At 36.6% G+C, this 257,500-nt stretch overlaps 2 protein-coding genes across 2 annotated transcripts; one reads left to right on the top strand and one right to left on the bottom strand.

The window, feature by feature from the left end:
* Positions 1-6,121: 6,121 nt before the first annotated feature.
* Positions 6,122-47,581, top strand: LOC115210536 (FYVE and coiled-coil domain-containing protein 1). The gene is made up of 15 exons (XM_036502641.1): positions 6,122-6,207; positions 6,330-6,384; positions 10,079-11,095; positions 12,441-12,581; positions 16,918-16,989; positions 22,965-22,994; positions 27,978-28,084; positions 30,436-30,574; positions 31,697-31,770; positions 34,353-34,531; positions 35,403-35,523; positions 37,321-37,518; positions 41,240-41,402; positions 42,193-42,365; positions 46,797-47,581. Exons 1-15 carry the CDS (start codon positions 6,122-6,124, stop codon positions 46,855-46,857), a joined length of 2,616 nt encoding a protein of 871 aa, XP_036358534.1. The 3' UTR covers positions 46,858-47,581.
* Positions 47,582-91,870: 44,289 nt separating this feature from the next.
* Positions 91,871-226,880, bottom strand: LOC115210725 (protein O-mannosyl-transferase TMTC2). Its single transcript, XM_029779435.2, has 11 exons — positions 226,198-226,880; positions 147,233-147,854; positions 128,280-129,168; positions 127,161-127,275; positions 114,519-114,604; positions 112,031-112,092; positions 97,602-97,925; positions 96,345-96,426; positions 95,795-95,909; positions 94,378-94,441; positions 91,871-93,278 (listed from the first exon to the last, which is right to left on the bottom strand). Exons 1-11 carry the CDS (start codon positions 226,290-226,292, stop codon positions 93,096-93,098), a joined length of 2,637 nt encoding a protein of 878 aa, XP_029635295.1. The 5' UTR covers positions 226,293-226,880; the 3' UTR covers positions 91,871-93,095.
* Positions 226,881-257,500: the final 30,620 nt, after the last annotated feature.

A 257,500-nucleotide genomic window follows, 5' to 3' on the forward strand; every position in this document is an offset into this window, starting at 1 on the left:
AACAAAATCGCAATCCCTTTAAACCTTAGCATTCAGATTACTTTATCAAATGTTGTTTATTTATTCACATTATTTTGAATTAATCTTGCATAATCTTGCAGCTTTAAGATTCCAAATGATGTGATTGTTTACTTTTAGAATGACACTGTAGGGTAGATGTGAGAGGTCACATTGGCTGGTTTGAACTTAAAACAAGTAGAATATTTGGGTCAGATTGGGAGGTTTAAATGCTAAGGCTAAACACCCAATGTATCCCCTTGATATTTGCTGTCTCTTGTGAGCTCAAAATACTCCAAGGTATGCTGCCACTTAGGTTAACAACCACTGAGTTAGACATAGTAGAAGAGAAAAAATTACTTGTGAACTGAAATTAACATGAATTTCTAATTAAAGCTAGTTACTCTGCTAATATTTTTGCGGAAAGGCATGAATGTCACAGAATTTCAATTCTGATCCTCAGATCTAAAGAAACATGTTTATGAAAGATATCAATATTATGCCAGCCAGGTGAAGTCCTAGATATTATGCAGGTCTGTTATAAAACCATTTTGAAAGTGGAGTGTGATTATTCTGTACAAAGTTTCTAGAGATCTAGGAATAAGAATAAATTTTACTGATTTTGAGATATTTTTTTTTATCTTTCAGTGATGGTTTTATCCATCATCTCCTTGGTGACAACACAAACACAGTTCGGCAATTATAAATGCACTGTATGACATCCATGATGTAAACTTCGATTTAATTCCTACAGGTTATGATTTAGACAACTCATGGCCTTCATTTGCCCAGGTAAAATTTTCACTATTTCCTATTTTCAGTGTTTACATGTATTTAGTATATTTAAACTAAAAGTTGTATTTCTAATTAAAAAGTGATGACAATCTTTTAATTTACTTCCAGTAGAAGTTATACTCTCTGTCAATTTATCTTTCCTTCCAATTGAACATGAATCTGATAGGTAGTTTTCGTCAGCTTCCAGTGCACAAATTTATGAGAAAGGAATTGATCAGCTGAACTTTGAATGGTGATGCAGGAATTATTTATACCATATTTTGATCACACATTCTAGAAAATCTTAATATAAGTGCTCATTTTTGTCAAATTCTTAACTGCTGAATGGTTATAATCAATCATGAACAGATCCAAGCATCATAACATATATTTCTGAGCTTTCAAACGTATGATACTCAATACATCACCAAAGTTCTAAACTGCTAAACACCATTATAATAAGTTTGAATTCAGAACTATCTTGTTAGTTTTTTAAAAATTCAGTTAACTTTTGAGCCTTCAACATATTTTCTAATTGTTTATTATCATTGTTTAACATCTGTTTTCCCTGCTGGCATGGTTGGATGTTTGACTGGGGACTGGCAAGCCAGGCGGCCTCACCAGGCTCCATCTGATCTGGCAATGTTTCTACAGCTGGATTGCCCTTCCTAACCTGCAGGCATGGGTACCAATCAGGTGGCGCTGGCATGGCCACGTTCAGATGGTGCTTCTTACATGCTACCAGCACAGGAGCCGCGTGGGGGTGGGGTGGGGTTTTGGATTGTGCTTTTTACGTACTACCAAGTAATGTCTAATGTACAATTTCATGGAACAACAGCAGTTTTTATATTATAGAGAATAAAAATATTTCTAAAAACTGCTATCCTATTTCAGAAAGACAATGGCGCTATTCCTGGAATCCGCCAGTAGAACATCCAGTATGAGCAGTCTCCTCAGTATTCCAAGCATACAAACAGGTTAAGTAATGTTTGGTATACATTATGTATTATAATTTTATAGGTTTTCTGCTGTGTGTTCATCATCATTTAACATCCTCTTCCATGTTTTTGTGTGGGTCAGATAAAATTTGTGAGACAGATTTTCTGCAGCTGGATGCCCTTCCTGTAGCCAATATTCATTTATTTCTATGAAAGATGGAAATGAACAATATTGCTTGTTTCTTGGCAGAAATGCTCGTATATGATCATCACAGGATGTCAATATAAGGATAACTACTCATATTTGACATGTCTTTTTCAGCTTCTGTCTTTGAAATTCACTCCACGGCTTTGTTCAGCCTAGGACTGTAGTAGGAAGCATTTGTTCAAGTTGTTACACAGTGTGACGATATGAACCTGAAATCGTGGTTCAGAATCAAATTTTAAAGCACACAGCCACTCCTTCACTGAGTGTTTAATAAATTTGTATATGGATGCAGACATGGCTGTGTGGTTTAAAAAAAAATGGAAATTTGGCATGTGTTTCACTACTACTGCCTTGATTGACCAATATAATATTAGAAATATTTGGTAGATGGAGGCTGTATGGAAGTCCAGAAATATATGCATGAGCACATCTGCACATCATCATCATTTAGCGTTTGCTTTCCACGCTGGGTTAAATGGTTTGACTGAAACTGGTAAACTGGAGAGTTGCACCAGGTTCCAATCTGATTTGGTACAGTTTCTACAGCTGGATGCCCTTCTTAATACCCACCACTCCAAGAGTGTAATGGGTGCTTTTTACATGCCACTGGTGCAGCTGCCATTACATGACACCAGCATCGACCACAGCTATGCTTTCACTTCGCTTATATGAGTCTTCTCAAACATGGCATATTGCAAAGGTCTCGGTCACTTATCCCTTTATGAGCCCAACATTCGAAGGGTGCTTTTTACATGCCACCGGCACGGGTACCTGTTACGTGGGCCCAGCATCAGCCACAACTAGGGTTTGTCTTGGCTTGATGCGTCTCTCAAGTACAACATATTGCCCAAAAGTTTCTCAGTCACTTGTCATTGCCTCTGTGAGGCCCAGTGTTCCATATGTATGAAAAAATTATGTCTTGTTCAACTCTGCTGCTATTTCCATGCTGTATGAGTTGGGTGGTCTGCTGGGGTAGTACTCTATGATTGAAAGCCCTTCCTGATGCAAACCCTTACTTATTTTTCAAGTAAGGTACTTTATTCTCCTGATCTTTGCACATCAACTGTGACAAGTAGGATGTACTATTTTGGCTGGACATCAACAATCTTCAACAATAACCAACAGATGTTGACGTGAGATGTGCAGAGATGCACAGACACACATATGCATTTATACATGTCATACATACATGCATACACACAAGCATACATACATGCATACATACATACATACATGCATACATACATACATGCACATGCATGCATACATTCATACATACATGCATACATATACATGCGCACATACATACCTACATACATATAACATACCACATACATACATACATACATACATACATACACCAACAGGCATATGCTTATACATGTTGCATTTGTCTGCCTGTTTTCTATGTATGTCTTCATTGATACCACTTGGAGAGCAGTGATGATTTATATATGTCCAGTGTAAACAATATATCATATACCTCAACATGCTGACATGCAAAGACTAGTGAAATAAAGCACTTTACTTGAAACCAAACAGGTTAGCATAGGATAAGGTGTTCAGGCCGTAGAAAATTGGTTCCAAGAAGCCTTGTCTAACCCATACCAGCAGGAGAGAATGAGCGCCAAAAGCATTGCTTCTGCTGCTGCTTATGATAGCATCACACATATATGTGTGTAACTTTTTGTTACCGTTTTTCTGTTTTTTTTGAAATACAGTCTTTTGTGTCAGTTAATTTGAAAATAATGAAGAATTTATTGAAATAACTTTGTTATTGTTTAACCTTTTTGTTACCATATTTTCATTGAAATACACTGCATTGTTTAAATTAATTTTGGGGAAAAAAAAGATGATTATCTTTATTTAGCCTTTTCATTACCATATTCTGTCTGTTGAAATAGACTGCTTCTGTTTCAATTAACGTTGAATATAATGAAGAATTTATTAACATAACTTAGTTGTTATAAGTTGATGTCTGGAACACACATTAATTTTAGGGAAGGTTTTAATTTAGATTCATCATCTTCATAATGTCTACTTTCCATACTGGCATGGGTTGGACAGTTTGACAGGAGAATGGCAAGCCAGAGAGCTGTCCCGCTCCAATTGTCTATTTTTGCATGGTTTCTACAGCTTGATGCCCCTCCTAATCCAGCCACCAGCCATTACAGTGTGCACTGGGTGCTTTTTATGTACTACCAGCACTGGTGCTTTTAAGTGACATTGGCATGATGCTTATTACAGGCACCAGCACAGTGCATTTAAGTGAAATTGGTATGAGTACTCTATGTGGTACTAGTGGCGAGCTGGCAGAATCGCTAGCATGGTGGGAAAATGCTTAGCGGCATTTTTGTCTGTCTCTATGTTCTGAGGGGTCGACTTTGCCTCTTCATCCTTTCGGGGTCAATAAAACAAAGTACTAGTTGCGTACTGGGGTTGATCTAATCGACTGGCCCTCCTCCCCCAAATTTCACATCTTGTGCCTAGAGTAGAAAAACAGTATGAGTGCATTTTACATGGCACTAGCAATAGAGCACCATATGTGGCACTGGCAAGTGTACATCTTACATAGCACTGGCACAACTGCATTTTATGTGGCACTGCGTACCACAAGACAAAGCAACTCAGCTGGGGAGGAGAGAGAGGGGCATGACCTAAAGGGCTTTCCTGTATGTATGGATGTCCGCTATTTTATGTCTTCTCAAGTACAGCAATTAGCCAGAAGTTTCGGTTCCTTGCCATCTCCTTAGTGAGGCCAGCATCTGAAGATCCTTTCTCACCACTTCACCCATGTCTCTCCTGGGTCTACTCCTTCTTACAGGTCCTCTCCACAATAGAGATCAGAACTTCTTTATGCAGCTGTCCTCATCTAAATTGTATCATAGAACTTGGGGAAGTCTCTGACAGATTGATATCAGCTTATTTATACACACATATTTGTCTTGTCACAAATTCATAACTGGCATTGTATTGATAATCAACCATTAATAATTTTCATATTGGTTGCATTCTATGTTATTGTGGTACTGTGTTTAATGTAGTTTGGTTCTGTTTACAGGATAGCCCATCTTCCAAAATAGATGTTGCTTCCTCTTTACTGAATCCATTGATGACAGTACATGTCCCCTCGAGAAACAAATCTAATGTCTCCTGTTCAGAACTGTACTCTAAAATTGAAGAATTAGAAGAGGAAAAGTTCACTACAAGTCAGGAGGTGGCTCTTTGGGTTAAGAGACTTAATGAGATAAAGAAAATACAGAACACTGAAACAAGAGTGAGTGATGATGATAATTCTTCTTCTTCTTCTTCCTTCTTCTTTTCTTCTTCTTCTTCTTCTTCTTTCTTCTTCTTCTTCTTCCTTCTTCTCTCCTCCTCTCTCTCTCTCCTCCTCCTCCTCCTCCCATCTCTCCTATCTCCTCCTCCCCTCCTCCTCACTCACCATACCCGCCAAAGGGACATCATAATATATATATATATATATATATATATAATATATATATATATTCTTTTTTTTGTTTGTGCATCACATAGCCTGGCATTAAGTATGTATGTATGCATATATATGTATGCTATATATACATTGTATTTGCATATATGTGTTTGTGTGTGCATGTTTGTTATTTTTCCGGTTTGTGTTTTTTATGTTTTCTATGTTGTGCTTTGTTTTGTGTGTGTGGTGTGTGCTAAATGTATTTTCTAAATTATATTCTTTCTGATTCAATAATCCTGACTTTTTCAACTGTCTCATATCACTGGAATAGACTACCTTCTGTTTAGTTTTCACCAATTATGTTTAATTTCTTTGTTGTAGGTATGAGTCTGAGTATGGAATTGCAGCAGTTCACAGCAAGCCTGGCAAGATGAAAAAGACAGATTAGATTAAGAACGCAGAAATCTTACGGAAGGTCTCAAGTCTCTCCAGGACCAATAACTGTGAGATAGAACCTGAACACGAACAGATTCGTTAATACTAACCAATCCAGAATAGAAGTCCTGGAGAAGCGAGAACTAGCTATTCTGGAACATCAAATAAACTGTCTCAGTCAACAGATGGTTGAATTTGCTGAATCACGGCAGTTCAGAAGAACAGTTTCAGTCTTTGTCGTCATCGCAAGAAAATGAAAATGATGATAATGATATTAATGAAGATGATGATGATGTTCATGATAATGTTGTTGTTGATGATGATGTGATGATGATGATGCGTGATAATGAAGACAGTGTAGAATATCTGAAGCATGAATATGACAAGATCTTATGGGGAAAATCGACGTCTGCAGCGGAAATGTGAAGATTTTGAAGAGGCCACAACGAAAACTGCACAGGCAGAATGAAGAGCTGTGTGGGCTACAACAGTCGGTTGAAGAGAAGGCTGCGAGCTGTTAAACAAATAACCAATCTCATCTCAGCACTCTAAAATCTACCTTGAATAATCTTTTAGATTTTGATTCTATTGTTGATCAGGTAAGTTATGTTTATAGTCTGGATACATTGTTAACCTTTTTGGTGCCAACCTGCCTGAACCCACCCTTGGTTCTATAATACAAATTCTGTTTTGAATGAGAAATGAGTTGCCTAAAAATCCCTATCACAATTTCATGTTACTTTATATTCCAAACAGCTGCTTAATAAAGACAGAGATTATTTTTTCAAATATTATTTTTTCAAATTACTTGAAATAAAGGTAGTATATTTCAATAGAAACATGGTAACAAAGCGGTTAGGATATAACAATAACTATGAAAATTAATAGTTACAGATTTTAAATTTGATATCATTAGCAGAAAGATCACCTTCCGAGCAGTTTTCTGCTAGCCCCCTGCTAATATTTTCTCATTTGATTTCCCAATTGTAATAATTTTATATTTCTACTGCTAATTATTTATTGTCTATAGTGCTTACTTGCTTAGTATTACTTACTAGATTTTATTTCACAGTCATAATCTCTCTCTTTTACTAACCCCATCTTGGTAGTCTAGAACACCAAGGTGGAGATTTCACAGCATCTCTAGCTTTCCCCTATCACCACCACGAGCAACATAGAGATTACAATCAGCAGCACATCTGTAGCTTTTGCGTTGTAGTGTGTGTGTGGAGAGAGAGAGAGAAGATTGCACAATGATGCAAAACTAGACATAAAAATTGAAATGAAATCTGATATCACTAAAAAAGGCCTTACTTACTAGATGTTATCCCCCAACTTTTTTGCCTCATAACATCCAGAAAAAGGATACTTTTTAACAAAATTTTCTACAAATACCGCTTAGATGTTTGTTGCTTCAGTAGTCTATAGGGATTTATGAAAGCTTTCAATTCCAAGGGGATTTGGAGGAGGAGTTTGGGTCGTATCCACATCTGATCTTTTTTTTTTCCCCTCATAACTTTCAGGAAAATGTATCTTTTAATGATTATACAAATCCCTTTCAACGTACATAGATTACGATATAAAGAAATTTGTGGGGAAATTTTTTTAGGATTTCCCCATCCATTTTTTTTAACTACAGCCTTCAAAATGATGGGGTTGGTAGATGGGAAGCATCTTTGTATGAAAAGTTTTGAAACTAACTCTTTTACAACTTCCTACAACATCCTCCTACTCAATGGGTCTGATCATTCTCACATCTACAGATTTGACCAATTGTTTTGTGCACTTCAAAACCATGGGGTGTGCGCATTCATTAAAAAAATTAATTTTAATTGTTAGTATTTTCAGAGGAATATATGAGGCCTTTAAGGCGATTTGGCTGTTGTTTTAGTGCATCAAAGACAACCTTCCTTGTTTCTTTATCGCTCTCACATGTATTGATGTTTTCTCAATATTTTCCCCATAAATCATTTATATGCTAAAAAAAGAAAATTTGAGAAATTATGAATTTTTGCAACCCCACTTCCTTCCCCGATGTGTCGGTTTAGAAATTAAAAATTGGAGAGCCTGAGAAGGGTCATTGCTGGCATTTATCCACAGTGATTGTAAAAAAATTATGGAAATGTACTTGCATAGCAAGTGACTTGATCTGAGATCATGTGCTGAAACAAAAACACATTGCAGCATGGAAGATGTTTGTAAGCCATTCAAGACACACAAAAAACAGCTAGTTTCACTTCAACATTTAAATTTCATTTGTGTCAAAATATTTTGGTGCTTTGAAACCGCGACCTGTTCGCTGACAAAACTTCACAGAAAGTGATGCAGCACGAAGTTTTGTCAGTGAACAGGTCACGGTTTTCAAGCAACAAAAATATTTTCACACAAATGAAATTTAAATGTTAGAGTGAAACTAACTTCTTGTGTGTCTTGAATGGCTTACACAATCTTCCACACTGCAATTGTTTGTGATTTAAAAAAAAAGAGTTATGTAAACAATAATTCTTTTTAATAGCATACTTTCAGTTAGATTTTTTCTTAGACACACACATGGCTTCACTTGATTCAGGTGGAGGTAACAAAATTTAGATTACAATTTATTTTGTTGTTTTCTTCTACAATGGACCATGCGTGTGTTATTCGGCATTATCATTCTATAAATGTGTTTTAATGGGAGAAAAATATTGAAAAAAATCAATACAGGTGAGAGTGAAAAAGGAGGGTGGTTGGGTGTTACTAGAAAAAACAGCGAAACTTCCCTTGAATCGTTCACCTTTTCTTTGAAAATATTTACAGTTTTATTATATTTTTTATGTTACCAAAAACGACTCCTCCCATGGTTTTTAAGGTAAAGAGTAAAGAGGCCACAATGGCCCAAATGGCTCCAGATAGTTATTATTCTAAAGCTATATAGTGTTCCAGTCATAACAACAAAATCACTTTAAAAATTTGTTTTACAAAAATTATATGGGTTATTTTAAAAACTTTTCATTCAAAAAATGTTTTACATTACGTATACATATAGAAATAAAACTGTCAGTTTTCCAAATACTGAATTAAAACTTAAAATGAAAATATTAAAAGAGGAGTGAGATACTTTGCAAATGCAAATGGAATACTCTGCAGTGAATGCAATGAATATTAAATTTGCAAGAAATTGGAGTAACAATTCAAGAAACTTGAGAAGTTGAAATTATAGAAAATTTCTTAGAACATGAATTATAAAATTATTTCCAGATGGCAACCTTTAATAATTGCTTTCTTTTAGTACTTTTAGTAATTGTTATATATCTAATTAATAAGCAGACTTCTCCGTTATAGTATAGAGATGCAAATATATATTTATTCTTGTAAGGAAGTATGATGTTAAGAGCCCAAGATTAGAAAGGGAAGTGACTCAATCAATTACAGGATTGTGACTTCAACTGTACTTAATGTCACTCAATAGTGGTAATATAGCAGGGATAGTTCCTCTGAGGCTTCATGCAACAGTGGATTAAAATCAGCTGGGTGGAACCTTATAGAACTATTACTAAAATCAAATGATGATTTGAGTGTGGACGCCACTACTGGAATCAGTAGAGTGGTGGACATGTAGTATTTCATTATATTCTTTTATGTTTTGAGTTCAAATCTCACTGAGATTGACTTTGCCTTTCATCCTTCCAGTGTCAGTAAAATAAATGTCTGCTGAATACTGAGGTCTATCTATTCAACTACATAAATCCTCCAAATTTGAAGCTATATTATTATAGTTTATCTATCAGTAATAAATACCAAATCCTCTGAGAATGGGATCTGTGGTAGCCTGGCATCCTATCCAGGTAGAAATTTATCTTCTACCACACATATCTAACTGCTCCTTTGGTCATCACGGCATTTATTTGCCACTTCGGTTGTCCGGCGTGCCGTGTCATCTGCCAGCTGGTTTGGTGTTGGGATGTCGTGCGCATTTGCAACGATGAAAAACCACCACTTCCGTAGTTAGCTCGCTGCTGTTCGGAAAGGATCGATGACCATGCTTTCATGGTCTGTATTTGTACTGAAAATCGAGATCGAGTGAGCTTTTGCCCTTTGCACACACACGCACACACACTAATGTATTTATTAGAGTTTTTAAGAAATGGGTGTGAAAAGTCTGTAGAATAACAAATGATTAAATATTAAATAAATCATATATTAAATAAATTAATAGAGATAATGTTAATATGAATGATGAAAGGAATGGAGAATATGATAAAAATTAGTTCAAATATGGTAATTAATTTGTCTCTTTTTCTGTTCATATTGCAGGATTATATTTCTAACTTTGAATCCCTAGATGACGACTTGAATGATACTGTAGAAAAACTGTTTGAGTTTGTGAAAGAGGCTAAAAATCTAAATTCTGAAGGAAGATTTCATCAACAAGAACCTAATAAGGAAATTCTAGCACAAATATCATTGTTAAAGTCAGAATTGGAAGGTTCTAGATCACAAAATGCAGAATTGCAAAAACAAGAATCTGATTTCAGTGAGAAAATGGAAAAAATGTCATCTGAGAATTCTTATTTGAAAGAATGTATTCAAAAGTTAGAATGTGATTTAGAAATAAAAGATAAAGAATATAATACATTAGAAGAAAGGAATAAAGCTTCCAATGATGAGATTAGCAATTTTGGCTGTGAAAGAGAAAATATGATTCTTCAAAATGAAGAGCTGAGTGAAAAACTGCATTCTTTGGAAAATAATCACAAGGAATTGATGGCTAAACACTTTGCTCTTCAATCTGAACTCGATGAATATAAGGAACAGTATGAGATGCAAATATCTGTAATAAATGCCAAGCATAAAGAAACAGAACAACAACTGCTGAGTTCTAAAGAAAAATTCCAAACCAAGCTAAATGAAGTTTTAGAGGAAAACCAAAACCTTACAAAAGAAATGGAAAATGTGAAGAAACAAGCAGCTGATTTACATGTGAAAGTAGTAAAATCTGAAACAGAAAAGATTGACTTGCAGCAAGAACTTGATCAAGTTATGTCAGAAAATACAAAATCAAATGATATGCGAATAACATTGCAGTCTGTGATAGATTCTCTACAAGTTGACAAAGACCACTTGATTGAAGAGAAGAAACTCTTGCAGTTAGCGGAGCAAGATTTCAAGGACAGTTTACTAGAGAAAGAAGAGACTATTGAAAATTTGAGAAAAGAATTTGCAGAAAGCCAAGAATCAATTTCTTCTGAGCTGAATTTAGTGAAAGAAGAATTGTCTGCAGCCCATTTCCAGTTGAGTGCCCAGCAACTTCAGCATCAAAAGTCTGTGGAGGTATTATGAGTTTTATGGCTCCAAGCAATTTCTTATTTCTTATGTTATGCATGTATGTAGTTGTTCATAATCATCATCATCACCATAATCATCATTATCATTTAGCATCTGTTTTCCATGCTGGAACTGGTAAGCTGGAGAGCTACACCAGACTCCATTGGTCTATTTGGCTTGGTTTCTACAGCTGGATGCCCTTCCTAATGTCAACCATTCCATAGAGTATGCTGAGTGTCTTTTACATATCATTGGCAAGGGTGCCTTTTATTCCATTTATATAATAAGTGCAGGTGTGGTTATATAGTTAAGAAGCTTGCTTCCCAACTATGTGGTCCAAGGTTCAATACCACTGCATGGCACCTTGAGCATGTGTCTTCTATATAGTCCAGAGCCAACCAAAACTTAGTTAGTGGATTTGGTTGATGGAAACAACTATTACCTATTGTATATGTGTGTGTGTATGTTGTGTGTGTGTGTGTGTGTGAGGGTGGGGTAAACTATCCTGTTGTAGATGACAGATTGGGGCTCTGCAATTTCTGAATAACCTGCACAGACATTTTTTTTTTTTTCATAGTGATCAAATGTTTGTGCTGTACATTAACACATTACCTCCATCAAATCTACATTGCCTGTTAAGGTGTGTGGTGTGTCATATGTCAGATGGTGAAGTGATTGCATAAAGTTAGGAAGTATGAGAAATTAATGCATAGTTATTTCATCATGTGACTTCCAATGGGTTACAGCCGTTTCGCAACCTTTTTATTTAGCATTAAGTTCAGTATGCAAGAACTTATGTGTACATTGTTTACATTTATGTGTTTTGTATTATTCAATACAATTGTATATTCACAAATTAATGCATTAATTTATTTGTATTAAGAATAAAACATGTTAAAAAATATGTTACATATATGTAACATAGGCACAAGAGTGGCTGTGTGGTAAGTAGCTTGCTTACCAACCACATGGTTCCAGGTTCGGTCCCACTGCGTGACACCTTGGGCAAGTGTCTTCTACTATAGCTTCGGACTGACCAAAGACTTGTGAGTGGATTTGGAAGACGGAAACTGAAAGAAGCCCGTCGTATATATGTATATATATATGTATGTGTGTATATGTTTGTGTGTCTGTGTTTGTCCCCACCAACATCGCTTGACAACTGATGCTGGTGTGTTTACGTCCCCATAACTTAGCGGTTCGGCAAAAGAGACCGATAGAATAAGTACTAGGCTTACAAAGAATAAGTCCTGGGGTCGATTTGTAAAAATGTTTCAAGCCTATACATAAGGTTACTTATTTAGCAAAATTATCATTTCATGGACATAATATATCTCTCTTTATGTCACAGACTATGAGTAACAAAGAACGGGAACTACAAGACAGCAATAAAACAGTGAAAGAGAAAGAAGATATTCTCAGACACTTACAAGAAGAAAAAGAACAATTGGAAATCACAATGAAGAATCAGGTGGCATGTTTACATGAAATGGTAAATCATATTTATATTTAATTAAAAAAAAATTTGCAGTTTTTTTTGTGTTTTTTTTTTGCTGTTTTACATTCAGTTTTTCAAAGCTGATATTTCATTTTTCAAACACAGAGATTTGCATGTTATTGAAGTTGACGGTTTTTTTTTTAACGGAATTCTTTCTTTCAACTCAACTGTAAAAAAGATTGTTTTCAGCTATGAAAACTGATATGAGCAGAGTACAAGCCATATAATCAGTTTTGAGAGAGAGAGAAGGAGGGGAAGAGGGTGAGAGAGACCTATGTGTGTGCATGTCAGTGAGATAGACTCATACCTACATACATGCACATAACATGTCTGTATATATATGTACATATGTATGTATATACAGATATTAGGCATGCACATGTCCAATATAACATATTAAGTTTTCTAATCATGAGGCATACTACCATTAAAGTACTCAATAGCCAACTATTAGATAACTTAGAGCTATGGCATCTATCTCTGTCATCATCATCAAATGTCTGCTTGCTGAGGTGGCATTGGTTGGACAGTTCGACAAGATCTGTTTGGCATAGTTTCTACAGCTGGATGTCCTCCTGATGCCAATCACTTCTGATCAATTGTCTGATAAAACACAAATAATAACCACAATAGAAAACTACTCCCACATCTAGACAGGCTTACGGCTGCACACTAACCCATCTTTGATTACATTAAAAAGAATGCCATGTGGTTGACTGACAAGCATTTACTCGACAATACATTCTGATCTCCATTTCACAGATGTGCTGTCACCATATTTTGCCTCTTCTACCAACTACTAAAACAGTCTCTTCTTTTAACCATTTAACTACATACGTGGCTGTGTGGTAAGACGCTTTCTTCCCAACCAGATGGTTCAAGGTTCAGTCCCTCAGCTTGGCACCTTGGGAAAGTGTCTTCTACTGTAGCCTCAGGCCAACCAAAGCCTTATGAGTGGATTTCATAGATGGAGACTGAAAGAAGCCTGTCATATATATATATATATAATATATATATATATATATATATTTATCATCATCATCATCATCATCATCGTTTAGCGTCCGCTTTCCATGCTAGCATGGGTTGGACGGGTCAACTGGGGTCTGTGAAGCTGGAAGGCTTCGTCAGGCCCAGTCAGATCTGGCAGTGTTTCTACGGCTGGATGCCCTTCCTAACGCCAACCACTCCGCGAGTGTAGTGGGTGTTTTTTACGTGCCACCAATATATTATATATATTTATGTGTGTGTCTTTGTGCCCCCTACCATCACTTAACAACTGATGTTAGTGTGTTTATGTCCCCATAACCTAGCAGTTCAGTAAAAGAGACAGAATAAATACTAGGTTTACAAAGAATAAGTTCTGGGTTGATTTCTTCAACTAAAAAGCCCTTAAAGGCAGTACTCCAGCATGGCCGCAGTCAAATGACCGAAACATGTAAAGGAATAGAAGAATCCCATCCCCCACTCAACCCCATCTAACATACCCACCTTTTCTTCACAGAATTGGAAACTTCTGGAATCCCCATCCTGTCCCTCTATTTTGTTTTTATAAATGTTGACTTAACCCTTTAGTGTTCAGATTATTCTATCAAACATAATTCTTATTGATTCACATTAATTTGAATTAATCATGCATTTTCTCATATCTTCAAGATCTTGATGGTGTGATTACTTAATGTAGAATAACATTGTAGGGTAATTGTGAGAGCCTGGATCTGGTCAGTTTGAACATAAAACAGATTAAATATTTTGGCTGGATATGGCCGGTTTAAATACTAAAGGGTTAAAGTTGATCCAACTGAACATCAACCATGTCAAAATCATAAGTCTAGTGTAAGGTGGGTGTTTGGCTATGAAGGTCATGAGCACTGCCCCTTTCTTCTGATTAAGCCATATGTGTATGTGTGTGTGTGTGTGTAAGCTGATTATATACTCAACATCTATAAAGTAACCTGGATTACTTATTCAGGTCCAATGGTTTACAGGTACCTGTAAATCTTTGCTGGTCTTTGAACTGGCTTATCTTTTATTGCTCAATCTCCAAAATATTTAGAAAAGGATCTGCTGGCTTGCAGGTTGTCAGTGGTGTGAAATGATTTTTTTTTTCATCCAGGAATCTTTTGCGAGAGAGTACTATGATGATTAATGTGCTATTTTTACAAAGTTTTCAGCACTTTATACCATGCTTTTTTGAAGTGGGAAGAGCTATATTTTTTGAAATTGCATCTTGGCTTCTTTTGTTCTTTCTGTGATTAAATTGTGTCCCTTTATGACATTGTACATGTTCTGCATGCAGCTGTTACTTACCTTTACATTCTTCCTGTTGAATTACCTTTAACAGTTTGTTGGTTGTTTTTGCTGTTGCTGTAATCTAGCCCTGGTCAATTCTGAGTAAGCTTGTGCTACCTATGTAGTCAGACAAATGTCCTAGTTTTGATTAAGAGTTCTATTGTTAAAAGTACTCTATACTATCTCCTAATTGAGTACAGCACTACACGTGCAGGGTTTATAATATGGAATGTCATGTAGTTCAAGCATCTTGTATTTTTTTTCCATCTGGTCAATCTGTTAAATCAGTCTGGTATAACTGTTGTTTAGTTGCAGATCAACCTTGATTAAGCCAGTGGCATAATAAGTGTTCTGTTCTGGAACAAAGACACTTTGGTGCCCTCATCTTAATTAACAGGCATAATAGGTCAGTAGAAATTTTGTATTCCATCACAACTGCATCCAAGGGTAACATCAGCTTCCTATGCCTTCACTTACTACATCTCTAGATTAAACAAACACATGATTAAAGGTATTCTAGCTATGACCATTCTGGCTTTATTTCAAAGTGTATCTAGGACAACAGTATACAATGTGTTATTTATTTTTAAGATGGAAGGTTATGATTTGAGGTTGAGCTACCACATAATGACTCCCTCATGTAACTGTAAATTCTGGCATCCACAACCTAAAGTAAGCAAGGTAAAGTAAGCTCAGTTATCTGTAACAGTTCTTGTTCTCCAGCACTTATCACTGGAAGTAGACATCTCAGTACAGTATTTGTAGCTAATGAAGTTACTAATGTATCTATGAGATTTTTATGTTTATCTGAAGTGATGGTTTATTTTAAAGATTATATAGTAGTTTTCTGGGATGTTTATATATAGTATTTTAGGATAGTGTTGTAGTGTTTTAGAACATTTAGATGTGAATGTTTTTTTTTTGTTGGGGGCAGGGTAAGTAAGTATAGTGTATTTAGTGGCAAGAGCTCTGTGGGCTAGAGTTTGCTGTAGCAAACTGAGCTCCTAAGCATTAGTTTATTCTAACCCTTTAGTATTTAAACCAGCCATATCATGGCCCTAATATTTTACCTGTTTTATGTATAAACAGGCCAGATCAGGCTTCTCACACTTACCCTATAATGTCATTTTAAAAATAAATAGTCACATCATCAAAATATCAAAGCCACAAAGTAATGTATGATTAGTTCAAAATAATGTGAATAAATAAACATTACATTTGACAGAGTAATCTGAATGCTAAAGGGTTAAATACACTTGTTTCCTATTGTAGTTGGCTATTGGAGATGTTTAGCCCTTGATCATCTCAAGTTCTAATTAAGGAGACTTATGAGCAAAACATTCTAGCTCTGATAATCCTATCTTTTTAGAGGTATCTACAACTAAATTATCTAATATGTCTTTTTTTAAGATGCTAGGGTGTGACTTGAGAGTGAAGTGACAGCTTTTCCAAGCAGGTTGAATGATTGTGATATCACTTCCACATTAGCTTGAGATGCCCTGTAGTAGATGGTCTGGAGTTGTGGTTTGTGATGATAAGTGTGGTGTTAGGTGCTTTTTATAGTTTGTTATGGATAGATTAGGGGCTCAAAGTGAGACTGACCTAGTCTTTAATAGATGTAATATACTCTTTGTTCCCTAGTATTGCATGTCTGTGTAATAGCTGTGAGTGAGTGACACCTATGATTTGTCTAACTGTGCACTGCAATTACTCAGTGTTGTTTTCTTCTGAGGTTATGAGTTGAAGAATCTGCAAATAAAATCATTTATTTAAAAGAGACTTAGATAATTATCAGTCACCATCTGACACAAATTGTTCAGTTTGTGGTTGATCTGTCCATGAAGATGTCCAGAGAATTAAGCCAATGTCAGTGTTAAATTATTTCCTTTAGATTTGAATTAAGAACAGTTATTCAGGTCAAGAAGATATGTGAATGAGAGATGGAAAAGAAATACATATTGTATGTTAATAAAAATTGCTTTTGTGAGAATGTGTTCTAATCATTAATGACTAACCAAACTTACAACTTCAAATCTAGTTGGAGAAAACACAAGCTGAACTGAAAACTTCAGAAGAAGAATACGGCAAACTCCAGGACAAATATGAAATGGTAAGTGTAGATACTTAACAATTTGAACTTTACTTCAAAATTGCAGTAAAAGTGAAGGAAGAAAATAGAAAATTAAGTTTTAGTTTTAATTTGCTAATTTTATTTTTACATTGTAAAATTTTCTTTTATTTTTATTTTCAATGTGTCATCTCTTTCATGTTGAGTTCAAATATAAAAGAAATGCAATTATTAATCCATGTTTAGAATAGTCTTTATAAGGCAAAAGGTAAAAAAAAAGTTCTTAGAATTTGATATATTTAATATATTAAAAAGATATTGTAAGATGATATCGCATGGAGATTGTCCTTCAAGATATACCTTGTTACTCAGTGGAATAAAAGAAATGCTAAGGATTTCAATATTTTGAAATAAATTTTTTCTTCCTTATAATAATTGTTTCTAATTATGGTCAAAGACTAGTTATTTTGAAGGGAAGGGAATTAGTTGATACCATCAATCCTAATATTTGAGTCATATTTTATTTTATTGACTGGTGAGATTAAAATAACAGCCTGAAGAAATATTTCTTCTCTATAGTAGAGATTTCTAATTTAAATATAAGACAGTACTCATCAATCACAGTACTTGACTGGTGCTTTGTTTTATCAACCCCAGAGAAATGAAAGATAAAGTTGGCTCCGTTGGGATTTGAACTCAAAAAGTAAAGAATCAAAAGAAATATTTCTTCTCTATAATAGTGATTTCTAATTTAGGTACAAGGCTGCAGTTTGAGGGTAGAAGTTAGTCGATCCCATTAATTGACTGATACTTTGTTTTATTGACCAAGGGACAAAAGACAAAGTTGGCCTTGCTGGTATTTGAACTCAGAATGTAAAGATGAAATACCTCAAGGTATTTATTCCAAGCTAATGATTGCACCAGCTCAGCAATGAAATATAATTAGTGGAAGCAGAATTGTTTCAAATTACAATAGACAAATGAAATTAGTACGATCTGTTGGATGTACAATGCAGTTGTAAGGATTAGGCTGAAAATTGCAAACTGTAAAATGATAAACCTAAGGTAGTGTTGAAAATCTACAAATAAGGTATTTATCCATAAATGTAATATTGAGTACTCAGTCTTTCTGTTTGCCACTAACATGTATCATCATCCTCATTATTTAACACAGTTTTTTGATATTAGATCTGGTGACCCACAGTGCAGCATTATACTCCATATCAGCTTTGGCATAATTTCTACATTTGCACGTCCTTTCTAATGCCAACCGTTTACATCGTGACTGGGTGCTTTTTTGTGCTGCTGTCACTAGTGGGGTTGCCAAATAACTTGCGAAAGAGGAAAGAGAGATAAAGGGAAAGCCTCATTGACTAAGATGCAGGGAGTATTTGGAAGGGTGGAAGGAGATTTTATGCCAGGGAGGATAGATGGCTACCCTACATTTATATAAGGGTGAGTAGGAGTATCTGAGAAAAAGATAAGATGGTAGCAATGAGCTGCCAGAGAAAAAACCCTAAAGAAACAAGAGATGATACAGTCAGTGGATCAGGAGGAGATAATTGCTGATGGTTAGATATGGGGATATTTAAGATTATTTCTTCCCGATGCATATCAACAAAGTATATTTAAAGAAATAAAGAAAAATCATAGTCTCTGAACACAGTACACTTAGTTACAGAGCTTCCTTAATGTGTCATTTTTAATTCTACTTTCAATTTTAAATAGATTAATAAAAGTAATTTCTTTCCTAGTGATATATATATCTATGCACGTAAAAAGCACCCACTACACTCACGGAGTGGTTGGCGTTAGGAAGGGCATCCAGCTGTAGAAACATTGCCAGATTAGACTGGAGCCTGGTGCAGCCTTCTGGCTTCCCAGAACCCCGGTCGAACCGTCCAACCCATGCTAGCATGGAGAACGGACGTTAAAACGACGATGATGATGATGATGATAATGTCCAACATTACATTAATAGGGTCTAGACATCTTTTAATGATTGCAAATACTTCAAGTTTAAAAAATATGCTTCATTTGTTTATTATTCATGTTTATTGCTTTACTTCTTTTTGAGTAGTTGAATTTGACATAGATTTTGTTTTTCATTTAAATTTTATTTCATGCATGTTTTGCTGTTGTACATGTTTATTTTATTTGAGATATCACTCATAACATAGTAAAATTAAATACTTTTCTAAAGGTCACATATATATATATATATATATATTTTTCGCGGGGTTCCACTATTTCCCTTCTCTCTCTCCCTTTACGTTGTCTGCCATCCCCCCTCTTCCTTTGCTAGAGCATTTTTAAGCCAGCCCGTCATATTCCCGGTGCACCCGCCCTTGCCCACCCCACCACCAATACCGGATATCTCTATATTTTTGCTCCATCTATACCGGATGTCGCTTCTCCCACCACCATTATAGGTGTCTACTCTTCGAACCCCCCTCTTCAATACGCTATTTGACCATGCATACCCCTCTCTGATATCCTACGTTCTACTGCCTAGAACCTGTCATCATTTCTCTGAACCACCCTCCCATGGTGCCCTATATTTCTACCCCCCCCACATAAAAAGCACCATCCGAACGTGGCCGATGCCAGACCCCTCTGGCACCTGTGCAGGTGGCACGTAAAAAACACCCACTACACTCGCGGAGTGGTTGGCGTTAGGAAGGGCATCCAGCTGTAGAAACACTGCCAGACTAGACTGGAGCCTGGGGCAGTCCCGAGCTCCCCAGACCCCGGTCGAAACCGTCCAACCCGTGCTAGCGCGGAAAACGGACGTTAAATGATGATGATGATATATATATATATATATATATTTATTTATTCATTAGTGACAGAAGCAGTTTAAATACTGAGAGGTAATATTTATCTCCACTTAAACATTGAATGTACTGTTAGAACAGACTATTCTGCGATAGTTATCAAGAGAGAAACTCTCATACTGGCTTTTGGTACAAAATGCATTCTTGTTTATATTGCTGCTAATGATATAAACAAGAATGCATTTTGCACCAAAAGCCATTATGAGATCTCATGGTATATATATATATATTTATTTATTTATTTATATGTGTGTGTGTGTCTATATATATGTATCATCAGTTAGTTCTCCATAAGTCAGAAAAACACACACATTCATTGTAAGTACTAGAGCAGGGATACACCCAGCATAAAGAGGATGTACACTTCTAACCAGCATATCTGAGGAGTTATCAAAATTGCCTTGTGGCAATATTTGGTATGAAACCAACAGTCACATTCTGACCAGTTATATGCCACAACCTGTAATATATTGCTTCAAAATGCCCCCCCCCCCCCGCAAAAAACACCCCACACACACAATCTCCATCTGTGTACCATACACATATACACCACATGGTGTGCTTAAAACATAATATATATCAGAGCAAAGCAAACATCTCAACAGTGAGTCATGGAAACTTTTATGTTTTCTTCGACCTTGTCAGTGATGTGTAGTCAGTTATCACATTGTGTATATATACAGATGGCCACTTGGATTTAATGCTGTTTCAATTGTGTACATGAATGTATATACATTAAATCAAAATGTTTGGCTATGTATATACACAATGTGATGGCCATATATATGTCATTGACAAAGCCCAAGAAGGCATAAAAGTATTTGGCATTTTTATGACTTGACCCATTGGAGAGATTATATGCTTGTCTCCCACTGATGTGTATATCTCTGTGAAGAGATTTAACCCTATTAATTATATAGCTTTCCCTACTTGAGAGTTCCACAAATAAAAATGATGATGATGATATATATATATATATATATACAGGGGTTGGACAAAATAATGGAAACAACTTAAAATTTCAAGCAAATTTATTTTAATATGAGGTAGGACCACCTTTGGCAGTAATTACAGCTTGAATCCTATGAGGTTTGGACTTGTACGAAGTTTGAATTGTTTCCAAAGGAATTTTTGTTGATTCTTCAGCTAAAACAGTCTCCAGGATATCGACTCCTTACTTGTTTTTCTAAAATGCACCATAAATGTTCAATAATATTGAGTTCTGGGGACTGTGGTGGCCAGATAAGATGTTCAACTTCACTAGAATGTTACTCGTGCCATTCAGTAACAACTTTAGCTGTGTGAATTGGTGCATTAGCATCCTGAAAGATTGTGTTTCCCTCTGGAAACAATTCTGTAAGCATAGGATGAATTTGATCAGATAAAATACTTAAATAGTCTTGACTATTAATTCTGCCATGAAAGGAAACCATTGGGCTGGCGGATTTCCAGGATACAGCCCCCCCAGATCATCACAGATCCTCCTCCATGTTTAACAGTTGGAAGAAGGCAGTCTGGGTCAAATGCTTCCTTTGGCTGTCTCCACACATATACTCGAATTTTATCCCTAATTTTGTGGTTATAGAACCTAGCTGTTCTTTCTCGTGTGGTGAATCCCACGAGTGAATCCCACGAGTGGATTCCTTATATGTTTAAATGCACACAGTATTTTTTGAGTAATATATAGTCTTTTGACTAAATTTTTACACGCTAGGCCACTAGAAGTGAAAATTTCTATTAATTTCCATTTCCCTTCAATATGATTATGTATATATATATATATATATGGGAAATAAGGATAAGCACAAGTTTATACTTTAGTTCTCACATGTGTTTCACATTATATTTGTTTGAGTTCTACACTAGGTGTTCCAAGTGCATTTAGATGCTCAACTGCAATAGATCATCAGGGACACTTTATTGTATTAAGCTACAGATAACTATATATATTCTGTAAATAATAATAATATTTATAAGCTTAAAGCTTATAAGTGATCCCCATAAATTGACTAAAGAAAATAGTCTAATATTGGGGCATATATGCCCTTGATGGAAAAACTGGTTTTTCTGTATGCATGGGACTTGAACCCACACCTCTATTCATGATAAGTGTATGATATTTGTGAATATATATGTACATATATATAAATTTAAATAAAGAAGTATTATTACCATTATTAGTTGTATTAATGAGGTAATAATAAGGTGGCTAGCAAGTTCACACCATTACAGGCACAATATAAAGTAAATTTAGATTCAGTAGGGGATATAATACCACTTGCTAAAATTTTTTCTTGCTCATGATAGTTTTCTTTTAAATGGATCAGGATGTTTAAAGTAAGGAATGCACATGAGCTAATGGAATGAATATTTTAGAAATAGATGTTAAAATGTTATTTTCAACTGAAGATTGCAATGTATGTTTGTCATGCAAAGTATGAAATCAATTGATATTGAAATATACATTACTTACTGTATTCAAAGCAAAGGTAATCCTATTTCTCATATGTTTATTGCATTGCTCATGTGTATCTTTATCATGAGTTTATGGTGGTTTTTTGAACATTGGCTCTGAATTTAGCAAGTGGTATCATATACCCTTCTGAATCAAATGACTGATATTATATTGTGTGTGTGTGTGTGTTTATATAGTTCAGATTTATAGAAAACAAGACAAAGATGGGAGGGAACAACAAGCATTAGTATTAGTTTGATGCTTGGGAAGAGTGGAAAAGTCTTTTACATTTTGAACCTTTGGTCTTTGACAGAAAAGCTTGAAAGTATATATATATATATATATATATCAACATCACAATCAAGGAATGGCCATAATAGGCCATTCACCCACTAGAAATAACAGCCAAAGCTTCAACCGCAAAATAACACTAGGCCGCTGGTGGCAAATAAATTCTACGAAATTTTTTGCCACCCTATATTGATTAATATATATATATATATATATATATATAAATCTATTCATATATGTATATACGTATGGATGTACATATATATATGTACTCCCAAATTTAATTAATTGCAGTTTTGTAAACCAATTAGCAACAAAAACCTACAATATTAAGGGATAGTAATTCAAAATGAGGAATATCTCAAATGAAATACTGTATAGATACCTCTTTTTTTGTTTTTAGTTCTGTTTTTGTATTGTTTTGTTTCTTTTAGACAAGCCAATGTTATGAAGAAAAAACCAAGGCAAGTTTTATCAATGTGTTCATTTTGCTTTTTTTTTAGCATTCTGTTCTTTTGTGTTTTGTGACCTTGCTTGCTTGCACCACTAAGTGTTAGTTATTGAGCATCACTACTCTTTCTTACAGAAGAATTTTTCTGAACTAACATTTAATCTGCTTGTTTCTTTCTAGTGTTAATAGCACAGTCTTGTATGTTTTTTTAAAAATTACTTTGATTGCTAATTTAACCATCCTCTTCAATGTGAGTGAAGCAGCTTTAGAAACTTTGGAAAAAGAAGGAAAATGTTTAACATTTACATCTACTCTGTGTTTTGATTCTTTTTAATCTCTGATAATAATTAGATGTGTTATTCCTTAATACATACATAATTGCAGACTGATTTCAAGTTAGAAATCTTTATTTTTAAACTTATAACATTTTTATATTTGATCTGTTAGATTCTTGATGTGAATTTGTGTGTTAAGACAGATTTTGTTGTATTTTGGGAGGATCATTACACCGATAATAAACACATACACTGGTTCAGTTTCACTTCTTTATTATTCATCAATTGGTTAGCTATTTAACCAAGTAACTAATCAACTATTTGCTTGATCATTCGGTTAATCAGTCAATCAGTTGTGTTTGCCAAAGTTCTTTTGAAGCTGATCTGGTGAAGAGAGGGCATATCATTGAAATGGTCAAGAATGGTAATGAAAGGACTTTGATTAACACAAATGACTGATATAATAACAATTCTTATTCATTTAGCTGCTCACATATGAAAATGATTGTACATAATATTAATGTAAATGTAAACAAATTTTCATTCCATTTCTAAAGATGTGGTTAATACAATTAATAAATGAAGTAAATTGAAAGATCATTTTAACAAGCATGCTAACTTCATTTTGGGATCACTTACCTCATTGACATCTGTAAGAGGATATTGATATCATTTACAATGGGCACATTAGGTATTTTATATACGACAGTTAATCAATGCAATTAATTTCATTATAGTGCTGGTATATTAATACCAGCATAGTGCTAATATTTTGATTTCAAATTTTGGCATAGGGCCAGAAATTTTGGGGGAGGAACGACCCCAGTACTCAGCTGTTACTTATTTTATCAATCTCAAAAGGATGAAAGGTTTAAGTTAATCTTGGCAGAATATGAAGCCTGATGAAATGCTGCTAAGCATTTCACCTGGTGTACTAATGGTTCTGTCTACTTGCCACCTTACATTGTGCTAATACATCAATACCAGTATTATAGTGTATTGGCTTCTACCTGATTGAATAAAATGCAAAATTTAACTGTGTCAGGACTTGAACTTGGAAAGTGTTTCAGAAACCAAGGTAGAGAATTAATGTGCCCTTGAGCACATTTCACATTGCTCCAGTACACTCAGCTGTGCATGGGTAACCCTGAAACAGACTGGCATACATGTGCACACATACACATACACACACACACAATTTGTTTTTTTAATGGTTAAACTTGAAGTAGGTAAAGCTATAAATAGTAGTGTGTAAATAAAAAACACTTTGAACAGAAAAAGTTGAAGGCTGCTCACCCAGTGTGCACATACTCTTATTTATAACTTTATCTGCTTCAGGTTGAACCTTTAAAAATGAATTATTTCATGTTCTCTTAAGGTTTCTAAATTCTTAAGATGTAAATTATATAGATGTATAAGATGTATGTATGTATGTGTGTGTATTACTGTTTGTTTTTATGTTCAGTTATAATAAAAAATATTTTATATTTATCTGAAGGGTTACTCTATACTCTTGTAGAGTACAAATTTATTATTCTTATATTCTTATACATGGATATTGTTGACAGTGACTTTGAAATTTCGGCCAGCTGACGCATAGTCTGATGATAGCTTAGCTGGCTGAAACTTCAAAGTCACTGTCAACAACATTCTTGTATAAGAATAATAAATATATGTATGTTCAAATTAAAATCCAGAAAATGGAGAAGTAGCATTGATATAATTTATTAACTGCAAAAATTCAACATGTTCACTTACAACTGTTTTGAATTTGCCAAAAAGAATTAAATTCCAGTAATTAAAATATTTTATTGGGCAAAATCTTGTCAGAAGAGTAAAAAAGACATATTGCTATGTTATTACATATTGTTAGATTATTACATGTTATTCTTCCAAAACATCTCAACAGACCAGTTATTCATTGGATATTTTCTATCCCTTAAGGTGGTTTTTTTTTAACCTCTAAATACACACACACACACACATTTGCATAAAATTAGATCTGAAGTCAATTATTATATCATTTTGGTAAATTTATAGTTGCCAATTTGCTAATTAATAAACTTGCTTATAAATAGACAGGCACTGTATATTCTTTTATTTTTTTACTGAGTTGTTGAATGACAACTTTGCTGGGCCACTATCAAGTGTTTAGTTAATTGTACTGACCACAATATATATTTTAGTTTGCTGCTTATTCTTCTTATTCTTTTCATTCCAAAGGGTTGCTGCTAGAAATGTTACTAGTGTGTCATACAAACTTAACTGAATTTGTAAATTAAATTTTGCCCACTAGTTTTCATCTAATGATTGATAAGTTTGGAAAAGACCTGTATGCAACACTAAATATTATGTCTCCATACAGCATAAACTTTTCTTCAGGTGTGCCGACTTTATTAGCTGAATTTTCTGTCACAGACCACCCCTAGTTTCTTCAGGTTCCAGTTTGTATTTAATGATTTTAAGTTTCGTCACATTTAGCAGTTAAGGATGCAAAATTTAATTTGTATTCTTCAATAGAATTGAAATCGAAGTCAAGAAATAGGATATCAATAACATATTTTCATTCTTAATATACAGATTTGAACATGAATCTGCTGATCACTGTTGTATTTTGTCATTGAAGAGCAACTCTTCTCTTTAGATGATGTGTATTCATAATATATGCAATTCACAGATGTAAGGGGTTTTAAGACACTAGGATGTTTTAGCCTTATTGTGTTTCTTTGGTCCAGGCAACATTAGATCAATGAATCTAAACAAGTGTACAAGCTTTTGCTTATATAAATCAACAAAAAAATTATTGCTGATGCATCTACCAAACTGATAATTATTCATTAGGTGCATGCAAAACAGTGAAAATATAAACAATAACATATCTATCCATTCTTAATATGTTCTGGCAGATTTGAATGTAACTATACTGATTTCTAGTGTATTTTGTTATCAGCGAATGCCTCTTCCCTTTAGAAGATGTGTCTTCATAACATACTCAGTTCATTAGGATGAAAGACCTTTAAAATACTGTAGTGTTTCAACTTCATGTTTGAATTTGCTAGAATGTATTAAGAATGAATAAATACTTTGTTGTTTAAAGTTTTGCTGGTTTGAATACAGCCTACAAATTATTTTAAGACATCAATACTTTTTCTCATAACTATGTAAATCAACACAGATTCTACAGTTGGTTGTCTTCTTATATTAATCATCCAAGAAGGTAGAAAAGCTAATTCCTGTTTAGAATTTTAAAGCTTCACATCATTTGTTAGTCACCCACTTTTGTTCCCTCCTTTACCTGAAATTTCCTGATATTACCTCACTCTTTCTTGCAATGTTTTTAATGTTTTGATAGTAGCTCGTGAATCTTTTCCAATTTTCTGTCTTTCATAATATTTTATAATAATTTAAGACCATCAAAGGTAAGTTAATTCCCAGTAATAGCTGCTACCCTGCATATTTAACCCTTAAGCATTCGGACTACTCTGTCAACTGTAATATTTATTTATTCAAATTGTTTTGAAATAATCATGCATCATTTTATAGCTTTGAGATTTTGATCATGTCATTGTTTATTTGTACACTGACATTGTAGAAAAGGAGTGAGAGGCCAGATTTGGTCAGTTTCATCATAAAACAGGTACAATATTTGGACCAGATGTGATTGTTTAAATGCTAAAGGGTTAATAAACCTGTTTTAATTATGAGCAATGAAACTATTAGACTGTCTAATTATCTAATATTTAGATTGTGTAAGTGATATTAATTAGATATAATTTAGATAATCATATTTAGATAGTTTACATAATGTAGTTATTAAATAAATTATCTGTCATTACTAGCATGTATTTTATCTATCCCTCTCTTTAACAAAGTATCTTATGCAAGATGTCAGAATTATTTTCTCCTTTGCAGGCTATTATCTAATTCCACTTTGATAATTTTTTTTATATATTTGATCTATGGTAATGCAGACTACTACTAGTATCCTTGGATTCTACTGTTTTCTTTTCACACTTATGTCACCATATTTCTGTTGAAATGTACTGCCTTTATTTCAATTAAGTTTTAAAATAATTAAGCATTTAGTAAAATAACTTTTTCATTATTAATCCTTTTGTTACCATATCTCTTCTGAAATGCACTACCTTTGTTTCAATTAAGTATTTTTAAAATAATGAAGAATTTACTAAAATAACTTTTGTCATTATTAAAGCTAATATTTGGAACAATTATATGTGTGTGTGCCGGGAAGTTAAACACACAGACACACACACAGATACACACACAGACACACAAGTTGAGTTTTATATATATAGATATATATATAATATATGTTTGTATGTGTATATATATTATATATGCATCATCATTATCATCGCCATCATTTAACATCCATTCACCTCTTTTTCATGCTAGCATGGTTTAGATGGTTTGACATGAGGTAGCAAGCCAGAGAGCTGCACCAGGCTCCAATTGTCTGTTTTGGCATGCTTTCTATGGCTGGATGCTCTTCCTAATGCCAAAACATATATACATATTATGTATCATATATATATATATATATATATATATATATATATATATATATATATATATATATATATATATATACACACACACACACTCTCACACACATGTGTTATATTAATGTTATACTAAATATATATATATATATAAAATGGCAATTTTTAATTGTTTTTTTTTGTTTTTTACTTTTTTAGGCAGAACACATTCAAAATGTAAACTTGATAAAACAGAAAGATCAAGAGATAATTATCTTACAGATGGACTTGAAGGATTTAAGGAAGAGAGTCATCAAGTTAACACGGTAGATATATTTTAAAATTTATATTCCTTTTACAATAACCAAGGTATTTTGTATTAGTGACACTAAGGCATGCAGAATTGTTAAGGCATCAGACAAAATGCCCCGTGATATTTATTTCTTCTGGTTCTCTACATTCTTAGTTCAAATTTCAACAAAGTCAATATTGCCTTTCATCCGTCTGGAGTCAATAAAATAAAATACTAGTCAAGTATTGATGTTTGATGCGATTAATTAATGGTTATCATCATCATCATTATCATTGTCGTAATCGTCATCATCATCATTTTGCATCTGTTTTCCATGCTGGCATGGGTTAAATAGTTTGTGGCACTGGTAGGCCAGAGAGCTGCACCAGGCTCTAGTTTATTTCGGCTTGGTTTCTATGGTTTGATGCCTTTCCAAACACCAACCACTCCATAGAGTGTAGAGGGTTTTTTTTATGTATCACTGATATGTGTCACTGGTACAGGTGCTTTTTATGTGTCACTGACATGGGTGCCTTTAACATGTCACTGACATGGGTGCCTTTAACATGTCACTGGCATGGGTGCTTTTACGTGTCACTGTCATGGGTGCTTTTACATGTCACTGTCAGGGTGCCTTTAATGTGTCACTAGCATGGGTGCCCTCTGAGTGTCACTGGCATGGATGCTATGTATGTGTCACCAGCAAGAGTACCTTTTATATGTCACTGGCACAGGTGCCCTTTATGTGTCACTGGCACAGGTGTCATGTACGTATCACTGGCATGAGTGCCTTTTACATGTCACTAGCACAGGTACCTTCTATGTGTCACCAATTAACAAAATTGTTGACCAGTATATTTCAACTTGAAATACATTTTTTGAGAAAAAAAAAAGAATTTATAAATCTTTTTGGTCATTTTAAATAAATTGTTTTTCATTCTAGGCTATATTTAATTGCAGAAGTAGGTCTATGTTAGATTTAGGGAGCCATGATTCTAAAGATGTGTTTTGCAGGAATTAAATTGATAGTTTTTTTTGTTTTGTTGTTTGTGAAGAGACTGTGTGGTAAGAAGTTTGGTTTCCAACTACATGATTCCAGGTTCAGTCTCACTGCATGACACCTTGGGCAAGTGTCTTCTACTATAGCTTCATTTAAATCAAAGCCTTGTGAGTGGATTTGGTAGATGGAAACTGACAAAAAGTCTGTCATAAATATGTGTATGCATGTGTCTTTGTGTCTGTTTGACTCCCTACTCATCATCATTATCATTTAACGTCCACTTTCCATGCTAGTATGGGTTGGACAATTTGACTGAGGACTGGCGACCAGATGGCTGCGCTAGGCTCCAATCTGATCTGGCAGAGTTTCTACAGCTGGATGCCCTTCCTAATGCCAACCACTTCGAGAGTGTAGTGAGTGCTTTTATGTGCCACCGGCATGAGGGCCAGTCAGGCAGTACTGGCAACAGCCACACTCAGATGGTGTTTTTTACGTGCCACCTGCACAGGAGCCATTCCAGTGGCACTGGCAACGACCTCGCTTGAATGTTTTTTCACGTGCCACTAGCACAAGTGCCAGTAAGGAGATGCTGGTAATGATCACGCTCAAATGGTGCTTTTTATGTGTCACCGGCATGAAAGCCAGATAGCCGCTCTGGCAGTAATCCCAATTAGATGGAGCTGTTAGTACTCCACTGGCACTGGTGCCAGTCATCGAATTTGGTTCAATTTGTGTACAATAAAATTATAAATAATAGTAATTTTTTTAATGTTTATTTTTTTTTCATCAAGATGCTCAAGCATTAGTTTGACTTTTGTAAAGCTTCTATTTTGTTAAAAATCCATGGTGCACCAAGATACATCTTTGCCAAGTAATGTTTGAGTACCACTAGTCTAAACTATATAAAAGACAAGAATAGCACAAGCACACATATACTATGACTACCATCTTCCAAGTCACAAAATTTATGGATGTTACGAGTAATCAAAGTTCATAATATACAGTCAGTCTCATGATTGTAAGATTGTGGTTTCATTTCCTGGACTGGGCATCTTGTGTTCTTGAGCTAAACACTTTATTTCATGTTGCTCCAGTCCACTCCACTGAAAAAAATGAGTAATCCTGCAACAGACCAGCGTCTCGTCCAGGTGGGGAATATATATATATGTCATGGAAACCAGGAAACCAACCTTTATGAGTTGGTATGACTCAAGAAGGCAAATTTTTTTATTATATATATATACTATCAATAAAAGATTAAGGAGCACTGGGCATAAACAGAACAGTGGTAACTATTATTATTTGGGAAGTATACATATAAAGATGTTTTTTTTTTTCATTTTTACAATGTTTGAATGAAGTTATCTTCATTTTGTATCTTACAGAGAGAAAGATCATCTGTGGAAGCAGACTGATAAACTTGCTTACCATCGGAGATTAGAAGCAAATAATAAGTGGATGGACAATAATGAAGTTAACAACTGTCTAGGCTGTAATGCTGTATTTTCATTTACTCTACGAAAAGTAAGCTTTCAACTGTTCTTCTATATTAATTTCTTCCTTTCTTTTCTATTTGGAGTGGGGTGGGGCACTAGCCTAAGGTGCTATGTTGTGAAACTGAACCTGAGATCATATGGTTGGGAAATAAGCTTCTCAACCACACAGCCACACCTTTGCCTATACCACACCTGCACCTATATTGTGTCTATATATATGTGTGTGTATATATATATATATATATATATATATATATATATATATATATATGTAGTGGTGTTGTATGGAGTAGTGGTTGGGTTGTTGGACTCATGATTAAAAGATCGTGGTTTCAGTTCCTGGACTGGGCAATGCATTGTGTTCTTGAGCACAACACTTCATTCCATGCTGCTCCAGTACACTCAGCTGATAAAAACGAGTAATCCTGCAACAGACGGGTATCCTGTCCTGGGAGGAATATATACACCAGAGAAACCAGGAAACTAACCCTCTGCTCCTTACAGAGTAATGTGGACTAACCATCATCATCATCATCATCATTTAACATCCATTTTCCATGATGGCATGGGTTGAATGGTTTGATAGAAGGAGACCAGCTGGAGAGCTGCCTGGGCTCCATGTCTGTTTTGGCATGGATTCTACAGCTGGATGCCCTTCCTAATGCCAACCACATTACAGAGTGTACTGAGTGCATTTATGCAGCATCAGCATGGGTGCTTTTATGTGGCACTGGCATGGGTGCTTTTTACGTGGCACCAGCATCCATGGGCTCGGTATATATATATATATATATATATATATATATATATATATATATATATATATATATATATATATATATATATAAATACACACACACACACACACACAATATATATATATATATATATATATATAAATTAACAGAATGAAATAAAAATCCAAGGCTGTGAAAGATTTAAAAACATTTATAAATAGAAGGTCTTACAGCTGTTTCCGGGATATTTTATATATCCCTTCATCGGAGATGGTGTGAGAGAATGTTTAAGCAATATTTATTCTAGATAAGATATGAAATACATACATATATATAAGCTATAGTTTGCAGTTGTTTTAGAACTGATGTCTTTATATAATAGATAATAAGTCCCTCTCTTTACTACTATTTAGCACCATTGTCGGCTCTGTGGAGGAATTTACTGCCACAACTGTACTAGTCGCCAAATAATGACAGCTCACAGCAGGTAAGAAACACCTCTTAATCAATTCTGACTTTCTAATTAGAGTATAATTATTGTAGTTACTATGTAATTATTTAATTATTGTATTGAAATTACAGTTAAAGGATTACTTGTGTGCAAACAAAGTTTATTTCAATGCTATTTCATACTATAGAGTAGGTCTGCAGGTGTCAGCCATTACTATTTGCAATAGACAGTTTTAAACATCTTTTGTATTTATGTGAACATATATATTATATTATGTTATATATATGTGTTTATGTAGAAAATGAAAAAGAAGGGAAATAAAGCTTTTATATTTATATATATATATATCCATTGAGTTCGTTTATGGGAAATGTTTTGAATATGCATATAAAAGCTCCTATTTTATTATGCTAGCTTCAGCCTAATGATACAAACTGGAAATAGCAGCTTTTTGGGGCTTGTACCAAGCTGTGCCAATATAATGTAGGATAAATATAGTAATAATGATAATAATCTATGGCATTAAAATATTTATAAATTCCATCTATAGATTATTATTATTATCATGACTATATATATATATATATATATATATATATATATATATATATATATATATATATATGTGTGTGTGTGTGTGTGTGTATATATATAGTTTAGAGACAAACCTCTATTAAGCAATTCAATAAAGAAATATGTTATTCACACCATATAGAAAACATATACTATAAAAAACCTTATTTTAAAAATCAATAAAGTACAATAAATAGTAAATAGTAGTAAAAAGATTACGCACGTTTCATGGCTATATTTTCAAATAGATAATAATAATTAAAAAATCAATTCGATTTAAAATTAGATCAAACTAAAATTAATTTTATTTAAAAATATAGTCACTCATTAGGTCTAAGATAATAAAAAATAATAGAATAAATGAACTTATCTTAACTTATACTAATTATCAAATAAATAAAAAAAAATACATGTATTAACTATAAATAATCGAAAAGCATTTAACAATATTACTTAAAATAAAAATATAACTTATCTTGTCGAAGGATTTTTGTTAACTAAAAATTTAAACGCAAAATGTCAAACTTAGCATTCATAAGAAATATATCGCATGAAAATATGGCGTAAATAGAATTTATAGAAGAAGCAGATTGAAATATATATTTAAGCTATTAAAATAACAAATGTATTTTTGCTGTAAGAACAAGAAAAAAATTAACTTTAATATACTATTAACTGGAAAAATTGTAAAGTATAAATAATTTAAATACTAAATATGTAAAATACATAATATAATAAACATAAATTAAGCTAAAATTCTATACTTAAATCTATTTTCATTAATTTATTTATTTATTTTATAAACATCTAATTTTCAACTTATTCTAATTATGTAATACATATATATAAGCTATCTCGTACTAATTTATACACATTTTACTACTACAAATTATAACTACAACAATTAGTAAGATAAAACAGGGTTTATATATATATACACAAATTAGCTAAACATATATAAGTAATTTAATTTATGTCTACATTTAATTTTTCGTTCGTCTAGGGAATTAATCAAATTTTTATTATTAGTTAATATCTCCTTAAATTTGTTAGTACATAATAAACAAAAATTATTACCTATTCGATATGATTTTGCCTTACAAACTATCTCCCAATTTAAATAGTACTTAATATTTTTAGATTTTAGTTCCCATATATATTTACTAAGGTCAGTAGAATGAATTAAATTTCTATTCTTAAAAGAATTCATGTGTTGAGCCACCCGTAATTTAATTTTATTAGAAGTCAACCCTATGTAAATTGCATTTAAATTATAACCATTCCTATTATTATCATCAATCAAAGTCTCTACACATTTATATACTACATCATCGAAATTGCATTTATTATTAAATTTACATCTAGTTTTATCTCTACATACGATTAATTATATTATTATTATTATTGGAATAATTATTTGATTTGTTTTTGTAAAACTTTTTTAGCTTATATCTATTAAAAGAAGAAATAATGTTACCTAAATTATTTGTAGTAGAATAACCAACTCCAAAATTATTACTAGTAAAGAATGTTATTATATTTTTTATTATCTATAATGAATACTTCAATTATAGTTAAAATCTCTTTAATAATGTTTGTTTTAACTTGAGCTCCATAAGGAATAATTAACCAAATTTTGTTCTTATTATATTTATTTTATTATATTTTATAATATTATATTTATTTTTTTATATTATTATTAAATTTATTATTATCATTAAATGAATTAAATTTCATCTTATTTAGTCTATTATTATATTTATGTTTTGTATTATCATAATACATATTATTAATACCAAAATTACCTAAATAAAATGTATCATAATTCTTAATGTTGAAATAAGTAAAAGATAAGAGATAATTACTGAATTATTTATTTTTATTACATATATATTGTATTTTGTTGTTGTTGCTTGATATGTGTTGTTACCACTCTGTTTACTTATGTTGTTGTTGTTTCTGCACTTTAGAGCTTTTATATTCATAGCATACAATAACAATGACATGAATTTAACTGTAGAAAAATTTACTTGTTTAATTAACAGTAAGAAAATGAGAGCTTGCGAGAAATGTTACCAACTCCAGAAGGAGCAGTCTGAAGATAGTGCCAATCCTATTCTCTATGTTGAGAGTGAAGAAGAAGACAAAGAACTGTCTGAGAGTTCCTCCTATCGACGCAGTACAAAATGGAGTGAATCAGCCAGTGATGTTTCGGATATGCTTGGTAAGTTCTCATTTTGTTCTACAGTAGTGTTTTTAATGTGGTTTTCATAATTAAGAAAATGTGTGTTATGATCTATAATGACTGAACCACTTATGTCATGTATTTCACATTCTGGTAGTTGGTTAGCTGACATAATTTTTAGCATGTTGGACAAAATACTTCATAGCATTTCTTCTGGCTTTAAATTCTAAGTTAAAATTCCACCAAGATTGACTTTGCTTTCCGTCCTCTTGTGGTCAATGAAATAAGTACCAGTCAAACACTGGAGTTGATGTAATCAACTAGCTTCTCTCCTACAAAATTTCAGGCCTTGTGTGTATAGTAGAAAGAATTCTGGAATAGAAAAGGCATCACTCCAAAGGCAAAAATCAAAGAGTACCAGGCTGCAGTTTCCACCATTCTGCCTTATACCTGTGAAACATAAGCTCTCTACTAACATGATATATAGGTGCTATGGGAGAAGCTAAACTATTTCCATACCACCTGTCTCAAAAAAATTCTTGTAATAAGTGGCAGGACAGAATTTCTGACACAGTAGTATTCTCTCATGCTGAACTGTCTAGCATCCAAATGATTCTGGCATACAAACCACATGACCTTCCCCAGTTGTATGCCAGACTACCAGCTCCTGAAGAAGGTGTTTTACAGTGAACTCCAGTACAGTAAATTCTTCTAAGGAAATCAAAACAAAACAACATCACAAAGACATTTTGATAGCTTCACTGTGGACCTTCAACATTGGCCATAAAGATTGAGGACTGACAGTGTTGGATAGAAGAAAATAGTATTATATCATCTCTTATTTTCCAATTTGATCTAATTTTTGTTTTATACCTTCCTTTTATTATCTCTATTATTTTATTGATTTCAGATCATACTGATGACATGGATAGTTTGCAAGACCAAAATTCTGAAATTGGCCAGTCTTCATTATCGTTTGCTTCTGGTGGTGTAACAAAGAATGGTTCTAGTGATAATTCTGTTGAAGAAAAGTATGTTATAAGAGATTTTTCTCTTCAGCCTCCCTATTGTAACATTATATGAATCACCTCTTGATTTTTCTTGTATAGAGAATTTTTCTTTTTGTAAATTAATGATTTTTATTTGATCAGTGACATCTTAATTATGTTGTTATTGCTGTTAATCCCTTATTAGTTTTGTTTGAGACCTATGACTGACAGCATTCTTGCTGTGATCATCCTAACTTTATTATTTCATATATAGTTTATATCATGTGTTCTTGTTTTTAAGATGGTAGTGTGTATGATATGAGGTATGTTTGACTCCTACTTTTAGCAATTTGGCAGTGGTGAGTTGGCAAAATCATGACAATCGAAATGCTTGGAACATTTCTTTCAGCTCTTTTCATTCTGAATTCAAATTCTGTTGTGGTCAACCCTGGTTTTCATCTTTTCTAAGTCAATAAAATAAGTACCAGTGGAACACTAGGGTCAATATAATTGACTATCCACTCCCAGCTTTCAAAATTACTGGCCTTGTGCCAAAATTAGGAAGAATTACAAGGCAGCAAGCTGGCAGAATCATTAGTGTGTCTGACAAAAATGCTTAGTGGCATTTCTTTCAGCTCACTACATTTTGAGTTCAAATTCTGTGAAACTCAACTTGCATTTTATCCTTTCAGTGTCGATAAAATAAATACCGGCAGAGTACTGGAGTCGATGTGATTGACTTGCCCTTCACTTCAAAATTGCTGGCCTAATGTCAAAATTAGAAAGAGTTTTTAGCCATTTGAGCAACCTTGTGAAGGTTCACTTGTTCATCATCATCGTTTAATATCCATTTTCCATGCTGGCATGGGTTGGATGGTTTGACAGGAGATAGTCAGTTGGAGAGCTATCCAGGCTCCAATCGTCTGTTTTGGCATGGTTTCTACAGTTGGATGCCTTTCCTGACACCAACCACTTTACAGAGTATGATGGGTGCTTTTTTACATGTCCCCTGCATGGGTGCATTTACATGGTGACAGTACAAGTGCATTTTACATGGCACTGGCATGTGCAGGAGAAAGACCTCTCTGCTAGGAGAAGGAAGAGGGGCATGGCCATAAAGGGCATGCCTGTATGTATGGCTGGCCATGATTTTACTTAGCTTGACATGTCTTCTCATGTATAACAAATTGTCACAAGTCCCAGTTCCTTGTCATCTCTTCAGTGAAGCCCAGCACTTGAAGATCCATTCTCACCACTTCATTCCGCGTCTTCCTGGGCCGACCCCTTCCACAGATTCCCTCCATAATTCTTTTCTACTCTAGGCACAAAGCCCGAAATTTTGGGGGAGGAAGCCAGTCAACCCCAGTACGCAACTGGTACTTAATTTATTGACCCCGAAAAGATGAAAGGCAAAGTTGACCTCAGCAGAATTTGAACTCAGAATGTAAAGACAGAAGAAATACCTATTTCTTTACTACCCACAAGGGGCTAAACACAGAGAGGACAAACAAGGACAGACAAACGGATTAAGTCGATTATATCGACCCCAGTACTTAACTGGTACTTAATTTATCGACCCCGAAAGGATGAAAGGCAAAGTCGACCTCGGCAGAATTTGAACTCAGAACGTAACGGCAGACGAAATACGGCTACGCATTTCGCCCGGCATGCTAATGGTTCTTAGAGATCAGCTGCAAATTATAGTGTGCTCATATGTTCATATATTTGTTTGTATGTGTGTTTACTCTTTTTCTTTCATATGGAAAATACCTTCTATAACATGTAAGTTCTACTGGATTTATATATGTTCTAAAAATGATTCTTGTTTTGTTTGTGCAGGATACCAGAGGATGAAACAGATGCAGCAGAAAAGACCCCTGTTGCTGCAGAAAATGATGCTGCAGAATCTTGTGACAAAGTTGTTGATGCAGACACATCTAACATCTGGGAGAATTCTTCTGATTTTGCTGTAATCAGTGAAGATGAAATTGCCAAAATGAGATCAAAGTCTACAGAGAATGAAGACAATGAAAATCTGTAAGTTACTGTCTTAGAAACTGGTCCTTTTAACACACACACACACACTATAGGTACATGTGTGGCTGTGTGGTAAGAAGTTTACTTTCTTGACACATGGTACCAGGTTCACTCCCACTGTGTGGAACCTTGGGCAAGTGTCTTTCTTCTACTATAGCCAACCAAAGCCTTGTGAGTGGATTTGGTAGATGGAAACTGAAAGAACCCTGCTTTATATATATATATATGTATATCTTAAGTATGTATGTCTTTGTGTTTGTCCCCCCCCCCCACCACTGCTTGACAATGAGTATTGGTTTGTTTACATCCTTGTAATTTAGTAGTTCCGCATAAGGGACTGATGGAATAAGTACTTAAAAAAAATAAATACTGGAGTTGATTCATTTGACTAAAACCCTTCAAGGTAGTATCCCAGTATGGCTGCAGTCCAATGACTGAAACAAGTAAAAGATAACAGATTATTTAGCTAGAGAAGGAAGAGCTGTGCTCAGGAATTTTGCATGAGTCTCAAAGACTGGTTGAGAAGAAAGGAATAAATTGCAAAACAAGACATGGGTTGATACAACAGGGATCAATGAATGGAAAGTTTAAAATTACTGGCACATTTAGCATGAAAATTTTAAATAAAAACTGTTTTAAAGTTAAAAATTCAGAAAAATGTTATAGAAATCCCTTGTTTACTTTAATTTATTGATTATATTTGTGTAAACTGGCAGTGTCATTAGTGAGTTCAATAAATATTTAGCAGCATCTCTTCCAGTTCTTTATATTTTGAGTTTAAAGGCTATCACATTCTACTTTGCCTTTCATCCTGTCAAGGTTAATAAAATAAGTAATGGCTGAGCACTAGGATGATGTAATTGGCTTACCCCCTCCTCTAAAATTGCTGGCCTTTTGCCAAAATTTGAGATAATTATAATAATAATAATGAATTTATTGTATACAGTGCTCAGGGGCACCACAACTTGTCAAAAGTGCATATAAAGCATATACAGTAATGCACAAATGTCTGGGAAGTGAACAGTGTATGAGTCAGATACATGCTTGCATGTGTATGGAGGGGAGAAAATCAGGTGTAGTGTTGGCGAATCTCAAGAAGCATGGAAGTTTTGAAGGATGCAGTGCTCTGACAACTAACAACTGATGCTGGCAGCTTGTTCCATGCTTCAGCAACTCTTAGCATGAAAAAATGTTTCTGAAAGTCATGGGAGCTGTGCTGTTTTCTGACTTTGTAAACATGTCCATGGGTGTTAGGCAGGTGGAGTTTGAAAAGGTGCCCAGAGTTATTGTTAGTAAGATGGTTAATAATTTTATGGGTGTCAGCCAAGTCAACTGCCAGAATGGTTTCTGATTTAGGCACAAGGCAAACAATTTTGAGGGGAGGGGCTTAGTCAATACCATTGACTCTAGTACTTAACTGGTACTTTATTTTATTGAATTCCAAGGGTTATGATGTAATGTTGACCATGGCAAGATTTGAACTCAGAATTGAACTCTAACATTTCTACCTAATTTTTTTTGTATAATATATTGTTTCACTTTTAACACGTTATACTGAAATAGTGGAGAAGATATGATATTGCTGTGGGGTCGCCCTAGGGAAAAAGTTGAAATTTATTTTGCCGATGACACTCCCCGGACCTTAAGTAAGGCATGTGTAACATTTTAATGAAATTGGTTGTGTAGTTCTCAAGTTTTAGGAAAACAGACAGATAGACAGCACACAGACACACATTCTCAGTTTTATATAGATAGAGATTTCTGAATATGTTTTTGTTTTACCAAAAGATACTCAAGCATTACCATGGGTTTTCTAAATAAAAAAATGAAAAACAATAATAATATAGTCAGAGAAGGAAGAACTGTGCTCAGGAACTTTGTATTGGTCTCAAAGACTGGTGGAAGAGAAAAGAATACATGGTTAATACAGTTGTAATGTATAAATCAATACAGTGTTTCTCATAGATGGGGCAAGATCCTGCTATGATAAAGAGTAAAATTGATAGGAGGTGGGGTAGACAAATGTTTGTATTCAATAAAATTAAGTTGGTTTCAAGATTTTTAACCCTTTAATGTTCAGATTACTCTGTCAAATGTAATACCTATGTATTCACATCATTTTGAATTAATCATGCATTATTTCATAACTTTGAGATTTTGATGATGTGATTGTTCATTTGTAAAATAATGCTGTAGGTGTGAAAGACCAGATCTGACCAGTTTTAAGTTAAAACAGGTAGAATATTTTGGCTAGATATGATCAGTTTATATGCTAAAGGGTTAAACTTGACTAACATGAAGAAAGAAGAATTATATGGATGTAAACTTTATTTAGCCTTCTCATTAATAAAAAGGAAGGAGGTCAAAATTTTTTTTTTGGTGGGTTGCCTGGTCAGTATATTATTACTTTTTGTAGGGAGATCTGGCATGAATGCTTGCAACAAAGTGGACTTCAATAAAGGTATCCAGGGGTCAGGTTGTGATAGTGTTAATGTAGGTGATAGATTAGGTTTACTATCCAAGATTACATTTGTCACCCATTGTTTGTTTATATATATTACCGGGAGATGGGGGTTGGTGTTCTTCTAGATTGGCATCTCTGCTGATTCCACATCTTTTTTTTCCAGCTCCTTTATTTTCATCTTGTTTCTTTTTCTCCATCCTTTCCCAATATCTCCTGGATTTTTTTTTTGTTTCTGAAGAAGGACTGTATCTGAAATACAATACCTTTTACTTCTTTCCATTTTCCCTTGAGCATCAAGCTAACAATATTGACTGTGTATGTCTGTTGTACTTTTGCTGTAATTTTTTTTTTATGTATTCAATTATTAATATATTCCTGGATATGATAATAATCTCTCATTGGAAACTTCTTTTGTGGGCAGAATTGAATTCAGTACTTCACATCATCAATTTTATAATACTGCCACTAATTCCAATATCTGGTTGTTCCCACTTATCCTGTGCTTTTGTATTAGCATCTGAGTAAATTGGACTAGTTGAGAGTTATGTGCCTTGGCTAAATATACTACATTGTACAAGTGTTACTGTATGAACCAGTAATGTCTCAGCTGGTTTTCTGTTACTTTATTGCCATTGCCTTATGCTCTCTGACTGATATTACTGGATTTGATTCAATTGACTTCAGACAGAGATGAAATACAAAATCAACCATGGTAAAACTTGTAGTTACAGATGTAAACTTAACAACTAGATACAGAAAAGTGTTTTGATGAATACAGTTATTCCTCTTTAACCCTTTTGTTTCCATATTTCTATTGAGATGCTGTGTTTCTTTCAATTAATTTTAAATATAACAAAGAATTTAGTCAAATGACTTAGTTATCATTAAGCTAGTGATCGGAACATAAATTGTGACTAAGGTTTGGTGGAAAATTTTAAATCAGAACTTTTAAAAACAAGACTTTGTACTACAGAGCCAGAGGCAGTTTCAGGCAGGTTGGTATCAAATAATATATTCATGATATAACATTATAAACATTCCCCCCCAGTGATCAATTGGTACTTATTTTATCGACCCTGAAAGGATGAAAAGAAAAGTCACCCTCAGCAAAATTAGAACTCAGATCACAAAGATGGATGAAATGCCACTAAGCATTTTGCTTGGCATTCTAGAGATTCTGCCAGCTCACTACCTTTGAACAATGCAATATCAATGATAATTCCTAATTTTTTTTAATTTGTTTGATTTTCATTATAGGAAATTACCAACTGGTATCTCAGTATCTTTGGAAGAACTTGAGCGAGGAGAGATAAATTCAGAAAGGATTATTTGGATACGGTATGGCTGTTCCTATATTGTGTCTGTCTGTGTAAACAAACTTGGTCTGGATATCTGCTGGGAATTCACGTCATATCCCAAGGTTAGTATTAATATATTTATGCATACAAACATACATCTCTTTGTGTATATGTATATATATATATATATATATATATATATGGTTTCAATTCCTAGACTGGATGGTGCATTGTGTTCTTGAGCAAAACACTTCATCTCATGTTGCTCTGTGATAACTTTGACACCTGATATATGGTACACCATGCAGTTGTTCAGGTAATGGTGATTTGATGGAGGGAGTGAACTAATGTACAGAACATACATTTACTCACTATAAACCAAATCTTTTGTGCAAGTTGTCTGGCAAGAAATTGCAGAACCATCTTTCCTGGACTATGAGTGACTACCATCTCTCTCTCTCTCTCTCTCTCTCTCTCTCTCTCTCTCTCTCTCTCTCTCTCTCTCTCTCTCTCTCTCTCTCTCTCTCTCTCTCTCTCTCTCTCTCTCTCTCTCTCTCTCTCTCTCTCTCTCTCACACACACACACACATTTATATATATATGTATGTACATGTATGTATGCATGTATGTATGTATGTTTGAATGTATTTATGTATGCATGTATATATGTATGTATGTATGTGTATCTGTGTGCAGTTGTTTGTGTGAGTTTGTATTACATACACCCTTACATGTTTGTGCTTTATATTGTATCTACACTGTCTGAAATAGAGCAAATGAATCTTGAATAGAAACTAATGTGTTACTTGTCCTGCTACAACTAGAAACCAAATGCCTATTTATCAATTTTTTTTAATGGTTAAAATCATATTAAATGCTTTTCTCTTTTTCTTTTTTCCTTTTCTTTTATCAGGATATTGCATTTGGTGTTATATTTAATTCTCAAAATCCCTGTCCCAATGACGGCAATGAAAAAATATTGATACCAGTCCAGAAATGCCAGTCTCATCATCAAACTATTAAAGGTCAATTGACACCTCGTGATTTGGGAATTTATCAAATTATATTCGATAATGCTTATTCCAGGTAAGTAAAAGTGTGAAAAAAAACCCCAATAAAATCTAGATTGAGTTTTGATTAATTTCAGAAATGGGTTGCACACTCAGTTTTTCAAGAAACTATCATATTCTCATGTAGTTCATCATCATCATCATCATCATCATCATCATCACCATCACCATCATCATCATCATCATCATCCATCATCCATCAATCATCCATCAATCATCCACCAATCATCCATCAATCATCCATAATCATCATCATCATCACCATCACCACCACCACCACCACCACCACCACCATCATCATCATCAGCATCAAACACTTGTTTTCCATGTTGCCATGAGTTGGATGGTTTGACAGGATCCGACAAGCCACGGGACTGCATCCAACTCCAATATCAGCTTTGGCATGGTTTCAATGGTTGGATGCCCTTCCTAATGTCAGTCACTTTACGGAGTGTATAGGGTGTGAGTTTTTTGTGGCACCAGCACTAGTGAGTCTGCCAAGTCACTTGCAACACTAGGTAAAATAAAGGAAAAAGTGGCCTTGACTTAGTGGAAAGGTGTATTTGAGAAAGGAAGAGGTGACTGTATGTTTGGTGTTGAGAAGCTGAAGTATAATAGAGGGACAATGTACAGGTCTTGCTATAGAGGAGATTATACAGCTAACTCACATTATGTAAGGATCAGTGGGAGTAGTTGGGAAGAAGAGGAAAATGGTTGTGGCAAGGTACCAGAGTGAATGCTCAAGGTGATTATAAGAAAATACAGACAGTGGATTAGAGGGGGAAGAGGTGGGTGAATAATTTCAAAATAGTGTGAAAGGAAAGCAACAGAGTGTGAGATATATATATATAATATATATATATATGGAGTGAAGGCGCAATGGCCCAGAGGTTAGGGCAGCGGACTTGCGGTCGGAGGATCATGGTTTCGATTCCCAGACCGGGCATTGTGTGTGTTTATTGAGCGAAAAGCCCTAAAAGCTCCACGAGGCTCCAGCGGGGTGGGTGGGGGGTGACCCCTGTTGTACTCTTTCGCCATGACTTTCTCTCACTCTCTCTTCCTGTTTCTTGAGTAACGCTGCGATGGACTGGCATCCCGTCCAGCTGGGGGGAACACATATGCCACAGAAACTGGGAAACCAGACCCATGAGCCTGGCTAGGCTTGAAAAGGGTGACGTTTTTACCGTTTTCTATATATATATGGAGAGGGAGAGATAGAAAGAGAAAGAGTACCTATTGCAATAGAATCTTAAAGCGGCAGAAACATTTTTTTATATGAATATACCATCTAGGTTTCATCGTTGTTGTTACTGTTAGAGCCACAGTTGCTTCTGTTGTTAATTTGTCTGCATCATTTGAAGTCTGATTTCCATGATGGATGGGTTGTCACAGTTAGACAATTCTTACTTGGAATTTGCTGCCCATTTAAGTGAGTCATAGGTCTATGCCATTTTTGGCTTGGTTTCTGTGGCTAAATGCCCTTCCTTTCATCAACCACTTTACAGAGTATACAAGGTGCATTTTATGGTGCCAGCACTAGAGAGGTGGTCATGTCCTCAACAAGTTTAAAAAGACTTCTCAACCTTACTTTTTCTCCACTCTCTTACCAACCACACTGAAATGGTTGGGTGCAGTTTGTCAGTGCACCAGTTTTAATACCTAGAGTTTTAAAAAAAAAAAACTAAAACAAAAAAGAAAAAGATAAAAAAACTAGTAATAAATGTATGGCGAGGAAAGTGACAAACAATGGTGATTGTGATTTTCATAGCTTACAAACCACATGGTTCCAGGTTCAGTTCCACTGTGTGGCACCTTGGGCAAGTGTCTTCTACTATAGCCTTGGGCTGACCAAAGCCTTGTGAGTGGATTTGGTAGATGGAAACTGAAAGAAGTCCGTCGTATATATGTATGTATGTATATATACGTTTGTGTGTCTGTGTTTGTCCCCACAACATCGCTTGACAACCGATGCTGGTGTGTTTACCTCCCCGTAACTTAGCGGTTCGGCAAAAGAGACTGATAGAATAAGTACTAGGCTTACAAAGAATAATTCCTGGGGTTAATTTGCTTGACTAAAGGTGGTGCTCCAGCATGGCCACAGTCAAATGACTGAAACAAGTAAAACAGTATGGGAGACAATTTTGGACGTGTTTTGGTTTATTCTGACCTGATCAGTGAAGCGTTGCCTTCAACTGTGTTTAATGCAGTATTGATGAAAGAATGAATCAATAAATATACACACAAGATTGTAGTAAAAAATAGAATTGTTTTAAATAAATAATTCAAAGGCATCGTCAGAAATGTTGTGTATGCTATTGACATTGATTTAATTGAGATAAAAGATAGTATTGATAACCATAACATGATTTGAATTTAAAATAAAGATGGTCAAAACTAAATTCTGTAATATATTTCATCCTGTGCCCAACCATTTCTGTCAACACAGCATCTGTACAATTACTTAACTGCTAGAAATGGTACCTAAATCTTCAAATCATATCCTACTTCCTTTAAAGATGGTGGCATACCTTGGATAATGTAGTTCTAGATACACTATCTTTGGAAATAAAACTGGATTATTAGTGTTTGAAACTGTTTTGATCAAAGATCTGTTGGATGACAGCTGAACTGGGAAAGAAGAAGAACAACAATACACTGCCCTACACAGCCCTGAGCTATTTAAAAATACAAGATATGTGGTGCATTACTGTTCTTGAGAAGACCCACCCATCACAGCAGAACTGAGATCCAAAAAACCAAGGTGCTGTGTAAAAAGCATCGGTGTGGGTGTTGGTGTCACATTAAAAGCACTGGTGATGGAGCCACATAAATAGCACTGGTGATGGTGCCACATAAAAAGCACTGTGATGGTGCCATGTAAAAAGCACTTTTGATGGTGCCACATAAAATGCACTGGTAATAGTGCAACATAGAAAGCACTGGTGATGGTGTCACATAAAAAGCACTGGTGATGGTGCCACATAAAAAGCACTGGTGATGGTGCCATGTAAAAGGCACTCAGTCCACTCTTTGGAGTGGTTGGCAATAGGAAGAGTATCCAGCCATGGAAACCAAGCCAAAATAGACTATGGAACCTGGTGTAGTCCTTGGGTTTCTCAATTCCTGTCAATGCCAGCATGGAAAATGGACGTCAAATGTTGTTGTTGTTGATGATGATGATATTTTTGCTGTATTAGATTCAAAGAATTGTTACTAGTAAGCACTTTATAACTGTTATAAAAAAAACTTGGGAAAAAAGAAAAAAACAATAAGCAAGAAATTTACGTTAAGATTTTAAAGCTGTCATAGGAAATATGAAAGAAAACTTTATGTTAAGAGAGTTTTAAGAAGTGTTATACTAAATATGGAAATCATTAAATTAAGTTGGTGATACTATCTGGTTGAATTTGCCTGAATTTACCTGACTTAATCATGCAAGTTATTTTGATCTTTCATAGCATTTGGGAGGTGAGCAGGGCAACATTTTGGCTCCATCCTGAGCTGGTTGATAAAAGCTTTTACTTGTTATAGACAGGCCCTGTGTAGCATAATTGGTTACCATATTCATTTGAGAAGCAATAGATATCTGGTTAAAATTCTGTTAATGCCTATTGCTCTCTTCTCTGTTTCAAAGTGGTTCTTATCCTATCTAATGTCAAATATATTTTATGTTACTACATCACCATACTTTGAAGATTCAATATTTTATACAGATAAGATGGTGAGCTGTCAGAATTTTTAAGATGCTGACCAAAATGCTGCTAAGCATTTTGTCCATCTTTATGTTTTGAGTTCAAAGTCTGCCAAAGTTGACTTTGCCCTTCATTTTATCAAGGTTGATAAAATAAGTACCTATTTCTTTACTACCCACAAGGGGCTAAACACAGAGAGGACAAACAAGGACAGACAAATGGATTAAGTCGATTATATCGACTCCAGTGCGTAACTGGTCCTTAACCCTTTAGCATTCAAACCGGCCATATCCGGTCAAAATATTTAACCTGTTTTATATTGAAACTGACCAGATCTTGCCTCTCACCTCAGCCCTACCATGTCATTCTAAAACTAAAATAATCACATCACTGAAATCTCTAAACTACAAGATAATGCAGGATTAATTCAAAACAATATAAATAAACAAACATCACATTTGACAGAATAATCTGAACACTAAAGGGTTAATTTATCGACCCCGAAAGGATGAAAGGCAAGTTGACCTCGGCGGAATTTGAACTCAGAACGTAGCGGCAGACGAAATACGGCTACGCATTTCGCCTGGCATGCTAATGTTTCTGCCAGCTCGCCGCCTTTGATAAAATAAGTACCAGTTGAGCACTAAGGTCAATGCAGTCTTCTTACCCCCTCCCCCAAAATTGCTGGCCTTGTGCCAAAATTTGAAATCAGTATTTTATTCAGCTAATCAATATTCTTCATCTTTTCTTTACAGATTGACTTCAAAGAAAGTAACCTATTCACTCCATGTTCGTAAAATTGGGGAGACCTCGTGACAATGAAGATGATTCTTGTCAATTTTCAAAGTATGATATATTCTTGACTGCTGCATTACATTCACATTGTTGTGTAAATATCGCTGATTAACTTTCATGAAATTTGAGTGCATTCATTTTCTTTTTTTTTTTTTTAACTGGTATTAATGCACATTTTTACCAAATTCTTCCTTCTGATGGTGATTTGTGTACTGTTCTAAGACATAATTCAGTGTTTCTGAACTTCTTTATGGAATTATTCATTTTCACTTTTTCGCATACAAGATGAGGATTTTATTGTTCACTATCACTGTATTATCATTTTCCTGTTGTTTACTAAAGATAATGAAATGTAAAGGAAATTTATCATGGAAATTAAATTACTTAAAGATTTTTATATTAATCAAGATTATTTTAAGATTTGTTAATGAACAGTATTGACAGAAAAATAACTTCCTGCTGAATGACATTGCTTGAAGGTTTTTCTACAGACAAATTACAGATTCCAGATTTGTTGATAAATAACAAAGGAAAATGATATTTAAAAGAGTTGAAATGTGTTTGTGAGCAATATTTATATCCTTTGATCTTGTTACTAAACAAAACTAACTTAAGAATTGTTTGACATCATCTTTGAATGTTTTGTCAATGAACCAAATCAGCCAAAACCATTATCTTCAGATTTGTTGCTATATAACACTAACCAGAAATTTCTGGTGAAAGATATTAAATTCATTGAAATTCATTTCTTGGTTTTAATTATTTTATCAAAAAAATCTCAAAAAGTTAACATGAAACTTTCTGAGCTGTTTTATTATCCCTTTCTTGTTGTAATTGCTTTTTATATATTTAGTTGATATCCTCCTCCTCCCCCTCCCCAGGCTCCTCCTCCTCCCCTGCACCTCCGCCTCCTCTGCACCTCCTCCTCATCACTATAACCACCACCACCACCACCACCACCATCTTAATTTAACATCCATCTACCATGCTGAATTGTTTGTTTGCCATTAGAAAACACTTCCTCTCATTATATGATGTGTATTCATAACACACATGATCCACTGGTTCACCCATGTAAGGGGACTTTGAGATATTGCAACTTACTCGACCCTATTGTATATCTCCTCAGTTGAAGTTACCCCACTGGACTTACAAATCTCACAAGAGCGTTAGCTCTTATTTATAGGAATCAACAAGCAAATTATTTGCTGATGTGTGCAGATGTCTGTCAAACAAATAAGAATTCATGTGATGCATGCAGAACTGAGAGATCTAAACATTAACATATCATAACAAACATGAATATCTGATCATTATTGTTTTATGCCACTTACAAAACATAGCCTAAAGGAAGGAGGTGCTCTCCAGGGGCAAAAAACAACAGTGATCAGATTTTCATGTTTGAATCTGCCAGAACATATTAAAAATAAATAGATGTGTTGAAGATAACTATGGACAACTGCCTCAAAACCTCCAGCTTCTATATCCAGATTACAAATTTACACTTATATCAATAATAATTGGGACACTTGGGTCTGTAAGTAAATGCTTGACTGTCAGTCTGGATAAGCTTGGATCTTAAGAAAAAGAAATCAACCAACTGATTTGCACATTACAAATACAAATCAAATTCGATGACAGCACCGCATGACTGGCATCCATGCTAGAGAAGCGCTAAGAGCACCATCCGAGCGTGATCATTACCAGGGCCGCTGACTGGCCCTCATGCCAGTGGCACGTAAAAAGCACCATTCGAACGTGATCGTTACCAGCGTCGCCTTACTGGTACTTGTGCTGGTGTTACATGAAAAACAACATTTGAGCGAGAGCGTTGCCTGTGCCACTGGACTGGCTCCTGTGCAGGTGACACGTAAAAACACCATTTGAGTGTGGCCGTTGCCAGTACCTCCTGACTGGCCCTCATGCTTGTGGCATGTAAAAGCATCCACTACACTCTCGGAGTGGTTGGCGTTAGGAAGGGCGTCCAGCTGTAGAAACTCTGCCAGATCAGATTGGAGCCTGGTGCATCCGTCTGACTCACCAGTCCCCAGTCAAACCATGCAACCCATGCCAGCATGGAAAGCGGACGTTAAACGATGATGATGATGATAATGATGAAATACAATCTGTAAGTGGAACAGTAAAACTATGCAAGGCTTTTCTTCGGTTTAAAATGTAACATTGTTTTCGTTAACTACATTCCAAAGATGGAGGTTTGTATCTTCGTTAGAAACCAGCTCCTTCTTCAGAGGAAGAATTTGAATAATTAAAATCAGAAGAGACATACATTCATATATATAATGCATTCACACATATACGGTCTGCATATAATATATGTATCTATCTCTCCCCTTCTCTCTTTATATATATGTGTGTGTGTATGTGTGTGTGTGTGTGTGTGTGGAAGGCGGACGTTAAACGATATACACATATCTATCCTTATCGTTTAATTTTCTGAATTTTATACACTCAAGCACGCGTGCACACACACACTGAAATAGTGAGGGCCTACATTCACTCATGATTTATCTTGAATTTCTAAAGATTGACTACTTATTCAATTTTGGTGAGTCTTGAACCCACATCTGGAGTCATGACAGGCATTCTGTCATAGGATCAAAGCTTCTAAAATGGGTAAAGAAATTTGAAAGATTGCTTTGGTCCAATGTTAGAATACCTGTCATATCTACTAGAGATCTGAGTTAGAGTTCCATGGGTAACCTTTGATTTTTTATTTCCAAAATGGTTTTCAAAACAATTTTTACTTGCTGTTATAGCTTTGTGTGCTTTGAGATCCACTGTTCCAAAAAAAAAGAAGTATTTCATGTTCTTTTGAAAGTTTATGAATTCTTATGACGTCAATAATATGTATGCATTTCGGTATGTGAACTCGAATCAGCAGATATTAAAATAACGTGTACATCATTTTGAACACTTGTGTACACACAAACGTGGATTGGCACTTGCTAAACGACATATTTTTGGGTGTTATATCTTTTTCAATGTTACATTTTTTTTTTCGCTGCTGGTTACTGAGGAGGCGTTATTATGCTGAAACCAGTATATGGCAGTTTGCAGACTCATTTGGAGCATGTGTTTAACGCACAAAATCTCTTAGGAGAAGTTGTCTGAAACTAAATCCAATAGTAAACGCCATTCTTTGTGTGTACAAAAACGTAATTTAAATTATGTGCATTGCTAGGTGTTTTAACACTCGGCGCTCTGAGAGAGTATTCTCCATCACGCCAATTCGCAGCTTACTAGCATATACACGAAAAATATGCGTTAAATATATGTGGTTGGCAATGTTTATTACACTATCGCTACTTCTATTTCATATTTGAATTTATTCTTACGTATTCATTGTCCAGGCATACCAGCGCATAATTTTCACACTATATGCATATGTCATGAACTGACGATATGATTTATCACCGATCTGTTCGAGTATGTGATGTTGATAAGTCACAAAATGGCAAAATATTGATGTCCATCACTACTAGATGGGATCTGGGGCGAGTTATCTCGCCTGTCCATGACTTTCAGGTGCTTTCACACCCGGTGCTTAGAGAGAGTATTCTCCACCACGCCAAATCGCAGCCTACCAGATAATTCACATATGCATAAAGTATATGCGGTTGATAATGTTTATATATATATATATATATATATATATATCACGTGACCGACCAGACCATCAGATGTTGTTAAACATCGCTGGTCACAATGCGTTCGCATTGTTTTTGCCTTCGAATGACGCCATCCCGCTGGCTAAGCGAGCAGGCCAACAGAAGGAAGATTGGGAGAAAGAGTACAGCAGGGATCACCACCCTCTGCCGGAGCCTCGTGGAGCTTTTTAGGTGTTTTCGCTCAATAAACACTCACAACGCCCGGTCTGGGAATCGAAACCGCGATCCTACGACCGCGAGACCGCTGCCCTAACCATTGGGCCATTGCGCCTCCACACACATATATATATGAAACAGTATCGGCGCAAAGCAGTCTTTGATATAAGCGAACTTTTTGTTAGTTAAAATATTTTTGTGATATAGTTCAACTTCTTAAGGCAAATACACTGCAGTTATCGCGGAGGAAAAACATCTCCCTCATGGTAAAAGGTGTAAAAACATTATATCTGTCCAGAGTTGCTCTCTGTCGAATTCCCAGACGCTGCGTTTCTAGCTATTTAGCCATTTATATTTCCCATCGATAACGGCTAAAGATCTAGAAAGGCAGCGTCTGAGAATACAACAGGGAGAAACACTGGACAGCTTATACTAAAGGAGATAATTTTTTCCTTTTAGAAGCTGAAATATGTCATAAACATATCTTAACTCACCTAAAGTTCACACACACACACACACACACACACACATATATATATATATATATTATATATATATACTAGCAGCTAAGCCCGGTTTCACCCGGTCTGTTTGGATGATGTGGCTGTGATCGTTTTCGGTTAGGCATATGTGAATGAAAATTAAGTTCAGACCTGTACATGGTAGCTAGACCTAATAGAAATAGCAGGCAAATCACCCTACTGTCTTAATCAAACAATTCTGCCTATTATGTAGTTTGAATGAGAAACTTTAACTAAAGATTATGATTATTAACCCCACAAAGAGGTGAGAGAAGAGAGAGAAACTTTTGGCTGACTGTCATCCTGTACTTGCCTTGTTGCTAGCGAAATAGTATATGACAACTGTGTGAGCAACTGGTTGTTTTAATGGCGGAACAAAACGGGAATTTCATTAGAAAAGTTTTAATCGATTTTCTCAATAAGTATGGATGCTAGGAAAAAAATACAAACCGCATTCCAATCTATGCACCTGTCTCCACATGTGTGCCATATTTCACGCGAATCTACCCAGCCGTTTGGCTGTGAACCTCAAGACAAGAAAGAATACAACGATCGCCCATGTCCAATTTATATTACTCTTTTACTTGTTTCAGTCATTTGACTGCGGCCATGCTGGAGCACGCCTTTAGTCGAGAAAATCGAGCCCGGGACTTATTCTTTGTAAGCCCAGAACTTATTCTATCGGTCTCCTTTGCCGAACCGCTAAGAGACGGGGACGTAAACACATCAGCATCGGTTGTCAAGCAATGCTCGGGGGACAAACACAAACACACACATATATATATACATATATACGACAGGCTTCTTTCAGTTTCCGTCTACCAAATCCACTCACAAGGCATTGGTCGGCCCGGGGCTATAGCAGAAGACACTTGCCCAAGATGCCACGCAGTGGGACTGAACCCGGAGCCATGTGGTTGGTTAGGAAGCTACTTGCCACACAGCCACTCAAGATAACATATGTTTCGACCAAAGATTTGTCTAACTTAATAGCACCACCTGACAGAATAAACACACACACACACATATATTCTTTTATTCTTTTACTTGTTTCAGTTATTTGACTGCGACCTTGCTGGAGCACCGCCTTTAGTCGAACAAATCGATTAGCTTCGGTTGTCAAGCGATGGTGGGAGACAAACACAGGCACACAAACATACGCACACACACACGTGCACATATACACACACATACGCCTATAAATATATATATATATATATATATATATATAAAATATATATATAAATATGTATATATATAATATATGTATATATGTATGTATGTATATATGTATGTATATATATATGTATATATATATGTATGTATATGTATATATATATGTATATATGTATATATATATATATATATATATATATATATATATATATATATATATAGTACGTTTAAATATTTGTTGTGCAAGATTTTTTATGTGAAGTCGTGTGTTGAAACAGATATTGTTATATTTCGGAATGGTCATTTTGCCAGTTTAGCCAATAAAAACACACGCACTATATATTTGCTTCAGTGTTATTTATTTTTTACATTAATCTTAATCTTATTTCGGCCAGAGTTCTTTCGTCACACTCCTGTGACCGCATCAGTGGTCCTTTGTTTTCTTCTCACTTATTTGTGTCTCTCCTTACTAACCGTCAGCCATTTTGTATTTCTGTATACAAAATGTATTTTGAGAAGAAAACAAAGGACCACTGATGCGGTCACAGGAGTGTAACGAAAGAACTCTGGCCGAAATAAGATTAAGATTAATGTAAAAAATAAATAACACTGAAGCAAATATATAGTGCGTGTGTTTTTATTGGCTAAACTGGCAAAATGACCATTCCGAAATATAACAATATATATATATATATATATATATATATATATATGGGTTTCTTTCCGTCTACCAAATCCACTCACAAGGCTTTGGTCGGCCCGATGCTATAGCAGAAGATACATGCTCAAGATACCACGCAGTGAGACTGAACCCAGATCCATGTGGGTATATAAATTTAAAGATACACATTAAGTACATATAAAATTAAAAATACACATTAAGTACAGGACATCACCAGCGAGTGAAAAGTACGTAAACACACGAGAGATAAGTACAGGATAAATACACATTAAATACAGGACATCACCAACAAGTGAAAAATACAGGATAAAATACCAAAGGAAGTCTAACTCCTCCTCAGTTGTTGACTAGTTATTATTACCTGTTTCCAGTTTTTAACGACAAGACAGGAAAACTTCATAAGATATCAGCATCCAGAAATTTTTAAAATATAAAATTTATGAAGAGCTAGGGTTTCGAACGAACAAACGACACCAGAATGACCGTACAGAGTAAACAATCGACGAAGACAGGTATTAAGGGCCGTCAGGCCAAGACGAATTGTCATGGGTAACGTCTAGGAGAAATTTTGAAAGGATATAGGATAAATAAAAGAGAAAAAATAGTAGGAGAGAAAAAATACTTGAAGAGAAAAAATATCGAGAAGCGAGAGAAATTACGTCCAGCTGGCTAGACGTCTCATCCAAAAAAGACAGAGAGACGGGGGAAATGGCTCGTAGTCACGTGTGATCAACAGGCAGAGGGGAAAGGGAATAAGAGAGAGAAGGGAAAGAAACGAAGGGGGTGAGGAAAAGGGAGAAGCAAAGAAAGATGACAGGTGACAGCAAAGAAGGGGGGGGGAAGAAAAGAAATATAAAGGATTATCGAGGGATAGAGAGAAACAAATAAGAGACAGAGAACAGAGTGTAGAGTCACAGGCTAAAGAAGCAATGGCGGTTTCGATTCCCAGACCCGGCGTTGTGAGTGTTTATTGAACGAAAACACCTAAAGCTCCACGAGGCTCCGGCAGGAGATGCTGGTGAACCCTGCTGTACTCTTTCACCACAACTTTCACTCTTTCTTCCTTCTGTTGTACCTGTATTTCAAAGGGACAGCCTTGTCACGCTGAATCTCCCCGAGAACTACGTTAAGGGTACACGTGTCTGTGGAGTGCTCAGCCACTTGCACGTTAATTTCACGAGCAGGCTGTTCCGTTGATCGGTTGAACTGGAACCCTCGTCGTCGTAACCGACGGAGTGTCACGATTCTCTCGCACTGCCTTCTACTATCCTTTTCCCTTTCCTTTATCGATCTTTTTTCACCCTCCAACTTTCACCTTCAAAGACGTCACGCGTACTCGTTCTCTTTCTTTTTATGCTTACATTAGTATAAACTTGGGATCTTTTCAGTTTGAAGGCCAGATTTTCCTAGTTAACTAAACAATTTGAAACTTCGTATACTGGTAGAATGTGTCAAAAGAAAACATAATTGTAAACCAAAATGAAAACGGAATTGTAATTTCTAAGTTTAACGTTGTTTAATAATTCGAATTTTAACCAATGGTATTCTTTCTTTCGACCTCATATTATTTACTGCCTCTCAAAATATTGTTACTGTGACGTAAACAGCTATTTTGTGACGTAGTTAACGTAAACATGTAAACAGACCTACAAATTCGTATGTAACGTAAACATCCGCTCATCGTAAATAGCTAAATTCGCTTGGCATCGTACACAGCTTTTTCAGTTCCCTAGAATTATATTTGAAAGAATATAAAAAGAAAAAGATTCATACGCATAAATATACATCCTTAGACATCAGAAAATGAGTGTTTAAATTATTTTCCATTGTTTGCATTGCTTACACACACACACACACACACACACACACACACACACACACACACACACACACACACACACACACACACACACACACACACACACACACATACATACATACACACATACTAAAATTACATCGTTGGAGCAGTAATTTATTTATGTATTTTTTGTTATACAATTTATTTTAAAGCTGAATCCCTATCCTGCCATTAACCCCTTTCTTATAAAATAGTTGAAGAATCTGGGGTGTAGGTATTGGGCCAGTATTGGAACTTTTAACTTCTTGCTCTCTATCTTATGATCTCCGAAATTTAAGAATCTTGTGTTAACTGGGCTCTTATTATTTACTCTGACTCTGCCACCACCTCAATGCAAAGACTATCAATATCAGAATCATCTTCACAATCACCACTACAACCATTACTACAACCTCCAATGCCACCACCACAACCATCTTCTGCAACCACAACTCCAAGACCAGCATCATATTCAAAATCACCAATTTCACCACCACTACACTCTGCAATGTCTTCAACACTACCATCCATGAGACATCCTAACATAATCAATGCTACTACTACTATCATCATCATTATCATTATCATCCACTGCCGCCGCCACCACCACCACCTCTACAAAAACACCAACACTATAATTGCTGCCATCATACACATCCACTGTCACCACTACACCACCACCACCACTGCCATGATAACCACATCTACCACCTCCAACACCATTGCCACCACTATCTATGAGACATCCTAAGTTAGATACTACTTTCACTTTCTAGTTGCTCTTTGAGTTTATCTTTATATATAAAAGAGAGGTTGTGTGTCTGTCTCCTACGATTTAGATTCCTAACTACTCCCACATTTTGCGGTGCAGTTTAACCAAAACCGAGTATCTTATAGTCGTGATTCATATCGAGCCCTTCTGGGTATTAGCGCGCGTCTACGATGAGTCTACGATTTAAAAAAAAATTACCATAATTTTTTTCCATTTTAATGCATTTTTTTGCTATTATATAAGGGAAGTAACTCTCTAAAAATGTCTACGATGAGTCAACGATTTAAAAAAAATTTACCATAATTTTTTTTCCGTTTTTAATGCATTTTTTGCTAATTTTTGGCTATAACTCTCTAAAAATGCTTATATGGTTATTTCCCTTACAAACCCGAGCAACGCCGGGCGATACTGCTAGTTATATCTAATCTATCTCTCTAAAAGATGCAAACCAAGCAGCATTAAATGGAGAATGGATGTGAGCAGAAAGAGAGTAAGTTCCATTCCAGTTTACAACAATTATAGAATTATTCTCAAACCATAAATGAAGGGTGGAGAGGAATGAAGGAGGAGTCACGTTTCCTCTGAGAGGTTACAGAAGTATTGTTACACTGTTGTTAGAATAGCTGTGGAAAATGTAAGTTGAAATCAAATGTGATGCTAAATTCTTTTATAGTCATGTTCCCAATGAAATACACATAATCAATTTGAACAGTCTTAGTAAAATAGCTACTTTCTTTAATTATTAATCAGGTGTTTGGATCAACAGAATTATGAGATAAAGGTGAGAAGGTCAGTAGAGTGTCTATCTGCTTGTAACTATGTAGACTATGCCTTGTTATGGTTTATGTTAGGGTTAGAGCTGTGGTCTAGAATTGGCAACATATAGCATACTAAATTGTAAATGGCCACGTTTACTGTATGCTAAACTGGCACTAGAGATTTAATGAAACAGTTTACCTATCAGAATTTAAGTCATGAAAGGGTTAGTTAGCATTGTCAACACACTTCACATTTCTCTTTTTTTGTGGGCAATGAAATAAAACACTAGATAAGGAGTGGGTCAATATAGTTGACATTATTTCCTCCTATAAAATTTTTGGCTATGTACCTTTGTTAGAAATTCTTATTTGTATTAATATAAAGTGCGAGCAAGAGAACATCTGCAGGCTTTCCTAAACTGTTAATGTGAATGTAGATGATGTCTTTTTTCAACTTGTGTAAATTAATGTTTGATGAGAATGTGATTCCATGTAGAAGCTGCCATTCTGGAGATAAATGATTGGATAAAATATTTAGTAAAAGGTTCTAGCTGTGAGACATGTTAAAGATGATGATGTGGGCTCAGTTTACTACCACACCCTCAGCAATATCGCCATTGATGCTGTTGACAGAAACGATGCTCCTATCAGATTTCTTGTTCCTAGGATACATCCGGTTTAAACGCCTTCTTTTCAGACCAGACATTTTTACGATACCTGTGTGTGTGTGTGTGTGTGTGTGTGTGTAACTAGCATTCTATCGGTTATGACGAAGAGGGTGCCAGTTGATCCGATCAACGGAACAGCCTGCTCGTGAAATTAACATGCAAGTGGCTGAGTACTCCACAAACCCGTGTACTCTTAACATAGTTCTTAGCGAAATTCAGTACGACATAGAATATTTTCTACTCGAGGTACAAAGCCCGAAATTTTGTGGGAGGGGGCCAGTCGATTAAATCGACCCCAGTACACAACTGGTACTTAAGTTATCGACCCCGAAAGGATGAAAGGCAAAATAGACCTTGGCGGAATTTGAACTGAGAACCCATAGACAGACAAAATACCGCTAAGCATTTCGCTCAGCGTGCTAACGTTTCTGATTTCTTTATTGCCCACATGGGACTAAACATAGAGGGGGACAAACAGGGACAGACAAAGAGATTAGATCGATTACATCGACCCCAGTGCGTAACTGGTACTTATTTAATCGACCCCGAAAGGATGAAAGGCAAAGTCGACCTCGGCGGAAGATGAACTCAGAACGTAGCGGCAGACGAAATACCTATTTCTTTACTACCCACAAGGGGCTAAACACAGAGAGGACATATAAGGATAAACAAACGGATTAAGTCTATTATATCGACCTCAGTGCGTAACTGGTACTTATTTAATCGACCCCCAAAAGGATGAAAGGCAAAGTCGACCTTGGCGGAATTTGAACTCAGAACATAACGGCAGACGAAATACCTATTTCTTTACTACCTACAAGGAGCTAAACATAGAGAGGACAGACAAGGAGATTAAGTCAATTACATCGACCCCAGTGCGTAACTGGTACTTAATTTATCGACCCCGAAAGGATGAAAGGCAAAGTCGACCTCGGCGGAACTTGAACTCAGAACATAACGGCAGACGAAATACCGCCAAGCATTTCGCCTGGCATGCTAACGTTTCTGCCAGCTCGCTGCCTTCATCATCAACTTCTATTTCTGCTTAGCGTTTTGTTTAAATTTTTTGTTGACTAAAATTTATTGAAAAAAGAAAAAAGCCGCAATAATTATGCACCAACCTAATACGAATAGCATTGGATATTTTGATTTGTAGTCAATCATCTGCCATCCATCAGTATGTAGTGAACACGATCAGTGTTGTCCTCAGTGGAGGCAGTTTCAGGACGTCCAGAAGCTGGATCATCTCCGAGACTCTCTCTTCTCCTCCTAAATTTAGCTGCCCATTTTTACACTGTTGATAAAACTAGAGCATCATCCCCTAATGGAAGCACTCCGTCGGTTACGACGTCGATGAGGGTTCCGGTTGATCCGATCAACGGAACAGCCTGCTCGTGAAATTAACGTGTAGGTGGCTGAGCACTCCACAGACACGTGCACCCTTAACGTAGTTCTCGGGGATATTCAGCGTGACACAGAGAGTGACAAGGCCAGCCCTTTGAAATACAGGCACAACAGAAACAGGAAGTAAGAGTGAGAGAAAGTTGTGGTGAAAGAGTACAGTAGGGATCACCACCATCCCCTGCCGGAGCCTCGTGGAGATTTAGGTGTTTTCGCTCAATAAACGCTCACAACGCCCGGTCTGGGAATCGAAACCGCGATCGTATGACCGCGAGTCCGCTGCCCTAACCACTGGGCCATTGCTCCTCCACTATAATCCCCTAATGTAGCAACCATGACAGCATGAGTGTTGTTTGAGGCTAAACTCTTTTTCTGCCGGTAATTGTCAACAGCACGACACCAAATTAGAAAATTACTATTTGTAAATCTCACAACGAGAGATATTCAGCAACAGTACTTAGGAATAAAAATCATTTGCCAACATAACATGGCAGTCCTAGTTTAGGACGAATGTTGCTGTAATTTAGCCCCAGGAGACATCGTCTCCAGCTAGCTATACGACACGATCTGTGTCCTTATATTTTCGAACAAGGGAATCTAGCACTACCCCCGCCACTCAGCTCAAAACAATATCTGTGTATTGCGATTTCCGGGTTATTTCCCTTCATTAGCACAGAATAATTGCTCGGCTAGAGGTGGCGCTGCCAAATTCGCGATACACAGATATTGTTTTGAGCTGAGTGGGGGGTGCTAGATTCCCTTGTTCGAAAATATAAGGACACAGACGATGTCTCCTGGAGCTAAATTACAGCAACATTCATCCTAAACCAGGACTGCCATGTTATGTTGGCAAATAATCTTTACTCCACGACATCAAATTTTGTCTATTTTCAAGAGACACCGCTACTAATAACTTTTGAAGTGTTCTTTGAACAGTCAGATGTCAGTTTACTCTTTTTAGTCCTTTACTTTTTAACTTGTTTCAGTCATTTGACTGTGGCCATGCTGGAGCACCGCATTTAGTCGAGCAAATCGACCCCAGGACTTATTCTTTGTCAGCCTAGTACTTATTCTATCGGTCTCTTTTGCCGAATCGCTAAGTTACGGGGACGTAAACACACCAGCATCGGTGATGTTGGGAGGACAAACATATACTCACACATACATATATATACATATATACGACGGGCTTCTTTCAGTTTCCGTCTACTAAATCCACTCACAAGGCTTTGATCGGCCCGAGGCTATAGTAAAAGACCCTTGCCCAAGGTGCCACGCAGTAGGAATGAACCTGGAACCATGTGGTTGGTAAACAAGCTACTTACCACACAGCCACCCCTACGCCTATATATATATACACGACGGGCTTCTTTCAGTTTCTGTCTACTAAATCCACTCACAAGGCTTTGATCGGCCCGAGGCTATAGTAAAAGACACTTGCCCAAGGTGCCACGCAGTAGGAATGAACCTGGAACCATGTGGTTGGTAAGCAAGCTACTTACCACACAGCCACTCCTGCGCCTATATATATATATACACGACGGGCTTCTTTCAGTTTCCGTCTACTAAATCCACTCACAAGGCTTTGATCGGCCCGAGGCTATAGTAAAAGACACTTGCCCAAGGTGTCACGCAGTAGGAATGAACCTGAAACCATGTGGTTGGTAAGCAAGCTACTTATCACACAGTCAAAGAAACAATGTAGTCATCAATAAAAAGAGCTGAAATTAATGCATGCAAAGTTTCCCAACACTAGCATCACTCCTTCATTTCCAGTCGACCCACCCTCGTAAGCCATATCTTTCAGGAAATGATCGTCTGTCCCCTTTTTCATTGACTGTCCCCTGATCGCACAATCCCTTCATACTGATTGATTTCGTCTTAATGGCTTGTTAATTAGTTTTTCAGTTACCCGCTTCTAATGTCGAAGTTTCACTCCGACAGCTTCTCATAGACTCCTCTTTCAGGCGGCTCAATTTAAGTTCAAGAGATCTCTTTTCGATACTTTCAAGAATTTTCCTTCTATTCTTTTTACTTTATATGTATGTATGTATGTATGTATGTATGTATGTATGTATGTATGTATGTATGTATGTATGTATGTGTGTGTGTGTATGTATGTATGTATGTATGTATGTATGTGTGTGTGTGTGTGTGTGTGTGTATGTATGTATGTGTGTGTGTGTGTGTGTGTGTATGTATGTATGTATGAGTTCTAGGTAAATTCTACCACGGAAAATTCCACCAGGTAAATTTCACCATAGGTAAATTCCATCCATGGACAGACTTCCAATCTAAGCTATTCCCGCTTATAATCACTATGGTCAGTTTCTCTAGACCGTGGGTCAATGCCTTTGTTATTTAATCTGTCTGTCTCTCAAGTCTTAAGAAGATAGATAGATAGATAGATAGATAGATAGATAGATAGATAGATAGATAGATAGATAGATAGATAGGTAGATAGATAGATTGATAGAAAGCTAGAATGATACAAATAGATAGATAGATAGATACACCCACACCGCTGCTGAAGCTACCACCGCCATCACCACCCATAACATCAACGACCCGACATTAACATTGTCGCCGCCGCCGCCGCTGCCAGCACCACTACTACTATTACTACTACTACTACTACTACTACTACTACTACTACCACCACCACCACCACTACTACTACTACTACTACTACTACTACTACTACCGCCACCACAACAGCCACCACCACCACTACTACTACTACTACTACCGTTGCTCGCGATACCAGAGGGCGCACACTCTCCTACCCTGATGTAATCTCCAGGGATACAGGCATCCAGCAACAGGACCTCCGTAATGCCATGATGGACCGTGAAGTCTGGCGTAACATAGTAAATTCCATTGTCTCGACCACGGTCGAACAATGATGATGACTAACTACAACTACTAACAACAGCAGCAGCAGCAGGAACACTAATCAACAACCACAAGATCACTAATCGTTGCATAGAAACTAGATTTCATTGCCTATTGATGCAAGCTGTCATTTCTGAGAGTGGAGGTGCAATGGCCCAGTGGTTAGGGCAGCGGACTCGCGGTTATACGATCGCGGTTTCGATTCCCAGACCGGGCGTTGTGAGCGTTTATTGAGCGAAAACACCTAAATCTTCACGAGGCTCCGGCAGGGGATGGTGGTGATCCCTGCTGTACTCTTTCACCACAACTTTCTCTCACTCTTACTTCCTGTTTCTGTTGTACCTGTATTTCAAAGGGCCGGCCTTGTCACTCTCTGTGTCACGCTGAATATCCCCGAGAACTACGTTAAGGGTACACGTGTCTGTGGAGTACTCAGCCACTTACACGTTAATTTCACGAGCAGGCTGTTCCGTTGATTCGGATCAACCGGAACCCTCATCGTCGTAACCGACGGAGTGCTTCCATCCCATACGAGGTAAAGGTAACAGCAATAGGATTAAATAGACAACCAAACGTGCGAAAGTACATTGGAGCAACTGAAGGCCCCTTCAGACCCTGCTATAACAACCACAAGTCCTTCAGCATCTAAGAGAGATGTAATTCCACAACCCTGGCCAAGCACGTATGGTCGTTGAAAGACAGCGTCACCAAGAATAACATAAAGTGGAGGATTCTAGAGAAATGTAAAGCGTACTTCAATAGCAGCAGAAAGTGCAGATTATGTCTGGCTGAGAAAGGATCGATATTAAAGAGATCCCGGCCGCTGTGCTTCTGACGTCCATACTTTATGATATGTGCCGCTGACACCCATACTTTATGATATGTGCCGCTGACGTGCATACTTTATGAAATGTGCCACTGACGTCCATATTTTAGCTGTTATTGCTATTATTATTGTAATTGTTGTTATTGAATTTACGTCGCCCAGGAGTTATTTCTTTTCCCTTCTCTCTTCTCTTTGTGTGTGCGGTTGTTGCGAATATTTGTGTGTGGTTTATATTTACGGTGGTGATCCTCCCTGCATCGACCTTCTATCTATCTATCTATCTATCTATCTATCTATCTATCTATCTATCTATCTGTCTGTCTGTCTGTCTGCCTATCTATCTATCTATCTATCTATCTATCTATCTATCTATCTATCTATCTATCTATCTATCTATCTATCTATCTATCTACCTGTCTGTCTGTCTCTCTGCCTGTCTGTCTGTCTATCTATCTGTCCAGCCGTCTGTCTATCTGTCTGTCTGTCTTTTTTTTTTTTTGTCTTACGCTCCCTTTTGATCAGAATTTTATTTTTCTCTTTTTTTCCCCGAAAAGAAAAGCTCCACATTGTATTTTGTCCCCTCTGTGTTCCGCCCTGTGTGGCTAATAAAGAAATATATCTATCTATCTAGCTCTCTCTCTCTCTCTCTCTCTCTCTCTCTCTCTCTCTCTCTCTCTCTCTCTCTCTCTCTCTCTCTGATCGGTCGTGTTATTCTTTGCTCCGCAGTGAAAGATTGTTTTTGTGCTGAAAAGTTTGAAAATTTGCTGTTTTGGTCGTCGAGGCTACTTCTTTTCTGCTGTTGCAGCAGAGTTCTGCTGTTTTTTCCCCCTTGTTTCAAGGGGGAAGTGACGAAAAGACATGAATTTGCAACCAGTCTCCTCCGAGTCGGAGGAAAACGTTGAAAATTTATTTGAAGGCATGAAGGCGAAAATGCGGGAGGAGGAAGGTAAAAGTAAAGAGGCGTCTCACGCGCTTGTTACAAAAGCAGACGACAAGATGTCTGGCGAAGCTAGTAAACGACAAGAAAAGCCAAAAATAAATTTTGCGAGTGCAGCAACTCGCCCCTGTGAAAACATCGTTATTAACAAAGAAGGATTAAAGAAGTACCAAAGTTTATTAAAAAAAGAAGGTGATAATGTGAAGTTGTTCCCTCCCAGTGAATTAATTTACGCAACGGAGAGAAAAACTGTAATTTACAAGACTTATAATGTCAAAAATAAGAAAATTGACTTCGTACAGAGAGAAGCCATTGAAAAATGTTTGAGGCCGATATGGCAACAAACAAGTTATATAACAAGGGGTAGTCGCTTCGGCACGGTAGAGGTGCGTTTCCCTAGCGAAGAAATAGCTAGGGAACATTCAACAAGAACGTTGAAGTCGGAAGAGGTAGTTCTTTTACCATTTTATTTAGGAATGAGAACTAGTAGAATAACGGTTACGGACATTCCGCCCGAAATAGATGTGGACTTCATAACAGCAGCGATTCTCTTAGGCAAAGAGGAAGAAATTGCCATTCTTCAGTCTAAAAGATATCGCCCCACAACCTGGTATGGACAAGACTTAGAGCTTGTGATCCAAGCGAACCCCTCGGACTTGGAAAAATTGCCAAGCTCCCTCACCATTGGAGATACCACCTTGATGGTAATAGTCGAGGGAAGAAAACCGAGATGCTATAAATGTGGCGAGAAAGGCCACATACGGTCGAGCTGCAAGAAGACAGCGAAAGAAAATACTACAGAGGCAAGCACGACGCCGAAAACAACTTCACCGCTAGAAATAGCAGCCACGTCGCGCACCCCAATTGCCGAAATTCAGCCGACAACGGGAGAAAACAACGACAACAACGATGACAACAACATCAACAACATCCAGGAGTGGGTCAACGTGGAAGCTTCAAAAAGAAGACGGAAACGGAAAAATCCACCCTCTTCGGATACACAGGACTATACTCTGACACAGACAAGCACACCCACACCCACAAATACAGTCGCAAACACACACGTAGCCAAAAAAACACACACACTGGAAAAAGCACACACAAACACTCACACACCTACCACAAGCACGCACACACCTATAGACACCCACGCTTCTACAAGCCCACACACACCCACAAACACACACACACAGCCCCCTCCACAATCACCTAACAAAAAAAAAAGAAACACCTTCACGGCGATAAATAAAAACAATAACCCATTAAGGGAAAAAATTAATTTACTGAAATCGGCGAAAAAATATATCGCAACAGATATAAATAGTATTATATCCGAAAATGTAGAATTTTATACGATAGATAACGAGGATTATTTTGAAATTAAAAAATCTTTTGCGGAGGACGTAGGCCCGTTACAGATGAACTTTTCAAGCCATCTGTACAAGCAATTCGCAAAAAAACTGACCTCGCAAAACACAACACTCACAGACAGAAAAGATGAGGGTGAGACTACACCCTCTCTTCTGTTAAAACAGTAAGTTTTAAACATTCAACTAAATTTTCACATTCTCGTTTAAACTCAGTTGTATAAATATTCGCGGCCTGGGGTCGTATTGGAAGCAAGGCTACCTCCTTAACGACCTTAGGTCGCATCGTTTGGATGTAGTGGTAATTACCGAATCCAGACTGAGTGGGCTGCAGGCTTTTTCGCCCCTTCTAAACGGCTACGAGAAATACATTTCTCCCTGTCGACCTGGAGGGGGAGGAGGAGTGGCAGTGCTGGTCAGGAAAAACCTGGATTTAGAGATTAGAACTGTCTTTATAGATCCGGAAGGCAGGTTGGTCGTTTTGGATGTGACGCACAGCAGTGGTAAAGTGTTCAGGCTGGTCGCTGTCTATGCTCCCTGCGAAGGAAAAGCCGGGCAGAAAGAGTATTTCAAAAGCCTAGAGAATTTTCTTGGCACGTCGAACACGTTAGTATTGCTAGGTGACTTCAACATAATTTGCGATGCAAGCGTAGATTATGTTGGCTCAAGAAAGAATACGAGGGGATTACCTCACCTCAACGATATGCTAAGTCGTTTCGAATTGGCAGATAGATTCAGACTGGACCATCCAGACATTCCAGAGTGGACCTGGGCAAGAAACGACGGGTCGTCCAGATCTTATATCGATAGAATCATGACTAGAAGGAAAGATAAGAAAATACTTAGCTGTCCACAACACCATATCGTCAGCTACAGCGATCACAAATTAGTGACCTGTACGCTCGACATAGATAGCATGTGTAGACGAGGTACCGGCTACTGGAAGCTAAACAAGTCACTATTGGACTGTGAAGCCTACAGGAATCGGATTAAACAATTAGTAATGAGGGCGTTAACCGGATCCATTATCAACAATAAATGGTGGTACGCCCTGAAAAGAGCCATCAAATTTGAGTCAATTAGGTTTAGCAAATAACTAGCTAGTGCTAGAAACAAAGTAGAAAAGGAACTAGTTAAGGCTATAGAGGAGGCAATGAGGTCAGGCTGTGCATCGAAAGTGTTAGCGGCGAGGTTAGCACTAGACCAACATCTCCAAGCTAAACATGAAGGGTGCATTATTAGGGCTAAGATCCGTGCAATGAGACAGGAAGGGATCAACGCAGCCGGATGGGCCCGGGTGGTAGAGGGCCAGCGTGGCAACAACTCAACCATTCGATCCTTGACGGGCCCAAATGGTCGATTAGTAAACGAACCCGAGGAGATGTGCAAGGTGTTTCATGATCATTTCGCCCAGCTATTCGGGAGGAGCGGCGAGCTGGAGCGCGGGGAGAAGCTCGCAGACTTCCTAGCCGGTTCGCCGCGTCTATCGGGGCCGGACGCGGAATCTTGTGAGGCGCCGATCACAGCCAAAGAAGTCGAGGATATGTTGGCAGAATGCGGCGGGGACAAATCGCCGGGACTCGATGGTCTGCCTTACGAACTCTATAGTAGCATGCCAGACTTGTTTGGGCACCTACTTGCATGCGTGTACACCAACTGGCAGCAGAACGGGAGAATTCCTAAGTCTGTGAGCCGAGGGGTGGTAGCGTTGTTAAGAAAGGACCCAAACAAGGGGGATTTAATTGATAATTTCTGGCCTATCACTCTGCTTAACGCAGAGTTGAAGATCTTGGCCAAGGTCTTAGCAAAAAGGTTGGCGAGGGTCGTGGGTGAACTTGTTGGCGAGGCGCAAACTTGCGCCATCCCTGGAAGGACCATCCACGACAATCTCCACTTTCTACGCTATGCCTTAGAAAGGGTAAATAGGATTCCTGGCAAGGGTGGGGCTATGGTCCACTTGGACCAATCGAAAGCGTTTGATAGGGTGGACCATCAGTATCTGGCGGCGGTCCTCGCGGCGGCTGGCTTCGGCCGACCTTCCGCGGATGGATCATCGCTTTATACAGCAACATCGAATCGGTAGTTCGGGTAAATGGTTTCCTTTCGGAGCCGTTCAGCATTGAACGTTCGGTACGTCAAGGGTGTCCTCTCTCCCCGCTTCTCTACGTTTTGGCCCTCGAGCCGTTGCTGAGGAGGTTGGAAACTATGAGAGGCACCCCGCAAGATCTAGGGTGCGGAAAGTCAGCTTCGGCGTATGCGGACGACATCACCGTCATCGTTTCCCGAGTCGAGCACCTACAGTGGGTGGGTGAGGCCTTAAGGGACTACGAAGCGGTGGCAGGAGCGAAAGTCAACCGGGATAAATCGGTCGGCTTGCAACTCGGCACCTGGAGGGGCAAGTCGATGTCTTCCGACAGCGTCGTAGGACGTTGGACGGAAGGACCGGTGAAAATGCTTGGGATCTGGTTAGGTCCAGATCTCCAGATAGAGAAGAATTGGAGCGAGGTGGCGAGAAAGGTGGCTCTCCTAACTCAGACATGGTCTGAACGGAATCTGTCCTTGAAAGGGAAGGCGGAGGTTGCAGAAGTGTTTATCGCCTCTGTAATCACTTACCGCCTATCCGTAGTGCCTTGCCCCGATTCGTGGCTGAACAAACTGGAACGCATGCTCTTTCGCTTTTTGTGGAGGGCAGCAGACCTCTTGTAAGGCGCTCTATTTGCTGCCAAAAGCCGCTGAACGGTGGGTTAGGGATGCCGTGGCTAAAAATGCGCAGACATGCGCTCAGGCTTAGGCACCTCTGGATTTACCTGGACGGTGAGCAGGTGTGGTCTCCGTTTGTCAAGCTGTTATTTCCACAGTTCACATCGTTTAACGAACTGAACCCATGGATCAAGTGTAGACCGAGGTTGGGCATGTGGCATGCAGAGTGCTATCAGGCACTCGTGCTTCTCTCCCAGTCGGGCAACGCCGGTGGCGGGGCTACTACCGCGTTCTTCTATAGAGGGTTAGTAGAGTTTAAGTGTGACGACGTCCTAGGAGAAACTCTGGGCTTCGACGAAAATCAACTGGCCAGCCTGTTCCAAAGAACATTCGGTCCGGGGCCTATGGATAATTACCAAAAGTCCCTGGCCTGGCAATGTTACAGAGGAGCTTTACCGGTTCGAGATAAGCTCTTTAGACATGGGTGTGCACCTTCGCCGGTTTGTGCAAGATGTAAGAGGGACAGTGAAACTGTCCTGCACGCGATTGTGCAATGCCCCAAGGTGACTGAACTCTGGACTTATGTCGAACACCTGCTGTCGCATTCGAGAAGAGTACAACTGTCGAGCGAATCTGTAATTAAGATAGTTCCGCCGACCTTCCTGAATAGGGAGGAGCGAGCCTGTTTTCTTTCGGTAGTTGCTATGGCGAAAGAAGTAGTGTGGAAGACGAGAGTAAAAGGAATTGCAACAGGCATGTTTATCTCCAGTCTCGAGCTAATCGACTTTTTCGTTTTCCACATGAAACGGAAAATAAGGCTGGAGAAGAAATGCCTGTCGCAAAGTGTGTTTCGTAAAAGATGGAAGTCTATAGCAAGTATGTTGCGAGTGAAAGAACCTATCTAATCGAGAATGTAAAAAAGGATAAAGCAAAGTCTTCAGTGTGAGTATGTGGTTTGTGGGGTCGACCGCGTCCTCCGCTTCATTTTTTGTTAATCACTCATTCTCATTTAATTGTATATATATTAATTGTTTGTTTATTCATGTTTCGTCTCATTCGATACCCTGACCCCAACGTTTGTTTTGTCCCCTCTTTTTCTCAACCTTATGGTGAATAAAGAAATACTCTCTCTCTCTCTCTCTCTCTCTCTCTCTCTATCTATCTATCTGTCTGTCTGTCTGTCTGTCTAGCTAGCCACACACTCATATACACACTCTCACACACACACATCCATCCATACATCCATACATACATACATACATACATACATACATACATACATACATACATACATATATGCTTTCGTTTGCACGCACTCGAGTGCGCACGCATACACATTTTTTAAAATTAGTAACTCCAAGTTTCACGCTATCTATATTCGTACTCGTATCATCATTACGATTCATTTCCGCTACAAAAACAAATGCGTGGGAGATATCTCATAGATGTCTATATAACATTAATAAATGAACATCTCTCTTTACTGTAGATATCGTACAGCAAAGAGATATTAGCAAGAGAGATACCCCCATACGAATTATCCACATATGGGATATCCATAGACGAGATAATTAGAGATGAAATATCCACAAATGAGGTATTCAGAGAGGAGCTATCCAAAGATTTCATAATTACATATGTATTACAGTTCTGTATTTAAGAAACGAGGAATTATTTACATTATTTACATTATTTACATTTGACGGATATTTATCCTCATCTTGTTTATTCTTAACACAACGTTTCGGCTGATATACCCCCAAGATATATACCCACAAGTTATACGATCTCTATTGATCGTTTTTTTACCTCTTCCCCTTTTTTCCCCCTTTTTTCTTCTTTTTTCATTTCTCTTTTCTTTTGTTCCTTTTCCTTTTCTTCTTTTTTTAAAATTTATTTTATTTTTTTTTTGTTCTTCTTTTTCCCTTTTACAATTGATAATCTACGCCAGCTTTTTTTTTGTTTCTTTTGTTTTTTGTTTTTTTTTCATCCCCCAAAAGAAAAGCTCTACCTTGTAACTTGTCCCATCTGTGTGCAGCCCTGTGTGGCCAATAAAGAAACTTATATGTATAATTCTAGTCGTAAAAGTGGGAGATTCGAAGCGACCTCATAAGTGAAATAAACCAGGGCCTCTTCTTACCTAAATTCGGCCCTGGTTTCTATCCTTACTAACTCATTGTAAAAAAACAACAACCCCTCCCATAGGTTATTTATCCGTTCTTTTGGCAATGCGACCTCAGACCAGTGCAGCTGGAATCTATATAGGAGGGAGTAGATGAGGTCAACACAATGCAATTGAGAATCTCAGTATTTGGATTTTCTTCTAAGAAGAACCCTTTTATTTTTCCGCTGATAGTAGGTGGGATTTGAACTCAGAATATAGGGATCCGAAATAGATACTGCTAGATACTACTAGATTCCACGAATCTTCTCTGTATTGTTATTTTGAGAATATAAAGATGAAGTTAACTTAGGCGTGATTTGAACTCACAAAGCAAAGAGGCGAAATAAATAACCCAAGTTAACGACTGTGTCAGTTGAACACACCCACACTCGGTCGCGCGCGCAGGGAGTTATATTACAGGAGACTTGGGATAAAATAATCTAGGCGCTTGCCTAGGGAAGAAGTGCTTCTACGGACAATGACTAAATGGGGAAAAGACCCCCAATAAGCTGGTAACCCACAAATTATTGTTGAGTATAAAATAATAAACACTGAAGAGCGGAGTTTGCGTTATTATTTTTGTTTCATAGTTTACAATTATTTCTACAAATTCATTTTGACTTATCTTCAATCATGTTTATAAACGTGACCGCTGTGCCGTCCACTATAAACATTGATTAATGTCCTATATTTAAGCGGTAGACAAACACTTCAGCATATTATTTTTTGTAGAGAGTTGCGAGGGATCATTTCTATGAACGGGGTATCTATACAACGGATATGACTACATCATTAATTGTGGAGTCGTTTAAAAACACGATGCAAGATTAAGTCAACATGGAATTTTTGAAACAATCATAAATTGTTCTATATTTTAGAGATGAGGAATTCTGTACAATATTTACATTTTTTACATTGGACGGATATTTGTCCTCATCTTGTTTGTTGCTACCACAAAATTTCGGCTGATTTGCTCTCCAGCCTTCATCAGGTGTCCTGGTAGAAATTTGAATCCAACCCTAGGTTCTAAGGTGCCACGCAGTGTGAATGAACCCGAAACTATGTGGCTGGTATGGCTTGTCAGGGAGTCACCATTGTTTTCGCGCCTTTTACGTTCTTAGCAGTGGGAGACGTCTATATTGCTAAGAGTATAAAAAGTGTGAAACCAATGGTAACGTCCTGACTGGTCGTAAATCACAACTACATTAGATATTACTACGATATATCTAAAAAACCATTTACTTGTCTCAGTCATTCGACATATTCTATCGGTTAATTTCGTCGAACTTCTAAGTTGCGGGGATGGAAAGGAAGTCAACAAGCGGTTGTCTGGGACAAGCACGAAGCTAGCCCCCTCCGGCCCACAAACACGTATATACGACGGGCTTTTTTCAGTTTCCATTTTCCAAATCTATTTGACCTAGTGACCAGGCAGCAAACTTCTTGTCACACAGTCACTCCTACGCCTATATATATATATTTATATATATATATATATATATATATATATATATATATATATATATATATATATATATATATATATATATATATATATATATATATATATATATAATATATATATATATATATATGTATATATATACACGTCCCCGTAGCTTAGCGTTTTGGAAAAAGAAACCGATAGAATAAGTGCTAGGGTTTCAAAGAGTAAGTCCTGGGGTCGATTTCTATAACTAAAAAACTTTCAAACTCTGCTTGTTGTTCTTTCACCTGTCTTCGTCGTTTGTTTTCTGTAAATTTGAACTACACACACACACACACGCACACACACACACACACACTCACACACACACACACACTCACACACACACTCACACACACACATGCGCACACATACACACACACACACACACACATATATATATAGGTAAAAGATTAATGAGTGCGTGCGTTACATAAATAATATCTTCAGGATTAAATAAAAAGACAACAAACGGAAAATATGACATATCTATATATATATAATTAAAATAAACGTATAGTAAATAAATAAACGAACACATACTAAATGCACAGGCGAACAGAAAACACACAAGATCACAAATTCTTCATCAGTTATCAGCAAGAGGAGTCAAACGCAATTTCGGGCATTATCGATAATATTGTTTCTTTCGCTGTTCGCAAAAAAGTTCGTATTCCATATTTTCGTATTTCGTATTTCATGTTGTTTACCTTCTGTGACATCCTGTACCCATATATGCATATGTATATACATATATATGTAAGTATATACATACACACATACATACATACATGCATACATATATATATATATATATATATATATATATATATATATATATATATATATGACATTATCTATAAACATTACAATTGTTTCGACACATTTTTACACTTGTTCATTGGTGAGATGTTGTGTAATCATTATCACCAATTCAAGGTGTGAAATGCACCTTCTTTGAGTAAGACTTTAAACGAGCTTTATATAGCATACCACAAGGGTTTTACCCGTATGTGTGTATATGTATAAAAGCGGAGCAAGAGTACACACGAAGACGGAAAGTGTCGCTGAAGAGTCACAGAGGTGTGACGAAAGATTTCCGGACGATAAACATAAATTAGAATAAGAACAGTAATAAATGAATGAAAAGGGAATTATATAGTGCGCCTGTTTATTTGGCAAAAAGAGGAAGAAAATAACTCGAAATACAACAATAGCTGTTTCAACGCACGGTTTCACATCAAGAATCTTGCAGCACATATATATAAAAGGATATATTTACAGAAAACAACAAAAGACGAAGACAGGTGCAGGAATAACAAGCAGGTGCATTAGTTTGACTGAATATATATAGAGAATACCAAACGAGTTCCCTATGGATACCGTATTTATTACGAGTGACTTGTAAACGTATCTAACGAGCGAAAGCGAGTTAGATACGTTTACAAGCCACATATGTTAGATACCAAAAATATCTCAAAGTGTTCTCACTCACATGTGTGTAATAAATATATATATATATATAAATATATATATATATAATGTAAAGTATAGAAGCCATCTTATCATGGCTAACCACATTGGCGATTACTGTTTCAATCTCATTCTGAGATTTAATTATGTTATATATATATATAAATATATAAATATAAATATATATATATAAATTAGAAAAAAAAACACCTTTTATCAATTCATGATATATACGATTTATTTATTATTTTGCACATTACTTAATCATCGGTATATTATTGTTATTTTATATTTAATATTTCTATTATATGTAATTTTCTATATGGTGTAATTTAATTGTTCATTTTGAATTGATAAAAGGTGTTTTTTTCTAATTTTATATATATACTAGCAGTATCGCCCGGCGTTGCTCGGGTTTGTAAGGGAAATAACTATATAAGCATTTTTAGAGAGTTACTTCCCTTATAGATGCCAATTCCGGCTTTCTTAGCCATTTCTGTTTTGGTGTCTTCAAGCCATGAAGTCGTTGTTCTAAAAGAACGCTGGTCTCCTTGACAACGCATTACGACGTTGATTTCTTTACACTCATTTCCCCACAGCTTCACGAGGGAGGGAAGAAGGGGGAGAAGCAAACAGGTGCAGCTGTGAGCGTGGACGCCAACTCCGCCGCCATTGACACACGAAAAATTATGCATTAAAATGGAATAAAAAATTATGTTAAATTATTTTAAAAATCGTAGACTCATCGTTGAAGCGCTAATAGCCAGACGGGCTCGATATGAATCACGACTATAAGATACCCGAATTTGGTTAAACTGCACCGCAAAATGTGGGAGGAGTTAGGAATCTAAATCGAAGGGGACAGACACTCACACAACTAGATTTATATATATAGACTAGCAGTATCGCCCGGCGTTGCTCGGGTTTGTAAGGGAAATAACTATATAAGCATTTTTAGAGAGTTACTTCCTTTATAGATGCCAATTCGGGCTTTCTTAGCCATTTCTGTTTTGGTGTCTTCAAGCCATGAAGTCGTTGTTCTTAAAGAACGCTGGTCTCCTTGACAACGCATTACGACGTTGATTTCTTTACACTCCCTTCCCCACAGCTTCACGAGGGAGGGAAGAAGGGGGAGAAGCAAACACAGGTGCAGGTGTTTGAGCATGGACGCCAACTCCGCCGTCATCGACACACGAAAAATTATGCGTTAAAATGGAATAAAAAATTATGTTAAATTATTTTTAAAATCGTAGACTCATCGTAGACGCGCGCTAATAGCCAGACGGGCTCGATATTAATCACGACTATAAGATACCCGAATTTGGTTAAACTGCACCGCAAAATGTGGGAGGAGTTAGGAATCTAAATCGTAGGAGACAGACACTCACACAACTACAGTTTTATATATATAGACTAGCAGTATCGCCCGGCGTTGCTCGGGTTTGTAAGGGAAATAACTATATAAGCATTTTTAGAGAGTTATAGCAAAAAAATGCATTAAAACTGGAATAAAAAATGATGGTAATTTTTTTTTAAATCGTTGACTCATCGTAGACATTTTTAGAGAGTTACTTCCCTTATATAATAGCGAAAAAATGCATTAAAATGGAAAAAATGTTGGTAAATTTTTTTTTAAATCGTAGACTCATCGTAGACACGCGCTAATACCCAGAAGGGCTCGATATGAATCACGACTATAAGATGCCCGGTTTTGGTTAAACTGCACCGCAAAATGTGGGAGTAGTTAAGAATCTAAATCGTAGGAGACAGACACTCACACAACTACAGTTTTATATATATAGACTAGCAGTATCGCCCGGCGTTGCTCGGGTTTGTAAGGGAAATAACTATATAAGCATTTTTAGAGAGTTACTTCCCTTATAAATTCGGGCTTTCTTAGCCATTTTTGTTTTGGTGTCTTCAAGCCATGAAGTCGTTGTTCTAAAAGAACGCTGGTTTCCTTCACAACGCATTACGACGTTGATTTCTTTACACTCCCTTCCCCACAGCTTCACGAGGGAGGGAAGGGGGAGAAGCAAACAGGTGCAGCTGTGAGCGTGGACGCCAACTCCGCCGCCATCGACATACGATGCATATTATGCATTAAAATGGAATAAAAAATGATGTTAAATTATTTTTAAAATCGTAGACTCATCGTTGACGCGCGCTAATAGTCAGACGGGCTCGATATGAATCACGACTATAAGATACCCGAATTTGGTTAAACTGCACCGCAAAATGTGGGAGGAGTTAGGAATCTAAATCGAAGGGGACAGACACTCACACAACTAGAGTTTTATATATATAGATATATGGTCTTATGCTATATGCGCACATATATGTGCGTGCGCGAAAGTGTGACTGCGCATGCGCGAACGTGTGACTGCGCATGCGCGAAAGTGTGACTGCGCATGCGCGAAAGTGTGACTGCGCATGCGCGAGAGTGTGACTGCGCAGCGCGAAAGTGTGACTGCGCATGCGCGACCGTTGGCGTGTGCGAACATTTGACTGTGCATGCGCGAAAGTGTGACTGCGCATGCGCGAAAGTGTGCGTGCGCATGCGCATGCGCATGCGCATGCGCATGCGCGAAAGTGTGACTGCACATGCGCGAAAGTGTGACTGCGCATGCGCGAGAGTGTGACTGCGCATGCGCGAAAGTGTGACTGCGCATGCGCGAACGTGTGGGAAGAAGGGGGAGAAGCAACACAGGTGCAGGTGTGACCATGGACGCCAACTCCGCCGCCATCGACACACGAAAAAATATGCGTTAAAATGGAAAAAAATGATGTTAAATTATTTTTTAAATCGTAGACTCATCGTAGACACGCGCTAATACCCAGACGGGCTCGATATGAATCACGACTATAAGATACCCGAATTTGGTTAAACTGCACCGCAAAATGTGGGAGGAGTTAGGAATCTAAATCGTAGGAGACAGACACTCACACAACTACAGTTTTATATATATACTAGCAGTATCGCCCGGCGTTGCTCGGGTTTGTAAGGGAAATAACTATATAAGCATTGTTAGAGAGTTACTTCCCTTATAGATGCCAATTCGGGCTTTCTTAGCCATTTCTGTTTTGGTGTATTCAAGCCATGAAGTCGTTATTCTAAAAGAACGCTGGTCTCCTTGACAACGCTTTACGACGTTGATTTCCTTACACTCCCTTCCCCACAGCTTCACGAGGGAGGGAAGAAGGGGGAGAAGCAAACAGGTACAAATCCGAGCAACGCCGGGCGATACTTCTAGTCTTTATATATAAAAGTTAAGTTGTGTGTCTGTCTCCTACGATTTAGATTCCTAACTACTCCCTCATTTTGCGGTGCAGTGTAACCAAAAGCGGTTCTTATAGTCGTGATTCATATCGAGCCCTTCTGGGTATTAGCGCACGTCTACGATGAGTTTACGATTAAAAAAAAAATTTACCATAATTTTTTCCGCATTGTTAATGCATTTTCGCTCGGTTTATATAAGGGAAGTAACTCTCTAAAAATGTATTATTAAATCTCAGAATGTAAAAAGCTACAGTAACACCCCCCTTTGTGGTTAGCCATATGGAGATGGCTATTATACTTTACATCTCTAAAAATGCTTATATAGTTATTTCCCTTACAAACCCGAGCAACGCCGGGCGACACTGCTAGTATATATATATATATATATATATATATATATATATATATATATATAACAATAATAAATCTCTGAGCGAGATATAAACAGTAACTGCTCTATAACATAAGGGGGATCAGCCATCTGAATGTGGCTAGGGACAGGGCGGGGTAGTGGGGGTGTTACTGATGCATTTAGCCCCAGGCGATCATCAACGTCACCAGAAGGGCTGACACCATCTCGGTGTCCTTGCCAGCCTGCAAAGGGAGATCAGCCTCCCCGAAGATACGGATACTACATACGGACCGGTTTCGAGGTATTTGCCTCTTATCAACGCATGGTAAGCACCGTTCTTCGTTGAGGGACTTCCTCTACAGGCGTTGATGATCGCCTGGGGCTAAATGCATCAGTAACACCCCCACTACCCCGCCCTGTACCTAGCCACATTCAGATGGCTGATCCCCCTTATGTTATAGAGTAGTTACTGTTTATATCTCGCTCAGAGATTTATTATTGTTGTCGAACGGTTTTTCTACATCAGTGACTGTGGTTACTGTGAAAATCCATATATATCCAGCCTGTAGAGGAAGTCCCTCAACGAAGAACGGTGCTTACCATGCGTTGATAAGAGGCAAATACCTCGAAACCGGTCCGTATGTAGTATCCGTATCTTCGGGGAGGCTGATCTCCCTTTGCAGGCTGGCAAGGACACCGAGATGGTGTCAGCCCTTCTGGTGACGTTGATGATCGCCTGGGGCTAAATGCATCAGTAACACCCCCACTACCCCGCCCTGTCCCTAGCCACATTCAGATGGCTGATCCCCCTTATGTTATATATATATATATATATATATATATATATATATATATATATATATATATATATATATATATATACTCTTTTATTCTTTTATTTGTTACAGGCGTGACTGTGTTGTAAGCCGTTCCGGGTTCAGTCCAGCTGCGTGGCTCTTTGAGCGGGTGTTTCTACTATAGCCCTGGGTCGACTAAACCCTTGTGAGTAGATTTGGTTGACGGAATCTGAAAAAAGCTCGTCATATATGTGTTTATCAATATTTAGCAGAAGCAACAGAGTGACTCAAGGGGCGAGAGTTTCGTTCATTGACACTTGTCAAACTACACAGACACACACAAACACACACAACACACACACACACACACACACACACACACACACACACACACACACACACACACACATACATATGCATGAGTGGCTGTGTGGTAAGTAGCCTGCTTACCAACCACATGGTTCTGGGTTCAGCCCCATTGCGTGACGCCTTGGTCTTCTACTAGAGCCTCAGGCCAACCAAAGCCTTGTGAGTGAATTTGGTAGACGGAAACTGTGTGTGTGTTTGTGTTTGTCCCCCCGATGGTGGCATGTATATACATAATATTATTGTTCTTTCTTGCGAAATATATAGAATTACTTTAAAGAAGTGTTCGGGTCGAAACAAGTAAAAGAATAAAAGAAAGAAAAGAAAGAATATATATATATATATATATATATATATATATATATATATATATATATATGTACATTTTTACTTTTATATACATATTTATATTTATTGCATATCTTTTACTTATTTATATTTATATATAACTAGCAGAGATACCCGGCGTTGCCCGATTACATTCAATTGGAGAATTAGACTTTTCTGTTATATCTTCTGTGATGAACTGGAATATCTATGTTTCGAATTTCATCAAAATTGCAGATGAGGGTTATTTCAATCTTTACACACCCTAAAAAATTGTAATCGTGCCACATGTATCCCATAATCCTGATTTTTATGCGCATATTCCAAAATTCCAGCCTTATTTAACTTGTTAAAAAGATTTTGTTCCTGAACAATGAAGGTCATGGAGCTCTAAAATGTGAGAGTTAAGGCCCCTGTTGGGGGTGGGCATCTTAATGTCAACCAGAGAAGTTGAATTGTTGAAAATCTTTTTAACTTGGGTCTTATATCTATTGTTTGAATTTCCTTGAAATAGGAAATATATGTTCATTGGGTTTGTAAAAGAGAGCAAAGCTACAGGAAACCAAAAGACGAATGATCACAATAAGCAGTCAGTTACCCTACCCTAGTCGTTACCACTCCTAATGTAGGATTCCTCACCATCCAGATGACAGGCACAGCCGTAAGATGCATTACGAATCTATAGCAATTGGAAGGGCGTGACCCAACTGAAATCAACATTAACAACTGTTTGACGTGAGAGTTAAGGAGAAATGAAAGTGTCACCTCTGTAGTTTGCAAATGACCACTATACTGATACGTAACTGGACAGAATAAATTTAAAATCTATAAATGTCTTCGAATAACCAGTCACTCATCTGGGAAGGCCTTGAAATCAATGTTACCATCTGGGGACTATGTGTGACCGAGTGATAATAAAAAGACTGAAAGGAGGTCTGCAATCAAATAAATTTTACTCTTCACTTTGCAACTGAATCAGTGGAGGCAAAGATGCCTCTCATTTACTTGACAATTTATGCAGCACATTGCAGAAATCACAGTGTAAGTGTATGTCAAAGCAAACTGTTACACTGTTGTACCATTGAATTACAAATAATGCTCATCTTTTATGCTCGGGTAACCCTACAGCTTCCAAGAGCACAACTGTATTCATTTTTGCTTAGATAAAATGACAAAATTGTAGATGTTAAGTCCCCATGGAGGGGTCTTTCTAACTTTGTAAGATGAAATTTTATAGATATTACTTCATTTGTGTCTAATGTCTATGGTTAAAATTTCAGCAACAGCAAAAATATATGAATTGTCATGGGCGTTATGGCCCTTATGCATAGAATATAATTTCCAAATTTCATAAAGATCCATTCAGTACTTTTGACCAAGTTTTGGATCATAAAAGAAATTACTAAAATTTGGGATTTAAGGCTCCCATTAGGGTGTTTTATATATATATATATATATAGATACACACACACATGCACACATACAAAGATAAATTGATAGATACAACTGAGTGAGCAAACAAAAATATGAGACACAGCCTAGTGCTTTTTTATGTTGATAAGCCTAGTACTTACTCTATTAGTTTGTTCTTGTGAAACCAGTAAGTTATGTGGATGTAAATAAGTGAACAGCAGTTGTGAAGCAGTGATGAGGGCGAAACACAGAGACAAAGACACACACATACACTTACATATATACATACATATATATACGATTTATTTGTTACAGTTCCTGTCTACGAAATCCATATATATTGTTGTTGGCATCCTTTTTGTCTCGGGAGACAATGGAGTTGCGCATAAAATAATCTAGTCCGGCTTTTACATTTCATGTCCTAATACATCTCTTGCTGTGGCTATGTAGTCCTATCCGGGACAAACACTCCCTCTGGGAGGTGCCGTAAATGTAGCGAAGACTTTGCCTGACTGGTTGTAATGTCATAGTTTCTTGTTGATGTCTTTTCTTGTCTTTCCATTTCTCCTTTCTCACTATGTCACTCCTTTGTGTTCCCTCTTTTACGGTACGTCGTCAATCTCCACGGTTGCTGGCAACTGCTTCCCAGTTGGTAATATTGATGTTGCAGGCATTCATGTCCCTTTTGCAAACATCTTTGTATCGTAAGAACAGTCTTCCCACAGACCTAGTGCCCCTAGCAAGCTCTCCGTTGAGTATGTCCTTGGGGATTCTGCCATCTTCCATACGGCTAACATGTCCAAGCCATCTCATACGTCTTTGTGTGAAGAGTGCAAACATGCTTGGTATTCCTGCTTGCTTGAGGACATCTTTGTTAGGGACATGATTCTGCCATTTGATGCGATGGATTTTCTGGAGACAGCGCAGGTGAAAGATATTTAGGCGACGTATGGCGTCGTATGGCGTGTGTATGGCGTCAAAGTCATACAGTAGAGTGCTAAGTACACATGCCTGGTAAATCTTCATTTTTGTGGTCTTGGTCAGCTTATTGTTGTCCCATGCGCGTTTGGTGAGTTGGGCCATCACAGCAGCTGCCTTGCCAATGCGTATATTGAGCTCAGCATCAAGGGATAGGTTGTAGGTGACGGTAGAGCCAAGATAGGTAAACTTCTCCACCTCCTATACTCTGTGGTCTCCAATATGTATGTTTGGGATGTCCGATGTAGCCTGACCCATGATGTTGGTCTTCTTGAGGCTGATAACTAAGCCAAAGTTGCCAAATGCTTGCTCAAAACAGTTGTTGAGCCTTCGTAGGGCTTCTTCTGTGTGTGATACCAGAGCGGCATCATCAGCAAATAGCATCTCCTTGATCAAGATGCTTCTGAAATTTTGGTCTTGGCACGCAGACGCGAGAGATTGAACAGTTCCCCATCACTTCTACTGTGCAGAAACACTCCACCATCTGATGTCTCAAAGGCATGTGACAGCAGCAGCCTGTATGGACGAAATTATCAGAAACTTTCAAAACTTTCGTGGGTTCCTTTTAGCCATTTTTCATTTTGAAAATGGCAACTAGAAACCACGAGGCTAGCCCGCCAGTCATGCGGAACGGTAGCGAAACACTATTCTACCACTAGCTGCTAAACCTCGCAGCTTGAACACCGCTGTCACCACCACCACTTACCACCACCACCACCAACAAAACTAACGTCGCAAGACCATTCACCATCGCCGCGCCCAAAGACATTAACTTAAATTTTCCCCCACTCCCTACACCACTTGTCGATGAAAAAAAGACGGAGAAAGGGATTTCAAAAATGAATACAGACGCAAACATGAATGCCAGCACCACCACCATCACTACCAACAACAACAACGAAATCAGCACAAAGCCGTCTACCAAAGACAACACCGCCAACACCAACACCACTATCACGACTTCAACTGCTACAACTAACTCTTCTGCTGCTATCACCGCCAAAATTAAAACGAATTTCGCGGATGCGACAAAACAAAAACGAACAATCGTAAAATTCACCACACAGGAAATAAACCTCACAAAAGCACTCTTCACCAAAGAAGGAGAAAAATTGCATCTTCACATTCCACAACATATCGTGGAAAACACACACAAAAAGACAATAATCTACAAAGTCATCAACAAGAAAACAAGACGACCAGAAAATGCACCGAAGGAAAAAATTGAAAAATGCCTTCGTCCTGCATGGGACTCTAAGGAGTATATCAGTTGGGGAAATAAATTTGGCACAATCCAAATACGTTTCCTCAACGAAAATCTAGCAAAACGATTTTCCACATTGGAGCTGCATTCAGACGACTTGGTAATGATACCAATCTATTTAAACCAGAGGGTGACGAAAGTCCAAATAAAAAATGTACCACCTGAAGTCGAAATACAATGGTTAGTCTCTGCCATCTGCTTTGAAATGGCTGAGACAATGGCAGAGACAATCATCCTTGAAATCGCTGTTCTAGGACTGAAAAACTGGGTGGGAAAATCAATCCAATTCCTTCTTCAATTGGATGAAACAACAAGAGAAAAGATACCCACCACTATGGAACTGCCAAAAGGCTACAAACTCTATATAGTGGTAGAGGGTAGGCGACCACGTTGCTATTTGTGTGGAAGCGAAACACACTTGAAAAAGAAGTGCCCAACCACTGCACACCAAGAGCAACAACAACAACCACTACCACAACCAAAACACTCCGAGAAAAAAGCTCTACTACCCACACCACCGTCAACACAGAAGACAAGAGAAGTACACCAAGCTAATCCGTCAACAACCAAAAATTATTCAACACCTGAGAAAATACCAACACTACCAACAACAGCAAGAACCAAAGGAACAGAAAAACAAAGAAAATATACAAAAACTGATTCCCCATCCCTTATACCGCACTCACCACACACAAACATTCAACAACCAACAGCAACGAAAACAACAGCACAACCACTTACACAGACATACATAGAAGCCTACAACATACCCCTACCCCCTACTGATTCCTCAGAAAATTCGTCGGAAGACGAAACCAGCGAGGAATGGCAAATAGCTAGAAAAGGAAGGAAAATAAGGAGCAGAAACACAACCAAACCAAATGCAAACACAAACAAAGCAGGGGGAAATACATCTCCCGAAGACATTTCAAAACCCAACACAAACAACAGCCACACCAACACCACAAAAATATATACAGTAAACATGCTCACAGCTCTAGACACCAAAAACACAAATTTGATGGAATACATCAAATCAAAAACAAACATAACAGAAGATGACATAAAAACAATCACCCATACACAACACCACCAGACCACATCAAAATATTACATATCTCCAGAAGTCTGCACCACACACTAAAAGGCATTTTCCCCAGTGCGGTTGGCAAATGCCAAAAATACCTCACAAAGAAACTTTACTGGGATCTCCTCGAGGACAAACTAAAGGAGGAGAAAGCAAAAACTTTCGAGCAGTAAGTAACCCTCTGTTCCTTTCACTTGTATTCTAATTCATTAGGATTATAATCAAGATTGGTTGTGTAAATGCGCGTGGTTTGGGGTCCCCTTGGAAACAAGGGTACCTCTTAAATGACATAAAGTCACACAAGTTAGAAATCATAGCCATAAGTGAGACCAGACTCCACAATCTGCGGGCCCTAAAGACCATGTTTGGAGTACAGTTCAACATTTATTTTCCCCCCTGTCTGCCAAGAATGGGCGGTAGTGGCACCGCGGTACTTTTTCGCAAGAGTCTGGATCTCAAAGTAAAGACAATATTCGTAGAACCGGAGGGTAGACTGGTCGTCCTGGATGACGACGGCAGCAATGGGTGCGCTTTTCGACTCGTATCAGTCTACGCATCGCCCTTAACGGGTCGGGCGGATTTCTTTCAACGTCTAGAAGTATTCTTGGGAACGTCTCGTCCTTTACTCTTAGTGGGGGATTGGAACGCTACCTTGGACACGCATGTAGACTACGTGGGCAGAGATAGGAATAGACGGGGATGCAAATGCCTCAGAGACCTGCTCAGACACTTTCAACTGTCTGACAGGTTCCGACTAGACCACCCGAATGCGCCAACGTGGACATTGAGCAACCGCATCGGGTCGTCGAGATCGTATCTAGATAGGATACTGTGTTGGACAGTAGATAGAGATAGCATTGGATGTCCACAATTCAACATAGTCAGCTACACGGATCACAAACTCGTGACATGTACGCTAGACTTAGGTAAAACACTTAGGCAGGGTCCCGGATATTGGAAACTAAACGCGTCTTTCCCATTGAGACAAGTTTTCAGAGACCGGATTAGCACACTAGTAAAGGGGGCTTTGACGGGAGCCATCATCAACAACAAATGGTGGTTTGCCCTCAAGAGAGCAGTAAAAGCAGAAGCGATTAGGTACAGCAAAGCACTAGCCATAGATAGAAATAGAGTAGAGGGTGAGCTAGTTAAAAATCTAGAAGAGGCAATTAGAAGCGGCATCGCATCCGACATTTTGGCGGCGAGGTTGGCCCTCGACCAACACTTCAAGGCCAAACACGAAGAGTGTGCTGTCAGAGCTAGGATGCGTGCTCTAAGGAACGAAGGTGTTGGAGCCGCGAGAGAGGCCCGGGTGGCAGAGGCGCAACAGGGCAACAAAGCCACCATTCGGTCTCTGGTAGATGAACAGGGACGCGAATTGCTCGAGCCAAGTAAAATGTGTGAGGCATTTCAACAGCATTTTGCCCGACTGTTCGGGACGAGTGGCGGGCAAGCACGTAGGGTGGACTTCAGTGCCTACCTACACAGCCTACCACGATTCTCAACAAGAGAGGCAGGGCGCTGCGAAGGTGCCATCACGGCGGCGGAAGTGCGGGACGCGATGGCAGAATGCTCGAGGGACAAATCGCCGGGTTTGGATGGTCTACCCTACGAGCTTTACAGCTGTATGCTTGACTTGTTTGGAGACGTCTTGGCAGCGGTGTACTGCAACTGGCAGCAAAACGAGAGCATTCCTGATTTTGTGAGCCGAGGAGCCGTAACACTGCTGAAGAAAGATCTAAACAAGGGAAATGTAATATAACTTTAGGCCCATCACTCTGCTTAATGCAGACTTGAAAATTTTGGCCAAGGTGTTAGCCAAGAGGTTGGCGCTTGTCATCGAGAAACTGTTCGACAAGGCGCAAATGTGCGCCGTCCGGGCCGGACCATCCATGACAACCTCCACCTGATGCGCTACATCATAGACAGGGTAGTTAACGAACCTGGCATGGGTGGGGCGCTGATCAATTTGGATCAATCGAAAGCTTTCGATAGGGTAGACCATCGATACTTGGCTGTCATCAGAGCGGCTGGCTTCGGTCAAAAAATTTTTCTAAAATTTTGGGGAAAATTTTCAAAAAATCTTCAAAAAATTTTTCAAAAATTTTCCCCCAAATTTTAGATAAATTTTTTGAAAATTTTCCCCAAAAATTTTTGAAAAATTTTTTGAAAATTTTCCCCAAAAATTTTTCGAAAAATTTTCCCCAAAATTTTTTGAAGATTTTTTTGAAAATTTTCCCCCAAATTTTAGAAAAATTTTTTGAAAATTTTCCCCAAAAAGTTTTCGAAAAATTTTTTGAAAATTTTCCCCAAAATGTTAGAAAAATGTTTTGAAAGCTTTCCCCAAAATTTTAGAAAAATTTTTCGAAAATTTTCCGTAAAAATTTTCTTTAAAATTTTCCGAGAATTTTCCCCAAAATTTTCGAAAACTTTTTGAAAATTTTCCTTAAAAATTTCTCAAAAAGTTTTTGACGATTTTTTGGAAATTTTCCCCAAAAATTTTAGAAAAATTTTTTGAAAATTTTCCACCAAAATTTTAGAAAATTTTTTGAAAATTTTCCACAAAATTTTAGAAAAAGTTTTTGAAAATTTTCCACAAAATTTTGGAAAAATATTATGAAAATTTTCCCTAAAACTTTTTTGAAAATTTTCCTCAAAAAGATCTTTTGAAAATTTTAGAAAATTTTTTGAAAATTTTCCACAAAATTTTAGAAAAATGTTTTGAAAATGTTCCCCAAAATTTTTGAAAAAGTTTTTGAAAATTTTCCACAAAATTTTAGAAAAATTTTTTGAAAATGTTCCACAAATATTTTGGAAAAATATTATGAAAATTTTCAAAAAATTTTCTAAAATTTTGGTGGAAAATTTTCAAAAACTTTTTCAAAATTTTCCTTAAAAATTTCTCAAAAAGTTTTTGACGATTTTTTGGAAATTTTCCCCAAAAATTTTAGAAAAATTCTTTGAAAATTTTCCACCAAAATTTTAGAAAATTTTTTGAAAATTTTCCACAAAATTTTAGAAAAAGTGTTTGAAAATTTTCCACAAAATTTTGGAAAAATATTATGAAAATTTTCCCTAAAACTTTTTTGAAAATTTTCCTCAAAAAGATCTTTTGAAAATTTTAGAAAATTTTTTGAAAATTTTCCACAAAATTTTAGAAAAATGTTTTGAAAATGTTCCCCAAAATTTTTGAAAAAGTTTTTGAAAATTTTCCACAAAATTTTAGAAAAATTTTTTGAAAATGTTCCACAAATATTTTGGAAAAATATTATGAAAATTTTCCCTAAAACTTTTTGAAAAATTTTTTGAAAATTTTCCCCAAAAATTTTAGAAAAATTGTTTGAAGATTTTCCTCAAAAACTTTTGAAAATTTTCCCCAAAAATTTTTGAATAATTTTTCGAAAATTTCCCCAAAAGTTTTGAAAAATTTTTTGAAAATTTTCCCCAAAAATTTTAGAAAGATCTTTTGAAAATTTTCCACAAAAATTTTAGAAAAATTTTTTCAAAATTTTCCCCAAATATTTTAGAAAAAGTTTTGAAAATTTTCCCCAAAAGTTTTTGAAAACTCCAGGTATGTCCGGATTTCTCCGGATATCTCCTGCAAATTTCGGTAATCTCCGACAATTTCCGGCAATCTCTGTCAATTTCCGGCAAACTCCGGTAATTTCTGGCAATCTCCGGTAATCTTCGGCAATTTTCGGAAACGTTTTTTGAAAATTTTCCCCCAAAATTTTAGAAAAATTTTTTGAAAATTTTCCACCAAAATTTTAGAAAATTTTTTGAAAATTTTCCACAAAATTTTAGAAAAAGTTTTTGAAAATTTTCCACAAAATTTTGGAAAAATATTATGAAAATTTTCCCTAAAACTTTTTTGAAAATTTTCCTCAAAAAGATCTTTTGAAAATTTTAGAAAATTTTTTGAAAATTTTCCACAAAATTTTAGAAAAATGTTTTGAAAATGTTCCCCAAAATTTTTGAAAAAGTTTTTGAAAATTTTCCACAAAATTTTAGAAAAATTTTTTGAAAATGTTCCACAAATATTTTGGAAAAATATTATGAAAATTTTCCCTAAAACTTTTTGAAAAATTTTTTGAAAATTTTCCCCAAAAATTTTAGAAAAATTGTTTGAAGATTTTCCTCAAAAACTTTTGAAAATTTTCCCCAAAAATTTTTGAATAATTTTTCGAAAATTTCCCCAAAATTTTTGAAAAATTTTTTGAAAATTTTCCCCAAAAATTTTAGAAAGATCTTTTGAAAATTTTCCACAAAAATTTTAGAAAAATTTTTCAAAATTTTCCCCAAATATTTTAGAAAAAGTTTTGAAAATTTTCCCCAAAAGTTTTTGAAAACTCCAGGTATGTCCGGATTTCTCCGGATATCTCCTGCAAATTTCGGTAATCTCCGACAATTTCCGGCAATCTCTGTCAATTTCCGGCAAACTCCGGTAATTTCTGGCAATCTCCGGTAATCTTCGGCAATTTTCGGAAACGTTTTTTGAAAATTTTCCTCAAAATTTTGGAAAGTCTTTTGAAAATTTCCATCAAAATTTTTGTCACTTTGGTGTTTCCTGGTATCTCTATTATTATTATTATTATTATTATTATTTGTAGTAGTAGTAGTAGTAGTAGTAGTAGTAGTAATAATAGTAGTAGTAGTAGTAGTGGTAGTAGTAGTAGTATGCCGCAATACTCTGAAGTCATGGAAATTTGGTAATCTGTAAGTTGAAAAAGTGTTTCTAAACGTTTCGGCCTTCTAAGACCCCGTCTTTTCATTTCTATTGTTACCATTGCATTTCTGATATTGTCTGGACTGTGCAAATAGTACTTTTGTGTAGAAACACCCCCTGCAGGGGGTGCGCTTCATTAATTTTTGAATTTTAACTGCTTTCGACAAAAACAAATACAGTGGAGAGAAATAAATATTCGTACAAGTCAAAATTCTTTATTTAATTTCTAATGAACATAAATGGGATATACCAATACTATATTTGCACACAGATGCATAAACTAAGAATATGCAAAAGAAACTAATAAATTATAGTAACTAAGGAATTTATATACAATCATAAATATTTAATGAACATTTTGGATACCAATAGGTTTCCAGTATCATGACACAGACAAATTTTTTTAAACTATCACAATACCTACATGTAAGAAACACTAGCAGTACACTTGTACATAGAGAACTAAACTTGATCCCTTATTTAAAAGTAAGGCCCTTTATCGACTACTTTCAGAACGCTTATAAAAAGACTTTTTATAATCCAGCAAGATACTTGTCCATTGATGAGAGTATGGTGGTATACAAAGGTAGAGTACGTTCCTGACAGTATATGCTAGGAAATCCTACAAAATGGGGAATCGAAGTTTGAACGATTTGTGGATTCAATTTTAATACAGGGAAAAGAAACAATAATGTAAGCCAGGATGGCCTAGGTGCGATGTAGAACGGAATTTATCACTCCTATAGCATAACCCGTGACGAATATTTTTTCACTGGATTTTCAGATCGGAAAAACTTGCGATAGTTTTAGAAACTGTGGCAACATATACAAGTGCTATAGTAGCAGGAAAGGGATGCTGTTGGATACTAAAAGAAAAGCAACAAAAAGAGGTGAAATAATTCAACGGCAGAAAGGAAACTTGCTAGCGAACGCAAACAGACATAAGAGGCAAATTAATTTTTGTTCAATTTGTGCGCAACCACATGTGGATGAAAATGGCACCTCATTTGTGCTCCTTGATTATGACAAGTACATGGGTAGTGTAGATTGGCTGAATCAGATGATGAGCTATAACCTGGTCTATCAGCTGAATAATAGATGTTGGCAGTACCTGGTTTGGTTTATAGTAAATGAGCATCAAATTAAGAGGGGCTTGAAAGCAATGCGAGCATCTGTAGTTCCAGGCAGATGTAGCATCGCAGTTAAGAGCTGGTTTTTCTTCCAAAAGATAGTTGTTCGGAGAAAACCTAGAGCCTACTAGAGGGATATCCCTCTGAATTCAGCCGACCTCCATAAATTAGAGTCGCAAAAGGCAATGCCGTGAATGTCTTCATTAAAGAAAGAAAAGTTCCAATGTGCATCCTGCAAGCTTGCATTACGTAGAGTGGGATGCTTTACAAGTTACCATCATGGAAATATTGTGTGATTTATATACATACTATCTGATTTTATTAAAATTTTCTTAAAATTTACCTCTTAATTCTTATTTACTTGTAATGTGAATGACAAATTTTGATCATTTTGTATTATGAATAATTTCTGCGCTTTTATGTATGTGTATAGGTTTATTTTATTAAGTTACTGGTAAGCGTATTTCATTTTCTAGTTATCTTCAAACATAAATTCCAGTATTTCATTCTATTTTTACTTTTATTACTACACCCGTCTTATATGGATTTAAGTTCAAATGATAATTCAGTAATTTGCACAATTCATCGATTTTAAAATTTTGCTGTATACTCATTTGAATATTAGCTAGTAACTCATTTTCTTTGATGTTTAAATAAAATTAAAATAATTTTATATTTAGCTGAATTTTCCAGTAATTATGAGTCGTTTTGCGACAAAAATTATGCAATAAATTTAAGAACCTCTTGTTAATTTGTGATCCAGAAATTACAATGAAATGTTGATGAATATAAAAAAGTAAAAATTGTATGAAACCAGTCGAAATTCACGATTATATTAGAATTTAATTGAAACACATAAAATGTGTATTTTGATTAGAAACATAGTAGCGAAAGAGCTAACATATCACTGCATGGTTGGGAAGAACCATTCTGATATAGGCCCACCAAAACGATGATAAACAATAGACAAATATAACTTCATCTGGTTGCATGAGAGTCGCTACATGTTTTTTGGAGCTGTTGTAGTTGTTTTTCTCATATAATCAAGAGATATACAAATGGATGGAGAGAGTTATCTTAAAGGTTTGCATGATGGATGATGATCGTTGAGTGCAAGATATAAAGGAGATAAAATGTCAAATAAAATTAAGAGTTTAAGGTGAATTTTCCATTGTAATTTGGCTGGTGAGATAAACATTTTAATTCTTTATAATTCGATTTGATTTTTTTGTTCCAGAACGACTGAAACACTTGAGAAAATTTCTAAAATAGCAGGAATATGTGAATGTCTATGTATACACAATCACACAAACCAGAATGCCAAATCTTTTACAATACAGTGCCGACAAGCTGAACTGTGCGAAATTAAATAATTGACAAGTGAAACAAGTGAAATCCTAAATGTATAATCGATAACATTAAATTTATTAAAAATTAAAATTTATCAGGAAGCAATAATTAGATATCAGAACTGGTACCTAATATTCTTTAATTAATTTCTAATTATTTCATATAAACTGAAATAAACTAATGCACCATTAATGAAAAGCAATACCTTTCTAGTTTGTTGTTCTGAAATTTTGATTATTTTCATAAGTGACCATGTTCATAGAGATGTTAAAGTAGAGGCCATAAAATTTATAGATATTAGTCATTTACACATCACATGTAATTATACAGGACGTCTCATGATAATGGGACACATTTTAAATGAAAGTAACTGGGACAAGAACAATCAAAGGCAAGGGCACAATGATCTTATGTATTACAAAGTGTGTGCAGGGGTGGTGTGTGATAAGAAGTTTGCTTCGAAACCACATAGTTCTAGGTTCAGTCCCATTGCATGGCACCTTGGGCAAGTGTCTTCTACTACAGCTTCGGTCCGACTAAAGTCTTGTGAGTGGATTTGGTGAACGGAAACCCTGTGCGTGTGTGCATGCACATGTATTTGTCCCCCATCACTGCTTAACAACCGGTGTTTGTATGTTTATGTCCCTGTAACTTAGCGGTTCAGCAAAATAAAATTCACAATAAATACCAAGCTTTAAAAAGAAATAAATACTGGAGTCGATTCATTTGACATAAATTCTTTGAGGTGCTGCCCCCGATTATCATTACCAGAATCCTGTATTAACGCTCGTTTCATTTAAGTCTAAATTTTTTTAAATCGTAGCTCCGAGTTTTACATTTCAAAGCACCTTTCAAGTGTTAGACCTCACGGAAGCAATGTGGCCGATGCTGATGTCGCGTGACTGGCATCCGTGCCCGTGACATATAAAAAGCACCTTTCGAGCATTGAGACTCATGGAGGTAATAACAAATGACTGGAACCTGTTGCAATATGCTGTGCTTGAGAAGAAAACCCATCGAGCCAAGTGAAATCATAGTCATGGCAGATACTGGTGTCACACAACTGGTACCCGGACCAGTGGCATGTAAAAGCACCCATTACACCACTGGGGTGGTTGGTGTTAGGAAGTGTATCCAGCTGTAGAAAACATACCAAATGAGACTGGAGTCTGGTGCAGCCCCTCAGTATGTCAGCCCTTGTCAAACCATCCAACCCATGCCAGTATGGACAACAGATGTTAAAAGATGATGATGATGACGATGACAGCAATATTTGATTGGTTGCTGAATAAAAATTCATTAGAGAATTTTAGCATTATCATCATTTCTTCATTATTTTCCACAGAATTGTAAAATTTATTTTACATATTCCATACCATGAGTAAAAAAACATGAGTGATAAAAAAAATCCATGTTTTTGACATATTCTACAGAGTATATGAAACAAGCCATATGGTTTGGGATATGGTAATGAACAGATGGAAATGTAATGGGTTTTTTTGAGCAACCAATTAAGTTTTGAGGTGATCTGTGGAAATATGTATGGTCATTGTGCTGTTCATGTTTAAAAGACTAGGGAAAATACTACCTTGTCTGGAAATATGAGAGTCTGTGACAGGAAAGGCATTCAGCTCTGGAAAATCTGCTAAACGAATTCTGTGCATTCATGGAAAAGTGGATGTCTAAACCATTTGTGGTGATGATGATGATGATACGTATGTGTGGTTAAGATGATCTCTTTGCAACCAAATAATTTCATGATCAGTGTCGCTGAACAATACATTGGGCAAATGTCTTCTAATAGAGCACTATGCCAATCAATGGCTTATGAATGAATTTCATAGACAGAAACTGTGAGGAAGCCCATCAGATATATGTATATGTGTGTCTTGTGTTCATGTATTGACAACTGGCGTTGGTTTGTTTGTCCTCATAACTGCTTCAGCAAAAAAAAAAAAAATCCAGACTTGAAATATGTATAGACATGGATTTGATCAACTAAACCCTTGAAGGAAGTGCCCCAGCATGGCCACAATCCTATGACTGAAGCCAGTAATATATATGTACACTTAAAGCACACACAAACATATATATATATATATATATATCTACACATACATATACAGGATGGCCAAAAGTCACGCACCAAAACATTTGACTTCTTATTTATATTAAGTCATTATTATTATTCATTTTCTTCATCATGTACATGTGTATTTATCATTATTTAATTTATTCAATTTTAGAAAAATTGCAGCATGTCTTTGACGATTCCTGAACATACTGAATTTATTTTGTACTTGACTTTTGACCCACCCTGTGTATATCACAGAAAATTAAGTTTTAACATCTAACATAAAACATTAAAACAAATCATCATTTCCTCATAATGATAATTAAATATCAATATTACTTTTTGCTGTTAACTATAATAAATGAAGACAAAAAATGCATTTGGTAAACTTTTTTCTTTAAATTTATTACATATTATTATATAATCTTACATTGGCACAAGACCACAGTTTTGTTAAGGAGGGTGTATCATTGACTGAAATGGTGCCAGTTTAAGACTGGTACCTATTTTATAGACCCTGGAGGAATGAAAAACAAAGTTAGTTTTGGCAGGATTAGAACTCAGAGTGTAAGAGAAACAAAACTAAAAACTGCATGGCATTTAGTCCAAGACTACCATTTCTGTCACTCCATCATTTGCAACATTATCTGGCTATATTTAAAATTAGTCAATATGTAAGTAAAAATATTACATTTTGTCAATGAATTATCAGCATGCAGCCTAATATTAGAGTCTTGAATAAATGAAAAGCAGCTTTTTATGAAAAGGGTGTTTTGAAACCCCTACATCAGTCCCTTGCCTTCCTGCTACTGCCCCTTGTCTTCTTCCCCCAAGTTCTTGACACTCCAACATTCATGGTTAGTACAGCTGGTCATTGTCATATTAATTATCAGGCTAGGAAATTTCTTATTGTCAATTTAACTACCACAGTCAATCTATCATTACACTTTTCAAAACATTATGAGTAGTCATGCTTCTTATGCTGCCCATAAGAGCCATGACTGCCAACATTTATTCTATTATCATTATGTCGAATTAACCACAAGGGTCATTCTAGCTTTCCTCATCTTTATAATAATCATCAGTCTGCAGTCTGTGTTTTCTTTTTCTCGTTCTGACTCATATGTTGAGATTAGTTCATTATTGTCATTCTGATGACTATGGTCAATCATAATTTTATATGACATAACATTGCTATTATATTGTTACTTCAGGTCAGCCTATATCATCATCTTTCTTCTAATATCACCTATATTGCTTTTATTGCTCTCTTATAGTCAGTTCATCTTCTTGCTGTCACTATTCAGTCTCTTTGAATTTGGCCACATTAGAATGTGACCAAATCTCACTCTCTTTTGGACAATCATAGTGTGTGATTTGTCATCTAGATCCTTCTGTTTTGATCTGTCAAAATTTGCAGCAATATTCAGGCCTTTTTAATTTCATAGATTCAAATATTGCAACATTATTCAGATTCTTTGATTCCATAAAGTCAAATACTTTCAATTCTATTCAGAACACTTTCACTTCTACTGAATCAAAGTTTGAAACTGTATTCAGTTTTTTTTTTTCTGACCAGCCCAACCAACCACTGTAGCTGTTGGTCAGCTCCTACCAGCCACTCTAGCTGCTTGACTCTGCATCAGTTTTTGGAGTTTAGCAAGATTATCTTTGGTCATGGCATCATTTGGTTTCAGTCGTAAAGCCTCCTTGTAGCTCTTCTCTGCTTCTTCTAATTTACCATTGAGATGTAAGATGGCACCAAGGTTCATGTGAGCTGTAGCAACCTATAGAAAAAAAGAAAATTAAAATTTTATTGCAGCCAATTCAATGTTAGAGTAAACAGTATGGTGCTAAAATAGGCAGAGGCAGAATGCATCTAACTATTTGACAAATCATCATCACCATCATCATTTAACGTCCACCTTCCATGCTGGCATGGGTTGGGCAGTTTGACAGGAGCTGATCCAGCAGAAGACCTACACCATGCTTCTGTATCTGTTTTGGCATAATTTTTATGGCTGGATGCCCTTCCTAACACCAACCACTCCACAGAGTGAACTGAGTGCTTCTTACATGGCACCAGCACAGACGAGGTAAGTTTTGGTATGGCTTTTACAGCTGGACACCCTTACAAATGCCAACCACTTCACAAGGTGAACTGGATGCTTTTTGAAAAATCATCTAGATGACTAATAAGATAGCCTCTACAAAGACACTCAAGCTCCTAAATGTAGCTGGTAACCCTCCTATCTTTAGAAACAAAAAGCAGGACAACATAATGGATATTGTACCATGTGCCTCAATAAAAATTGTGAGTCACAGCTGGAGTACCTTCGATCATGGGTTGACTTAATCCTTTAGCATTTGAAGTGGCCATCCAACCAAGATAATCTATCACTTTTATATTCAAATCAGCCATATCCAGCCTCTCACACATACCCTACAATGCTATTTTAAAAATAAACAATCACAGCCTTGAAATTCAAAGCTATGAGATAATATATGATTGATTCAAAATAATGTCAGTAAATAAGCATTACATTAGACAAACTAATCTGAAATGCTACAGGTGAAGCCATCCTTGGTGGAATTTGAACTCAGAGCATTAAGACAAAATGCTACTAAGCATTTTATCTGATTCTTAATGATTTTGCCACCTCACTGCCCTTTTATCCCATGCAATAATTATGAACACAGTATATAATATAACCTTAGATTCTCTAAACATAGGAAAAAGACAGGAGGGTTACAACCAGAATGTTGTTGATGAAAGCTCTGCTTGATTTGATCAGGGTTGAGCTGGAAAGCAGAATCAAGCTGGTACTCAACAACAACATTCATCCCCGAATTCCCAAATGAAAGAAGGACTAAACAGTTCCTTACTTGAGGATTCAGCAGTGCAGCCCTTTGGTAAAAATCTTCAGCTTCAGTGTAGTTACCAGATTGTCTGGAAAGGAAAAACATTGATATTTAAGATGTATGCTTTAGGCTGCTAATCTCATATTATGAACAAAACAAAAACATGGATGTGTGGTTAAGAAGATTGCTTTGAAACTGGGTGACACTGGGTTCAGTCCCACTGCATGGCACTTTGAGCAAGTATTTTGTAGTATTGCACAGGGATGTAGTATGGTTTGTGAATAAATTTGGTAGATATAAACTGGAGGAGAGGCATTATACACACACACATATATATATATATATTGTGATCACATGACCTACAAAATTATCAGATGTTGTTACACACTGCTAGTCACAAGGCACTTTGCATTATTTTAGTCTTCGAATAATGCCACCCAGCTGGCTAGACGAGCAGGCCAACATTCCCCACTTGATCGAAAGCGGGGACTGGAGCAATTTGAAATAAAGTGTTTTGCTCAAGAGTGATGTGTGTGCGTGTGTGTGAGAGAGAGAGGGTCTGTGTAGTAGATGCCAAAAATTATATATACATCTCTTTACTCTCTTTTACTCTTTTACTTGTTTCAGTCATTTGACTGCGGCCATGCTGGAGCACCGCCTCTAGTCGAGCAAATCGACCCCGGGACTTATTCTTTGTAAGCCCAGTACTTATTCTATCGGTCTCTTTTGCCAAACCGCTAAGTGACGGGGACGTAAACACACCAGCATCGGTTGTCAAGCAATGCTAGAGGGACAAACACAGACACACAAACATATACATACACATATACGACAGGCTTCTTTCAGTTTCCATCTACCAAATCCACTCACAAGGCATTGGTCGGCCCGAGGCTATAGCAGAAGACATTTGCCCAAGATGCCACGCAGTGGGACTGAACCCAGAACCATGTGGCTGGTTAGCAAGCTACTTACCACACAGCCATGTATTTGTGTACACACACACACACACATATATATCATCAGCATCATCATCACCATCATTTGACGTTCGTTTTCCATGCTACACACACACATATAATATGGATCAAATGCACACACACACATATGTGTAAGTATTAGGGCCTTCTTAGTAGCATTACAGACACCCTGGCAAATGGATGCACTGGACCCTAGAGTATTTACTGACAGTAAGCCACAGCATATGTAGATCCAAACAGAGCTCCAAGACCCATGAGGCCCCAGACAAATCACTACACTGGACCCTATATATTCTATCCATTGACAGCAAGCCAACCCATACATAGATCAGATTTGGGCCCCTAGACCTGCGAAGCTTCTAGGCGTCTATACTTTAAGATGGCACTGCATATTCTAAAAGAAAAAGGGAAGATATCAATTAATTGGTATTATGTTGATACCACCAAAAGAATTATCCACTTACCTCAAAGCATTGGCTGTGTTAAAGACAAGTTCAAAGTCATCACTATTCGTTTCAAGCACCTGTTTGTAGATATGAACTGAGTCAGCATGCCGGCCAGATTCACCCAGAAACTGGGCTGAAAGACAAAAGGAATTACACCCTTAGTGTAAAATGACAATGCAAAACATAATAATAATCCTTTTTATTAAAGGCACAAGGCCTGAAATTTTGGGGAGGGGACAAGTCGATTACATCGACCCCAGTGTTTCACTGATACCTAATTTATTGACTCCGAAAGGATGAAAGGCAAAGTTGACCTCAGAACGTAGCAACAGGCAAAATACTGCTAAACATTTCATCTAGTGCACTAACAATTCTGTCAGCTTGTCACCTTATAATGGTTTCAAATTTTGCCAAAAGGGCAGCAATTTGGGGAAAGGGGGATGAGTCGATTCACTGCTGTGAATAATATTTAATTCTTAAAAAAATATAATAATGAAAGTAGTAATAGTTGTAGTAGTAGTAGTAGCTGAAGCAGCAGCAGCAGCAGAATAATACAACAAATATTTACCGTAATGCTGGTGAGCAGTTTTGTACGTGGAATCAAGAGCCATTGCTTTTAAGTACCATTTTTCAGCTTTATCTGGTTGGTTCTGTTATGAATAGAATTGAAAATATATAGAACAGAGTAAAGAAAATGAACAAAGCAACAACAATAATAATAAGAGCTTCTGATGTAAGCACAAGGCCAGTAATTTTGAGTGGTATATCATCAACTCCAGTACTTGACTGGTACTTTATATCATCAGTCATAGAGGGAGGAAAGTCAAAGTTGACCGCAGTAAGATTTGAACCTAGAATGTAAAGAATTGGAGCAAATATGAAGCAGCATTTTTCTGCCTCTCTAATGATTCTGTTAATCCACTAACACAAGGACTAAAATTTAGAAGGAAGTTGGGTTAGTTGATTAAATCGACTTTATTACATGACTAATATTTTACCTGATCAAGCTCAAATGGATAACAGGCAAAGTTTACCGAGGCAACATTTGGACTGAGAATACAAAGAGCTCTGCCAAAATACCAGAAGGCATTTCGTTCAATTCTCTAATGGTTTAGTCAATCATTTTAACATCTACTTTTCCATGCTTGCATGGATGAAACAGTTTGTTGAGGCAGATCTACATTTTAATAATGCTGTTCCTATTGCCAACCTTTACTTGTTCCTATGTAAGGTAGTATTTCTCCATTGCCAGACAGGTTTCCACAGAATATTGGAAATGAATGACGTTCATTTACTACAATCATGCGAGGTGACGATAAGGAGACACAAACACTCACACTCACACACATATTTATACATACATATACATTACATGCATGTGACTTAGTGGTTAGAACCTTGGGCTCACAATTATAAAGTAGTGACTTCAATTCCTGGAACAGGCTGTGTGTTGTTTTCTTGAGAAAGACACTTTATTTTATGTGGCTCCAGTTCACCCAGCAGTAGAAATGAGTAACTATGTCACTGGTGCCAAGTGGTATTGGCCTTTGCCTTTCCTTGCTTGGCGTGGGGCAGCAGTAGAAGAGATTTACTCATGGTGCCATGCAGTAGGACAGAATCGAAGAACACATGATTGGGAAGCAAGTTTCTCAATCACACATCCACACCTACATCTATGCAGCCACCAATAATAATAGTGATGTTGTTTCTCATATGGGCACATGCATCAAGCAAGAAGATAAGAAAGAGGTCATAAAATAGATTTCTAGGAAAACAATGAAAGACAGAAGGTAATAGATTAAAAAAAAAATCAGTTTATACTTACTCTTCTGGACAGCAGTTTAGCCATTGTGATGTGAGCTGGTAAATGGTCAGGCTTCACACGCAATGCTTCCTGGTACCAGAATTCTGCTTTGGCCTCATCATCAGATTTCATGTAAGCTTCTCCTAACATATTGTAAATACTTTGCAATCCATAATAACTGGGTGCTCTTTGAATAGCTTTATTATAGGTCTCAATAGCCAACTGATATTTCTGTTGATCTGCATACATTCTGCCAAGGTTATAGAGAGCGGAGATCTTGGTACTTTCATGAAGTCGAGGGTCTCGCAAACCGGTAATATCTATACTTGAACAATTCAAATAGCTCTGAAAAATACCGTGAATAACAGATTTGTGAATAAACATCAACAACAACAATAGCAACAAAAACTACAATAAAATAAAAGATAGGTACTCTCTTTACACTGAACATACCCATCTCTAATACTATCAGGTAAAGAGGCAGCTTCCAAGAAATAGCAGGCAATTTTCCCTTAAATCAAATCTCTCCATCTCAGAAAAAGATACACTGGATGATGTACATATGAAAAAAATGGGACAGTCATGGCTGGAACACTTTTGATTCATAGGTCAACTACAGGGCTAACTTGGGGCTGAATATCATCACCATCGCTGCTACAACACCTACCAATATCAGTAAAATCATCCTTAATATCACAACCTTCATTTCAATCATTACTACCACCACAGCTTTCACTGCGATTATTATAACTACAACCACCATTTTTTAATTATACACCTATTACAGCTCAGTAATCCTAAAAAATAACATAACATCTTCTCTACCAAAATCTTCACATGGATTCCTATTCAATTATTTTAAATCATGATTAATATTTTACACTGAAGTACGGTGGCAAGATGGCAAATCATTAACAGTCTGGAGAAAATGTTTAGAGGCATTTCGCCTATCTTTACAATCTGAGTTCAAATTCCACAGGGGTCTACTTTGCTTTACATCTTATCAGGTTCAATGAAATAAGTACCAGTTAGGTACTGGGGTTGATGTAATCAACTAGTCTCCTCTCCTAAAACTTCAGACCTTATGCCAACAATAGAAAGGAATATTTTATACTGAATGGATCAGAATTATTTTTATTTGATAAATTGTTTATCAAACTGTTATTAAATTTTGTCAGTTGTATCTAAGTCAAATATTCCATTTTATTTAACTTCCACTATTATTGTGAGATGAATGACTTAAAGGTTAAGATGTTGCATGTGTGTGTATATATATATATATATATATATATGTATATATATATATAGAGAGAGAGAGAGAGAGAACAACAATAATATATAGGAAATAACACCTTAACCTTTAAGCCATACATCTCACAATGATAGTGGGAGTTAAACAGAAAGGAATATTCGACTTAAATACAACTGACAAAATTTAATAACAGTTTGATAAATAATCTATCAAGTATATATAAATATATGTATGTATGTATGTATGTATGTGTGTAATTTTTTGGGACCAATAGGCATATGTCCATTAGTGTGTTGAGTAAAGTACATTCACAGTTTGGGCTACCATGGTTAGGGTACCAGTGAATGGTACAGCAGGCTAACAACATGACTGTGAGAACTCAATATATTCAATGCGACACCACTTTATGTACGCATGTACCTTATGTGATTCAGACTGCACTGATTGATGCAATACAATTGGATGTGCAACATCTCATCCATAAAGGACAGTCACAGAAAGGGGTTGACATGTTCATCATACTGAATAAAGACTAATGCCAAATCCATCTTCTGCATACCATTCTGCTTAAATAATGGAACTGCAGATACAATATCCATTCATATCTCACGTCTGTTTTCATTCCTCCACTTCACTCTGTATTTCATATCTTCTCTATAATATCTATTACTTAAACATTTTCTCACACCGTCTCTGATGAAGGGATATATAAAATATCCCGGAAACAACTGTAAGACCATCTCTTTATAGATGTTCTGAAAACTTTCACAACGTTGAATTTTTTTTATCCCATTCTGTTAATATTTATTTATATACATATGACCGATGGGTTTCTTTCGGTTTCCATCTACCAAATCCATTCACAAGGCTTTGGTCAGCCTAAGACTATAGTAGAAGGCACTTGCCCAAGGTGCCACGCAGTGGGACTGAACGAGGAAGCAAACTTCTTGCCACACCTGTTTAGTTCGTTTTTATTATCCAGTTGGTGGGGAAATACCCTCATTATAATTGTTTTGTTTTATTTTTAAACTCCACTAGATATTTTAAGCACGATTAGTCATTTAGATAATGATTATTCTTATTAGAAACGATGTAACTTGAATTAATTCACTACAGTAACATTGCTAGCACTCACCTATTTTACTAACTTCCATGTAACAGGTTTCTTCCCTAGTCCTTTATGCTTTTACACTATTTCGTGTTCACCAATGAAAATCCTACATGATTTTGGTACTCACAGTTCCGCTGTAATTCACAGATCAGGTCTAGTACAACCAAAAGATGTCCGAAGTTGTCATTGGATTGCTAATAATTAAGCTCCATCTCCTCTGCATTTTATATTTGATATGTTTTGATTAATATATTTTAGTTAATTATAAAATCACGCTTCTGCCCCCACACATTTCTTCTACCAAAATTAGTCAGAATTTCTCTCATTACTTTAGGTACCTTCGTACTAAATTAAGTACAAACGCTTGCTTAACGGCTATACAATAGAAAACCATACAAACAGACGATTATCTACGTTGTCAAAGAGAATCGTCTGCGTCTCAAATTATATCTATCTTTTCTACTGGATGCCATTTTTAAAAATAAAATTCATGAAATACAAATGCCCGCCTTGAAATGTCCGCCATTGCACCCCGGCTAAGTTGACAGCAATTACTACGGGAAATAACTCTGAATGTAGCTAATGTAAGAGTTATTTCCCTTTGACTATAAACTATTTTCTTTAGCCTGTAATAAAATTTCCTTTGATCTTATAATGTAAGTATATATAGATAGCAAAATATCTACGTAATTTGTCTATGGATTATATAATTAACATTTCATTGAAATTCGTAATTCCGAAGGTAGAAGACAGAAAGTTATAGGGTGAATAAAGACAGGATTATATACACAAATTGAACAAAGGATTATCAATTCGTGTACGTGACAGAAAATACCTTCAAATGGTAATATATATGATTAAAGTCATTATTTTCATTTCTATTTGATAGATATTTGTTCTGTTTAGTTAAAGGAATTACTGCAGGTATTCCATTGATTATTTGGGCTTGTTGTTAGAGAAGTAATTGCCGTTAATCTGCGAATATTAAATGAAAAATTTAGAAATCTTGCCGTTAAACTGAGAAGATTGGATGAAAAATTTAGAAATCTCTTTTCTCCAAAATAATGCTTAGTACAATTTATGTAACTATATTTTAAAATTAAGTTAATTTGAACTGAATAAATAATGTTTATTAAAACATCCTTTGAACGAAACAGAACATTTACTAAAGCTTATTTTGAACAACATTAATAAAGGACATTGATTATTAAACTATAAACTACATTTATAAGCAATTTTTGTTACGTTGGGCTTTCTTATCCAATAATTAAGTCAATATTATTTACAAGAAAGCTCGATAAAAGACAAATTTCTAAACTTCTTGGATGATCCTAACAAGTTTTGAAAAATAGTCTAATCGCAATTATCTCCCTTTCAACCCTTTTCACTATCTTCATATTAAGACAAATATCAAGAGTATATTAATGGTATTAGTCTTAAATCCCAGATAATGAAAATAGATTATCTTAAGATGGGCTAAAGGTCACAGAGTTAAGAACGACTCGGTTGATTAAATCTATTCCAGTATTTGATAGTCACTTAAATTTAGCATCCTCGGGTAACCACGATGAGATTTTGTAATACGTCAGAATACAAGGCCAAAACATTCTGACAAGCCAATAGTCGATTATACCGACCCCAGTACTTAACTGGTATTTTATTTTACCGAACCAGGGCGGATGAAGGGAAAGGCTGACATCAACAGCATTTTAAGTTCGAACGTAAATAACTGAAATTGGATGACACGTGGTATTTTTTTGGACGAGCTGTCAATTTTGCAAATCCATCGCTCACTTTTATTTATTTATTTATTTTTTCCCTTCAAATTTTCAACATAAAGACATTACGAAAGAGTATGGTCATTTAAAATGAATCCGATAAAAGACTGCAACTCTTTCACTGACACTCGGAAGGTTCAAACACAAAGCTGATTTAGAACTCAAAGAACGAAAAGGGACGTAACTAAATATCACACTGCATCAACAGGCTCATCATAAATGCTGTTGAAAATATTAAGTAAAGGTCGCCTTGGGTGATGTGATATGTTTTTGTCATGATTCAATCTAGTGTTGAAGAGGATTTTAAAAGTTGAAGCAAATGTCACGGATGTGACAGATGTATCAAATTATTCTGCTTGAAAGGGGATCATATGACTAGAAGGTCACAGAGAGCACAATGCCATTACATGTCAAGCAGAATTATGTGTATTGATATTGGGAGTTATTTCCCAGATTTATTGTATTTATTTAAATCCATTTATTCATCCAAGTGAGAACAATTGATTTCTAGATTTCAGAGAGGAAATCTCATTTTTATCTTTTACGTGTTTCAGTCATTGGACTGTTGCTATGGTGCCATGGTGGGAACTCCACCTTGAAGGGTTTAGACAAATAAATCATTGATCCCAGTAAATTTTTATTTTTTTAAGCCTGGTTCCTATTCTGTTGGTCTCTTTTTTTCAAACTCCTAAGTTACACGGATAGATGTAAACCAGTACCGGTATATGCATGTATGTGTGTGTGTGTGTGGTGTGCATGACTTTCTTCCATTTCTGTCAATCAAATCTACTTCATAAGCCTTTGGTCAGCATGAAGCTATAGTAGAAAGTGCCACGCTGCAAAATTGAACTCAGAACCACAAGGTTGGGAAGCAAACTTTTTAACATGCAGCCACGCTTGCATTTTTTGTATTGATTTCTTTATCTATTGTATGATATATAGGGGTTCCTTCAGTTTCAGTCAACCAAATCCACTCATAAGGCTTTGTTCAGCCCAGGGATATAGAAGAAGTCACTTGCCCAAGCTGTCACACAGTAAAACTGAACTTGGAACCGTATAGTTGGGAGACATGCAGCCACCCTTGTGCTTTTAGTATTGACTTCTTTAAATGTTTTCTGCAGAAAATAACATTAGATGGCCTCTAAGACTTTGAGAGAAATACAACTACAAACAAGTGTCAGGTTTTATAGTAATTAATGTTCTGGATCCGAATTCAATGACCAAGTCTTCAGTAAGTTAACAATACAATAGATATTCAGCAAAATGCAGATAACAAAAATATCAGGATATCAAATATTACAAATGTTAAAATTCGTTTTACTTGATTTTTAGTGAGGGCACAGAAAAACGAAAAATAATGGTGGAAAGTAAATTCAACAAAGCAACATCAGTATAAATACTGATTGCTAATGTAGATACAAAAACAAAGTTACAAGAGAGGAGTGTAGTTAAATACAGTTCTTGGGTGGTACTTAACAGGAAAGGATTTAAGTTACACACATACATGTGCATGCACACACACACACAGAGACACACACATTTTTTAGCAAATGCATATATTGTTTAGATAGTTGGATTGGCTCTGTATAAGGCCTGTCCCCATTTTGTAAATAGTTATAATATTTAGAGAAATACTTTTTCAAAATGTTAGGATTAAGAAAAAACCAAGAATGATGGATAGTAGAAGAGTCATTGAATAGTGGGAAGAAAGCATGAGGAATAGTAGAAGTGTCATTGAATAGTGAAAGAGGAGGTCAGAGAAATAAAGTTGGAAAAGTGTGACACACTGACACTTTTGCATTTATAATTATAGATATATGCATGTGAAGGCACATGGCTTAGTGGTAGTCAGCTCATGATCATAAGGTTGTGAGTTCAATTCCCAGCAGCACGTTGTGTCCTTGAGCAAGACACTTTATGACATGGTGCTCCAGTCCACTCTGCTGGCAAAATTGAATAGTACCTACAATTCAGAGGATCAGCCTTATCACATTCCGTGTTATACTGAATCTCCCTGAGAACTATTAAAGGTACACATGTCTGTGGAGTACTCAGCCACTTGCATGTTAACTTCATGAGTAGGCTGTTCCATTGGTCAGATCAACTGGAAACCTTGTCATTGTAACTGACAGAGTGTCATTATGTATGTATGTATGTATGTATGTATGTATGTATGTAAGTATGTATGTATGTATGTACATACATACATATGCCTGCATGTATGCATGGGTGAACAAAGTTACAATAAAGTAGCACACAACATGTTTAGTTGCAGTTTTAAATATTTAATAACAGGATGATTCGACTCAAACTCCACTTTACGTGGCAAAATCACATTTAAAACCATGCAGCTAATCACTAACATTAATTGTGTATGCAATAGGTTTATAATTTAAAAATAACAGAATAAACAAATTTGCAATTGATGTAGTACTTTCCAAAAGTCAAAAAAATCAGTAAAATGAAATTTTCTTTTTTAATTACATAAAACCAAACTGGAAAATATCACAAAAATATTGAAACTAAATTGTAATAAAATAGAAGAGAAAGAAAAACGGTGGTGGTGGTGGGGGTCATTGTTCAGAAGCATTTTCCGTGACACAGAGTATTGTTAGAAAACTGAGGCAAACTTTACAAAACTATCATAGCATGTCAGTGCACACAAGGTAAACTAACATTTCTTTGTTGCATAACTTAAATTTTGATTAATAGAAGTGGCTGTGTGGTAAGAAGCTTGCTTACCAACCACATGGTTCCTGGTTCAGTCCCACTGTGAGGTACCTTGGGCAAGTGTCTTCTGCTATAGCTTTGGGCTGACCAAAGCCTTGTGAGGAGATTTGGTAGATGGATACTGAAAGAATCCCATCATATGTATATATATATATATATATTTGTGTGTCTGTATTTGTTCCCCCCACCATCACTTGACAACCAATGTTGATGTGTTTACATCCCTGTAACTTAGTGTTTCAGTCATTTGACCGTGGCCATGTTGGAGTACTGCCTTTTAGTCAAGCAAATCGACCCTAGGACTTATTCTTTGTAAGCCTAGTACTTATTCTATCGGTCTCTTTTGCCGAACCGCTAAATTACGGGGGATGTAAACACACCAGCATCGGTTGTCAAGCGATGTTGGGGACACAAACACAGACACACAAACACATGCATACACACACACAGATATATACATACATACGACGGGCTTCTTTCAGTTTCCATCTACCAAATCCACTCACAAGGTTTTGGTCGGCCCGAGGCTATAGTGGAAGACACTTGCCCAAGGTGCCACGCAGTGGGACTGAACCCGGAACCATGTGGCTGGTAAGCAGGTTACTTACCACACAGCCACTCCTGCATCTATGGACTTATTCTATTATTCTAGCTTGCTTTTTTTTTTTTGCTAAAATGCCAAGTTGTGGGGATGTAAACAAACCAACACCAGTTGTCAAATAGTGGTGGGAGACTAACACAACACAAACACACACAACTACACACTCACACACATGCATATATATCAACAAAAGATGGGAGGCAGAGTGAAGAGCAACATCAGGAAAAGTTTATATATTTCAAAGCAAAAGTAGTTTGTTGTATTTATAGAGGAACAGTGATAAGAAGAAATGCATGATTGCATAATGCTTCAATTGGTTCTGCAAATATTTTAGCATTTGGCTGAAATGCATGTATGTCCTATCATTTTGAATATCACACCTGTTTTTGCTAATTACTAAATTCTCTCTCTCTCTCTCTATATATATATATACTCTTTACTCTTTTACTTGTTTCAGTCATTTGACTGTGGCCATGCTGGAGCACCGCCTTTAGTCGAGCAAATCGACCTCGGGACTTATTCTTTGTAAGCCCAGTACTTATTCTATCGGTCTCTTTTGCCGAACCGCTAAGTGACGGGGACGTAAACACACCAGCATTGTTGTCAAGCAATGCTAGGGGGACAAACACAGACACACAAACACATACTTATATATATATATATACATATATACGACAGGCTTCTTTCAGTTTCCGTCTACCAAATCCACTCACAAGGCATTGGTTGGTCCGGGGCTATAGCAGAAGACACTTGCCCAAGATGCCACACATTGGGACTGAACCCAGAACCATGTGGTTGGTTAGCAAGCTACTTACCACACAGCCACTCCTGTATATATATATATAAATAATAAATATTTTTACATATATATATGGTAAGAAGCTTTGGCACAGGAGTGACTGTGTGATAAGTAGCTTACTTACCAACCACATGGTTCCGGGTTCAGTCCCAGTGTGTGACACCTTGGGCAAGTGTCTTCTACTATAGCTTCAGGCCAACCAAAGCCTTATGAGTTAATTTGGTAGACGGAAACTGAAAGAAGCCTGATGTGTGTGTGTGTGTGTGTATATATATATATATATATATACATACATACATACATACGTACGTACGTACGTACGTATGTATGTATGTATGTATGTATGTATGTATGTGTGTTTGTCCACCCACCATCGTTTGACAACTGATGTTGGTGTGTTTATGTCCCTGTAACTTAGCGGTTTGTCAAAAGAGACCAATAGAGTAATTACTATGCTTACAATGAATAAGTCCTGGTGTTAATTTCTTCGACTAAAGGTGGTGCTCCAGCATGGCTACAGTCAAATGACTGAAACAAGTAAAAGAGTATAAGTATACATATGTCCCCTGCATCCCTCTTCAGCTGAGCATTCCTAATCTTCTGGCTTATGGTTGCTGGTGCCACATAAAAAGCACCCATACCAGTGCCACATAAGAGCACCCTTGACAGTGCTGCGTAACAACACTCAATATACTATGCAAAGTGGTTGGCGTTAGGAAGGGCATCCAGCTGTAGAAACCATCCCAAAACAGACATGGAGCCTGGGCAGCTGGCTAGCTCCTGTTAACGCATGCAAGCATGGGAAATGGATGTTAAATGACAATAATGATGATGATATCATGCCCCCTATGCACACACATAGATTTATCTGATCACTGTCAAAACACCTCCAACACCAGCAAGCCCTGCCCCCCACTTCACTTTCTCATGTCTATCCACCATCTTTCCATGCCCTCGCATATCTCCCCTACATGTCACGAAGTCAACTTTCAGTGCAATAAAATAAACACTAGTTGACCACTGGTGTCAATGTAATTAATTTGCCCCAACCCCCAAAAATTGCTGGCCTTGTGCTCAAGTTAGAAAGAATTATCATTATTATTATTATTATTATTATTATTATTATTATTATCATCGGCAGCGAGCTGGCAGAATCATTAGCAGGCCAGGTAAAATTGCTTAGCAGCATTTCGTCCTTCTTTACATTCTGAGTTTAAATTCCACCACGGTCAACTTTGCCTTTCATCCTTACGGGGTCGATAAATTTAGTACCAGTGAAGCACTGGTGTCATTCTAATTGACTAGTCCCCTCGCATAAATTTCAAGCCTTGTGCCTATAGTAGAAAGGATTATTATTATTAGTGGTAGTCGTAATAGTAGTAGTAGCAACAGCAGCAGCAGTAGTCATTCTGTCATGCATTACCCACCAAGTCTACCAATGCCACCCTCATAAACTTCCTAAGAGACTAGCAAAAAAAAAAAAAAAAAAGAAACCATGATGGATTTAGTGACATAGTTACTAAACACACAAACACACACAGATTAACGTACACACAAACTAATTCCTATTCTTCCATTTGGTGTTTGAATATACTAATTAAATAAATTGTTGTTATGAGACAAAAAAAGCTACATTATCTCCAAGCTTGTCTTTTGTGTAAGTTGGGAATGGCATTCATTGTTTGAAGAATCCAATCTGTTGATTTGCACATAACCACCTGCCAATATCGTATGAGTGTGTGAGTATTTGTACACATATGTATATGTTTGCATGTGTAAGTAGATCAACTAATCAATAACATCCAGCTGTGTCCTAAATGTGATCAATATTTATTGACTCTACTCAACTTATTATTATTATCATCATCATTATTACTATTATGTCAGGCTTTTAAGGTCTATCCAGTCAATATGTCATAGACTGAGCCAATTAGAGAGCCTTTTCATTATGTTACAAGCAAATAGCAACAAAATGTTCCTGAAGTTATAGCATGTGAACTTGAAAGAAAGACGCCACAATGTCAAATATCGCAAGTCAGGCAGGATGATCGTGGCTGGAATGCCTTTCATTATAAGTCTTCTCAATCAGAATTGTCAGTGGAGAGTTAGTTAACCAACAACATGTTATGGATTATGATCTATTTTGCTTTTACTGTATGATAACTATGTGATCCATCTAGCTGTGCTCTACAGATTGTGGTCTATCTTGACAACATCTACTGAATAAATAATGTCTACCAAGCTATACAGTATTGATGAACATTGATACTCAACCAATTTTTGCCTATGAACCCTCTTGATTCGTGTATTACATGCATGGACCTTCATCATCCTTCAATCTTTAAAAATATCCAATTATATTTTTATAATTGGCACCCTGTTGGTTACGGTGGTGAGTGTTCCTGTTGATGAGATCAATGGAAATGCCTGTTCCTGAAATTAATGTGCAAGTGGCTGAGCACTCCTAGACATGTGTACCCTTAATGTAGTTCCCAGGGGAGATTCAGCATGATACAGAATGTGACAAGGCTGGCCTTTTTGAAATACTGGTACAACACTAATTTTTGCTAGCTGATTTTAATATTTTTAGGAATTGTATACAAAACCTTGTTAGGGATCAAATTTTTAAAATTGTTAAAATACTTTATGCATTGTAGAAATATAACCAGTTTATTTTATTCTTTTACTTGTTTCAGTCATTTGGCTAGAGCCATGCTGGAGCACCACCTTTAGTCAAGCAAATCAACCCCAGGACTTATTCTATTGGTCTCTTTTGCCGAACTGCTAAGTTACAGGGACATAAACACATCAGCATTCTGTTGTCAAGCAATGTTAGGGGGACAAACACAAACATATGCACACACATATATATATATATACACATGGCAAGCTTCAAATCCACTCACAAGGTTTTGGTTAGCCCAAGGCTATAGCAGAAGATACTTGCCCAAGGTGCCACGCTGTGGGACTTGAACCCAGAACCATATGGTTGGTAAGTAAGCTACTTACTACACACCCACTCCTGCACATAAATTTTAACAACAAAATCTTACATAGAACCACTAATGGTCATATGGACCCTGGTTGAGAATTTCTGATATAGATTGTGGTATGCTTGTTTAGGGGAACATGGACATTTTAAGGTGGCGAGCTGGCAGAATTGTTACCATGCTGGACAAAATGCATAACAGCATTTCTTCTGCTTTTACATTCTGAGTTCAAATGCTGCTGAGGTTGACTCTGCTTTTCACCTTTTCAGGGTCAATAAAAGAAGTACCTCCATCAGTTGAGGCTGATCATATATCAGTACAAATATGAGCAGGTCTGGGCAAATTTTTTGAAGGAGGATGGCAGTCATCCATACATGCAAGACTCCCCTCTCCACACCATCAATGTTTAACCAAAAGGAAGTGTTAGCATGCTGGACAAAGTGCGTAGCAGCAATTCATCCATCTTTATGTTCTGTGTTCAGATTTTGCTGCTAGGGGTTGATGAAATAAGTACCAGTTGAGAACTAGAATTGAAATAAACAACATAGCCCCACCCTCAAAATTGAAGGCCTTGTGCTAAAATTGGAAACCAGCATTGTGGGGTTGCAAGCAGGCAGAATTGTTACTGCACCAGGCTAAATGCTTAGCATCATTTTGCTTATCTTCACATTTTGAGTTCAAGTTCCCTCAAGGTTCACTCTGCCTTTCATCCTTTCAGGGTCAATAAAATAAGTACCAGTTGAACACTAGAGAGGATTTAATCATCTTATGTATTATATCCTAGTATAAACACATTGAAGGATTATAAACTCAATGTTTATTATGATATACCAAAGTTATCCCCCGATATTTCAGGCCTTGTGCCAAAATTTGGAACCAAAGTTAATCCATAAGAAAGGTTGGTGATTTCAGCCCATACACCTTGGCAAATAAATTGTTGTAACAGGCGTTTCAGTCATAACACAATGAAAAGGAATAGATACCACAAAGTATCCTACCCAAACCTCAACCAGTTCTGTCAATCCACCACCCTGGATTGCTAATTTCTTATCTATCCCAAAACAATTGAAACACAAAAGTAACAACAGTGAGATTTGAACTCAAAGAACAGACAGTCAGAACAGATATCATAACGCATTCCACTATCTACAAACTACATAATGTCTCTCATCTCTCTCAGTGTAGGAAGCATATATAAACAATAACTACATTCACATTATAACCTTATTAAATCATATGAGCTGCACCACTGACCAAAAATATGTGACAATCCTATATTGGACAAGAATAGACAGAAGGGATTTTTTAGTAGAGTCATTGTTATCAGCAATGCCTGCATCAGAAAGGTCAGCAGTTCAAAACCTTTGTGATAACTCAAAAGATTCTAGATTTGTATTCTTTTGACTTAGACTATAGAACTTTGGTATATCATAATAAACATTGAGTTTATAATCTTTCAATGTGTTTATACTAGGATATAATACATACACACACACACATGCATGCATATAAATCATCATCATCATTATCATCATATTCATCTTTAACGTTTGTTTTCCATGCTGGCATTGGGTAGACAGGAAATGATGAAAATGGTAAAGATGTATATATACATATATATATGTGCATGTGTAGGTGTATTATAACTTAGTACATGTACATACATGTGTATATATATATATGTATAAATGTGTGTGCATATATATATATAATAAGATTCCTTGGATGGAATTTATAAATATTTTAATGCATCACTATGTGCATTTCCACAAATCTCGCTTTTCTAAAGATCATAGTCAATATTCCTGGGATGATTACAGTGCAGTCTGTAATGGACTATGATCTTAAGAAACATGTGTTTATGAAAACGCTCGTAGTGATGCATTAAAATATTTATAAATTCCATCCAAAGATTATTATTATCATTATTACTATATTTATCATACATTATATCAGCACAGCTTGGTGCAACCCCAAAAATCTATTATCTCCAGCTGGTATCAATAGGCTGTAACTGACATAATAAATTAGGAGCTTTTTTATATGCATATTCAAAACATTTCCCATAAACGAACTTAAAGGATATATATATACATATAGGCGCAGGAGTGGCTGTATGGTAAGTAGCTTGCTTACGAACTACATGGTTCCGGGCTCAGTCCCACTGTGTGGCACCTTGGGCAAGTGTCTTCTACTATAGCCTTGGGCAGATCAAAGCCTTGTGAGTGGATTTGGTAGACGGGAACTGAAAGAAGCCCGTCGTATATATGTATATATATATATGTACGTGTGTGTGTATATGTTTGTCTGTGATTGTCCTCCCAACATCGCTTGACAACCGATGCTGGTGTGTTTACGTCCCAGTAACTTAGCGGTTTGGCAAAAGAGACAAATAGAATAAGTACTAGGCTTACAAAGAATAAGTCTTGGGGTCGATTTGCTCGACTAAAGGCGGTGCTCCAGCATGGCCGCAGTCAAATGGCTGAAACAAGTAAAAGAGTATATATGTATATATATATGTACATATATATATATATATATATATATATATATATATATATATATATATATATATATATCCCGTTTCCGTTTCGTCTCTGTTTTTTTGTTGTAAAAATATGGCTTGTCCGTTTTCGTTTTTCGTTGAGTTCTATGTCTAGTTGCAGTGTCCTGTACTCACGTATATATATTTATATATGCATGTATATATACATGTAGATGTAGGTACATACATATATGTTTGTATGCATGCATATATTTTATTTATTACATTATTGTCTGACAGTGCGTTCGCGTCAGGGTCGATTCGATTCGTTGTTTTGTCCCACTTCCCTTCCTCCCAGTTTTGTTATATATATATATATATATATTCAATGCAAGTGTATTTCTTTATTATTGTTTATTTTCAACACAGATATTCATCATGGACTTACTGCAGGGTAACATGACCAAATCTTTTAAGATACTCAATCATTTTCTTGTGTGGGAGATGTGTGCACATGCATGCAAGCAAAATCTGAGTCCAAAATAACATTCAGTAAAAATGTAGTATAGTTGCATGCAGTTCATTTCATTCCATCCCCATTTATTTTTTCTTTTGTGTGTGTTTGTATGTAAAAAAAAAAAACTGATTTATCTAGAGCAAATTAGGGTTGAACTATTTGAGAGTCAGGAGGAAAAAAAACTTACTTTTTCTGCTTCATCATTTCTATCTAATAAACTGTAGACAATTCCAAGATTCAGGTAAGCCACTGTAAATAATAATAATAATAATAATAAATAATAATAAATAATAATAATAATAATAATAATAATAATAATAATAATAATAATAATGATAATTATTATTATTATTATTATTATTCAAAAAATAGTACTCCTGGGAACTGCTTATATCCTAAGAAAAATATTGTCGATATGATTCCAAAAACATTTTAATCTGTGAATATTATCAAAAGTACTATTAAATGTACATAACAGCAAATACCTTTTACTGTCATCTTAAGATCACACTTATGATCTTATCATCAAATTACTTTTAAAACAAACTTAATTTTCTTGTGTTTTGACAGGCACTCTCTAGAACAATATTCCGTGCCAAACCAAAAATATGGTACCCTAGTCACAATACCAACTTGAACTTCTAACTTGTCTCTTGAGGTCTCTGGGTAAGACTTGGAGTCAACTTGTACAAATACAAAGCAAAAGCCAAATATATAATAACAATAATAATAATCATAATAATAATAATAGTAATAATAATAATAATAATTTATTCTTTTATTGGCCACAAGGTCTAATATAACTATACATAAAACGACATGCAATACCATAAAAGACAACACAAGACAATACAAAGGGTTTTACTGCATGTAAACAATAAAAGCAATCAAAGTTAAACAATATACAACTCACAAAAGGGGAGGTACTCTAAGGCTACTCATGGAAAAACCCACAAAAACCACAGGTGCCTGACCAACAAGGCAAGATCCCTTCTTTTATTTCTTCACAGGTGTATACTCAAAATTGGTCCTTTCACACTGGCCATTCTTCCAACATTCACCCACCTTTCAATAAACTTCCTTTTGAAGTGTAACTTGAAGAAGTCAATGAGAGCTCTACCAAACAGCAATGTATCTGTCCTCATGCCTTTCAGCCTTGTCCAATAATAATAATGAAGATTATCTATGGAACAATAATACCGTAGTGATATGGAACTGGATAGCCTAGTCTAGTCTGTGCAGATTTTCTCCAATGATATTAAGATGGAGTTTGAGCTCTTAAAATGTGCTACGATGGAGATGAGATGAGGAAAGCTTATCAGAACAGAAGGCATAGGTTTCCATAGGTGAGATGATGAAAGCAATTCAGCTTCAATCCGGCTATAAATACCTGAAAATACTTGAGGCAGATGGAATTAAAACACAGCATGAAGGAAAAGACAAAACGAGAGTACCTTCAGCAAGTGAGAAAAATACTGGCCTTACAGCTGAATGCCAGAAACAATTTCAGCAATAAACTCGTGCGCAGTCGCAGTAGTTCGGTATAGCACTGGAATTCTGAAGTGGACAGAGGAGGAGCAAAAGCAGATAGACAGGAAGTCAAGAAAGCACCTAACAATGTATGGAGCCCATCATCCATGTGCAGACACTGATCGCCTATACATCAAGAGAGTAACTTGAGGAAGAGGACTAATAAGTCCAGAAGAGCTTAATGAGATACCTAGTCCAAAGTAAGGAAACCTTGCTAGTGTTAGTTTGGAATGAAGGAGTATTGAAAGCAGAAATAAAAGGACATGAAGAATTACGCAAGAAGGGACTACACAATCAATTCCATGTAGCCACAACAGAGGCTACTGGAAAAAATAGGTGGGATTGGCTGAAGAACACTAAAAAAAGAAACTAGCAGTGCAAGACCAAGCTTTGGCTATAAACTAGAGAGTCAACTTTTGGAATGAGCAAGTGTCTCTGCTGTGCCACATTTGTAATAGAGTGAATGAAACCATTGCCCATATCATAAACGAATGCCTTAGACTTGCCCCAAACCACTACAAGTTGTGGTGACATGATCAGGTAGTGAAAGTGTTGCATTAGAAACTGTGCGAAAAGTGGGGGCTAGAGAGAAGCAAGATATGGCATGAGTACAAACCACAGAGAGTGGCAAAGTTGGAGACTAGCAAAATCTTCTGGGATTTCCCAATCCAAGCAGATCAGGTGCTAGAGCATAACAGACCAGGTGTTAGCAAGATGCACCACAAGCTATATAGTTAACATTGGAAGCTCCTTTGACCCACAAATAGTCATCAAGAAGGAAGATGAAAAAATAGATAAATACAACCCTCTTAAATACAAAATAGCCCAGCTATAGAAAATGAAGATGAATAGAGTGCCAATTGCTGGATCCTTGGGAACAGTATCAGAAGGCATCAAGAGGAATATCAAAGAAATTGGAATAGAGTGCCTGTAGAACTGTTACACAAGGTTTGCTGCCTTGGCATGGCCAGAATAATCCAGAAAAGTATTAGATAGCTGAAAAGAATGGATAGCATGGATTAGGAGTAGCAATTACTCAATGTTCCAGTCTAGCTTTAAAAGAAACTTACTATGATAGTCAATTATAATTGTCTTACACCTTGATGAAAAGATGGGGTTGACTGACAGAATAGTTAGATACTTACTTGTGAGTTTCGGACGGCATAAAATTGCTGTCTTGTAGCTCTCTATTGCTTCATGATAACGTTGCTGATCTTGTAAGAGAATGCCTCTGTAAAATAAAGTGAAATATAAATTGAAATTTATTTTCAAAAAAATGTTTTAGAAGTATGATTTATAGTTATTTCTGTTTAATTTTGTAATTTTATCTGAATTTCTTGAAATGAGTTATCATTATCAAATATGGCAGAGACCTGAAGAAGGTTGGAGAATATACTGACTGAAATAATAGTTCCAAATTTTGGCACAAGGCCAGCAATTTCTTGGGAGGGATTAGATTGATTACATCAAACCCAGTACTCAACTGATACACCCTGAAAGAATGAAAGGCAAAGTCAACCATGGCAGAATTTGAACTCAGATAATAAAGGTGGGTGAAACGCTGCTAAGCATTTTGCCTGGCATGCTAACAATTCTGCCATCTCGCTGCCTTTATTGGCCAAAATATTGGTTTCAGATTTTGGCAGAAGAGCAGTAATTTCAGCGGGAGGGATTAAATCAATTACATCAAACCCAGTGCCCAACTAGTACTTATTTTATTGACCTTGAAAGGATGAAAAGCAAAGTCAACCTCAATGGAATTTGAACTCAGAACATAAAATGTTTAGCAGCATTTTGTCTAGTGTGCTAATGATTCTGACAGCTGGCCACATTTATTGACCTAAATATTGAGACTATAACAACTAAAAGACACTAGTTTGAATGCGTCCATCATAATATCTCAGGTCAAGATAGGTTTTGTGATTTAAATTGGGTGACTGAATTTGTGAAGAAGCCTGTTAGACAGGCTGTACCTGTTCATGAGCGATAAATTTAATCTGCTACACTGTTTAATGGCACCACTTTAATCTCTGGAAGCCTTTTATTGAATCCACACTGTTGCAAACATTCCAACCAGGTTTTCAGACTTAGAATAATCCAAGAGTCTTACTCCTAGTATTCCAGCCATCTAAAAGACAATGCAAAAATATCATGAGAACTACCTTTCCTCCCTCTGTCTAAGCCATGAAAAGAAAACAGCTAATTGTTACCAATTCACGGAAATCTATTGTAGCTTTTACTTATAGTGTCCTGTAACATTAAGCCAATGAGAAATAATTTTCTTTTCTGAAATAGCCTACTGGTCTATTGCAGATATAAATTTTCCTGCAGAGGGATTGAAAATCAGAAACAATCAAGCTAAAGAGAGAAATCTGGATATGTTTGACACCATCTATACAAGGCCTGGCCAATTTGAATTACAGAAAGTGTTTTGAGAGATGCTTGTATACTGACAGAATTGAAAGCATTTTGCTTTCTCATGCTATTATTACAATAATGAATGAATGATTGTTGATCCAACATGAAATATTATCGTTGCAAAAGCAGTAGTATCTTCCTTTTTTACTTTTCATTACAATCTTTTAATTTTTGATTAAATTTTTTAAATGCTTGTTTAAATAAACCCATTTTAAGAAAGTATCAAGCGGGCTACAAGGTAAAAGTCTGCGGCCTGCATGTGGCCCATGGGCCTCAGGTTGGCCAGCCGTGTTCTATACTAAAGGCTTCTTTTACTGGCTACTCAAAATGCTAGAAGAACAGCCAAATCTCCTTCAAACCACCATCCTAAAAACAGACCACAGTATAGTGTAGTCCAAAGTATACTTATCCTGAAAAACAAGAAAAAGACAACAAAATAGTACTAGTCTGAATGTTTTTAATTATAGATCAACTTGATCAGGGACCAAGTCGAGAGTACACAAGTTGGATAGAATAAAGAACAGGACAGATACACTTGACTTCAGATTTGCTTGATCAGGGTTGATCTTTGGACAAAACAGCAACAAAGCAAAAAAAGTATACAGGAAAAGGATAAGAGGGGTTAACTGTGCCATCTAACTGTGAACATACTGCCTCGAGAAGACTCATGTAATCTATGCCAGCATGGAAAAGTGGACATAAAATGATTGTGGATAATGATGATGATGATGATGATGATGGTGATGATGATGAAGAGGGCACCACTGTCACCAACAATGTTGACAATAATGATTTTAAATAATGAAATTGCTATTTTTATTTCATCTCATAAATTCGGTCCTCTCATCATCAATGAATCAACATCATGAACTAGGCTTCAACTCCAAAGGACTAAATGTCAAATGTTAACAGTTTACATTAGATAATTTAATAATTTAAAATTATTTAATCTATAATTTTAGATTAAAAACTACTTCAAAAAGCTATTTCTGCTTCATCATCAAAAGAAAATAAGAACAAAAAAAAAATTAAATGTCTGCAATTATTTTTTTCATTTTGGCCTGCTTGATTGGAATTATTTATTCTTTTGTTTTTTGTTTGTTTGTTTTTTTATTTTTTTATTATTTCCTTGTGGTAAAGACAACTGTTGTTACCAGTTCCAATTTTACCAGAAAAAAATATGACAAAAAATTTGAAAAGCATAAAAATCATCAAAATTAAAAAGAAATTCTTAAAAAAAAAAAAATTCAGAAATGTTTATAAGAAAAAAAACTAGCAAAAATTTTCTCAGCTATAAGAGGTGGGGGAACATATGAACTTTGGCATGGCAGAAATCACAACAGAATTGGGGTTTTTATGTGTTAACATTTAATCCTAGGGTCAATATAGGGTTAATGCTGTGTCTTATCATTTGTTACACAAATCATTTTATGAGACATGCATTTATGTGAAGGCATACATATGAATATGTATGCGTGTGAATGTCTGAAGGTGAGTGTATGAATGTGTGTATGTGTTACGTATGCATGTATATGTGTGTGTGTGTGTGTGTGTGTGTATAAACATGAATGAATGAATGTTAGTGCACATTTGTGTGTATATATATGCAAAGAGACAAAGCAAAACTCTAGAATTCACGTGTGTGTGAGTATGTGTGTGTGTGTGTATATGTGTGTGTGCATAACCCATGTCAGCTTGGAAAATGGATGTTAAATGATGATGATGATGTTGGCATTGATGTATGTGTGTGTGAGTTTAAGTATGTGAGAAAGCATGGTTTACATGTGGAAGAATAAGCTTGTGTAAGTATGTATGTATACATATACACACATGTATGTAATGTACTTATGCTGTGAGTGTGTGTGTGTGATGTCACGTCTGTGTGCATTGATCCTTGTCTTGCTGGAATAATCCCACAGGAGCTTCAATTAAAAACTCTCAAATTATGAACTTAAGACCTCAGGGTTTTTCTGATTACAGAAGGATGTTTTGACAGTATTTCAGTTTCATCATGCTGAAAATCATTCAAAGCAAACCAGATGGTGATAAAGAGGGAGGGAGTGGGGGTGGAATAAGTGGGTGGATCTCTATTCTTCACCTCTTCCTTCTACCACTACTACAATATACATTCAGTGACACCTCTGGCACCACCACCACCACCACTAACAACATCACAACCAATACCACCACCATTACTACCACCCACACCATGCAATACCCTGTCATTACTTCCACCACCACCACCAAAAATATCACTGTCTTCCACCAGCACTACCATCACAACCAATACTACCACCCTTATCACAACCCACTATGTAATACCCCACTGCTTCACTACTTCTGTCACTGCCATTATCACTACCAACACTACCATCACCAATACTCTTCCACTACCAATACCACAGACAAAAGCAATGTACTTGCTAGTTAATGTCGTTGTTGTTGTAACTGTTGTGTTCTGTAGACAAGATATTTAACACTTAACAGCTCAGATATAAATTTAATTGACCAGAAAACAAATATCAGTCTAAAGGTGTAGATAATAGCCTTTGACATGCTAAGTACTCCATATTCCTCCAATCTGACTGAAAGAAATAACAACCTTTTGCTATGCTTCTCATCCTGCCATCATTCATTCAGTAACATCTGTAACTATGCTCATCGGTCTATCTAGTTCCCCCCCTCTCTCCCTTACACACACAATTTATTTGTCCTTACTTAATTATAATATATCTGCTGATACATATCTTCTAACCTTCTTCATCTACCTACATGTCTTACCTACCTATCTATCCTCCTTACCTTCTTGACTATCTATCTATCAATCCATTCATCCACCCATCTACCTATATACCTACCTACCTACCTATATATCTGCATTCATACTTACCAACCTGTCTTGTTAGTCTTGTTAAGTGTTACTGTTTTGATGGGTTTTTCCCCCACTTCTGAAGCAGGGCATACTGCCATGCTTCTTAACCTGTCCCTCATTACCTAGTCTTTCTCCTCTCACGAAAATCCATTGTTGATACTTATGTTTTCCAGTTCCCAAGATATAAGTGCCGTCCATTGCTCCAGTTGAAGGTTGTTTGGCATATCAATAAGGATCTGAACATTCTAGAATCCAAATGTTATGTCTTTTCTTTCTTTCATCCACAAAATGTAACCCCTGTACCAAGACTGTGAATGCAGAAAATCAATCATGGAAACTGAGATGGCTTGTGTTGAAGTGTTGAAGTGTTTAAAGCACCTTTTGAAGCCTTGTTCCAGTGCAAGGTGATTAAAGTGCTCCAAAGAAAAGACTCTTCATACACAACTGCAGCTGCTAAGATGAGGACTGCAGCTGTCCTCATCAAAATATTTGGCAACTATCATACCATTTCATGGTTAAGATATCCTTGATATTTCAGTCCTGTTTCTATAGCCGTAACATGATTACCAGAGGACTTTGGAAATGGAAGGAATCTAGAATATGCTTGTGTTGTTTAGAGCATATAAACCGTTGCACATCAATTCCCTCATTAGAATTTACTTTCAAGAGAAAGTAAAATATGTTATTCCAATAGCAAAGAATCCAAGACAGCCGTAAGTGGCAAACTGTTGCTATTATCTCTCTGCTGCAGTCATTAACTGTACTCATAGCTATTGTAGGTAAGTGATCTAGCCTTGCCTGTTACACAGGACATTTAATATCATTGTGTCCTTGGTATGGGAAGCAAGAAAGGTTGTCAGCACTTGATCAAGGCATCATCTTAAGTTTCCAAAAGCAAGGGATGACTTCCAAGTAGTAGATATATAAACAAGGTAAATTCAACTATTTCTAACTATTTCTCCATAGATTAGAGAAAATGATAAACAGCCTTAATCAATTTTCAAACCTAACTGGATTCTCATTAGAGGTGTCTATACCACTTTGACCAATCCCCAAGAAACAAACACCCAATTTCTTTATACACTCAACAAATCTAGCAGCTAGAGAGAAGTAGCGCTACTAATTTGCATGTGGTAAGAAGATTGCTTCCCAACAACATGGTTTCAGGTTCAATCTCATATTGGGACACCTTTAGCAAGTGCTTTTCTATGATAGCCACAGGCCAACCAAAGCCTTGTGAGTAAATGTCGTAAACAGGAACTGAAAAACCTTGCAGTGTGTGTGTGTGAGAGAGAGAGAGAGGGAGAGAGAGGGAGAGAGAGAGGGAGAGGGGGGGAGAGAGAGAGAGAGAGAGAGTGGAGTGTGTGTGCACACATGCATGTTTGAGTATATGCTACTGTCTCCTTGTCTTGACATTGCATGATAGTTGCAGATGAGTGTCACTGTCATTCAAGTGCTGTCCTTCATTTCACATTTTCAGTGAAAACAGGTCGAAAGTTGGCAAAAGGAAGGCCTTCCAGCCATAGAAATTTGCCTCTACACATTCTAAGCCACGAAAGCTTCAGAAAGTGGATGTTAAATGATGATTACCCACACACACACATATATATCCTCCTCCTCCTCCTCCTCATCATCATCGTTTAGCACCCATTTTCCATGTTGGCATGGGTTGGACAGTTTGACTGAGGTCTGGAAAGCCAGTGGCTGTACCAGGTTCCAATCTGATCTGGCAATGTTTCTACAGCTTGATGCCCTTCCTAACACCAACCACACCGAGAGTATAGTGGGTGCTTTTTATGAGCCACCGGCACAGGAGCCAGTCAAGCAGGTCTGGCATTGATCATGTTTAGATAGTGCTTTTTATGTGCCACCAGCATGGGAGCCGGCCAGGAGGCACTGGCATCGACCATGTTCGGATGGTACATTTTACATGCCACCAGAACAGGAGCCAGTTAGGGGTCACTGGCCACAGCTATGATTTTGATTTTACTTGACCAGCAACCCACATAACACTTCAACACTATATTCCAACACACTATATTACACACTATATTCCACAGCGCAGCTCTACTCAAGAGAGACCCAAAGATGAATCAAATCCTCAAAACACACACAATCATCAAAAGTAAGAGACAACCAAAATCAATGGAGAAGATTTTAACCCAGGCCAAATTACACTCAACAATAACCACTAAGCCAACAGTAAAAAATGCAAGAGACCCAACTGTGGGATCTGTATCAACATAATAGAAGGATCAGAACACCAATTAGAACAAGGCCATAATTTCACCGTAAAAACAAATTTTACATGTGCAATGGAGAACTTGATTTACTTAATTACATGCTCGGGATGTAAACAGCAGTATATTGGACACACAAAAAACCAGCCTACATCAGAGGATGGCAGTGCACAAATCTCAAATTAGGATTCCAGAATACAGTTAAATACCTCTCAGCCAGCACATCAATGAATGTACATCCAACAAATTTCCCGAATTCACAATGTTTCCACTACAAATTCAAAGAGAATGCTAGCCAAAATGAATGCATTAGCAAGGAAATGCATTTCATAAGAAAATATTGACCAAGTCTAAATTCTCTAAACTGGCAACACTGATACTTTTTTTTATATATATGTATGTGAATACATATGTATGTTTGTGTGTGTGTATATATATGTGAATGTGTGTGTTTATGTATGCATATATATATGAGCATATATATGTATATAAGTATATATACAGGGTATGTATTTGTATATATATGTATATGGGTTTGTTTATATGTGTATGTATATATATGTTTGTGTATGTACATATATGTATATGTATATATGTGTGTGGTTATGTATCTATGTGTGTATATATATGTATATGTGTATATGGGAGAGTGTATATATGTGTGTGTATGTATATATATTGATATATGGATATGCAAGTTATTCATAAGAAATAAAGACAAGGGGTCGAAGACCCCCAACGACTACACCACAATGACTTTTATTATTACTGCTGCTAGTTATTCGACTGCTACAGACACTCCTAAGAAAACAAGTCTTGACCACACGATTTAATTTACAAAAACAGATAGTAGTAACTTGCAGTCACAGTCAGTTCAACTTGTCATGCCACCTGAACTAACGGATATTACCACGTGCTCTCGCAAGAAAAAGGGAAGTAAACTATGAATGTTAATCGTAATTTTAATTTTAACTTTATTTTATTAATAGCTCTTTTCTCTCTACATATCCCATTTTAGTATATACTAGCACTATGACCCGGCGTTGCCGGGTCATAGTGCTAGTGCATGCATATACAGCTGCGTGTGTGCGTGCGCACATACATGCGAGTACTTTCCAAATCTCTGACCAATCACATACAGCTAGCTGGCATTCAATTGGCGTATCAAGTTTCAGGCATTTTGATTGGGTTTTGGATAGAAAATTCACCAAAAATCACTTCTATTGATTTTTAATGGCTTTGCAGGGTGACTGGAGAAATGTAAAGATGTGCACGACCACCCTTGGACGGTTTTAAATGACCATAGAAAGTGCAAGCCCTCTAACTGAAAAATTGTGGATTTGTATAAAGGACACACATGCAGACATTTTGCTGTTTATATATATAGAGATTTTTGATAAGGTTTTTCAAAAACCAAAACATGTAAACGCATTCATATGAAAGGAAAATTAAAATGTAGCCAATTTTAAGAGAGTAGCGTGAGTATGTGTGTGTATGTGTGTGTGTATATATGTATGTATTGCAGGAGTGGTTGTGTGGTAAGTAGCTTGCTTACCAACCACATGGTTCCAGGTTCAGTCGCACTGCATGGCACCTTGGGCAAGTGTCTTCTACTATAGCATCGGGCTGACCAAGACCTTGTGAGTGGATTTGGTGGACGGAAACTGAAAGAAGCACACAGTATATATGTGTCATCATCATCATCATTTAACGTCCGTTCTCCATGCTAGCATGGGTTGGACGGTTCGACCAGGGTTCTGGGAAGCCAGAAGGCTGCACCAGGCTCCAGTCTAATCTGGCAATGTTTCTACAGCTGGATGCCCTTCCTAATGCCAACCACTCCGTGAGTGTAGTGGGTGCTTTTTACGTGCCACCTGCACATGTGTATGATATATATATATATATATATATATATATATATATATATATATATATATATATGTATATATATATATATATATATACATACATACAAATATATGTGTATACATATACGTTATATATATATACACATACATATATATATATGCATGTGTGTATATATATCATCATCATCATCGTTTAACGTCCGCTTTCCATGCTAGCATGGGTTGGACGATTTGATTGGGGACTGGTCAACCAGATGGCTGCTCTTGATCTGGAAGAGTTTCTGCAGTTGGATGCCCTTCCTAACACCAACCACTCCGAGAGTGTAGTGGGTGCTTTTACATGCCACTGGCACGAGGGCCAGTCAGGTGGTACTGGCAATGGTCATGCTCAAATGGTGTTCTTTACATGCCACCTGCACAGGAGCCAGTCCAGTGGCACTGGCAACAACCTTGCTTGAATGTTTCTTCATGTGCCACCGGCACAAGTGCCAGTAGGGCGATGCAATGCTGGTAATGATCATGCTTGAATGGAGCTTTTTACGTACCACTGGCACGGAAGCCAGTTACCTGCTCTGGCAACGATCATGCTCGGATGGTGCTCTTAGTGCATCACTAGCACGGATGCCAGTCATCAAATTGGATTTCGATTTCACTTGGTCTTCGCAAGCAGAGTTTAGTATCCAATGAGGGAAAGGTATGCATAAGTGAGCTGGTTACACCCCTGACATAGGCCACGAGGTTATGGTCTCATTTGGCTTGCCAGGTCTTCTCAAGCACAGCATATTTCCAAAACTCTCGGTCACTAGTCATTGACTTGGTGAGGCCTAATGTTCGAAGGCCGTGCTTGACCACTTCATCACGGGTCTTCCTGGGTCTACCTCTTCCACAGGTTTCCTCAACTGCTAGGGTGTGACACTTTTTCACACAGCTATCCTCATCCATTCTCGCCAGATGACCATACTAGCGCAGTCGTCTCTCTTGCACACTACATCTGATGCTTCTTAGGTCCAACTTTTCTCTCAAGGTACTTACACTCTGTCGAGTATGCACACTGACGCTACACATCCATCGGATCATACTGGCTTCATTTCTTGCAAGCTTACGCATGTCCTCAGCAGTCATGGCCCATGTTTCATTGCCATGTAGCATGGCTGTTCGTACATGTGTCATACAGTCTACCTTTTACTCTGAGCAAGAGGCCCTTTGTCACCAGCAGAGGTAAGAACTCTCTGAACTTTGCCCAGGCTATTCTTATTCTAGCCGCTACACTTTCAGCACACCCTTCCCCGCTACTGACTTGGTCACCTAGGTAACTGAAGCTACCAACTACTTCTAGTTTTTCTCCCTGGAATGTGGTGGAAGTTGTTCTCTGCACATTTTGAGTGTTTATTGCTCCTGAGCATCTGCCACATACAAAAACTATCCTCCCAGTTAGCCTTCTTTTGATATTGCAGCACCTCTTATGTGTCCATAGCTTACACTGGGTACATCTTATAGAGTTTCTAACTATGCCTTTTTACAGATCCTGAAGGGATTTGTGGTTTGCCTGTCTTTCTACTTATTAGGACTTTGGTTTTAGCTAGGTGTGTGTGTATACAAATATATATACTTAAGCATATATATATATACCAACCAATCGTGGCTGATACCAGCCTCCCCTGGCACTTGTGCCGGTGGCACGTAAAAACCACCCACTACACTCACGGAATGATTGGCGTTAGGAAGGGCATCTAGCTGTAGAAACACTGCCAGATCAGACTGGAGTCTGGTGCAGCCTCCTGGTTTCTCAGACCCCGGTCAAACTGTCCAACTCATGCTAGCATGGAAAACGGACGTTAAGCGATGATGATGATGATATACATAAGCATATGTATATGTATATACATAAGTATATATATTTGTGTATATACATACGTCTGTATAAATATATATGTATATATGTGTATATACATAAGTATATATATATGTGTATATACTTAAGTATATATATGTATATACAGAAGTATATATGTATATATATATATATACTTCTGTATATACATATATACTTAAGTATATACATATATATACTTATGTATATACACATATATATATACTTATGTATATACACATATATATTTATACAGACGTATGTATATACACAAATATATATACTTATGTATATACATATACATATGCTTATGTATATCATCATCATCATCGCTTAACGTCCGTTTTCCATGCTAGCATGAGTTGGACAGTTTGACCGGGGTCTGAGAAACCAGGAGGCTGCACCAGACTCCAGTCTGATCTGGCAGTGTTTCTACAGCTGGATGCCCTTCCTAACACCAATCATTCCGTGAGTGTAGTGGGTGGTTTTTACGTGCCACCGGCACAAGTGCCTGGGGAGGCTGGCATCGGCCACGATTGGTTGGTATATATATATATGCTTAAGTATATATATTTGTATACACACACACCTAGCTAAAATAAAGTCCTAATAAGTAGAAAGACAGGCAAACCACAAATCCCTTCAGGATCTGTAAAAAGGCATAGTTAGAAACTCTATAAGATGTACCCAGTGTAAGCTATGGACACATAAGAGGTGCTGCAATATCAAAAGATATATATATATATATATATATATATACACACACACACTCACACACACCCAACATTACATTTGAGAGTGTCTGAAGACACGAGGACATTGGGTATATTATTTACAAGAGTGGTAAGCAAATATTTACTGATGCTAATTACTTTCTGCTGATTAATTAGATCAATGTTGGTATCATATTTTGTTACCATTACATTTCTTCATCTTCTACTTTTTTGTCCTCCCTTCTCATTAATCAACTTTTGCTCTGATCAATCCTACCACCATCCCCATTACATCATAATCCCCTCCCTCCCTCTATATTCATCATCATCATCACCAATGTTTGTTTTCTTAGTAGTAATTAATACCAGAGGACTATGTTATTTCTTAGTGAGGATTTGCAGCAGATTTATACAAGCTTCTACAACTGCTTCCATCAATGATGATGAAGGTTGTGGTGGTGGTAATGTTAGTGGTAGTGATGGTACCGGTGGTGGTGGTGGTGGTGGTGCTGCTGCTGCTGCTGGCAGTGGTATTGATGACAGTGATTATAGATGATGAAGGTGGTGGGTAGTGATGATAATGGAGGTGTTGTTGATGATGATGATGATGATGATGATGATGGTTGTGATCGTGATCATAACAATTATGATCTTGAAATGTTGTCTCAACTTACTGGCAACAAAACAGCTTACCAGATTCTCAGTTTTATTGCAGTCAGGCAAAACGTGATATTTAATCTTAATCTTACCAATATCAAAACATGCAGTGAGACATTACACACACACACACACACACACACACACACAGACTGACGTCATCATTGTCACCACTGCTACGATCATCATATTTGTCTTTCATCATCATCAACATCATTTGTTTTTATGTCTGCTTTTCTATGCTGGCATAATTTGGGCAGGACTTTTTGAGGTAGTATTTTTTTTTTTTTAGTTTTTTTTCCCCCACAATCAGATTCTCTTCTTCATGGTTCAAACCCTTTTAGTGACATCTTACAAAAATATAGGGTTATAGTATATCTAGGCTAAAAACCAGTATGAATATGCTATTATAAATATACTGAACCAGTGATTGTCCCACTGGAAACCTCTAATCACTAATGTTGAATGTTAACCAAAAGACATTTAACAAATATATATATATATATATATATATATATATATATATATATATATATATATAAGTGATTTTACAGAGCCCTGGTTCTTCTCCAACATATTTCACCCTTGAATAGGATTGAACTCAGAACTTAAAAAATACTGGGAAATAGAATTTTCAGAGTAATTACATATAAAAACTGGAGATTGGAAAAAAAATTTACAGCTATTTATTCAACATTACATATATTTTCATTTACTAACAGGAGTTAGCAACTTGTACATGTAGGACAAACATGCTCAAGATATATCCTATTAGAAAATTCTTGAAAAATTTCTAATGAGATATCTTGTATGATTTTCCTACATGTACAATTTTGTAACTCCTATTAGCAAATGAAACATGTGTAAAGGTGAATAAATAATACCAAATCTATTTTCATACAGCCATGGTTATGTGTTATGAAGTTTACTTCCAAACCACATGACTCCAGGTTCAGTCCCACTGCATGGCGCCTTGGGCAGGCATCTTCTACTATTGCCCTATAGCCTTAGGTCAATCAAAGCCTTATAAGCGAATTTGGTAGACATAATGTGTGTGTGTGTGTGTAATACATGCCATTAAAGAAAATAACTGTGAGCTGATCTCCCTGCAAAATAAAAAAAAAAGAAAAAGCAATGACCAATACTTACAGGTTATAATGAACATCAGCCATATTACTACGATATTTTAGAGCATTCTTGTATGCAAACTCAGCTTCTTTCTCTTTGCCCTGGCTATTTAACACATTGGCAAGGTTTCCCCATGCTTTAATAGAACATAAGAAAAAAAAAAAGAAAAAATGATAAATGATTTCTTGTGCTGCAAGAGGAGCAATGAGCATAAAATTTACAGTTTTGTATTGAGTATATAAATAAAGTGATATTAAATATAGGTCTCAATAAAAAGACATCTACTTAGAGCCATTACTTACAGGAACCCCTTAACTAACTTGTATGAAGGTCATAAATTTTGAGGAAAAGATATGGTTAATTAAATTGACTCCAGTACTTGACTGGTGCTGCAAGGAATTTAATCTGGTATACTTCAATTTCCCTCTCTTCAATAAAAAGAACGAGAATGTTATTACTATCAAGAATGTTATTACTATCGAGAATGTTATTACCATCATTATTATTCTTGACTTAGGCAAGAAATGTAGTCGATTATATTAACCGCATTACTTTAGTTGTATTTATGTCATCAACCCCCGAAAGGAAAATAAATTCAAAGTTAACTCTGGGAGGATTTGAACTCATAATGTAGCATTTTGTTCTTTGTTTGAATATGAATAATATTTATAATAAAGTTTTCTAAGTTAGGTACAATGCTATAATATTAGAGTTCTGTACTATAATGATATTTGTTTATGTTGACTTTGGAGAAATGAAAGGCAAATAGAAATGTCAACACCTGTGAGATTTGAACTTGAAATCAAAACGTAAAAGGAAATAATGGAATTACTACCAGGAAGTCATCTTCTATTCTACTAATCCTGAAACTTTCCTAAGAAGGAACATTTAAACAGAAACCAGAAAAAACATTGGAAATTTTAATTGTATGTTAAGTTGTGATAATTAAAATTGTCTACACCATCTGAAATTTTAATGTTTTTATGCCTTACACTTTCTGTTTAGATTATGGGAAGCATGGTGAATTTTGGAAATGATTTGGTTGCTGTTTCTAGTAAGATAGTAAGATAAGCAACTACATAGGGCAGCCAAATAGATACAGGGAACCTATAACAACAAAAAGCAATAAGAGAAATTTACCTTTTGCTGGGTTGATATCTATTCCAGAACGATACAGATATTCCTCAGTCAGCCAGTCTTGATTCCTTAGAAATGTCCGTGCAGTGAAGGAAACTAAAATACAAATGACATTAACAACGATAGCTATCCGACACATCCGACTGGAATGGTAGTGAAAGTAGAGTTTTTCGGCACCTTTGGCAACCAACATGCAAAATCCCATGCTGGGTATATAGAGGACACGCTCTGCAATCACAAAGCCTACATAGAAAAATAGATTTGTGGCCGGTATAAATGGCACAATAATGACAGCTAATGAAAAAATAATGCAGTCTAATGAAGATCTATTGTCTTCGCCAGTTAATGTCATGTTTTGGTGGTTAGCAGATTCTGCAGAATTTTTTAATCTTCCTCGGGTTCCATTCAGTACCCTTGGAGGATGATGGTGTGACTCTGTAGTACCATTTCTATGGATTTTTGTTAACTTTGAGCTGTGCGTAACATTGTGTGAATTGTGTTGTGAACTGTGTTGTGTGGAGTGCAATTCTGGTGTGACATGGGTGCAGTGTGATATGTGTTTTAAAATATAAATAGCAATGTACAAGAGCCCACAATAGAATGCTATGGTGACAATATTCCGTGAATCTCCCAAGCTCTCAACAAGCGGTATAGAGTTCATTGACCAATCAAAGCTCAGAATGTAAGGACAAAGAAGCAGCCACAAGTTTAAAGAGAGCAGATAGTGGAATGTCAAAGTTCGTGTCAGGAAGCTTTTTGAGTCAGCCGCAGGATTGTCAGAAGGGGCAAATTCTGGGGGTTTGCTACCCATTAAACAAAATCGTAGAAACAGTAGACCAACTGAGCAGAAGAATAGCATTAAAAGACCTTCCCGGAGACGACTGTATTGCTTCTGAAAAACAAAAGGAGAAAATATATAAGAAGGTTATCAAGGAAAGTTTACTTAGATTTTGAATATACCTGTTATTGTACACATGCACATACACATATATACAGGGGTTGGACAAAATAATGGAAACACTTAAAAATTTCCAACAAATTTGTTTTAATGTGGGGTACGACCGCCTTTGGCAGTCCAACAATCCTTATCTAAAAATTTTGGTTTTCTTCTGGAGTTTTGTTTCGACGAGGAAGTTTTTCCCTCTTTCTCAAATGCTGTCATTACTTTCAAGTCAGTCAGTATATGATACACCAAACATTTCGGCTGTTTTTATTATACTAGCACCTACCATACAAGCTCCAAAAATTTGACCTCTTTGAAAGTCTGATAGATCTGTAATTTTAATGAATTTTAATTACCTTTTTTAGATGACATCCGAAAAGAAACAGCAATTTTAGCAAAACATTAAGCAACACTAATAATAAATCAAAAAACAAAAAAATAAACAAGTTTTTGACGGGTTTTATATTTCAAAATTATGGTGCTATGATGTTAGGTGTTTTGTCCAACCCCTGTATATATATACGTTATTATTTGTTTGTTTGCATTTGTTATTTACAAATAATTAGTTCATAATTACCCTGGAATTTGAAGAATGAGCATTCTGTTTATTCACAGACACATATTTTTTCATACACACATTGTATAATTGTACATATTACATGTATATGCATGTATGTGTGTGTGTGTGGGGGAGAGATAATACATACAAAGAATGTGTGTGTGAGAAAATATATACAATGAATGTGCATGTATGTGTGTGTGTGTGCATCTGTTTTTGTGTATGGATGTGTACATATGTATGAGCATGCATATTTATGTGCATGTGTATTTATGTGTGTCTGTGTTTGTTAATATTTGTGCTTGCTTCTGCAATATTTGTGATCTACAAGCAGTGATACTGTCATCAGTTCTCTTGTCAACAAATTATGTACGGTGGGTGACACTTGCTTACAACTACAGTGAAATGTCATGACAAGGAGGCTCATACAAGCATGTATTTGAAAGATTAATAAAAAATACAAAACACTACTGTTATTTACTCCATCTCATCTTCTGTCTCTATAATCCTTTCTCACTGTGTGGACAACATTCTTACTCATTGCCTGCCACGAAGCCTAGTATGTGCACTCATCCTGAATCTCTCATGTTAACTCTCTCTGTTGCTCTCTTTTACTCTCACTCCCTCTTGCTATACATATACACACACCACTCACATCTTAGCAATATACAACATTTAACAGACAGACGGACATGAGGGAAATAAGGTAAACAAGTAGGTAGTATATATAAAAGAATTAAACAGAACCTTGTTATAGAAATTAGATGTTAATAATACTTAATTAAGGAAATGAAGCCATGGAAAGCTGCAGGTTATCAAGGAAAGTTTACTTAGATTTTGAATATACCTGTTATTGTACACTAGTTAATCAGATTGTTTTCTGAAACAAATGTCAGCCCTGATGAGGGAAATATATGATAATGGAGCAGATTTGACCATCCAATCTTTTATACAGACATAGTGTAACTAGAGGAGGCATAGTATGGCTGAATGAAGAAGAGGTTTGCTTCATGACCATGAAATCCTGGTTCAACCCCACAGTATGGCATCTTGGCCAAGTGTCATTTGACTAAAATCTCAGGTTGACCCATAGCTTGTAAGCAAAATTGAGGAGATGGAAACTATACATAAGCTCACTGGGGGGATTGTTCCTGTAACCCACCAGTACATATTATGTCAGGCTGATTCTGCCTGAAAATTATACTAAATATACACATCTATGGAATTTTCAACCTTTTGCACCTTAAAAGAGAAACAATTAGTTTTGTTGGTTGAATAACTCAACTCACATCATCAAAAAAAAAAGAAAAAGAGCTCCATTACCATCAGTTTATATAGGACTATGTGAATCCAGGACTAAATGTGTCCAACCCATTTTTTAAGACAATATAGTGTGAATTGAGCAAGACCTTAGCTGTTATTTTTAACAGATTAAGTGATCACATGGAAACTCGTTGGTACTGCATGAAGGTATTAACATCAATAACTGCTATAAGAGCAATGAGGAGATACATGCTGTATTGAGAGGTACTTACAGAGACCACAATCTTATGATGGAGCTGAGAGGGAGACTGGGAAACTGGGCCAAGTGTTGATCATAGCTGAGAGAAACTTCAATATGAGAGAGGCTTGAAAAATGAATTAAGTGAATATAACAAAGAGAGACTTAAGAAGTGAACTAAGTTCTGAAGATAACAATGTTAAAGAAAGAATAAGTGAATCAGAGCATGAAATAAGTTAGCTTTATACTCCAATAGTTTTCTGGTGTAAAAAATGCTTATATTTAAAATTAAGAAGAAATATCAATAGATTAGCATTAAGCCTCTTACCAACACCCTCTAGTTCACGGACACACAGATGGTCTGTCTCCTTGCTCTACCCTTTTCACCATTTCAACTAGGGCCACTATTTCTCAAAGTCTGCTGATACCAGCTCCCCTCACTTCTTCTTACTCATTTCACTTCTTGTCACACACATTGTGTCCAACCTTATCCAAGGCCCAGCATTTACCACTATGTCCAGGCCTCCACAGAACATTTTTCATCTAGAACTCCTAGTTTGCCCATGTTATTCATGCAGCTGTTGTTCAAGATAAATATTAACAGCATTGATTTTATCATTTTGATAAAGGAGTGTCAACAATGGCCACCAGCATAAATTCATCTCTGAGACAGGAAATTAATCAATGCTGGGGAACTGACATCATGCAAATATATGTGAAAACACCTATAGAGGATTAACTGCTTATTCATAAATGTCTCCAGATGGAGCTTTACAGACAGAAAGAACAAGAATTTAGGAGTTAAGAAAGGACAAGTTAGAAACTTTATACAATGAAAATAAGTCACCCACAGAAGAGAAGCAATGGAGAGTGTAGGATTTAAAATATGTCAAATGAACAAGAGTAGATAGACATAAGATCACTTTCTATAAAATGAAGCAGATGAACTGATCAGATGGTTCTCTGTGATGTTTATTATCATTTATTTAATAGACATTTTTATGGCAGCTGAATATGTGTGCAATATAAAAACTTGCATTGTCTCATCACAGCCGACTAATATGTTGAAATATGATATCACTATACCTCTTCACATGTCATAATCCAGTCATCTTCTACCACATGCACATAAATGGTTATATTTATAAGCACCTAGACACACACACACACACACACACACATATATATATGTATATACTATACAGAGAAACAGAAAGAGATCTCTTTGCATTTGTTAGGCATGTGCATACATGCAGCCACAGACACAAAACAAGACTCTTGCATGCATATTCACTTTCCATTGTACTGTTAAAAAAGTGACCATAGATGCATCGCATATATATATATATGTGTGCAGATAGCTAGTTACATAAATAGATATATAAACATAGTAGTACACACACATATTGGAACAAAAATGTCCACATATAAACATATATAAACATGTTTGTGTGTTAATGTGTGTATGTGTGTGTGTGTGTGTGTGTGTGTGTGTGTGTGTGTGCTTGCATCTGTGTGTATATTTATACATATCAGACTACATAATCAGAAACCAGTACTAAATCATTGATAATATCACATTCAGGCATATATTTTTCATCCTTATCGATCAATAATCATGTTGTGCACCCATTATTAGAATAACTCCTGAATTTCATAGATCTACATATATGCTGTGGCTGGTATGATATGATAGCCATTAACATGCAACTCAATCAGATAATATGTAGAATTATATATAAGCTATGGGTGTATCTGTGTATAAATATAACAGACACAGCTGTGGTTGAGTGATTAAATAAGCTTGTTTAGCAATCATAAGATTCCAGGTTCATTTCCACAGCATGTAACCTCAGATTGACCCAAGCTTTGTAAATGAAATCGAGTAGATGGAAACATCAGGAGCCTATCAGATGAACTGCTCTTGTAATTCAAAGACCCAGTGTTAACACATTATAGTCATACTTATTCTGCCTGAAGATTATATTAATGGTACAAGAATCTGTGGAATATCCAACATTGAAACCAAAAGAATATCCATTTGCTTCACACAGAATTATATAAAGTATCATAATTATCATCGTTTTAACATTCACATTTCCTTGCTTGTGTTTTTGAGATGAAATTCAATGGGGCAGGTCTTCTACAGCTAGATACCCTTCTTATCATCATGCTCCAAGCTGGAGCACTGCCTTGACCCTGCCTCAGTAAAGCTGGACTCAAGAGTCATCTTTGTAGTCATAAAGCGAGACAGATGAGTGACAACCTGGCCACTGGTGGTGGTGTAACACACCATACTAATCATATCTGTCAGGCATGTGAAAGAGAGTGTAATTTGGCAGGAGGACTTAAATGACATGCAATGGTACATGAAGCCCAGTTACAACTACAGCCGGCTATTACCGGTAAAGGTATTAGTTGCCAATTTTGTACAAGACATTGTAGATCTTTAGCTGGGCTAAAAAGTCACATTCGATCACAGCACCAGTAACAGTTAAGCTTAGTGCAAATAATAACAATATATATATATACATATATAACAGGTATCTTTCAGTTTCCACCTACCAGATCTACTCACAAGGCTTTGGTCGGCCTGAGACTATAGTAGAAGACACTTGTCCAAGGTGCCACGCAAAGGGGCTGAACCTGAAACCATTTGGTTGTTAAGCAAGCTACTTACCACACAGACACTCCTACACATAAATTTAAACAATAAAATCTTATATGGACCTCCAAGGGCCATATGAACCTTGGTTGAGAACCACTAGTCTAACCCATGCCAACATGGAAAAGCAGAAGTAAAGTAAACAAATGAATATATAATTTTTGAAGATAAACACTTAAACAGAGGTTAGTTACAGAAATATTTGAGTTTCATGTTGCCACTTGTCAAATTCAAGTTGAAGATTTCAGCTTGAAATATTATTATTATTAATAATATTATTATTAATAATAATAATAATAATAATAATAATGATAATAATAATAATAATAATGATAATGATAATAATAATAATAATTAATAAATAAATAAACACTCTTTAACATATTTAGTACTTTTTCTTCTATTTGTCAATTCAAACACATTTCTACATGTGTGTGTGTGTGTGTGTGTGGCAGGGGTAGGAGAGAATGGTTGTGACACTTGGGTGTTGATAGCTAAGAGCAATATCTGATAACGTCAAGAACATTAACAACAGATGGTCAGTCCTGGTCTGTTTCTGAAAAAATATCTTCAGAAGAGTGAAGGAGTGGTTATATTAGGGTAGGATGATCTGATCTGATGGGTGGATAGATCTTAGGCCATGAACTGTTGATGGATGCACCTAGGAAATAATTCCTGTGTGAATAACAAATAGTTGTAGCATTGGCAATATTAGGGGTGGGTGGTGGAATTGTAGTAGTGATAATCTTAAGTAATGATATTGGCAGTGAAGTGGGGAAAAACAATTTAGTAGTTGAGGTGGTAGGTGGGTGGTGGTGGTGGAATGGCAACATTTGATAGTATTAGTGGGTTTGGTGGGTAGTGGTAATAATGATGATAGTCCTGATGATGAATATATTGGGAGTTTTGTTGATGAAGAGCTCAATTTTTGATGATGGTGGTGGTGGTGCGAGCTGGCAGAAATGTTAGCACGCCGGGCGAAATGCTTAGCAGTATTTTGTCTGCCATTATGTTCTGAGTTCAAATTCTACTGAGGTCGACTTTGCCTTTCATCCTTTCGGGGTTGATAAATTAAGTACCAGTTATGCACTGGGTCAATATAATCGACTTAATCAGTTTGTTTGTCCTTGTTTGTCCCTTCTGTGTTTAGCCCCTTGTGGGTAGTAAAGAAATAGGTTTTCATGGTGATAGTGGTAGTGGTTTGATGGTGGGGTGGGGTGACAATTTGCGTTGGTGGCATTTTTTGATGATGGTGGGGGCTTCTATTTTTAGTGCATGTGGTGATGTCTGCAGTGTTTGTATTGGCCATAATACTTCATGCTGGTGGTATTGTTGGTAATGGTAGTGAGGATGCTAAGGGCAGTGATGATAATGGCAGTGTTGGTGTTGCTGGTGATAAAGATGCTGGCAGGGTGGAGTGATGGTAGTGAAGGTGGTAATGGTGGCGGCGGCGGCAGTAGTGGTGGTGGCAGCATCGTTGTTGGTGGTAATGGTGGTGTCAGTGGTAGTTATACTAGGGGGGCACAATGCCATTATTGCTGTCATTGATGATGATGATGGTGGTAGTGGCATAGGTACTGGTGATGATTGTAGTGACGTTGTTGCAGCAGCTGCAGCAGTAGTAGTGATGCTAAATCTGCTTACTGACTTTGACTGCTATTTCAAGCATACCAAGTAAACTACATGGAGGTTCCATCCTTATTTTCATCTATTTTCCTTGCAGTTGTAGTATGGTGGTGGTGGTGAGGGGGCAGGCAGTGGTGGAGATAGTAGTAGTAGTAGCAGCAAAAGCAGCAACAGCAGATGATAATGGTGTTTTGGTTAGGTAATGATGATGATGTATTAGTAAGTACTTGTAGTCTAATGAACATTTCAGTTCTATTTAAAAAAATAAAATTGAAATAAATAAATAAATAAATGAATAAAAGAGGCTTAAGTGTCTTTTACTGTTTCAGTGCTGTAATTAGGTGATATTCTTGTATGCACTTACATAGTCTGGGTTAATTTTATAGACCACACATAAATATAAACTACACCAGCCATGCCAGGCAATGTGAGGTATGCCAAGACTGTTGTCCAAAAACTAATAAACAGAACACGGCAGTCATAAGTCTGCTATTATTAGATTTGAACTCTTAGTGTCTATGACAAACATAATAATAAATACCTCTGATATACAGGTAGATAGATGTATATGTATGTAAGGTAGGTAGGTTCATAAGTATTGTAGGTTGTTAGGTAAATAGGTTGATAGGTAGAAAGGTGGATAGGTACAGTCAGGTCTCTCATGTAAATACCGCAATTGGATATACTTTGATCAGCTGAGATTATTATACCAGCAATTAGTATATAAAAGCGTCCGTCTTGAGGTGTTTAAAATCTAAAATAAGGGAGATAATTTCACCATGATCAGTTGATTAAATTTTGAGGCACTATAGACAATTGTTAATTGCCAACTGATGAACGCATTGATGTGTTCCAGTCTTATTAGAACTTCTCATCAAAGTGTGCATGTATAATAAGTACGTATATAGCTTTATATTTATATGTGGTGTGTTAAATTACTTGAGGCTACATGCAAGAATGTCACCGAATTGCATCATATGCATAGATGTATGTATAAATATGTGTGTGCACACACACACACACACATATATATATATATACACGTGTGTGCTTGTGTGTGTGTGTGTTTGTCCGTATATGTGTTCGTCCTCCACCACCACTTGACAATTAGTGTTGGTTTTTTACGTCCTTGTAATTTGATCGTTCAGCAAAAGGGACCAATAGAATAACTGCCAGAATTTAAAATAGAAGAAGCACTATGGCCAATTTGTTCATCAAAACTTGTCATGGTGGTGCACTAGAATGGCTGCAGTCCTATGACTGAAACAAGCAAAAGTCCATTACTGGAGTTCATTCCTCTCTCTCGCTCTGTATATATATATATATATATATATATATATATATATATATATATATATATCTATCACTCTATCTATCAGTGTGCTATCTACTTAACTATCTATCTATCCTTCTATCTCTCTATTTACCTACCTACCAGTCATTCTATAGGTGTGGTCGCCGTTTGTGAGGCACGCTTTCCCGCAACTCATCTCCATGACCGAACTGCAGTCGTGGATCAAAAAGAGGCCGAGGAAGGGCGAATGGCACCACGAGTGTCACGTTGCTCTCAAGCAACTGTGCTGTCCCGGGTCGACCTTGAGTGACTTCAACACAACCAAAGCATTCTATAGGGGATTAGTGGAGGGGAGGTACAACGACGAGATCAGGGCGAACCTGGATGTCGATGAGGAATACCTGACCCGCCTGTTCAGGATGACTTTTGGGCCAGGGCCCATGGACAACTCCCAAAGATCCCTGGCCTGGCAGTGCTACTGAGAAGCTCTACCAGTTCAGGATAAGCTCTACAGACACAGCTTGAGAAACACAGGGCCGACCTGCTCGAGATGCAGTCAGAGCAACGAAACCATTCTGCATGCACTTGTGTGGTGTCCAACAATTTCCTACCTGTGGGCTTATGTTGAATGTCTGCAGTCACGTGTGAGATGAGTCGGTTTATCAGCCAAGTCTATCATCTTCCTTCAAACGGGAAGGAAGAGCTATTTTCATCATCCTTGTGGCTATGGTGAAAGAATGTATCTGGTGGACGTGTCTGAAAGGATTGGAGACAAACACGTTTCTCTCTGGTCAATCTCTCATCAACTTCTTCAAGTATCACTTGAAAAGGAAAATGAAAGTAGAGAGGCAAGTTTTGTCTAGCGAATGTTTCAAAAAAAGATGGGTGAATGTAGCAAGGATGGCACGTATGAATGATGAAGTCACCTTGAGCATAATCCTATGAATCCGTGAAATTTAAAACAGAGGGTTACCTACTTGCGAACAAAGGTGGTAACATGTAACAATATTGACCGTGGTCTTTTCCGTAGGCTTTTCTTCCCACAGATAAACCTTATCTGTTCCCCCTTTACACTTTACATCATGACACTGTGATACATGATCCCTATTGATAATTTTTTTTTTCTTTTTTTTTCTTCTTTCCCTTTTACAATCCCTTTTGATCGAAAACCTACCCAACTTTTTTATTTTTCTTTCCTCCCAAAAAGAAAAGCTCTACTTTGTAATCTGTCCCGTCTGTGTGCAGCCCTGGGTGGCTAATAAAGAAGCATATCTATCAGTTTGTCTGTCTATCAGTCTGTCTGTGTCTATCTATCTGTTTATCTGTCTGTGGGCATACCTGTCTGTCTACCTATCAGTCTATCTATTTGTCTGTCTGTCTGTCTATCTCTCTATCTATCCTTTCTCTACAAGAAATTTGGTATGGTTAGACCTTGCCAGATTTAAAGGTCCCAGGATATGTTTGTTAATGGCATCTCTATAACTCTTAACAAAGGTTAAGGACCCAAGTCAAGGCAAAGTCAAGTCAAGTCATTTTGATTAACCAGTTGCTGCCACTATCACCACCTTCACCATCATCATCATCTGCTTTGCCATACTGGCATGCATTGGATGAGACATTTTGTGACAGTTGCTTTATGGCCAGGTTCTCGTCCTGATACTTAACCTTTCCATCACCATCTCACAAAGGAATGCTGGTGTACCTACATTAAAACCCAGCGATTTCTATTACTAGATGGGAAGGAAGCAAAGTAAACAGGCAGATTAATTAGAACGGAAAGCTAATTAATTAATTAAACAAAACACACCAAATCAAACATTCACCCATCCACCCCCACCATATACCCCTCACTCCCACTCTGTTGGTTGAATTCTGTAGGAATTTCTATGAAAGACAATGGACAGCATTATACAGAAAAATACATATTAGATGATATATAATTTAGTGAAATTCCTTGATTCAATTAACGCCATAGCAACCCCACCCCTTTCACATTGTTTTTGGTCTTTCTGTTTTGCTTGTTTGGTTTCTTTTTTTTATTTCTCTTGATAACATACAGGTGTAAGTGCAACATTTAGCAGTTGGTCGCCTTGTCAAATGTAACTACACTGGATTTATGGTGTACTTGGCTTAACTTAATGTACATAGGAGGCATTACGTAGTCATTCAGTTTCTTGATTTACATGTTTTTTTCTTTTTTCCTTTCTTTCTTTCTTTGATAACTAGTGATATGGTTTAAACCTCAGATCAGCCCTGATTGAGTAGACTTATGACCAAATACATTCCAGTCATGACCATTCTGTTCTGTCTGTATTGCATATCTAGGACTACAATGCCCAAGAAGGCAGCATGTTGTCAGTCATTAGGACATGCCAGATTGAATTTTTGTGATATCCATTCCAGCTCTCTGTGCACTGAGTTCAAATCTCACCAAAGTCAACCTTGCCTTTTATCCAATAATGACCAATTCCCCACCCCCTCACTCTCTCCTTCTCTCTTTACTAATCCCTTTCTTGACCACCTGAGTAAATGTACATGCTTTAGATTATTAAATACACTCTACACTTAACACTCATGCACCCCTCACCTATTTCTGGATATGCTGCTGTAATCACCCTATTTTGTATTGCCTCCTCAGTCTTGATCCACATGTGTTAGGCTATTGAGTACTTTCTACATTACTTGCGTACAAGACATTTTCATCCAGCTTTATGCGCTGATATCAAGACAGAACCTGTCAAATCATGCCACCTCTAGAGAAAAGGAAGAGCACAGCGACTTCTCTGGTGTCAGTGCTACAGAAAATGCACTTTACTCAGTACACAGACAAATGGTTGGCATGTGAGCAGAGAAAGTGTAAGAATATGAGATCCCAACAGCCCTGTCTCACTGAGGTCTATTCAACCTCTGTTATTGTAGGAGATACAATAAAATGCATCCAGAATATGCTGTGAAGTGGTTGATGATAAGAAAGACATCTAGCCAAAGAAATCAGGCCAAAATACGGAAGTAGTGAGTTCCAATAACTGATGAGTGTGAGGTGGAGGTACAGGGGGAAGTGATGGAGAGGAGGTAAAATAAGGAGCAAGGAAGGAAGAAGAAAAAAAGAAAAGTGGAAGACAGTTTAGATAGATAGGTAGATTGATTCAGTAAAGACAGACAGATATAGATAGATAGATAGATAGATAGATAGATAGACAGATAGATTCAGTAAAGATAAATAGATACCAAAGATAGATAGATAGATAGATAGATAGATATGATAGATAAGACAGATAACGCATGCTAGCATGGAAAGCGGATGTTAAATGATGATGATGATGAAGATAGATTAGACAGATGGATTAGATAGATAAGATAGATTAGACAGATAGATTAGATAGATAGATTTGATAGACAGATTAGATGGATAGATTAGACAGATAGACAGACAGATAGGTAGATTGATAGAAATACATACATACATACATATACACAATGGGATTTGAACAGTTCTTGCCTAACAAAGTCACTTGCTAGGCATTGGTTGACTGGTGGGATAAAGTAGAAGACACTTGCCCAAGGTGCCAGGCAGTAGGACTGGATCTTAAGTCATGTAGCTGTGAAATATACTTCTTAACAATAGTCATGCCTGTGCCTCTGTGCCTAAAAGCTATTCATATTATATATGATATTAAAAAGATCACTTTGCAACCATATGGCTTCAGGTTCATATTACACTGTCTGCCATGTTGGGTAAGTGTCTTCTATTTCTGCTATAGACCCAGGTCCACCAATGCTTTGTGAGTAAATCTGGTAAATAGAGACTCTCTCTCTCTCTCTGCACACTTGCATGTGCACCTGTGTGTGTATCTGTTAACCCCTCCACATCACTTAACCACCAGACTTGGTATGTTTTCATTGCCACAACTTAGTGGTTCAGCAAAAGAGACCGATAATTCAAGTACCAGTTTTCTTTTACTTCAAATAAGAATTGGGATCAGTTTGTTCTTCTAAACTCTTAAAAGTGTTACTCAGCATGGCTGCAATCCAATGATTGAAACAAGTAAAAAATTTAGAATGTAAAAGGCATTTACATACACACTCACACATACACACACAAATATAACATAACACACATACCAATATACGTATGGTATGTGAGATAAAACTACAAACATACAACATTATATATGCCAATGCCAACAAGCAAAGGATATCAAATTAGTTAAAACAAACATTATAATTTAGGGACCTGTCTACAATTTGTGATATAACCCTAGTTAAAAATGTTTATACAAACCATCCCATGTGACCTTTCAAAAACAGGGTCACAAACATGTGTATGCACACAAACACACACAACATGCCCCGCCCCGCCACAGTCTGCCATATAGTGTAGGGAGGTAGAGAGAGAGAGAGAGAGAGAGAAGAGAGAGAGAGAGTGAGAGAGAGAGAGAGAAAGAGAGATGTTGGGGTATATTAATGGAATTTGAATAATTTTACAACTCTTAAAGATTAAATATAAGACGCAGTCGCTGTAATATTAATTAATAGATGAAATTACAGTATTGCTTGTTGGCAGACCATTCATAATGCGGTTCTGTTTGTACATTTCAGTGTGTGAAATAATATATGCACACACACACATATACACATAAATATACATCATTTTATATCTATATATATATATATATAGATATAAAATGAAAAAGCAAAACATTTGGGATCACATTATATATATATGTATATACACACATGCATAAATATGTTGTGTATGTGTTTAAGTGATTAAATGAAATATAAATGAAATGTGTTTCTGTGTGCAATTATGTGTGTGCAAGCACGTGTGTGTGTGTGTGTGTGTGCACACATGCGCATGCAAGAACATGTATAAAATATACCACCCAAACAACAAAAGCATACACATTTGTATTTCTGAATATTTATTTGTAAATGTATATGTATGCATGTCTTAGTGTACATTTTCAGTGTGTGTGTGTGTGTGAATTATAAGTGGGATGTAGCATTTCTGTATATTTATAAGCTAAGTGTAGATGAGTGAATGAAATCTATCTCTGCCTTGATCTGAAATGCAACCGTGTGAGTGTGAATGAAATACTTAGAATGTATATCTACACATGTGTGTATATATATGTATGTGTAGGATGGTTAGGTTGCTAGAAAAATAATGTTTAAGCAGAAGAGATTATTTGAAAAGTCAAAGTGGTGAAATTGTTTGAAAGAGATAGGCAGGATGTTGAACAACATTTTCAAAAGAAAGTGAAATAATTTATGAGTATATAACTATATGCATATATGTCTATGTGTAGGCATGTATGTGTGTGTATGTGTATATGTAATATATATATATATATATATATATATATATATATATATATATATTTATATATATCATATATCCATGCATATATGCTGCATTTGCCTGTATGCATATTGCAACAAATACACACAAAGAACATACATATATATGTATGCATACATATATACATATACACATTCACACACACACACAGACTCACATATGTGTATTCATCCATACATCCACACCTGTCAGCTTTGTAATATATGGCTTAGCAGATTTTGTCTGAAATGCAAATGCATTGTTAGGTTGTTAAAAAGCCACTTGATTGAATTCCTGGCACAAAATGTACATCTCTGAATATATTTGCATAAATAAATACTTTGCCTGCTTTTAAGAGAACATAGCTACATAGAGAACTTCAAACAGCTAATTGGTCAAGTAAAAACACAAGCTTATTAATTTTCTCATTCATCTGTAAACTCTGCTAATGTAGCCACAATGGTATTCTGTTCCTCCTGATCGCCAAACCACTTAACTCTACTTACTTTTAATTTGCTTGACAAAAATAAAAGCAGGTTTTACTCCTCCAGTACTATTAAGTCTTGTTGTTGTTGTTGTTAATGCTGTTTGTTATTGTCGTTTAGAGCCAAGTTATCGCTTGGTTTAAAACAGGCTTGAACTGAGCACTAAACAACAAAGTTAGTCTAGTTGTGACCGACCATTCAGTGATCTGGTATGAGGGGGTGCGGAAAAGTTCCTGGCTTTGGGTAAAAGAAAATACAGGAGGATGAGTTATTTATGGTTTTACCCAACATATTCTCCTCTCAGATTCACACACTTACTGCAGTGGTCCTTCAGTTTTTCCAAGCCCTGTAAAAGAATTTGGAAGTTTGGGCCTCCAAGCAGGCCTTTTCTAATACCCTTAAAGGCAGGAATTTTTCAGCACCCACTCGCATATTTAGGAAGTGCGTCATCATCATCATCATCATCATTATTGTTTTAATGTCCACTTTTCATGCTTTCATGAGTTGGACAGAGTTTATTGAGGTAGAATTTCTACAACTGGATGCCCTTCTTGTCACTAACACTTACCTGATTCTAAGAAAAGTAATATTTCTCCATGACCAGACATGTTTTTGTAAACTATTGAAAATGAATGCCATGTTGTGTTAAGACAAGGAGATACATATATACACACAGACATATGTGTGTATATGTGTGTGTGTAAGTGTGTTACTCAGTGGCTCACTATCATGAGGTAGTGAATTCAATTTCTGGACCAGGTTATGTGTTGTGTTCTTGAGCAAGACACTTTCTTCATGAGGCTCTAGTTCTCTCAGCTGTAGAAATGAGTTGCAGCATCACTGGTGCCACTTTGTATTGGGCTTTGCCTTTCCTTTGGATAATATCAGTGGCATCAAGAGGGGAAGCTGGTCTTCCATAAACAACCTTCCCTGGACCTGTGCCTCAAAGGGCAACTTTCTAGGTGTAATCCCACAGTCATTCATGACTGAAGGGAATCTTTATCCTATACATGAAGAACCATGCTAGAAATGTCATTTCTACTCCTATTTTTCCATCTAGGGCTTTCACTGAATATTAATCTAACATATTCACTATGTAAATCCAATTGATTTCTGCTGTTTTTGCCTGTTTTTTTTCTTTTTTGTTCCTAGATTTGCCTATAGATATATATGTGGGGGGGGGGGGCAGAATTTGATGGTAGAATCAGTAAAGCATCAGATGAAATATCAAATAGTATTTGATTATTTCCTTTTATTTTATATTCTGTGCTCAAATCCGGTCCAGATTGATTTTGCTTTTCATCATTGTAAGGCCTATACAATTATAAAACAAAAATAAAGTAACAATCTGTAAGTTTTGGGCTTGGTACAATCAACTAACATCCTTAATGAGGGGGGGCCCCATTATGACCACAATCCAATGATTCAAATCAGTGAACAAATAAAAGAATTCCACACACCATTTTTTACCGAAACTAGCATGAAAACATATAAATGGTGAACAGTTAAAACCCATATATTTTTCAATTAGTTGTTTGTCATTGTATCCTAACTTAAGCTCTGATAATGTTATTGAATCTTAACTTAAGCTCTGATGATGTTATTGTATCCTAACTTAAGCTCTGATAATGAGTTATATCAGATTACTGAATTTTCAGTGAATAGCTTCATTACTTGAATGTAAAACTGAATTCATCCACAGCTTCCAAACAACCATGAAGAAGAAGAAGAAGAGGAGGAGAAAGTCAATGGAAATATAGATGCATTCTCATTGGTTTCTAAGTTTCAGGGATCAATACTTTTGGATCACAAACCAGCAAGGGAGCCTCTATGTGATTGTTTAACCTACTAGAAATAGCAACCATATTAGTTTTTCATTTTCCCTTAACCCTTAACTCTGTCAAATGTAATGCTTATTTATTCTCATTATTTTGAGTTAATCATATAGTATCTTATAACCTCAAGATTTTGATGAAGTGATTGTTTAATTTTAGAATGACATTGTAGGATAGATGTGAAAGGCCAAATCTAGCTATTTTGAACATAAGACAAGTAGAATATTTGGGCCAGATATGATCAGTTTAACTGCTAAACGGTTAGTTCACACTATACTGTCTTTAAAGAAAAAAAAATTGAAAAAGACGAGACGATGCCTTGATCAGAGTTTTAACAACAACATCAACAGTAATAGCTGCAATATTCAGATCATATATATACAACTAAGGCTTTCATAAGGTTTTTAATGGAAACACAGATTCAACAGTTCCAGTGGGTCAAACTTAAGTACATGATTGCTTCAGTAAAAGGCAAACTTATGTACTGGTTGATTTGCAAATATTGCTAATTTAGCTATAATGTTACTCCCTTGACTGTCTGTGGGTGGTTGTTGGTAGTACAGAAATGAACTTCAAGGAGAATATGGTTTTTCGGAAGTCATAGTAGTGAAAAAGCTTGTTAGCTAGACAGCCGGGTAGACAGGCAGGCAGACAGACAAACAGACAGGCAACAGAGAGAGTGAGAGGTTGTATACTGAACAAAATATTTTCAAGAGAAAATTGATATATATATATATATAGATATATATCCATGCGTATGTGCACTCTGCAACAAATACCCCTGACTAAAGCACTTAGAAGTATGACTTTCCAATTGTCTTGCATTCCACTAGGATGAAAAGTCAAAATAATCAGTGCAACTGTTATTGTTAGTTGACCTAAGTCTGTCCAAATCTTTATGATCAAAGATGTTCCAATCACAGCAATCCTCTCTCTCTCTCTTTCTTGGTCAATTACAACCTATCTAGAACTCCATTACTCAATATGTGCTACTTTGTTTGAAGCATAAATTAACATGAAAGTTTAATGGAAGGTTTTTAATTTCAGTTGCTCTAAAACAGAAACATTGTATAATAAGAAAAAGAGAGTGGTCTTAGGGCAAGGTGGTATCAAAAGGGTTAAGGATTTCCTTCAGAGAGAATGTGTTTGCAATGCATTCTTGAAATCATTATTTCTTTGTGTTTTTCTTAGATTTACACTTATTCTATAGGCTTACCAAGAGTTTTTCCTTTAAACTAACAAAAGTAAATACATTTAAGTATTTTACTAACAAATTGTGAATTTTAAAAACTGGGAAAGTGACACAGTGAATGTTCCCTTACAAGCATCTTAGAAATCGTTATAACTGATTCTGGAAAGAAAGAAAGAAAGAAAGAAAGAAAGAAAGAAAGGAAGGAAGGAAAGAAAGAAAGGAAGGAAGGAAGAAAGGAATGAAGGAAGGAAGGAAGGAAGGAAGGACAGAAGGACGAAAGAAAGAAAGAAAGAAGCATCTTAGAATCGTTATAACTGATTCTGGAAAGAAAGAAAGAAAGAAAGAAAGAAAGAAGGAAGGAAGGACGGAAGGAAGGAAGAAAGGAAGGAAGAAAGGAAGAAAGAAAGAAAGAAAGAAAGGAAGGAAGGAGAGGGAGGGGGCAGCAAAAATGAAATGGTTTTTTAATGACCCCGGAAGAAGGAAAGGCAAAGTGTTCCTTTGCTGGATTAGAACTAATTACAGTAAGACTTAAGAGGTCTGTGACAGTCTACCAGATACAGCAAAGTGATTTTATTGCATCCTCTCATTTCCAATAACTCTAACAGGTTCTTAAAGCTGCGAGATAAGCAAACAAGAGACAAATTTTTTCTCAAGGTAATACACCAGCTTCACAGATGTTACATTTCTCAAATCCATTGAAAGAGAGTTTATACATGATAAGCTCTACCTGCTAGAAATATTAACAACAATTCCTTCAAATAACATTCTTCCAACTTGAAAGCAAGAAATAACCAATTAGATAAGTTACTAGTAAATAACCTTAAAAAGATATATTTCTTTACTGCCCACAAGGGGCCAAACACAGAGGGGACAAACAAGGACAGACAAATGGATTAAGTCGATTACATCGACCCCAGTGCGTAACTGGTACTTAATTTATCGACCCTGAAAGGATGAAAGGCAAAGTCAACCTCGGCAGAATTTGAACCCAGAACGTAACGGCAGACGAAATACGGCTACGCATTTCGCCCAGCGTGCTAACATTTCTGCCAGCTCGCCAGGTGATGAACAATAACAAATACTAGATACCCCTCAAAAGACAGGTAGATGACGAGCAATAACATTATAACTTTGCAAGAGGAACTAATAGATATTACTAACATGTAAGTTGGTGTCCAAACACAAATGAAGTGGTCTTATTGGTCATTTCATTTTTAATATTCTCTAATGACTGCTTATTATTATGGTGGTCTGACCCTATGAGGGGAACAACTATGTGATCACTCAACATATTAGAAATGGTTAAATTTTGCTCAATTCACATCATATTGTCTCAAACAAAGAAAAGATATATTGGAATGTCTTTAATAATGGGCTTGGTTGATCAAAAGCTGATTTGCAGTCAAACACTAAATTCCCCATTACTGTTCTACACTGTCTCTCTCTCTTTCTCTCTCTCTCTCTCACTCACTCACTTTTAAGTTTTACTATTCACATTGAAAATATACATACCTGTTTGAAAATTTGAAGGAAAGCCTTTGGTGATATTTTCTGATGAACAAACACTTCATAGATGATGCAGACACCCAGAACAGTAATTCCATGTTCTTTGGTCAACATGCTCAACGTAGCTAAAACAGCAGACAAGAACAGATACAAAAGCCTCTTGTTGCGATGTGGGGTTGCTTCAGGGCTGCTAAATTCTTTAGGGCTTCCATCACAATAGCCATCCCTGTAGTAAATATATTGACGGTAGCTAAGAAAGCTGAGTATGAAAAACAGACAAGCCCCAACATCTGCTCGTCCTACAATGCCAGCAACAGCTTCTGTGTGAACTGGGTGTGTAGCAAACAAGATTCCTGCAATGAGTGTTGGTAGAGTTCGGTGGAGGAAAACACTCGACATATGAGTGAAGCAAACTGTGACTAACGAGTGAAGTAAAACATTGGTAAAATGGTAGCTCCAAGGGTTCAGTTTACTGAAGAAATGATTCAGGCGGAACGAGAGCACACATATTGGTCTGTATGATTTATGCGAACCACTATTGACCAATGGTGTCCCCCAGAAATCATCATAGAAAATGTTCTGGATTGGTGTCTCAGGAAGGAGGTCTGGGTTCTTCTGAACAGCTCGACTGTGAAATAGAAAAAAAGAAGCAGAAATTAGAAAATACTGTATTTACATGTGTCTGATGCTAGAAATTTAATGCAAATGTCAAGGTCAAAATTGTTATGCAGCTTGATAGTCAAGTGTAAAACAAAAGCAAGACAATATAATACATTACTGATTTTTAGGTACAAAAGAATGGATGTCACATTATTATATTCAAGATCATATCGTACTCAAATCATCATTATCATCATTTAACGTCCATTTTCCATGCTAGCATGGACTGGACAGTTTGACTGAAAGCTAGTAAGGTGGGGAGCTGCATCAGGTTCCAATCTGATTTTGCATGGTTTCTACAGCTGGATTCCCTTCCTAATGCCAACCACTCCAAGTGTGTAGTTGGTGCTTTTTACATGCCACTGGCACGGGTGCAAGTTATGAAACACCAGCATGAGCCTTGGTTACAATCTCACCTGGCTCGATCCACAGTAATTAATATTTAGAAGTTGTATAAGGCAGTGAGCTGGCAGAATCATTAGCATACTGGGTGAAATGTTTAGCAACATTTCATCCGTCTTTACCTTTGGAGTTTAAATTATGCCAGGGTGGACTTCGCCTGTTATCCTTTTGAGCTCAATAAAATAAGTACCAGTTGAACACTGGGGATTAATTTAATCAACTAGCCCCGCCCCCAAACCTGCTGGCCTTGTGCCAAAATTTGAAATCAATATTTAGGAGTTGTAGAGAAGTCGACTGACAGAACCATTACAGCATTGGACAAGTTGCCATACAGTATTTAGTTACATCTCTATATACAGGTTGCGGCAAAAAAGCTGCCCCAGTTTCAAAGGTTAATAAAAAACAAACACATGAAGATGCATGAAAAAACTTTGTATTTCTATGAAGTCCATTAAATGCCATTTTTTTTACTGTTTCAAGTAGTACCCACCATCGCCTGGAGTGGAGAGCATCTTTTTTTCTTGTTCGTTCATGTATTTGTTTTTTTTTTATTAACCTTTGAAATCAGGGCAACACCTTGTACTTTGAGTTCAAATCCAGTCAGTCAATTTTCGTTCCATCCTTCCAAGATCAATAAAATAAAGTGCAAATCAAGAACTGGGATTAATATAGTTAACTATATTTCTCCACTAAAAATGAGGTCTTGTGTCTACATAGGAAATCAATATTTGAAAGTACTAATTTTCTAATTGCTTGGCAAGAATCAGTAACCAGGTCACAAAAGCGCACTGAAATATTTTGACACTTCATGCTATACAACAATTATAAGAAAAAAACATGGATGTGACAGTTTTTATGCATTTGTAAATATTTAAAAATGACACTTTTACAATGTTGTCAATTTTTAGTTTAACTCTTTTATAACCATATTTCAAACAAGAATACAAGAATACAGTCTACCTTTTTTTGTGTTTTGATTTCAAAATAATCAAGAATTATGATTTAGCAAAATAACTGCAGTCCTTTTGCATATGAGGGAAGGGAAACAAAAATTCATAGTGACTGCTAATTGTTAAAGCATCTGGAGTCACAGCCCAATGATTGGCAGCATCAATCAGAGGAGATAATGATGATGACGGAGGTAGTGGTAGTGATGGTGGCAGTGATAATGATGATGATGATGTTTCCTGTAATTATGATATTTGGATCCAAGATATGAATTCATATTTCCCCATTTTAATAGTATATTGGTGTTGAAAGGATTAAAATAAAATACTAGTCAACCCTTCAGCATTCAGATTACTGTGTCAAATGTAATGCTTATTTATTCACATTGTTTAGAATTAATCAGACATTATCTTATAGCTTCAAGATTTCAACGATGTGATTGATAATTTTTAGAATGATATATTAGGGTAGGTGTGAGGGGTTGAATCAGGCCAGTTTGAACAGAAAACAGGTATGTGGGCCAGGCATGGTCAGTTTAAATGCTCAAGGGTTAAATACTATGTGGATTTGGTCCCCACCAAAATAACAACCCTGGACCCAAGTAAGACATCAATGTTTGGTTTAGAAAAATTGGAATTTAAATGTGAAAAATATGGTAAGGGTAGATTTCAGAATCAATTGGGTATCAAACAAAATATTTTGTGGTGTTCTGTTATGTAGACCACTTCACTTTTCGTCTTTTTGAGGTTCATAAAATAATTTGTCAATAAAATGAATACCAGGGTCAATATAATAGACCTATGCTCATGAAGCATTAGCTGATATGTTTTGCTTTTTGTTGCTCCTTTTTTTTTTACATAAGGCAAAAGTAATGCAAGTTATAGGAGATAAAACAGGTCAAAGGTTAGTATTTTTTCTGTAAAAGGGATCCTAACCTTGAAGTATTGAAATACAAGGCACAAGTACTAACTATTGATCTATATTGTTTCTTATGACTTGCATTGTTTTAGCTTTATAAAAAAAATAATTAGGAACAAATTAATTACTAATTAATTGATATAGCAAGACAAAATGTCTGGTATGTCTAGTATTGCTAACTGGAGTGTGTGTGTGAAGTGAACAATCATTAGGTCATGTTCAAAACTGTCTAAAGCTATTCAATGAATTTCCATAACAAACAACTCTCAAGATGAACACCCAATATTAACAGCACCATTATAGCAACAACAAGAACATTATTGAAAAGTGTCATCAAGAAATTTCACATGACTTGGTCAGTTCAGACTTGATATTTAATAGTTACATCATGTTGAAATACCTAGTGAGTTTATATGTGTATATATGTATGTATGTATTTGGATGTACAAATGTATGAAAGTGTACTCATGTGGAACAAAGTTTGTTTATTCATTCAAAGATGATACTTCATACGACTGTTACTTTAAGGGGTTCTTTTTTTGTTTTTGTTATGTGTTTTCAGTATGAAATAGTCACTTATTTGTCCTCTGAACAAACATAAAAGCAAAAAATAGAAAAGACAGAATGATTCTTACAAAAGCATATATCATAATCACCACTGCTTTAACAACCCCTTCTCCATGATTGCATAGGTCAGATGGAGGAAGATTTTCTACAGCTGGATGCGCTTTCTGTTGCCAACTCTTACCTATTTTTGAACCTGATATTTCCCCACGGCCAGACATGTTTTTGCAGAATTAGGGAAAAGAATGACACTGCTTGTATGACAGGGACACTTGTTTACAACTATAATATGATGTCAAGACAAGGAGACATGCTCACACACAGACATATATGTATACACACACACACACACACACACACACACGTATACATGTATACTTATATGCACACACAAAGCTTTGGTTGGCCCAGAACTGTAAGGTAAATTGTATGTAGTAACAATTGTTTGGGGTTTCACCAAATTGGATAAATCACTTTGCATAAATAATGCGGTTCAATTAGTAAATTGCAGAAGCAAATACAGTAATGCTTATTTTGATGTTACAATGCATTATAGAAAAATTGAAGATTTATCCTACAGTAGATTATATATACATACAGGTGCAGGAATGGCTAGGTGGTAAGAAGTTTGTTTCCCAACCACATGGTTCTGAGTTCAGTCCCATTGTGTGGCACCATGGGCAACTGTTTACTACTATTGCTTTGGGCTTACCAAAGCCTTGCGAATGGATTTGGTAGATGGAAACTGAGAGAAACCCATTGTATGTATATATAAGGTAAGCACACCCGAAACAGTAAGGACATCTGGTATCTTGACTGAAGAAAGAAGGTCACAAATAACCCATCCTTTTTTTTACTGTCCTAATTGTTTCTCCTGTCTGAATGTTTTCTTGTCCTCTACTGCATTTTTGTTCCATTTTATATATATATATATATATATGTATGTATATATATTTGTGTCTGTGTTTGTCCCCCACCACCATCGCTTGACAACTGATGTTGGTGCATTTATGTCCCATTGACTTAGCGATTCAGCTAAAGAGACCAATAGAATAAGTAATGAGCTTACAAAGAATAAGCCCTGGGTCGATTTGTTCCACTAAAACCCCTTAAAGTGCTGCTCCAGCATGGCTGCAGTCAAATAGTATAAAAGAATAAATGAATAAAAGAATATATGTATATATCTGTGTTTTTTGAGGTGGGGAATGTGTTGCGTCTGGGATGTTACAATATTTGAGTGGAACATGAATTATTTCAAGATGGGGCATAAGTAACAAGTGAATTAATTTGGCAATTTAAGTTTTAATTAAAACTTCTTCTAATGTGTGTGTGTACTTTCATTCACTGCATCGCATGTCAAGCATTGATATATATACACTCATGACAAGCGAAGTAGTGAAGGGAACTATACAACTTTGAACTGGTCATATGTTTATAATATATAGATATATATGTGTATGAGTGTATACATACATACATATATATATATATATACACACACACATACACACACATACACACTGATGTGTGTGTGTGTACATAGAGATACACACATACATATGCATACGCATTATGTGTGTCCGTGTGTGTCACTGCCACTTAATTGTACACCAAATAATTGAATAATTCAGTTAATTGCATAACTTTCCAAAATACTGGACTGTTTACCAGCAAATCTATGCAAAATTGGTTGGTTAATTGCCTATGCAAATAAAAATAAAGTCTGTGTGGAATTTCAGTTAATTGCTTAAGATTTTTGCCAATTCTTTGTAAAACCAAATTGATGAAATGAAGCTTAAAATTGACTCATTTTTTGTTCTCTTTTGATTTGGTATGAATAAAGTGCTTCTAGAAGCTGCTGTTTTCATAATGAATTAAAATGATAGTAGCAAGTACTTCATGTTTACAAATAACCATATCAAAACAGAAAAATGTTTTCAAGTTATTCACACCATTTCAGTGAATTATAAGAATAACATAGTTCAGATTTTGATGTAATATCCGTTATAACATTTTTAATTTTGCAATAAATTTCTTGAATAAATACATTTTTTATATTTTATTATTTATTTATTTGTTTCAGACAAAATTTGTGAAAAGATAGCTTTTAAATCATATGATGAATGGATGCTATTTATATTGTAGTATAGGCAGAAATGTGGCTGTGTGGTTAATAAGTTTGCTTACCAACCACATAGATTGGGGTTAAGTCCTACTGCATAGCACCAGGAGCAAGTGTCTTCTACTAAAGTCTCATGCTGGTCAAATTCTCTTGAATGGATTTGAAAGAAGCCTGTAACACCAGATGCAAGTACCTTCTACTAAAGTCCCAACAGGCCAAATTCTTTTAAATGGATTTGGTATATGGAGACTGAAAGAAGCTTGTAACATTAGGGTCAAGTGACTTCTACTGGTCAAATCCTTTTCAGGTTATTAGGTACATGGAAACTGAAAGAAGCTTATCATGCGTATGTGTGTGTGTATGTGTGTGTGCATGTAAGTGTGTATGGTATGTCTCCTTCCTTGTCTTGTTGCCACCTGATTGTTGTAAATCAGTGGTTCTCCTTCTCTAGTCATACTGACTCATAAGGGCTGGTTTCCCGCTTTCCATGGTGTATATATTCCCCACCTGGATGGGACACCAGTCCATCACAGGATTATTTACTTTTGCCAACTGAGTGAACTGGAGCAACGTGAAATGAAGTGTTTTGCTTAAGAACACAACACATCACCCATCTCGGAATCGAATCCACAACTATATGATCACGAGTCCAACACCCTAACCACAAAGCCACACACCTCCTCTTTTACTCCTTTGATTCCTATTTTACTTGTCTGGACCTTAATAAATATTTGATGTCTAAAAAACCTCGTTATACTTTTGTAATTAAATATTATTAGGAACTGTATTAAATAATCGTTGAAATATTTTGTGTATTGTAAAAGTATACCAATTTATTGCAGATAAATTTTCTCAGCAAAGTCTTATGTGGACCCTCAAGGGTCACGTGGACCCCATTAAGAACCACTGCTGTAAATGAATGGTATTCATTCCCAGTATTCTGCAAAAACATGTCTGGATATAAGGAATTACTATTTTGCTTCGAATCAGGTAAAAGTAGATCATAGGATGGGCATTTGGCTGAAGAACATCTACCTCAGTAATCTCTGTGCAGCATATGCCAGCACAGAAAAGTAGACATATAGCCCTTTAGTATTTAAACTGGCCACATCTGGGCAAAAATATCTACTTGTTTTATCTGTAAGCCAGCCAGATTTGGCCTCTCATACTTACTCTACAATATTATTCTAAAAACAAACAATCACATCACTGAAATTTCAGAGCTACAAGGTAAAGCATGACTAATTTTTGTGAATGTGAATAAATATGCATAATATTTGTCAGAGAAATCAGAATGCTAAAGGGTTAAACAATGAGGGGAAGGAGGAGAAGGAGGGAAGAAAGAGGAGGGAAAGAAGAGGGGAGAAATGGGGAGAAGTGGGAAGGAGGGGAGGATTACATTAGCCTGTAAGTGATCCAATCAAATTTTTCTTAACTTGCATGATCCAAGTTGTTGTTACTGTTATCAAATTAAGTGAAAGTAATTGCTAAGATGGGGAAACTTGTGGAAGAAACTTGTCAAAATTTGGATTATTGACCTTTTATAGTGCATATTATCCTCTCAAATGTTCTACTTATTTATTTACATTGTTTTGAATTAATCATGCATCACCTCGTAGCATCATAATTTCGATGATATGATTGCCTAGTTTAAGAATGACATTGTAGCATAAGTGTGAGAAGCTGGATCTGATCAATTTGAAAATAAAACAGGTAGAATATCTGGGCCAGATATGGCCATTTTAAATGCTAAAGGATTCAAGAAGAATAGGAATTGAAAACCTCAGTAATAGGGGCTAAGGTTATCAATTGTCAACCCAATACATATCAATAACTAAATCATCTATATACATAAATAACATATGTAACTTATGACTGGTCTTATGTAACATACAACTGATCCTAAGTAGCTTACTAGTAACAAAATATTAAAATCTTGTAAGTTAATCACCTATCAAAGGAATTTTGTTAACTGTTTCAAAAGTTTCAATCAATCAGTTTTTTCAATTAAAAAGAAAATTGGGTGTGTTGATTAATTCACCAGATATAAACGACAGGCCAAATTGGAAGCTTACTATTCAGAGTTCTGTGGCAACAAATGCTATCAATCATTTCAGTAGCCTTGAAGCATTTTTCATTTTATATACCACCTGAAAATTTGAAGTAGTGGAGAAACAGCCATATACACACTACAGAGACGGGCATTGGCTGTGTGGCTAAAATGTTTGTTTAGTAAACACAGGATTTTGAGTTCAGTCCCACTGACCAAGTTTTTTATAATCCCTGATTGACCAATTCCTTGTGAGTAAATCTAGTAGACAGAAACTGTGAGGCAATCTAGAGTGTATGTGTATGTGTGTGTTTGTGTATGGGGGGATAACAGTCATTGGTTTGTTTACATCCTTTTAACTTAACAGTTCATCAAAAAGAATCCAATATGATAAGTACTAGGTTTACAATATGCCTTGTACTGAGAATGATTAGATAACTAAATCCTACAAGATGGTGCTGCAACATGATTGCTATCCAGTGATCGAAATAAGTAAAAGAGAACATATATATATCAGGGCAGCAAGCTGGCAGAATCGTTAGCATGCCAGGCGAAATGCTTAGTGGTATTTCGTCTGCCATTACATTCTGAGTTCAAATTCCACCGATGTTGACTTTGCCTTTCATCCTTTCGGGGTCAATTATATAAGTATCAGTTACACACTGGAGGTCGATCTAATTGATTTAATCTCTTTGTCAGTCCTTGTTTGTCCCCTATATGTTTAGCCCCTCAGTGAGCAATAAAGAAAATATATATATATATATATATATATCATCATCATTATCATTTAAAGTCCGTTGTCCATGCTGGCATGGATTGGACAGTTTGATTTGGCATGGTTTCTACAGCTGGATGCCCTTCCTAATGTCACATATATATATAAGCAACTCGTCAAACTCATATATATATATATATATATATATATATATATATATATATATATATATGTTGAACGATGAGAACAAGTTCTCAACACTACATGGGTGGATAAAATTTCTTTATTTGTATATTAAGGCTACCATTGGTTTCATGTTAAAAAAATATCTTTATATCACAATATATATGCACATACACACACACAAAAACAGTCTTCTTTTAGTTTCCATCAACTAAATTCACTCACAAAGCTTTGCTCAACCCAGATCTATAGAAGACACTTGACCAGGATGCCACAGTGGAACCATGTAGTTGGGAAGCAAATTTTTTTACCACACATCCATACATTGTAGTGCACCTGAGCACTGTACACAATTATTATTATTATTATTATTATCTATAGTTATACACACACATTTATTAACATTCATAGACATGTAAGCACTTACACACCTATAGAGACAAATACATTTGTGTATATATATGTATGTATGTATGTATGTAATGTATGTATGAAGGTATGCATTACACATAATAACTACATACAACCTAGCAAACAAATACAGCTAACTGGTAACAGAATTTATTAACATTTCAAATACTCTTCAAATTCAGGAATTCCATATTGTAGACTTATAAGACTAAGTTTCTCAATCTGAAATAAGCATCTATGCATATGAATTTGTAATGCATGTAATATATGTGTTATATGAATGTATGTATTTGTGTGTTTCTCACTATATATGTATCAATGTGTGTGTGTATGACTATTCTGTATATGCGTGATATGTACGCCTTCTATGTATATCCTTGTATGTGTCACATATTAATGTAGTGCATATGCATGTCAACACTATATATGCGTGAGTGTGAGTGCGTTTGTGTGTGTTTGCATGTGTGTGTGTTTTACATATGTGTTTGAATATGTCTAATGAACTTGTGTGCATGTATGTGCGTTTGCGTATGTTTGTTTATGTAAGCATGCTGTTTCTCAAACATGTGCTTGTAAATACTTCATATTGCACAGATGATAAAGTTGATATCTTTTAGAAAAACTTTAATATTTGTTATTTGTATGACCCGCGAGGGAAAAGATAAGTGGAAGGTGAAGGCTTACATTAATGCTCTCTTGCCTTAAAAGTGAAACATAGTATCAATACTATTTGCAACCATATTCCTTACCCTGCTCTCTGCCACTAGTTTATAGAGAAATGGAAGTATACCATTGTTATTATTAAGCGGCAAGCTGGCAGAGGCGTTAGCATGCCAGGCTTTGCTTGTCTTTACGCTCTGAGTTCAAATTCTGCCCAAGATCAACTTTGCTTTTCATCCTTTCAGAGTCGATAAAATTAGTACCAGAGTTGATGTAATCAACTATCCCCCTTTCTCAAATTCTACCAGACTTTAATAAATAAGCACTGGGGTTACATCTGTTCAATTCTACCCTTCAAGGTAGTGCTCCAGCATAGCAGCAGTTTAATAACTAAAACAAATTAAAAGAAAATAATTATCTTTAAATATCTCCAAGCTAAAAGCTTGACTGATTTGCTAATTATTATGATTTGTAAGCCCTAACAATTTTCCTTTAACAAATTAAATAAGTACTAAAGTATTATATGATTCAAATATTTTTTTAATTAATATATCCCTACTGTTTCCATTTTTCCCTGGTTCTTATTCTTCTTCCTCATCTTTTTCTCTTAACCCTTCTATCACCTTTTCCCTTTCATTGTATTGTCCCTTCTCTGTTGAGGCCTGCCACTTTAAAACTTCCAAGTCCCTGTCACCAAAATTTTCCACATGAAAATAAATGCCAATACCATATTCTATCAGTATGTACAAAGTGCTTCTCCAGTTACATAACATACGTATCTCTCTCTCTCTCTCTTTGTATATGTATACAAACACACATCTACACACACACACACACACACACACACACACACACATATATATATATATATGCATACATGTGTGTGTGTGTATATATATACACATACACACACACACACACATTATATATTATATTTCTCAGAAAATTCAATAAGTAATTATACAGAAGAGCAACAATATCTATCAATAGCAACCAAAATGGGTTTCCTTGTATATGAAAACCTATTTTTGATATAATTACTTTTCAGTATATAATGCATGTTACTTCAATTTATTTCGGCTTAAATCATTCCTCAACACACACACACACACACACACACACGTTACCTAAACAGTATAATATACACAATATTCTTGTTTTACTTCATAGTCTTTTCTTTAATGCTCATCTATTTATAATTTTATTATGAATATTTTAGCTTCCATGACCAACTATCAACTATCTCTTTCAGATATCTATATCAAAGATATTCTGATGACAATCTGGTGAGCTTGTCAGAAAAAGCTTTGAGACAATTTCTAAAGTTCTTTTAAGTAATCTCATTATTGGCCTACCTGCCCACACACTCTTTGAAAATTTGATGAAAATCATGTTTCCATGTGGTAAATAAGATATGCAGAGTTACCAAAAAAAAAAAAAAATAAATAAAATAACTGAACTAGAGAAAAATACAGAAATGTGAGAGTATGGCTGCATGGTTAAGAAGCTTGCTTCCCAACCATGAGGTCTTGGGTTCAGTCCCACTGCACAGCACTTCAACCTTGTGTCTTTTATTATTGCTTCGAGCCAACCTAAGTCTTGAGAGTAGATAAGATCTGGTGCACAGAAACTGTAGAAACTGAAAGAAGCCTATTGTGTATGCGTATGTGCATGTGACTGTGTGGGTGAAACAAATTGAGGAAGACCTGATCTTGCAGTGCCTTGACCTCAAACATGTTATGGTTAGTTCCATGGACTGGAAAATGTGGAATTATATCATCACCAGAGTTCACCATCCAGCTGCACTCACAGCAACATACAGGTTGAGAGGACAGGCTCCCCACACCAGTTGCCAGCTAGGAGGAGGAGAAGAAGAAGAAGAAGAGGAGAAGGAGGAAAAGTTAAAAAAAGGCCATGTCCAGGTTCTTAGAATAAAGAATTCGAAGATATATCTGAAAATGAATAAGCATTTAATTCATAGATATTATCAGTTGATGTTTTTATCTGCTGATACTCATTGTTTTATGCTATTGTGTTCTAACATGTTAGGGTTGAATGAAAACCCAGGGAGAATCTCATAGTAGTGACCCTGCAATGCCTCAACTTCCAAACGAATGCATAAACATTCTACAATGACATGGAATTAAATGGTGCTCTCTTCCACCTTACACACATGCACACAGACACACACCTACACACACAAAATAAATACACAGACAAGTAGAAAAAATTACAAATACACCAATCACCAGCTGTGCATGAATCTTTAAACTCACATCCCCACTACACACACACAGACAGACAGACAGACAGACAGACAGACAGAGTTTTATTGTTAATATTTCAGAAGAAATCTATGGAAATTTGCTTGGAAATTAATTTTGGAATAAACTGTACATTGAAAATGCTTTTCAATTGCAAGTAAACATGCTTTTCAATTAGAAGATCAATAGAATAAATACCAAACAAAGAACTGGAGTCAATATAATCAACTAAATCCCTTGAAGACAGTACCCCAGAATGGACAAATTTAATTGCTTCATATTATTAAAATAAAATATATAAATATCAATAAATAGTTGGAACTCATTATGTAAATCAGTGATAGAAATAGGAAATTTTACTCTGATATATATTTCTGATATGTGTGTGTGTGTGAGTATTTTATATATATATATATATATATATATATAAAGGCGCAATTGTGATGTGTGGTAAGAAGCTTGCTACCCAACCACATTGTTCCGAGTTCAGTCACACTGTGTGGCACCTTGGGTAGGTGTTTTCTGCTATAGTTTCAGGCTGACCAAAGCCTTGTGAGTGGATTTGGTAGATGGAAACTGTAAGAAGCCCATCGTACATATACATATATATATATGTGTGTGTGTGTGTGTGAGTGTTTTTTGTGTCTATGTTTATCCCCCCATCTTTGCTTGACAACCGGTGTTGGTTGTAAACCGGTGTTTACATCCCCATAACTTAGCATTTCGATATATGTCTAAGATGTGCTGACACGAAACGATTGTAGTGGTTATTCATTTGTTAAATTTTAATTATATAAATTTTTTATGTATTGGCTTAAGTCTTTCTTTGTTTGATTTACATAATAGTGGTTTTGTCTCTAATTTATTATAATATATATATATATATATATATATATATATACATATATATATATATATACACATATATATATATATATACAGGGTGATTCAAAAGTTGCCATACCATATATATATATACATATATATATATATATATATATATATATATATATATATATACAGGGTGATTCAAAAGTTGCCATACACAAGAACAATTTTTTTAATAAGAAACAGTTTTTTTTATTTAACTGTTTCTTAAGCAAAAGAATTGGTTGAATAAGCACCAGATTTAACCCTTTAACATTTAAACTATATCTGGCCAAAATATTCTACTTGATTTAAGTTCAAACCAGCCAGATCTGAACTCTCAAACCAATGCTATTCTAAAAATTAATAGTTATATCATAAAATTCTCAAAAGTTATGAGATAACGCATGGTTAATTCAAAACTGTGAATAACTAAGCAATACATTTGACAACAAAATCCGAATATTAAAGGGTTAAAAATAAGTACGGGAATCAATTTATTTGACTAAACCTTTTAAGACAGTGCCCCAGTATAGTAGTAGTCTAATGATTCAAACAAGTAAAAGATAGTAGATATATACTACTGCTAACATGTTACCTTAAAGGTAGCATTTTGGTACTACCTGAGTCATTTTTATATAAAGATTAATGAGTGAGGTCGTTGTCAGTGCCGCTGGACTGACTCTTGTGCAGGCGGCATGTAAAAACCACCATTTAAGCGTGGCCGTTGCCAGTACCACCAGACAGGCCTCCGTGCCAGTGGCTCGTAAAAGCACCCACTACACTCTCGGAGTGGTTGGCATTAGGAAGGGCATCCAGCTGTAGAAACTCTGCCAGATCAGATTGGAGCCTGGTGCAGCCATCTGGTTCGCTAGTCTTCAGTTAAATCGTCCAACCCATGCTATCATGGAAAGCGGACGTTAAATAAGGATGTATATTTTTTCAAAGAAGTACTATAAAAAATGCAGAGGTATATCAAACTAAGGGGTTAAATGAAATAGGAAAGCTTCAGCACCAACATAGAGGATCCTTTATTGGCTGAGTACATTTATAGCTTTTGTTGTTTAATCCCAAACAAACTCTCATGGAGCAGACTTATTATAAAAGCTTTTCAGCAGTGACCACGTGGCCGTTGCCAATGTCATGTAAATGGCACTCGTACAGGTGGCATGTAAAAAGCACACATTACACTCTTGTAGTGGTTGGTGTTAGGACGGGCCTCCAGTCATAGAAACCAACTCAAATCAAACTGGAACCTGGTACAGCTCTCCAGCTTGCCAGTGCCAGTCAAACCGTCTAATCCATACCAGCACGGAAGGCGGACGTTAAATGATGATGATAATGATTATTATTTTTTTTTTGATGGCAGTAGAATATGATTTGATAGCATTTTGACTGCTATTTTCAACAGGTTGATTCAAAGCAGCATCCCTACCATGGGAAAAGCCCAGTCATTGACACTAAGAATATAAAATAATATAAACGCATCTTTAACAACCCATTCGTATCTTTGCATACATTGATCTACACACCCACACACACACACACACACACACACACACACACATGCATACATATATCCTAAATCATTTAAGTTCTATGCTGGCATATGTTGGACAGATTAACAGGACCCAGTGGACCTAATGGCTACATTGTGTTCCCTGTCTGCTTTGGCATGGTCTCTATAGCTTGGTGCCCTTCCTAACACCAGCTACTATACAGTGTATATTGGGTGCCTTTTTTATGCAATCAGTAAAAAGTTATATCATATTAGATGACATATATATATATATCATATTATATCTAATACGCATCTGTGTATGTATGTGTGCGCATGTGTGAAACAAGAATGTGTTGTAAATACATATGGTAGGTATTTAGGAATTAATAAAGGCAAATTGTTGACATAAAGCCAAATCATATGAGACAATATTTAAAAGCAGAGTTTGTATATTTAACGTAAGAACAAGCTTCTTGAATTGTTAATCTGAGTTTCATGTTACCAACGACTAATCGCAGCGCTATAATATAATATATGTATATAAGTGGATAGATGTAATATATGTCTATAAGAGGGTAGGTGTAAAGGTTTGTGTGTACGTCGTGTACTTGTTTGTCTTGGTGTCGAGTTGCGTCCGTTTATATCAAAAATAAAACTTAGACATTCGTTAAATAGAAAACGATAAAAATATGTACCTACGTCAAACATGTACCAGGGCCGGTATAGTTGACTAAAATAACTCAAGCGTTAATAACAACCAGAGAATGAAAAGTAAAAGTAATAATGTATAGCAATATGCTCTGTACAAGAAGAAATTGTATAGAAGCAAGAGCAACAACAATGCATATACAAACACATATATACAATAATAAGGTTTTATTTCTGTTTAAGAATCATTTTTTCACTGATTTCTATAAGCCATATTGACGTATGCATGTGTGTGTGTGTGTGTGTGTGTGTGGGTGTGTAGATCAATGTATGCAAAGATACGAATGGGTTGTTAAAGATGCGTTTATATTATTTTATATTCTTAGTGTCAATGACTGGGCTTTTCCCATGGTAGGGATGCTGCTTTGAATCAACCTGTTGAAAATAGCAGTCAAAATGCTATCAAATCATTTTTCACTGATTTCTATAAGCCATATTGACGGTTAGTTAGGGCTTAGCTCATAGACTGGTTGAAAATGTCACCTGCTTTATATTAAATCTGGAAATATATATTCTTTTCAGTCTTGAATATATAAGAGACTACACACACATGCATACAAGCGCGCGCACACACACACACACACAAAACATAAAAGTGCGTGCACACACACACACACTCAGAACTGCAAACGTCGAGTTATAAATGTTCGTGTGCACACATACACACAAAAGCTTTCGCTCTCGAACACACATACACTCGCGCACAATATACACATACACTATTTCTCATCATACATCGCAAGACACACACGCACACAAACATACATACATACATACATACATACATGCATGCATGCGTAGATACATACACGCATGCGCTCATAATCTCACATTATACATCACAAAAGATACGTACTTTCGCACAATCTCTCGTCATATATTATAATAGATATACATACACACACATACACACACTCACACAATCTCATCATATATCTCATATTCACAAATTCCTGTTAAGTGTTCCAAGTTTTCATCTCCAGACCACTTTAAAATACATTTTACACACACACACACACACACACACACACACACACACAGAGAAAGTGACACCACACAGCAACATACCTTATTATTTACAACTCAAAATTTCACACACACATGCTTCACACGCTTAATATTATACATATTACTAACACGTGTGGACTGATGAACATACACACACGTATACACACAGAGCTATAAATGTATTAATGTATTTAGCTGATAGCAAAATTCGTAATTATGTACACACATTACACTTATACATAAATAAATACACGCATCATACACATACATATATACATACATACACTAACACGCTCAAGTACTGACATCCAAATCCTAATTATCTTGGCACTTAGAGAGTTGCAGGGGATAAACACACACACATACACACACACACACACACTTTACACAACTATTAAATATCAACCGAATACATGCCTACATATGTATTGGATTTGATTATTATCAAAGACCACGCACATGCACACACACAGGGAGGCAGGCTGTTACACACGAAGAAGTACACATGAATATCTTAAATTCAAAATCATTCGATATAGGAATATACATTTATATATATATATATATACATACATACATATGACCGTATTGGAGGTAGATATCACAGGCCTCGACCACACACGCGCGCACACTAATAATATTTAATAGAAACATTCAATATCTAAATAAATATACAAATAAACGTACACCACACATGGTCTGTCGAAGCACACACACACAGATACATACATACATACATACATACATACATACATACATACATACATACATACATACTCACACGCACACACACACAGTTATGGCGTGGTTGGTGGTAAGAAGTTTGCTTTCCAGCCACATGGTTCCGGGTTCGATATCACAGCCGTGGCACCTTGGGAAAGTGTCTTCAACTTATAGCCTTGGATCGACCAAGGCGTCGTGAGTGGATTTGGTAGACGGAAACTGAAAGAAGCGAGTCTTTTATATATACATGTGTGTGTGTGTGTGTGTTTAACTCCCACCGCTGCTTGATAACCGGTCTTGGTGTGTTTACGTTCCCGTAATCTAACGGTTCGGCAAAAGAGAGTGATAGAATAAGTATCTTGTTTCAAAAAAAAAATCAGAGAAAGAAGTACTGGAGCCGATTCGCTTGGCAAAAAATTTTTGAAGGTGGTACACCAGCATGACCGCAGTCCAATAATTAAAACAAGTGAAAGATAAAAATGTCTAAACAAATATACAAATAAACGTCCACCACACAGTTTGTCGAAGTCTTGAGGGGCTCAATCGAATAAATCAAACCCAGTACTAATTTCCAGGTCTGGTACTTATTGTATCGTTCTGTTTTGCCGAACCGCTAGATAACAGGATCGTAAACAAACCAACACCGGTTGTTAAGCGGAAGTGAGGACACACACACACACGCACACATACTTTTATATACGAAGGGCTTCCACATTGGTTTCCGTCAACCAAATTTTCTCATACAGCACTAGTCGACCCGGAGCTATAGACGACACTCGTCCAAAGTTCCACGCAATGGGTTTGAACCTGAAAACACGTGGTTACAAAGCGAGCTTCTTAACCACACTGCCACAATGAAATAGCTTTTCATTTAATCTCTGAGGATCCCTAAACTACAAGTTCTAAATTTTATTTTATTATTTATGCATCCTTTTCAAGGCTAGCCAGGCTCATGGGCCCGGTTTCCCGTTTTTTGTGGCGTAAGTGTTCCCCCCCAGCTGGACGGGACGCCAGTCCATCGCAGCGTTACTCAAGAAACGGGAAGAGAGACTGAGAGAAAGTTGGGGCGAAAGAGTACAACAAGGATCTCCACTACCCCCTGCCGGAGCATCGCAGAGCTTTTAGGTGTTTTTGCTCAATAAACACACACAATCGAAACCATGATCCTCCGACCGCGATTTCGTTGCCCTAACCACTGGGCCATTGCCCCTCCGCGCAAGCTCTAAAGCCCATGCTTTAATCCCTACATGCGTACGAACTGAATTTAGATTTGGCTGTTCTTTTTAGCAGGTTAAGTGACCAAACAGATTCCCACACTGGCTCAAAAAGAAAAAGCAATTGGTGGATTGTCGATAATATGCAATGTGAAAGAATGGTAATTACCATTAGGTATTAATGGGAAAATATATTCAAATTTCGAAGAAGTTCTTGAGTACGAGACCCAATGAATGGTTCAAATCCCACTAGGATGTTAATTTTTTTCTCTTCCATATGAGGATTTTTTTGCAAACTGAAGTACGTCCTTCTTTGAATAAAAAAAATGAGTTAGTATGTGTGAGCAAATATGTGTACATATGTGAGAGTAATTTGAAGATTGTGTGAGGGCCTGTGCGCGCACAAGTGTGTGTGTGTGTGTGTTCATTTATTACCATTTAGTTTCTAAAGTTAATTACAGACAAGAACAGAAAAACCATAGAGTAGGATAAATAAACTAACACTTTGCAAGCTAAGTTTTGGGTATTAAAGTATCCACCAAATATCCACACAATATCTCGAGATCTTGAGATCAAAATAAGAGGAAAAAAACTAAAACACATTTACGACTTCAATACCGTCAACTTGAGGGCAATAACGGGCTGGTCGGAGAATAAGAGAGGTGGAGACGACAGAAAGTGAGACAGACTTACTGTTTACAAAGTTGTGTTTAATAACCAACCCTGTATTAAGACAGGTCTTATCTGATTTACAAAATAGCTGTATTATGGTAATAAAACATTAGAGTCTAAATACTTTCAGTGTTTTGATCTACACGTACACACATACAAGATCTTATACACACACAGATATATATATATATATATATATATATATATATATATATATATATATATATATATATATATATATATATATATATATATATATATATATATGAGAGAGATGGGGTGTGTACGTACACACATAAATACAGTCATTCACTGATAATAGATTTGAGTTTAAACGTTTGCGAGGTGGTATATTAAATAAGATCTAAATGTTTTGAGTTCAAGATATTTCTCGATCATTTTTTTTTTATAGTTGACCTCGGGGTCACCTGACAAAAAAGTTTATCTCTGATACAGAAGAAAGAAAGGGTAAAAAAAAAAGGAAAAAGAATAATGGCCTCTTCATTGGTCAATTTTCTATTCGGTGTTTTTATAGTAATTTACAAGCTATCTGAGGACAAAATCTTTCAATACACACAAGCGCTCAGACGCACACACATTAATCTCAGAACAGATCGAGTAAAAATCAAATATATACAAGTGCGACTGTGTGTGGTTATCAGCAGGAATAACAGGAACGGAACGTTTAATCTACTAATAAATAAAAAATAACCTGAGAGAAGAAACTCAACTTCAGTTTTATTGCTTAGTACTTGAGGTTGGTTTCTACAAATTTATTTGATAATTAAAATATTACTTTCTGAAGTGTAAACGACGTAATGTAATTAACAAACCCATAATTACTTTGTACTGAAGAGATTCAAATAGTTAAAATAGTTGCTTCTTTATACTAATAATAAAGACTAGAATTGAAACGAAAATGAGAACTAACACATGTAGGAAGATTAAATGACAGGATATGCTTCATTCCATTAACTTAACTCTAGAATTTAAACCGGACAATTTTTGCCGAAATCTGTTTTACGTTCAAACTAACCAAATCCGGCCTCTCACACCGATCCTACAATGTCATCCCAAAAATAAAGTCACATCATCGAAATCTCAAAGTTTCAGGATAATGCATTAATTAAACACAATGTGAATAAATAAGCATTAATTTTGACAGAATAATCCGAATGCTAAAGGGTTAATAATTTACTGGAAAAAAAGGTAAAAAATAACTGAAATTGATTTCTAACAATATCCTTTCTCATGCAAGAAAGGAACAACCAATGAAAAAAGAGCTTGTAAGACCTTATTCATTATTCCATTCTGCCTTTATCTATCCATTGCCGAATAAATTCTCGGCATATCATTACTGGCTAAGTCCTACCTATTCATGCTAATTGTGAACTGGACGAGCTGCTCTCGTGATTACGTGTTTAGATTTGGCCACCGGCAACCAGGTGGAATTTGGAATTCAGAATGCAAAGAGCTACAACAAACATCGGAAGATATCTATTCCGACACTCTCTTGATTCCTTTAATCCACCCACTGTCTGTGAGAGGCACATTATTTATTGCCCCCACCACCACACAAAGTAAAACAAAAAATGGCAAAGCTGTCATCTGGGGGATTTGAACACAGAGCACAGAGAGCCGGAGCAAATATTATTTTCTACTTTAGGCACAAGGCCCGAAATGTGTGTGTGTGTGGGGGGGGAGTGCCACTCAATTAGATCGACCCCAGTACGCAATTGGTACTTAATTTATCGACCTCGAAAGGATGAAAGCAAAGTCGACCTCGGTGGAAAACCAGAGCAAATATTGCAAGGCATTACTACACCCGACGTTCTAACGATTCTGCCAATTAGCCACTACCCTGTTCATTGTGTCATACAAAAATGGTGATAAGATTTAAATATTCATTTAAAAAAGGCAGTAGATTGGCAGAATCGGTGGAGTACCAGACAAAATGTCTTAAATATTTAACTGAGTTCCTAAGTTTCGAACTCAAATTCTCCGAAGTCTGCTGATCATGCTTCGGAGATCGATAAAAAAAAATGCTAACAAAGATTTAAATGCCGTTACAGCCGACTGCACCTTTTTATACAAAATTTATGGTTTTCTATTTGTAAGGTATAAGAACTGCATAAAGGAAGTCGCAGCTGAGTTTAAACATTCCCAACATTCCACTTTGTTAAACTATATTGTATCCTGAAGCTATGAATGTACAAACAGATTCAATAACATACAATACCAAAGAATTGTTTCTTTGAATATCTGTTACATGAAAAAGCGCATAAAATAGAGAAAGAAAAAGATTTAAATGTGACAAACATGTCTCTCATTTAGAAATCGTCTTGAACCTTATAATTTACATATCACCGAAAAATTTATTCTTTGTGTTTCGTAAAAATTCACACGACCACCCACGTACACTGAATAAATGTTGCCTGTTCTCCGTGCTAATCTCATCCGGTTTCCTCTCTGCTCCGCCTACGTATTTCTGCACGTATTTACCTGCAGAAGTTTAGGTTGATCAATACATCACTAATACGAAGTACGTTCAAAAAGTATCCGACTTTATTTTTTTCCCGCCAAAACTAATGTGGCGTGAGTAAAATGCTTTCGTGAAAATTTTCGCGCTGATATGTTGCGTCAGCTCCCGGCTGTTACGCCTAGAGTACAGACGTCTAGTGCGCGCTGGTCGGGTTTTCGTTTTCACGCAAGATGCCCGAACGCATCGAGTAGATTATAAGTTCATGTCTCAATTACCAGTGACGATGGTCTTCATGAAATCTGGGTCGTTATTTGCACAGTCCCGCGTGTCCTGAGCGATTTCCATGCGGAATTGCTTCTGCTGCTCCTTGGCAACGAATTTCGCCGATACCCTCTGCATGCACAAATCCTCTGTTAAAATGGAATGCACTGATCCTGTACTTATTCCCACTTCGTGCGCAGTTTCCTGGATTGTTACACGATGGTTTTACATGGCTATTCGCCGAACCTTCTCAATCGACTCCTCGTTTTGGCTCGAGGATGACCTGCCTGAGCATGCCTCGCTCTCCACTGAAGTGCGGTCATGTTTGAAGCAGTTGTACCACCCCTTGATCTGAGTTTTGCCCTTGGTATCATTACCAAAGGCCTGCTGAACCTTTAGGGTGGTTTCAGCTTGAGTATCACCAAGATTTTGCTAAAACTTGATACAATATCTCTGTTCGATGCAAACCAAAAGCTGACGAGTGTGCACAGCACGTATGTACTCTAGGAGTAACAGACAGGAACTGACGCGGCTTACCGGCGCGAAAATTTTCACACGTGCGCAGGAAGAGCATTTTTTCCCACGTGGAATTAGTCTCGGCGGAAAAAAATATATCGGTTATTTTTTTCCCCTAAGATGATAGGGTGTAGGTTAAGAGATATCGCTGTTATTTTTAGGATGTCGGCAGACCATGTAGAGGCACTCTCAGAACAGCAGGTGGTGGAGGGCTTCAAGATTTTCGGCACTTTGTTCCCTTAGCCATATAGCTATACGTTTTACAGCTGTCATTTTGTAATCCATCCTGCCAGTCTGCTCACACTTTAAATTGAAACTTAATACAACAGCTTTCCATCTCGGAACACGAAAGCTAGGGTGTTGCGCGGAAATAACACACATTTCTTTTCCATTCAAGATACAGTATATTATTGTATATCTCCTGTGCTTTATACTTGTCAGTATGTATGTGTAGTGGTGGTGGGGGTGTTTAATTTATATGTGTGTTTTTGTTCGCTTCCCAATCGGGTTCGACCTCCTCGCGAAGAATTTCTCTCACCATTAGCCTCTCAGGTTTACACAAGATTTGTGGACAAAATGAGGTAGAAGTTCCAACCGAGACCATCTCTCTCTCTCTCTCTCTCTCTCTCTCTCTCTCTCTCTCCCTCTCTAGATACACGGTCCAATCTTATTTTTCGATTTCTACACAAGTGTAGTTCGGTACGCCAATTACGAAAACTACAACTATATATCGGCAAAATATATTTAAAAAATACTTTACCATTTGTTAATGAATTAGGAGATTGAACTGAATTTTAATAACATTAAAGGCAAAAATCAACAGAAATTAATAATTTCAATTAAATGCTGTAATGTACTGCATTTTTTTTTAACTAGTTGTAGTTTTCGTGTCTACTCCATCACATAAGCTCTCAAACAAAAGAACCAATCATCGAAACATGAGTGTGGCAACGAGGCAGTTTCATTTGCTTTTCAATGTGCAAGCACGTGGATACTGCTTTCTGAGTTGATAAATTTAACAATCGCTTGAGACTGCCTCTTGGTTCTATGACACCAACATCGTGTAAATGCCCTAAAGTAAAACTTTCAATCAAAAAATTAATTCTGAATCAATGTTCCAAACATCTGCTTAATAAAATGTCATTTTACAATTTTTTAAATCTTTCACTTGTATCAATTACTGGAGTGTGACTGCGATGGAACACCAACACGAAGAATTTTGTCGAAGAAATCAACTACATTAATTATTTTTGAAGTCTGGTACTTATTCTATCGTTCTATTTTGCTGAACCGCTCAGTTACGGGGACGGTTGTCAAGTGGTGATTAGGAGACACAAAATACACACACACTACACAACGGCGGTGCATCAGCATGGCCGCAGCTCTCCACCTGAAACTAGTAATGAAAAAGATATATACACGACAGGCTTCCTTTAGTTTCCGTCCAACAAATTCGCTCATGGGCCTTCAGTCGGCCCGGAGCTATAGAAGACATTTGCCCAATATGCCGCGCAGTGGAACTGAAGCCGAACACAGTTGCAACGCGACCTGCTTAACCACACAGCTGAAACAAAATCAAAGCCCAGTATTTCAACAGAAACATGCTTAATAAAAGGTCATAGCTAGGTATTTGGGGGTAATGAGAGTTAAGATCACCACAAGTCACTCACTCTATATCACTGTTTCCGGTTTCTGAAAGAACTGAGGCCCAAATATATTCTTCAGGTGTCGTCTATGACATAAAATGGCATAGAGGCATATCTGCTGAGTTTCCTTGCATATACTGTCGGAAACACACTGATTTGGAATTGGCTGTAGTTAATTGCTTCAAAATATCAAAAATTCAAAATTTAAAATGGTTGTGTTTTTCTCATAATCGGCATGCAACACTACGTTCAATGAAGGAATTCATAAGACCAGAGAGTGTGTGCGTCAAAAAGAACAGATATATATATATATATATATATATATATATATATATATATATATATACTAGCAGTATCGCCCGGCGTTGCTCGGGTTTGTAAGGGAAATAACTATATAAGCATTTTTAGAGAGTTATAGCCAAAAAATAGCAAAAAATGCATTAAAATGGAAAAAAAACGATGGTAAATTTTTTTTTAAATCGTAGACTCATGTAGACGCTTTCTTAGCCATTTCTCTTTTGGTGTCTTCAAGCCATGAAGTCGTTGTTCTAAAAGAACGCTGGTCTCCTTGACAACGCATTACGACGTTGATTTCCTTACGACGTTGATTTCCTTACACTCCCTTCCCCACAGGTGCAGGTGTGAGCGTGGACGCCAACTTCACCGCCATCGACACACGAAAAATTATGCATTAAAATGGAATAAAAAATAATACTCAGACGGGCTCGATATGAATCACGACTATAAGCTACCCGAATTTGGTTAAACTGCACCGCAAAATGTGGGAGTAGTTAGGAATCTAAATCGAAGGGGACAGACACTCACACAACTACAGTTTTTTATATATAGATATACATAGCGCAGTAGTGGTGAGATGTGACAGCAAAGAAAAGCATACATTCACTCTCTGCATGCAATTAGACTCGGAAAGTTCGTGAGGAACCCATTGACCCAATTTGCTGACTTTTCCGATAGCACACAGGTCTCAATGAATGGTTGAATGACCAAATCCAAGCTTCTCTGCTAGTTCCTGAACAGTTACGATGAGATTTTGTTCCACCAGGGTTTTCAGGATGTCCTTGTCGAGTTCTACAGATCTTTCAGGATGAGGCTCGTCTTCTAGGCTGTAGTTTATGGCTCGGAATTTCTGGAACCACCATTGACACTGCCTTACGCTTATTGTCCAATCCCCATATACTGCATTAATATTTCTTGTACTTTCCGTTGCGTTGTTGTCTTTATTGAACTCATAAAGCAAAATATGCCAAATATGCTCCTTTGTTACTTCCAACATAGCTTTGAAAAAAATAGCTGTTAAAATCGAAATGCACTCTTCAAAACTTGCACTATGAATAAGAACAAGATAAAATTACTACCTGCTTTTATAGCAAGTTAATATAAGTAGTTTATCCCATTCCCCTCTGACTTTTAGTTCAAGCTGTTGAAAAAACCGCATTATTATATATATATACATACATACATACATACATACATATACACACACACACTCTCTCTCTCTCTCACACACATGCACACATTTATATTCTGTTATTCTTTTATATGTTTCAGCCTTGAGGTTGTGGCCATGCTGGATCATGTGTGTGTGTGTGTGTGTGTGTCTATCTGTCTGTCTGTCTGTATGTATATATGTATATGTATGTGTGTGAACAACAATATTTTCAACAGATGTGTTGCAAATGTATCTGATTGTTCTCAAGCTTCAAATTTACTCTCTTCCAAGAACATTTTCACTCACTCTTATTTGTTAGCTTCCCATACATTTTACTCATGTATCTATCAGCGTTCATGGACAGTAACAAATATTACATCTAGTTTCATTTTATTCGTTACACAGTGTGTGTGTGCGTTTGCGTGTGCTGTAAACCAGACTAAGAAAAGCATTTGACACACACACCAGAATGTGAGTTTTCTGTAAATTTTGCTTAATTGGAGTTTAAATTTTAAAAACTGGAGCTGGCATGACGCGATGCATTGTACTCTTAAAATTGCTAGGTAAATTGTAATTGAAGAAATCCTATATTGTAGATTTCTATAACTCCCAAAGGGAGGCAGATAAAATCTGCCTTTTATAATAAGACTAGCAGTATCGCCCGGCGTTGCTCGGGTTGTAAGGGAAATAACTATATAAGCATTTTTAGAGAGTTATAGCCAAAAAGTAGCAAAAAAATGCATTAAAAATTGAAAAAAAATTAAGGTAAATTTTTCTTTAAATCGTTGACACATCGTAGATATTTTTAGAGAGTTACTTCCCTTATATAAAAGCGAAAAAAATGCATTAAAATGGAAAAATATGATGGTAATTTTTTTTTAAATCGTAGACTCATCGTAGACGCGCGCTAATACCCAGAAGGGCTCGTTTGTTATTCTGGGTAACTTTCTGTAAAATTATTAAAATTTTGTTCAAACATCGCTATAGAAAATGGGTTATTAGCTAATATTCAATTGGGTATACAACAAAATTTTACGATAGAATTTGTTATTCTGGGTAACTTTCTGATACCCATAATAATATTTATGGCAAAATAGGCTTTAATTTCATTTAAGGTTGTGGGAAATAACAAACTATCCTTTCTTTCGGTTTGTTTACGTTTAGCGTAATGATTTCAAATAGGCTCATTCGAAAAAGTAAATAGAGATAGTCTAAGGCTTTACTCTTCTGGGAAAGTCTGTGGCTTGGTCCAGTTTCTTCAGAAAACTCACCGAAAGAAACAGTTTTTAAATTTTCACTCCATTCAGGTACCAATTCGTTTTCTTTATCGCTGTCGGATTCACTGTTTTCACTTTAATAGCTGCAAACTTGCAAAGACAAAGGAGGAGAAGGGTGATAGCGTTAGTGAAACAATTCGCTCCCTTTGTGTGTGTGTGCGTTTGCGTGTGGTGTAAACCAGACTAAGAAAAGCATTTGACACACACACCAGAATGTGAGTTTTCTGTAAATTTTGCTTAATTGGAGTTTAAATTTTAAAAACCGGACCTGGCATGACGCGATGCATTGTACTCTTAAAATTGCTAGGTAAATTGTAATTGAAGAAATCCTATATTGTAGATTTGTATAACTCCCAAAGGGAGGCAGATAAAATCTGCCTTTTATAATAAGAGATATATATATATATATATATATATATATATATATACTAGCAGTATCGCCCGGCGTTGCTCGGGTTGTAAGGGAAATAACTATATAAGCATTTTTAGAGAGTTATAGCCAAAAAGTAGCAAAAAAATGCATTAAAAATTGAAAAAAAATTAAGGTAAATTTTTCTTTAAATCGTTGACACATCGTAGATATTTTTAGAGAGTTACTTCCCTTATATAAAAGCGAAAAAAATGCATTAAAATTAAAAAATATGATGGTAATTTTTTTTTAAATCGTAGACTCATCGTAGACGCGCGCTAATACCCAGAAGGGCTCGTTTGTTATTCTGGGTAACTTTCTGTAAAATTATTAAAATTTTGTTCAAACATCGCTATAGAAAATGGGTTATTAGCTAATATTCAATTGGGTATACAACAAAATTTTACGATAGAATTTGTTATTCTGGGTAACTTTCTGATACCCATAATAATATTTATGGTAAAATAGGCCTTAATTTCATTTAAGGTTGTGTGAAATAACAAACTATCGTTTCTTTCGTTTTGTTTACGTTTAGCGTAACAGTTCGTTTCTGCCGTAATGATTTCAAATGGGCTCATTCGAAAAAGTAAATAGAAATAGTGTAAGGCTTTACTCTTCTGGGAAAGTCTGTGGCTTGGTGCAGTTTCTTCAGAAAAATCACCGAAAGAAACAGTTTTTAAATTTTCACTCCATTCAGGTGCTAATTCGTGTTCTTAATCGCTGTCGGATTCACTGTTTTCACTTTAATAGCTGCCAACTTGCAAAGACAAAGGAGGAGAAGGGTGATAGCGTCAGTGAAACAATTCGCTCCCTTTGTGTGTGTGTGCGTTTGCGTGTGGTGTAAACCAGACTAAGAAAAGCATTTGACACACACACCAGAATGTGAGTTTTCTGTAAATTTTGCTTAATTGGAGTTTAAATTTTAAAAACTGGACCTGGCATGACGCGATGCATTGTACTCTTAAAATTGCTAGGTAAATTGTAATTGAAGAAATCCTATATTGTAGATTTCTATAACTCCCAAAGGGAGGCAGATAAAATCTGCCTTTTATAATAAGAGATATATATATATATGCATATGTGGGCACATGACGTCATGAAACGTGTACGACAAAAAAGTACAAAGCACGAGTTCATGGAACATGAATTATTCTTTGGAACAACGAAAGACACAAATGTAAAACAAAACTAACAACATAAAGAATGACCCTTCATTAGTTGTTGCCTGTTTCTCTAGAAAGTTCGCCACCACAACCTCGTTTAGGATTAGCAGCCCTTCCTGTTTGTTTTCATTATCCTCTTTGTGTTACCCTCCGCAAAATCCCATATTTTATTTAACTTGCTTTGCAGGGGCAAATGTTTTATCGAAAGCATATATTGTTGTTAAATGCTCGAAATACGAGACTAGAAAAACAGCCAACAACTGATGAAGGGTTGGTCTTTATGTTGTTTGTTTTATTTTCCATTTGTGTCTTTCGTTGTTAGAAAGAATAATTCATGTTCCATGTACTCGTACTTCGTACTTTCTTGTTGTACACGCTTCATGACGTCCTGTGCCCACATATGCATATACATCTACGTATAGATGAAAGTATGTACATATACGCATGTATATATGCATATAATTCATATTATTATATGACTGAACGCCACGCATCCTTTCCCAAGTAAGTTTTATATATATATATATATATATATATATATATATATATATATATATATATATATAATATATATGCATATATACACATATATATATGTACATGCCACACATATATATGTATATATACATGCATATATGGGTACAGAACGTCAAAAAGACGAACAAAATGAGAAACGAGAACACATAAAACAAAAGCATAGAAAACGAACTTTTTTCGAACAACGAAAGAAACAAATAGAGAAACGAGACAGGCAACATAAAGAATATTCCCATCAGTTGTTCTCTGTTTTATCTACTCCGCGTATCGAAGGTAGGGACAAGACGTGACTTAGTTAAAACGGTCCTTCCTGCAAAGCAAATTAAATAAAATTTGGGATTTTTTGTGGAGGGTTAAAGTGGTAACAAAAACAAGACAGTAAGAACAAAACATTTAAAACAAAAACAGTGAGGGCCGTTAAACCATAACGAGGTGAAGTGGTGTACGCTGGAAAAACGAGGTTTGAGAAGAGAGAGGTAAAAGTACGTCTTGTCTTTAAGGAAATGGAAGAAAAAAGATAGATAGCTGTTGGTCACGTGTGAGCAACGACAGAGTCAAAGAGGAAAAGCGAGAGAGAGGTGAAGGAGAGACGAGAATTAGAGAAAGTGTGGGAGAGAAAAACAGAAAGCAAAAACAAGAGTGGGAGATAGAATAGAGATAGGTTGCAGAGTGCGCATCGGAATTATCAAGATAAAACTTACTTGGAAATGGATGCGTGGCGTTCGATCAAAAAGTTCGTTTTCCATGCTTTTGTTTTTTATGTCCTCTACCCATATATGCATGTATATATACATATATGTGCAGGCATGTACATACATGTGTGTATATATGCATATATATATATATTATTTATATTATTATATGATCGAACGCCACTCATCCTTTTCCAAGTAAGTTCTATATATATAATATATATATATATATATATATATATATATATATATATATAACTCTAGATAGAAACTTGGCTGATGGAAAAACGGGTTTATTCATTTAGTTTTAGTCATTTCCGTTAGTTGTCGTACAGGATCTTTCACCATTATTTTGTTATTACATATAACATGCCATTTTTGTAGAGAAAGTTCTTGAGTCTAGAGATTATACCCCTCCCCTCTTCTCATTTGGAGTTGGTCCTAATTGCTATTTAAGTGACTGTTCAATCTTTTCTGGAAGCAGAGATAGTTTTAATAAATCAAGAGTCTATAATCTTATATGATATTTAATATATCTTTATTTGACTTAATATGAATATGTGCACACATACATACAATCAGATACAGACGTTCAACATTTATTCTTTCGGCATTATAGTAGATCTCCCGTGGCCAATGTTGTCAAACTAGATTGATTATATAGAATTGTTACGGCAATGTTTTATGAAAGGAATCACTGACCTGATGTTTAAAAGACATGAAAATTGCATTGACAAAATGATGTTAGATACAGGTTTTACAAGTCAGCAGATTCTTTGGTTTATAGAGTAGCTATAAATTGACAAGGGTTTCTTTTTTCCTTCTTTCAACGACACAAACTTTTTACAAATGTTAAATAGAGAGCTCAGATTTCTTACGTAAATAGATTTTTCTTTATTAACTGTCTTAAACATAAAACAGATATAGTGATTCACTTACTCACACACATACTCTCTCTCTGTCTCTCTCTCTAATATATACATTATATACATATAGATAAGATAGGTACATAAATACATAGGTACATAAATACATACATACGTACGTACGTACGCACGCACCTACATACGTACGTACCTACTCACACTCGTTCATGTGTTCAAGAGAAAGTGGCACTCAAAACATAATCCAGAGTTTATTGAGTCATAGTTGGTGATTCACACCACTGTTGTATAAAGACATATCGGTCAGTATATGCGTAATGTGTGCCAGAGAGATAGGTGGCTAGAAAGAGAGAGATCACGTATAAAGTAATACATACAAAATGTATCAAACTATATTATATAGGTTATTATGCACACAGACACATGCATTTACAAATACACACACACATACACACCCATGCATATAACCAAAAAGTAACAGGAAAATGTTCATAAATCATTCAGATACATCATCTTACACAGTAGATGTCAGTTATATAAAGAAAACGTTGTAAGCAAATTATCTTGCCAAATACTCAGAGATCGTGTAACTTTCATTAGTAATCTTTGGGATATCTACCGGACTACAGACTGCGTTACACACACACAGACACAGACACACACACACACACACACAGAGTTTCAAGTTTAACAGTTAGAAATATGCGTGGTGAAGAAGCTGGGGATATATATACACATGTCAAAACGAAGGGCTGTGCTGGAAAACTAGTTGCAATAGCGTGTCCCTTGAAAGAAAAGGCTGATGATTCAGATGGTATGGCCTCGCACATAGAATGGCTCGGGGAAGGATGCCAAAGATAACATTGACAGCCTCAGAACACCTGAATGCGAACAGAGAGGAATAGATTGCACATGGCGCAAGTTACAGCAATTTACTGACGATCGATGGGAATGGCACCAAATCGTCGAAACCTTATTTCCCGATTTGGAAAAAGGGGATTAAATTACAATTTATAGTTTAAGCACAGGATTAGCAATTTTTAGTGGAGTGGTTGGTCGATGAAGTCGATCCTTTTACTTACACGGACTTAACTTCGGCGCAGGTTTTGAACACAGAGCTTTAGAAGTAAAAAGTAGTACAACAATGGCCTGCCGATTCTGCTAATCTTAGAGGATTAAATAATAAATACTGACAATAATGACGAGTATTGGATGAGAAAAGAGCTCACTGTGCGTGCGCAAGCGTTTATGCACGCATGCGTACATAAGCACAGGCGCAAAAATATGTCCGAAAAACACATGTACGTATTGTGAACACACATACACACACACGGAGGAATGCAGACATACACAACATCGACAAACATCAAAATTAATGGCCCACTGAATGTTAACAGCTTCTTACATTTCTCGGTAGGACGGCTTGCTATGTGTGATCAGAGACAAATTTATAGCATTTTGTTGGTATTGGCTTTTTTTCAACTGTCACTTAAAGGCGTAATAAAAAATAAGCAAATGTTGCGATCCGCAGTGAAGAGGGCAACATGTGAGTTAGTCGTGAAGGTAAAAGTAAATGGGTCCTCCGTCGCTTTCACGGTGAGTATTACAGTTGTTGATCGTTTAATGTTACTACTTATTTAATTATTATAGTGTGAAAAATAATGTGAGTTTTCATTTCACAATAGCTGTACCCTTAACATATTTCTTAACCAGTATCAGTCCGACACATTAAGTAACGAGACACACAAAATTGGTCAAGCGATATGTGCAACAGAGAGTGCTTTCATCGCTTGGCCAATCTATAACACAGAATGTTTTCATCACTTGGCCAATCTTTGCCGGCCCAATCTGAAATATATGTGAAGAACTAGTTAAGTAGAAACTCAGAACGAACGCCTAGTGGTATCTGTTCCAGCTCTACTAAAGCGTCCTACGTTCAAAATGCGTTGGTTTGGCGTTTAAATAGCACCATCAACAACTAAGCAGGCGTAGTGTGAAGTGTAAGGCAAATTTTCAAAACAATGCCAACACCAAAATATATTGTCTTGGGCGGAGTTGAGTTCTAAGTGATGGGAATATAGACAAACCAATACCTATTTCTTTATTACCCACAAGGGGCTAAACATAGAGGGGACAAACAAGGACAGACATAGATATTAAGTCGATTACATCGACCCCAGTGCGGAACTGGTACTTAATTTATCGACCCCGAAAGGATGAAAGGCAAAGTCAACCTCGGCGGAATTTGAACTCACAACGTAACGACAGACGAAATACCGCTAAGCATTTCATCCGGCGTGCTAACGTTTCAAACACAGCCATAAATACACACACACGTGTGCATGTATGTATATATATTCTTCTTTTCCTTTACTTGTTTTAGTCATTCGACTGCGGCCACGCTGGAGCACCGCCTTTAGTCGAGCAAATCGACCCCAGGACTTATTCTTTGTAAGCATAGTACTTATTCTATCGGTCTCTTTTACCGAACCACTAATGTATTGGAGACGTAAACACACTAGTATCGGTGTCATGTGATGGTGAGGAGACAAACACAGACATACAAGTACACATACCACACATATATACGACGGGCTTCTTTCAATTTCCGTCTACCACATCCACTCACAAGGCTTTGGTCGGTCCGAGGCTATAGTATAAAACACATGCCCAAGGTACCACGTAGTGGGACTGAACTCGGAACCGTGTTTTTGGGAAGCAAGTTTCTTACCACACAGCCACTCCTATATATATATAAGAGGCTTCCAAGCAGTTTTTGTCAACCAAATGCATTCACAAAATGTTGGTCGGTCCGAGACTGTAGCAGAAGACACCTGCCCAATGTGCGACACTATGAGACTGAACCTGAAACCATATTATAGCAAATTTAGTTTCTTAACCATACCGCCAGTTTTTCTTTTCCACTTTCTTTTTCTTTTCTATTCAAAAGATAAGTATATGGGATATATACCATACATGCCCATTTTAGTGGAGTAAGATATTTTTAATGAATGAAATTTGGTTGTTATTTCTGGCACGTTATACGCCCAGGTAGAGGCTTCATTCACTAATTTGGGCATAAAAAATTTGTTTTTGTTGTTGATTTTTTTCCCCTAAGCTTTTAAACTCTGTAAATCCATCGAAGTCCCTCGTGTTTTACTTTCAAGCTTCAGTTACTGCCGATAGAAAGAAAGCGTTAACAACAAACAGCATGACTAACAGCAATCGTGGGGTCTTGCGGATGGTATCAACGAACAACAACAACAATAATAATAATAATAATATGGTTGGATGGGTGTGAATAAAGATAGTGGATATGATATGAATTTGCAGAGTCAAAAACCATGTCTAGCTTGAAGGAACGCCAACAACAACATAATAACTTATTCCATTTGTCATGGCATTAATCACATCGATACTACGACCAATTGAATAGAGTGGCCTGCATAGCAATGGTAATGGCTTAGAGTGTATAGAAATGTGACACACACATTTTCATACAAGAGAACCCACACACATATATACACTATACGCATATATATATATATATATATATATATATATATATACATACACATACCTAAATCCACTATGCAAAACATATATAAATGTGTGAATATATATATATATATATATATATATATATATATATATATATATATATATATACATATACGTGGCTGTTTGGTAAGAACCTTGTTTCCCAACCACATGATTCTGGGTTCAGTACCACTGCGAGGCACCTTGGGCAAGTGTCTTCTGCTATAGCATCGGGCCGACCAAGACCTTGTGAGTGAATTTGGTAGATGGAAAGAAAGAAACCTGTCATATCTCTCGCTATATATATATATATATATATATATATATATATATATATATATAGCGACCGATACAATAAGTACTAGGCTTATTGCATCGGTCGCTTTTGCGAACCGCTAAATTACGGGGACATAAACATACCAACATCGGTTGTCAAGCGACAGTGGAGGAACAAACAAACACATGTAATCGACTTAATCTCTTTGTCCTTGTTTGTCCCCTCTATGTTTAGCCCCGTGTGGCAAATAAGGAAATAAAAATATAGTGAATGGAATTTGCTTGACCGAAAATGCAGAAGTGTGTGTGTTTACATAAAAGAGAAAGAAAGAAAGAAAAGAAAAAAGAGGAGAAATGGAGGGAGACTCCGTGTGTGTGATCGAATTTTTGTCTCTTTAAGTCAAATGGAAATTTAACTATTTAATAAACAGAGGTCGTCGAAATAGTGCCAGAGTGGAAGAAGTACTGAGGTTGATACAACTGACTTAAAATCCGTGAAGGTGGTGCTATACATCATAGTGGCAGTCTCATGATAAAATCTCTGAATAAAACAAAACCTTCCCAGCCGAAGTCAACTTTGCCTTTTATTATTTTGGAGCTCGAGTATGGATAATATAGAGTACGTGACAAGGAATGGTGTCAATTTACATTACTATAAGGTATACTAGTTGTGTGCGGAATTATAACAGTAAATCAACTTTTACGTGTATCTACGTGTATTTTATCATTCTTTAGTCGCTCGTCTGCCAAAAAACAATTAAGAACAATTCTATCCATTTTAAGATGGTAGAAAGTGATTTGAAGTTATTTGGTTACCTTTCCAAAAGGTGAAACAAACAGATGTACCCCCGCTGGCATCGTTCCTCTCAGTACTAACAGAGTATATACCGAAAATATGGAGTTTGTGAAGACAGAAATGGTGTAAACAAGCTTTAGAATAAAAAAAAAAAATTAGTGGCAGAGAAAAAAAGCAGGCAGGTAGGTGTATAATGAAAGAATCTGTGTGATAGAAAGAAAACAGCGCTCAGTGTGTAGGTATATAAACCCAGTTTAAAGGGTAAGCTCTTTCAGACTATTTGTCCATCCATCACCTCTCATTGACTCTATCTTATTCTTTTACACACACTGTCTATCTATTTATCTATCGATTACGATATTCATTTGTCAACCTTCATATATAGTTAAGTGTATCTTAATTACAATTGAGACAAGGAGCAATGGACAATCTTAATTTAAGTATTGACATGTAAAATACGAAGTCTGTCAATTTTACATTATCATCAGATTGTTTAGTACAAGGTTATATGCATGGCTGTAAATACATGAATATATATATATATATATAAATATATATATATACATATGTGTATGTATATGCATGTATGTATGTGACAGATAAATCTAGTATTCAGAACATTAACTTAAGAAAAATTTCTTTATATATTATTATGATAGGTTTTAATTCAAATGTAAACACCTTAACCGGAGTGTGTATTATAGGTCAATGTTTTTAACTTACAAAATCATTCCAGTTGTGACCATCCCGTTTTTAGGTGTATCTAGGACAGTTGTTTCCTAACTATTTTTGCTGAACACTGACCTGATATACTTGGATACATAATACCGACCCCAACTTTTACTCAACACTTATGCAATAGCACAGGTGATAAAAATTATTATATTGCTATTTACCAATACATTCATAGCTGTTAATCATCTCATAAGAGGCGTTATAGAACTCTCCCCTAAGAACTAGTGCTCCAGGACAATACTGCCCAACGTATCCTTCCTTATTTTAAAAAATGTGTAATTTGAGTGAATTTGGTTATCGGTTACAGTATGTCAGACAACTTCGTAGAGACGTTTTTCTTTTTCAAAGAACCAGAGACGGTTTTCTTGAGAAAGGTATGAACGTCAATCAGTCTTGTGTTTCTCTAATACTTGTTTTCTTTTTTCTTGCAGGTTCAACGACAGACACAAAATGATCCCCCAGTGCTTTGTTATTGTCATTGTCGTTTGGCCCTAAATCAAATTTGATCGAGCCAAACCTATGATCATAGGCGGCATTCTTTACTTGATAAACGGAATTTTAGGACGGATTTGTTAGTTATTTCTAGCAGAAAGAATGATCACATACATAAAGGCCCTCTCCTCGCCGATTGAAGGCTGTTAGTTGAGATATACGTTTTAACACTTGATGGTATCAAATCATAGATTTACAAGAGTTACTTTCCTTATCAACCAAAGAACCGACCAACCAAGTAAGACCACCAGCCTGTTTAATCTGCCTTCTTTTAATGTTCATTAATCAAAAAATGTATTCTTTCGTTTCTAATTTAACTTTTGTGTGTGTGTGCGCGCGCGCTTGAATATTTATTGATTATTAATATATTTCGTATAGTTATCTATTTCTTTAACTATAAGTGTTATACACACACTAATGGTGTTTTTGTTTTTTTTTTCTGGGTAAATTGCTCCATTCCTCTTCACAATTTTTTGCCAACACCCATCATCAATACTAACCCTGTCTTGGGGTTACTCTTTCTCTCATTCTGTCCCGTGTGTATGTGTGCGTCGCGCCGGCGTGTGTGTGTGAAAAGTTTTCGGTCTTTGGTGCCGTGCTAGAAACAGATCTTATCCTATTTAGATCATTCATACCTCCCAAGAAAAACAACAAAAAACTATCAATACGAATGAAGGGAGTCTGAAGTCAGATGGTCTGTCGTTTAAGCTGGTCGGTCTGTTGGTTGACTGGCTGGTTGAGGTTAGGTTGAGGAAGAATAGACGGAAGAAGGGAATAGAAACGCTCTTCGTATCATCCTCTACTATTCTATATCTTACAGTTTCTTTAAGTGAAGTGTAAATCAAAAGGAATCACCTGCAAGCATAGTAATTCATATTGTTGTTGTAACTGTTGCTGTTGTAGTTTAGCATCCAGGTCGCCCCTCATAGTGCGAATAATAGGATCAAAGCTATAAATCCAGATTTTTTTTTTCAGCCTTCAGATACTGAATAATAGTTTCCTTCCTATTGGCAGACAATTGGGTGTGGTTTAAGGGAAATTTAGCGGCTGTTTCTAACAAACTGATTTACAATGAGGTTTCCTCGTTGGCAACTGTAGCGACGAGCATGGTTGTTATACCTAAGTATCTCGTTCTTTTCATTCCCGACTTCAGGCGACTGTAGTTAAGAAGTTCATATTGCAACGACATTGTTGCAGATTTGATCCCACTTTGCGGCACCTTGGACACGAATGACTTCCATCAAGGTTTCAGGCTGACCAAATACCTTGGCAGCACAATTTAGTAGATTAGAAACAACAAATGCTCGTCAAGTATGCGCGCTTGTGTGTATGTATATGCATGTGTGTGCGTGTGTATAATATATGTATATATCTATGTATGTACGTACACACACATACATGGTATATGCATGTGTGGCTATATAATTAAGAAGCTGACTTTGTAACCACGTGGCTTCGGATTCACTTTCAAAGCGCAGCACCTCAGGCAAGTGCCTTCAACTATAACCTAGAGCCGAATAATGCCTGTGTGTGTGTGTGTGTGTGTTTTGTGTGTATGTGTCTTTTGTATGTATGTATGTATGTGTGTGTGTGTCTTTGTGTTTCCCACTACTGCTGGACAAGCGGTGTTGGTCTGTTTACGTCCGTGTTATCTAGCAGTTAGGCAAAAAACCGATACAATAAGTACCAGACTTTAAAAAAAGATAAGCACCAGAGCCGATTCGTTCGACTAAAACCTTCGAGGTGATGCCCCAGTATGGCCGCAGTCTAATGACTGAAACAATTAATAGATAAAAGACACACACACACACACACATCAGACAAACAGACAGACAAGTATGTGTGTCTGCAAGTAAGTTTACATCTTTTGCAGTGCACCAGTAAAAGATACGAACATACATTCGTATAGCGCCGGATATCGATAAAGTCGTATCACCTTGACAACCAACACTACATCTTATCCGATTACAGAAGTTTAACAACATTGAGCCTAATTAGTCGATAATTGAGTGACCGCTTGAGAAACCAAGATGTCGTAAACAAATAGCCCAAAAAAAAAAATAAAACTTTCCTTTGAACAACAACTGCGATGCAGAGAAGATGGAGAGGAAATAAATGTTAGCAACACGGAAAACTATTTGTTTTAAAAAGAAATCCGATAAAACTTGCCAATGCCTCCGCCCTAGAAAGTTAACTTATTCAGATAATAATAAATTGGTGAATGCTGACCGATGGAGACCTTTTGATACAGTCAAAGTATCTTGCTTGAGTCAATGTAATGCAGCCGAGCTGGGCACCACTTCGAAGTCTTTGGTCGAACAAATCGATCCCAGTATAGATTTCTTTAAATCTGGTATTTATTCTATATTCATTTCATCATGTAAAACCGTTAATCCCGACATTTGTTTTTTCTCTGTACGTTTTGTTCTTCAGTCTCCTTTTACTTTCTTCCTCTCATCCTTTTCTATCGAAAGAGCATAAGCTCGAAACGTCAAAGATTTTTTTCCCATTCTTCCCGAGCGTCAAACTAACACACTTGCTTGTTGTTCCCTCAACTGTTTTCGTCTTTTGTTTTCCGTACATTTGAATAGCTTATTCTATCCGTCTCCTTTGACGAATTGCTGTATTACGAAACGTAAACAGATCAACACCGGCTGCTGAGTAGTGAGGATATAAAAACACCCTACACACACACACATACACTCGCAACATATATAAACACGTGTGTGTGTGTGTGGTAAAAAAAAGAAAAGAAAAAATCGAAAACGCGTCATAAAAAAAATGTTATATATTAGGTTGACATTCAGGGAAATTGGAAGTTCTTAGCGTTTCGAACATATGCTCATCTACCGAAATCTTAGATGAGAAGAGGGGAGGAAAAGAGAAAGCGTGTCACAATTTGACGGTCACTGCAAGTGCGCGCGCACACACACAAACACACACACATACATATATATATTATATTACAACAAGAATTTTATATCTTGGACATAGAGTTACCCAAAGTTTCGCATCCATAAAGCAAAGCGTTGTGGACAGCTCGTCAGACTATATAAATACAAAATGTAAACTCGAGGAATACATCTTAACAAAAAAAAAAAAACCTTAATGAAGACGGGTTATCTCCCTGAATCAGAGGGGAAAAAAACCCCTCGTAGAGCTGAAGACGCCTAACTAGCAAACGGGGAAATCCAATTTTCTAGTAAGTAGCGCTTGAAGTGGATACATTTACAAAACACTTCTTTATGGCTGTTTAATGCGCCAGGTTTCTTATAGTCCTTAAGGAATTTGGCTCTCTCCGCGATGCAGATGATGCAACGGCCACTTCCATTAATATACGACGGGTTTTCACTGTTTCCGTCCAATAAATTCACTCACGAAAAATTGGCCGCCCTGTGGCTACAGTAGAAGACACTTGCCGTATGTCACGCAGTGGAACTGAACTTGAAACCACGTACGAGCAAAGTCTAAGGATAATGATGCAAGATAGACACTTTTAAAGTCGAATTCGCCGTCAGAAATGTAATCAACAAATGAGTTTGCGCATAAGAAATTTCTAAGCAAAACGACGTTTTTGTTGACAAAGAGCGATGTAAAATAAATAAATAAATATACTCCTGCCCTCAGCATGGCTGCAGGACAGTGAATGATTGAAAGCAGTAAAACACACACACACACACACACACGTGTAGTAAACCTGGTGATTTGGGCGTTGGAAAATCTGTAACCAACTAACAAACGTTGTTATTCACATGCGGCGATACAAAATAAATACTTGAAGACTGTCTCAGTATGGGCGCAAAACAGTAATTGAAAACAATAACGCACAAGAACTCGCGCGCGCACATATGTTTGTGTAATCGGAGAAAAAGTACGCATGACATGTGACAGGATTTTATAATATATTCATTGGTCCGAAGGCTGATGATTTTGCACTTCCATTGCAACTTCGTTGTTTCGAGTTCGGTTCCACTGCGCGGCACCTTGGGCAAGTATCTTCTACAGTAACTCCGAGGCCGACCTATAATACCATGTGAATGAATTTGGTAGACGGAAACTGTGTGGAAGCTGTGTGCACGTGCGAGTGTGTGTGTATGTGTGACTTTGTGTATGTGTCTATGTAACCCCACCACCAAACCGGTGTTAGTTTATTTACGTGTTCGGCAACAGAGACAAGATAAATACCAGACTCAAGAAAGAAGTAATAGAATCGATTTGTTCGACTAAACCCTAAAAGGCCAATGCCCCAGCATGGCCACAATCCAATGACAGCAACAAATAAAACCTAAAAGATTTATACACACACAAACACTATTTTCCTTGTGACGACTTCCCACTCCTTCCCTCTCGTCTTCTCGACAACCACAGCTTGTTTTGTCTGCAGTCGATTCCTGTCATTTGATCCTTAAGACCAACGATATTCACTTCTTTCTCTTCTTCTCCTCCCTCCCACTTTATCTTTCTTTCTTTCTTTCCTTTTCTTTCTCACCGCTTGTTTCTTGTTTTGCATATATCTTGCCGCTGTTTAAAGCAACGATGATAGTGGGTGGTAATGAAAACATAATCTAACACAAGTACAAAATATAAATACTAGTCAACCGATCCTCTAGCTCGGTGGAAATCTATTCAAAATAAAGGGAAAATGAAATTAATGACAAGCATGATTGTAGAAAGCGGTGGTAGACAGCGGTGGTGGTGGTGGTACCGACTATTGTAACAAAATAATAATAATGGTGTTGATATATGCTTTTATCAATTGCAATGATAGCCAGTGTATGTTAATGGTTGGTAATGATTGCGACAATGTGTAATGTGGAGATGGTGATGATGATGATGAATGGTGGTGGGCAGGATTATTAAGGATAGCGGTGATGGTGATGAAGATAAATGATTACGATGATGATAACAAAGTGGTGACAGGAGCAGTGATAATATCAAATGTGTTGTGATGACTGTGATGTTATAATGACAATGGCGATGATGATGACGATACTGATGATGATGAAAGTGGAGACGATGGTGGTATTCCTTTACAACGTAATCTATCCCTTCCCAAAAGCAACTCTGCATTTGCGCAGGCAGGTTCACACCATCCTTTGTCGGGGCCTTCAACCGACGGATCCATTAAGTTGCTTTGGAATCTGATTCGGTGCAGAACTCCAGGCGGATAGGAACTGAGGCGAGGTTAATAACAGTATGGCCAGTCTCACCCTGATACGGACTGGGATGAAGCTACGTTAAGGTTACACTTAACGTACACTGAAAGGTCGGACAGAGGTGGGTAATGCGGCGTATTATTGCTTGGCCGGTGTATCTCGCACCAGTATTCGTCAGAGAGGATTTTGAAAGGTTTGATCTTTTACTTCATATGGAATGGATACGTTCCATTGTGCAGGTGGTCTGCGAGGATAATTCGCTGAGAGTACAGCATTTACAGAGACTCCTGAATGGTGAGCAGGTGTGGTCGCTTTTTCTCACACACGGTTTTTTCACAGCTTATTTCTTTGACAGACCTTGTTACAGGGAGCAGGACTGGGTGCTAGCAACTGGAATGTTGTCAAGAGCTCACGAATTTCTAACAACCTGGCGACACACCTTGTGGAGCTTCCTCATCAAAATTCAATACTGGTACTCTGTCGGTTACGTAAAATTAACGTGCAAGTGACAGAGCACTCCACAGCTATGCGTACCCTAAACGTAGCTCTCAGGGAGATTCAATGTGACACAAAAGCTTCGTCAGGACCCAAAGTCAGCTTTAGCATGGTTTCTACGGTTGGATATCCTTGCAAACGCCAACCACATTATAGAGTCTATGCGTGCTTTTTTCATGGCACCGGCAGTAGTGAAGCCATTAAAGTAACCTACGAGACCAAGTAAAGAAAGAAAAAAAAAACCTTTCGACTGAGTAGAGATGTATTTGAGAGAGAGAGATAGGTGCCCTTATGCCAGGTGTTGAAGGCTACAATATGATAGAGGAATAAGCACAAATCTCTTGCTATAGAGGAGCCACGTGGCTAGTCCACATAATATGAGAGCGGGAGAGAGTAACTAAAAGGAGAGAAAGATGATAGCGACAGGGTGTCCGAGCGTATTCTCAAGGTACAAAGGATTGAGTATACGGGGGATAAAGACAGTCAGGAGGGAATGGAAGAGGGGCGAGTTTAACATAGGGTTTCGTCCGTTCGGTGTCGATAAATAAAATACTACCAGTGAAGTATTAGAACCGTTTCTTCGTTCCTAGTCAGTGAGATAAAGGGTCGAAGAAAGGAAGCGTTCACATTGTGACACCCAGCAATCTTTTCACTACTACCACTGCGAGGTCTCACAGAGAAAGATAGAAACTTCTAGATGAGCCAAAATTTCTATCCCTAAGTCATCTATAGAATTCTAACATAGAAGCTCCCTCATGTGATCCACCCAGCGAGAGACGTTTCTAGTCGAATAATTGAAGACGTTCGTTTCGCAATTACGACGTTCGGCGTTCGATCCAGTTGCGTGAATTGGGTAGACGAAACAGTGAAGTCCGTCAGATGACTGGATTTTAACCAGTAATGAAAAGGTCCATTTTTTTGTCACACTGTCATACTGACACTGCTTGAGAATAACGTTAAGAGTTCAAGTGTCTCAGTCACTTGAGAAGGTAGTTCAGTTGATCGAACAATTGAATATTCATCGTAGAAACTGACAGAGATTTATCTTATGTATGTGCATATGTGTAAGCGTGATTACATTAATATAAAATAAATTGTTGCATACAGTGCTCAGGTGCACTACAACTAAGAAAATAACAAAACAACATAAAAAGCTATCAGGTATACAGTAGGCGGATTTCAGTTAAAGTATTGAAGTTTTGAAGGATGTAGTGTCTCGACAGCTAACAACTGATGCGGGTAGTTTATTCCATGCTTCAGTAATTATGAGCGTGGTGCACTTCTTTTTCCAATACTGTAAATGAGTGATCTGAGAAAGAATTAGCTACTGTTTCATCATGCTCCATCTTACACTAGTACTAATTACCAACTTTGTTTTCAACCTTTTCGTATCATTTTTCAACATAATGTTTTTTTTTAATCTTTTCTAGCATCAATCATTAGTCTTCTATTGACTTTAATAATCCCTTTCTCATCAACGTCGTTAATTACTACTTTGTGGTGATGGTTCGAAGAATGGTTGGCTTGTGATGATGCTAGTTAGTGGTGGTTGTGGTTATGATGATGATGATGATGATGGCTGTAATGATGTTCGGAAGCAATGGTAACAGTGATGGTGAAGTTTGAAGGCGACGGTGGTGGTGGTAGTAATAGTAGTAGTAGTAGTGCTGGCAGTTGTTTGCAATGGAGATGATGGAGGAGGTAAAGAGGATGGTGGAGATGGAGATGATGACGATGCTGGTTAGAGGTGGTAGTAGTGGTGGTGTGGTGATGGTTGTAGTAGTAGTAGTAATTTGTGGGGTAGCTGTGGTAAGATGACACTGGTGTGCTGTGATGGCAATGCTGCTGCTGGTGGTGGTGGTGATTATTGTCGCCGAGGTCGTAGTGGTAAAGATATTAATGGTGGTGGTGGTGGTGGTTGTGGAGGACACAGATGATGGTGGAATAAGTTGGTAGAGGTGGTCATGTGATGTGGATTGATGATATTGTGTTCGGTAATTAGTAGAGCTGGTCGTGATAACAACGGTGGTGGTGGTGGTCGTCGTCGTCGTCGCCGCCTTGGCGGCGGCGGTGGTAGTGGTAACAATGGTTAGAGGCGGCAGTTAGAAAAGTTGGTCATGATAGTACTGACGATGGTGTTGTTTTGTTTTTGCAGGTGATTATGGTAGGTCGTGAGGCGGGGGGCGGCGGCAGTGATAATGATTGTTAGAAGGTGGTAGTTGCCAGGGTTGGTGATGATGACGACGACGACAATATTAGTGGTGGCGGCGGTGGAAGTGCTGGCGGCATTGGTGACTGCAATTCAGGTTTCGGAAAGGTAGTATTGAAAGTTAGGGTTAGAGGTTACGCAGATAGATGGTGATGATGGTAGGGAGCAATGATCATGGTTTATTGACGATGGTATAATAGTTTAAGAGCGATAACAATAAAGTAGCAGCGGCGGTGGTGGTGGTGGTGGTGGTAATGATAACAGATTCTGCGATCGTTTGTATATGCTATCGCTCTCCGAGGACTATTATTGCTGTATATTATTAATAACTACTACTGCTGCTGCTGTTGCTATGTAATTTCGATACACTTTTGACAAATGATCTACCAGTATATTTGTTTGGGGGTTTTCACCCCGAACTAGCTTTTCCAATATAGTTGTTGTTGTTGTTGTTGTTCTTAGTATAGATAATGTTGCTTTTTATTTCTTCTATCGATTGCCAAAATTCCACACAATTTCGTAGAAACTACAAGTGATTTCTCTCCATTCCCCAATTGTTCACTGGTATCTTAATTTATCGACCCCGGTGGGATGAAAATATATAAAGTTGGTCTTTAAAGATTTTGCCAATTCACAGCGCTATTGAGTTTTTAATACTGGAACAAATGCAGAAATATATAGTAATGAATTGAATTTTCCGACAGTAAATTACTGGTGTATATTTTATGTTATCTTTCCCCACAGAGGTAAAATGATATTTTTAAAAGCAAGGTTTGCTTGGAAGAAAGAGCAGTGTCCACGACCTTCGTAGGCTCTCCAAGACTGGTGAAACTGATGCCTCTTACACATCGTTGACTGCAGGGAAGATATGTGCAGAGTGGAAATTCCAGAGAGAGGGAGTTCTAAGGAAAACGGACTGGACGGACAAGACGTGGTGGTTAGTACGAAGATACAAGGGTGATGGTAAGAGGAGAGATGAGGGAGTCAGGAAGTGCCCGAGTGGAGGTGGGAAGACCTGCCGGTTCCTGAGAGTAGAGGCTGTTGTAGTTGCGGTTGAATAGGCGGGAAGAGGAGATAGTCCGTGTAGGGACCAGACGTTGAAGTGTGTTGGTGAATGGCTTCGTGCTAATCAATCAGATGGGCTTTCTTTGGATGCCATCTAGGATATCTTCTGCCAGCAGCAGTAGTAGCACCATTTTAAATGTGAGCACAGTATGCAACTGAAAGTGTCACCCAAGATTTGAAGTCAGAATATAAGGCCAGTGAAAATGCGTAGCCTAGTAGTTAGGTTGTTACACTCACGGTCGCAAGATCGTAATTTCGATTCCGGACCGAGTGGTGCGTTGTGTTTTTGAGAAAAAACACTTCATTTCTCCTTGCTCCAGTCCACTCAGCTGTAAATGAGTAGCTTTGCGACAGACTGATGTCCCGTTCAGAGGAATGTGATCTAGATCACTTATATACCATGGAGCCGGGCAACCGGGCCAATGAGTCCTGGAACTAGAGATAATAAATAATGTTCTATATAGAGAGCGAAAGAAAATACCATAAGTCATTTATTATGGCATTGTACAACTTCTGCCACACCGCTGGCTTTAGGTGTGAAAAATACATAATGTTGATTTATAAATTGTTTCGGAGAGTGAATAGTCGATTGAATCAGCCTCAGAACACGACTATTCTTTAATTTTTGTCTAAATTTCTTAAATGAAAAATTATTTTTATACACTAATATATTGGTGCTAGGGCCCTCAGCTTGGCTGCTGTTGCTACAACTCTTCGGCAACTGTACTATCCAGCTTTCTTCAAACATCAGTCGCATTCGAGAATTTCTCGCCATTCCAAGCCGAAATCTTCACTCCATCTATTTGGTTGATAGTCCTCGCTTTGTTGTCCGTTTTTATATTAATTATTGCCGAACTATTAATTCTACGTACGCGTCACAGACAAATCATTATGCCATTGTGCCACAGGGAAATTAGGTGACTGAAAATAGAAGCTTTAAATATATCTCTTTTACGGTCTGATGCTTAATATTCGTTCATAAAGGCTCTTGTATAGTGTCCATGCCTATGTTAGGACAACAGAAGGCGTTATCCAAGAACGTTCCCATATACGACAGGTACCTGAAGAAGGTCAAAGGGTACAAAATCCGATGTGTTGTGACTATAAGACCAAAGATAAAGACAATAAACCGGATATATTGGTGTATAAAAAATGGTTCTTGATTGTTTCATCAAGCTCTAAAACTAGAAAGAAGAGTCCACCGCGACAGGAATACACCGTAATTGGTGGCCATAAGAGATGCATGGGTATATTAAACACACCTGAATTTCAACATGTACGGAAGGAAAAGTTGCTAGTGCATAGCATGTCATTCATATAGGTCCAATTTCGCATATAGGACCTGGGGTGACTTTTTGAGAGATTTATTTGAAAAAAAGTGTCTTAATACCACCAAATAAGGTAACATTGAGATCTAATTCCGAACAGTGGCATGAAGGGTCACGGTTATTGGAAACAAATACAGTCAATCAAATCGTCCAACTACAAGACAAGTATTTATTTTATCGAATCCGTAGACGACGGTCAATGGTATATGCTACAAATTTACAAAAGAAAGGGCACAGACGAGTAAATTTATTCAACACTCGGACAGTAAATTATTTTAGTGATCCAGAAAGTATAAACAGCTAAATAGCCCTCGACGGATTTGAACTCGGAGCCTTATAAAACGTAAGTAAATACTGTAAGACATTTTATCTAGGGCCATATCATTTCAGCCATCCACCGGCTCTTAGAGGTTGGAAACATTTTTTTCTTTTTGTCTTGTAGAGTATACGCAATAAGTATAGTTGATATGATTAATCCTCACTAATCCACTGATAATCAGCTTCATCGACCTCGGTGGGTGGGATAAAAATACCTCAATATTATTTCATTGGTGCTCCATTCATTAATCGACCTCGGAAGGCTGAAAGTTTGAACTCAAAATATAAAGAATAGGTAGCTAAAGATCAAAAGGCAGTTCTTCTGATGGTTGTTGTATCGAAGATCCACTTCAATCAACATCGCTTATATTTTCAAAAATATCTTGTCTAAATGAGCTTATCGTTATCCCCCTTGTGGGTTGTTTTTAAATATGAACACCCCTAAAGGAGGTTTTGTCTACTAACGTCTTGAATAATCTTAGCTGATCGAAGTATTTCAGCTTGCTATATTTGGCTACATATGTCAAAATCTACTGCTCTTTTAATATGGTCAAAAAGTATTAAACTGAAACATAAATACTGACACACAATATATTTAAAACAAAAATATAATATTAATGTGGAAAGAATACATTTCAGTAGCATATTCCTTCACGTATCCATGTCTGCCTCTCCACTTCATTGAGCGCAAAGCAACAATGAAAGACTAGCCGTCCTTCAAGACGAAAGAGAAAGGGTATTACCAACGTTTTCTCATTTCCGTTTATAGTCTTTCCTTCTAATTCTTTATCTCTCCATTTTCTTCTCTATCTCCTCTCATCTTATTTATCTATCTCCATCTCTTACACACACACACACACACTTCATTACTTGCTACATTCCATATCTCTCCCTCTCAAATTTTTTTTCTTGACGCCGGCCAACCATTCTTCCATCCAGAACCAAGACGAGACGACATGCCTTTGGAATCAACACACACACACATGCACTCACACACTCACTAACATACGTAACTCGTTTTATAATACATGATTATTTTCCTTTTATCCATACCCAACTTCTCCACCAGGCAAGCTCCTTATAGTATAAAACTCGAACAACCCTTGAAGCAGAGCTGTGATTATGTTTGTACTTTGTAAGTAGATGTCTCATCAAAGAAGCAAATGTTTTCCTACATACCATTCCCAGCAGCAAAGCGCTTTTTTTCCGTTTATTTTTTGCATTTTGTTTTTGTTACTTTTATTGTTTCTCTCTCTAACACACACACACACACACACAGTATATATATATATATATATATATATATATATATGGGAGAGAGAGAGAGAAAGAGAGGCACTAGAGCCTAAGCAGTACAACTTGAGTTCATCTGAGCGAGATAGTGAGATTTAATCACAGTGCACAACAACTAAATAGGTAGTCGGTGATATAACTTAATGTTCACTTAAGTCAAATAAACGAGAAAAGTGAACCTCATATATACAGTGTGTGTGTGTGCGTATAAATATATACATACATACATATATATATATACGCACGCACACAAATATAGGTAAGTGTGTATATACATGTGTGTGTGTATACATATACACACATATACATTCAGATATATAAATGCGCTCGCGCACTCAAGCGCATACATTGACTCACATATATGAAAAGTGATATAACGAATGAGATGATAACAGTCTGAATGTAAGATATTTTCCTTGATAACACTATTATCAGGTTAAAAGTGATATTTCAAAGAGAAAGTAAGCTAAATTATTATATATGTCCTTAACAAAAGACATTTATTACTAATGGTCATTAAGGTGTAGATAGGGTAAAAACAGATGGCCAAACGGACAGGGGAGATAATGGACAACCTGAAAGGTTAGCGATCCATCTGTCTTCGGAAATGCGTTACGTCCATCTCAAATGACATTTAAGGCGATGAAGTGATAGAGTCGTAACGGCATCGGACAGAATGGCTCGTGATACTTGTTACAACTCTAGATTTTCTGTGATCTGTGTTCAAATTCCGTCGAGGTCAAACTGCATTTCATGCTTTCACGATCGATAAAAAAAGTACCAGTTACGGCTGTGTAGTCAAGAAGCTCGCTTTGCAGTCATGTGTTTTTGAGTTCAGTCCAACTGTTGGGCACCTAAATTACTGCAAAGCATTTAGTGCAAGTATTCTATGGTTTCAATATTGCGAAGTGTAATCTCTTAAAAACATCCAAAAAGCAAGTTCTTCGTTTTCATCCTGAAGAGACGTGTTAAATGTAATTTATTAAACGTAATTTTTTCTTAATTAATTGACAAAAATTTTTATCCATGCTTCATAATCTCCTTAACGGACGCAGGCACAGCTGTATAAGTAAAAGATCTGCTTTGCGACAACAGTGTCCTGCTCGATCTATCTGTACTAGAGCCTGGGGCAAGTTCGTTCCACTACGAGTATAGCCCTGGGTCGACCAAAGAGACCAGCAAGTTCTTAATTTGATAGACAGAAACTGTGTGAATCAATGTTAGAAGAAAAGAAAGAGTTTTTGTTTTTTTTAAATGGTAAACTTAACATCACCCTGGGGGACTTTAACGGACTTTCATGAAGTCCCGGTTATGATCCCACAGCATACTACCTTGGACACGTGTATTCTACATTTGCCCCTCGTCTACCAATGCTACGTGAGTTAAGCTGAGTAGACAGGAACTTGAAAATGATTGTCGTATGGAACAGTGCTTCTCAAACTATCTGATGTGGCGTAACGGCAGTTTGTTTTTTTCCAATGTGCCAAAGACTGGTAATATTTCTTAGTGACATTAATTTTATAATGTTTCTTTTCTGGAAACTCGCCGCGTACCGGCAGCTGATGGCTCGCGGACCACCACTTTGAGTAGCATTGGTATGGAAGGTAGTTGAAGTTGACCTTCCTAACACGTTATATTTAGCTAATTCCGATAGAGAGTTACGTAAAATAAAAGTACATATGTCTATGGAATACTCAGCCACTTAGAAGCTAACTGATGAAGGAAGTTCAAATGATCGGACAGCTAAAATACTCATGAAAACCAACAGAGGACCCATCTACTTTCGTAAGATTTTTCTGATTCGTTAGTTACTGCACGCATTTTTTTTTCTCTCCTTCTTTCTGTGTTTTTTTTCTCTCTGTGTATCTTTCTGTTGAAGAGCGTAGGCTCGAAACGTTAAAGACTTGTTTTATTTATATTTCCTGAGCGCCATACTAATACAATTGTTTGTTTGTTTTCCACCTGCCTTCGTCTTTTGTCTATTTTCATAAAGCTTCCCGTTATATATATATATATATATATATATATATATATATATATATATATATATATATATATATATATATATATAGAGAGAGAGAGAGAGAGAGAGATAGGTAGATAGATAGTTATAAAAACAGCGAGCTAGTAGAATCGTTAGCACACCGAGCAAAATGCTTAGTGGTTTTTCATCAGTCTTTCATCATTTTGGGGGTCGATAATATAAGTACCAGTTGAACAATGAGGACGATGTAATCGATTGAAACCCTCGCTCTAAAAAGCAGGCCTTGTGTCAAAATTTGAAACCAATATGTGTGTGTAGTGGTGGAGGGATGTATACACACACGTGTATATATACATATGCACAAAGTGATAAATGACAGGTCACAAAGGACACGAAAAGACAATAAACAACTACAACTACAACAACAAATACACACATTCATATATACGAATATATTACATACTTATGTGCTGGGCATAATGAAGTCAGAAGTTCAAAGATTAACATTTCAAATCAACAACCATCATCTCCGCCCTACACTCTTCACACAAACATCGAAATTCTCCGTCACATACGAAGGCACACACAACCCACCACCCAGCCCTAATTTAAAAAGTCATTCACACACACACAATGTGAATATGAATAGCAGAACGAAAATTATCATTGGTCACACGACAAAGAGCAACGAAGAAAGAGTAAGGGATGTGTGTTAACGTGGAAAAGTGTAAGAGTGAAATACTGTCATCGACGAGATTGCAAGCTGTGACGAAAGAACTTTAAAGGTTCAATTAATAAATTAATTCACTCATTAATTAACTAATTATCTACTTAAAACATAGTAAAACTCAAATGAAATATAAACTGGGCATTTTCATCAGCTGTGTATCTAGAAAAATTCAATTGTGTATGTAAATGTGTATCCACTTAAAATACCAATATCGCTTTTGTATGTTGTTTCTTATCCGTAAATTAACCAAACGAATTTTCTACTACTACTACTACTACTACTACTACTACTAAGAAGAAGAAGAAGAAGAAGAAGAATCCTTTCTATCATAGGCACTAGGCCTGAAATTTGGGAGAGAGGCCACCAGCCGATTAGATCGATTGGGATCTAGTTTTTCTCATTCGCAAAATGAGCCCCACTTCAATCTGCTCGGATTGCTTTCACTTTTGGTGTATTGATGCAACTAGGAATTCTGGTTACGATCAACCAATGACTTTATCTCATAAATTAAAGAATCTGATGTTATTTGGAATTAAAGTTGGGAAATTTGGGTAATTTTAGCCAATCAACAGATAGCATGGCATTAGCAACTTTGTACCATGACAACCGCGCGCTGTGTTGTGGTTCACTGTTGTCCGTGCCGCTGTTGTCTATGTTAATTTTTTATACTTGATTCTTCACGTCACGAGATTCTTTATACCCGCGTGTTTTGTTTTAATTTTTCTGTGTGTTAGTGTATTACATATTTTTCTGTGCTTCTGGGTGTTAGTATTTTTCTGTGTTAGTACTTTTACATGTTTTTCATTTCGTATATAACTGGATTTATAAAAATTTAGATTAGGAGTATTTGTTAAATTGTTAGCTTCACATTTCAACGGCTTAACTGAAATTTAGCCCACGTAACAGGAACTGAGAGGGATATCGTGGAACAGAGAAACTATGGGCGATACAGATAATGTAACATTATTTTTGAATTCTGCATGCAAAAACGTATAAGATACAGGTATTCTTTTCCTTGGGACAAATTCTTTATTGACCAGTGCTAATCTCATCGTAGTTCACAAATCCAAGCATGAAAACGTTACTCAACTTTGGAGTTTTGGAGACAGACGCCCCCTTTTCACACACACGCACACACACACACACACTTATGGCAGGTATACATAATTCTGAAGTACGCCTTAAGTAAACACATGGAGACAAATATATTAATATAATAAATTTTTTTAAATGATAAAAACCTACAATGAAAAGACAAAAACAGTAAGATGATACATGTTGACTTTATTAGTTATTCCTGTTTACTTAGAAACCTACAACGAACAGGTCAGACGCTAAACTATAAATTTCACAGGGTACAACCTTAAAGTTGACACCGCTCCGCTAAACGCAGAAGATTTGTCTCGTTAGTGGCTAAAATCACCCAGCTTTTCTTTTTTTTTTCGATTTTTAAACCTCTGTAACTTTTTCTCCAATCTTTAATTCACAACATCATACCTTCAAAGCAATGAGACTGGAAGGCTACATTATTATAGCCGATTTTCAGATTTTTTAACCTCATTTTTAAAAATGCATATTTTGCGAATAAAAAAAAACTAGATCCCGCAAGTGGTATTTAATTTATCGACCCTGAAAGAAAGGCAAAGTCAACTTCAGCGGAATTTGAACTCAGAACGTAAAGACAGAGGAAATACTGCTCAGCATTTCACCCGGCGTGCTAACGATTCTGCCAGCTCACCACTTTCTTCTTCTTCTGATGATGATGATGGTGATGATGAAGATGATGATGGTGATGATGATGGCTTCAAGCTTTGGCACAAGGGCAACCATTTTGAGGAAGGGGATGTGTCGATTAAACCGACTTCAGTGTTCAACTGGCACTTAATTTATCGACCTCGAATGGATGAAAGGCATAGTTGACCTCGGCGGAATTTGAACTCAGAACGTAACGACAGGCGAAATACCACTAAACATTCTTATCTACTCGAAATTTTGGGGGAGGGGCCAGTCGATTAGATTGATCCCACGACGTAGCTAGTACTTAATTTATCGACCCCGAAAGGATGAAAGGCAAAGTCGACTTCGGTGGAATTTGAACTCAGAACGTAAAGACGAACGAAATGCCGTTAAAACAATGATAATCCTAATATAACTAATAATAATAAATAATTTTCAAAACTAATTAAGGTTCCAACGAAAGCAAAAATAACAAAAGGTAGGGGTGGGTGGGTGAAGAGTACGAAAGGAAGGAAGGAAGAACACTAGAAAAACGAAATAGAAAATATGGATACGAAAGATATCTTTTTCAAAATATGAAGAGTAATTTTTTACTCTCTTCAGATGCTTTCACTTAAATCATTTTGTGAGTTAAAGGCTAGTCATATTAAATTTCTTTTTCTCTGTCAGTCTTCCATGAACCAAAAGTCAAGAACACAGACAGAATTAAGTTGTTTTTTTTTTTTAAATATCTATCCTGAAACCTAATATCATCTCTTCATTTCATTGCCACCAAAGACACACTACACACATTCATATATACATTAGACATACATATACATACATACATACATACATACACACATCTCACACACGCACATTCTCTGACATGATTATGTGGTTGGGGACTTCGCTTCGCCAAGTTCCAAGTTCATTTCTACAACGTGGAACACTAGTAAGTGTCCTAATGCAGTTCCGAGTGGACCACTACCTTTATGAGAGAAAGATGGTAGACAGTAATTGTCCATTAGCTCATGGACAATACACACAAGCACACGCACATACATACATACATACATACATACATTCAGAATCTCGGTCTGAGTGCGCGAGCACGCACACACAAACATTCAACTCACAAGGAGGGTCCGGTAGCTCGTCCTGCTGAAAACAGCAGTTAAATTTATCTGAAACCATACACTACCGTCTTTGAAAAAATGTCACGTTAGATAATGTGCTCACGGGTTCACAACGTATAGAAAAAAAGACAAGATGGTCGCAGCTGAAATGCCTCTGATCATAGCTCTCGTCAATCAGTGTTGACGTGGAATGTGGGGCACCGCCTTGAAAGGTTTAGTGCACAGATCGACCCCAGTACTTATTTATAAGCCTGTACTTATTCTATCAGTGGTACTTTTGCTAAGTTATGGCTACATAAATAAGCCGGTCGCCAAGCGGTAGTGGGTGACACACAAAGACACAAGACGCAAATACATATCTTGCCTTTGAAACGCGGAGTAGATGAAACAGGGACAACTGAAGAAGGGGAATATTCTTTATGTTGTATGTCTCGTTTCTCTGTTTTTTCGTTGTTCGAAAAAAGTTCGTTTTCTATGTTTTTGTTTCTCATTGTGTTCAACGTTTTTTTGATGTCCTGTACCCATATATATATATATATATATATGTAGGTATGTACATTTATGTATGTATATATGCATATATTTATATTATTTATATTATTAATATATATGTGTATGCAGTAATACATTACTTTACGAGGGCCCGTTTTACGAGATTTATTTTTCAAGCACAAGATCCAAATATTGAACTAAGTGCAAAAGTTTCTGGTACCATAACGCTTCTGCGTATTACCGAAAAGTTTATAGAGACAGAAAAAAGTTTCTAAGCAAACAACTTTACACTTGTTTTTTTTTTTTTAAGAAATCTACAAGTTCGTCTACGATTGCTAGTGAATCGACGATTGCGTCTACAAGCGATGGTGTGCGCGAGTCTAGTGCGAGTGAAAGTGATTCAGAAAACGATTATAATAATATTTATTATTATAAATGATCTTGACATTCTTTTTACTTTACTCCGTTTACAAAATTCACTCGCAAATCAATCGTCAGCCCGAAGTTAGAGACGGCATTTGCCCAAGATGCCGCGCTGTGTGACTGAACCCTAAACTACGTGGTTATGAAGCGAGCTTCTTAACTATACAGCCATGTCTGCGTATACATACATAACATACACACAACTCACTTTCTCTCTCTCTTTCATACACACACACACACACACATACACACGTCCGCCAACACACATCACGTTCAATCAGAAGTGTTGCCGTGCTTGACGTTAATAGGAATAATCGTCCTTTTTGGTCTGTAATTTGAACTTAGAATTTCCACTATATTCCAATTGTCTTCATGTCACAGTTTTTACAAGCCTAAAAAAATACTCTATGCGTGTGTATGTCTGCTTGTGTATGTATGTGTGTTAACCAGTACGCCTTGTAAAGACAGACAGACAGAGAGGGAGACTGAGAGAGAATGAAATTCTTTGTAACGTTATTATTAGTTAGAATGACATTTTAAATGCTATGTTGTCATACGACAAAATAGCCAGCTCTCATTCCTATATGTGTAATTCAACTCAAAAGTCGTCGAGAATTCTCCCCCACCTCTCTCTCCTCCCTTCAGTCATTCACTGGGTATTCACAGCACAAGCGTTTTCATCTCGATCTCTGCCAAATTTTCTCTGAATTGTGCTAAGTTAAGTTAATTTTCATTGTTTCATTTTCTTCTTTTTTTTTTTGTTCTAGTCTTACAACGCATCCCAGATTCCCAAATCGCTTGTTGCTAGTATGATTTGAGAAATAATCGTTTCTACTATGAGCACAAGGCCTGAAATTTGAGGGGAGGGGGATATTCGATCACATCGACCCCAGTACTTGACTGGTACTTAATTTATCGACCCCGAAAGGATGAAAGGCAAAGTCGACCACAGCGGAATTTGAACTCAGAACGTAGCGACGGACGAAATGCCGCTAAGCATTTTGCTCGACGTGCTAACGATTCTGCCAGCGCGTTTGTTATTTGAGAAATAATAAGCACAAAAGACGTATATGACAATAGAAGTTCAACATGAAAAAAAGATAGCTATTTCTTATTTAAAGTATAATACCAGCAATTTTGAAGGAAAGGGGTCTGTCGATATTTGTACTTTATTTTATCTACCTTGTAAGGATGAAAGGCAAAGTTGACCCTAACGAGATTTGAAGAAGACGTAAATTGCCAGAATAAATATCGCAAGATCATTTAAAAAAAAACAAAAACTTCCCGACATTAAAAATTCTGCCAATGCAACACTCTAAATAATATACCTTCCTCCAATCTGAGAGTTTGGGGGAGGTGACTTGTCGATTATATCGACCACAGTGCTCAACTGCTACTTATTTTATCGACCCCGAAAAGATACTAATGATAATAATTCGGAACGTAAAGGGAACGGGAATATAATGTCCGGTAGAACTGTTACAAAATCTTTGCTTCATTGGCACTGCCAGAGTTATCAGGAAAATATTAGATAGTAGAAGAAAACAAACAGCATGATACCACAGGTAGCAAGCCCACTGCTAATACAAGATTCTAGGAGTTCCAACAAAATCTGAGTTAAAAGAATATAATGGTTTCAAATTTTAGCACAAGGCTAGCAATTACGAGACAGAGGGCAATTTCGAGACAAGTGGTAAGGCGATTACATTGACCCCAGAGCTCAAATGATGTTTATTTCATGGACCCCGAAAGGATGAAAGGCAAAGTCGACTTCGGCGGAATTCGAACTTTAAGACGGACGAAATGCTTCTAAGCATTTTTTTTTTCCGAGCTTGTTATAATGATTCTGCCAGTTCGAAGCCTTAACAATAATAATAACCCTTTCTACCTAAGGTACAAGGCCTGAAATTTTGACGGAGGGAACTAGGCGATTACATCGATCCTGAAAGGATAAAAGGTAAAGTCGAGCTCGGCGGAATTTGAACTCAGTACGTGAAAACGGACTAAATGCTGCTAACCATTTTGTCCGGCGTGCTAACGATTCTTATTTCTTTATTGCCCACAAGGGGCTAAACATAGAGGGGACAGACAAAGGAATTAAGTCGATTACATCGACCCCAGGATGAAAGGCAAAGTTGACCTCGGCGGAATTTGAACTCAGAACGTAACGGCGTGCTAACGATTCTGTCAGCTAGCTACCTTCTGAATAATAATAATAATAATAATAATAATAATAGTTTCAAATGTTGTCACAAGGGTAGCAATTTTGGAGGAAGGAATGAGTTGATTACGTCCACCCCAGTGTTCAACTGGTACTTATTTTGAGCCCGAAAGGATGAAAGGCAAAGTTTACTTCAGAACGTAAAGACGGACGAAATGCCGCTAAGCATTTTGCCCGGCGTGCTAACGATTCTGCCAAGTGTTTCTGATTAGGGCATAAAACCAGTGATTTCCAGATGAGGCGGTCAATCGATGTCATCGACACTAGTACCTAGACTGGTACTTTATTTTATCGATCATGGAAAGATGACAGTTAGCCCTGGCAGGATTTGAATAAAGAGCTCGAAAAAATATTGAATGGTATCTTCTCCAGCGTTCTAACGATTCTGACAGCTCGCCGCCCAAAATAATAATTGTTTCAAATGTCAGCACGAGGCCAGAAATTTTAGTGTTCAACTGTACGTATTTTATCGGTACACGAAATGATGAAAGGCACAGTCAGTCCACCCACTCTCTTAAATGTACGCACTCTTTTACATTTTGACATTCTCTTGCAGCAATATCGTAGCTGGCTGAAAGATAATGTGTGTACAACGACCGGCCTGAAAGTCGATGGTTTATACACTGTTGTTGGCACAACTATTCCTGACTCAGATATTTTTTCAGTGTCCCAATCAGACTATCTGAAAGAGGACCAACTTCAACTCGTTGCTCGATTTGCTAAAACTAGCAGCCGAAACTACCTCGAATTACACACCATCAATGTTAAAAGCGAGCCAATGAAGGGGCTTCCATGCTGTTGCTCCACCCTAATGGAAATGACAGCCAAGCTTTCATCAAATTACACCGAAACACCTTAAAACTTGCTCCACAACAAAGAACCTTCAACACTATCGCTCGTCCGTTAGAAAAAAAAATACACCCACCCAAAAGTGAGCCAGAGCACCTGTCTAGAAAACGAGCCAATGACGGGCTTTTGAAGAGTTTCTCCGTCAGCAAATTCCATCCACAAGATACTGGTCTACTTGAGACTTCCTAAGTTCGAATCCATTCGAAGTTACCTATGCCTCGCATCCTTCTGGAGTCGATAAAAAGAAAGTACTATTCAAATACTACCGTCGATTTAATTGACGAAAAGTATCATTCCAAAACGTACGGCACTGTGCTAATGTTAAAAATCAATATGCATATATTTAAAAGGACATTATGTTGACTTTCCTCCAAAGTGTTTTGTAAGATCATAAACATGTACTACTTGTCCTCCGATCAATACTTATCCATATAGACCCGTCAGATTAGCTGACCTTCAATTGAGGAAAGAAATCACACATCTAACAACAAGTCATTAGCAACATGTCTAAGCGTTTGATCTTATATCCCCTTGTAATAACAATAACGCACGCAACATATCACTTCGTTCAATTTAAACATAACAGAACAAGATTAGAAACAAACAAAATGTTTTAATAATAGTAAACCACTCTTTATAGTAGTTGTAGTAACATAATACTGTCTGTTTTCAATAAACAATTACTGTCAGCGGGAAATATTAAATAAATAATTTATGAGTTAATAAAACCCATAGGAAAACACTTGTTTTAATTAATCTAAATTATGTGGGGGATTTTGCCGGTTTAACAACCTATTCAAAAAATGTTAACGATATATTGACACGCAACTGCCTTATAGTCATGAAGATCGTAGTTTCGAATCTTATTTTAATATCAAGTGTCTCGCGTTTTTTTCTTTTTCTTTCTTTCTTTTTTTTTTGTTGTTACCTCGGTTTTTTACGGTCTGTGTTCAGATCCCAAAGTGGTCAACTTTGCTTTTCGCCCTTCCGGGGTTGATGGTACAAAGTAGTTGTCAAGAACTAGAGATGATGACATCAGTTAAGTGCCACCTCTCAAAAGTGTACACTTGGTGTCTAAGTCAGTGTTCCGCAGCCTTTTTTCGCTTGCGGTACACATATTCTTTTCAAAATTTGGCGGCACACCTGAACAAAAACTTTAACTAAAAGTATAGGGGAAGAAATTATTATATTCAGGTTACTCTGTGGCACACCTAGCATCGTCTCGTGGTACACCAGTATGGCACAGCATACCGGTTGTGGATCACTGGTCTAAATTACAAACCGTTACTTAAAGGCTACAAACTGACAGAATCACCAGTGTCGGAAAAATTGCATTGTGATATTTGTTCCGTCCTGAGGTCAACTTAACCTTTCATCCTGCCGGGGTAGATAAAATAAAGTACCAGTTAAGTATTTAAGTCGATAGTTTCGACGAACTCCCTTCATTAAAAACTACTGCTGTCTGTTCACCTAAATTAGAAAGGGTGATGGATAGGTAGAATCGTTAGAGCATCGGACAAAATGCTTGGCAGCATTTCTTTTAGCTCTTTACGTTCCGAGTTCAAACCCCGCCGGATTCAACTTTGCTTTCCATCTTTTCGGGAATCGATAAAATAATATATCAGTTAAGTAGTAGACATACATTACTGATGTAATCGGCTTGCACCCTCCCCTCAAAATTGCTGGCCTTGTGCCAAACAATGGCATATTCTGTAGAACACCAAACAAAATTGCTACGATATTCAATTGCGTCTCTTTGAATTCTTAGATCAAGTTTGCCTTCCATCCTTCAGAGTTCGATAAAATTAAAATACCAACCAAGTACTGATGTAGATTTAAAAAAAAACACACCCCCCCAACCAAATGTTTTACTTGTGTCAACGTGAACCTCAAAATGGTCAACGGATCTGCTTGAAATAGCTGCCAAATCCTTCTTCAAATCAAACCCTACTGTCTTAAAAACAAGACATATTCGATAATGTGGTCATAGCTTTCTATACATAGAATATAAAGACAGGGTAGTCATACGTGAGTAGCTTTTCATCATAGGTCTACTCAATCAGGATTGACCTTGAGGTAAACAACAAGATTGTGCTACTGATTATTAGATTTAATATTTCACAGCGTTAAGGCGTGACCTAGCAGAATCGTTAGCACGACGGGCAAAATGCTTAGCGGCATTTCGTCCCTCTTTACGTTCTGAGTTCAATTTCCGCTGAGATCGACTTTGCCTTTCGTCCTTTCTAGTTCGACAAAAATAAGTACCAGTTGAGCACTGGGGCCGATGTGATCGATTTAACCTCCGCCCCCACCCCCCAAAAAAGGTGGGCCTTGTGCCAAAATTTGGAACCAATATTTCATTACGTCAATGCAGCGAGCTTGCAGAAGTGTTAGCATGCCGGATAAAAATGTTTAACGGCATTTCTTCCGGCTTTACATTCTGAGCTCAAATTCCGATGACTTTGTTTTCCATCCTTTCGGAGTTCGATAAAATACGTACCAGTTGAGCACTAAGGGTCGATGTAATCGGCTAGTCTTTCTCCCCAAATTTCAGACCTCGTGCCTATAGTGGAAACTTATTTCATTGATTTTTCTTTTTTTTTTTTCTCTCTCTCTCTTAATCAAATCAATACCTGAAATATAAAGGAAATAAAACCTATTTTTAACCCTATTCAATCAAACCTCTATTTTTCTGAAAGGTCTTTTGTTTCAATACCTTTGTTTCATCACATCCCTTTTTTATTGGTGCCCTTGTAACAAACATAGGCAACATTATAATCATTCCCCTCCTCACTCCTACCATTATTACTATTACCAAAATCTTTGTCTTTAAGAAATAAAGGGTTGGGCAAGGAAGGGCTGTTTTCGATTTAATTTCCTCTTATTTCTATATGTTCTTTGTAGGCTAGATCGTTTTAATTCATTCGTCTTTTTCTTTTTTGCTAGTTTTTTTTTTGTTTTTTATATTTGTAGTGTATTTATTATATATTAGTATTTTTATGTTTATAACGTTCTCTTTCACCCTCCCACAACACACACAATCATTTCTAAAATAGAATGTCTTTTACTCCTCCTCTTTTCTCCCCACAACACATCACCACTACCTTACACATCAAAACATCCCAACCATTATCAGCACCACCACTGGCATTCTACAAAAATATTCTATTAACCTTGCCCCTCTCTCTATTCATTATAGTTCTGGAGCTGGTGAACCCAATACAGTCATCATTTACATCGATGAGACGGGGCATATAGAATGTAAGAGAAGCAACAGCAAGGAACACCCATTTCATTTTTTTACGTTGTAATTCTAATATTCACGTAGATGTGTGTGTATAATGTAATTATTGCTTTAATTCATATTTTTAATTGATTATGTTGTTTTCTTTTCAATATTCTTACTTTGAAATTAAATATTTTATAACTCTTCCATTTTTTTTCTTTTTGGTTGGTACGTTTTGTTCGTATATTTTTTTTAAGGTAGGCATGATAGAAAAGAAGAGTACGAGATGATGATGAAGAATTTTTAATCAACAAATAGATGTTCTTTCATTATGCTGTTGCTTTCTCGCATGTGTGCAGGAGCGTGTGTGTGTGTAAAAGCCAATGCAGATTAAAAGTTCAAATGAATGAAACTGTGTGTGTGTGTGTGTGTGTGTGTGTGTATATATATATATATATATATATATATATATATATACACACACACAAATTAGAGGAGCCTGGAACTTTATAAAAATACAAATTAAAAATAAAAAGGACTACACCAAAAAGACTTGAAATATATATTGACTGTACCGCATTTTCTTTGCTTATCTCATCCAACACCGTTGGAGTACAAGTTTACAAAGATTTTTTTTTTTAGGCTGGGTAGAAACAGTATATGCACATGGACCATATGTATAGTATACATGCACACACGGTGTTTGGGATAAATTTGACAGTTTGCATAAACCGAAGAGAACACAATACCCCCTTCCAAAGATAAAAGCGCTTAAAAAAATTAAAAAGTATCAACAAGATTATTGCTGAGAGAGAACAGTTTACCCAAAATTGCCACCCTCAGCTTCCACCATGGCCCTCAAGACGACTCCGGAACTTGACGCAAACGTTCCTCACTGTGTCTCTGAGAAGATCTTCGAATATCTCTTTCCTTGGCCACTACTTCGGCCTTGGTGTTGTAAGCTGGGCGGTTGGCTTTTTCTCAGTCACAGTTGTCTAATGGATTGTATATTTAATTCAAAAGGTTTAGTCACACTATGTCACGTTAAATATGCTTCAGAATGATCTATATGCGGAATACTCAGTCATTTTACAGGTTACTTTAAAAGCAGGTAATTACAGTTGAGCTATCAGCTGATTTCTCATCTAAGATATATACACCACACTTCTAAAAATATCTATTTATTGGGATCTTTTATGCTGTTGGAAGTTTCGAGTTCAAATCCTGCTAGAGTATATACTCACCCGCCATAAACACATTTAAACCGATAAGATAACCTTGCCTTTCTATTACAGGCACAAGGCCTGAAATTTTGGGAGAGGGAGCTAGTCGATTACATCGACCCCAGTGCTTGACTGGTACTTAATTTCTCGACCTCCGAAAGGTTGAAAGGCAAAGTCGACCTCTAACTTCAGTGGACATGCACTTATTTATGACCTTCCTCTAAACTCCTGTACGAAATCTTTATTAAAAAACCACCAATAATCACCTCTCTTGACCGAACTCACTCCCCACACACGACATTGGATTAAGATTAATGATTTGATGTTAGCATGAGATGGTGGGGGGTGGCATCTTAAGTATTTAAAACATAGCTTAGGTGATAAACAAAAGCTACTTCTCTCTCTATCACACACACACATATATACAACAGGTGTAGAAGTGGTTTATTTGAATTGTGTATATCATCGAATCTAATTACAGATACAAGAGTTAGATGAGGGAAAAAATTAAAGGCGTGTTTCTTGTTTATAGAGATAAATTAAAGGTAAATGTCAAGTCAAGTGCATAGATAATGTTATTAATGAGCTTTAGATACGATTTGTTTTCTTAAAAATACGATATGCGTGCATATTAGTTTCAAATTATGGCACATGACCAGCAATTTTGCGGGAGGGGTAAGTCGATTACATCGACCTCAGTGCTCAACTGGTACTTGGTAAAGACGGCATCGGAGAAATTTGAACTCAAAACGTAAATTTGGACGAAATGCGGTTAAGCATTTTTCCCGGTGTGCAAACGATTGTGGCAGCTCGTCGCCGTAGTAGTTGTTTCAAATTTTAGCACAAAGCCAGCAATTTCGGGCGAGAAATAAGCCGATTAAATTAACTCCAGTGCTTTATTGGTAATTATTTTATCGACCCCGAAAGTATAGAACTCAGAGCGCAAAGACGGACGAAAATCTGTTAGGCATTTTGCCAGGCGTGCTAATGATTATACCAGCTCTCAAGCTTTTTTTTTTAAAAAACACATGATAGCTAGATTTTCAAACATTTTCTCCTCCATATGGGTTCATTGGCCGCTAAGTAGCAGTAACCAACAACAATACTAAGAGCAACAACAACTAAATAGTATTCAACAAAAGCAACCTCTCTGTGGTTGCCTTATCTGCTAGAAAGAGGCAACTAATTATCAGATCACATCTTTGTCTTGCACAATAGAACACGTTTAATACAGTCCTACATATTACTGTGTCTACAAAAATGATGGGATAGTGACGGTTAGTAATGTGGATCTTAGTTAACCTTGTGCTAAATATTAATGTAACATTAACACCGACGAAGGAGTATGTATACCAGATACAGGCCACTTTTTCTTTTTTTTTTTCGAGAAGCGAGCCGCACTACTAAAAAAACTACATGACAATTTTTCGTTAAGTGTACCCTTCAAGAAGTACGCAGTTTACCTTTCAGTGAAAACAAAAATTTTCAAGCCTTCTGCAAGGCTTATTATTATTATTATTATTATTATTATTACTCGAAGTCATCTTTAGCAGTATTTCGCCCGTCGCTACGTTCTGAGTTCAAATTCTGCCGAGGTCGACTTAGCCTTTCGGGGTCGATAAATTAAGTACCAGTTGTGTACTGGTGTTGACTACTCCCCTCCGCCAAAATTTTAGGCCTTGTGCCTATCGTAGAAAGGATTATTACTGGAAGTCACTCCAACAAGGTGGCAAGCAACCAGCAAAAAAAAAAAAAAAAACAGGTCTAAAGCAACTACTTAATGTTAGGAGTTAGAAAAGAAAAGGAGTGGGAGAAAAACTAATGAGTGTCTGCCCCGAGGAACATAAAAAGATCAACGTAAGATTTAAAAGAATTAAGATTGTATTTAGCTGGAGTAGGAACGTGGAAGGAAAAGAGTTTCCTAACACATGTTCAAAGAAAGGAAAGTAAAAGAGCAGAAATACTTTTTACAGGAGGGGATAGCAACAGGGGAAGTATGAGAAGTAGTAAAAAGACGAGTCACCCGATTAGTAAGTAATCTTGGGAGGAGATACAAGAGAAGAAAGCGCAACAGAACAACGACCACGGAAGTATTTAGAAAATAGAGATAATACAGCGTGAATTACATTGAAGATGGTAGAATATCTGAGGGAAACTCGCCGGCTATTTCTAGCAGGTCAAGTGACCTCACAGAGGCTTCTTCCTTATATCATCAAGTGCCGTATGTTATACCAATGGGAACAATATTAAAAAAAAAAAATCCCATAAAATTTTTAAAATGAAGCCGATTGTGTTGGAATCTGCAACAGTAACAAGATGAAAATTTTGCTTGTAAATTATGAATGAATGGGTAACGTACGTACGTATGTATGTATGTATCTATGTAAACGTTACCTACGGGCAGCTTTTGATTTACTAAAGCGATCATTAAATAGGTTATTCAAACGCATTTCCTTTTAAAAGATAAAATTATGAAGTAGCAAGTATCCTAAATGAAGAAAAGAAAACCGTGCAGGCTTAAAAAGTAGCATAATCCGCTATTTGTAACCAAATCTAGTGACCGCTGGGTAAGGCAACAACAAGTTTCGCTTCTGAATGGTTCACCAGATATTTTATAGCCAATCAATCAATCCCCTTCCCCACCTAACCTACGCTCAGGAAACTCTTTCTACCAATACTTTCTATTCGGCTTTTTCACCACTCTCATTCATAAGCAAATCTTCCGATGATTCTGGAAATTCATTGCATACAGTTAAACCGATTTCTTTTGAGTGTTTCTTGTAATGATCTTTTGCTGTTGTTCTTCTTTTGGGGCAAGACTGAGGTTCTTACCGTTATACCCGACTCACTCTACAACCTGCAGGATGCTTAGAACACTCTTTATCATATCCCTACTCAATGTCCTGCCTAAACTGGATGACCCAACTAAGAAAGGTAAGCTCGCAACTGTATAGATCTGGGAGTCTCTGAGGTTCATAGACTCCAGAAACACAATACATCGGATCCACAGAGTTTAGAAATCAGTAATGGTCGACTTTGTCCACGGTTCACTTATACATTATTATCATCTTACATATAAAAATATACGTATCTCGAATCTCACGTTTGTCTATCATTGACGGTGTTTAGTGTGAGCGAAATGTTTAATAAACTGTGACACAAAAGGCAACTGCTCAATGGCGCACAAATACATTAAATTTTTTAAATATTTAGAAAATTGTTAAATGTGCGTCGCAGTGAATGCTTCAGTGAGAAACAGGTAGGCCGCGGTTCACACCTATCCGACCCATGCTCTAGTTAAAACTAATTACACAAATAGACACCCCCAAAGCTTAAAAAACAAGAAGAAACAGATAACCAGGCATATAAAGTAAACAGAATACTTCAGCAGGGTTGGAGATTCGAAACTGAACATCGATTCTACTACTGCTGTAGCTGCTACAACTATAACAACAATAACAACGAGGAGGTGGTGAAGCGACCTCACTCATTGCTTTGATGTAACTAAAACCATTCATGTGCGGGACAATTGTGTGGTTGTTCGACATGTTTAGAAATAGCAGGCTATCTCTTTCAAATCACAACCTACTTACTGACAATACAGAAGAAAGTGTTGGATAATGTTAGTCCTAGACTGTATGGCGGGGCGGGGGGAGTCAAAAAGAAAGAAAAAAGAAGTTAGAGAGTAGCATTGTTAGGACGATTTTTTTTAAATCATAAGGTTAGCAGTGAATAATTACTACTGATTCTTGTTTTTCCTCTTTCTTCTTCTTCTACTACTACTACTACTACTACTACTACTACAACTACTACTATAACAACACAACGGTGGCTTTTATCCAACTCCATTCACTGCACAGTAATAAATAAAACCTGCCACCACATCAACATAAAGGGTGAATATAAGAAAGGTACAACTAAATAGGAAAGAGCATTGTTTAAGTTAAAGTAAAAAAAAAGTTAAAACTTGAAGAAAAGCGATAGAAGTAGGATAACTAAAGGATGAATGTAAGAGGGTACAGCTAAATGTGGAGATGGTATTGTTTAAAGTTGAAATGTAAACTGGAAAAGGGAGGAAAGAAGTAGACTAACTCATACGAGCGTTGTACCGAAAGTACTGGAAAAGTGGGCCATAACTTTAATAACTGGCATAGATTGTTCGAATTGTATATGCTGGTTGAGTATAATAACTTCCACTGTATTCACTTTACTTCCTGTTCTGCTTCACTGCGTAATGAGCCATCATTGGGTTGCTGATGGACAGGTGCAAGCTGTCCGACATTTACGGAAGGTTACATGTTGTCGATGAAGATGACACCATTGACAGCAGCTATGTGTACAGATGGATGAAAAAGTTTCGAAAAGAGAAAAGCTGCACTGATGAGTAAACCATGCAGTGGGAGACCCATCAACTGCGATGACAGACACGAATCGCCAGTAAGGGTCGATATGATTCGCGCGGACTGACGAGTCACAATCCTTGAGTTTAAGTGGACTGTAGTTTCAATGAACCAGAGAAGATAGTAGAAGCTTTAGGTGTCGGAAAGTATGTACGAAGTGGGTAGCTCGGCAGATGATATCCAATTTGAAAGAGAAGAATGGAAATCTGTTCTGGTCTGCTGGAAGCATTTGAAGACAATCAAAACGGGCTATTTTTGTCGGGTGGTTATCTGTCGAATAGGTGAAACACAACCGTATCTTTATGATCTAGAAACGCAGTGTCAGTCGACGAAATAATGTCACACATTTCCGCCAAGACCCAAGAAGTTCAAGAGCCAGCGATCAGTAAAGAAAGTTATGGTAATCGATTTGGGATATGCCAAAGACGTCATGGGTATGACAAAGGCGTCGACGTCCTTCATTTTCTAGCGAGTGCTATGGTGTATCGAGACACTTAAAAAGCTTAGGGAAGCACTGAGAGAAGACGAATCAAGAATTCACCATGACAATGCGCATCCAAACTAATTTTAGGCAAGAATTAAGGTAACCGGCAATTTGGGTTGGCCAGTGGTTCCACCAGCCAACATACAGCCCGGATCTAGCACTATTCAACTTCCACCTGCTCGGTCCAATGAAGGACAGTCTTCGGGAATAATGATCTGATGACATGGGGAGTTGAAAGTGGTTGGGAAATGTAAGCAAAACAGTGCAAACCTAAATTTCTTCAAAACGGGTTCAAGAACTGGGTTCAGTGATAGCGCAAATGCAACGCTTGTGATAGAGGCTATGTATAAGAGAAGAGTTACTTTACCAATAAGTGTAATTTAAGCGAACTTAGTCATATAATAAAAAAGAAGTTATACCCATTTTTTGCGTTATTTTCGGTAATATATGTATATATCAGAAAATAATGCAAAACAAAAATAGACATAAACTATAAAAAATTGATTTATATCACAGACTGAAAATGAACATGTTGAATAGACATCCATCTTTTTTTTCTTTTTTTTATATTAAAAAATTTCTTTGGATTCTAATGTTTGCGAAAACGAAGATAACGACTTGACCAGAAAGAAATCAAATTTCAGTTCTTTTTTTCTTTTGCTTTCAATCAGGAATATAAGCAATATTCATGACTTTTACAAAGCCACCGAGGCTGATGGGAGAATGAGAGATAGATAGCGAAGACCTGACCCCAAAGGCCTTGCAACAGAATGGATTCCGCTAAAAGAACCAAAGGTACTAGGTGGTGGTGCTAAACCGGGCGATTGATTAAGTATAAATACCTTAATAAGCCATTCTACGATTTAAACTCAGAATGCAAAGAGCTAGGGCAAATATTACAGGACATGCGGTTCAACGTTCTTGTAGTTCCGCCAATACCAAAAACCTTAATTAGTGCTTTCCGCATCCACCCGTTTTTTGTCAACCCTGAAGGGATGAAAAGCAAAGATGCCTTCGATGAGCGGAGCAATACCACGAGGTATTCAACTCGATGCTCAAAAGATTTTGCAAATGTATCCGACAGTCTTCCATAGTTTATTCTACTCGATTTCACAGGCAAAACTTGGGTCGACCCGCGAGATAATGGTAAAAGGCACTTGCTCAAAATATCCTGCCATAGGATTGAACGCGAGATTTCATAACTGCGAGGCGAATTCTTAGCCGCTCGGTCATGTACATATACTCAGAGATACACAAATAACATACACAGATACACTTGGAAATAATCCTACAAACTACTGAGATTTTCCAAACAACACAAATGACAAAAAGATAATAAAACCTGCGAGGGAAAATTTTATTTTATTTTTAGAAGCTGGGGGTCAAATCACATGTGCTACATAAAGAAGTTGTGCGCTCACATCTTTGCCGGGAAAAATTATATTTAATTTTGCTAACTCATAGAATGCAAGTTTACGGTTGTTAGGGTCTTAAAGCTGGAATGATGTTTTTTAAAACAAAGTTTTCGAAACTTCATCGGGGGTGTGATATCAGAATTCGAATACGATCGAGGGGGTTCACCACACTCGCAGTCTACACAGCTAACACTCGACCACTGAGATAAAGCAGCCAGATTTCACTCAAAATAACACTACGATCTTAAGAAGAGGAAAAATAATGTGCACATTGGTTTATTTAATTCTAGATACACTTGTATCAATAGGAATGATGAAATGGTCACAGCTTGTACGTCTTTGATCATATGCTTGCTTAATGAATTCGTGTCGATAACAACATCCACGAAAAGCATTCATATATAAACACGTTCTTTCTCAGATATGTGTATGTGGGCGCTTGGTATTCAAATACCATCTCCCACATACATAGACGACATACCACTTGTTTGTAAACACATACATAGTTGCTGCTGCTGTTACTACTACTACTACATACTGAAGCTAACATTACATCATGGACATCCCCAACAATAAATATTCGTTAAAATTTGACGACTACTGTTACATACACAAACCAGGAGTAGCGAAAAGATATTAGAAAATAATATATATATATATGTGTGTGTGTGTGTGTGTATATACGTCCGATGAAAACTAAGCAAACCGAACCTTCGAAGCCACTATCAACATTATTCTTGTTGAATAGCATACATACCTGTATATTGCATACGCACACTAACAGGTACATAAACGAAACATGTATACACCTTATTCTCTAAATATTTTTTAAACACACCTGCACGTTACATATATGTGTGTGTGTGTGTGTGTGTGTACATACAGACAGACACGCATACAAAAATGAACATCAAAAAACTAATACAGAACACTAAAATAAATAATTACACTCTACTTCTGTATTGAGTACTTTTCCTTTTTATGTGCAAACTCAAACACGCGCGCACACACACACACACACACAACCCTTCTCCACAACTCTTAACAACTCTAGTTCTAGTCTCCGGGGACTTTGTTTAGTCGTAACATTTTTAATAGGGTATATTATTTTTTGCATATTTACAAGAATCAACCAACGTGTAAGCGTAGGCGTGTGTGCTCATTTTTTTGTTTGTTTGTTTAATTTTGTACATAAACACATACAAACACAAACATCCCTATCACATACAATAAACGTCGTATGAAATACAAGTGAAACTCCACTACTAAGCACACATAAACACACATACCGTAGTGGGTGTCATATCATTAATATGTACAAATACAGGCAGGTTCATTGTGGTCACACGATCTGCTAGAAATAACAGCCAGATTTCATTTAAATCACAATCTACCTGTCAACTTATAAATAGGACACCCTACAGAGCGTTATCTTGGATTCAGTCAAATAAGAAGGCCTTTTATGACAGGTCGGTTCGATCAAGAGCTAATTGACCTAGGGTATGACACGTCACCGTATACATACAGGTATACATAGATAGAGAAATCGGTCAGTATGTAGCTATACACATATAACAATACACCGGTGACATACCAACAGCCTTTTTGTGGTAGTTCGAAATGCTAGAAATGGCAGTCATATTTTCCTCAAATCATACACTCACAATTTTAGAGAAAGCTATATTGAATAATGTGATCAGGGATTCTTGCACATAAAAAAGATGGGATTAGTCAAAACTAGAATGCCTTTAATCTTAAGTGTGTTCGATGAGGTTTGACCTGAGGTTAAACAATAACAACCGGTTACTATAAACAAGCCCACGTGAGATGAGGGATCCGCTTCAAAAGCACCAGTTAAAACTAACTCTAAATTAAAACATCCTCCCGTCATAAGGAATCGAAACTCCATCTAAATCAGACTCCCTACCGTCATAATAAAAAGGAACAAACACATTAGAAGATTTAGTCTTAGATATATATACATGAAGAGGGAATAGTCACAAGTGGAATGTCTTTGACAAGTTCGATTCATTGACTAAGAATGACCACAATTATCATTACTCTTAACTTGGGGATATTTCAGGATTCTAAGGGGGGAATTGGGGGGGGGTATCCAATTTTTTAAAATTGAGAAATTCTATTATCACCCTCATATTCGTAATCACTCCCTCATATCATTTCGATAGATTTTAAAGAGGCGAGCAGGTAGAAATTTTAGACCGTTGAACAAAATGCTTAGCGGCATTTGTTTCGAAATCTTTACATTTCTGAGATCAAATCCCCATCGAGGTCAACTTGGCCTTTCATTCATTCCATTCAAGGTCGTTCCTCTCCCCTATCAAAACTGCTAGCCGTAGAAATCATTACTTTGCTAGATTTTATTTTCCTAGTGGCTGTGTTGTGGGGACTCAACATCCTACGGTCGTGGTTTTGATTTCTAGACCGAGTAGCGCGTTGTGTGACTGAGCAAAAATAATTTTCTCATTGTTCCGGTCTATTCAGGTGAAAATTAGCAACAGCAGGAGGTTAACCTGGCGTCCTTCGAGGCGGTGGTGGAGAGTATTGTATTCTTGGGGTAGCTTATACGCCATGAGAAACCGTCACAGAACTAATTTTAAATTCATATAATTAATTTAATTAATGTAATGTTATGTCATATACGCTATATGCGAATAATATATTGACAATCGATGAGTAATGTACATGGTATCGTATTAAAGTTGTGGAATTTCAAAGTTTAACGAACGTAATACTTTGTTTAAGGCGGCGAGCTGGCAGAACCGTTAGCACGCCGGGCGAAATGCGTAGCCGTATTTCGTCTGCCGTTACGTTGTGAGTTCAAATTCCGCCGAGGTCGACTTTGCCTTTCATCCTTTCGGGGTCGATAAATTAATTACCAGTTGCGTACTGAGGTCGATCTAATCGACTGCCTCTTCCCCCCACTCCCCCAAAATTTCGGGCTTTGTGCCTAGAGTAGAAAAGAATATGATTTTGGTTAAGACGGGGAGCTGGCAGAATCGTTAGCACGCTGGGCGAAATGCTTAGCGATATTTCGTCCGTGTTAACGTTAAGAGTTCAAATTCACAGATTCCTTTCGGGGTCGATGAAATAAGTACCAGTCAAACACTGGGGTTGATGTAATCGACTTACTCCCCTCCCCAGAAATTACTGGTCTTGTACCAAAATTTTAAACCAATGTACCGATTTTGGTTATTTCTCATACATAAGCACTAAATGGACACAAAATGAATGATTAGAGAAAGAGAAAGGGGAGAGATGAATGAAGAAATTGAGAACCAACCAATTCCAAGAAACAGAGGTCATTATGATCAAACCAGATAAGATAGTAAAGTGAGGAGACAGAAAGCCTGTTAGGGTAGAGAATGTCTAAGACAGTGGTTCTCAACGTGGAGCATACGCCCCACCGGTGGAGCCTGGGACAACTGTGGGATCCAAATTTATTTATTATTTTTTTTTGTGGGACATAAAAGTGTGAAAATCTTTTTTTCGCAGCAACCATACTATGCTTTTTTTCCAAACCACCGGTGGGGCATGCATTTTTCTGGAAAGTATGTTGGGGAACACGGGTCTAATATATTGTGCCACTCAACTGAATCTTTCGAACGCGGATTAGGATGTCTGAATGTGCAGCATCAGTACATCCCAAATATGGTAGCAAACATTAAATTCTTTCGTACACCTGAGTTTTTGTAAGATGCAGGTAACTATTTGAGTCTGAAGTAAATTTACAAGAAAAGGGCTAATCTTTTGGTTGCTGTCTTAGTTATATTGAGCGATAGTTGCACACAAGAAAGATACAGGATGGTCACAGCTGGAATCTAGCTTCTGGATATAATCAGCGGTGGTCACAACAACCATTCAGTCCCTCGTTGTTGGATTCATTTTAAATAAAGGGCATGCGCCCCCCCCCCCCCACACAGACATCGGCCCATGCTCAGACAAGTTTCCACTTAATATTGGAAACGAATGACACTGCTCGAATGATAGATGTTCATTTACAATTGTTGTGCAATATCAACACTAAAACAAGCGCGCACCTAGAGGCATATATGTGTATGTCTTCGTGTGTATTTACAAGCTATTATCAATGGCTTTAAATCGGCGAGCTGGTGGAATCTTTGAACGTCTGGCAAAATGCTTAGCAGCATTGCGTCCGTCTTTACGTTCTGACTTCGAATTACTCCGAGGTCAACTTCTTTACCTTTCAAACTTTCAGGGCCAATAAACCGAGTACCAGCCAAAGCACGGGGGTCGATGTAATCGACTGGTCCGTCTCCTCCCAAATTTCAGGCTTTGTATCTTATAATACATAGGATTATTAATAGCTTTATCTATTTCGAGTTCTACGGTTAAAAACAAATTATTTCGTGTTCTCACAAGGTTTCTAAATTCTTATGATACGAAACTGAAAGAAGCCCATCGTCCACACACACACACGCATATATATATATATATATATATATATATATATATATATATATATACATATAGGCGCAGGAGTGGCTGTGTGGTAAGTAGCTTGTTTACCAACCACATGGTTCCGGGTTCAGTCCCATTGCGTGGCATCATGGGCAAGTGTCTTCTACTATAGCCTCGGGCCGACCAAAGCCTTGTGAGTGGATTTGGTAGACGGAAACTGAAAGAAGCCCGTCGTATATATGTATATATGCGTGTATGTGTGTTTGTGTCTGTGTTTGTCCCCCTAGCATTGCTTGACAACCGATGCTGGTGTGTTTATGTCCCCGTCACTTAGCGGTTCGGCAAAAGAGACCGATAGAATAAGTACTGGGCTTACAAAAGAATAAGTCCCGGGGTCGAGTTGCTCGATTAAAGGCGGTGCTCCAGCATGGCCACAGTCAAATAACTGAAACAAGTAAAAGAGTATATATATATATATATATATATAGGCGCAGGTGTGGATGTGTGGTTAAGAAACTTGATTCCCAACCACATGGTTCCGGGTTCAGTCTCACTGCATGGGACCTTGGGCAAGAAGTGTCTTCTACAATAGCCTCAAGCCGACCAAAGGTTTGTGAGCAGATTTGGTAAACGGAAACTGGAAGAAGCCTGTTGTATATATCTGTGTGTATGTGAGCGCGTGCGTACGCCTATGTGTGTCTGTGTTTATGTGACTGTGTATGTGTGCCGGTGCTGGTGTGTTTACATCCCCGTGATAGCGGTTCGGCAAAAAAAGTCGTATAGAGTATGTACTAGGCTTAAAAAATCAGTCCTGCGGTCGATTTGTTCGACGAAACCCTTCAAGGCAGTGCTGCAGCATGGCCGCAGTCAAATGACTGAAACAAGTAAACGAATGAAAGAGTATGTATAACTACTATTATTAAATGAAAATGTAAATTAAAATTTATGAAATGCTACTTCAACATGCTCTTTATTATTTGTACTACATATTGATTGATTGATTGATTCTAGTTTCAGCTCACGAGCTGTGGCCATGCTGGGGCACCGCCATTTACATATATATATATATATATGATGGATTTCTTTTAGTTTCCGTCCCACACACGCAGTCATATGGGCTGTATTACACTATGTTACATAATGGCACAAACGACCTGTCACACTGATTCCAACGTAACAATCATGTATTGGATACAAGTACCTGTAGAATACGCAGTCAATAAGACTTATAATTTAATGGGATGGAATTGTTCCTCCTAAATAAAATTGAATGAGAAACGACAGAATCAGTGTTCCTCCTACAATTCATTCACATTGACTTCAGTTCAAGTTTATTTATTTACGTATTTGCCTATTTTCTGTTATTTATTTTTACTGAAATCTTTTATTGAATTGACACCTTTCCAACTTACTTTATCTCCCCTCAACTACTACTACTACACTCTTCCTTTCTCCTTCCCTTTTTTTCCATATTTTCCTCCTATTTTTCCATTTTATTTTTTTTTCTTCCACCCTATGACAATTATCATGTATGTGTATATATGTATGTATCCAACAAAAATCTCCAGTCAACTTTGCCCCGATGACCCTTTGAACATGCAGGTGAAAGACGAAAATAAAAATGTGTATGTGTACGTATATATGTCGATAATTATATAGATATACATAGATATATACTCATATATATATATATATATATATATATATATATATATATGTATATATATATAAATATAATTTATATATATACACGAAGGAAAATTCATAACATATATTTTTTATGTATTTTAAAGGATAGAATATTATGTATATATATATATATATGTATATATATATATATATATATATATATATATATATATATATATATATATATACATACACACACAGCAATAAAGAAGTGATGCAGAACCAGTGCCTGTGTTTATTATTATTATTATTATTACTATTGGCGTTATGACCCTCCCAAGACAGGATCTGCTTCAACACACGAAGTCACATCAGGAACCTTGCAAACCAAATAGAAAAACGAAGTGTATATATACATATATACATACTAGAACAAACACGTACACACACACATAAATATATATAGCTATACATATATATGTAGATAGATACATACATACATACATACATACATACACGTATGTGTGTATATATATATATATATACACACACACACATGGAGGCGCAAGAGTACCTCTGAGTTAAAAAGTTTGCTTCCCAACCACGTGGTTCCGGGTTCGGTCCCACTGCGTGATCTGGGCAAGTGTCTTCTACTATAGCTTCGGGCCGACCAAACCCTTGTGAGTGGATTTAATAGATGGAAACTAAAAGAAACCCGTCATGTTGTGTGCCTGTTTTGGCCCTCACTACCAGTGTTGGTGTGTTTATTTCCCTATAATAGTTGTTCGTCACGATAAGATAAACACCAGCTGGGGCTGATTCTTTCGGTTTATATATATATATATATATGGGAAAGAGTGTTGGAGAGAAATTCTATTTTATGTGCCCGTGTAAACGTGAGTGTTCGTCTGCATGTCACTTTTTTCTATTGACATAAGGAACGTGACAGTGTTGTAATCACTCGAAAATCGTAAACTGCGAAAGAAACATTAACTCGAAATGAATGAATATATTTGTTATTATATGTATTTAAAACTATAGTTCGATAGATCAGAAGGTAGGTATAGCACTACAATCCTCCGCCGCGGTTGATTGTAGTGGTAAATAGGCGCAAGGGAGGTTGCATGGGTAAGATGCTTGCTTCTCAAACATGTGGTCTTGAGTTCAGTCTCACTGTGCAGCACCTTGGGAAAGTGTCTCCTACGACAATCCAGTGCAGACCGAAGCCTTAAGAAGCCCATCGTGTGTGTACTTATGTGCGCGTGCGTGTAAGCATGTATGTGTTGTTTGTCCACCACTACCACACCACAACCGGTGCTGGCTTGTTTACATACCTGTAGCTTAACGGTTGAGCAATAGCGACCTGTAGAATACATACCAGACTTTAAAAACAAGTACTGGTGGGTTGGGGGGGGGGTCGATCTGTTCGGGTAAACCCTACATGCCCGCAATTCAATTACTGAAGCAAGTAAAAGATAAAAGATAAAAAGATTGAAACCTGCACACAGAAGACATGGAAGTAAAATGAAAAAGATCACTTCGCATACACTTGGTGCCGGGTTTGATCCCATTATTTGGCACTTCTGTAAGGTAATTGTAGCCAAATTCTTCAACTGTCGCCAGAAAAATTAACATGATATAGTATGGCATCGCAGTTCGAACGACCTACCATTCCCCGAGGTAAGTAGGCGAGGAAAAAGTGATCCATGAACAGGAGACCTGACCCGAAATGTTTACTAAGTGGGAGCTTTTCCACACTAGAGTTTAGCTAGGGACCAGTTCATGGTGTTAAACTGGGCGATAGGAGTGAACTTGGTAGGCGAAATATTTGCGTACGGCGAGACAAAAAAGCAAAATCAAACCGGTGTTTTGCATGGTTTATGAAGGTATTTGTTCTACACTGAGTAGCAGACACTCCCTTGTCACTGTCGTTATTAGAAATATGGTCAATCAGTTAGTGACTAGGCCGGTGAAAACCTACAATCAACGACGCAATTCCTTACTAAATGCGGTATTAATGTCTAAATGAATGAATAATTAAATAAATAAATAACCCTTACAATATATACATGTATTTCTCCTATTCGTTTTCTCAGATATGTATGAATGTGTATGCGCATAATAGTTTTTGGCAAGCCGGGCTCTAGACACAGAGAAGACACCTCACTTGGCTGACTATATATATATATGTATGTCCATTTAGTGATGAATGTTAGAAAAAAAGGTACACAATACCACAGAGATCAATAGTATATTTTATATTGATCGAGTTAGTCAGACTCTTGCCACTCTAAATTTCACCTGTGGATATACATGATCTTCATGTAAGCTATAACTTTCCTGAGACCCTATACACCTTCAGGTGAAACTCAGAATAGCAACAGACCGACGACGATGGCTCAACTGGCCAAAACTTCGGAGTCATTATCAACAACATCCCTGTTTAAGAATAATACATTTGTACTGTATAAAAATACAGAGTAACCCGTCAAATTAATGTAAAACTATTTTTTATCATAACTGACATAAAAACAAACAATACGCTCACACACACACTGATCGACGGCTGTCTGTAGTTACAATTAACAATACATATACACGCGCGGACGTGCATAGCCGCTGTGTTGAAATGCTACCAATAACTACATCACATGCAACATTCATTACTTATTATTCTTTCATCATTCACAGAACATCTCTACATTATGCACTGGTACTGTACACATGATTTGGTGAAACACATCTTACTCATCATTCTTGGACAAATTTAAAATGATGGACATTGAATATATTTCATAGTAATACCGCATCGAATTTGCGCACACATCCACACATATCCCACATGTATGTGCATTCGTTTAGGCATAAGTGTCTAAAATGTTTTGCGTATGTATGTGTATGTATGTATACACACACACACACACACTCACACATATGGTGAGCGCGCGTATGAGAAAGAAAGCGTAGTTAAGAAGTACACAACCACGTGGCACTGTGTTCGATCCTAGTGGGTGCAGTACCATGAACAACATGTACTCGTGATGGCCAATAGTGTGTATTTGGTAGATAGGAACTGAAGGAGCTCACAGTGTGCAGGTACACACACACACACACACATATATATATACATATATACATATACACATATACACACGCATACGCATACATACATATATATACATGATATACACGCATACATACATATACATATATATATATATATATATATATATATACATACACCCCCCCACATATATATATATATATACATACACCCCCCACACACATATATATATATATATATATATACATACACCCCCCACATATATATATATATATATACATACACCCCCCACACACACACATATATATATATATATATATATATATATACATACACCCCCCACACACATATATATATATATATATATACATACATACAAATATGTATAAATTATGTTTGCATTGTTCCTCTATGTCCCGTACTCAAGCTGTTCGATGAATAGATATCGATAAAACAAACTGAAATTGATGGAGGGATATTAGGTGTGTGTGTGTGTATACTTGGAAGTGAATAATAAAATTATTGGAGAGTACAGATTACAAAAGTAATTTGACTATACTCAGTAAAAATGGTTTAAAAAAAAATGGAAAAGTAGAGAAAATTGATTTGTTGATATACATAAGGGACGGCAATATTCGAAAGTAGAAACGGTGTCACAAAAATCTATAAATAAAAAAAGAACAGATGCCGTATATTATTTTTTATACTTGAAGTGTATTTATTGCAGATACCGGTATACCGGTATGTGAATCACCAACATGATTATAGTATACAGATCGCTGATAAAGATACTGTATAGAGCAACTAGTCCGGTGTCAAGCGAAAGAGGGACCCACTATGCTGTTATTCTACATGCTAGAAGTAGCAGTCGAATTTTACTCCAGTAGTAAACTAAAAGACTTACTAAAAAGAGGGTTGCATTGGATCATATAGTCCTTTTATCTCTACCAAAAACGATGCAACAGTTACGGATGGAATGCCTTTGATTGTAGGTCTAAGTGGGATTGATTGACCGACAAGTGGAGGCTTCAAGAACAACAACCAGTCCGATGTCTAGCCAACGAAGGAACTTCTACGTAGTTGCACAAAATAGCAACGAAACCTTCCTCACTGCACATCCTACTGTAGGGAACAAAAATGGAATAAGGAAGGGCACACTGAAAAATATAGTCGGATATATTCAAAAGAATAATATTAGTATGGTCACGTCTGCAACAGCTTTGAGCGTAAATACTAATCGATCACAGTTGTCCTGGGGCTAAACAGCAGCAACAACTATTCCGGTGTTTTGATTAAAATATTTCTCAGAGCGAAACAAAACTGGAAACAAGCACGTTTTGTGCGTATATATATCATATATATATATATATATGTACACACACACACACACACAAACACATGAGTTTGTGCGAATGTATGTATAGTGTGCGTATGTAAATATACATGTGTATGCATGTAACAGTGTATTGTGAAGATAAGTATATGTATGTATGTGTTGAAGAGTATGTTGTTCAGCATGTGAGTGCGTGTTCAAATATATGCATTATACATATGCGAGGATATATACATGTGCTTGCTTTACATGTGTATCTAGATATGTGTATATGAAACACGCAGAGATAGATAAGCTTGTCTATAGATCGTACACACACGCACAGATATATATATATATATAAAACATGCGTGTGTAAGAAACATGTATGTGTGCAAGTAAATCAAGTATTTCAAGTCGTAGTCATTAATTAATTAATTAATTAAATAATTAATCAGTATATTCAAGATAAAGAAAATAAAGCAAGGTCCGCGGGGTGAGGGAAAAGATTATAAAATAAAAATAAATATAAACAAGGGAGAAAAATAACCCAAAGAAAAACAAAAATACACAAATAATAATATTAAAAATATAATCTTTCTCTGAGAACTCACCTGTCGTCGTAGGCAAAATCTGCATCGAAGGTGTTGATGTATAAAAGAAAAGCGGCTGCACCTGTAATCACCAATGTGGGATAATAGTGCTCCATCCTCCATGCTCACCAAAAATAAAATAAAAAGTGTAAAAAAACACCTAAAGCCGGAATCATATACTCGGAGCTTAAACTGTTTGTGTATTTCGATTAATATTATAATAACAACTGTTACTAATGCAAAACCAACATAGCGAAGAAAGCGCCTCTGAAATTCCTCCTACATTTACTTCCAGTTTGTCTTTCACTCCCTCTGATCCTCTTTCGCTTGGCGCTCTCTTTCTCTCTCTCTCACTCTATCTCCACTCTCTCTTTCTGTCTCTCACACACACATACACACTTTTACTTTTTCCTCCTCCTCCTCCCAGTTACTCATTCCCATAGCCTCTATGTTTTCCCTCCTCACTCATTCATTTATTTACATAGCCTCTGTGTTTCTCTTTCTACCTTTGTCTATGTATCTATCTAACAGTTTATTTTTCTATACTGACTGAGTCTGTTGCATTAGACTATGTGTTCATCTGTCTTTTGTTTTATATTAATTTCTTACTCTCTCATTTTTTCTCTCTATTCATGCATCCGTCTATTTCGAGTCTTTATCGTTTGTGTGAGTGAGTTATATATTTTATTTTGTATACATATATGTGTTTATGTATATTTATGCATACACACACTCACACACACGATATATTTTATGTGTATTAATGTGTTAGATATATGAACGTATATTGTGTGTGTGTGTCTGTGTAATATATACATGTAGATATCAAATATATGTGTGGATAGATAGATAGATAGATAGATAGATAAATAGATAGATTTAAGTATGTATGATATACGTGAGTGCGTGTTCGAGTGAATATGAGCAGTTGGTTCTAACAACAATTCTTCCTGGTACCAGACGATAATATATAAATACTACACTTATATTTTACATTTACAAAGGTGAAAAAAGAGAAAGGCATGACAGGAAACAAGAGAGAGAGAAATTAAAAATATTTATGAAAAAAAAAGAAAAACAGAGGATGGACAATTGGGGGAAGGGAGACAGGAGAAAATGAACTATAAAAGAAAGGAATAAAGAGTTTTGTATATAAAAACCAGTTATATTGTTAGTTCTATCTAGCAGTTAGCTACTGACTTGTCTTGTTAGACATAGCATTTAGAAGACACTTATTCTTTAACACTGACACACACACAAACATATACCGAGTGACTGACTGGGTGATTGGCTGGCTGGCTGGCTGGTTGAGAGTCCGTGACTTGTTCGTCATAGACTTCGGCACTTTCCGTGGAGTCACTTGCCATCTTTACGGAACTTGTCGGCTTCGGTAAAGAAAATACTATATACTTGTGTAGTGTATATACGTACGTCGGTGTGTAATGTATATACGTACGTCGGTGTGTGTGTGTGTGTGTGTACGTGTGCGCGCTTATGTTTGTGTTTGTGTCTGTGTGCGCGCGCGTATGCATGTGTACTTGTGTGCGTGCGCATGTACATACAACCATGCATACAAACATAAAAACATACATTCATGCAAGCACACACACACACACACACACACACATATATATATATACATACACACATCTCTCTTTCTCTCTCTCGCTCTCGCTTTCTCTCTCTATATAAATATATATGCACACACACACACACACACACACACACATATATATATTGCTATTTCATTCTTTCTCGCACCACCAATTTTACATTTGAGATATAACTGATGACCTTACCCGCTTCATAGATTGTTCTCATATACATCCCACCCGGCATCGAAATGCATGAACTGACAGAGAAATATGAGGTGAATCTTAGTTTGAAGGGCTATCTGACACGCTGGACCTTTAGGAGTTTTATTGTATCTTCATTATACAGGTAAACCATGGTCTGATTACAGTCTGGTCGTATATATCCTCTTCTTTCTCCTAATTCGATTATGGGTTCTCAACCACTTTTTTCACCTATAGACCCCTCTGATAACTATTTTATTCTGGTGGACTCCCATAGTAATTTGATGTTTAAAAACTAGTTTTATAGAAACTTCTTTCAAAATTTCTATATTATTTTTCAAACGTAATCTTGTGTAGGTAGAATTATATAAATTATTAGTGAACGAAATCTAGCTGTTTCTTGCAATAGATACCAATACATACACCTAAAACAAAATCGTTTTCAGGGGCTCTTAAAATACTATTCAGGATCCCTAGTTTACTATTTTGTTGCTTAGACCCCTAAAAGTTTTATATGGACCCTGGTTGAGAACCACTGGATTAGATTATTGAAGCCGAACAATGGGTATATGGGTTCCCGCCGCTGGGTGGATGGATGCGCCTTCCATTCAGCTCACCGAGATTCTTTTATGTAGAAGTTTTCTTGGATCACCCGAAGAATCGTTGGCATGCCCCTCCCCTACTTGATTTTGTTTCTTCATAACTTTCAGAAAAATGGATGATTTTTTTAATGAAATCTTCCACAAATACCATTCAGATGGTGTAGATTCTGATTATATCGGAATTTGTTGCGAAAACTTTTTTCCCGATGACGGGGAGGAGAGAGAAGTTTCCAATAATTCACACGACTCAAACTTCGATTCTTCATAACTTTCAGAAAAATAGGTTTTATTTTTTTAATGAAATTTTCTACAAATACCTTTGCTGTGAAAATTTTTAACCGATGAGGGCAAAGGAGGGAAGTTTCGGATAATTCAGACGAGTCGACTTTGTTTCTTCATAACTTTCTGAAAAACAGGTTTAATTTTTCCGTAAAATTTTCAACAAATAACTTTTACATGGTGTAGATTTTGATTATATCGAAAATTGATTAAAAACAAAAGTTGGTAGGCATGCACACATACATACTGACACACGTCTCAAAATTGTTTCAAAATTTCAAATTGAATGTCAGTATATATGTGTGCGCGCCAACCATTTATCTATTTACTTATTTATTTATTTATTTATTTTCACATTAAATTCCGATATAATCGTGATCTACATCATCTGAAGGGTATTTGTAGAACATTTCATTTTAAAATATTCATTTTTCTGAAAGTTATGAGGAAACTACGCAGCCACGTGTGAATTATCCGGAACTCTACTTGCCAGAAAATATTTTTCACAGCAAGTTCCCAATCTATACCTTTTGAAAGGTATTAGTAGAAAATTCCATTAAAAAATACTTATTTTTCTGAAAGTTATGAGGAAACAAAATCGGGGAAGGACAACACTTGTGTGGGCATAAAGTTTGGTAGAGTGACGATTTTTCCGGTGAGATAGCCTGTGGTAATGAATCTTCAGATGGTAATAACAACACCTAGGGTGATAAAATTTTTCCGGTTGGGTCAGGTTGAGGTCAAATCACCGACACATCACAACGACCACGACTATCACCACACCGTCACAACGAGCACCACCACCATCACCATCACAAACAACATTATCCAGCATTATCACTGACAAACGAACTACAACCACCTCCGATCAAATGAACCTAGATGCGGTAGCTTGTCCTACTCTCTTTTTACTCTTTTATTTGTTTCAGTCATTTGACTGTGGTCATGCTGGAGCACCGCTTTTAGTCGAGCAAATCGACCCCAGGACTTATTCTTTGTAAGCCTAGTGTTTATTCTATCGGTCTGTTTTGCCGAACCGCTAAGTTACGGGGACGTAAACAAACCAGCATCGGTTGTCAAGCGATGTTGTGGGGACAAACACACACACACACACACACACACACACACACACACACGCACACACACACACACACACACACACACACACACATATATATATATATATATATATATGTACGACGGGCTTCTTTCAGTTTCCGTCTACCAAATCCACTCACAAGTCTTTGGTCGGCCCGAAGCTAAAGAAGAAGAAGCTTGCCGAAGGTGTCACGCAGTGGGACTGAACCCGGAACATTGTGGTTGGGAAGCAAGCTTCTTTATTTCTTTTAAATTGCCATAAAGGCATTACATAGAGAGGGACACTACAACACAAGTGGGGACATATAACAGTTAAAATAAAAATATGATACTATGAATGACACATGAAAATAAACATGAAAAACATTAAAATCAAAATATTTAAATAATGATACATGAATGATAACTGAGAAATGAATATATGAAAAGTGTGGTACTTAACCACACTGAGTAACACCACTCGCCACCTCTGAGTCCTGAGTCTTCTTTATTCTTTGATCTAGTCTTTCGTTTACCGTTTTCTCCATCGTTGAGTGACAACACTCTCTCCTCCATGTACACGTAAACTTTTTTACTGGGGGAGGGGTCTTGTAAATATTTGTGGTGTCTGTTCTTTCTTCTTTTCTTCTTGTGGGGAGAGGGGGTGGGTGAGTTTGGTGCCTGTATGGAGAGGGTGGGTCTGGGTGGTGTGGGTGGTCTTGGATGGAATGGAGTTAATCTGGGGTCCCACATCACACTGACTGTTCTTCCTCTTCTTTCTTTTTCCCTTTCATTCTTTGTCACTATCCATTCATCCTCCTTGTTCCTTCCATCTAGCTGTACTTCTTACTTTTTCTCATCCATCTCCCCCACCACTTCTTCTGTCGTAATCCTCTGCAGAGGGCAGTGCTCTCTAATGTGGCCCTTTTGGCCACATTTAAAACATCGTGGGATTCTGCCCTCCACTCACGCTCTTAACACAGTCACCTCCGCCAAACTCTCCAATTGCCTCTCCTCTGCCTATATAATGAAGTCCAGTGGTTTTTCCTCTCCATCCTCCGTACTCCGTTTCTGTGGCTTCAAGGACAGCCACCCCTCCTCACTTCCAACGAGGGCGGCTACCGCAACCCAAGCCACTTCTATATCGGGTGGAATTCCTTCTATCCTCACCTTAGAAGACTTTCTTCCAAGGTACGTGGGTAGAAGTACCACTTCCTCCGTTTTTACTGTCGCACTCGCCAGCCTCTTTGCCTCCTCCGCTGTCCTAAACTGCACTTCTTTCGAAAGCCCCTTCAATGTTTATTCTACTTTTTCCATCTCCATCCGCTTATATATGCACGCATATACATATATACATATATATATATATATATATATATATATATATATATATATATATATATATATATATATATATCTTTTACTCTTTTACTTGTTTCAGTCATTTGACTGCGGCCATGCTGGAGCACCGCCTTTAGTCGACCCCCAGGACTTATTCTTTGTAAGCCCAGTACTTATTCTATCGGTCTCTTTTGCCGAACCGCTAGGTGACGGGGACGTAAACACACCAGCATCGGTTGTCAAGCATTGCTAGGGGGACAAACACACACACATATATATACATATATACGACAGGCTTCTTTCAGTTTCCGTCTACCAAATCCACTTACAAGGCATTGGTCGGCCCGGGGCTATAGCAGAAGACACTTGCCCAAGATGCCACGCAGTGGGACTGAACCCGGAACCATGTGGTTGGTTAGCAAGCTACTTACCACACAGCCACTCCTGCGCCCTATATATATGTATGTATATATATATATCGACCCTATAGATGTGTATATATACATTACACTGCATAAAGAACAGATTCGTTTTCTTCAATACAGGCAGATAGCTCTGAGCGAGCATACTGACAGATGTGCAAGAAATAAAACACATAATTTCCATATTTTTCCGTTACACCAATGCAAAGATTCAATCTCCTTACAAGAACGCCTAAACAAGGAAAACCTGTTCATACAAAAGTACAGACCGCACTTTAATATACAAACTTGACTACTTGATCCCTACGCATTCTTATTTCAAAATCAAATTTATTTACCACTACTCAATAATGCTGAGGAGGTGGTTGTCCCCGTAGCCACCTATTGCCTCCCTTTATCCACTCTCTCCATTCACTCTTACTTTTCAAAAAGTGCAAAATGGCATGATTCCTTTCTCTCAAAGAATTATTACTTCGCAATGTCCCTTGAAAAGCTAATTTAAATAGCGAAAACCGGTTGGATACCACTACATATTATGAGACTTTTACCATCCATAAAATATGTATATATATATTTTTATAAAAAGATATTAAAACTATGTGAAATGAAGGCTTTTCTCTTCCCCTTCTTATATATGTTTCTACATATTTTCACTTCATAATTTGCCACACTGTGTACACTGATTCTCATATATATATATATATATATATATATATATATATATATATATATATATATGTGTGTGTGTCTGTGTGTGTGTATGTGTGTATGTATGTATGTATGTATGTATGTATTATGTATGTATGTATATATGTATGTATGTATGTATGTATGTATGTATGTATATATATATATATATATATATATATACACAAATGTAAGAGAGTGTCCACTATGTGGTCGACTCTTGCGCTAAAAATAGATCTGCTATGGTCTTAACCACCAAAAATTGTTTCCAAGGAGAATTAGCACAACTTTTAACGTAAACGAGCAGGACAAATGAAAATAACAAAAATGTAGATTAATTCTAGACAATTGTTTCGCTATTAATGTATTATGCAATTTTACTTACATAATATATCCGTAGTTCATCAGTAGAATTTTTATGCAGTATGGTTAAGACCATAGCGGATCTATTTTTAGCGCAAGAGTCGACCACATAGTGGACACTCTCTTACATTTGTGTATAAATTTTTATTGTATCCCTGGCTTTTATGCGCTAAGCCACTTGGTGCTAAATTGATGGTATTATTAAATTAATATCCAAGTTTTTCACCCTTATTTTTGATTTATATATATATATATTTATATATATATATATATATATATAAAGGAGAAATAAGAAATATTAAATCTCTGAGCAAGAAGTAAACAGTAGCAGTACAGAATCGTAAAATATATTTGCCAACTAAATGTGGCGATCCCATAGAGGATGATGCTACTGCTGTTTTAGCCCCAGAAGAACATCTCCTCCAACTGACTAACGACACACTGTCTGTGTCCGATTAGTATTTGCGAAGGGAAGTCATCGTTCCTATCTCTTGCCTTACGTGATACATACACACTTGGGTTTCTGGGTAGTTACCCGTCTTCATCATTAGCTGGTGATTTTCACACACTGAAGACGGGTATATGCTTTATTATTTATTATTTAATTGAACGCGACGCATCCATTTCCAACTAAGTTCATCTTCACGTTTTTAATGCGACTCTCTATGGAATATTGTTTTCTTCCTCCATCCTTCTCTAATTCCCTTTTTTTCTCCCTCCCTCCTTCACCGTTTTCTATCTGTCTGGCTGTCCCTCTCTCCTCTCGTTCTCTTTTTCTCTCTCTCCCTCTCCCCGTTCTCTTTTTCTCTCTCCCACCTCTTTCTCCCGTTGCTCAAACGTGACCATCGTCCATCTTACTTTTCCTCACGTGATCATTTTTCCATTCCTGCGCAGACATTTAAAAGAACGGACCTGTTTTTCTCTCTTTCTTCTATCTTTTCTCTTTTCTAAAATATGTTTCACCCAGCGTTCATTATTTTCCTCTCGTTCTGGTCTAACGACCCTCCATAAATCCAAAATTTCATTTTAGAATTGATAGGGGCAACTGTCTTTAAAGACTCATATTGTCGTTGAATGCTCGAAATAAGGAGTAGATAGACGGCCGACAACTGATGAAGGATCCATTCTCTGTATTCACTTGTCCTATTTTCCATTTTTTTTTGTTGTTTACGTATTTCATGTTATTTGCACCGTTAGTGACGTCCTGTACCCATATATGCATATGTATATGTGTGTGTGTATGTGCGTGTGTCTGTGTATGTATGCATTATATACATGTATATATATATATATATATATTTATTATATATAAATACATACATATACACACATACACACACACACACACACACACACACACACACACACACACACACACACACACACACACATATATATATATAAACAATAAATGAAATGGAGAGATTCAATTGACAATCTAACAATTATATTATAACATAACATAATATACTATGAATATCATATAGCATAAAAATTATTTAAAAAATCTAAAAAGCTAACTATTTGTTTCGACTTATATATATTATTTGATTTATAAACAATTCATATCCTTCGGGGTTTGGGTTCAAAAGACATGAAATTCCGTATGAAAGGAATTTGGTCTGTCTTTTGAACCAAAACCCATATAATGTATCAGGTTGAGTAAAAAGTAAGCAACGTTTTGAACCATGAAGAATTTGTACAAGATTTTTGAAGAGTTTTGAAATTTTAAAAATCATTTCTTTGTAATTGTCTGATAATACAGACATAGACTTGCTCAAATGCATCAATAAATTAGCATTGATATTTCCTTCATCGTTGTTACAATCATCTCAAATGGAACTATGAAAGAACGATATCCGAGCAATTTTACTATTCAACTTCAAAAAAGGACGTAAAGCAGCTGAAACTGCTCGCGATATCAACGAAACGTTTGATGAGGAAATGACCAGTAAGTGGTCTGCTTGAAAATGGTTTAAACGATTTCGCAGAGGACAACTGAGTTTTGAAGATCGTGGGCGTAGAGGACGCCCATCTGTCATCGATGATGGTCAATTGAAGACCGTCATTGAGAAAGATCCACGTAAAACCACTCAAGAACTGGCAAAAGAGCTTCACGTTAGCCAGGAAACTGCCTGGATCCATTTGCATGCGATGAGAACATCGAAAAATCTCTACAAATGGGTACCACACGATTTGAATGAAAATCAGAAAATTCGCAGATATGGAATTTGCTCGTCGCTTCTTCTCCGTAACTAGACCGATAGATTTCTCGACCGTATTGTAACTTGCGATGAAAAGTGGATTCTGTACAATGATAAAACGACTTCCCTAAACCCGAGCTCTTTGAAATGAAGTTTCGTGGTGTACTGCTGGACTCATCCACTATAACTTCTTAAAACCCGGAAAAAAACCATTACAGCAGAAACATATTGCCATGAAATTGCTACAATGAACGAAAATCTGCTACTCGTCCATCCCAGACTGGTCAACAGATGAGGACCAATCATTCTTCATGACAATGCTCGACCACACGTTTAACTGATGACGCTCCAAAAGTTGAGGGAACTCGGCTACAAAGTTCTTCCCCACCCAGCTTATTACCGAGACCTTTCTCCTACCGCCTACCACTTTTTCAAGCACCTTGATGGTTTCCTGCGAGAGAACCAGTTCAAAAATCAAACCGATGCTGAAAGTGCGTTCAAAGCATTCATCAGCTCCAGAACTCAAGATTTTTATGTTATCAGTATAAACAAACTTGTTACTCGTTGGCAAAAATGCGGTGATTGTAATGGTACTTACTTTGATAGATAACATTTCCGCATTGTTAAAATATAACGTGATGAATTTCATGTTTCAAAACGTTGTTTACTTTTTACTCAGCCTGATATATAAGTCCAAACAAATTGTTGGTTTCTTTTTTTGTTTTTTAATAATTTTTTATGTTATATTATATTATATTATATTCATAGTATATTATGTTATATCATAATATAAATAAATTGCTAGATTGCAATTGAATCTCTCTATTTAATTCATTGTTTATAACTTATATCCCTATTTCTGTGGTATTCAACTGACGTATCACTGAATTGGATGTTTTACATACCCCTTTGACGGAATTTCTTTACTTAGTTTTTTTTACTTATAGTATATATATATATATATATATATATATATATATATATATATATATATATATAATCGACGGCTTATATTTATTTGCTGCCGATAAATTTGGCGCGAGTGCGACGATTTGAAAATTTTTAGGTCAGATATTACCTTGGCAGGGTCGGAAATGCCTCGTGAAAATATCTGTTCCGACTTGGCTATTTCTTGCTGAAGAATCTGAGGGCCTATGGAAGATTGGCTTGATTTAATTTAATCAGGTTAGTTTACCATTAAACAGCAGATGAAACGGTGCATCGTACAAGAAATTACAGGGTAAATGTTTTTTAAATTTTCTCCTGTTTACGGAATTAATCTTTACTTGCGGTTGAAGCTTTGGCTGTTATTTCTAGTGGGTGAATGGCCTATTATGGCCGTTCCTTGATTGTTGATGTTGAACTTAAAAATGGTCTATGACTATTTAATTTTTTCCCACTAGGCCGCTGGTGGCAAAAAGAATTCTACAAAATTTTTTTTTGCCACCCTATATTGATTAATTATATATATATATATATATATATATATATATATATATATATATATATATATATATATATATATATATACACATATATAATATATATATATTAATACATACACACATATATATAATATACATACACACACACATACACACATATATATATGTACACACGTACATTTTTTAATCAGCAGAATGTTACAAACGTGACTCAAGGGTCGAGAGTTTTATCAAGCTCTCATCTCTTGGGTCACTTCTCTTTCTGTTGATTAGAAAATAAGAATATATATTCATGTATTGACCTGTGCTTCTACTGTTTATTCTACTAATCTTCAGCCTCAATGTATTTGTGTGAGTGAGTGAGTGTTTGAGTGTGTGTGTATGTGTGTGTGTATGTGTTTGTGTGTGTGTGTGTGTGTTAGTGAGTTTGTGTGTGAGCGAATTTGTGTGTAAATGTATGTATGTATGTTTGTATGTTTGTATGAAAGTGTTTCTCCAACCTACAGGCCTAATAGGCCGCTGCTTATTTCGATTTCCGTGACGTTTATGTGAATTGAGAATCGAAGAATCCCTTCTGAACGGGAAGTTAGTATGACAGAGAATTAATCCTTCACTCCTCCCCCATTTTTCGTCGGTTCTCATTTTCAGCTGAATACTGGATGAGTCTATATGTGTATGAGTGTACACTAATATGACTCAGGTTTGCATTAACTAAAAGTTACACATAGGCAAAAAAAAAAAAAAATTGATCAATAATAGACGCAGGTATGGCTGTGTGGTAAGAAGATTGCTTTGTAACCACATGGTTCCAAGTTCAGTCCCACTGCATGGCACCATGGGCAGGTGGTATCTTCTACAATAGCATAGGGCCGACCAAAACCTTGTGAATGGATTTGGTAGACAGAAACTGAAAGAAGCCCGTCGTATATCTATGTGCATGTGTCTGTGTCAGTGTCTTTGTGCATGTCTCTGTCCCTCATCACAGCTTGGCAACCGGTGTCGGTGTGTTTACATCCTCGCAACTTAGCGGTTCGGAAAAAGAGACCGCTAGAATAAGTATTAAGCTTAAGAAATAAGTCCTGGGATCGATCTGTTCAACTATAACCCTTCAAGGATGTGCTCCAGCATGGCCGTAGTCAAATGACTGAAACAGGTAATAGAATAAAAGAATATGGAACTGCCTGGTTCTGTATCAAGTATTACTAAATAAGATTGTCATCGGCTCGTGACACTCATTGATCGAAAGATAAATACAAACTAGTAACAGCAATACCTGCCATTTTGCTTACTATCATTTACTCTATAGATCACAAACTGGAGTATCACGCGAGGCTCAATGTTGCTAGGGAGTGAAACATTGATTTTATATACAAATATATATAAGCCTGCTACATGTATTGAGTACTATTTTTCTAGTTTGCAATACTGAACACGTATAACTATGTTGAGAAATAGATTGAGCTCTTTCATAGGAATACATACTTTTTATATATACATACACATTGATTTTACGTTGGTGTAATTTATTAATTTATTTATTCAAAATGACATCCTAAGATTGTATGAGATCGTGTTTCACTTACCGTATCTTTTCAATAACGACAACAACACAAGAATCTATACCTTCTAAACATACTGTGATTTGATTACCGTCATAATGACTCTCTTTCAAATCGGAAAAAATTTAGGGAAAATTTGAATAGAGAATAATTTTGGTGTCCAGCTTCAATTATCGATTATCTTACTGAAGATTCCATTAGGATGAAACTGAATTGGTCTCAGATATTTATGACGTATTTCTTGCTGTAAAGTAAAGAATTACATATTCGTTACTTCCTGAATTGAGATCTCTATTTTGTTACATACAAGTATATTTTAATATTCTAAATTAACATATACGTTAACTATATTTAAATGCATTATATGTATATAAGTATATACACGCATGCGCGTGTTCTCCCGTTTATGCTTGTGTGAAAATAGCAATAATAATGATAATAATAGTTTCAAATTTTGCCAGAAGGGCAGTAGTTTTAGGGGTGGGGATGAGTCGATTACACCGACCCTAGTATTCAACTAGTACTTATTTTATCGACCTCGAAAGGATGAAAGGCAATGTCGACCTCGGCTAAATTTCAACTCAGAGTGTAGTGACGGGCGAAATGCTCGGCGTGCTAACGATTCTTCCAGCACGCTGCCTTAACAATAACAACAACAACAACAGCAATAATAATAACAACAACAACAACAACAACAATAATAATAATAATAATAATAATAATAATAATAATAATAAGAAGAAGAAGAAGAAGAAGCAATGTCGGGTAAGAAAAAGAAGCAAAGGTAAAGCTGACATTGGCGGAATTTGAACTCAGAACGTAAAGCCAAACGAAATACCTATTTCTTTACTACCCACAAGGGGCTAAACACAGAGAGGACAAACAAGGACAGACAAACGGATTAAGTCGATTATATCGACCCCAGTGCGTAACTGGTACTTATATAATTGACCCCGAAAGGATGAAATGCAAAGTCGACCTCGGCGGAATTTGAACTCAGAACGTAACGGAAGACGAAATGCCGCTAAGCATTTTGCCTGGCGTGCTAACGATTCGACCAGCTCACCGCCTTTAGCATTCAGATTACTCTGGCAAATGTAAAGCTTATTTGTTCGCATTTGCTTATTATGAAAACAAAACAAAAACAAAAAAACTCAAATAAGAAAAGAAGTTACAGCAGATACAACAATGAACCTGAGAATATTTCGATGTAAGTTCCACGCTTTCGCTTCCTGCATGAATAACACCTTAAGAAACTTAAGTGGAATAACCATATAATACATTGTGTAAGTGGTTATTTATTTTGTTACGCACACACATACACAGACACAAACATACATACGCGCGCACATAAACATATTGTATATGATCGCATATAAGACGCATTTTTAGCATAAATATGATCTGCTACAAATGCATGCGATAGAAAGAAAGATGATTCAAGGAGAATTCATGCTGTTTTTATAGACAAGGCGATAAAAAAAGAGGTGACGGTTAATCCTTTATATTCTAACTAAACTTTGTGGGTACCAGTAGAAAAATACTTCATTTGCAATGTTATCACCAATCTTATTCGGTCTATTGCTTATACGAACCAATGAAAAGCTCAATAGGTGGTGTTACGAGATGTTTTACAGCTGGCTATCTTGAAACAGTTTGTTTTATTGAGTTTGGGTGAACGTGTTATAAGTATTATAGTGTTACGCATTCGTTCTTATAAATGTAAGTATAGATTATGGCACTCCGTCGGTTGCGACGACGAGTGTTCCAGTTGATTCGATCAACCGAACAGCCTACTAGTGGGATCATCGTCCAAGTGGTTGAGTATTCCACAGATACGCGTGCCCTTAACGTAGTTCTCAGGGAGTTTCAGCGTGACACAGAATATGTGCTTTATATGCACTGTCTGACAAGTTGTGGTGCACCTGAGCACTGTATACAATAATTTCATTATTATTTCATAACATGGCTGCTCCTTTGGATAATAGTTACAACTTATTTTTCCGCGAGAAATCGAACTCAGGACTTTACGATGAATACCCTAACCGTTAAGCCACGCGCCTTCATAGTATATCTTTACTGCATAAATACAGTAAAGATATGTACATCTATTTTTAATACGCTCTTGTACACTAGAACGGGAAAGACATTCTCTAAGGGATTTTGTCTCGAAGGAAATTTTTTTCAATAGACTTCGCGATTAAAAACAAACTGAACCGAGCTCCACATGTTGTCACTTAGAGATACAGTATTGGCTAATAGTATTTTTAGATACAATATTTGCCAATAGTATTTTTCTTTTGAATTTCAACTTTATTGTCCCTTTGTGTTTTGTGTTATTATTTTGTTTATCTGTTTTTGATTTGCTTTTTTTTCTTTCAAATACTGTGTCGTGTATGTGCATTCTGTTTAACTTATGCACATATCTATGTGTAATGTAAAAAGCGAATAACTTGTTTCCAGCAACTCAATATCTAAGATTCTGCAGTTGGCGTACGTGATACATACGCCACCACAAGATTCCTATGAGATACAAGACCAGAATCAGTCAGACTATTTTTGTTATCAAAATAAGGTTTCAACGAGTTTTCAAACACTCATGCTTTTTCTTTTTTTTGGTGGTGGTGGTGGTGGGGGAGGGCAATTGAGGAGCAGACAGTATTGGTATTAAGACTGTCAGAGTTAGAACAACAGGTCATTCTAACAAGACATTTCACCTCCATGGCTAATGGCACAATACTGCTCCCAAATAAGATTATTCTTGAACGTAAAGCAATGTCAGAGAGAAATTCCTCTTTAATGTGATCGTTCATTTTCACTAAAATAGTTGGATTGGTGAAGAGCGTGTGATTCTATAGTTACAGAAAGTGCGACCGCAACCTCCAATGAGTTATCTTTGCAATGGTTGTAACCTTCTGATTTGGAACATATTCCGCAAGCATCTCTTCGATCGTACCAAAAAAAAAAAAAAAAAAACTAAAAAAGTGTAAAATAGTTACAGAATAGACGTCGCCGTAATGCCAGATCGGCTGATATCAGTAGTGGATGTAGTTGAACTACCCTACAAGGTGCAAAGTGTGTGAACAATGGATATGATGAATATCATCGGAGGAGGTGGACAAAATCAAGTAGCTGTAAGCTTGAAGAAACTTTCACATTTTCGCAACAAAGTTTGTCAAGACGTCACGGAATGCTCCTTGGGTAATAAATGAACATCGAATCTTTCAAGAAATGTTCCCTCTTTAATGCACTTGACGGCAACGAAGATAACATTTTGTGGAAGCACGATGCTGATCAGGCATCAACATCAGTTTTTGATGACTATAATGATATCACACCTGATGACCTTATGATACAAGAGCAGACCGTTCGGTTTTACGATAGGATAACAATGATGAACTATTTCAATTAATTTTTTTTCTTTTTTTTCCCTTCGTGTGCGAAATTCAATATGGTGTACATATATGTCTGCATATGATTACAGCGTATTTGAAAACTAATAAAAAATATCCTACTTAAATGAAGAAAAACAAATAATACATTTTATTTAACAAAAACTATGTTTGTGTTCATTTATTCCCACAGTGTAAAGCATTAGAAAATACATTAATGAACAACGTCAGTTTCTTGGCCATGTGACAAAAAATTTAGAACCATTCTCGATGATTAATGAACCATTTCCAAGCAGAAACCCCTCACATAATACGTAATATTCCAACAAATGTCCCCTTTGAAAACATTAACGTATCGAATAACAATGAAATTATTGATTTTACAATAACCATCACTGTGCTTTTCACAAAACATCAGCATGTAGTCCAGATCTGATGCAACAGTTCACAGGCCTTGATATTTTCTACTGATCGTGATTGTAAGAGGTTATGCATATGATACCTGAATCAGGAATGATTCCTCTTTCGTGCTTGTTGAAGTAGGGCGCGATCTTGCTAAAAATATTTCTTCACGCATCTTCAGCTCTTCTACCAAGGAAACTACATTTACTGATATATTTCAGTACTCTAATGATACGTTAGCATCTAGCAGATTCTTTGACTCGACAATATATATATAAAAATGGCATTTCACAACCCCATAATAATAAGAAACATCATCTGGTTTAATCCTCCATGTAACCAACAAGTTTCTAATCGTTTAGCTAAAATATTCTTCAAACCGTTATAAATACACATTTCCCCATTAGTATAACAAAATTGTTATCAATAATTTATTAGAAATAGTGGATTGAATTTTAAAAACCATAAACAACAGTTGATAATTCATGTTTAAATAGTATAGTGATTTATTACTCTATATGATGTTAATTTCTGCTTTTTTGCTGAGTTTCATTTTGCTTTATACTACTGCTCAACCATTTAGCAAACACTGCAGTCCCATTTCATTTTGCTGTTAATGGGAAGTATAAGGCTATCTATTGGGTTCGCAACTAAGTTCCCGCCGTTTTTAAATTTTGGAAGTTATTGCGTTTTTAAATTTTTCGAGAATTCTATTTTTGAATCACTTTGGAATCTATTTTTTTTTCTAGTGAATTTTAGTTAATTTTTGTATATTTTCAGATCATTAAAATGGACTGTCAAGTTAAGAAAAACGAGCATTTTCGACACCTTCTTTTTACTTTTAATCAAAGTTCTAAGGCTTCAAAAGTCGCTCGCGACATTTGTGCTGTGAATGGAGGGGGTGCCATAGCTGAAAGAACCGCTCGTGATTGGTATGCCAAGTTCAAAAATGGAAATTTTGACCTCAAAGACGTACCTCGTTCTGGCCGTCCAGTTGAGTTCGATGAAGAACGATTAAACCAACTTTTGCACGAAAATTCTTGTCAAACGACAAGGTAACTGGCAGAGAAAATGGAATGCTCCCACACTGCTATAGAGAAGCATCTTCATTCGATGGGAAAAGTTCAGAAGTATGGAGCATGGATCCCACATGCTTTAAGTGACAACAAAAATCAACGAGCTGCAATCTCCGCTGGTTTGCTTGCTCGTCACCGCTCAACTCATGGACACAAGCAACGATTTCTTTACCGAATCGTTACTGGCGACGGAAAATGGTGCCTGTACATCAAAATGAAGCAGCTTAAGGAACGGCTTAACCCCGGTAAACAAGCGACACCGCGCGTGAGACAAGGTGGATACATTATTGATTAATTAGTTTTTATTTTTTAATAAACCTTTTAAAAAATTTTAATTTCAAAAACGGCAGAAACTTAGTTGCCAACCCAATATTTACTGCTGTGATCGAAAAAAATAAGAAAAAAAAAATGGACAAAAAGTGCCATGCATTTAAGCTTGCAAATAATGGTTACAAAACAATGAAGTTGACTCAGCCTACCAGAGAAAATTTACGTTCATTAAGAGGAAGCCAACTGGGTTATCTCTATGCAATTACCTGACCTGCTATATATAGCAGCCAAAGACTGCTACCTAATTCCTTCTGAGAAGCCCCCAACTTATGCACAACAGTCTTTAAAGAAGGCATTAAATTTATTTGGTTTTGGATGTTCATTTCTTCTTCTTCTTCTTCTTCTTCTTCTTCTTCTTCTTCTTCTTCTTCTTCTTCTTCTTCTTCTTCTCTTCTTCTTCTTCTTCTTCTTCTTCTTCTTCTTCTTCTTCTTCATTATTATTATTATTATTATTATTATTATTATTATTATTATTATTATTATCATTATTATCATTATTATTATTATTAAGGCAGCGAGCTGACAGAATCGTTAGCTAGGCGAGCGAAATGCTTGGCAGTATTTCGCCCGTCGCTACGTTCTTAGTTGAAATTCCGCCGAGGTTGACTTTGCCTTCTATCATTTCGGAGTCGATAAATTAAGTGCCAGTTGTGTACTGAGGTAGATGTAATCGACTGGCCCTCTTCCCCGCAAATTTCAGGCCTTGTACCTATACTAGAAAGGAATATTATTATTATTATTATTATTATTCAGTAGTTTTATTTTAATTTTTATAGCGTGCTTTCACTTCACTACCGAGCGCAGCTCTGTGTGCCTTGGGTATGTGCTGTGATTTGTTGTGATGCTCTGATGGTTATTGTATGGAAAGTGTTCTGCGTAGGATGTGTGCAGTGCCTAGTAGTGCAATTTTCTGTATGTTATATGTGTTTGTAAGTCCTGGTGTTTTTGTTATGTATTTGTCTGAATATTTTTTTATCATGCCTAATGCACCTACTATGATAGGAATTGTTTCTGTTTTCAGATTCCACATTCTAGTTACCTCTATTTCCAGGTCTTTGTATTTTGAGAGTTTCTCCATTTCTTTTAGAGACACGTTGTCATCAGCCGGTATTGATACATCAATTAGAAAGCATTTTTTTTCTTCATGGTCTCTGACAACTATATCTGGTCTGTTGGCCTTAATTTCTCTATCTGTGTGTATCGGCATATCCCAGAGTATGGTTGCTTTCTCGTTTTCTGTGACCTTTTCTGGTGTGTGCCTATACCATCTTTTTTCTGTTGTTATTCCATAATGTTGGCATAGCTTCCAATGTATGTAAGTTCCAACTCTGTCATGTCTGTGAATATATTCCTTCTTAGCCAGGACTGGGCAGCTAGAGATAATATGATTTATTGTTTCTTGTCCATCTCCACATATTCTGCAGTTACTTGTAATATTTCTTTCATTACATGTTTTTGGTAATTTCTGGTGGGGAGGCTTTGATCTTGTGCTGCAATTAAAAATCCCTCTGTTTCTGCTTTGAGTCCTGAGCTTCTCAACCATTGCTGGGATTTTTCTTTGTCTATTTCTTTTGCGTTTAGTTTAGTCCAGTATTTACCATGAAGGGGCTTTTCTTGCCATCGTTTTATCATGGTTCGTTGCTGTTCTATTTTTAGTTTGGATTTCATTTGTTTATAGCTTTTGTTGTTTCTTCATCTTCTTCTTCTTCTTCATGTTTATTAGGTGGTATGATTTCTTGTTTGTATTTGTCAGCTTCCTTAAATACTGAGAACAGTTTTTTGTTTTGCTCGTGTTTTGTCGCTATCTGGATCAGTTTTCCTTCCTTCTGAAGTAGATATTTCTGCAGTCCTATGGTGGTTATTTTATAGTAGTTTTCCAGCTGTATAAGGCCTCTACCACCTTCTATACGTTGTATATATAGTCTTTCTATGTCAGATTTTGGGTGATGCATCCTAGATCCTGTCATTATTTTTCTTGTTTTCCTATCTATTTTGGTCAGTTCATTTCGTGTCCAGTTAAGGATATTGTAGCTGTAACTTATAACTGGGACAGCTAAAGTGTGATACCTATTATCTTGTTTTTGGCATTGAGCTCTGTGTTTAGTATTGATCTAACTCGTCTATAATATTCTTTTTTTATTTTCTCTTTCATTTGTGTGTGTTGTGTCTTATCTAGTTCATGGATTCCTAAGTATTTGTAAGTTGGCTTTGGTCTAATTCTTTTATTTCATTGGTTTTATCTAGTGTGATGTGTTACTCTTAACTAGTTTTCCTCTTTTCATGGTTACTTTGGCGCATTTTTCTAATCCAAATTTCATATCTATTTCTTTGGTAAATCCATGAACTGTCTTTAATAGTGTTTCCAGCTGTTTGTCATTTGCAGCGTATAGTTTTAGGTCATCCATATATAAAAGGTGGCTGATCGTTTTGCCGTAACATTTATATCCGCATCCAGTTCTATTTAGCATATCAGATAGAGGTGACAGTGCCAAGCAGAAAAGGAGTGGAGAGAGCGTGTCTCCCTGGAATATTCCTCTTCTAATGGGGATGTCTTTGGTTTTCATGAGTCCCTCTTTTGTTTGGAGGTGTAGGACTATTATTATTATTATTGAGTGAGAGAGCAGTTCATGCCATCAAAGTGACACTGGGGTAAAATATACGAAGCCCAATATACCCATCATGACTACCCGTCTGATAAAGGCACACCAGGCACATGCATCACACCATATGTGCGCGACATGGTGATCTCATATCAGATAAACAGCACATGACCTTGCAGGTGGGGCCCAGTTAGAATTTTCTTCAGTTGAGTAGCCCATCCCGCTCAAACGGTCCCTGAATAAGGGTTGTTTAAGGATGTTGAAAGAACCACCCATATTTCCAGAGGTGAATTATTCAAACCCCAAAGAATCCCTCTCAACACATGGCTATGATGCTCCCCCACTACTTCTGCTCGTGATCAGAGATGCACATATCGTCAGCCACTAAGGGACATGCTCAACTGGTTAAGGTCAAACAACTGACAAGCAAATCTGTGGTATTGAGCAGAATATTTTATTATTATTATTATTATTATTATTATTATTATTATTATTATTATTATTATTATTATTATTATTATTATTATTTCCTTGTATTTATTCGTCTTCGCCTGCTACATCTTAGTATGTAGTATCAAGATCCTAGATGTAACTGGACACCAGTACTTCATTAACATCTCAGTTTATCGACTGCGTTGGGATTTTTAACTCAGACTATAAACGGTCGTAACGAAATATCGCATGATAAACAACAACGACAAGAGCAGCAGCGGCAGCAACAACAACAGCAACCACAACAATAGCAGAAACAACAACAACAACAACAGCAGCAGTAACAGCAGCAACAAAAACAACAGTAGCAGCAGGAACAATATCGGTAAATGTAACATATTTATTTTCTTCGATAATCAACAAATGTCTTGTGATTAGAGTCCTGCTAAAATTTAACTGCTTTAGCTGGTCATTAATACGAGTTTGTCTAGAGCCGAAGCTTCAATTCAAATGTAAAAATGGCAAATAATTTTGCTCCTTCCTTATACTACTCTGGCATCTTGATCTGAGCGATAGATTTCATCAATCGTCTTTTACCAGACCGTTGGCAGTCTTTAGTAAAACTTACTCTAAGCCATCGGGAGCAGGTCTTCTTTGTATATGAGGATAACTCGACTCACTTTATCTGGGAAAGGACTACCAACCCATAAATAGTGGTTTCTTCCTAGTTTTCAGCACTGCTCTCGGTATGTGTGTGTGTGTGGTGTGTGTGTGTATGTGTGTGTGTGTGTGTGTGTGTGTGTGTGTGTGTGTGTGCGTGTGTGTTGCGTGCGTGCATGTATGTATGTATGTATGTATGTATGTATGTATGTATGTATGTATGTATGTATGTATGTATGTTTGTATGTATGTATGTATGTATGTGTGTATGTATGTGTGAATATATGTAAGTACGTACGTATGTATGTAGGTATTTAAGTCTCTTCTATTTTTTAATTATTATAAATCTTCCACTGAGGTACAAGGTAAATCTTCCACAGAGATACAAGGCTCCATCTTTGGGATGTCGTTAACACAGACAAATTCTCGTATGTATGTATGTATGTATGTATGTATGTATGTATGTATGTATGTATGTATGTATGTATGTATGTATGTATGTATGTATGTATGCATGTATGTATTCATTTATGTATAGAAGTATATATACATACATACACACACACACACACACATATGTATATATATATAAACACATACATCGATATACACACGCAAACACAGATAATATATATATATATATATATATATATATATATTATATATATGAGGGGTGCTGAAAAGTTCCTGCTTTAAGAGTCTCGCGAAAGTCCTGGCTGGAGGCCCAGCCTTCTGAGTTCTTTTTACAGGACTTGGAAATACTGAAGGACTGCTGACATAAGTGTGTGAATCTGAGAAGGGAATATGTCGAATAAATTCATAGCTAACTTATTCTCCTGTATTTTCTTTTGCCCAAAGCCAGGAACTTTTCAGCAACCCCTCGTATATCTATACATATGTACGTGCATGTATGTATGTAGAATGTATATATGTATTATATATATACGTACACATGCATATATGTATATTTAGGTACATACATACATACATACATACTTACATACATACGGTCATATTGCATACGTGGAGGCGCAATGGCCCAGTGGTTAGGGCAGCGGACTCGCGGTCATAGGATCGCGGTTTCGATTCCCAGACCGGGCGTTGTGAGTGTTTATTGAGCGAAAACACCTAAAGCTCCACGAGGCTCCGGCAGGGGATGGTGGTGATCCCTGCTGTACTCTTTCACCACAACTTTCTCTCACTCTTACTTCCTGTTTCTGTTGTACCTGTATTTCAAAGGGCCGGCCTTGTCACTCTCTGTGTCACGCTGAATATCCCCGAGAACTACGTTAAGGGTACACGTGTCTGTGGAGTGCTCAGCCACTTACACGTTAATTTCACGAGCAGGCTGTTCCGTTGATTCGGATCAACCGGAACCCTCGTCGTTGTAACCGACGGAGTGCTTCCATACATATGTATCTTTTCTTTACGACCTTGCCACTGACCAGCAGCCAATAATAAATTCTAAAACTGCAATCAGAAGTGTCCTATACTAGATTTCAATAATTAAAATAATAGCAGGCATTGACTAGCATCATCTTCTCACTGAATAATTATTTCTAATTAGCCTTTTAACTCATTACATTCAATATATTCACACTACCTTAACTATTATATACCATACGTAAAATGTAACCTCTAACTCATTCCAATTTATTTAGTGATTCTTTTATGCTTATTTGTCAGCTACAGTTAAGACAAGGCTTCGCTGAAGAGCTGAAGAGATCTAATAAAACAAAAACACGTTCGGTGTTGTCTCCCGTACTCGCCGATATAAGTAGAGTAATATTTTTCATTGATTAACATTGTCTTTTCTGTGTTGCATAATTTTCCCTATGAAGTGGTTAATGATTGCTGCATAATTACGTATATTATACATCAATTTAAGTATTGTTTTCTTTCTCTCCCCCTCTCTTTTTCTCTGTCTCTTTCAGTCCCTATCACTTTCTCTCTCTCTTTCTCTGTCTTCCTCTCTCCTTGTGTCTCCCTCACGTCTGCCAGTCTCTGCATATATATATGTATATATGTATATATATATATGTACACACACACACACACATTCTCTCTTTCTTCCCTCCCTCTCTCTCCCTCTATCACATACACACATACACACACACACATATATATGCATGTTATATATTCGATATGGAACCCAATTACCAACATTCTTCAGTGAAATCATTCGTAGCAACAGTTTTCCGCAAATAAAGAATATATTTATCCACCAATTTACCGAATGCAATGTTGGGCATCCATTCTCACTTTTCGCTACTATCGTACACACACACACACACACACACACACACACACACACACACACACACACACACACACACACAAACTCCCACACACACATTTGTATGTACGTACGCATATATTTAGGAGTTTTAACATGTGAATATACTTCAGTATACAGCTTTTATTAAATGTTGATGTATTTTTAATCATGTAAAACAGACCAATGACTATATATATATATATATACATATATATATATATATATATATATATATATATTATATGTGTGTGTGTGTGTGTGTGTGTGTGTGTGTGCATTGCATACATGAGCCTCTATACACAAACAAATGCACATAACTGGCGTAGAGCATCGTAATAAATTAACACAGATAATTATAAAATATTAATTAGATAACTGTCCCAGCCTGCCTGATCCAGACTATTCCAGGTGTCGTTTTGTGAAGTGTCAAAGAAAAAGAAAAAGAGGAGCAGTAGCAGTATAATTCAGTTTGTCATAGTAACACACAGTGCGCGCGCGTCCGTATCTGTGTGCATGTGTGTATCTGCGTGCATGTGTGTGTGTGTGTCTAAGTATAATTGTGTATCTATTTGAAGATATTGATCTCCGTCAGATTATTGGTTCATGCTATTGTATGTTTAGCTGTCTACTTGTATGATGTTCTTATCAGGCTTCATGTACGCCCGCGCGAGCGTGTATGTGCGTATGTTTGTCTTAGCGAGTGGGTGTGCATATATTCATTCTGTCATTTTATTTCACAATGCATACATGTGCAGGTTGCCGTCCGCAGACACAACACATTTACACATTCTATATACTTACATAGATATGTGTACATACATACATGTATATATGTATGCTTATATATATATACATATATACATATACACACACATATACACACATATATATATATATAAAGTTAATCCAAACAAGAAAACACAAAAAAACTCAACAACGCGAGGACGTGGAACAAATATAGTATTATTGGACGCTCAGGAAAGAAGGAAAGAAGGAGGGTTTAACGTTTCGAGCGGAGCTCTTCGTCGGAAACATAGGAGAAGGAAAGATCCAGAGAAGGGAAGACAGAGGGAAAAAATCGCCAACGGTACACACGAGGTCACAATGTATGTATATATATATATATATAATATATAATATATATATATAATATATATATATATATACACATATACATATATAATGTATTTGTATATATATTTATATATACATAAATGTATACCACACACACACATGACAGGAATAAATAGACACCCTTATATTTAAAATTTATTTAAATCTAAAATTATATATACAAATTATTTATTAATTGTTATAATGTGAATATTTGATATTTAGTAGACACGCCCTTTGCATTTTTTAATGCAAGGACCCTATTGGGCATGTTAATGATTGGATGATGAATATTCTCTTGAAGAATTTCTTGCCAAGTTTCATGCAATAATCTCAAAAGATCTGGCTTTGAAGATGCTTTCTTGTTCTTTTTATGAAGTGCCCTGTCCATTTTGTTCCAGAAGTCTTCAATAGGGTTCATATCTGGTGACTGGTTTGGCCATGGAAGTTTTTTAATGCCATTCTCATCCAACGAATCTTGGGTCGTTTTAGCCAGGTGAGAAGGAGCCCGTTTTCCATAAATAAAGAGTCTTCTTTAATCATTTCACCACTAGAGAGCTTTGGAAGGAGTCCTTTCTGCAATATGGACACAGGTTTATCTGAGTTTATGTTGACCTCACACTCCACCAGCTCTGATCAACCATTGCTACAAATTGTATCTCAGACCATCACAGAATTGCTGTTGTGTTTCATTGTTGGCTGCATTCTTTTCAAATCAAATTTTTGATCACAGAGTCTCCAGACCCACACTCGACCATTCTTAGGAAATACAGCAAATCTGGACTCATCAGAGAATATGACATTGTCCCAAAATATTATCGGCCTCTCCACCATCTCACTGGCCCAATCTTTTCTCTGCTTGATGTTTGCTGGTCGAAAAAGTGGCTTCCTTCTTGCTGCTCTGCTATAGTAACCAGGTTTGTGGAGATACCCGACAGTTCTTCTGGGATTGACATCAACTAGTTCTGCTGTCAGAGGCCTTGCAACGAGCATTATCCGCCACACTTCTCTTAGCAAAGAGTAAGGTCCTGTCAGAGGGCCCTGATTGATCTGGGCGAGGTGATGTGGACTTCTTCCCTTCTCTGATGAATTGCGCAGTCACTCTGTTAGCTGTAGATAGCGGAAAAAGTATTAGTCAAGTACTAAGGTCGATAGTATTGACCAACCCTTCTCCACAAAACTATTGGTTTTGTACTTAAATCAGAAAAAAATTTATAAGCAGCCTCACTATATTCTCTCTTTTTCTATATATACCAATCACTTTTAAGTTTTTTCAACTGAGCAGAAAATCTTCGCTGAAGAGGTCTAATAACACCGAAACATGTCTGTTGCTTTCACCAGGTGAATTGACTTTAAATTTATGTCCATGTCGTTACTAGATTTTTGTATATTTTCCAGAATTTCAAATAATTCGTTTTATTTGAATTATCGTCCTTGCTAGTATACTTTTCTTTCATCAATTCTTGTAGAGAGCAGTTTTGTCTATTCATTGTTTAGATAACCAAAGCTAATAGAAGTTCTTCACCCTACTTTATTACAAGTGTGAGACCTGCCGCATGAATGTTTAGGATGCAGAATGCATGCCAGCTACTGAGGTATTTCCTGCTGCGACTCTTTTGTTGGTTGTCAGCATCGCAACATTTGCTCTCTCTCTCTCTCTCTCTCTCTCTCTCTCTCTCTACTTATCCTTTCATCATTTCTACGTTTAGCCAACTGACTAGAATATACTCCGCCGACGAGGTTATTAGTCGAAACATGCTGTTGCTCTCATCAGTTAATTTAAAGACCAGATCCATTCCCTTATTGTATTTTCTATATCTTCATTTGTTTGATTTTATTGGTTGCTTTTAATTGTTAAGCCCCTAGAATGACTTTTGTATAGTTATTGCATGAATGATCTCAGTTAACAAGAGTTTTTCATCTCAGTACATTTCATATTTGAAATCCTAAGAAGAGAATGTAATAGAAATCACTCTGCGGGGCTTTCAACACGATCTATGTACTCCAATGCAGATGTACAGTGTGTCTACCGAATGTACAGATGTTCTTATGAAGCTGGTGTGACCTTGTTTCGTTAAGAAGGTTTTCCCTCGGCTGATTGTCTTTACAAAGAAGGTAGAGACGTATATCAAGCGTAAACCTTCGTGATGTTGTCAGGCCTTAAAAGATTCTCCACCAAATGGACTGTGCAGTTTGAGAGACAACGAGCTTAACATTTTATAAAACAATACTTCCTAAAAGTATTTTACTGACTTTCACGAACAAAATTTTATTGAACTGCGACTAAATTTCGTTGCTTTTGGCAAAGTTAGTCTTATTTTCCATTGTGTATAATTTCATTTGTAATTAATTTTGTCACATGTGCAACAAAACATAAATTAACTAATTTCTTATCTGTTTATTATATTCAGCTTTTTGAACATCCTAAAAGTATGTGAAAAAACTAAGAGTAACAAAAAATACTTACTAAAGTGAAAACATTATTAGAATTTTTATCTACGTAGTTTACATAAAGTAGAATTAGTATACAACAGTCTTAGAATTTAAAATTAGATTCTTAGAAGCAATGTTTTTATTTTTTTATTCTATATGTCTACCACAGATAAATGAATAGTCTAATTCTAGACTATCCTAACATGTTTTGAAAATCATCATCACCACCACCACCACCACCACCACCACCACCACAACCATCATCATCATCATCATCGTCGTCATCACCATCATCATCATCATCATCATCATTATCATCATCATCATCGTCGTCGTCGTCATCATCATCATCATCATCGTCATAATCATTATTATTTTGATGAAAACTTTCGGCTTATTTTGCTGGGTATAATGAAAAGCGTCAGTTATCCACAGCCAGCAGACTAAGGTGACACTTATTTACTGAAAATGCTTCAAGGACCCTGCGGAGAACTCTTGCTGTTCCAAGCAATGCTGATTTTTGTAGGTGTTCCACTTTTATATTTGCTCCAATCTTTTTGGGTCACGTTAGTAGTTGAGCGCTGATACTTCCAAGTTCACCAATTACTATTGGTATCACGTCCACTTTCTTCATATACTGTTTTCCTCTGCTTCAACACAATTCGAGCACCTGATCAAGCCTCGCCGACCCTTTCTTCTGGACAAGTGCAACCAATCAGGGTCACTCTTAGGATTGGAATGAAACGTGCACTGTAAATATTTTCCGTGACTTTGTATCCATGCTCATCAGTTCTTTCTTTGGCGAGTTTATGATTCCAGCACCATACCGAAGTGATGCTATCGCTCATGTCTTTACTACTTGGATTTTATTCCATCCAGTCAATTTTGAGCGTAACGTCAATCGTAGTCTTTGGAAATATTCTTTCCTCAGCTGACCTTTCGTTTCCTTCTCCGTGATTTCATTGAACTCTAATATACCAAGGTACTTGTAGACTTCCTTTTCAATTTGTTTCATCACTTCTCTGTTTGGTATATATTCTTAGAAGCAAGGTTTTTTTATTATTTTGATTGTGTACCACAAATAAACGAGTACTCTACTTCTAGACTACACTAACATGTTTTAGAAATCATCAACATCATCATCATCATTATTATTATTATTATTATTATTATTATTATTATTATTATTATTATTATATTATTATTATTATTCAGTAGTTTTATTTTTATTTTTATAGCGTGCTTTCACTTCACTACCGAGCGCAGCTCTGTGTGCCTTGGGTATGTGCTGTGATTTGTTGTGATGCTCTGATGGTTATTGTATGGAAAGTGTTCTGCGTAGGATGTGTGCAGTGCCTAGTAGTGCAATTTTCTGTATGTTATATGTGTTTGTAAGTCCTGGTGTTTTTGTTTGTATTTGTCTGAATATTTTTTTATCATGCCTAATGCACCTACTATGATAGGAATTGTTTCTGTTTTCAGATTCCACATTCTGGTTACCTCTATTTCCAGGTCTTTGTATTTTGAGAGTTTCTCCATTTCTTTTAGAGACACGTTGTCATCTGCCGGTATTGATACATCAATTAGAAAGCATTTTTTTTCTTCATGGTCTCTGACAACTATATCTGGTCTGTTGGCCTTATTTCTCTATCTGTGTGTATCGGCATATCCCAGAGTATGGTTGCTTTCTCGTTTTCTGTGACCTTTTCTGGTGTGTGCCTATACCATCTTTTTTCTGTTGTTATTCCATAATGTTGGCATAGCTTCCAATGTATGTAAGTTCCAACTCTGTCATGTCTGTGAATATATTCCTTCTTAGCCAGGACTGGGCAGCTAGAGATAATATGATTTATTGTTTCTTGTCCATCTCCACATATTCTGCAGTTACTTGTAATATTTCTTTTCATTACATGTTTTTGGTAATTTCTGGTGGGGGGAGGCTTTGATCTTGTGCTGCAATTAAAAATCCCTCTGTTTCTGCTTTGAGTCCTGAGCTTCTCAACCATTGCTGGGATTTTTCTTTGTCTATTTCTTTTGCGTTTAGTTTAGTCCAGTATTTACCATGAAGGGGCTTTTCTTGCCATCGTTTTATCATGGTTCGTTGCTGTTCTATTTTTAGTTTGGATTTCATTTGTTTTATAGCTTTTGTTGTTTCTTCATCATCTTCTTCTTCTTCATGTTTATTAGGTGGTATGATTTCTTGTTTGTATTTGTCAGCTTCCTTAAATACTGAGAACAGTTTTTTGTTTTGCTCGTGTTTTGCCGCTATCTGGATCAGTTTTCCTTCCTTCTGAAGTAGATATTTTTGCAGTCCTATGGTGGTTATTTTATAGTAGTTTTCCAGCTGTATAAGGCCTCTACCACCTTCTATACGTTGTATATATAGTCTTTCTATGTCAGATTTTGGGTGATGCATCCTAGATCCTGTCATTATTTTTCTTGTTTTCCTATCTATTTTGGTCAGTTCATTTCGTGTCCAGTTAAGGATATTGTAGCTGTAACTTATAACTGGGACAGCTAAAGTGTTGATACCTATTATCTTGTTTTTAGCATTGAGCTCTGTGTTTAGTATTGATCTAACTCGTCTATAATATTCTTTTTTTATTTTCTCTTTCATTTGTGTGTGTTGTGTCTTATCTAGTTCATGGATTCCTAAGTATTTGTAAGTTTGGCTTTGGTCTAATTCTTTTATTTCATTTGCTTCATCTAGTGTGATGTTGTTACTCTTAACTAGTTTTCCTCTTTTCATGGTTACTTTGGCGCATTTTTCTAATCCAAATTTCATATCTATTTCTTTGGTAAATCCATGAACTGTCTTTAATAGTGTTTCCAGCTGTTTGTCATTTGCAGCGTATAGTTTTAGGTCATCCATATATAAAAGGTGGCTGATCGTTTTGCCGTAACATTTATATCCGCATCCAGTTCTATTTAGCATATCAGATAGAGGTGACAGTGCCAAGCAGAAAAGGAGTGGAGAGAGCGTGTCTCCCTGGAATATTCCTCTTCTAATGGGGATGTCTTTGGTTTTCAAGAGTCCCTCTTTTGTTTGGAGGTGTAGGACTGTTTGCCATTTATTATTATTATTATTGTTATTGTTATTGTTATTGTTATTATTATTATTATCATTATTATTATTATTATTATTATTATTATTATTATTATTATTATTACCATTGTTATCAAGTGAACGACATTTCGGTATCTAGCGTGCCTTCCACAGGTTCAAAAATTAAACTTGTCAATCTACTCCATTTTTGGCAGAAGCAAAAAACAAAAACAAAAAAAAAAGAAAAAAAATATTAGCAAAAATGAAGTAGATTGACAAGTTTATTTTTTGAACCTGTGGAAAGTACACTAGATGCCGAAATATCGTTCACTTGATAACAATAGCACTCTTCTGTTTTTTTTTGCTTCTGTATACCTACTAAAGGAGTTACCTCAATCCTATAAATTATTATTATTATAATTATAATTATTATTATTATTATTATTATTATTATATTATTATAATTATTATTATTATTATATTATTATTATTATTATCATTATTATATTATTATTATTATTATTATTATTATTATTACTATTATTATTATTATTATTATTATTATTTATTATTATTATTATTATATTATTATTATTATTATTATTATTATATAACTGTTCAAAACTTGGTAGTTTCATGCAAATTTCTACTGCACCACCTCTTACACCGTGTTGCTGGGGTGAGTTCAATATTGTGTGTTTTTTCTGCTGTTAGGAGTGTGGGAATTCTTCCTGGTACTGTATTGTGTTAGTTTTTTCTTTTCTTGAGGTGTAGTGCAGTCTTTTGTTGTGTTACTGCTTGTATTGTGTTGCGTGTGTAATGCTTTGGTTTTCTAGCTTGTTGGTGGGAGTTTATTTCGCTGGGTAAATGCTGTATAGAGTGTGTCTTGTATTTGTTGGTTATTCTATTTAGGTTGCATTATTCGATTCATAGTGTCTTGCGTAGGATGTAGTCTGCTCCTAGCAGGGCTATTTTGTCGAGCAGCGAGCTGGCAGAATCGTTAGCACGCCGGACAAAATGCTTAGCGGCATTTCGTTCGTCTTTACGTTCTGAATGCAAATTCCGCCGAGGTCAACTTTGTATTTCCTTTTTTCTGGTTCGAGAAAATAAGTACCAGTTTAGTATTGGGGTCGATGTATTCTACTCATCCTCTTCCCCGAAATTGCTGGCTTTGTGGCAAAATGTGAAACATTATCATCATCATCATCATCATCATCATTATTATTATTATTATTATTATTATTATTATTATTATTATTATTATTATAAAGGCGCTACGTTCTGAGTTCAAATTCTGCCGCAGTCGACTTTACCTTTCGTCCTTTCGGGTCGATAAATTAAGTATCAGTGAAACGCTGGAGGAGGGTTCGATTTAATCGACAAACCCCTTCATGGCTGCCCTTGTGGTAACATTTGAAACCATTATTATTATTACTATTATTATCATCATCACCATCATCATCATCATCATCATCATCATCATCATCATCATCATCATCATCATCATTATTACCAATAGCTACAGGGCTTTGGATTAGTTAGCGGCTCGGAACTTCCAGTCGTTTACCTCGCAGTTCATATTCTGCCTTTCTTCCTTCTAGGGTCGGTAAAATAAACTGTCACTCAAGAAATGGAATCGATGGTACCAAGAAGCCCCTTTCCTGAACACTGCTGACTTTTTGCCTGAAATAGAAACAATTGTCAATAATGATTATTCTTTACTCCTGTTTTTCGAACGAAGATTGAATTTCCTTCTGAAAAGAAACTCGCGATACCGAATCTAGGAT

The sequence above is a fragment of the Octopus sinensis genome, linkage group LG4, assembly GCF_006345805.1.
Source record: "Octopus sinensis linkage group LG4, ASM634580v1, whole genome shotgun sequence".
NCBI lineage: Eukaryota > Metazoa > Mollusca > Cephalopoda > Octopoda > Octopodidae > Octopus > Octopus sinensis.

Bases quoted from the DNA above. Each gene is read 5' to 3' on its own strand.
- LOC115210536 (XM_036502641.1), top strand. From the start codon at position 6,122: ATGCGTGATAATGAAGACAGTGTAGAATATCTGAAGCATGAATATGAC. The intron at 6,208-6,329 runs GTGAAGATTTTG...ATCTCATCTCAG, and splicing joins TCGACGTCTGCAGCGGAAAT to CACTCTAAAATCTACCTTGA. The intron at 28,085-30,435 runs GTAGATATATTT...TGTATCTTACAG, and splicing joins AGAGTCATCAAGTTAACACG to AGAGAAAGATCATCTGTGGA.
- LOC115210725 (XM_029779435.2), bottom strand. From the start codon at position 226,292: ATGGAGCACTATTATCCCACATTGGTGATTACAGGTGCAGCCGCTTTT. The intron at 114,605-127,160 runs GTAAGTATTGGT...TTTATTTTACAG, and splicing joins GCTGATGTTCATTATAACCT to AGGCATTCTCTTACAAGATC. The intron at 95,910-96,344 runs GTAAATATTTGT...TTTGTCTTTCAG, and splicing joins AACTGCTCACCAGCATTACG to CCCAGTTTCTGGGTGAATCT.